Raw genomic sequence first — 251,627 nt, 5'->3', positions numbered from 1 at the left:
TTTAATGAATGACCAATTAAACGATGATACACATCAGGATCGCGGAGAAAATACAAGCTTCGTTCGCGTTGAATATATGTATCAAGGCACAAATTCATCTTTCATAAACTTTTTATGTCTTGGTGCTTAATATATTCACATATCAACGAAAATATGTAATACATGTATCCACAAAAATATACATGTACAGGCTAGGTATTTGCCCACAGCAACACCTGCAGAACTGTTTATTCACGCGTGGTGTGGCAGATTGTAATTGACCGACAACAAGTATTGTAGAATCACCTGTAAATAAGGCCGACACTGTAATTAGACACAACGTACTAATGAGAATATGAGAATTATCATAGGAAGGCTGTTACGTTTTTCTTAACTATTACCATTTTCATACCAAAAGTGACAATGCAGTTAAAAGTTGCTTTAGTGTCACAATATTCACTCACGTTTTCCTCAATCGCATGTAAACATAATTCCTACTGGTCAGTTCGACACTGCTTGTAATTAAATAATTATTTCGAGATTTCGTTAGAATGTAAGATATTTAGCCAAAGGTTATGCAATAAAAGACGAATAGGTTTTTTTCATTAAAATACGCGCACGCGTACCTGTATATTGCATACCTAGTGTCACGTAATTGCCCAGTGTGATGTATCAACGGGACAAAAAAAACGGGAAATGAAATAGAAACTAACTAAAATTAAATGTTGTGGAAAATAACTCCAATGAATTGGAGTACACGCACATGAATTCGTATGATAAACTGTCAAAACGTTTTGAGAGGTAAGGCCGGGTTCATTAAAGATCGCTACAAAAACACGAGTTTTGAGTAAAGGAACATGTTCTCGCCCATGGGCCTGCCCATGGGCCAAACCTTTTCTCGCCCATGGGCGAAATATTTCAATATCGCTATAAAATCGTTGAATTAAGTTAAAATGAGTTAAATTTTGTGTCATGGTACTTGAATGAATACATTAAATGTATTTGCGAAACAAAAACATGAGTTTTAAGTAAAGGAACATATTCTCGCCCATGGGCCTGCCCATGGGCCTACCCATGGGCCAAACCTTTTTCTCGCCCATGGGCGAAATATTTCAATATCGCTATAAAATAGTTGAATTAAGTTAAAATGAGTTAAATTTTGTGTCATGATACTTCAATAAATACATTTAATGTATTTGCGAAACAAAATCATGACTTTTAAGTAAAGGAACATGTTCTCGCCCATGGGCCAAACCTTTTTCTCGCCCATGGGCGAAATATTTCAATATCGCTATAAAACCGTTGAATTAAGTTAAAATGAGTTAAATTTTGTGTCATGATACTTCAATAAATACATTTAATGTATTTGCGAAACAAAATCATGAGTTTTAAGTAAAGGAACATATTCTCGCCCATGGGCCAAACCTTTTTCTCGCCCATGGGCGAAATATTTCAATATCGCTATAAAATCGTTGAATTAAGTTAAAATGAGTTAAATTTTGTGTCATGATACTTCAATAAATACATTAAATGTATTTGCGAAACAAAAACATGAGTTTTAAGTAAAGGAACATATTCTCGCCCATGGGCCTGCCCATGGGCCTACCCATGGGCCAGACTTCGCCCATGGGCAGGCCCATGGGCGACATAGTCTAAATATTGAGTTTTTAAACAATTTTTTTTTCATTTTTTCTTCCTTGGTATGTTCCCATGAAAACGGCATGTTTAATTTTTTAAATACCTTTAACCGATACTGGGCAAAGAGCGTAGAGTTTCTGGACTTTTGGGTTTCCAGAATTAAAATGGGACGTGTTACTTATTTATAGTAGTATAATTGTAAATATATTAAAATATATACATATTAAAAGCTGCAAATAAAATAACACGATATTGGAATATTTTATTCCTGGTAAAATAATAATTTTCGGATACTATTTCTTCAATCATTGCATCAAAATACCTTGAACTAAATCACCGGTAGATCTGGCAATAAGTGTGTACAGCTGATTGCTATTGCAAGCATTTGCCAGCAATACAGGAAATACAGTTAAAAAGGTAAATCATCCTGTCTAGTGATGTCTTATCGCAAATGACACATGTTCATTGACCAAGTCTGTTATTTGCTCTTTCCTTCGCTCGAAGCGATACGATGTATTTTTTGACTGCGCATAATACTTGAAAAACCTTTTCTTGTCCAAACTGCTGCATCCCCTAGTGGTGTGTGTGCATTATACGTGGGTGCGCATTGGTATGCCTCAAAGTGAGATTGACCAATCAGAGAGCAGAACTACTGACCCCACTTGAGCCCGTTTACCGTCAGCAAAAATCAAAGATGGTTGATACTGACCTAATATGAGACCGTATACCGTCAGTAACACCCACCTCACATATTTCACAAGAAAATTCTGGTACAGAAATTCGTTATTCGACACTGTTTTGTGTTTTAATATCATTTATTTTGATGTGCAAGGACGTTAATGTGTTTTGGATCACGTTCGTGACTTTAATAAGATTACATAAAGTTAAAATTATCAACAAGGTTTGGCCTCTGAGGTTTGAAGAGTAGACTCCCTTTGACCCTTAACGTCTAAGGTTGTAAGCGTTAAGTTTTGAGTTTTAAGTCTTGACGTAACATGTGGGACAAAGATACCAAATAGTGTAAACTTTTCGGCATAATATATTCGTTATGGTGTCTTTAGTTGCCGAAAACGGTGTCATATTAGGTTAGCAGAAAAATATTGGGCCAATATTTTTCTCCTAACCTAATATGGCACCGTATACGGCAAATAAAGACACCAAAACTAATAGAACAAGAGTTTGCCACTAACGTGGCTATATCCCCCGCCCCTGTTGCAGAATTTATGACATAATTAAATCTAAACAAACCCTAACCTTTTTAACCGAGGTGGAACTGTCATGGAAATTGTAAAAAAAAGAAGAGTTTGGAACCTAAGTCCATCTTGTTGCCATGGAAACGTAAAAAATAAAAATTTCTAAAATTTCTAAATAGCAAAAGGCACCAGTTCAGCATGTACCTGACAGACATGCAAAGTTTCATGAAAAAATATTTAATGGTTTATGAGTTATGCTCCGGAAACGAAACGTGACGGACGGACGGAGCCCGTTTCTATATCCCACGCCAACTTCGTTGGGCGGGGGATACTAATGTGCATGCTGATGTTCCAATGAAGAAATGAACAGAGCATACCTCATCAACTACTTCAGAGAACTGAGACCAAAGAGGACGCACGTCTTCTTGTGCCGGTACAGATCGCCTCTGTATTTGTAAAACTTGCCACAAATACAGTAGAACTTCACATTTTCATGAATTGCAGCCTTATGGCGTTTCAAGCCTGTAGAGTCAGAGAAAGCCTTATCACACATGTCACAGCAATAGGGGCTTGAGGCCTTCTTGGCTCCCACATTAAGGCTTCCTCTGGGTAACACTACAGACAGATTGTCTTCAGTACTAGTGTGTCTATAAGAGATCTCCTCACTTGATGCAAAATGAAGTCCTGTGAGTATTTTCTCTTCATCAAGAGAACCAATGGTATCTGAAACCAACAAAAAATCAAATCTATTGTTTCATTTCTAAAAATGTATGACAATGGCATATGTGGTTAAGGCAAGATTGTTCTCCGACATATCATCCCAGAATGAAAAATAAATACAGTAAACTACGGTTATAACGAACACGCGTATAACGAACTGACGGATAAAACGAACTTACTTTTTTGGTCCCGACTATTTGCTGTAGTTATGCTGTATGTATGCTTATAACGAACTACGGTTATAAGGAACTAAAATTAGTAGTCCCTTTGAGTTCGTTATAACCGTAGTTTACTGTACTCAAATGTATTTCTTCCACAAATACTGTCTTATTGTTTGGTGTGTTTGCTTTGTTTGCGTGCTTGCACCCAGCAATATTGCAGCCATATAAAAGCAGCATGCAAAAAATAAAATCTGCACCAGACAATCCAGTGATTGATATTACGAGCAACGATCCACCTGTCTGGGTATGACACACCGTCAACCAAGTCACAAGCCTAACCATCCATTCCAGTAAGTCACCTCTAACAAGAACAGTTTGCTGGTGACTCCTCACAGGTGTTGTGTTCTTATGGATAGTGTCAATGGATAGTGTTCATGGATAGTGTCAATGGATAGTGTCAATTGATAGTGTTCATGGATAGTGTCAATGGATAGTGTTCATGGACAGTGTTCATGGATAGTGTCAATTGATAGTGTTCATGGACAGTGTTCATGGATAGTGTCAATTGATAGTGTTCATGGACAGTGTTCATGGATAGTGTCAATGGATAGTGTTCATGGACAGTGTTCATGGATAGTGTCAATGGATAGTGTTCATGGACAGTGTTCATGGACAGTGTCAATTGATAGTGTTCATGGACAGTGTTCATGGATAGTGTCAATTGATAGTGTTCATGGATAGTATAAATGGATAGTGTTCGTGGATGGTGTTCATGGATAGTGTCAATGGAGAGTGTTCATGGATAGTGTTCATGGGTGGTGTTCATGGATAGTGTCAATGGAGAGTGTTCATGGACAGTGTTCATGGATAGTGTTCATGGATGGTGTTCATGGATGGTGTTCATGGATAGTGTCAATGGATAGTGTTAATGGATCGTGTTCATGGATAGTGTCAATTGATAGTGTTCATGGATAGTGTCAATGGATAGTGTTCATGGACAGTGTTCATGGATAGTGTCAATTGATAGTGTTCATGGACAGTGTTCATGGATAGTGTCAATGGATAGTGTTCATGGACAGTGTTCATGGATAGTGTCAATGGATAGTGTCAATGGACAGTGTTCATGGATAGTGTCAATTGATAGTGTTCATGGACAGTGTCAGTTGATAGTGTTCATGGACAGTGTTCATGGATAGTGTCAATTGATAGTGTTCATGGATAGTATCAATGGATAGTGTTCGTGGATGGTGTCCATTGATAGTGTCAATGGAGAGTGTTCAAGGACAGTGTTCATGGATAGTGTTCATGGATGGGGTTCATGGATGGTGTTCATGGATAGTGTCAATGGATAGTGTTCATGGATAGTGTTCATGGATGGTGTTCATGGATGGTGTTCATGGATAGTGTCAATGGATAGTGTTCATGGATGGTGTTCATGGATAGTGTCAATGGATAGTGTTAATGGATGGTGTTCATGGATAGTGTTCATGGATAGTGTTAATGGATAGTGTTAATGGATAGTGTTAATGGATAGTGTACAGGGATAGTGTCAATGGATCGTGTTCATGGATAGTGTTCATTGATAGTGTCAATGGATCGTGTTCATGGATAGTGTTTTTGGATGGTGTTCATTGATAGTGTCAATGGATCGTGTTCATGGATAGTGTTTGTGGATCGTGTTCATTCATAGTGTCAATGGATCGTGTTCATGGATCCTGTTCATGGATAGTGTTCATTGATAGTGTCAATGGATCGTGTTCATGGATAGTGTTTGTGGATGGTGTTCATTGATAGTGTCAATGGATCGTGTTCATGGATAGTGTTTGTGGATCGTGTTCATTCATAGTGTCAATGGATCGTGTTCGTGGATCCTGTTCATGGAAAGTGTTTGTGGATCGTGTTCATTCATAGTGTCAGTGAGACTATGCACTATCACATGTCGAAAAAAACATCTACCAGATAATATCACGGCGGGCTTCACACATTGTACCCATGTAGGGAATCAGGAGAATATAAAAAGAGTCAGTGAAATTATATTTATGTTCAAAAGAAGATAAAATATTTCACAGCTTATGTCAGTGCACTATTGGTACTTAACAATGATGACTTACTGGTAACTACATGTGGCTCTTTGTTCTGCGACTTTAACAAACCATGCAAACCACATGACATGTGGCCAACTATTTTTTTAAAGAAAATAGCTACACATCTTTACTGTCAATGTCACAGAGCAATTGAACTGAAAACCGTACGCCTTGATGTAAAAGATATGAATAACACACAACTCCACACACCATGAGTACATTACAGTTGTATAACAGATGTTACAATGAGTTGTTTTTACCCTATAGTGAAACATAACCTCGCGTGTGTCTTAACACCTGAAACAGCATGACCACAAAGATGGGGTCCAATGAGCTAGAGACATTGACATGCAATCTGCCAAATGGAATGCCTTCATTGATCTTAACCTTAGTATTGATGGCAATTTCTCATTTCTAATTTCCTCTTATTTCGGGGGTAAGCCCGAAATGCATGTCAGACGTTTGCAACTTCGGTGAAACCCACGAGCATGGGTATGGTGCCGACCAACCTAGAAGCATAATCGGGGCGAAACGGGATTCAAACCCACAATCATAGGTTTCTGGCATGCCCAAGGGACGCAACTCTGCACAGCGAATTGCAGCGCCTTAGGCTATTCATTTTGTCATCTCTTACGACCAGCATAGGTTGCTGGGGACGTTATCCGACTCTTGTACCTCTATGGGAACTGGAAAGTGTAGTGACCACTTTGAACATAAATTCAGTTACCGACGTAATAAGAGCTCCGCTCTAATAAGTGCCCACGGTGATATTTGCTGATATATTGGCTAGTGAACAATCCCAATTAGCACCCCTTCCAATTGATCAATGTACACAAGACTTATTTATTCGTGAAATTTATGATCTTTTTTCACCAACATTTTATTCTAATAAGAGCCCCCTATTTCTAATTTTGAGAGCGACCTGGGCGCTTCATGCAGGAGGAAAACCAGAAGTCTCCTACATGTACATTTACTACTTTGGTGAACTATCTTGTTCAAGAAAGAAACACGAATATGATAAAAATAAGTATTTAATGCTTTGAGATACAAGAGAAAGATAAGTGCAAACAGTTTCTTAACATAATTATTTGTTCTACCGGTACATTTGGCAAATTGATAAAGCTGAAAAATAAACTAAAAGCAAATGCCAGAATATGGACAGCCACATTAAGGTTAGGTGCATGTTATACTTCCCTCTGTAAAGGGTGGACACAAGGCTAATGTCTACACACATTCACCAGAAAGGCTCAATTTACCATTTGACAATTGTAGGTATCACATAGGTTTCCTCCAATGGAAGATCCATTAACCTAGTGTGTTATTGCAGGGAATTTGTTTTCTATGGTCTGAGCTCATTTTTGCATATCATATGTTTCGTGACGTGCATGCACATGCACATGTGTGTGTGTGTGTCTGTGTGTGTGTGTGTCTCTGTGTGTGATTGCTTGTACTAGTGCAGACTGATGCCGATTTATAGCGCTAGCACACTGAGATACCATGCTGCCGTTTAACATGAATACCCCACTCAGACACAGTAAACTGACTCCGAGCCGACCAGTCCTTGTTTTAGCCCCTTAATGCCGAGTGCCAGACAGGGTAACAACAAGTACCATCTTTTAACGTCTTTTGGTATGACACAGCCGGGAATCGAACCCCGGACCTTCCACTCTCCGGGCGGATGCTCTACCACTAGACCACGGAGGCGGTCTTTTATGGTACAGATGCTGGCACCTTGTTTGCTGAGGGTACTAGCATCTGTGACAAAATGGAGCATTGAAAGTATTTAATTAAAGCAAATATTGTCTTCAAACGAAGCATTTCTCCAAACAACATCCACTGTCATCACTTAATACACTATGTATCTGTCCTGCAATGTACGATTGTTCCACATCGTTACTGGTGTCCCCCGCCGTGATATTGCTGGAATATTGCTAAAAGCGGCGTTAAACCAAACTCACTCACTCACTCACTCCACATCGTTACTAGCTAAATTAGTCTGTCCATAACAGACCCCAACCATGTAACCCATATCTGGCTGCAGAATGTTGTGTGTAATGTCATGGAACGTTTGTGACGTAACAACAGAATGACGTCATATATTTAAATAACGTCACATTAGTGGCATCGATACAACTGATATCAGTTGTGTGGACACTAGCATCCCTTTGTAATAGGATCATGGACAAAAAACATAGAAAACTTCCATTCACAGTATGATACAGGAAAATAAATTGAAAGTATGAAAAACTGAAACACTAAAAGGAAGACTGAAAGAGACGTGAAACTACTACAAATCAATGATGGCAGAAATATTGATTTAAACTTGGCTCAAATTTTCATGACAGTGAAAAATAGCGGACAGAGGTAACTATGAGCTGAATTTCTATAATGAATGCAAAATAGTTCTGCGCGCTTCTCGAAAGAAAAAGATGTCGGCAACCTAAACGCCGAAGACTTCAAACACCACAGGGATGTAATATTTGCTAGACGAAACAGGCATGCTTGACGAAACGATTTCAAGTCTCAGGGTCTAGGGAAAAGATATTACAGAAGGCAGAACCTTCTACTCAAAGAAATTGACACAATGTTTGCAAAAAATATTTGGGTCAGGTAAGATTAGGTGAGGTGAAATTGGGTTTAACGTCGCGTCCAAGATTATTGCACTTATATAGCGACGTGCATGCACATGTATGTGTGTGTATGGCTGCTTGTACTAGTCCGGACTGATGCCGATTTATAGTGCTAGCCCACTGAGATACCATGCCGCAGTTTAACATGAATACACCACTCAGACACAGTATACTGACTCCGAGCCGACCAGTCCTTGTTTTAGCCCCTTAATGCCGAGCGCCAGACAGGGTAACAACAAGTACAATCTTTTAACGTCTTTTGGTATGACGCGGCTGGAGATCGAACCCCGGACCTTCCGCTCTCCGGGTGGACGCTCTACCACTAGACCACGGAGGCGGTCTCAGGTAAGATTAGTGGACAAATGTCTTCATTTCAGAATGAGGGCTGTGAAGGTCATTGGGAAGATGTGGAACTAATACAGCCCCAGAAAGGAAAGATTGCCTCCAGGCAACAAAGTCAAGGACCAGTAACACAAAGAATTCCCGCCAAAAATGTCTGCTGTACCATGTAAATACATTCCTATTATATAAACCAAATTGTTTCTTAAAAAACAACACAAAATTGTATCATATGTATACAGTTTCTTTTCTTTTTGATGTCATGTATGAATATACAGTATCTTTGAATGAAGATCAGTTAAATGTTTTGTTTCCTCAGCAGGAATCCCTCAATGTCCTGTAAGTCTGTGTAGGGGGGTACCGGGGGAGAGGATCAACAGACCAACAGGACCAACAGACCAACAGGACCAACAGGACCATCAGACCATCAGACCAACAGACCAACAGGACCAACAGACCAACAGGACCAACAGACCAACAGGACCAACAGGACCATCAGACCATCAGACCAACAGACCAACAGGACCATCAGACCAACAGACCAACAGGATCAACAGACCAACAGGATCAACAGACCAACAGGACCAACAGGACCATCAGACCAACAGACCAACAGACCAACAGACCAACAGGATCAACAGACCAACAGGATCAACAGACCAACAGGACCAACAGGACCAACAGACCAACAGGACCAACAGACCAACAGGATCAACAGACCAACAGGACCAACAGACCAACAGGACCAACAGGACCAACAGGACCAACAGACCAACAGGACCAACAGACCAACAGGACCAACAGACTAACAGGACCAACAGACCAACAGGACCAACAGACCAACAGGATCAACAGACCAACAGGACCAACAGACCAACAGGACCAACAGACTAACAGGACCAACAGACCAACAGGATCAACAGACCAACAGGACCAACAGACTAACAGGACCAACAGACCAACAGGACCAACAGAAATGAAAGTATCAGATGCCAAATTCTACCTTCAAGGGAACGTGACAGCAACAAGCCACGAATTGTTCAATGGGGAAGAGCATCTGTACAGAAGTCAATAATACAGGGAGGAAGACCAATCACAGTTCAAAGAAAACACTGATAGCAACCCTGGCCCACAATGAAGTTCCTCCATATCACATAATGCGATTGAGTGGTCTTACAAATGTTGCAGCAATAAGTTGTACCATGGTGCATCTCTCCATCGACAGAAAGAATTGTTTTGTCCCAGAATTAAAGTTATCTTATTGAAAAATATATATCTACAAAATATAAAAAATAAAATTCAAATGGAACCCTGAACAACGCTTACATTCAGACCTAGAGCTGAGGCAATCTTAGTTAGCCCAATTATTCAAAACTTAAGTTGGACTCCTTTTTTAATTTATTCTCAAGGGTCTGGGGACAGACTAAACCAAGCCCTGGCCCACATGACATCAACGTTAGTGATGAGGCTGACAGCGTGGTCACCATTGCGGATAACATTTCAGATTATGAACTGACAAAAGGTTATCCATGTATGTTAACCTTGATAATGCAGTAAGAAGGGGTTTCTTGGAGCCCAACACCTATGTTTGTTTGTTTGTTTGTTGTTTAACACCGCACTCAGAGTATTCCAGCTATATGATGACAGTCTGTAAATAATCGAGTCTGGACCAGACAATCCATTGACTGACATCATAAACATTGATCCACGGATTTGGGATCGATGACATGCATCTACCAAGTCAGCGAGCCTGACCAACTGATCCCGTTAGTCGCCTCTTACGACAAGCATAGTCATCTTTTACGCCAAGCATGGGTTGCTGAAGACCTATTCTACCCCGGATCTTCACGGGTCTAACATCCCTGTTCACATCTATATTTCAGTATTATTTTTAAACAAAACAAAACACCCACTAAAATCTAATCAGCTTTAATATCCCCTGTTTCTCTCCAACATTGCTTGTCCATGTCAATTTCACCTTTGGCTTTGATTGAACATTTTTGCTACACTTTCAAATGTAATGATATTCATCCTATGGCGTTAACAATCTTTTCAATCTCATGTTCAGGGTTCCAACAATACAACAAGAAACATAAACAGACCCACAGTCACTTGAAACAATAAGCAAATGAGTTACTCCTCTGTGAACAGTATTCTAGTTATATCACAGCATGTCAGTTTGATGTAGGAGTGATTTTGCGCCGCTTTTAGCAATATTCCAGCAATATCACAGTGGGGGACACCAGAAATGGGCTTCACACCTTGTACCCATGTTGGGAATCGAACCTGGGTCTCGGGCGTGACGAGTGAACGCTTTTACCACTAAGCTACTCGACCGCCCCTTTGATGTGGGAGTAAAGCCTGAAGTGATGCAGGTCTCAGATATCTACCCCTTTGGTAAAATCCAGGCGCACAGGCATGGTGCTGACAAACCTGGAAACAATCAGGAACCCACGATCATAGGATACTTGCACGCCTAAGGGAAGCAACTCTGAAAGTTGATTGTGGCACCTTAAACCACAGGACCAGTCGTGTTCCCCTCAAACTTTGTGACCACATCCTTCAGCTTTCATATGTCTCCTCAGGGCCCTGCGATATCGATAGACCTTCCCACAAACACACAGGAAGGTCATGTTACGATGGACAGATTGTACATGATTCTTCTTGGTCCAGGATTGAGTGAAGGTCTTGCCACATTCCTCACACTGATACAGCCTACTGGCCGAGCCCTGCTGCGTTCTCGTCAACGCCTCCGAAGTGTCAATGGAAGGTGTTGGAACAAGGACAAAGGGCAAGTCAGGAGTCGTCCATGTATACTCAGACAAAGGCTTCACTCTTTTGATCTTCGTGTGGTCCGTGTCTGAAAGTAAAACAGTGTTGTTTTTTATGTGGACTGTCACATTTACTAAATGAATGTTGAGAATCATATACTTCATAGATCTTGTGTTTGATACGAATAAGTTTTATTCCACACCGAAAGGCCACTTGCCCATAGGACAATTGTATTTTCGGGATCTTGTGATCTTAACAAAGATGTCAACAAATGTTCAATTATGTAGAATACCATGTTTCAGCCGCCAATAGAAGCCACATATATTAGCTGTTTCTCAGTTGGATGTGCTCTGTAAAGTGTGTTTGTTCAGCAGTGGATACCATATTATATAAAAATAATTGAATAAAATAACTGAAGAAAATAATAATTGATACAAATTGAAGTCATGTTCAGAAAAACTGATATGCAAAAAGAAACTGTGTGGAAATGCTCAGCATATTCAATGTCATATAAAACTACAAGTCTTAAAGCTTTGAAGCTGTCTTGCCTAATACATCTTCCCCAAACTCCTTCCCTGCGCGTGTCACCTTCGTTACACTCTCAGTAACATCGCTGCCACCAGTGTGGGTGCGGCCATTACAAGAACCTTGAAATTCACCCTCTAACTCCAAATGTAGTAACGTTCATATGTTTGTTTATGTCTTTGGGAATGCCATCATAGTTCATTTTGAAAAGGTGTATGACTGACCTTGTTTTTCAGATGATTTTATTTTGTTGTTTGTATAATCAGATTGGTTTGAGATTACAGACTAACAGAAAATCAACCAACTTCTCCCTTACATCCTTACTATATAAATTACATGATAGTTGTAATGAAATAGAAATTCAAATTGACCAAGAAAGAAAGTAATTAAGCAGGGGTAAGTGTATTCGGCTTCACGACAGTCGTCACTTGTTTGTAAACATAACGGTCATTCGGCTCCAAGCATGGTTGTGGTCATCTATCCCTGTTGGGAGTTTTGACTGGTGGTGGCAATAGTATCAGAGAGTTCAGCAAACAGGATATCGCTGTGAGGAGCTTGCATCTTCCCGAGGCAAGGGAGTTAACTGACTGTAAAAGTCCAGATTCCACCTTTGCCAAACTAGGCTAGAATTTCTGGGCTCGTAGCGCTACAAGAGTTATGTCCCTTCTATGTCCCTCCTATTGACCAATCAGATTCCACCTCTCATATCACATGCATTTGCTTCAAACAAAATGATTGGACTATGCATAGACATAAGTCCAGCCAAAATATAACTCCATAATTCCAGCCTAGTTCGGCAAGGATTGAAACTGGACTTTTATAGTCAGTTAGCTCCCTTGCCTTGGGGAGATGTGCCCAATAGGCCCTTCATCCTACCAACTGCATGTACTAACTTCAAAACCTGAATTAAACAATCAATCAAGGAGCCATGCTACCTGCTATTACACAATGCCTAACATCCCATCTATAATATTACACGACTGAAATCTAATAAGATTGCAATCAGTGATTTATTGCATGAGCATAATTCATGCTGGATTAAAAAACTATGATTTATCAAAATATATGTATATTAAACAATATTGATTGATATCCACTTCACTGTTGACATGGATCATATAGATGGATTGAAGCCATCCACTTCACTGTTGACATGGATCATATTAATTGATTGCAGCCGTCCACTTCACTGTTGACATGGATCATATTTATGGATTGAAGCAATCCACTTCACTGTTGACATGGATCATATTGATGGACTGAAGCTGTCCACTTCACTGTTGACATGGATCATATTTATGGATTGCAGCTGTCCACTTCACTGTTGACATGGATCATATTTATGGATTGCAGCTGTCCACTTCACTGTTGACATGGATCATATTTATGGATTGCAGCTGTCCACTTCACTGTTGACATGGATCATAATTATGGATTGCAGCTGTCCACTTCACTGTTGACATGGATCATATTTATGGATTGCAGCCATCCACTTCACTGTTGACATGGATCAAATTTATGGATTGCAGCTGTCCACTTCACTGTTGACATGGATCATATTTATGGATTGCAGCTGTCCACTTCACTGTTGACATGGATCATATTTATGGATTGCAGCTGTCCACTTCACTGTTGACATGGATCATATTGATGGACTGAAGCCGTCAACTTCACTGTTGACATGGATCATATTGATGGATTGAAGCAATCCACTTCACTGTTGACATGGATCATATTGATGGATTGAAGCTGTCCACTTCACTGTTGACATGGATCATATTGATGGATTGAAGCAATCCACTTCACTGTTGACATGGATCATATTGATGGATTGAAGCAATCCACTTCACAGTTGACATGGATCATATTGATGGATTGCAGCTGTCCACTTCACTGTTGACATGGATCATATTGATGGATTGAAGCAATCCACTTCACTGTTGACATGGATCATATTGATGGATTGAAGCAATCCACTTCACTGTTGACATTGATCATATTGATGGATTGAAGCAATCCACTTCACTGTTGACATGGATCATATTGATGGATTGAAGCAATCCACTTCACTGTTGACATGGATCATATTGATGGATTGCAGCTGTCCACTTCACTGTTGACATGGATCATATTGATGGATTGCAGCTGTCCACTTCACTGTTGACATGGATCATATTGATGGATTGAAGCCATCAAGCTCACTGTTGACATGGATCATATTGATGGATTGAATGTTCCTTGATAAATAAAAGAGTAAGGTACGCTTTGTTTCATCAAACTTTGAACAGTTTTTCGATGGGGATGTAATATGGGGAATGTAATATGGGGATGTAATATGGGGATGTAATATGGGGAATGTAATATGGGGGATGTAATATGGGGATGTAATATGGGGGATGTAATATGGTGAATGTAATATGGGGATGTAATATGGGGATGTAATATTGGGAAGTCATATGGGGAAGTCATATAGTGATGTAATATGGGTAAGTAATATGGGGGATGTAATATGGGGAATGTAATATGGGGATGTAATATTGGGAAGTACTATGGGGTTGTAATATGGGGATGTAATATGGGGAAGTCATATAGTGATGTAATATGGGGATGTAATGTGGGGAATGTAATATGGGGAGGTACTATGGGGATGTAATATGGGGATGTAATATGGGGAAGTACTATGGGGATGTAATATGGGGAAGTCATATAGTGATGTAATATGGGGATGTAATATGGGGAATGTAATATGGGGATGTAATATGGGGAAGTACTATGGGGATGTAATATGGGGAAGTACTATGGGGATGTAATATGGGGGATGTAATATGGAGATGTAATATGGGGGATGTAATAGGGGGATGTAATATGGGGGATGTAATATGGGGATGTAATATGGAGATGTTATATGGGGGATGTTATATGGGGGATGTAATATGGGGATGTAATATGGGGGATGTAATATGGGGGATGTAAAATGGGGATGTAATATGGGGATGTAATATGGGGGATGTAATATGGGGGATGTAATATGGGGATGTAATATGGGGGATGTAATATGGGGATGTAATATGGGGGATGTAATATGGGGGATGTAATATGGGGATGTAATATGTGGGAAGTAATATGGGGATGTAATATGGGGTATATAATATGGGGCTGTAACATGGGGATGTAATACTGGGGATGTAATATGGGGATGTAATATGGGGAAGTAAGCGTAATGCACAAAGTGAGATAACTTTGGTAAGACCTCACACAATAGTTTGGCTTGGTACATACAAACCACACGTCAGGCAAATCTAGGATTAAACCCACATCATCCAAACCCTGGAAGCTGAGGTCCCAACTCTGCCTCTCCATGTCTAAAATTAACATTTACTTTTTTATGCCAATTGTGTGAGTGGCGGTGCTACCTGTGTGCAGCAGGACAAGCTTACCCTTACACAGACACCAGGGCCCTCTTGCACAAAGCGATCTTAGCGCTAAGATGATCGTAACTCCCATACTTTAACATAGGCTTACAATAGTCTTAGCGCTAAGATCGCTTTGTGCAAGTGGGCCCTGGTGTCATCACTGTTTTTCAGTGATCCATTCATGTAATTTCCACCCCTATTTTGGCTTTTGTGCCCCACGGAGTCTGTTGCAGCAGATGGTTGTTCTCTGGTGTTGACGTTTCATCTTGTGCCAAATCTATTATTGTTGTTTACATAATACTGATTTAAGTTTGAGTATCTGAAGTGATGTAGCTTGTATTTATATACCAGAGCTACAGATAAGCAGCGTATTTGTGTAAAATAACCCCCTCCCCCAAAAAGAAAATATTCAAAACCCAATTTTTTCAATAAACTTGTGTACAGAAACGCATGCATTAAATGAAAAACTCAAATGTATAAAAACAGCACGCGTAAAATACCCAATGAAGCGTGTTCAGCATGCATACAAAGGAGTTAATTTCTGAGACACAACTACAAGCTTGTTTACTTTCCGGGTCAAACCTATATATTTAGAACAGTATATACATCGAAAACATTATTTCATATTTTTTCAAATCTTAAAATGTTCCCTAATTTGGGGCAAAAACGTACAGTGATAAATAGATGTGGGAAAAAATATTGGTTACCCAATGAAAAATGTAATAACCCAATTAAAATCGAAACCCTAACTCAAAAAGTTTTCTGGAGCTCTGATATACCGTATATCGCCATCTATAAAGTGACCCACATATAAGGCGACCCCCCTGTTCAACCCTTCAAAATCGATGCTGATTAATATACCCTGTCTATAAAGGGAATCAGAATGAAGCATGCACCAGCGCACATACAATAAAAGTAGCAAGTATCGCTTCCTACTAAGTGATCAGGAATCACTTCACTAGAATCATAATGACAACAGATAATATCATTTTGCTTTAAACATTTATTGAGCTTACAGTACGAAATCTTACAAAATGATCATTGCCAGTCATGTATAACAAAACAAATATAAAATCTCGTTTTGGACAAATTCAGTGAAGACATCAAGCCTGCCACGGAAACATATTTCCCTGCAACAGTTGCGAAATGTTTGATTGTAAATCCAGCTTGTGTGTGACTTGTCTATTCAAACCCGACATCCCGACATGGGTACAATGTGTGAAGCCCATTTCTGGTGTCCCCCGCCGTGATATTGCTGGAATATTGCTAAAAGCGGCGTAAAACCAAACTCACTCACTCACTCACTCACTCACTCAAACAGAACAAAGGATGAGCAAGGATGAAGGCCCTTTTTGCCCAATGAAAATGTTAAATTTGCAGAAAACTTTGAAATGGTGGTACGAAACTTATCAGACATTTACAAATGGCTGACATCTACTTTTTTTCCTTCTATACATGCACGTATTGTACTTCTGGTGTGATCAAATACACACATATGTGAGAAATGAGTGAAAAAGGCCAATATTTCTATCTTCAAATGAAAATCTAAGTATGACCCAATTTTAGAAAACACTTTGCCTTTTTGACACATTTTATCCTTACATATGCAATAAGGGTTATTGCGAGGTCTACACATGCAGTCGTTGAAATACACAAAGTCCAGTTCTCATTCACGTGGAAACAACTGATAACTTGTATACCCATTTCCACAACTTTGCCTCAATTCTTAAATTACTGTATTCAACATAATAAGCGCCAAGGGCGCTCTCAAAATTAGAAATAGGGGTCTCTTATTTGAATATTATTTTGGTGAGTTGAAAGATTTCCTTGTTTATGCTGACAGTCTGAAATGTTTATATACAGATATATTTTTCCAGAATTTAATTGCCCATAATTAAGGGGGCATATAACACACAAGTGAGTATTATACACAAATAAATTTAAAACTTATGTACATTGATCAATCGGAAGGGGTGCTAATTGGGATTGTTCACTTGCCAATATATTAGTAAATATCGCCGTGGGCGCTTATTACGTTGAATACGGTATGCAGGTTCTGTTGGACAAGAAGGACCTAATCCGACCCTGTCCTTGATCCTATTATCAGGTTGAGTGACAGATCATATAATGCTCACAAGAGTATCAAAGCCATAATCCTGTCAAATCCTAAAACATCTGCTGAAATAACATGAACAAATACAGTCACTTTTGGCGTAGTTTTATGTGAGTCTGAACGGTATTTCCCTTATATCAAGATGTGTAGATCTTCATGTGGGAGGAAAGCTGTTCATCACACAAATCTCTTCACCTCAGCTCATCCCAGCTGAACGAATAACCTTATCAATCATAAACAGGTTCAAAGCTCTAAAAAAAAAAATATATATGCTTATCTGTTTGATTTGATTCTGAAAACAATTATAACTACATTTTGAACTTTTCATCCATTGTTTTTCTCATTATCAAAAAGTGAAATTATCAAAATAGAACATATGAAAAACAAAGCAGGAGACAGAATATTATCGGGGAAATTGTTCTACTATTAATTTGCCTCAGCCTCGATTGTCCAGCGTATTCTCCATTCTATAAAAAACACCACGGGGTGGACCAGCACATGTTTCTGTGGACATGTTCTAACCCCCAAGAATCCCCACAGGGTGGACCAGCACAGGTTTCTGTGGACATGTTCTAACCCCCCGGAATCCCCACAGGGTGGACCAGCACAGGTTTCTGTGGATATGTTCTAACCCCCCGGAATCCCCACAGGGTGGACCAGCACAGGTTTCTGTGGACATGTTCTAACCCCCCGGAATCCCCACAGGGTGGACCAGCACAGGTTTCTGTGGATATGTTCTAGTCCCCGGAATCCCCACAGGGTGGACAAGCATAGGTTTCTGTGGACATGTTCTAACCCCCCGGAATCCCCTGAGGGTGGACCAGCACATGTTTCTGTGGATATGTTCTAGTCCCCGGAATCCCCACAGGGTGGACAAGCATAGGTTTCTGTGGATATGTTCTAACCCCCCGATAACCACTGGGTGGACCAGCACAGGTTTCTGTGGACATGTTCTAGTCCCCGGAATCCCCACAGGGTGGACAAGCATAGGTTTCTGTGGACATGTTCTAACCCCCAAGAATCCCCACAGGGTGGACCAGCACAGGTTTCTGTGGACATGTTCCAACCCCCCGGAATCCCCACAGGGTGGACCAGCACATGTTTCTGTGGACATGTTCTAACCCCCCGGAATCCCCACAGGGTGGACCAGCACAGGTTTCTGTGGACATGTTCTAACCCCCCGGAATCCCCACAGGGTGGACCAGCACAGGTTTCTGTGGATATGTTCTAGTCCCCGGAATCCCCACAGGGTGGACAAGCATAGGTTTCTGTGGATATGTTCTCACCCCCCGATAACCACTGGGTGGACCAGCATTGGTTTCTGTGGACATATTCTAAGCCCCCGATCCCCACAGGGTGGACCAGCACAGGTTTCTGTGGACATGTTCTAACCCCCAGAATCCGCACAAGGTGGACCAGCATAGGTTTCAATGGACATGTTCTAACCCCCGGAATCCCGACGGGATAATCATGATTTCCAGGAATATTGGTGACTGAAACAACATTCACTCAGTCCTAACTCTCAACACAAATACTGACGTTGCACCCAATACACGAATCTAGTCGATATTTTTCAAATGCTTCTTCATCTTGGTTGATGATGAAATCCCATCTCCATACATATGGGACAAGTTTTCTTATGCCGGGCTAAATTATGTCGATAATTGAAAGTCTTCCCACACAGACTTGTAAAACTGAGTTTGTCATGAATGGCAGCAACATGGTTCCAGCGGGAGCCATCACTGGCAAACATCTTGTCACAGTCTGGACACGGATAGTTTCCACCAACGGGATCTGGGTAAACCCGGCCCCGACTGTTGCGAACCGCGCCACAGATCTGCCCTTCGTAAGAAACACTTGTCCTCTGACCAATACTCTCAACCCCCGGAGGACTCAGTCCAAAAGAGATGCCCAAACCATGAATATCTGAAAATAACAAAAGATGCCAGTTCAAGTATTGCATTGTGTTTAAGGGGTCCTTGAAATAGGTCCAAAGGTAACCTTGAATCCACAGCAATAATGTTCAAGAACCACATGATCGTGTTGTACTTCACTTCAAAAGACTCACACAACTCTGTTCCCAAGAATCCAAAAGGCTCAACAAAGATTACCAAGAACTTATTACAACATATTTTGTTCATAAATTCTTGCATCTTGCGTGCGTAGAATACAACTGTGCTGTCCTTCAAAAGATACTCAACTCTCTCCCAAGAATCCACAAGGCACAAGAAAGACTAAGAATTTGCCACAGTGCACAGCTTTTTGTGATTAGCCAAGGAATTGCTATACCGATACTGCTTTCCACACACACAAATATATTGAGAGAGTTCGTGTATGGCCTTGATGTGATACCAGCGAGCACCACGACTTGCAAACATCTTTGGGCAATAGGGACAAGAATGTTTTTTGGATGAAGGTATAGCTGGAGGTTCAGTACCCCGCTGAGCACCTTGTCCTACAGGGAGAACTGGGATACCGAGCTCTTCAAGGGAATAGCCAACTGATAAACTTGCTCCAGCCATATCATGAATATCTGAAAATAACAAAACATTGTGTTACAGATACTCTAGCGTTGGTTATATTGATTTTTGGTGTTAGTAGGTTCTGCATTCAGCTGACTCAACAGTTAGTGGAATATTTTCTAAGACTATCTGAGTGGGTGTGATGTGAATTGAATGATGTAATATTTACAGATTTGTTTGTTAGTTTGTTTGTTTGTTGTTTAACGCTGCAATATTCCAGCTATATGACGGTGGTCTGTAAATAATCAAGTCTGGACCAGACAATCCAGTGATTGATATCATGAGCATCGATCCACGCAAATGGGTTCGATGACATGCTTCAACCAAGTCAGCGAGCCTGAGTAACCGATCCCGTTAGTCGCCTCGTACGACAAGCATAGTCGCCTTTCACGGCAAGCATGGGTAATATTTAGAGAATACCCTACATGCAGTGAGGGAGTGTGGATCATTTTAGTAGTAAATAGTAGGGTGGTGGGTAGCCAAGTACTTGAAGCAACTGCTTGTCACACCAAGGGGGCACGGGTGGCAATTCGTTGTGCAGAGTTGCGTCCCTTGGGCACGCCAGAAACCTATGATTGTGGGTACGAATTCCGATTCACCTCGATAATGTTTCTAGGTTTGTCAGCACCATACCCGTGCTCGTTGATTTCACTGAAGCGGTAAACATCCGAGACCTGCATCACTTTGGGATTTCCTCGTCCATCAAGGAGAGATACTCCTTGTAGTGAGAGGGTAAGACAATGCAGGTCGTGGAACAGTCACATAAATCATGAGACTGGGAGTAACTAGAAAAATCCGTCCTGACTACTTTCACGACGTCAAAACACGTAATGAATAAAATTCCATTAAACACAAAAACAGACCTTTTTCTTCTTATCACTTTCGACTTTCCGTGTTTTTGATGAGAATAGAATCTGCTTGGATATGTCTGTCATGTGGTATACAATGCGATATCCTACTCTTATACATAGTGATCCTACTACAAGGCGGGTTTACACCAAGTCTTATGGCTGAAATGATTCCAGAGCGCATAACCAAGTCATAAATAGAAACACATAGTGTTTGATACTCTCACGTTCAGTATGGAAATGACAACATCAGTTGTAGCAGGATCACTTGGGGTAGGTACATGGGGTTTTATGCGTCCAAGTTAGGTTCTATACCTAACAAGGTGAGGTGAGGTGAAATGGGGTTGGCATGGTGCTGACAAATGAACAAAAGTCCTGATCAAATTAGTACACTGATCCGCTAAATCTTTTGTGATAAACAGTTAACCTTGAGTCATATGCCATGGCACTATAAAAGTGGTGAGGTGAAATGGGGATTAATGTCGCATCCAAGATTATTGCACTTATATAGCGACCTGCATGCAAGTGTATGTGTGTGTTTGTGTGGCTGCTTGTACTAGTCTGGACTGATGCTGATTTATAGTGCTAGCCCACTGAGATACCATGCCGCAGTTTAACATGAATACCCCACTCAGACACAGTATACCGACTCCGAGCCGACCAGTCCTTGTTTTAGCCCCTTAATGCCGAGCGCCAGACAGGGTAACAACAAGTACCATCTTTTAACGTCTTTTGGTATGACGAGGCCGGGGATCGAACCCCGGACCTTCCGCTCTCCGGGCGGACGCTCTACCACTACACCACGGAGGTGTTCTCTATACCTAACAAGGGATGCATAAAACCCCATGTGCCCCTAGTGATCCTACTACAACAAATTTATAATACCGATATGTATTAATATGACATTGTAAAATAGTTCAAATAAATTCAAAATTGATAGAAACAGCTGTTTGACTGAGTTGAGGTTATAGCTTGCGCTATGTCATGTGACATCCATTTTTGCTTTGAAGCAGGTATTAAGGATTTATTCTGTCTCTCGGAAATGCTCGTGGCGGGGTATAAGAGATTTATTCCCCCGATGAGAAATTTATTACCCTCCAAGGCGGGTTTACACAGTGTTTTATCAAGATCAAGCAGACCAATCAGATTTCATCATTCTGACGTGGAGGTATGATAACACATTATGAAACTCTTGCTGATATATTCATATTTTAATGTTATGAAAATAATATTTATGCTGGTTCCAAGAATCCACAGCATCTGATGGTCTCTATCCAAGTTACATTTCACCGAAATCGAAATCAGTGAACGGAAATTCTGGAATACTCCATCCTCGGAAAGCAAAAGACATGGCAGCAACAAAGACACAAAGATGGCCGCAAAGTTTTCTGCTGTTCTAAGTGTATGTCATGAGCCTACCATCATGTGACAGACACTCTTCCCGAACAACGTTCACTTTTGAGATCTTGTGAAAATGTGCATCCGAAAAATAACTCGGCATCCAGGGATCAAATCTACCAGCAAATCATGTACAATAGCATGCCAGTCATCAAAAAAGATTTTCTTTGGTGACATCAAGAACCCTGATTCCACACCAATTTCTATTCCACACAAACATAACTCAATGCTTGAATAATTATCACTTGGATAAATTCCACAGGGGGCAAGTCTTCTTGTGCTGGATCAGCGTTTGTCTATAGTTGTACTGTTTTCCACAGATACATGCATAGATGAGCCTATCGTGAATGGCTCCCACGTGATTGTGGCGGGACCCAGCACTGGAGAACATTTTGTCACACTCTGGGCATGGGAACTTCCCTCCTATAGGTTTAGGGAGGTTTCTGGCCCGTCTATTGCGCGGCATCCCATGTGCCTGGCCTGTTTTCTGATACATGCTCTGGCTGGGTTCAGTGTATTCAGCTCCACTGTCTACACCATTGCTGACCCAGGGCTGAATATCTGGAAGCAACAAAAAAGTGCCGTTATCTGACCTTAATTTAAAATACAATCTCGTTAAAATCAGACCTCAGTTCTCGCTACCGCTAAACAAAGATCTGAGGACATCCCATTACGGGTCAGGTCAGAACAACCTTTCATCCGACCAATCAGAGCATCACTTACCAGATTATGAAAGTGACAGTCGGAATGTGATTTCTGATCATGCAGCCTCGAAAGCTTTTACTCCAAACGATAGTTACGGGTTTAACGACTGCATCCATAAAAAACTAGACCATCTATTAGCCATTCCAGAATGTTCTTTTGTTCAGGTTTCAAATTTGTAATCGAGAATTTGTCAAAATATGTTTCGAGGCGTAGTCGCCAATGTGAAATTAGTGCCGTAAAGCATGAGAAAGCTGCCTTCTGATTGGTCATTCCATTGGTCGGTCAAAGTTCGCGCAAGGTCGGTCTGTCGTGAACCGTAATGGGATGTCCTCAGATCTTTGTTTAGCGGTAGCCAGAACTAAGATCTGATTTTAATGAGAATGTTTAAAATACTGCCTCTTATTGGTGAAGGAGCGGGCGATTATTTTTCATGAACCCTGCTAAGAAATCAATCAAACCACGACTCAGGTAACTTGCTTATCTCGAATAAGTATCGTTGAGCTGAAATGAACCAATGTTTATCCATATGCATTTGGTAAAGGAAAGTAACTCGGGTTTGTTTTCATCATCTTCTAGCTGACAAAATGGCTGAATCAAAGGTTTTTACTAGGTGAAACTGCGGACATATATTCTGGGCCTGTAGATATGAATGTCGGTGAGAAAAATTAGTTGTCAGCATGGTATGTGGTGTGATGTAAACTGCGTGTGAGCCTATGAGCCCCTTGCCTGACAGCTGGGGGTACATAGGCTCACGCACAGGGTACATCACACCACATAGCCCTCGAGATCGGTTGACAGCTGTTATTGTTGTCTCTAACATTAAAGCAATGCTTGTCTGTGTAACACACATATACACCATCCTGTCTGAAATGTGGACATGAGCATTTCTGCAACCACCAAGGTGTGGTCTTCCTTAATGTCACCCCCCTCGGGATTTCAGGTTAGAAGAGGTGCCCAGCAACCTATGCTGGTTGTGAGGGTGGACGACATGGATCAGGTGGTCAGTGTCAGTGACTTGGTGGACAATGTTTGATGTTGTTCATACCATCCCTTAGAGAGCATCCATTTGACGTTGTTTTTTGTTTGGTTTTGAAGGGGGCTTTCTGTTTGTGCAGGGTTTGTTTTATTATGTTTTTTTCTTTAGGGGTGTGTGTCTGTGTGGAGAACAATCTCTTATTGTATCCCGATTAAGTTTCTAATTCTAGGTTTGTGCTTGTGACACGCCGCAATATAACTGGAATACTGTTAAAAGCAGCGTTAAACCCAACTCACTCACTCACTCACTCACTCACTATAGTGTTGTTGCCATGCAATGTATACGTCTAGAATCAGTGTAAATTTCATCCATGTAATTGCCATTTACTACTGTCAGATGCATTAATCCATTCATCAGCCATCCAAAACAATCCAAACAGCTTTGTCATTCTTCATTATTGGTATATATAAATATATATCCCTCGAAATTCCCACCAGTCCGCAAGCCAAGACAAATAAATTGAGAGGAAAGCAAACATGCAATGATGGTAGTCTGACAAGTAGCATATGAGGGCCATAACTCTGAAGGAGTTCACAATGCTTCACTTTTGCTGAAACTGAACAAAACTGACAGAAGATGTGTTCAAGCCGGACTAAGTACAAATGCTGTGAAATGAGGTTCACCCTAGTCCTCTGGGCTAGTCGTAGAAAAAGGGAATTCCTAAGGCCATGTGACTTTGGCAATACAAGCCTTGGTCCAGAGATGAGAAAGAAGTGACGTCACGTCTCCCCCTTAGCTAGGTTTAGGCACCACAGAAACACAACCACCGTGCTGAAGATTCAGGTTAGACTTATTGGTCTTCAACCCAAGCTTGTCATAAGAAGAGACCAACAGGATCAGTTGAGGCTTCTGACTTGGTTGATTCATGTCATCGTACCCAATCTCATTAAAATCAGATCTTAGTTTTCACTACCGCTAAACAAAGATCTGAGGACAACCCATTACGGGTCAAGTCAGAACGACCTTTCGCGAATTTTGACCGACCAATGAAATGACTGACAAGAAATCGACATTAGCCAATCAGAAGGCAGCTCTCTCTCGGGCTTTACGACACTAGTTTCAAACTGGCGACTACGCTTCGAAACATATTTTGACGTATTCTCATTGAAAAAATATTAAAACTGATAAGAACATTCTGGAATGGCTTATATATGGCCTAGATTGTATGGATATAATCATAAAACCCGTAACTGTCGTTCGGAATACCCCGTGTTAAATATTTCGTGGTTGCATGATTAGAAAACACATTCCGAGAGTCATTTTCATGATCTGGTAAGCGACGCTCTGATTGGTTGGATGAAAGGTCGCTCTGACGTGACCCTTAATGGGATGTCCTCAGATCTTTGTTTAGCGATAGCGAGAACTAAGATCTGATTTTAATGAGATTGCATCGTACCCGAATTGCTTTGAATGATGCTCATGGCTTCATTCACTCAATTATTACAGATCGACGTCATATATCGGCAATATTGCTGCGTGAGGCGTTAAACAACAAACTAAGCGGACTTGTACATATATCTTGCTTGAGACATCTTCCCAACAAACAAATTGGTCAAATGCTTCTCATGACCTTGAAAATAAGGTCACAATTATCCACAGGGATCTGCAAACACCAACAAGATAAACCAAACCAATGAAGAAGTTCAGGAAACTCGCTGACTACGTCTGTATAAACAGGCAGAGCTTAATATTATTGTGAAAATGTGGCAGCATGGGCAACAATGCGTAACCAATGAAGAAGTTCTGGAAACTCGCTAACTACGTCTGTATAAACAGGCAGAGCTTAATATTATTGTGAAAATGTGGCAGCATGGGCAACAATGCGTAACCAATGAAGAAGTTCTGGAAACTCGCTAACTACGTCTGTATAAACAGGCAGAGCTTAATATTATTGTGAAAATGTGGCAGCATGGGCAACAATGCGTAACCAATGAAGAAGTTCAGGAAACTCGCTAACTACGTCTGTATAAACAGGCAGAGCTTAATATTATTGTGAAAATGTGGCAGCATGGGCAACAATGCGTAACCAATGAAGAAGTTCTGGAAACTCGCTGACTACGTCTGTATAAACAGGCAGAGCTTAATATTATTCTGAAAATGTGGCAGCATGGGCAACAATGCGTAACCAACGAGGATAGGACAATATTACCTAACAAGAGTGCTCTGAGAGCACAACATCCCCCGCATGAATTTTTTTAACGAGTTTATATTTTCTTTGTATTTTTCATGAAATTCCGTAAAACAGGGGCAGTAACTCTATCAAAATTTGTCGAAATGAAACGGGTCTGTGATATGCGTATCATCAACATGACATCTTGAGTGTAGAGTTTCAGGGATATTCTCTGGAAACTGTAGGAGGAGTTGATTTCACAAGCTTAGTACCCTCTGTGGGATGGACAGACGGATGGACGGACGGACGGGCTGCGCCACGACATAATCCCCCTTCGGCCATTCTGGCCCGGCGGGGGATAAAAAGGGTAGAATGATCGGGAGTAATAACTTTCCGATATTTACACATGTGCATTTTAGTGATTCTCAATGCTGATTGGTCACTTGAAGCTGTCACAGTACTCCATTGTTGAGAAAAATATATGACATCACCCATTGTGCATGAGTCATAAATTTATCTGAACAGTAGGCAGCCTTCATTAAAGTTTCTCGGTTGGTCGACATTTCTTATGTTTTTTCTTCATTTTTTTCTTTTAAAATGTCAATGAGTGGAATGTAAAAAAAACTACTTGAAATGCAGAATTGCGGATTAGGTGTACCTCGTGAATGAAAGCTCGCCAAAGGCTCGGGCCTACCACCCTACACTCAGGACAGATGATCCTGAATTCATTTCTTGTTGGTTATTCACTAAATATCTAGTATCTGTTCAATCTCATTAAAATCAGATCTTAGTTGTGGCTACCGCTAAAACAAAGATCTGAGGACATCCCATTACGGGTCATGTCAGACCGACCTTGCGCGAACTTTGACCGACCAATGGAATGACCAATCAGAAGGCAGCTTTCTCATGCTTTACGGCACAAATTTCAAATTGGCGACTACGCTTCGAAACATATTTTGACAAATTCTCGATTACAAATTTGAAACCTGAACAAAAAACATTCTGGAATGGCTTATAGATGGTCTAGATTGTAAGGATTCAGTCTTTAAACCCTTAACTATCGTTCGGAATACCCCATGTTAAAGTTTTCGAGATTGTATGATTAGAAATCCCATTCCGACGGTCACTTTCATAATCTGGTAAGCGACGCACTGATTGGTCGGATGAAAGGATGGTGATATCTTCAGCTCTTTGTTTAGCGGTAGCGAGAACTAAGATCTGATTTTAATGAGATTGAGTATCTGTTGTTAGTATTACACAAGATGATCACCAACTACAGACTTAAAATTAATCGACGAGTGAGTGAGTGAGTATGGTTTTACGCCGCTTTTAGCAATATTCCAGCAATATCACAGCGGGGGACACCAGAAATGGGCTTCATACATTGTACCCATGTCGGGAATCGAACCCGGGTCTTCAGCGTGACAAGCAAACGCTTTAACCACTAGGCTACCCGACCGCCCCGAATCTGTACGAAACAACCAGGCGCAATAAAACTGACAAGTCTGCAAATTATCCCTGCCCAAAGTCCTTAAACTCTGAAGACCATTCTCTGTGCTGCCTTGTGAGAAAAACACTGACAAGTTTACCTTCAGCTAAAAAAAAACATGGTTTGCAAGGAGAAAATGCATTACGACAGGAACTCTAAATGATGTGACAATAAAAAGTTCCTGACCTAGACATCCAAAACAAGGATTTCATTTCTGTTTCCAAACTTGGCAAGTCTTTTTGTGTAAAATCAATGCTTGTCTATAGTTGTACTGTTTTCCACAGTCACATGCGAAAATCAGCTTATCATGAATGGCTCCCACATGGTTGGATCGAGAACCGGAACTAGAGAAGAGCTTGTCACATTCTGGGCATGGGTATTTTCCACCAATAGGTTTAGGGTAAACTCGCTCCCTCCTACAGCGCTGCAAGCCATGGGACAGAGTTCCATGTTGATATATGTTCTGGTTTGATTCAGAAAAAGAAGATTCTCGGAAGATACCATAGCTGTCCCAGGTATCGGGAGTATCTGGAAACAAAAAACATGTGGGTCTCGGTCACTCATGACATCTTGAGATTTATGATGCTACAGCCACTTTTGGTTTACTTCACAATATCACTCAGAACCAGTCGTCTAGCCATCAGCTTTTGGAGGTGGAGCGTGCAGTGAAGACGCTAGCAGGTATGAATGGATGATATTGTGATTTGGATGGGTTTTAAATCTACATCCAACCAGTAATAATCATCGGGTGGTCAAAATGGTGGCCTGGTTGACTGTGTATTAAATTGTAATGGAATGCATCTCTGCATTAATCCATGCTGACTAATATGAGCATCGGGTGGTCAAAATGGTGGCCTGGTTGACTGTGTATTAAATTGTAATGGAAAGCATCTCTGCATTAATCCATGCTGACTAATATGAGCACCGGGTGGTCAAAATGGTGGCCTGATTGACTGTGTATTAAATTGTAATGGAAAGCATCTCTGCACTAATCCATGCTGACTAATATGAGCATCAGGTGGTCAAAATGGTGGCCTGGTTGACTGTGTATTAAACTGTAATGGAAAGCATCTCTGCACTAATCCATGCTGACTAATATGAGCATCAGATGGTCAAAATGGTGGCCTTGTTGACCGTGTCTAAAATATCCAAATGGCATGGATAGCTGCTCAACAAGAAAGTTTGCTTCAGGCTTGATTAGTTACAGTGTGCTGTAATGTGGTAGTCGACTGCACGAATCACTTACTCACTCACATCTGAGCTCAACATCAATGCTCTCACTGAGAAACAAGTCAACACTGAATGTGTTAACTAAGTAAAGAGATAAAGGTCAAGATACAAATTTTTTATTGTGACCTTTCATCGAACAAATACACAAGGTGAGACCACAAGAGTATCCATCCATGTTTACGTTAGAAAATGAGAGAGAGAGAGAGAGAGAGAGAGAGAGAGAGAGAGAGATGGGAAGACAGCCATTTTCTCTGTCCAGGGTTGGGCGGTCGGGTAGCCTAACAGCTACAGGACTGATTACATGTTGTGGAGGGGGCGGTCGGGTAGCCTAGTGGTTAAAGCGTTCCCTCGTCACGCCGAAGACCCAGGTTCCATTCCCGACATGAGTACAATGTGTGAAGCCCATTTCTGGTGTCCCCCGCGGTGATATTGCTGGAATATTGCTAAAAAGCAGCGTAAAACCATACTCACTCACTCACTCACTCACTCTATCCAGGGGTACAATAAAATGTTGGCGTGTTTGGTAGTGAGGCGGGAAGGGTGACATTTCAATATTCTATTTGTCATGGGCTAAGACAACTTGAGACAATATTGTACGCTTGATTACTGATAATACATATACATATATACATGTCATAATACATAGCTTTCCAGATACACAACTGAGTGAGTGAGTGAGTTGGGTTTAACGCTGCTTTTAACATTATTCCAGTTATATCGCGGCGTGTCAGCTTAATGTGGGAGGAAAGCCCGAAGTGATGCAGGTCTCAGACGTTTACCACTTCGGTGAAACACACGAGCACGGGTATGGTGCTGACAAACCTAGAAACATAATTGGGGCGAACCGGGATTCGAACCCACAATCATAGGTTTCTGGGGTGCCCAAGGGACTCAACTCTGCACAGCAAATCACGGCGCCTTAGACGACTGGGCCACCCGTGCCCCGTTATGTTTTTAAGTTTGGGTTATGCTTGTACACAGATGTGTGACTGATGCACTGATGTTGGTAAAACTATGTTGTAAATCAATGGCCGCCACACCATCACAAAGAGAAAGTTACAACAGTGAAAGTTCTGAAGTCTTCATTGTGTGCAATGTACTGCACAAATGTTTACGAAACACTGTCCCAAGAGATCAATAATTCCATCAGTCTATATCAATTGCTTTCCCCTGTTAAAATATACCACACATGACTTTTCATGGCGTTTCAATGCATGACTGTAGTTGTACTGTTTTCCACACACACAACTATACACAACTTTATCATGCACAGCTCCCACATGGTTCCATCGGGCTCCGGAGCTGGCAAAAGTTTTGTCACAATCTGGGCATGGATATTTTCCTTGAACTTGGTTGGGGTATACACGACCCCGAATGTTTCTACTGGAGGCGCCAAGGCTGGGATCAAAGTCAATAGACTGCCCAACCATGCTTGACCTAATACCATCCCAAACTTGATGACCTGAAATTAAACAAAAATCTGATCTAAATTTATTATTCTACCGATTTCATTATAAATAATAACAGGACATTTAAGCTAAAATAATTTCATGTTCATTTTTGATTGTTAGACTGTTTCAACTGGATGATCAAAAGAGATTACTTTGGTTGTGCTCATCTTCCTGAGTCAAGGGAGTTAACTGACCATAAATGTCCAGTTTCCGCCCTTGCCGAACTAGGCTGGAATTACTAGGCACAATCGTTGCACCACCAGTGGCTATTACGAGTTATGTCCCTTCTATGCCCCTCCTATTGACCAATCAGATTCCACCTCTCATATCACTTTGCATTTGCTTCAAACAAAATAACGGTCAAGACGATTTGATCGATAATCAATGTCTATATTGTAATAAAACAGGTTATACTCCGTGAAGTGCATCAAATCACGTTAGCACCTTGATTAAAAGCATGAAAGAATTTGCAAAATATCTGTCGACGCCCAGTTGGCAGTGCACATGCTTTGCAAATCCTGCAGTCGACCGAAAACTGCATGTTGAAATCCATGTTGTTCACAAACCCGATGTCTAGTTTGTTACCCTATTTTGATTGGACTATTGAGTCTCCTGGGTACTCAAACCCAGCCCTCAGCATGGGTGAAGGCTTTCACCACTTGGCTGTCAATACTGTCTTCTCGCCCTTAGTGTTTGAGCATTAATGTCATTGAGAAATGGGTGGATGGGTGGGAAGAGTAAGTGAGTGATTGAGTGAATGAGTGAGTGTGAGGGTGAGGGTGAGGGTGAGTCAGTGAGTATGTGGGTGAGTGAGTATGTGGGTGAGTGAGTATGTGGGTGGGTGGGTGGGTGATTATGTGAGTGAGTGAGTGGGTGGGTCGGTGAGTGAGTGAGCGAGCGAGTGAGTGTGTGGGTGAGTAAGTGAGTAAGTGAGTGAGTGAGCGAGTGATGCCGACATAAACAGTACTTCAGTTACATGAAGGAGTGTCAGCCTACTGTAGGAGGGAAGCCCGAAAGTGATGCAGGTTTTAGAGCACAGGTATGACAGCATCCCAAATCTGCTTCAAACTTTCACACCAATTTATACAAGCCCGATTTTTTTTAAGATCGCTGACATTGCTAAAGATCTACATTTGTAGAAAGGCTCACTGATTCTGTTCAAGCAAATCAGTCACAACTGTGAAATAAATTCAGTGCTCTCAAGGAGACTTCCTGTTCAAAAAAGCATGTATACGTGTCGACACACATTCCCATTAAGTAACTGCAAGACAGTTGACTGACATTGTTCACATTTTCTACACGTCATCACACTGACCTACCTGACTGTAATACAGTTAATCTTTCTGCACTTCAACATTTGAGTAAAAAAACATGACTTAAAAACATTAATTTTTATTCCGAGCATAAATCATCATGAAATTTTCCTGAAAAGAAATATTCCTAATTTTATATACAACACGACAATGGCCATGACTTTCAACAAATGCAGAGAAAAAAATATCATTTATGAACAATGAGTGGGCATGGCTGCTTAACGACTGACCATTGGATATTCTTGGGGCGCCTGGGATTTTATTGAAAAAATTAAACTGCTTCATATTTCGGTTCATTGTTGACATTAGGAGGAATTATTTGCAAGTACTATCAGTAGCAGACATGTTTATTTTTGTGTCTACATATGTGTAGCAATAGAATTTAGTCTCCACTAGATATTTTTTAAGGTTGTCATTTGATTACCTCTGAATTTCAGACAGTAAAAAATTGAAATTTAGGTCGCATTGGCCACCCTTTTAGTCGTAACATATTGATTGATCATAATACTTGGCAGAAAATCAATTCAGACCCTGATGAAAATGCACTTGGTTTCCCCCATAGTCTAGTCATGTAAGGCCATTAATATTTTGTTTGTTGGTATACGGATCACTTTTCTGACATTTTTTTTAATCTGCCGTCTCTAATGGTATATGAAAGAAATTAAAAAATAAGTTAACATGAAACATGACTAAAAATAGTTTGTGTTGAACATAGGATTCATCCCGAAGTACGAAATAACGCAGAGCGAAATGTTTACCACAACCACTTGGATGTAATGCCATGAATTTATTTTATTTTATTTATTTGTTGTTTCATGACACACATGCCATGAAGATCCATGACAACAGGATGAATAAAGTAAAAACAACGATATCATAGTGAGACTTTATGATCATACTTGTTCCTTGTTCCTTGTTCAGACATGCTTGTCCCTCAATGCTGATTGGCTGATATAAAGTTGACCTGTTGCAACCTTTAGAGTATAGGGTGAATAGGATAAAGGTTCCTGCGGATAAAAGCCCCCAAGGTCAAAAGCCCATGATTGAATGTTGAGTGAGTGAGTGAGTCTGGTTTTACGCCGCTTTTAACAGTATTCCAGTTATATCACGGCGTGTCAGCTTAATGTGGGAGGAAAGCCCGAAGTGATGCAGGTCTCAGACGTTTACCACTTCGGTGAAACCCACGAGCACGGGTATGGTGCTGACAAACCTAGAAACATAATCGGGGCGAACCGTGATTCGAACCCACAATCGTTGGTTTCGGGCGTGCCAAAGGGACGCAACTCTGCACAGCGAATTGCGGCGCCTTAGACGACTGGGCCACCCTTGCCCCATGATTGAATGTTGAAGAATAGAATAATACGTCTGATTTCAACATATCTTATGTTTTCCTTAATACTGGGCTTTTATCCCAGTGGCGTTTTTATCTTAGTGACGTTTTTATCCTAGTGGGGATTTTGTCCGGGTGGGCTTTTGACCTGTGGAGCTTTTACAGGCTTTTGTCTTCCCCCTATGGATATAACCTCAGATCTTGATGCTGAGAGGAATTGTATCGGATTAAAAGATCTGATTTTAATGATTTGTAAACATGTGTATAACAACAACTGCACACCACAGATAGCCATACTCAAATTGTTTGGCACCAATTACCCAATTTTTTTTCAAAATATATTTCAGCTCCCCAGGGGTCTTTCAACCACAATGCTGAGTCTTTTTGTGCCTCACAAGGTTGTGTCTGTAGTTGAACTGTTTTCCGCAGTCACACGTGAACACTACTTTATCATGCACTGCAGATACATGATGCCATCTTGTTCCTGAGTTAGAAAACACCTTGTCACACTGAGAACAAGGGTAGTTCCCTTCGATAGGTTCAGGGTATGGTCGACCATGACCTTTGCGATTCAGGGGGAATAACTCTTGTCCAAATTGTTCATCTACTTGGACAAAAGCGTATGATGAAATGGGCCCAGTAAATCTGTTATCGTAACCATGACAACCTGAAAGCAATAAAAATATTTTTGAGTCCTTGATTTCACCAAGTTACACTACAGAAAGACGGACATCGATGGGAGTATGATCTTACCAGCATTATCAATAAGCTGTTAATCTATCATGCAGTCACACGATGTATTTGTTGGCAATCTCATTAAAATCTTATCTAGGTTCTCGCTGCCGCTAAACAGAGATCTGAGGACATCCCACTACGGGTCATGTCAGAGCGACCTTTTGCGAACATTGACCGACCACTGAAACAAATAACAAGAAGTCGATATCAGCCAATGAGAAATCAGCTTTCTCGAGCTTTACAACACTCGTTTCAACCTGGCGACTTCCATTTCAGACACAGTTCTCGATTAACATTTTAAAAACTGAACAAACGAACATTCCGGAATGTCTTATATATGGTTGTGATTGTATGGCAGTGCTTCACACATACTGTGCAACGCCTCCTCTGTTCAAATGTTTATCCCAAGGAATCGAGCGACAGACAATATTTTGGACAGAATCACTCGTGCCGGCCGTAACTGTCATTCAGAATACCCCGTTTTAACCTTTTCGAGGTTGCATGATTAGAAAACACATTCCGACTGTCACTTTCACGATCTGGTAAGCATCGCTTTGATTGGTCAGATGAAAGGTCGTTCTGACGTGACCCATCCTCAGATCCTTGTTTAGCAATAGGGAGAAATTAGATCTGAATTTAATAAGAGTCTATTCGTTGGTTAATTGTGGGAAACTGGGGTATATTCATTCCACTGCCACCAATAACAACACATAAATATTATACAGAAACTGAACAAGGAGTTGTCTCATACAAATTGTTGCTCTCAGACAAAAATTGGGGCAATAGTAATGTACAATCTGGATAAATCTCTTGGTTGGGTGATGATGTATCTCTAACTATTTTGCACTTGGATCTTGTTTGATTAAGGTCGCCTGTACATCATGGCTTCAGAGAACAGAATATTTGCAGAAGAAAACACAAATTTAATACACAGCAATTACAACAACAACAAGAGTTTGCCACTAACGTGGCTATATCCCCCGCCCCTGTTGCAGAATTTATGACATAATAAAATCTAAACAAACTCTAATCTTTTTTAACCGAGGTGGAACTTGTCATGGAAATTGTAAAAAAAAAAAGACTTTGGAACCTAAGTCCATCTTGTTGCCATGGAAACGTAAAAAATAAAATTTCTAAAATTTCTAAATAACAAAAGGCACCAGTTCAGCATGTACCTGACAGACCTGCAAAGTTTCATGAATAAATATTGAATGGTTTATGAGTTATGCTCCGGAAACGAACCCTACCCTCACAGAACCTTAGTCCATCTTGTTGCCATGGAAAGGTAAAAAATACAAATTTCTAAAAATTTATAAATAGCAAAAGGCACCAGTTTAGCATGTACCTGACAGACCTGCAAAGTTTCATGAATAAATATTGAATGATTTATGAGTTATGCTCCAGAAACGAAACATGACGGACGTACGGACGGACAGAGTCCGTTTCTATATAAAAAAGTTGGGCGGGGGATAAAAATATTGTTACACTGTTTCCCAACATCCTACAAGTGACAACCATATTTCCAGGATATTAGTCAAAAGTAACGCCTGATGTCCTGATATTTATCGTTATGTAAATGAGGGAGTGAATGTCACACTGCCTACAAGCGAGCGAGCAAGCGAGCATGGTTTTACCCCGCTTTTAGCAATATTCAAGCAATATCATGGGGGACACCAGAAATGGGCTTCCCACATTGTACCCAGGTGGGGAATCAAATCTAGCCCTTGGCCTGACGAGCGAATGCTTTAACCACGAGGCTACCCTACCGCCTACAAATAATCGATTCTGGATCAAACAATCCAGTGACTGAAAAAATGATTACCGTATTCGACGTAATAAGCGCACAGGGCGCTCTCAAAATTAGAAATAGGTGGCTCTTATGAGAATATTATTTTGGTGGAAAAAAAACTAAGTTGAAAGATAAATTTCGTGGTTTATGCTGACAGCCTGAAATGTTTATCTACGACAGATATATTTTTCCAGAATTAAATTGCCCATGATTAAGGGTGCATATAACACACGAGTGCGTATCATACGCAAAAAAATAAGACTTGTGTACATTGATCAATCGGAAGGGGTGCCAATTGGGATTGTTCCCTAGCCATTATATTAGCAAATATCGCCGTGGGAGCTTATTAGAGCGGGGCGCTTATTACGTCGAATACAGTGATGTCCTTGTGCCACGACATGTAATCAGTCGTGTAGCTGTCATCTGTTTCATACAAGCCCACCTTCATGAATTTAATTGTCAAATATGTATCAAAGTGTTAAAAACAATAACATCGATCACCTCTTTTCTAGCTGGACGCTTCAACACAGACAGGACAGACTTTCTTGTGATGTATCAAACTCGATTCATAGGAGTACACTTTACCACAGACGCAGGTGTAAGACATTCGTTCATGAAAAGATCGGATGTGATTTCGCCTTGAGCCATGACTTGCAAACACTTTGTTACACTGAGCACAAGGGAAGCCTCCTAAACTAGACTCAGTGCTGGCCTGAAGTCTGGGAACCTGACAGAACCTAACCGGGTCCATGACAGAAAACTGATTGTGTCCATAATCCCAGATCTGATTGTTTGGCAGACTCCTAGTCACACCAGTGTGACCATGATTATCTGAAAACAACAAAAAGAAGGATTCTAGTCCAAGCATTGAGGAGGGAATGCCACAATTTTCACACTTGTTGCTATCGCCAACCAGACAAGAACTTCCAGCTCACAGTGTACGGGGAAGAGCTCACAGACTCTTTTAGTCATAAAGTTGAATTGTTGGAATGGGTCGGACTGCCATTGAGTGAGTGAGTGAGTGAGTGAGTGAGTGAGTGAGTGAGTGAGTGAGTGAGTGAGTGAGTGAGTGAGTGAGTGAGTGAGTGAGTGAGTGTGTGTGAGTGAGTGAGTGAGTGTGGCTTTACGCCGCTTTTAGCAATATTCCAGCAATATCACAGCGGGGACACCAGAAATGGGCTTCACACATTGTACCCACATTGGGAATCGAACCCGGGTCTTCGGCGTGACGAGCGAACGCTTTAACCACTAGGCTACCCAACTGCCCCCGTGAGTGAGTGAGTGAGTGAGTGAGTGTGGCTTTACGCCGCTTTTAGCAATATTCCAGCAATATCACAGCGGGGACACCAGAAATGGGCTTCACACATTGTACCCACATTGGGAATCGAACCCGGGTCTTCGGCGTGACGAGCGAACGCTTTAACCACTAGGCTACCCAACTGCCCCCGTGAGTGAGTGAGTGAGTGAGTGAGCGAGGGAGAGAGTAAGTATGGTTTTACATCGCTTTTAGCAATATTCCAGCAATATCACGGCGGCGGACACCAGAAATGGGCTTCACACATTGTACCCATGTAGGGAATCAAACCCGGGTCTCCGGCTAACGATCGAACGCTTTAACCACTAGGCTACCCGACCGCCCAAGTACTTTGAGAAAAAAGTGACACAGAGAGGACTGAGTCTTTTTAAAAAATAAAGAGTTGAAGTTAGTATTTGTGTTTGTTTTTGTTAGGCATGTCGGTGGCATCAAGTTTTACTGAACTTTCGATTAATTTGGATGATCTCTCGTATGGGATGACCCAATGATCAATGATGGTTTCACAACCAATTTCTTAAACTATAGAACAGTCTTAAGTCCAACTACCATTGTCACATTTTCTGGTCATTCAATGACATGAATCACACTACCACATCACATACCATCAAAAAGGTCTTTGGATGGTCAATGGCTTCAAAACAACAACAGACAAAATTGGTTTCTTGTAAATTTAATGCAATATCAGACAATCTGACATAACTATACACAAGACAATAGTCAAACTGTCTGAAGAATTTACATCATGATCAGCACAATTCCATCGTGGCATAACATGGGCCATATTTCCCAGGTCACATATGTCATGAGGACAAATTGCCAACCGAATCTGTGATTGTCATGTTTCACTGGGTCGGTACAGTCCAGATTCATCAGGTTTCACTGTATACAACATGAACATCATTCTTTAAAACAACTTCACACACACAGATGGACAATATTCAAGAGTTTTCCACTAAATTCAGCCATCTGGGCCATCAACTATTTCATTAAAATCAGATCTTAGTTCTCGCTACCGCTAAAAAATGATCTGAGGACATCCCATTAGGGGTCACGTCAGAACGACCTTTCATCTGACCAATCAGAGCGTCGCTTACCAGATAATGAAAGTCGGAATGTGATTTCTAATCATGTAACCTCAACTCCAAACGATAGTTACGGGTTTAACGACAGGATCTATACAATCTAAACCATCTATTAGCCATTCCAGAATATTCTTTTGTTCAGGTTTCAAATCTGTAATCGAGAATTTGTCAAAATATGTTTCGAAGCGTAGTCGCCAATTTGAAATTAGTGCCGTAAAGCACGAGAAAGCTGCCTTCTGATTGGTAATTTCATTGGTCAGTCAAAGTTCACGAAAGGTCGGTCTGACATGACCCGTAATGGAATGTCCTCAGATCTTTATTAGACGGTAGCGAGAACTAAGATCTGATTTTAATGATATTGGGCCATCATCAATGGCTAAATGACAGAAAAAGGAACCAAAACGTTTCATAAACTACAGACCGAATTTTGGCTTACCGCTGCTTTGAACAGTATTTCAGTCATATTACAGCATGTCCACTTGATGTGATAGGAAAGCCCAAAGTGATGCATGTCTTATGTGTTCATCAATTTGGTGAAACCCACAAGCAATGGGTATGGTGCTGACAAACCTAGAAACATAATCGTGTCAAACCTGGATTCGAACCCATGATGATAGGTTCCTGGCAGCCCTAAGGGACACAACTCTGTATAGAGAACTGTGTTGCCTTCAACTGGGTCGCCTGTCTCCGTAATTCGGAATTCACCTGTTCCCCAAATTCCTAATTCACCATATTGATAACCATCCTATGCAGAAGGATCATGTAGTCAACAGTTGTTTAATCCCGCAACATGGTGTCTGGATAGAGAACCGAGCCTGGATGAGGCAAACCACAAGCCAGAGATGAAAAGTATGACCAGCATAGACTCCTGGAGACCCCAAATCTTAAAGGGGGTAGAGTTTGACCACCTGACCCATCTTAGTCCTGGGGGGCACGGGTTGCCCAGTCGTATAAAGCGCTGCAATTTGCTGTGGAGAGTTTCGTCCCTTCGGCACGCCAGAAACCTATGATTGTGGGTTCGAATCCCGGTTCGCCCCGATTATGTTTCTAGGTTTGTCAGCACCATACCCGTGCTTGTGGGTTTCACCAAACTGGTAAGCATCTAAGACCTGCATCACTTGGGGCTTTCCTCCCACATTAAGCTGACACGCCGAGATATAACTGGAATACTGTTAAAAGCGGCGTTAAACCCAACTCACTCACTCACTCTTAGTCCTGACAATGAGGTTCCTTTAGTGGTCTTTACGACAATGTAGGTTACTGGGTATGGATCCTAGCTGAAAACCTTTACAGAAAGATGTCTCAACAGACTTCAGTGTGAAACTCTTAGATCCGAACTTCAGATCAAGTCTTTAGAGTTGGAAGATCTGTAACACTTGACACCTTTTATGGATAACAACTTCTTTACGGTTTGTAACAATCTTTCAGGGATCGTTCTCGATTGTTCATTGCTCACCTGAAATGTCATTACAAACAACCCCGAAATGTTGCTACAAACAACCCCGAAATGTTGCTACAAACAACCCCGAAATGTTGTTACAAACAACCCCGAAATGTTGCTACAAACAACCCCGAAATGTTGCTACAAACAACCCCGAAATGTTGTTACAAACAACCCCGAAATGTTGCTACAAACAACCCCGAAATGTTGTTACAAACAACCCCGAAATGTTGTTATAAACAACCCCGAAATGCCGTTACAGACAACCCCGAAATGTTGCTACAAACAACCCCAAAATGCCGTTACAAACAACCCCCAAATGTTGTTACAAACAATAAATACCATATTCGACGATATAAGCGCCTTGGGCGCTCTCAAAATTAGAAATAGGGGCCCCTATTAGAATATTATTTGGGGGCTCTTATTAGTTAAAAGATAAATTTCGTGGTTTATGCTGACAGCCTGAAATGTTTATGTACGACAGATATATTTTTCCAGAATTTAATTGCCAATAAAACGAGTGCATATAACACACGAGTGCGTATTATATGCGAATCGGGGAAGGGAGCGGTGCGAATTATATGCGAATAGGGGTCGGAAGGGGTGCCAATTGGGATTGTTCACTAGCCAATATATCAGCAAATCTCGCCGTGGGCGCTTATTAGAGTGGGGCGCTTATTACGTCAAATACGGTAAGTTGTTATCCACAAAAATTGTCATTCCTTATCTTCAGAATATTCATCAAGACTTTTTCCCAAACCGGCACAAAGACTCATTTCTCATCAATCTGTGGATGGTCACGATGACGGTGTGATGCACATCGGACATGTCTTTTTGTGATAAACTAGGCTGGACTGATAGGCGTATACTTTGCCACACAAACACGTGAAAGAAACCTTTTCATGAACAGACTTCATGTGATTCCATTTGACTCCGTAGCTAGTGAAGGTCATGTTACACTTGGAGCAGACATGCTGGTCAGCCTTGGGGGGGTTGTTTCTTTGATAATATTCGGGGAAAACGCGAGAAAACTGATGCTGCTGTTTGTTCATCCTGTTTAGTTCAACACCCATGTTACCATGGTAACTGGTGAAACCACGGACACCTGCAAGTAACAAAAAGTCCTTTGTCGAATCCATGTAAACATAAAATGTCAACGCCAGAGAACAACCAGTATTGATTATCTGCCCAAACAGATTCCATTGGGTGCAAAAGGCAAATTAGTGGTGAACAATATATGAATGGATCACTCAAAATCAGTGACACCAGGTGTTGGGGAAAAGGGTGAGCATGACCCGCTCTACCAGCAGAACCCAGCACTCACACAATTTGCATAAAAAAGTGATTTTTTGTTTGTTGCCTAATGCCGCATAGCAACTGCCTGAAATACCTATAAGTAAGACACCCATTTAAAATGATGAAGGACAGCGAGTTGGCCTAAATGCCATTATACTGAATGTACTTCAGTGTTGGGGCTCTTGAGTTGGTGAGGTGAGGTGAAATTGGGTTTAACATAGCGTCCAAGATTATTGCACTTATATAGCAACGTGCATGTACGTGTGTGTGTTTGTGTGGCTGCTTGTACTAGTCCAGACTGATGCCGATTTATAGTGCTAGCACACTGAGATACCATGCCACAGTTTAACATGAATACCCCACTCTGACACAGTATACTGACTCCGAGCCGACCAGTCCTTGTTTTAGCCCCTTAATGACGAGCGCCAGACAGGGTAACATTGATTACAGCAGGCATGGGTTGCTTAAGACCTATTCTGCCCCAGATCTTCACAAGTCTTGTACATGTACAGATCCCATGAGTATTTCAACTTTAACATCACAAGTTCTGACAAGGGGCCCCTGACTCTTATGCATAATTTGGAACACTTGTTTTGGTCATAAAGTCTGATGAATACTGAAGCAATGATCGATGAAAGTAAAAGAAGTTTATCATATAAAGGATAGTGTTATCATATAAAGGATAGTGTCATCATATTATGGCTAGTGTCATTATATTATGGCTAGTGTTATACAATGGCAAGTGTTATTTTATTGATAGTGTTATATTATGGATAGTGTTATATAATGGATAGTGTTATCATATAATGGCCAGTCTTATCATATGATGGATAGTGTTATCATATAATGGCTAGTGTTATATAATGGAACTTGTTATTTTATGGATTTTGTTATATTATGGCTAGTGTTATCATATAATGGCTAGTGTTATCATATGATGGATAGTGTTATCATATAATGGATAGTGTTATCATATAATGGATAGTGTTATCGATGCCACACAAACAATCCTAATCTGGACTTCAAACTGCCTCCATGGTCTAGTGGATACAACATCTGCCCGGAGAGTGGAAGGTTGGTGGTTTGATCCAAAATGTGTCATACCGAAAGATGTTTAAAGATGGTAAATTAGTATACTGTGTCCGAATTGAATGTCCATGTAAAACTGCGGCATGGTTTCTCAGCGGTACCACCCTCATGGTGGGGTGTTTGGAACCTTCCCCGATAGCCTGACTGCCTGATTACCCCTACCAGCAGACCTGGTCTCAACCAGCATCCCGCGCAGCAAAAGTTTATAAATCGTTTTTTTGATTCATACCTCAATGAACCAAAAAAAATACAGTCAATGCTTATAATTAAATTCGACAACGTAAAACATGTTTTATCTACAATAGTTTAATCACAAACAGTTGTATATATCAAAACAGACAAAAATGACGAGATTGATAAACATTCCAGGTGCAGGAATACATTCTGTGGTGTGACGTGAATCAGGTGATCGTTTAATTTATGCACATAACTTAACACACCTACACAGTCAGTAGCCAATCAACGGAGAGTGGGATCAAAACAATGTTCATTGGATCTGTCAATTAAGGCAAGAGGCGAAAAGAACAGTCAGACTGTAATGAACCGGAAGAAATATGTCCGGGGGAAGGCGGCTGTTTCAAATAACATGGTCAGTTACCGCCAGATTCAAACATTACTTCCCTGATTACGGCAAAACACAGTTGGAAAATTGCTAGTTAGAAATGAAACCCAAAGACATGAAAGTTGAACCGAGGCGAGCGGGTAGTGCGCCTCGGTGGGCATGGCTTAATTTTTTACATTCATTGGGAAATGAATGTAATAACACCTGACCAATTCAGCTAATCAGGAATTTCAGTGAACACAACGAAAATTTAATTATTATCCCTGTGAAGTTAATGTAACTGTTAACTTTTAGATTGAGTGAGTGAGTTGAGTTTAACCCTGCTTTTAACAGTATTTCAGTTATATCAGCTTAATGTGGGAGGAAAGCCCCAAGCGATGCAGGTCTCAGACGTTTACCACTCGGTGAAACCCACGAGCACGGGTATGGTGCTGACAAACCTAGAAACATAATCGGGATGAACCGGGATTCGAACCCACAATCATAGGTTTCTGGCGTGTCCAAGGGACGCAACTCTGCACAGCGAATCGCGGCCACCCGTGCCCCCACTTTTAGATTGAGACAGTGACAAAATGAGCGTTAGTGGACATAAGAACTGGGACTGACACGAATCAAACATGCTTGGACCAGGATTGGACTGATAGACGTACACCTTGCAACAATCACAACCCAGGACAACCCTTTGATAGTCGCCGGACCACATTACGAGTCACCTTCATCTAGAAACTGTACTGAGAAACGCTGGGCAGAACTTCTTGTGATGCACCAGACTGGACTGGTACACGTACACCTTGCCACAAACACAGGCAAAGGACACCTTCTCGTGCACAGACCGGATGTGGTGGCGCCGGGCACCACTGGTGGAAAATGTCTTGTGACAATGAAAGCACTTATGGGTCCCTACTCCTGTGTCGGAGGTTCTAGCACGCCTAGTTTGGCCATACACAGGCAAGTTGGAATACTGAATCTGACCCTGTGACAGGCTGCCTTCACCAATAGCGTTCAAACCAAGTAAACCTGAAAACAACAAAAACACATTTTCTACTCAGAGTCCATCTCATGTTCAAGCGAATGTGTAATGGTTCAAGCCTGAAAGTCAACGAGTTCTGTTCATAATTATTAAGAAAAAATTTAATTCCAGATTTAGGGCCTCCATTGATTTAAATACAATAGGCGCAGTGTAGTCGCCTTGTGGTAAAAGCATTCCCTTGCCACTCTGAAGGCCAAGTTTGATTCCCCACATTGGTACAATGGGTGAATATTGCTAAAAGTGACATAACACAATCCTCAAGACCTCAAGGATGTCATTAAATCTTTTAATTTTGAACTCTGTGAAACTTAATCCTCTTCTAATCTAATCCAAATCAAAATAAGAGATGCTTGGGTTCTTGAGCCAATCAGAGGTCAGCTTTCTAAAATGATTCGGTTAAACTTCTTGACCACCTTGATTTGGACATTTTGATCTTTGGTAAAGAACCCCGCAGAAGACAAACATACCCTCCATAGTACGTCCATTTGAGTGCAGATACAATGGTGCTCAGAGTGAGTGAGTGAGTTTGGTTTTACGCTGCTTTGAGCAATATTCCAGCAATATCACGGCGGGGGACACCAGAAATGGGCTTCACACATTGTACCCATGTTGGGATTCGAACCCAGATCTTCGTCATGTAGAGCGAACGCTTTAACCACAAGGCTACCCGACCACCCCTCAATGGTGCTCAGAAACGACAGGGTGTATCAAATATTTCCAAAATAATAGCTCAGTTTTATGTTTTTGTATCTAGAATTCCTCGATTATATTCTTTATTGAGAATCAGAAATAAGGCATGCTGAGCTGAATGCTTCACTCACTTGTACTGAGACTTAAGGCAGGGTTGTCAGATCGTTAGGCACCGAGGTATAGTACCGGAATTGTTTTCTACAGCATCTAGCAGTGTCATCAAGTGATTGTCACAGGAATTTATGTCAGATTCCTAACTATGTCCTCTTGTCAGGCAAATAAGGGAAAATTGTTATCTTATTCAAAATAGGGATTTTTCCAACAGTTCTTAATTTCCTTAATTCAGAGGTATTTTAACATCAAATGTGTTTTTTTCAAATGAACAATTGACTTGCCTTTGTATGTGTTTGTGATGGGAGCACCTGTGGGGCAGGATATGCTTACCTTAACGTGAACACCTGGTATCATCACTATCTAACTGTGATTCATAACATGTGCTTATGACTTTGTCAGAATCATACAATGGACTCAGCTTTTAGCAGGGATTTCTTTTGATTTGGAAAGGTTATTTGTTGTTGTTTTTTACATGTAAAATTCACAAGCAACATGCTAAATGCTTTATTGAACATATTAATCAATGATACACAATTGTTCTCATCCATATCACAAATACCAATGAACACAATGGGTAATAACTGCCACAGATTACCAACAACAGAGTAGTAAGAGGTGAGGTGAGGTGAGGTGAGGTGAGGTGAGGTGAGGTGAGGTGAGGTGAGGTGAAATTGGGTTTAACATCGCGTCAAAGATTATTGCACTTATATAGCGACATACATGTGCGTGCGTGCGTGCGTGCGTGCGTGCGTGCGTGCGTGTTTATAGTGCTAGCTCACTGAGATACCATGCCGCAGTTTAACATGAATACCCCACTCAGACACAGTATACTGGCTCCGAGCCGAACCAGTCCTTGTTTTAGCCCCTTAATGCCGAGCACCAGACAAGGTTACAACAAGTACCATCTTTTAACGTCTTTTGGTATGATGCTGTCGGGGATCGAACCCAAGGCCTTCCACTCTACGGGCGGATGCTCTACCTCTAGACCACGGAGGCGGTCCAGAGTAGTAAGAGATATGTGTTGTCAGTAAGAAATGATTATTTGACCCGTTGTGACTATTTCCTGTCCACACCTCTGTTAAGTCCAACAACTGACGGTGTTTCAACACTGACACTACAGATCCTCTTGTCTTTGTTGTATTGAGTGGCTGATCTCCAAACACATCCATACAGATCTTCCATTACAGTCTGCAAATTTAGCCACTAGTCCAAAGCCCAGTAAAATTCTGTTCGGTCAAGTAAGGTCAGCTACTAATACTTCATATATTAACACTAAAATCTACTGAAAATAAGGCTTTCATTCATGTTCCGGTAAGTGGACTCAAAAAGGTTTTGGCCACACTTTTCTAATTTCATGTTTCACAGGTTTATTCCGCTTTTCCACACAAGGTCAGTCGAAATCAAAATAAACATCAAACATTTATTCATTTATTTATATGAAAGTCATTCTGACATAGAGGTAAAACTGCAGGTGTCCTCTTGAATCACTGATAGTGATGTAGACATGGCACACATAATAAACGTAAATATTTTTATGTTTCATTTATTTCTTCAGCCAGCTGCTTTTCAGTAGGGGCAGCGGGCCCATGAAATGAAAAATAAAAAAATGTGACCTTCTTTGGTGCAGCATTACAATCAAGTCAATTCAGGCTTAAACTGACCCGCAAGAAACTGACTGAACAGCCACAATGGGAGTAAACAGCCCTTGTCTTGGAGGGAGTGAGGTTGATTTTAAGCTGCTTTAGCAATATCACGGCGGGGGACACCAGAAGTGGGCTTCACACATTGTACCCAGGTCTTCGGACGCTTCAACCACTAGGCTACCCGACCGCCACCCCTTGTCTTGGAAGCGGTACTTCTCTCAAATCACATCTGATGACATGACAGACAGATGCAACACATGACTTCAGCAGCCCTATAAGGTCTCTCATCCTCACTCATCAACGTAGCTGTCCGACTTCAGGAATGATTTAATTTACTTGGTCATTAGCCATGTGTAGGGTACATCCAATGAGCCCTGTATTCACACATGTAACTGATCATGGTTGGTTGGTTGGTTTGATGTTTTACGCCGCACTCAGCAATATTCCAGCTATATGAAGGCGGTCTGTAAATAATCGAGTCTGGACCAGACAATCCAGTGATCAATATCATGAGCATCGATCCACGCAATTGGGATCGATGACATGCATTAACCAAGTCAGCGAGCCTGACCACCCGATCCCGTTAGTCGCCTTTTACGGCAAGCATAGTCACCTTTTACGGCAAGCATGGGTTGCTGGAGACCTATTCTACCCCGGAAAACTGATCATGGGGACAGCTACCATTCAATATCAGCAACAATTTCCACGAGCAGCAGGTTCCAGCAGACTGTAACCGATAGGTCCGTAGAATCATTTGTCGATTGTCCTAATATGCAGAAGAATGACATTCTTTTCTCTGTGGCACATACATCTTATCATGGGACTCTTTAGGGTAGGGGGGCGGTCGGGTAGCCTAGTGGTTAAAGCGATCGCTTGTCACGCCGAAGACCCGGGTTCGATTCCCGACATGGGCACAATGTGTGAAGCCCATTTCTGGTGTCCCCCGCTGTGATATTGCTGGAATATTGCTAAAAGCGGCGTAAAACCATATTCACTCACTTTAGGGTAGGACACAGGATTGCCACGTTTGCAGATCTCGTTCTCAGCTTAAGTGGAGATGAAATGCGATTTCCTCAGGTACAAACTACACAGGTGATAGTACAGCAACTACTGACTACTGTTGATCGTCTTGAATTGATGTCAACAGATAACAGGCCACAGCTGGTTACGGCAACCGAGGTTACCTCCAAAGCACATCACATATCCCCTATTCAATGATGACATAAAGATTGGAGGTCAAAAACATATATACAAGATGCATACTCAAGTTAAGTCATTGTAAATGTATTGAATAAGAAATTAATTGTCAGCGAAACAAAGCAACAGCCTGCTTCCATGAAGATCACAAGAAGGTTCTTCCATTGCCACAGTGACTTCCTTTTCCATTACCAATAAGTAGAGATCTTTGACAAGTCATCAATATTTCTTGCAGCTAAAAACTGTAATTCGTCACTGAATTTCCATGAACTAAAGTCAAATCTAAGTCTTCAAGACACATTTACAGAGGTAGAAACTAACATTTTTAGTCACAAGTCTTTATAATGATAACATAAAGCAACACCCTAAAAAATGGCAGATTTCTACTAGTCCTTAGAACTATAGATACCTGAACTATTTGCCAGTTTGGCAAGGACTACAGGACTAGTGCCAATTTCTAACACTGATTTACACTGGCAGAGTGATCAGCAATACCTGTCCACAAGGTGACACTTAATTCTTTGTCTCTGAAGTGTAATGACACGCTCACACTGGAAGTGTACAATATTCCTCAGTCCAAACTTGACATCTCCGTTACGATGGGGAGGAGACCACCACACACATTGGGCAAGTCTTCCTGTGAAACGACAAACTTGACATCTCCGTTACGTTGGGGAGGAGACCACCACACACATTGGGAAAGTCTTCCTGTGAAACGACAAACTGGACATCTCTGTTACGATGGGGAGGAGACCACCACACACATTGGGAAAGTCTTCCTGTGAAACGACAAACTGGACATCTCCGTTACGATGGGGAGGAGACCACCACACACATTGGGCAAGTCTTCCTGTGAAACGACAAACTTGACATCTCCTTTATGATGGGGAGGAGACCACCACACACATTGGGCAAGTCTTCCTGTGAAACGACAAACTTGACTGATACACATACACCTTCCCACAAACACACGAAAAGGAGACTTTTTTATGAATGGACTGAATATGGTTCCACCTTGCCCCGTGACTCGAGAAAGTCTTGTCACAGTGGAAGCATGGATGGCTCCCTATACAACCCTCTGGATTTGTTTGGGGGCCGGGGATTCTGCCTGCAGCCACAAGTGTAAAGGAAGCTGGATCTTTCAATCGGATGCCCCCAATTGGACCAAGGTACCTTGAACCATGAAAACCTGAAATCAACAAAAGGGCTTTTTTTCCAATCCATTCACTTGGAAGACAACAGCATTGAAATGAATCTTGAATACACAGGACGCAAGCAGAATACCTGAAATTGGGATTGTTTTCTCGGATCCATTTTACGAAAAACAGAATCAAAATGAGTCATACCTTGGCACTTATCCCTGCTTACTATTCCATTAGTCGTACAACTAGTTCAGTATATCATTACCTACGAGGGCAATCATATCGGTTTCATAAAAAGCAAACATGCCCTACCTGAGGTCATGTCATCCGGATGACACTGTTGATGTCATTCGAATCTTATTGTGACGTGAAGTTGGAATGAGGTCACACTAAAAACTACGTCATGGCTGAAGAATTTTGACGTCATTCAACAAATTGTGGTTCCGCTGCTGTTGCGACTTGCTGTCCTGATAGGTAAACACTAAAATTTGTCTCTGTATGTAGACATCTTCTTCTTCGGTAATAAATAGAACATTATATTCGTGTTCACAACACTTGTGCTGAAATTCCGGTATTTAGGCACTCGACCTTCAACAGGTGAAACAAACAGACCTTCCCTTAGTCAAAGGCTCGGACATAAAGTTGTTGTGTCACATCATATAGGGTACGTGATTTCTTCTGCTACTGATACTTTCGAGGCAAACAGGCCATCCCTTAGTCAAAGACTCGGACATAAAGTTATTGTGTCACATCATATAGGGTACGTGATTTCTTCTGCTACTGATACTTTCGAGGCAAACAGGCCATCCCTTAGTCAAAGACTCGGACATAAAGTTGTTGTGTCACATCATATAGGGTACGTGATTTCTTCTGCTACTGATACTTTCGAGGCAAACAGACCATCCCTTAGTCAAAGACTCGGACATATAGCTGTCAGATCACATCATATAGGGTACGTGATTTCTTCTGCTATTGACACTATCAAGGCAAACAGGCCATCCCTTAGTCAAAGACTCGGACATAAAGCTGTCGGATCACATCATATAGGGTACATGATTTCTTCTGCTATTGACACTATCGAGGCAAACAGACCATCCCTTAGTCAAAGACTCGGACATAAAGCTGTCGGATCACATCATATAAGGTACATGATTTCTACTGCTATTGACACTATCAAGGCAAACATACCATCCCTTAGTCAAAGACTCGGACATAAAGCTGTCGGATCACATCATATAGGGTACGTGATTTCTTCTGCTATTGACACTATCAAGGCAAACAGGCCATCCCTTAGTCAAAGACTCGAACATTAAGCTGTCGGATCACATCATATAGGGTACGTGATTTCTTCTGCTATTGTCACTATCAAGGCAAACAGGCCATCCCTTAGTCAAAGACTCGGACATAAAGCTGTCGGATCACATCATATAGGGTACATGATTTCTTCTGCTATTGACACTATCAAGGCAAACAGACCATCCCTTAGTCAAAGACTTAATCTACACATCAAGCTGACATCATATCAGACTGTCTTGCCCAGAAAATGATTTCTTGTGACAACACATCACTGAAGTACATAGACCTCCTCATACTCTCAACTCAAGTTCCTTCAAGATGGAGGTGGAGCCACACACATGAAACAGGTTTTCTTGTGATTCAGAAGACTGGACTGATAAACGTACACCTTTCCACACACACAGATAAATTTCACTTTCTGATGAATGGAGCGCACATGATTTGTCCGAGCACCTGGCCCTGAAAACACCTTATCACAGTAGAGACATGGAAAGGTTTCTGATGCCGAGGGCAGGACCCCGAGTCCGTATTGCCAGTCAGATTCACGTTCCGCCATTGTGTTGCCATGTGTATTGATATGGGAACTGCTTAAACCATGGCCATCTGAAAGTAACAAAAAAGCTTGTTCTATTCCCAAGAGTGGAATGTGACAACACCCTCATCAATGAATGCTGCCAACATGAGCCTTGTGCAGATCGCAAAACACCAAAATATGCACCACAGAATGGCTATCTGATCACAAACTTTCAGTTACTGATCTCCAAAAAGAAATCTTCCAAATGCCCTCATCCTTGAAGAAATAAATAACATTCTGGCCCTCGGATATCCAGTCGTGGCACACACAGTCTGTGAGCACCGATTCCAACCCACAGTCCTAAGATCCTGGTACGCCAAAGGGACAAAACTCAGCAAGTGGGGCCATACTGGGCCACCCATACCCTACAAGAAATCCTAAATATCAAATTTGAGCAGTATCTTCAGCATGTTCAACAAAAATGTCTGCCCACCAGCCTTTTAACAACTGATCCAGAAACTAACTTCCAATGAATGCCTAGATTGTGTCATGGAAATGGCGAAGAAATCCATGCTGTTCTCATCAAAGGTTGTACATATCAAGCATCCAGATTAAGCACCAAGGAAGTGAAAATTTGAAGATTTTCATCAAATCCACTAACCTAATTTTTTATATTGTCATTGTAATTAATCGGAAAATTATTCAAAAAGAATTTTAAATATTATCTGGCATCACCCATTTCCCTAACAGTGCCTTTCCGCTCAGTAACATGAGAAAATACCAGAAAATACATTCGTTTTCGAAACTTAATATAAACAACAATCTTTCAATCTTTGGCATCATGAGAAAGCGGGCTTCAATAATATGACAGTCAACTCCCCTGGTGTATTTTCGTAGCTGTTGTGTGCGATTTTATTGGATAGAAATTGGTTTCTAGTGAAACTTACAAGGATCATGATTGGTCAAATTCAAGCATGTGACCTTCAAATCAATCAAATTACAGCAATGGATACCACCTTCGTGTATGATAAATTCCTATATTAACCATATGGAACTTTGTGGACATATCGTGCTAGGTTACGAGCTGTGACATAGATTTCTCATGCATATATTTTGGCATTAAACATCAGTGGCCAGTGTACCGGCCTGAGGTGTTAAAAGAGTTAACATCTTTGGAATAATAAGATGTGAAATCATCCATGTCCATCTTACCTTTTGCCACCATTTCCATTTGGCATGTTCAGCTTTGGTTACTTAAAACGTTTGGACTTACTCTACAGGTTTCATATTGAAAAGTCTCAATAAGGATACTGTTTTCAAACGCTAAGTCGATTTGCAGACAGAAACCCAGACTGCATCACAAAAGACGGAATGAACAACAAAACTTCTTTTTTAATGCAATAAAATCCATTTGCCATACAAGTAGGTAGTGTGCATGATTTGTATTGTTTTTAGTTTTCATAATCACACACACCTTCATTAACTTTAGCTGAACAGCCCAAGAACTGTGGTTGGTTATTAAAAACCATATGGTCAGCACACTTAAAGTTTCATCACAGTGAATCAAATGTTATTAAATGACCAGTGAAGATCCGGGGTAGAATAGGTCTCCAGCAACCCATGCGACTAACGGGATCGGGGATGGTCAGGCTCGCTGACTTGGTTTGATGCATGTCATCGTATCCCAATTGCGTGGATCGATGCTCATGATGTCAATCACTGGATTGTCTGGTCCAGACTCGATGATTTACAGACCTCCGTCATATAGCTGGAATATTGCTGAGTGCGGCATTAAACAACAAACAAACAAAAATATTTCATGGTGAATGGAATCGCCTTGTAGGGTGATATCAGCGATATTGCTTGTGGCATCTGATCAGGTTCCACATCAGTGATGGAGTCAGGACGATGACGACGACGACAAACACTGAACACAGGACTTCTTGTGAAACAACAGACTTGACTTGTACACATATACCTTGCCACACACACAAGGAAAGGACATGTTTTCGTGAATAGATTTGGTATGGTTCCAGAGCGCCCCCTGGCTGGCAAATGCTTTGTTGCACTGAGAGCAGGGATGACTCCCCTTGGTAAGCTCAGTGTTTTGGTAACGCTGGCCACGGACCATATTGTAATCCATGTTAGAATACTGCGCTTGTCCGCATGCAGCTGTACTAGGATCTGGGAAATAGTTGTCATTGAAATCTGAAAACAACAAAAAAGCTGTTTCTATTCTTGGTTGGTTGGTTGTTTTACAATGCACTCAGCAATATTCCAGCTATATGACGGCGGTCTGTAATGTGAATGTCCTGCTATTTATAGCCAACCAGGAAATACTACAGTATCTGAGTAAGCTGGATCTTCGATAATTTGTTATTATTCATGTATTTTTACAATGGTATAACAAGTAATGTATCATATGTATCATGATACAGGGGATGCAAATCAATGTATCGTATCGTGAGGCTCATATCGCGATATGAATCAAAACTGTATCGCTGTACAGTTACACCACTGATAAAAACACACCATTTTATCGATCCATTGAATCGATCCATATTTTGTCTATTATAATGATCTCAGTAGTGCATTAATACACAACACACTAGTCGTGTGTGACGTCACTTGGCTTACAGCTCACTACTCATACATAGTGGATGCTCCACAAAAAAGTTTGTTATATCTGCGGATTATTAAGTTGATGATAATGCAAACGAGAAAAGATCAAAGAACATTTATTAACACTCACATGAGTAAAAGTTCTGCATTTAACTGGAGTAAGAGAAACGTATCAGGAATTACCATCAGGCAGCAAAAACACATAGCTTTCAAGGTAATCAAAACATCAATACCGTATTCGACGTAATAAGCGCCCGGGGCGCTCTCAAAATTAGAAATAGGGGGCTCTTATTAGAATATTATTTTGGTGAAAAAAACGGGTTGAAAGATAAATTTCATGGTTTATGCCGACAGCCTGAAATGTTTATGTACGACAGATATATTTTTTCCAGAATTTAATTGCCCATAATTAAGGGTGCATATAACACACGAGTGCGTATTATTCGCGAAAAAATAAGTCTTGTGTACATTGATCAATCGGAAGGGGTGCCAATTGGGATTGTTCACTAGTCAATATATTAGCAAATATCGCCGTGGGCGCTTATTAGAGCGGGCCGCTTATTACGTCGAATACGGTATGTCCAATATCAATTTCCCATCACAAATCACTGAAATGTTGGTACAAATATTACACCTAATTATGGAGTGTTTATGGAAAATGATTTGTCCATGAATAATGTCCTTTTGAATGAGTGAGTGAGTGAGTATGGTTTTATGCCGCTTTTAGCAATATTCCATAAATATCACGGCGGGGGACACCAGAAATGGGCTTCACACATTGTACCCATGTCGGGAATTGAACCCAGGTCTTGAGCGAACGTTTTAACCACTAGGCAACCTGATCGCCCCCTTTTGAATGACATTAATCATCTTCTCATGACAAAGTGAGCACGTCCTGTTGAATATGTAGTCAACATCATGACCTGATTGTTCCACTCCCAATGAAAACGCTCAAACAGAACGATAAGAATCCCATTTGTAGCAGTTCAATAGGCACTTCTTTGATCCCTTCACTCAGAGCTGTCACAAATTCACAAATTATTAAGGTGGCGCCACACACATGGGGCAATACTTCTTGTGGTACCCTAAACCAGATTCGTAGATATACACCTTCCCACAAACACAGGAGAAGGTCACTCTGTCGTGGATGGACTTGATGTGATTCCGCCGGGAACTGTAACTAGCATAGGCTTTGTGACAGTACGGGCAGGGGTACTTGCCCACAGGCGGTACAGAGGGGTCATGGTCCTGATAAGTGGGTCCACTGGACCCGACCTGAGATCCTTGAAGCATTCTTCCGTGTCCTTGACCTACGCCATGGGAGTGTTTGTCATGAGGGTCTGAAAACAACAGGAAGAGACTGATCCAGTTCTGGTATTTTTATTTCCAACTCATATTTTTAACACACAAAATATACATATTAAGTTTTGCTTGTTTGTTTAATGCCGCACTCAGCAGTATTCCAGCTATATGACGGCGGTCTGTAAATAATTGAGTCTGGACCAGACAATCCAGTGATTGACATCATGAGCATCGATCCACGCAATTGGGTTTCTGTGGTGTGGTGTGGTGTGGTGTGGTGTGGTTTGGTGTGGTTTGGTGTGGTGTGGGTTTGTTCGTTTTTTGTTTTACGCCGCACTCAGCAATATTCCAGATATACGATGGCGGTCTGTAAATAATTGAATCTGGACCAGACAATCCAGTGATTGACATCATGAACATCGATCCAAGCAATAGGGATACGATGACATGCATCAACCAGTCAGTCCGTCAGTCGCCTCTTACGACATCAACAGTCTGAGCTTGGTGTGGGAGTAACCGCTTAGTGATGAATGTCTTTTACTGAGCTCCTTTCCACATGGCGATGATATCGCTACGACTGTCTTAAGTCTCTGTTAATGTATGGAAGCCACAATCGCACAATCATCACTTTGTATAATAGGCCCCAGGTATTACCATTCAACCGAATACGCGAGTGAATCTTAACTGTCCACCAAAAGAAAATCCATAACATCAGACAGCATCAAACCATTAGCTGCAATCCACGGATGAGTGTTTTCATTGACACAAGACGGAGATCAACCCAGGACCTGGAAGACACGTCCTACCAATTAGGTTGGTGACCAACCAGTGACTGAAAATCGACTGTCATTCTTGCAGTGCAAGTCTTCACAAAGCAGTTCCTCCCAATAAAATTTGGCAATTCAAATCCTTAATTACAATTATGACATTGATGCCAGAGAAACAGGGCAAAACTTCCTGTGATATGCCAGGCCGGATTCATAGACATACACCTTCCCACAAACACACGAGAAAGTCACCCTGTCATGGATGGATTTGACATGGTTACGCCTCGAACCTAGACTTGCAAAGGCTTTGTTACATTGTGGGCAAGGGTACTTGCCCGCAGGCGGAACAGAGGTAGAAGGGACATGATCTTGGTAATTGGGTTTACTGGACCCGACTTGAGATCCCTGAATCGTTCTTCCGTGTCCTTGACCTATGCCATAGTAGTGTTTGTCATATGTGTCTGAAAATAACAAAAAGACACTGGTCCATTTGGAATAATTTATTATTATTTTTCAAATAATATATTTTACATCATCACAAATTGTATGATATTTTCAATGCACCACGAGTCAGTAGAAACAGATTGTTTGGTAAATAAGGCATACAACGGACAAATATCACAATCTTTGTTTCAATAATATTTCACGATCATTTGTCCATAGCAACCAGTTGGATTGTTTTGGTTTTTTTTACAAAGACTGCATAACATGCATGTTCAAAATCTTACTTTACAAGGATATAAATGTTGTTTCAAACATTTCTCAAATATTAAGCATGATCAAATAAAATTTGCAAATCATAGAATCATGCTCCCTTGGGCACGCCAGAAACCTAAGAGTGTGGGTTCGAATCCCGGTTCGCCCCGATTTTGTTTCTAGGTTTGTCAGCACCATACCCGTGCTCGTGGGTTTCACCAAAGTGGTAAACGTCTGAGACCAGCATCACTGCGGGCTTTCAACCAACATTAAGCTGACACGCTGCGATATAACTGGAATACTGTTAAAAGCGGCGTTGAACCCAACTCACTCACTCACTCACTACAGTTTTATCATAAATGTGAGTAGGATATACTAACTGAAACACATTGAGGCTGAGATATTTTCAGTATTATGCATGAAATTCAACTACGCTTGAATGAAACTAACGAAGCAACTATCACAAAATTCAATATTTGATTAGTCGTCATAAACAGAGTAAGGTCGGTTGTTAATTTGTCTGGTGATATACATTTCACAAACACATCATGTCAAACGTACGACTGACAGCAGGCTTTCCTTGTGGAACAATATATCCATAACGTGTATATAACCTTCCATACCTCGGCCAACAGAAATATATTCAGTGTGCAAGTGACCACAGCTAAATTCAACGGTAACATAATACAAAAAGGCCATGTTGTGAGGCAAATGAAGACGTGTCAGTAGTGTTGGGAATTGGTGGTAAAATCCTGATTGATGATTGGTTCATCCTAAATCGATCATCGAAAGTAATGCGTTGGTTGATTATAACAAATTATTTCTGATATCCTTTACAAAATGTCAGGTTAGAAGACATTATCTGTGACTGGTTGACAAGATCATAATCCTCGTTATGACGTGACAAGTTACTATCAATGTGGCTGTTCAAAAACATCTGTCGTACATAGTCTAAGATCTATTATTATCAATCATGGGACATGGACCAGTATTTTTGTTTGCTACCGGCCCACTTTACCGGCAGACAAAAAAAAACCACAAGAAAGCCACACTCAGCAATATTCCAGCTATATGATGGCGGGCTGTAAATAATCGAGTCTGGACCAGACAATCCAATGATTGATATCATGAGCATCGATCCACGCAATTGGGATCGATGACATGCATCAACCAAGTCAGCGAGCCTGACCACCCGATCCTGTTAGTTGCCTCTTACGACAAGCATAGTTGCCTTTTACGGCAAGCATGGGGTGTTGAAGACCTGTTCTACTCCAGATTTTCACTGGTCCAAAAGAAACACTGACTGGTACATAAACACATATCGCCTTTGAGATAAAGGATCCATTGTTTGTCAAATGGCAAATACAAAATCTGACAGATACTGTGAAACCAAGGAGTGAGTGAGTGAGTTGTGTTTAACGCCGCTTTTAACAGTATTCCAGTCATATCACGGCGTGTCAGCTTAATGTGGGAGGAAAGCCTGAAGTGATGCAGGTCTCAGACGTTTACCACTTCGGTGAAACCCACGAGCACGGATATGGTGCTGACAAACCTAGAAACATAATCGGGGCGAACCGGGATTCGAACCCACAATCATAGGTTTCTGGCGTGCCGAAGGGACGCAACTCTGCACAGCGAATTGCGGCGCCTTAGACGACTGGGCCCCCTTGCCCCAGTGAAACCAAGGAACAAACATGGTCAGTGAATGCCTTGCTTATGCTCCTGCAGTCACTGGGCTGCCTGGTCAGGGGCCATGTGCACAAAGTGATTTTAGCAATACGATGCTCAAAACTCACAAATAGACAGTCATAGCACTGAGATCCTTTTGTGCAAGTAGTCCGACGACTTATTGACATACATATAATCTAGCTGGAATAACTGGACTGCAACACTCCACAATAACAGGCACGAAACCAACAGGTTATATTTTCCTTTAAATCCTCTAAGCACTAACACACATGACACATGTCTTCCTGTGGTGTATCAGTCCTTGCTGGTACGCATACACTTTCCCACACACACACGTAAACTTTATCTTATCATGTACGGCCTGAACATGATTATGTCTGGCTCCAGCACTGGCAAAACTCCGTCCACATTTTAAACATGGAAACCCTTTTAAAGTTCGCTGAGGCCCTGACGAATTGGAATAAGTTGTATTATGACTTGTAACGAATGCGCTATTCTGACCGTGAGCAAATGTAACCATATTCCCCTGATGTATAGCATTGCTTGACGGGTCAAGTCTGAGAGAGCTCCCATAGTCGCAACCTGAAAGTAAGAAAAATGTCAGTTTTGAAACATTTTGTCCTCTGCATCAGACTTGACCCCATGCAACTAAAAAACAGCGTGATTCTGGCATCTACACAAGTGTGTAAATGGACATGAAAGACAAAATTACTATAATCAAAATACCAACATTTGTATGTAGCAAGGCATCACCTCGGCCAGAAGAGTTGTCCGATGAAGAACTCTCATTGATGCATTCAGAAAAGCTTCAGCATGTGTAAACAAAATAGTGCCAGCCACCAAAAAGTAGAGGTGAGGGGAAATAGGGTTTAACGTCGCGTCCAAGATTTGTGCACTTATATAGCGACGTGCATGCACGTGTGTGTGTGTGTGGCTGCTTGTACTAGTCCGGACTGATGCCGATTTATAGTGCTAGCACACTGAGATACCATGCCGCAGTTCAACATGAATACCCCACTCAGACACAATATACGGACTCCGAGCCTACCAGTCCTTGTTTTAGCCCCTTAATGCCGAGCAATAGACAGGGTAACAACAAGTACCATCTTTGTACCATCATATGTACATATTTAAGTGGATCACATGGCATCAAAATGATGGATCAGCTGTAAATTGGATCACAGTTCTGTGAGAAACTTTGTAATGTTCTTGTTGCAATCATTTACAACAGTTTCCATTTCACTAGTGAGTGAGTTGGGTTTAACGCCGCTTTTAACAGTATTACAGTTATATCACGGCGTGTCAGCTTAATGTCGGAGGAAAGTCCGAAGTGATGCGGATCTAAGACGTTTAACACTTTGCTGAAACCCAGAGCACGGGTATGGTGCTGATAAACCTAGAAACATAATCGGAGCGAACCGGGATTCGAACCCACAATCATAGGTTTCTGGCGTGCACAAGGGAAGCAACTCTGCACAGCGAATCGCGGCGCCTTAGACGACTGGGCCACCCGCACCCCTTGCCATTTCACTAACCTAACGCCTTCAGAGCAGTGTATGTGTCAAGGATCCTTGGAATTCTGACGTGAAAAAACGAATCTGGTTAAACTTTTATCCAGTGGCTATATTAAAAACAAGCACGCCTACAACTCGTTCTGAACAAAAGAATTACAATACCACACAAACACCGAGCAAAATCTACAACATTAGAAATAAGATCAACACAAACACAGCATGTACGTCATTACGTTCCTTCTTCTGCATAATTAATATCAACCTTTTTAACAAACGCTGATTAAAATTGTTAAGGTAAAACCCAACTGATGGGATAAGATAGTTTCCTTCACATTAAAAAAAACAAATGTTCATATGGACAGGTACTACAGGGATTTGTCTAGACCTGCCCAGAGGCCGATATTTGGCACCAAATCGGCAGCAAATGTCAGTAAAAATTTCCAAGTTATAATTACCAGCTGATAACTAACTGTTTGGCTTTGTACAGCTAATTTGTATAACACTGTTAATTAACAGGGTCAGTAAAGTGGAATAAGGTTTAGTGCTTAGTTTGATATTATTGCATTAAATGCAATCACAAAATACAATGTTAAAATATGTTAAAATATCTATAAATTTAAGAAAAAGTGATCTTTAAAAAATGCCATTTTTTATAAGTTTGTTTCCCAATTTGCCTGCGAGGGTCACTTAGTTTAGGCACTTAGAAAGGGGTCGATTTAACTGCTGGTCCGTTGGACCAAGGCCAGTTAAAAATACACAGGGCTTACGGAAACAAAGTAGATGGACTGTCAGGCTAGTCAAAACTTTTCTCCTTCTGTGTGTATGTGTAATTTTTTAATTGGATCATATCGGTAGAATCATAACCGGCCGCAAATTTTGTAATGTTATGTACAACAACTTCTTTTTTAGCTCATAAATCGCCATCACATGAGGCAACTGGAAGCCAAGATTTAATCTCAGAGTGCAGGGAAAAAACATTATAAGGGTGACGAGTTTTAAAATGTTCAGAGCCCTGTTTGGTAGTTGAAGACCAGTTAGTTTGGAGAAAGGCCAGTAACTTTAAGAAGGAGATTTAGGAAATCTAACCCTGAAAGGATATGGTATCTCCATTCCACAAAGAGCTTTGAAACTTGTGCTAGTCTAGATTCATTGACAGAATTGTTTTTTAAGCACCCAATATTTGTCATTAAAGTTCTTGAACAAACACATTGATTGGTTTCTAAGACTGATAGCAGTCAGAATTTTAAAACTCCCAAAAAAAGACCAGTGGCATACGAGGCAGGGTGATACAGACATCTATGGTCAGCTTATGAAGGCTCAGCAGATCAAACCAACCTGATCAATAAAACATGATTGCCAAATCAGTAGACCAAAACCCCATCACTGGTCAAACACCCAAATCTATCACTGGTCCAACCCCCAAATCTATCACTGTTCCAACCCCCAAACCTATCACTGGTCTGACCTCACCCCCCAACCATAAAATTAATCACTTGTCCAACCTCCAAACCAATCACTGCTCTAACACAAATCACTGGTCCGGCCAAAAACCAATCACTTGCCCGACCTATCCCCATTCATTGGTCTGACCCAAAACACAAATCACTGGTCCCGCCCAAAAACCAATCACTCGTTCCACCTCTCCCCATTTACTGGTCCAACCCCACCACAAATCACTGGTCCGGCCCCTGTGCGTTTGCCTGGAGGAGCAGACGGCAGACTTTACTGTGTCTTAGCAGCCCTGGTTGGTACTTGTACACCTTGCCACACTTGCACGGAAACGTCTTGTGCCTGTGTACGGACTCTATGTGATACATCCGGGCACTGTACGCCGTGAACTGCTTTTCACACTCGGGGCACTGAAAGGTACTTTTGTCAGGGTAGGAACTACGATTTGCGAAAAAGACGGATACATCTGGGAGAATTTGGAGCACGTTTTCCCTAGGCATATGAGTGAAAGATTCTGGTTTAGGAGTCCTCCAGTTACTATCAGGCACAGTTACAGAAGTGGCAGCTTTGTTTCCGCCCAAACAACTCGTACCTGAAAGTAACAAAAAGGCTGTGCTAATTTCTCCGGACAGTCTGATACAGATGTACATTATTCGAAAATAATCACATAAAATGTATGTTAGGAATTTTTGAAAACATTTATTCAAGATTGAATTGACAATCATGGCACATTATTGACAATCACTGTTGTAGGACTTCCTGCTGCAAGGAAATATGTCATAAGAACCGTTAAGTGCGCATTCTTCTTGTGAAGTCTATAAAAACGAGTAAGTGAGTGTTTGTTTGTTTGCCGTTAAATGCCGCACTCAGCAATATTTCAGCTATATGGTGGCGGACTGTATATTATCGGGTCTGGACCAGACAATTCAGCGACAACATGAGCATCGGTCCGGGCAATTGGGATATGATGACATGCATCAACCTAGTCAGCGAGTCTGACCACCCGATCCCCTTAGTCGCCTCTTACGACAAGCACAGTCGCCTTTACGGTAGGCACGGGAAGCTGAAGACCTTCTCGAGTGAGTGAGTGAGTGAGTGAGTGAGTGAGTGAGTGAGTGAGTGAGTGAGTTTGGCATAACACTGTTTTGAACAGAACTTCAGTCATACCACTGCGTGTCAGCCTCATGTGGGAGGAAACCCCCGAGTGATGCAGGTCTTAGAGGTTCACGACTTAACAAAACTTCTGATAGATGTCAATAGACTAGCCATTGAACAAAACGTTTAATAATCATGTCGCTTCATTGATTACCAAATAAAAATGAATGACCAATGTCATAACAGTCAAGGTCTGAATATTTAACATAACTTGATGATCAATAAATTTCACTTGAACCAATTACTGAACACAACTGTGGACACTCCGTAATTTTGTTCAAGTTCTGAAAAATATCAAATGACAAATTTCGCCTGATAACACTTTAAAAAAACAACATCATAAAACTGTAACTTCTTTGAAAGGCATTTAGAAGTTGGAGTACTAAGTAAGGATAAGATATATGGATGAACAACTTCTTTATTACAATTAGGAGTGACGTTTTGGTGTAGGTTCTAACACTGTTATCAAGCACTTGCTTGATAACGGTGTTAGAACCTACAAGGAAACGTCGCTTGCTTGATAACAGTGTTAGAACCTAAACCTAAACATCGCTCCTAATTGTAATAAAGAAGTTGTTCATCCATATATCTTATCCTTACTTAATCATAAAACTCTACAAGATGTTTTAAATAGTTCAGCATTCCTACTTGGCATGTTAGATTCATGTTTGAAGGATCCCCAAGGACTACAGGTTTCACAATATCTATAGATGCACCTCATAATACTCCAGTCAGGCCACACATATTTGTAATACCAGTCAGTAGGTGAGGAAGAAGAAATAAACTGCAATTAGGGGTGATACGATAAATCGAAATATTGATATATTGGTATTGGTAAGCACTTAAAGTCAATAAATTGATTGTTAAATCAGTTTCCGATCAATAGTATCGATTTCAGTTAGGAATATCGATAATTTTGATTGTATTTACCATTTCAATAAAATACATGCAATACTGTTCAAATTTGTTTTTCTTTTGATCATGAGTGGTAGTAATTAATACATCGTAATGTGGAAGTTTCTTTTTTGTAAATTATAAGGGTAAAGAAAAAACAAATCAGTCACATCTCAAACTTTACTTTGTATTTGTTGTTATGGTTATCACATTCAAAGGAAACTTCAGTTCTAAGGTTTAATTCAACTCTAAAATCCATCTAAAATGATACACTGAAAACTATTGATATTTATCACAATAGTTGCTTGCAATATCAATAGTTATCGCAATAGTTTCTTTCAATATCAATAGTTATCGCAACAGTGATTTCCAGACCAATAGTCACCACTAACAGCAATTCAATTTAGTTTTTAGTTTTCTGCATGACAGGCCAGCTTGTACAGAAAATAGAAAGTGAGTGAGTGAGTTGGGTTTAACACCGCTTTTAACAGTATTCCAGTTATATCACGGCGTGTCAGCTTAATGTGGGAGGAAAGCCCCAAGTGATGCAGGTCTTAGACGTTTACCACTTCAGTAAAACCCATGAGCACGGGTATGGTGCTGACGAACCTAGAAACATAATTGGGGCGAACCGGGATTCAAACCCACAATCATAGGTTTCTGGCGTGCCCAAGGGACGCAACTCTGCACATCAAATCGCGGCGACTTAGACGACTGGGCCACCCGTGCCACCCTATCAAATTCAGATTCAGAAACAACAAACTTTATTTTGACTCTCATTATTAATACATGTCAACTTCAGTGGGACCTTGTTTAGAAAATATTTTTTGGTGCACTGTGCAGTCAGGTAAGAGAGTAAATTCTGGAGAGAAAACAATTCCCCATTTCAACAATATTTACAGTCGGCGGATCCGTATGGCAAGAAAAACAGACAGTGTGGCTTCATGATACAATAATATATGTACTATGATACTAATGTTGAACTGTTCTTGCATGAAAACTGATCATGTTCATAGTTACGTGCAGTCGTATTTAGCATGCAAGCTAGGTTATTGTAAAACTATCTTTTGAAACAATATACGTATCTTGACACAGGTGTAAAACTATGATGCACTGACACCTCGGTGAATCAGACACCCCGAACAGTCTTGCTAGAAAGCACTGAGCATAAGTCACTGACGGACCAAAGATCCTCATCAGGTAAATCACTAACTTGAACCCACATCACATTCGAACATGGATCCTGACTCAAGTGTCTGAAATAACAGCCGGCCCCCTGCCCGGGGCTGGTAATTTATTGTCGGGCTGCATGAAATTTTCCTCCACCTGCCCGACTGTCTGGCCGATAATTTTAAGACTACTTAAGTCTTCAGTTTTATTATAACTCCTTGTACATTCTCAAGTAATTATTTGCATTATTTCAGCTGAATCAAGACGTGATTTGTCTCGTAGTGTTTGCCATTTTTCAATATTTTTAATGCCTGAATGCGGGGAGGTGACCTTAAAGATGGGCAGGCAACACAATTGGGTCACCCGCCCGACTGTCTTGTGTTTTAAATTATTTCAAACACGGTCCTCACTCTATGCACCACCGAACAACACATCTTCTGATGAACCATCTGACCAAGGACTACTGTTTATACACTTGAAAGAAACACGTCACAACACTTCTGATGAGCAAGCAAGCCAGTTCTGTACTTATAAACTTTATTACAAACACAAGAGAAAGTTTGTTTCCTGTGAACAACCTGCATATGGTTAAATCGTGCCCCTCGTGACGAAAACATTTTCCCACATTCAGGGCAAGAAACGTTTGCCATCCTAATTGTCCCAGTGGGAATGGGGAAAACCCTATCGCCGGTCCCAGCGGGGGCAAAATGGCCGTGATCATAACCCAGCCCTTCCCAGCCACCCAGGCCTACATGGTTTGCGATCTGGCCACCATCTGAAAGAAGGAAAAGTACTGTCTAGTTGCAACTCAATAATGTATTATTTTCAAAACATATGGGTGATAAATTATGTTTCAGACTACAGAGAAATCTTTTTGTAGGTATGATTGATGTGTGAACTACTTTTGGTACATGGTTTGATACAGCGACTGACTACAGCGACTTCACAGAACAATACTTGAGTTGTCTCCCAAGTTTATGAGGAAAGCTGAAAGATATTACATCCAGTATTTTGTTGCAATATTCTGGTCAGGACACCAAAGCACGATGATATATAAATCTTCTACACAACAAACAAGCCATGTGTTCCCGCTGGCTTTTGAAACTGGGACTGGCAACTCTAAAAATTACCAGTCCCCACTAATTTTTGTCAGTCCCAGCTTTCAAAGAATAAAAAACGTATTAAAATTACCTGGTTTTAATTCCATCGACATCATGTTTCTCCTTTTTTTTCGTATTTCGAGACTAAGTCGCTAAAAAGGAATATTTAACCTCGAAGCAAGGCAAAATGTTATTTCCTTGCACTAAAATCGACAAGGGGAAACTGATGGTGACAGACAAGCTGACTTTGTAAAAAAAATATACTTATATGAATACCGCCGGTGTTGTTCAACAACAAAGATTTATAAGGTATTCTATTTGCCGGTCCACAGGGACTGGCAGTCACATGAATGACCGGTCCAAGCCGAATTTTACCGGTAAAAACTGGTAATTACCAGTAAACGGGAACACTGTCAATTGATGATTTTGTCACTCAGTTTCTACTGCAGCAATGTATGATAATATGAGTTTAGTGTCTTGATTGGACAGATGCAATACAATCAACTTCATACCATTCCATAAATAAGATGTGTTCGTAGTAACACATATTACTTGCAAATTCGAAACATGGAAAAATTTGTGACATTTGGCAGCTATGCAAAAGCAATAGGTTAGTCCACCTAGGGAAAGCAGACATTTTATAAAGATCTTGTTCTGAGTTTCAATAAATTGTCTGTAACTTGCCTACCCAACAAAAAACACCTTGGTGGTGATACTGGCCTTGGAATGGATGTTCTTAGTTTCAATAAATTGCCTTTAATTTGCATTGGACTACCCAATAGATCACACCTTGGTGGTGAGGCTCCCGATCACTGTCCTTGAGATGCATGGTTCTAGTTTTAACAAATTGCCTGAAACTTGCATTGGACTACCTAACAGATCACACCTTAGTGGTGAGGCTTCCGATCACTGCCCTTGAGATGCATGTTTCTAGTTTTAACAAATTGCCTGAAACTTCCATTGGACTACCCAACAGATCACACCTTAGTGGTGAGGCTCCCGATCACTGCCCTTGAGACACACATTTCTAGTTTAAACAAATTGCCTGAAATTTGCATTGGACAACCCAACAGATCACACCTTGGTGGTGAGGCTCCCGATCACTGCCCTTGAGACACACGTTTTTAGTTTAAACAAATTGCCTGAAACTTACATTGGACAACCCAACAGATCACACCTTGGTGGTGAGGCTCCCGATCACTGCCATTGAGACACACGTTTTTAGTTTAAACAAATTGCCTGAAACTTACATTGGACAACCCAACAGATCACACCTTGGTGGTGAGGCTCCCGATCACTGCCATTGAGACACACGTTTTTAGTTTAAACAAATTGCCTGAAACTTACATTGGACAACCCAACAGATCACACCTTGGTGGTGAGGCTCCCGATCACTGCCCTTGAGACACACATTTCTAGTTTAAACAAATTGCCTGAAACTTCCATTGGACTACCCAACAGATCACACCTTGGTGGTGAGGTTCCCGATCACTGCCCTTGAGACACACATTTCCAGTTTAAACAAATTGCCTGAAACTTCCATTGGACTACCCAACAGATCACACCTTGGTGGTGAGGTTCCCGATCACTGCCCTTGAGATGCATGTTTCTAGTTTTAACAAATTGCCTGAAACTTACATTGGACTACCCAACAGATCACACCTTGGTGGTGAGGCTCCCGATCATTGCCCTTGAGACACACATTTCTAGTTTAAACAAATTGCCTGAAACTTGCATTGGACAACCCAACAGATCACACCTTGGTGGTGAGGCTCCCGATCACTGCCCTTGGGACACACGTTATTAGTTTAAACAAATTGCCTGAAACTTACATTGGACAACCCAACAGATCACACCTTGGTGGTGAGGCTCCCGATCACTGCCCTTGAGATGCATGAAGAAGGCAAGTCTTTTGATGGTAAACTAGAGCATTCTGATATTTGTAGGACTTTCCACACTCACAAACAAATGTCACTTTTTCATGGATAGCCTGGACGTGATAAATTAACCCCCACTTTCTGTTAAAAACTTTTTCACATTGTTGGCATGGAAACACTTCTTTCTGTTTTGGAGTTGCAGACAGGTTTGTGTGATAACTCTTAGGGAAAGGATTCCTACTTTGGTTGGTGGTTTGAGAATAATATGGCTGCCTGTAGGTGCCACTTTCAGAATAGTCTGTCATTGAATGAGTTAATGTCTGACACCTTCCATAGCCATAATCTGAAAGTAACAAAAAAGCCAGGCTGGAGAAATATGTCAAGGTTTTTCAATATTTATATGCCAGAAGTGCTTCATTTGACAATTTCTAAAAAAAATATGTCAACCCAATCTATCCATTCCGGGGAGGTAGGGTACCAATACTTCAAGTAAGAATCCCCATTTCCAGACTTTTCACTTACAAGACACTTCAAGGAGTGTCAGATTCACAGATGCATCACTTATTTACACCTGGCCATACCTTACACTTTGTGCCGGAAACATGTATCGATTGATATTGTAGTTGTGCAAAGATGTTTTTAAATGTGTCACCTTACAAAACAAAATGCAAAATGTGATAAGAGTGAGTATGGTTTTACGCCGCTTTTAGCAATATGCCAACAATGTCACGGCGGGCTTCACACATTGTACACATGTCGGGAATCGAACGTGACGAGCGAAAGCTTTACCACTAGGCAACCTGACCACCCCTAATGCTATAAGAAAGTCATCATTCACGTCAAACACTCTCTTGATTGACAGTAGGAGAATCCAAGCAGAGATTTAAACCAGGTGTTAAATCCAAGTAGTCCCAACTACCTTTGGACCAGTCCTTGGTTTTCCACAACAAGATTTCCAAAGAAAACAAGTATCTCCTAAGCTTTTTGAAATTGGCTAGTCCTGTAGTCCTTGCCAAAAAGTGCCTGATAGTTAAGGCATTAGGACTGGCTATCGACATAGATTATAGAGACCGATAATCGCTGACTAAAAATATCAATCAATTATATGCGAGAAAGTCCCGAAAGAAATCAACACATTTCACGTCACTGGTGAGCATAGTGAGCAGCGACACATTTATATCGAACCCGGGTCTTCGGCGTGACGAGCGAACGCTTTAACCACTAGGTTGCCCGACCGCCCCCTTCGACAATTGACATTATTGACAATAACAAGTCTGTTTCGTTAAATCGAAACTTTATTTCATCACAATGGTTTATGTAAATCATGATCGATGACAATTTCATATCAATAATCGTTAATAGTTCTTCCCATCAATGATAATTCCGATTATCGATCAATTTAGCAAGTCCTATAAGGTATCATAAGGACTAGCAGAGATTTGCCATTTTTAAGGGTTTGGTTATATGGCACAATCATAAGGACTAGTGGACTAAAACCGTTAGTTTCTACCGCCGCCCCTCATGATTTTGCCCGGGCTAGTGCACAAGTTCACAATTTTGTTTGTTTGTTGTAAAACGACACGCTCAGCAATATACCAGCCATGTAATAAGAGTCCAGACAATCCAGTGATTAATGGTACAATTGCCCACAATTCACCAAATCACCCAACCTGACCGTCTGATCCATATGGTGGAGCACCTGGTGTCATCACTATTTGATAGGGATTCATAAATACGAGGTGAGGTGAGGTGAAATTGGGTTTAACGTTGCATCCAAGATTATTGCACTTATATAGCGACGTGCATGTACGTGTGTGTGTTTGTGTGGCTGCTTGTACTCGTCCGGACTGATGCCAGCTCACTGAGATACCATGCGGCAGTTTAACATGAATACCCCACTCAGACACAGTATACTGACTCCGAGCCGACCAGTCCTTGTTTTAGCCCCTTAATGCCGAGCGCAAGACAGGGCCATCTTTTAACATGTTTTGGTATGACGCGGCCGGGGATCGAACCCAGTACCTTCCGCTCTCCGGGCGGACGCTCTACCACTAGACCACAGAGGCAGTCCAGGTCATAAAAACATCCTTATCATATGGTCGAATCGTACAATGGAGATTTCTGACGATGATGGGAAGCATCTTATTAGATTTCTTCATGCTTAATATCAGAAAACAACTATATATTTTCATAGATAATTTATTAGACAATGTCAAATTTAAACAGCACAAACAAATCACTGCATATTCTTTATACAGCTTATATCTTGACAACACATACAACATTTATGTAAATGAATCAATTCCTTTCCCTAAAACCGAAATCCATCAACCGAATCCTCATGAAATAACAGTCAAGCCATCACTTCCTTGATGCTAAGTACACCCCACAAAACTTCTGGTGGCGATGCAGCGTGGTCTCGTACTTGTACGACTTCCCGCACACGCAATACAGCGTCACATTGTCATGAATGGCCTTCATGTGATAAATCAGACCCCATTTCCTCTGAAACACTTTCTCACACTGCGGACAAGGAAAGTTATCTCCCCTTTTGGGGGCCACAGCTTGTGCAGCCATTGACCGGCATGTTGCCTCAAATGCCCCTGAATACTGACTACGGTTCCCATGACCTCCTTCCGACCTATAACCACAGCCACTACCTCCCATACCATGAAAATCTGAAAGTAACAAAAAATCTAGTTTGGAATAATGTCAAATTGGAACCAGAAAACGACCACCTTTCCTGAATTTATGTTTTTCCATCTATATGCAGAATACGTTTACACAAAAGAATTTTGCCTCACTGGAAGTAATAAGACATATGGCTATAAGATTACGGTGAGCACAAGTAATGAAATGAAATGGCTCAGGCAGTCACATATATGTTGCTGTTAAAATTTCATAGGTTAAAATCTCATATCCATGTGTGACTAGGGCTGAAAAATATAAGCCTTGAGTTTCCATTTACCACAATTTTTGTGCATAACAGGAGTGTCATGATTCATGAGTGGTCAAAACAAAGGGGGTCTTGAAGTCCTTGAAGTCCACAAAATCTCATTGCACAACGCTCCTAGTTCGAGCCCAAATTTACTAATCATCCAAGTGTGTCACAAGCTGGTTGATAGTAACGACAAGAACTGAGTATCGACATATCTTGCGATGCAATTCGTATCACGTTACGGACTGACGAAACATCTGGTATAAAAACCTCTTGCTTGATCTATTTATTGTTATCTCAAAAACTTTAACAAAGATTGGTTGGTTGGTTGGTTTGTTGTTTTACGCCTCACTCGGCAATATTCAAGCTATATGACAGCAGTCTGTAAATAATCAAGTCTGGACAGACAATCCAGTGATTGATATCATGAGTATCGATCCATGCAATTGGGATCGATGACATGCTTCAACCAAGTCAGCCAGCCTAACCACCCGATCCCGTTAGTCGCCTTTTACGACAAGCATAATTGCCTCTTACGGCAAGCATATGTTGCTGAAGACCTATTCTACCCGTATCTTCATCACAAGAACAAAACAGTTTAAAATTATGGAGGGTTATTATTAATATTGACAGTTATACGGCGCTTCTTCAGCCACTACGTCATTGTGTTCTCCCATGCTAACAGGGGGAGCTATGCCATTTCGGGAGGTAACTCGATTACTTCCTGTTCTATTTATAGTTTATCACAAACTGACAATTCAAGCATTGTGGGTACCTAAGTACCGATGCTTTCGTAGCTATCGGCGAATCAATACAGCCCTAGTAACAACCTCTTGCCCGTCAGCCACAGGAACGCATCAGACATCCCTGTTCACCATGATCGACTGAGTCAATACGGGTCAGCCATGTACGACCCCTTCGACAACCCGTCAGGTTGTCCCATCCCCATGGCCAATGGTGCACGTTTTCTTATGATACACTAAGCTTCGTCTGTGGTGGTAAGACTTGCCACAAGCACAACTGAACTGCATTTTCTCATGAATCGCTTGGATGTGGTACGTCAGTCCATTTCTTTTGGCAAATAATTTCCCGCACAGCGGACATGCATATTGTCTCTTGCCATCACTGGAACTATTCAAATTTATTCCATAAAAACTATCGCCACTGAGAAGACGGAACCCAGCTCCCTGGGGTCCGACTGGATGGAACTCACTATCTGCCACTGAGAAGCTCATATCAGCGAAGCCTGCAAGAACAAAAAGCTGGAGTCACCACTACGACTACCACTTAGTCAACACGATTCAGAGGTGCCACCACCATTAAGTAAGTGAGTGAGTAAGTTTGGATTTACGCCACTTTTAGCATTATTCCACCAATATCACGGCGGAACACAAGAAATGGGCTTCACACATTGTACCCAAAGCGAACGCTTTAACCACTAGGCTACCAAACCGCCCCAATAAAGTAAGAGTGCAGGAAAAAAACATTTTAGGGGTGAGGAGTTCTAAAATTTTCAGAGCCCTGCTAGATTGCTTCACGACCAGGTTTGGTAGTTGTAGGCCAGTTAGGTTGGAGAAGGGCCAGTAACTTTAAGAAGGAGCAACTGTGCTGGCTAAATCTAACCCTGAAAGGATATGGCATGTACATTCCACGAAGAGCTTTGAAACTTGTGCTAGTCTTTAGCTAGTGAGTGAGTATGGTTTTACGCCGCTTTTAGCAATATTCCAGCAATATCACGGCAAGGGGACACCAGAAACGGGCTTCACACATTGTACTCATGTCGGGAATTGAACCCGGTTCTTCAGCGTTGCGAGCGAGCAAGCGCTTTAACCACTAGGCCAGCCTACCAACTGCCCCGCCCCCTACCAAAATGAAGGACTATAGAATAGTTGGGGCAATTGGCATCTAGAATTAGTGATTTAGAAAAAAAAAGAAGAACAGAAAGTAGAAGGTATTAATATGGAGTTATAACACACACAAACTCCAGGTGTTTGGTAAGTATATGATTTGTGTGTGGTACATTATAATGGCACGCATCAAAAAGTGATTCCTGACGTAATGAAATCATAACTGACTGTTACGATGTTAAATTGTAAGAGGACATCTATGTAATTACCAAAATTGAAGGATGTCTTCAGACACAGGCACACAAAATCAGAATTTTCTTAATTTTTTACTTCTAATCCTTGGAACAAAGCTGTATTTGGGTAACGATTCCATAAACCTCTGGACACCAAACAGATCTCACTACTCCAGTTACAGAGTGAGTTCATTCAACAATGGACACAAGGAAACTTAATGCTACCTCAGTGCAGGAGTCAAGTATATACACACCAGGTAGATATAGGCTTTATCACACACCCTCGGCAATATTCCAGCTACATGCTAAGCAACCTGACCAGACAATACAGTGATTGACATTATGAGCAACGATCTATACAAGTAAGATGACAAGCCATCAACCACCTAATCACCCGGGCTGACCACCTAATCACCCAGGCTGACCACCCAATCACCAAGGTTGACCACCCAATCATACAGCCTGACCATCCAATCACCCAGGCTGACCCCTCAATCATACAGCCTGACCACCCAATCATACAGCCTGACCACCCAATCACCCAGGCTGACCACCCAATCACCCAGGCTGCCCACACAATGACCTAGGCTGACCACCCAATCATACAGCCTGACCACCCAATCACCCTGGCTGATCACCCAGGTTGACCACCCAATCCATCATGTCACTATCACACCCAGCAAGGGTTGCAGGGGAATAACCCAGAAAACATGCGGGTTCCAAATTTTTTTGTAGCCTCAAACTGGGGTACTGGGTACACATTCTACACTCCCAGTCTGCAAAATACATCAGTTATAGAGTAACAATGTTATATTTGGGATAACACGACTTTGTTCAGTACAGATTATCATACTTATAGGGGGGGTCCTATCCCGGATTCAAACCACGCTGCCAGAATGAGGCACCTAATCGCCAGCACAAAAAGTCAGCGATGAACCGCTTGGCTCCCTAAAATTCAGGGATGATAATGGATATTTTCCTGTTCAGCCGAAACATCTATGCAGTGGAGCGTGGTCCAATGTTTGGGAGGGTTCATGGGGGAAGCCGTCAGATTTTAACACATTTGTAGTCACTAAAATTCGTGGAAATTAGCGGATGCGCAGAAGATTCTCATCCCTGAACATCAAAACGATCATTGAGGGCTGGTCAATGAGAGACCACAGTGAACTGTTTGTTTCCATGTTCTGGTCCTTATAAAAATTGTAAAGAAGCTTTTCACATTTTCACCACTGCAAATCTCCATTCCTTGGATTCTGGATTAATAACACTGTGACCATGGTGAGGTGAGGTGAGGTGAAATGGGGTTTAACGCCGCGTCCAAGATTATTGCACTTATATAGTGACGTACATGCACATGTGTGTGTGTGGCTGCTTGTACTAGTCCGGACTGATGCCGATTTATAGTGCTTGCCCACTGAGATACCATGCCGTAGTTTTAACATGGATACCCCACTCAGACACAGTATATTCCGAGTCGACCAGTCCTTATTTTAGCCCCTTAATGCGGAGCGCCAGACAGGGTAACAACAAGTACCATCTATTAACGTCTTTTGGTATGATGCGGATGAGATCAACCCCGGACCTTCCGCTCTCCGGGCGGCCGCTTTACCACAAGTCCACGGAGGCGGTCGTAACCATGGTGACCTTCATCATTCAAGTCCAAAGTCCAAATAACCTGCCCCATTTTTTTAAATGAGCAAAGTAAATTCCAAGCTATCTGATAACCAAACTTAACATTCATAGAAAATAGACACCATCATGTCTAGCAAAGAAACAATGTACTAGTCTTATTTGAAAACCACTTGCCAAACGTATGAAGACATGGTATGACACACACAAATCGGCCTTGCTGAAAGTGTACCGATAGTGTTTAGATACTAAATGAAGCAACTATTTAACAGTTGTTTGCAGTAAACAGTTGACTCGTTATCAACTAATACAAAACCTTTTTCAGCCAATAAACTTGTATCACTAGTTCTCAGGTAAGTAATACACCTGCCATCTGTGCAGGTTGAAAACAGCTATGTAGCAAGGGTCAAATTTGAAAACTTCACTGGCATTTGCCAACGTATTTGTTGAGTCCTGCCACACAGGTCACTAAATAATTCTGGTGTCTGTCATGACACCTGCATGACGCCCATGAGGACAGTATTTATCAGAGCCCTCAATGTGAATGTACAGCAATGCACGAAAAAAAACAAAAATCACAAGTGTGAAGTCAACATCGGACAAGTCCTAACTGATATATCATGTGGTCTGGTCTTGCCACATCTCACACAATTTGTTTGATACAATTGTAGCGTTAATATAACGGTCAAACAAATGATGAACTTGAGACGTCCTAGCCCAGGCCACAGTTGAATCGGGAAGCCAGTGTGTGGACTTACCTTGTGATGCCAGGAACCACGCCCCCTTCATCGCTGTACTGTGGCACTGGGTGTGTCAACATGGCAAGTGACAAGATGGAATTTCGGCAAAATCGCCACCACAATGATTCTCAGAAAAATTCAGAATAAGGTTACCGATAGCAATGATTTGTCATGGTCTTTTTTTCAAATTCAAACCAGCAAATTTTAACAATGTATGTTAATGTATGCAAATGAGCTTCTAGATTTCATAAAATGATGGGGTTCAATAAATTCATCTTGTCGCTTGTTCATAATGTGTTTGACTAATATCAAACGATTCCAAACATTCTCATATATATAACAACATATAACTTCATGTAAAAACTTGTAAAACCACTCAACATTTTCTATATAATATGTAACGTGTTATGCAATGACCGTTGTTTAATTCCATGTTTCCCTTCAATCAGACCCAAAAAACTAAATACTGCCATGTAATGGTTGGGACGGCCCTATAAGCCAAGATAAATCCACAACATGACTATTTTGGTCCAGTGGTACGTGCATCCCTATCCAACATGTCTAAATAGTCTAACTAGAATTAAACCACATAGTTCCATACAACAAAGGATCAATACCAGTGAGTTATGCATCAGGTGTGAGCTCAGTGTGTGAGGTACTGATCCCTGGGGTAGGTTTCCTAGACTGAACTGGGGATGGAATATAAATTATGAAAATAGACCCAGGTCAATCTTTGAATATGTTTGAATATTTGCATCTTCCCGAGGCAAGTGAGTTAACTGACTATAAACGTCCAGTTTCCACCCTTGCCGAACTAGGCTGGTATTATGGTATTCTTGTTTAATGTTGTACTCGGCAACACCAACTGAGGTGGCTTGTTAATAATGAAGTCTGGACCAGACAGTCCAGTGATGGATATTATAAATATGAATTAGGGGAACGATGACGCTGTCCATCTGGAGACACCGAGTCAGACCTCCCAGTACAATATTTGTTTGTGTTTGTTTGTTGTTTAACGCCGCACTCAGCAATATTACAGCTATATGACGGCGGTCTGTAAAATAATTGACTCTGGGCCAGACAATCCAGTGATTAATATCATGAGCATCAATCCACGCAACTGGGATCGATGACATGTATCAACCAAGTCAGTGAACCTGACCACCCGATCCCGTTAGTCGCCTTTTACGACAAGCATAGTCGCCTTTTACGGCAAGCATGGGTTGCTGAAGACCTATTCTACCCCGGAATCTTCATGGGTCCCCAGTATAATAAGTTGCAGCCGATGTTAAAACAAAACAAGATGAAGCCTAGATAAGCCAGGACACTTCTGTACCACACAGTGAGCTCCAACCTATCATTACAATACATCAGACGGAGGCCTCCATCAATCAGGGATGTGCTCTGAAGTAGGAACTTAAACATGAAAAACTCCTTCGTCGGCCAGCGAACATAACAAACTAAAATATTCACCTGACAGTTTCTTAAAGAAATTGCTGAAAAAGCAGCCAAAAACTTGATACTAGAATTCTCTCACAAAAGCCTTCTGCAATCATTCCGTTTTTTAATTGGCATCCTTAATTTGGCTACAGAGCCGTCGTGACTCCTAACGATGTTTAAAATAACTGAAGCTACTTTCCAAAACTTTGTTTCATACTTAGTAGACATCAAAACTTCTGGGTTTCTGGACCATCTCTTGGCATTACTTCGGCTATATTTCAGTTTTAATACATTGACTTTACCTGAGCGTACTAGACAGCTCGACTAAATAAACTTTTACAAGATCCAAGCTTCGGATATCATTCTAAATGATATCAGAGCCCAAACTTTCTTGTCCTAAAGACATTCTTCAGGCGTGTCCTTTTCAGAGCTAAAACAATTTCCTACCATTGCTAAGCAAGTGTGACCCACAAAGGTGTTTTCTGTCTGCGTCATTGACAAGACTATGGCCAGGTGTCTTGTGAGACACTGTCTCTATTCGATGACGACATCAGGTTATTAAAAGACTGGTCTAGATCAAACGTGGGAGTTGCTAGATTTGAAATAAGTTCAACGGCCGATAAAACAGTATATTTCATAGACCCAGATCTATTTTGAAGACCGGAAGGAAGGAGATTGTGAACGCTAAACTGAACAAGGTTATAACAAAACCGGTCGTTGAATATTACTAAATTAACATCCCTGATTGATGGAGCCCGATCTGTAATCAAAATGGAATAAAGGAAAATGATTTTGTTACAGTGTTGGATTATTTTCACTCTTTGCTGAGAAATGTTTTTTAAAAGTGCATCAGTTTAATCACAACTGTCTTGCATACAAACTTCTAAAATTATCTCAGAACTCAGTCGTCTTGTCTTTCACAAGAGACAGAAGCATAAGTGATAAGATCAAGGAATCTGTTGTAAAGCAGTTTTTTCTCAACCAATGACACTAATCAAACACTGAACAAAACAATGAATCGCTGGTCACACCATTTCAAGATGGCACAGGTCTAAAGTGGATCTTTTCCAACAGCATCAGGATATAAATGCCTTGTCAAGTGTAACCTCTTATGTCCTAACCAAAGGTTGAAAGAAGCGCTTGCCCGTAGGCCCGTGGCTGGTAGATCTCATGTTGGGCCTGTACTTCCAAATTTGTTTGGGGCCATAGCGCAGTGAATTTACTTGTGAATTTATTTGTCACAAAAAGTTGCAGTTTTAAAAATGAGTGAGCGAGTGTGTATGGTTTTACGCCGCTTTTAGCAATATTCCAGCAATATCATGACGGGGGCACCCGAAATGGGCTTCACACATTGTACCCATGTGGGGATTCGAACCCAGGTCTTCCGCATGACAAGCGAACGTTTTAACCACTAGGCTACCCCCGACCGCCCCTTTTGAAAATGAGAGTCTGAACATGAGGGCATGCAGCTTCCGAAGTCTGTGGGTCCTGATGGCAGTCTGGCAAAATTATTTATTTCTAAACACCGGTTCTAAGCATCGTTAAAATTGAGGAATGTTAATACCGTATTCGACGTAATAAGCACTCACGGTGATATTTGCTAATATATTGGCTAGTGAACAATCCCAATTAGCACCTCTTCCGATTGATCAATGTACACAAGACTTATTTATTCGTGTATAATATGCACAGACTTTTCTTTTGTATCACTTCGCTAGTCAAGCTTTTGAGTCTAGTTCTAACCTTGATAGTGATATTGTGGAATAATGATGGTTACCATGGTTACACCACCAGACAGTGTCTATTTTGGATCCAGGGGTTGATTCAGTCGCAGTGATTAGAGGTGCCATAAATATATTTGAAACTCTCGTTGCTATACCACTGAAACAATGTTTATGTTAATAATTAAGTCACTATTTTCATCTCAAATGACAGACATATGCTGTGTAAAAAAATTAAAAACAAAATCTTTCAAATATTATGCTAATTCACGCTAATTCAGTGCAAATAACCTGTGTGTGGATGAGTAGATCTAACATCTCCTAACAGGATGCTAATATAAGATCTTGAAATGGGCAAAAGCAGTTTGCTAATGCAAGTCAACCATCCTATACTTTGATTACACTCTTGGCTATCACGGGCCTAAGGGAGACAACTCTAACAGTGATTTTTGTAGGGTTCCAAACAATGTGCCCTTGCCAGGCAAATTGGGAAAAATCCTTACTTAGTTCAAATGTTTAAAGTTTAATTTTCCTAAACTCCATTTCACCACCACCTATGTTAAAAGTCATGTTGAGGTCCATGGATTCGACCACAATGACAGCAAACATCAAGGACATCGGGACCCCATCAGAGAACTTTCAGCAACATCTAGAACCCATCCAATTGTGTGAAAAGAATGAAGATATAACTTAATTATTCGATTCTGAGCAGCCCAACAAATGTCACTTTTCTGTACCTTGTATCAAAAACCTAACCAAAAATTCTCAAGAATTAATATTTCCAAGGCATCAAATAGTTTTGGTGTGAACCAACAGGGGGAGTGTTTCATTCTGTGTCTTATCTCTAGAATACATAGGGCAAGTTGGGCTATTCACAGAGTGGTGTAGCAAACCAACTCAAGAATATCATCCTAAACCATCTCCTGTCTATGCCCTGGTTGGTGCATAATGTCATGAAAATTGCGGTCTTTTCTACCACACTCAATTCCGAGATATAGAAAAGGGTCCCTATAAAAATTGTTTATGTTGCTCACAAACTCGAAGGTGATCATGAGGTGAACATTTGCTCAAAATAAGTGTTGGTTCAAGGTGAAAATTATATCCATGAATGACAGGGAAACAACATTATAAAACAACTGCACTTACAGCTAAAACTCTATCACAAATTAGGCTGCTATTTAACGCAGAGCTCTGCAATATTCCAACTCTGTGATGGCCGCTGTGTTCAAGTCTGAACCTGACAAACCAGTGAGTGATATAATGAGCAGTGAGCCAGGTCGGATACAATGACACGCAACTACCAACAGAGCCTTACCACCGACTGAGTCGTCACATACATTACTGGGGACATATTCTAACCTGGAATCCCCACGTAACAAATTGGTTTTTCATACACCATTGTACATATTGTACACTGATGGAGGCATGAGATCAAGTCTCATTGAGATTTAATACTTCCGATTGGCTTATAATACCCAGATCTGTTGGGTACATTTTCATACGTCAATTTGAGTGAGTGAGTGAGGTGGGTTTAACGCCGCTTTTAACAGTATTACAGTTATATCGCGGCGTGTCAGCTTAATGTGGGAGGAAAGCCCCAAGTGATGCAGGTCTCAGACGTTTACCACTTCGGTGAAACCCACGAGCACAGGTATGGTGCTGACAAAACTAGAAACATAATCGGGGTGAACCGGGATTCGTACCCACAGTCATAGGTTTCTGACGTGCCCAAGGGACGCAACTCTGCACAGCGAATTGCGGCACCTTAGACGCCTGGGCCACCCGTGCCCTTATGTCAATTTGAAGAAGTGTCTGTTCTGAATCGGCTATCTTAAGATGAAGACAAACATAACTGATGCAGAGGAACTTGTAACTTTCACTTGCCAATTGATTCCAGGGATTCTGATTTGGTGTGACCAGCAATTCTCCAAAGAAGAAACAAAACTTGATAATTACCGTCATTGCTATAATCTGCTCCGTTATCGTCGCCGTAGTCATTGTCGTCTTGGAACACTAAATAGTCATCTGCACTTTGGTCACCATGATGAACTTGACTAGTACTGGGTTCGGCGTAATCTGGCACATGTGGAACGTTTTGATGGAAGGACGATGATGAAGAACCGGGTGATTGAGAATGGGATGATTGTAGATGAGAGAGTCGATCTAAAGCTGCTTGGGACGTTTGCGTATGAGGTACATCTGAGGAATAATCTATTTGCATGTATGGAGTCTCTTTCTTTGGCACAATGTCGTCAAGTTCTGGATCCGGTTCTATTTCTATTAAATCTGGATCTTCTGGTTCTTGTTTCACATTCACTGGGGGGTCATTTCTTGATTTTGGAGTGTTGGACGGACGTGGTGTGGTTTGAGCATGTGGAATGTTGCGGGGTTGACTTCGTGGTGGTGTGGATTCGGAATAGGAAGTCCGACTAAATTTTACATTAGAATGATCTGAAACTGAAAACTCGTGCGACCTTTTGGTTCGAGGTGAAAATGATGGTAATGCCATTTGCGTCATCATCATCGGCGCATTTTCTTGAGCTATTAATGTCCGATCCACATCGAATACTGCAAGTTTCAGCGTTTTACACTCACTTTTAGAAATCATACTTGCGTTTGATGAGACACCATCCACAACAAAAGTCAACTTGTTAGACCGTAGAGTCACTTGAATGTTGGCATCTTGAGTTGTGCCGTAGGAATTCACAGACGCTGGAAATTCAAGGTTTTCCTTTGGTCCGTCTTTCAAAGTGGAAAACACATCATACAAGTCCATAGGTATCGTGAACTCAAGTGTTTCGATAAACATTTTGCTGGATTGATTAAGTTTTGGTGGAGAAAACGTTCTTGTTTCACTCTCTAGGTCACCAGTCCACACTTGGAAATGATCGGCTTCGTTTTGTGAAAAGATGTTATCAAAATTAACGATCAAACTCACGAAGGCATCTCACTGGATCGACCGTATGCTGGCTAGGGTCGCATGGGAAATCCTTTTTCCATAAAATGCGCTTCACAGGATGTATTGGACATCATATGTAGACCAAATCTACATCATTTTCTATCGGTAACTCTTGTCCACAGTACTCTTTCTCGAGAAGCGGGAGCAAGCACGCGCTACATAACAGAGCATGCGCGAAGCAGTTGATGTTGATTATTTCCTGTTTAATGTTGTACTATCTTCCACAAAACCAACTATATTACTCCCATGACGAAAATACCTCTGTTGACATTGTTGATATATCGATAGTTTGGTAACGATGTGTCTTTTTCGTCTTTCAAAAGGCAAGCGACCGAACATAGGATCCGATGTTTGGGAGCACTAAGCCATGTCTGAAATAACAAATCACAGCATTTCTTACGACACTACACTATGTTTCTATTATTTTTTTCAACATTTCGGTCTTCAAAGAACACATAGAAATGTAATCACAAACAACTTCTTTATTTAACAACACAATAAGATGGCTACCATGCTAATCGTGTTTTTATCATCCAAAACTGGCTCCCACAGGAGATATCGCTTGGATGAGATCGCTGCAATTAAATTACATCACAATGCTTTGCAGACCATTGTGACATCACTGGTTACCGTGACGTCACAACCAAATGACATCACTAATGGCTCTGCTACTGAAACTGTTAGCAGTACTTTTTACACTGAAGACACTGCTAATTACTGTCTACAAATTGAAAAAGTTGGAAGAATGATGTTGGATGATAAATAAAATCTCACCCTCGTGTCTATTGATATCAAATATATAAACACTCGTGGATAAAAGTGGCAAAAATCCTTGGTAAGCCTCGGAATTTTTCCACTTTTATCAACTCGTGTTGATATATTTGATATCAAAAGACACTCGGGTGTTATTCTCTATTTATTGGGTAATTAAGGAAACGATTAACAACAGTATGCATCACAAGTCAGGAGTTATCAGATAATCGAGGTTGTGTTTAAACGACTTGAATTCAATTTGGTTGGACTATGCTGACTTGCCCGAGTACATTCCGCCTTTTTGAATCGAATACATTTAATTCATTCTTCCAGTTCTACCATAACGACTATTTGATAACGACTAGTGTATATGGACATTATTTTCATTTCATAAACAAATCGCTAAGCTGAAAATCTATTGAATGTTGTGTAACCACATCCTTTTAATATACAAGTGTTTTACATTCAAACAGTGGTTTTAATATAAAAATCCAGACAGAAACGTAACATCTGGTTCGTGGGACGTTTTCACTGCTCTAGTAACACTTTTGTAGATTCCATTTGGGCCATCTACACCATCCATCATGGACGAGCCAACTACAAACCAACTACTTGGAACCACGGCAACCTCATTGTCGTCTGTGAATTCCACCAGAATGTACGAAGCCCTGAATAATCATTCGTCACAACTCGCCTCTTTCCGTAACCTGCAAGAAGATTTATTACGGAAAACACGAGTTGGTCACGAATGCCTGAAGAATATTACACATAGTGAAACCCAATGACGCTGTATTAGTATCAGACATTAACTATGTTTACATTTTTAGTTAGACTGGACATCATTGTATTTGTGTTTTGGGAAGATTATGTATGAATTAATTAAGTTTGCATGGCATTAAAATTAATTTCATCTACTCGCTGTTGTCAGTGTATGCGGCGATAGGGTCTCAGGTGTATGGCGTTCACACAAGCCCGTTCACAGGGCAGCAAGAACATTTTGTTTGAACATAAGATAACTTGGCTACATGAAGGTTAAACACGATGTATTCCCAGTAAATCGGAATTCAAAGGCACCGTGAAATAAGTTTTACAAACTTTAAAACGAGTACACACGAGATAAACATTTTTCCCAAAGCAAGTATACGTATAAACACGCAATACCTTTTCGAAAGTGGTCAAATGTAACAAATGTTATATTTGGGATAACACTTTCTTTGTAAAGTACAGAATCTCGTTCTTTTTTCCTGTACTTTACAAAGAAAGTGTCATCCCAAATATAACATTTGTTACAAGTATATGTAATTCCTATATCCCAACACCGTTGTGTCCCTCAACGCAGGGCAATCGGAATTGTGGTGCAGGAACAGATTTGTGATAAGGAAGCCCGATGATTGAGTTTGGAATAGGGCCTCTCTGCGTAGCCTCTTGCTGTGAACCTGTTTTAAGGTGGGACTCTTTCAGAACATCGACGGATTACTGACCACTCTCTTCGATAACGCCACACTCAGCAATATTCCAGCTATATGACAGCGGTCTATAAATAATCGAATCTGGACCAGACAATCCAATGGTTGGTTCATGAGCATCGATCTACGCAATAAGGATACGATGACATGCATCAACCAAGTCAGCGAGCCTGACCACCCGATCCCGTAAGTCGCCTCTTATGACAAGCATGGGTTGCCGAAGACCAGTTCTAACCCGGAATCTTCACGGGACTTTTCAAATGTAAAAGCCGGGAGCCATGTGTCTGAGCATCTGAGTGAGTGAGTGAGTATGGTTTTACGCCGCTTTTAGCAATATTCCAGCAATATCACGGCGGGGGACACCAGAAATGGGCTTCACACAATGTACCCATGTCGGGAATCGAACCCGGGTCTTCGGCGTGACGAGCGAACGCTTTAACCACTAGGCTACCCGACCGCCCCTCTAAGCATCTGAAGCCAGATACACGAGTCCATGGATATTAAACATTAACGTTTCACTAACGTGCAATTCCCCAAGTTGTAGAACAAACAACAGTATGAATTGATGCGCGTTGATTCAAAATAATACTGTACCAAGAGTAAGTTTAACATTCACAAAGTGATTGAGAACTTCTGAAGTGTGTAGGTGCCGTTGCGTAAAACACTCTAGCGCTACGACTGTCGTAAGTTTATGTTGAGGTACCCGTGAACATCCGGGGTAGAATAGGTCTTCAGCAACCCATGCCGCAAAAGGCGACTATATATGCTTGTCGTAAGAGGCGACTAACGGGATCGGGTGGTCAGACTCGCTGACTTGGTTGATGCATGTCATCGAACCCAATTGCGTGGTTCGATGCTCATGATGTCAATTACTGGATTGTCTTGTCCAGACTCGATTATTTAGAGACCGCCGTCATATAGCTGGAATATTGCTGAGTGCGGCGTAAAACAACAAACCAACCAACTATGTTGAGGTACGGGAGTCACGAACACTTCAGTGCTAAGATCGCTTTGGTGCAACGGCACCCTGTTCTATTTCCTTGCCTTCATTATTTCCGCGAATGGAATCAGTACTGTCTTGAGCCTCATGTTGGCTAGGGGCGGTCGGGTAGCCTAGTGGTTAAAGCGTTCGCTCGTCACGCCGAAGACCCGGGTTCGATTCCCGACATGGGTAAAATGTGTGAAGCCCATTTCTGGTGTCCCCCGCCGTGATATTGCTGGAATATTGCTAAAAGCGGCGTAAAACCATACTCACTCACTCACTCACTCACTCATGTTGGCTATCCAGTATATGTTTCCAGCAGCATCTGCCCGAGGCAAGGGAGTTAACTGACGAAGTGGAAACTGGACTTCTATCGTCAGTTAACTCCCTTGCCTCGGGCAGATGCTGCTGGAAACATATACTTGATAGCCAACATGAGTGAGTCAGTGAGTGAGTGAGTATGGTTTTACGCCGCTTTTAGCAATATTCCAGCAATATCACGGCGGGGGACACCAGAAATGGGCTTCACACATTGTTCCCATGTCGGGAATCGAACCCGGGTCTTCTGCGTGACGAGCGATCGCTTTAACCACTAGGCTACCCGACCGCCCCCTTGCATCCTGAAGATGGTCCAGTATCTGTGCGTAGACATTTTTTGTGACAGTTCGCCGAATTGTCCAATAATACATGATCGACACTTGTTTTGTTTTAAATCAAAGAGGGGGAAACTGTTACTTCTATGCCTGTGTGATCTATATGAGTCTGACGACAACGTATGTAGCTTGTTTGACAGTCAACTGTCTAGTGACATGCAAGGGATTTGTTTTAAAGAAAATATTTATGTGTTCTTTGGCTTCGATCTTGGGAATCATTTATCTGTATACTTTGACCCGAAGAGTGAAGTAATAATATCCTTCATCGACATTAATTTTAAATTGAATATTTTCATTCGTGTTATTAAAATGTGTGGATAGTACAGTAAAATACGAACGGGATTTGCCTTTATCCTGTTCAGTTGTCAGATATAACTGCGATTCATGTATTCAGTATGTTGTGAATAATCATTAGATCTGGTGTGTAAGTGAATTTGTATTTCTAATTGCCGTTGAGTTGACTAGATCAGGCGCCTTGATTCGCTGTGCAGAGTTGCGTCCCTTGGGCACGCCAGAAACCTATGATTGTGGGTTCGAATCCCGGTTCGCCCCGATTTGGTAGTGTTTGTTTGTTGTTTGACGCCGCACTCAGCAATATTTCAGCTATATGACGGCGGTCTGTAAATAATCGAATCTGGACCAGACAATCCAGGGATTGACATCATGAGCATCGATCCACGCAATTGGGATACGATAACATGCATTAACCAAGTCAGCAAGCCTGACCACCCGATCCCGTTAGTCGCCTCTTACGACAAGCATGGGTCGCCTTTTACAGCAAGCATGGGTTGCTGAAGACCTATTCTACCCCGGATCTTCACGGGTCGGTTTGGTAGTGCATGACAAAGCCAAAATGTAGATTTTCCCGAAATGTTGTTAATATATGTACATAAAGTCTCAAACACACGTATTTACGAATATGTCACACTTCATTAACAGTTTCTGCAAAATGTCACTAATTTGTTATGTTTAAAGCAGAGATTAGAACAAAAGAATCTATTTGAAGGACGACCAAACAAAACGCAATTGACTATTAAAAAAAAGTTTTTCGACGCCTGAAAGATTATTAAGTTCTCAGTATGATGTTATGTAATATCAATAATTACCCACATATAAATTACCTTTAGATTTTAGAATTCTGTCATCTGTCGAACCTACTCAGAGATGTTTGTCAGGGTAGAGCAGCAGTCGCAGCCATGTGCTTAAACATATATCATTAGTGTGTTAAGATCTACTAATTTTATGGTTACATAAAACTGCAAATTTTCCGAGGAGCGGACTCGCAGTGTCATTAAAAATAAAATGTAAGCATTTGCTTTTTCAATGTGTACAAGTGTTTATAATATGTCTGACATATACACTGACATGTTATATATAGACACTTTCACAAACACACACACACACACACACACACACACACACACACACACACAAATGTATATACAAACCCAAAATGTGATAGTAGCATTATAATTAAGTAAAATTACAAACAATTAACTTCCTCATACCCATTCACTTGCGTCAATGTAATGCACGCAATGAGATGTGTTTTTGCAGTTGTAATTTCAACAGAAGTCCTTATTACGAAAACTTACATTGAAGTTAGTCTGTAGGAAAGTAGTTTCGAAAGTACCGGAAAAACGAACGAGGAAGCCAAGAAGAGGTGGTGGACCTGCAGAGTATTTCAAGAAAAACAACTGAAATACGACTGTCCATGTATTATTCATACTGCAGGGTGATCATTTGATTCTTAATACACCATAAGAAGAAACTGTGGGGATGATTTTGTGATCAGACGCCCTTGAAGAGGGATTAACGAAGCGCGCACCTGCCATGTGTTCGAAATTCCGAATGCGCGAAGCAAGTACAAAGGGGCAAGACGTCGAGAAACAAAACTGATCGAGGAAACATCATTTCCCCCATTCTGCAGTGACGATTTAACAGTTTCAAGCAAAGGATCAAATCGAAAAGGGAATCTACAATCATGTTCATCGAAACGCTTCAGTTCACCATTCCAATAGACTTGTGCACTGTATTTTCATCGTTACAAAAAGGACCGAAGTCGAATCTTGAATTTCCGGCATCGGTGAACTCCTATGGCACGACACAAGATGCCAACATTCAAGTTGCGTTGCATGCAAACAAGCTGACGTTTACAGTTGATGGCGTTTCGTCAAATGCGAGCATGATATCAAAGAGCGAATGCAAAACTTTAAGACTTTCAGTATTTGACGTAGACCGTTCATTAATACCACAAGAAAGTGAAGTTGTAAGTTACGGGCAGATGTCAACGTCGGTCACAGTTTCAACCAAGCGCTTGCACGATAACACCTCATCAACTCAACCTGCATCGAAAAGTAGTCGGACTGAATATTTAGAAAGTACACCAATTCGTTCACCAGCCCGTCGCATTCCACATGCTCAATCCACGTCTTCTCCGTCCAACAATACCCATTCAAAATCTCAAAATGACACTTCTGTTAATGTGAAACAAGAACCAGAAGATCCAGATTTAATAGAAATAGAACCGGATCCTGAACCCGATGGTGTTGTGCCAAAGACAGAGACTCCATACATGCAAATAGATTATTCATCAGATGTACCTCATACGCAAACGTCCCAAGCAGCTCTAGATCGACTTTCTCATCCACAATCATCACATTCTCAATCACCTGGTTCTTCATCATCGTCCTTCCATCAAAATGTTCCACATGTGCCAGATTACGCCGGACCCAGTACTAGTCAAGTTCGTCATGGTGACCAAAGTGCAGATGACTATTTAGTGTTTCAAGACGACAATGACTACGGCGACGATAACGAAGCAGATTACAGCAATGACGGTAATTATCTAGTTTGTTCTGCTGTTCAAGAAGTGATGGTCGTCCTGATAGAACAAAACTCAGTGAAACTTGTTCCGACGATAACAATAGTGGGCCCAACAGGGAACAAGTGATTCAAACAATCCGCCCTGAAACCAATTTAAACTTCAGTTTTTTGTTTTCTGTTATCTATAATGATATCTCATGAAATTCACTATATAAGCCAGAATTATGAAAATATTGTGAATCAGATATTTGGGGAATAGTTCAGAAAGCTTGAAAATAGAAACAGTAAGACTACAGTTAGTTCCACCAGCCTAAAAATACGTATGGTCAAGGCACCACTTTCTAAGCATGTTAAAAATCTGTAGGTGATCACGAATGTTGTACTACACAGAGCTCCAGATAAGCTTTTGGTGTTGTGGGTATTTTACCCATGCATTTTAAAATCATTGGGTATCAGTAATTCTATCTGCGTATTCAAATTTCTGTTACCCACTAGTTTTTACACATGTGGGTATTTAAGTTAAATATTTAAAAACACTGTTCATCTAGTCCCTGCAAACTGGTGTCGTGTGGGTTCGAGAGCTTTATAGGACTCAAAAATACCATGATACTTCCACAAGAAAGTGTGATGGCAAATGATCATGATGTAACTGTCATCGTGGAGTTTGGCAAGGTTGACGGAATGCCCGTATATAATTTCACAATAAGTTGCTGATTTGCTAATCGAATACGCAGGGTTACTTCACAATATTTTGATGATACGCACAAGTTTTATTTTTGTAGCGTATCTGTAATGTTTGTTGCGTATTTGATACGCTTTGATTATATTTTACTGCGTATTCTGCATTTCTGATGCGTATTTCACGCAGATACGCAGCTTATCTGGAGCTCTGACTACAGGATTAATTAAAACACGACCATACATTGTTCGAAATTAGGCTTGATGGTTTAAGGGGTCCTTGTCATAACCCTAATATTAATTGCAAAACATTAAGGGGTTCCTAAGATTAAATTACTGCAGGATCAGACCTCAGAGACCACAGGACCCCCAATCCCCACTTCAAACACCACCATAGAAGCCCAGAATTATGTCTACCCCAACAAGTGTTGGTTGTATATCCATCAAACTGCCTCTGTGTCAAGCTTGCAAGATAACATAATTGAAACAGGTTCCCCAGGCCTTGTGTACACCATGTCCAAAATAACTACCTGCCCGTGGCTGGTAACTTTTCTGTGAAATTTTCCTCCACCTGCCTGACTCAGTCAGATAATTTTAAGACTACTCCATATTCAGTTTTATTATGATTCCTTGTAGATTCTCAATCATTGTCTGCATTATTTCAACTGAATCGAGACGCAATAGATGCGATTTGTCTCAATTTTTTTTTGCGATTTTTAAATATTTCAAATGTCTGAATGGGGTCAGGTAACTTTCAAGATGGGCAGGCGACAGTTTGGATCTCCTACCTGAATGTTGGGTCTTAAACTTATTTCAAACACTGCAGGGGTCGATTTTACTGCTGGCCCATGGCCAGTTAAAATTACAAGGGGTTTGCGGACTCGACCTCGACTCTGTCTCTGTTAGTTTAGCGAGGTCCTTTTTGAGTAAAATTCTGTTTGGTCTTGTAGAGTCAGCAAATCATAGTCCGAATACTAAGACTAAAATATCCTGAAAATTATGTTGAGAGCCAGGTTTGGGATTGTAGGCTCAACTGTAAATGGTAGAGTATTAAGTTATGAAAATATGTGTTAGAAAGTATGAAACTCAAAGTGCTGGAAGGGCGAATAGTTTAGGGAAGCTATACCCTCTTTCACTTTGACACAACACAGCTTGACTGTCCACTATAGTATAACTGTAACTCCACTTCCCGGGCAATTTATCAATACAGTTGCCATGGTTACTGAGTAAAACTGCCAGGATGACCAGCACTTCTCCTTAATCTCACAGTGTTTGGTTATTTCTAATGCTTGTGATATCTTCAGTTATGACCTGAAACAGTTGACGAGCATTTTCACATGATTTGTAAAGACATTGAGACATCCCAACATCAGGGAATAACCAAACACTCATTTGCAACACGGAAGGGTTCATTTCTCTTGAACTTCTAGACATTGACCTCCCTTTTTAAAAGGAAGTTTTCTGCCGGAATTGAATCAGCATGGACAATAACAAGTTAACAACAGTGATGATGTCGAAAACCATGCCGATAAACAATTAACATGCTTTTGAATCATACAAGCTCAGAACACACCATGAAGAAAATCACATGCACTAAGCACTGTGTCCCAGCCACAACAGTTCTTTCGCATGCTGACGTTGAAACACGCGAAAAACATGAATATCACCGGTCACAAAAATTAGTCTCATGGAACAATGCGGACTTGTCCTCAGCTCAGAAGCAGTTGTAATCAGCCATACTTCTTTCATGGTGAGGGGCGGTCGGGTAGCCTAGTGGTTTAAGCGTTGGCTCGTCACGCTGAAGACCCGGGTTCTATTCCCGACATTGGTACAATGTGTGAAGCCCATTTCCCCCGCCGTGATATTGCTGGAATATTGCGGCGTAAAACCATACTCACTCACTCACTCACACTTTCATGGTGTTAGAAATTGGCATTAGTCTTGTAGTCCTGGCCAAACTGCCCAATACTTGAGGTATCCTAAGGACTAGTGGAAATTTGCGTTATAAGTTATACGTAATGATCATGAGGACTAGTTGACTAAAACTGTTCGTTTCTACCGCTGCTTCAAGTGGTTCTGTTGGCAGTAAAACCAGTAAAACATCGGGCAGGGGCAGGCCTTAATGTTGAAACTAATTTGGTTGCCACGGCGATTAAAATTTCTACTTGGTGACCCATATTTTATTCAGTCGCCACTGGCTACTTGGAAAAATCAAGCCGTCGACCTGATATCACTAACTGCTCAGTACAGAAAAACATGCATTAATAAATACTGTTTGACTGAACTAAACTTTATTTTACAAAAGCTGAAATCAACTTGGGAATTGTATAGTAAAACTTAATCGATAATCTTGTCTAGTATACATATCGTAAATAAAAACAAAGCTTGTTACTCTAAGCGTTAGGGCTGATTACGATTCCCTTGAATGTTCAGTGAATCGGACTGTATCCCTTCATGAATTAAATTCGTTTTTCGTTGTCACTAGACAAAAATATTGGTAAAGAGTGTTTTATTGCTTGAACTCGTCTGTTATTTATCAAATTGAGAAATGCAAAATGGAATATATTCAAGCCATGCAGTAGTGTGACTTGTGTCAGTTTTCCAAGGCCCCTTCTGATACTGTCAACCTAAACATGGGGCTATAAGGTCGTTCTGACGTGACCCGTAATGGGATGTCCTCAGATCTTTGTTTAGCGATAGCTAGAACTAAGGTCTGATTTTAACAAGATTGGGCTACAACAGTGACACTTCTTTCTTATGCTGGCGCGAAAGCACTTGTCTACAAATTAAAATTAAAGGTATCTAATCCACAATTAGTCTACCTCAAACACAGTAGGTTTATCTCCGAATTGAACAAAGTATCTGTTCCTGTAACTTGCAAATACTTAATGAATCATTGAATTTCTTTAATATGAATTGCTTCATTAATTGATGCCATGGAGAATCATCAGATTTTACACATTCCAATTGAAAAGAAATAAGGTTACATTGTTGTTGCTAAGCAGTTTAGAATAAATGGTCAATGACTAGAAGTACAAAGAGAATTGAATCCATTTTGTTCTTGATCGTCCTATATATTACTAACTGCGTCTTGTTTGGTCCGTACAGTTGAGTATGACTTAAAACTGTACTGTCCACAATATTTCAGTTAATTTGTGTTATCAAACTATCTATGCAAAAAGATAGAACTGGTTTGCTAAATTTTGCATCCATTTGCCTTTTGATATTATTTGTATTGCTCAGTGGAAGTCCTTGTCAAATCACACTTAGCTGTATGGAACCAAATAGGGTTTTCCATGCAACTAGTAATCCAAGGAAACACTATAACAAAACTACAAATATATCATCACGTTGGACGAACAATAAGAATTGTTCCTTAGTTTTTGTCCCATAGCAAGTATATATATAATTTAGATACTTGCATTAGGTTCATTAAAAATGTCTTGTATCAACATGTTTATTACCAGTTACTAGGAAAGCCCTATCTGTGTCTGGTATGTTTCTCACATAGAAGAAATAACAATGTGCCATATATATGTTTCATCTGTAGTGTGGAAAGTGATAAGATCGATTTGTTTTGCCCTGCTGGGCTGGTTTGTTATTCTTTGGAAAATATATTTTACACTTCACATCTGAAGGAATTGGAACAAATTTAACAGATGTTTAATCCATCTTGTCACTTGCCATGTTGACACACCCAGTGCCACAGTACAGCGATGAAGGGGGCGTGGTTCCTGGCATCACAAGGTAAGTCCACACACTGGCTTCCTGATTCAACTGTGGCCTGGGCTTTGAGAGTTAATTTTCACATTAGGTTTTGAAGCCATGGGTAAAATACTACAAAGTGAAGATTAAGAAAGTCCATAATTGACACAATGGCACCAAAATCGCGTTCACACTCTGTGTTTCACTCATTGGGACGATGAGCTCTCAATATCTTGAACCATGTGACCCTTACGCGGCAATAGGGATGGGTAAAGAAGATTAATAACATTGGTGCTATTTTGTTCATTGTGGAAATTTGAAAATGAAATTTACTTTTACCTATGAAAACAAAATATGTGGTTCTTTCCGGACAAATACTTCAGTCATTTTGATGACCAAGACATGACCAAGTAACAACTTGCCTAACAATAAAAAAAAAATCATGTTTCTACTTCGTCTGGGATTTTACTCATGACAAAGTGTTCATGCATATCTGTTCATTTGATATTTCTGGGTACTGTTTTCCTACAAACTAGCTAGTATAGTTATGAAAATGGTGGGTGGGATTTATGGGGGTATGTGGTCAGAAGAAAACTGTTCATTTACTCTGTATATTTTTCCTATGGTTGTTTAACACATTCTATTTTGAATCTGAGAGAAGTACATCATTGTTTCCTGATGAGAAATGATGGTGCATGAATACAGTATGGTGATGACATTAGTAATGCTGATGCTAATCGATACTATGTGTATGACTATTAACACATGCTAAAAGGGACAATATGCAAGAAGCAACAAGATCATCATTACAGCCTTAGAAATTCACACTAGCCCAAGTCTAGCAAATTGTGCTGATGACAAGTACAAATCCAACGACAGTAGTCCTCATTGACTTCTAGCATTTGAGGGCTATAATTCTGAACCAGTTCTCAATGCTTCAATTTGCTACAATTAGAACTGAATAAAACTGACAGAAAATGTCAGCATAGTAAACATTTTCGTCTTGTTCAAGCCAGACTAGCTACAAACTTTGAGGACCTGTGACAGGTTTCCACGAATCCTTACAAAATATAATTACCAAGGCTGCTGTTGTCCTGAAAACAGGAATGACATCGCAATGCATTCAAGTGTAAATGAGGTGTTCAAGCTTGTAATGCTTAATGAATGCGGTTGCATAGAAACATTATTATCATCGTTTCACTTTGTAAGACATGGATTGGGAATTTTCTTTGTTGGCGAAGGTGATCGTACTCCGGAAGTCCTGTGAACTGTGGATCAAGTGTGTTGGTTTTCACTGGTATCATGTATACCGACTGTACATTTGTGCCTGGTATTTCTGGTCCTGTGCAGGGCACCTGCAGTGCTATCTTACATTCACCGTCATGGAGATGCCTCATTGGAACCATGCATGAAACTAAATAAGTAAATAATGGCATTGGAACTCTATCAATATCGACTTTACATTGTCATGTTAGGGAAAAGTTTTATGTTGTGGTTATATGGACAAGGTTCACTTTAGGAATTTTCTTACATGTGAAAATTTCAAATATTCCGGAGGTACGCCCCATACAGCATAATGTTGATATGCCCCACCCGCTGTGATATTGCTGGAATATTGCTAAAAGCAGAATAAAACCTCACTCACCACACTAAAATGGTGGGGCAGTCGGGTAGCCTAGTGGTTAAAGTGTTCGCTCGTCACGCCGAAGACCCGGGTTCGATTCCCGACATGGGCACAATGTGTGAAGCCCATTTCTGGTGTCCCCCGCCGTGATATTGCTGGAATATTGCTAAAAGCGGCATAAAACCATACTCACTCACTCACTCACTCACTAAAATGGTTACTGTTTTTGAAAATGTGGGCCTTTTTTCGAATTAAGGGGCTAAAAAGCAGAAGACCCCACCCTAGAATGATCCCTGTATGGATATTATGGGTATTTAGAATTGTGTATCTGCTTTGTGTGTGGCATATGGAAACTTATCATACTAAATCCTGTTGGAGTATGCGAGATGGAAGTGAAGGGATTGCTTTTATTGATGTTGAGTGACGATATTTCCAGATCAGATCTTGTCAAAATCCAGAACAGGAAGGACTGATGTACAGTGTTAATTAAAAAGTCATGCAGATTTATAAGAGATGATCTCTGATGAAAAGGGACAATGTCTCTTGATGTGAAAACAGTGTCTGTAGTTGGGTAAAGTTATGTTCAGTTTGATACGCAGGATTTAACTGACGACTCAAGCAGTTAACTTTAAGGTGGTGAAATTGGGGCAGGATTTAACTGATGACTCAAGCAATTAACTTTAAGGTGATGAAATTGGGGATCGATTTTGTCTGGGTTTGAATCCCTACTTGGAAACAGTGTAAAACCAATCTTTTTATGACATGCGGTAGATTTCACATGCACTGTTGTGAATACTGAGTCAGTATTTACTCAATATGAACTGAAATGCTTTGTGCTGTAGACTGTGATCCACCTTGACACTACTACGGGTAGTCCACTGGCTGGACACAAGAGGGGATACACATGACCCATCTGTTAGTGTGAGACTTGTGAAACTAGAGAGTGTATTTTTTGTTTTATCCCCAATTGTAGTTACTTTGCATAAACCACTAATCCGAATTGAGCTGCAGGTTGGGAATGACTAACGATGGCTGCTCATAGACACAAATGTGTACACTGTCTGGCTCACGGGGTTGTTCTGTCTTGACACTCCCGATGTTTACTTAGTCTGTCATGCAGACCCTGAGACAAATATATCCAATACAGCCCATGCAAGCTTATGATCGTTGGCAAGTCTCTTGGCTTCTTTTTATCATTTTTTATTTAGGTAATTTAACAACTTTATTCATTGAAATACTTTCGTTTCTCAGACTAGTCTAATGTTTAATGTCTAGGTTGGAGTTCACTGTCTAGACTTTACCGATGTGAACTGACAAGACTCGGTAGTTTCTAGTTACTATTCACTGGTCGGATGAATGTTTGTGGCATTTCCGTTTCATCCCCAGAAGCAACACATCTAGATATTGCAAGGGTAATTTGTTTAGAGAATCAGGCTATGAACTTTGTTTGTGTTATGGGCAGCTGTTGAAGAAACATCGAGTGTTCGAGCCCAGAGTTTTGTTTTCAGTCCCTTTGAGGTAAAACTGACTTGGGCCTTTTCTTGCTTGCAGGTTCTGATGGCTTTGGAAGCTCAAGCACAAGTCCACATCTGTTTGGCCAAATGCCCTTTTCTTTGAATCTTTTGTATTCAAGACCACGAGATACTAGACCTAAAACAGTTCAGTGCCCCGAATGTGACAAAATGTTCTGTGATCGCAGCAGTATGATTTATCATAAGAAGGCTATTCATGAACGGCTTACATTCACTTGTACGTGTGGTCGGGTATATAACCACAGGCGTAGCATGGCCTACCATCAAAAGACTTGTAGTGTGTATTTGACAAAGGGAGAGAAATAAGAAAGGTATGAATTCTGAGACTGACATGTGATTGGCTGAAATCGACCCTGAATTTGAATATTAGGACTATATTGTGCAGTGAGACTTCATTTTCCTGAATTTGTGTCTCTGTGCATTTTGAACCTTTAGGTGTCATTTTTTTAACATCCATGGAGTGAGCGATATATACTTGAAACATCTGTACTCGTGAACATCGACTGTCACATATTCAGACTATCAATCCACAACCAACAAATCAGTTTATAAGCACCCAGTGGAAGTAAGCTCGGAGTATAAAGTCCAAAGAATCAGTATCCCTGATTGGACATCCTTCTTTACAACACGATGTAGTGAGATTAACGCAAGTGTTTAGCTGGAGTGAAATGTCATGTGCACTAAAAGGTCACTTTCAGACGATCCACGATGTAGTGAGATTAACGCAAGTGTTTAGCTGGAGTGAAATGTCATGTGCACTGAAAGGTCACTTTCAGACGATCCACGATGTAGTGAGATTAACGCAAGTGTTTATCTGGAGTGAAATGTCATGTGCACTGAAAGGTCACTTTCAGACGATCCACGATGTAGTGAGATTAACGCAAGTGTTTAGCTGGAGTGAAATGTCATGTGCACTGAAAGGTCACTTTCAGACGATCCACGCTGTTCTAGAAGAGGTTTCTTTGTATGCGTCTGGTGTTCTGTCTCTGAGGATTCATTCCAGCATTTTCTGTTACTTTCAGGAGCTATGAACTGGTCAAGGTCAGGCGTTGCAGGACCAGGTTTGCACCCGTTGGTGGCGATCCCAACGGAAGGCATGTTTGTTCCTAGTGTTTATAGACAAGGGGCTTCTGGAGACGGCTTGGTCACCCCCAAACTCTCGTTTCCTTGCTCACAGTGCGACAAAGTGTTCAATAGGAAGTTAGGGTTACAGTATCATGTGAAGGCGATTCACGAGAACATGACACTGCACTGTGTTTGTGGCAAGACGTACAGCTATGAAACCAACATGTCTCGTCATCAGAAGAGATGCAAGGTGCATATGCTGTCCGTGTTACAGCAGTAAGAGGTTCAAGACTATCCTGTGATTGTGCCGTTGCAGGGAGAATTCTAGGGATGGGCTCTAAATTTTTAAAAAAGCCCCACATTTTCAAATACAATGGGGCATTTTTACATTGTGCTGTGTGGGCGTACCTCTGGAATATTTAAAACTTTCATATAATGGGCCCGTTTTATAAAATTCCTAGAGTGAACCCTGCCATTGTGATCTCGGTTTTTAATTGTAGCACATCCAAATAACTGATGTGTGATACAAAGGGCAAGATCTGTTCAATGTCTGCACCTTTAGCGGAGTAGACTGTCATCTTCATGTGTTGAAGCATAATCCATGCATGCATCGTCACAGTGCATGCAGTATTGCCAAAGAGAAAAAGTATTGCCGGGGGTAGGTCTACAGAACGTCGAACACCACCAGACTGTTTGGAGGACCTGAAAGTTTGCATTCAAGTGTTTTCTTAAGAAGGCATGGACGTTCTGTTGTTGTTGTTGTTGTTGTTGTTGTTGTCATTGTCATGAAACGTTTGTCACCTTTATTTCTACCTGGGATTTTGGGAGCTCATTTGATCTCCCCTTGATTAGGTTGACAAGGGGATAGATTGAACAAGATAAAATGACTTGGTGACAAGGAAAATGTGATGTGATGCAAGTAAGGAGACTGTTTGATGAGAATACTGTTTAAAGATCATGTTCCTCTGGAACAGTTCCAATGGTTTGTTGGTGTAATGGCCTGGTTTTCTTTGTGTAGATGGTCAGTAACAGGACTTTCTCCCTTCTTTTGAACTATGTTGAAAAGACATTGATTGATGACACTGCCCTGTTCACTTTCAAAGTAGTTCCATCACTGATAGGTTTGTTTGTTTGTTGTTTAACGCCGCACTCAGCAATATTCCAGCTATATGATGGCGGTCTGTAAGTAATTGAATCTAGACCATACAATTCAGTGATTGATATCATGAGCATCGATCCACACAATTTGGATCGATGACATGCATCAACCAAGTCAGCGAGCCTGACCACCCGATCCCGTTAGTCGCCTTTTACAACAAGCATAGTCACCTTTTACGGCAAGCATGGGTTGCTGAAGACCTATTCTACCCTGCGCAGTTGAGATACAGGGACATGCGTCTAACAAGTAAGCGAGGCTGACCTCCCGATCCCTTTAATTGCCTATTACGACGAGCATTGGTTGCTGAAGACTTACGACCCGGAATCTTGGCGGGACAGCTGATAGGTAGATGATGTATCAGGGATCAGTTGTTTGTTCTTTGTTGGCATAACCTGAAAGATGTTCTTCTTTCTTTTCTTTTGGGGGAGGGGGAGGGGGCGTGGGTGGTACCCTATTGCTTTAGGCATTCACTGGTCACTCCGAAGTCCCAGGTTCCTCACATAGGTACAATGGGTGAAGCCCTTTTCTGGTGTCACCCGCAGTGATATTGCTGAAATATTGATACGACCTTACTTGCTCACTCTCTCTTATTTCAATTCTTTCCTTGAACTTATTGCTGTATGTTGATATTGGTTGAAGGTGAAACAGATCAAAATTAATTTGAAACATTATTCATTGGGAATTTTTGTTACTTTCAGGTGTTCATGGTTCAGGCTTAAATCACCAACTCGGGGGACCAATGTTTGTTTCGATGAACACAAATAATTTCGATGGCTCAATTTCGAGTTTCATGAGGTTTGACGAGTCTAGAAAACTATTTTCCTGCCCACTATGTGATAAAGTTTTTGGAAACAAGAGGAGTTTGTATCAGCATAAATCGTCCATTCACGACGGTCTAACCTTTACTTGTGTCTGCGGGAAAACTTACTCCCATAAACGGAGCATGTGGTACCATCAAAAAACGTGTAATCCGTTTATTGAACAGATGCCCGGAGGGCAACAAATGTAAATCATGACTGGTCTTACTGGACGCAGCATTCATGCCTTTGACCGCCTCCGTGGTCTAGAGGTAGAGCGTCCACCCGGAGAGCGGAAGGTCCGGGGTTCGATCCCCGGCCGCGTCATACCAAAAGACGTTAAAAGATGGTACTTGTTGTTACCCTGTCTGGCGCTCCGCATTAAGGGGCTAAAACAAGGACTGGTCGGCTTGGAGTCAGTATAGTGTGTCTGGGAATAAACTGCGGCATGGTATCTCAGTGAGCTAGCGCTATAAATCGGCATCAGTCCGGACTAGTACAAGCAGCCACACACACACACACACACACATACACACAGACATACATGCACATCGCTATATAAGTGGAATAATGTTGGACGCGATGTTAAACCCCATTTCACCTCACCCACCTCATTCATGCCTTTTGTGTTTTTTTCATTCAAGTCCTTGCAAATGGAAGTAAGATCGATCCATTTGGTGTTTTAACGAAAGTCAGATATTTGTGCAGTGTAAGCCTGTGGCTTGTCATGAATACATTATCATGATCTGCTGGTAGTGGAGTGGAGTGGACTACCCTCATTGGTACAACTGATATTTATGGAGTTTTTTTCCAGTATACATGGTATGGCTTTGTGGTTGTCGTCATCACTTCTTCCGTCTACAGACCTCGGGGAAAATCCAAGAACCTAATAATTACTTAAAACTAAGTGTCCGGTTGTGTACGCAAACTAGTAACCAATTGTGCACCAAAAATAGGGAAGTGTTGTGCACGCGAACCCATGACCAATTGTGTGCACACAGACCAGTGATTAAAGGTGTGTACAAACCAGCTATTCCTTGAGCACACAAACCAGTGATTCATCATCGTGCACACAATCCAGTGACTCGTCATTGTGCACACAAATCAGTGACTCGTCATTGTGCACACAAATCTGTAACCAATTGTGCGCACACAGACCAGTGATTAAAGGTGTGTACAAACCAACTATTCATTGAGCACACAAACCAGTGATTCATCATCGTGCACACAATCCAGTGACTCGTCGTTGTGCACACAATCCAGTGACTCGTCGTTGTGCACACAAACAATACTGTGTGACGGCGTGTTTTGAGTATCTCAGTGTGTTGTATTGTCAATCAAAGTGTCCATAATATTTGCTCTATCTTTGATACCATATTGACTCTGAAATAAACATTATAAACCGAAGTGTTTGAATGGGGTCTTTTTGTCTGTCCAGCAGATACAGTGGAGACATTTGAAAACTGAAAGGGTTAGCGAATGAAGTCTCAGCAAAGACTTGAGATCAGCCACTGACAGTTTCTTGTCTGAACTGCCTGAAGAGAATGAATCGAATGATACTAAACAAACGTGTATGGTTGGCGAAAAAGGAGCATATTGCAAAACAACATTACTGTGTACAGAATCCTTTTTCTTTCTTTTTTCATTCTTGAACCAGATTGTAAAGCATTTTAAAATTTAAAATTGTCAAATTCGAAATTAAAAAACATTTCTGATTAGCCTTTTTGTTACTTTCAGATAATCGTAAAGCCCCTAGAAGTTCGCAACCATATTGGAGCTTAACGCCATCAATGTATGACGCAATGACTGTTTCTAACATCGAAAACATTTATATGAAACATCTGACCGGCGACAAACCTAAGAAATCGTTTCCTTGCCCCGAGTGTGACAAAGTGTTTGGTAGCAACACAAGTTTGTACCAGCATAAACTGGCCATCCATAGCAAACTGACCTACTCCTGTGTCTGTGGAAAGGTTTACAATCACAAGCGCAGCTTGTGGTACCATCAGAAGTTCTGTCCTGTTCATATCGGACAGTCAACAGGAAGTGACCAACTCTGATGATCATCTTTCAATGGTACCGTATGAAACATTCACGAATCTACTCACATCCAGTCCTGGAGACTCTCACCAGTACATACTGAGGGTCAAGTCATGATCCCTGGGTTGGTGACTTGTGTATCCAGCGATTTCATCTCGACCTGCTGATAGGAGGATGTTCGGCCCCAATTCTACAGCAAATGACAGTAAAAACATTGTTACAAATTACGAAAAATAACTTTGAAACAAAACAAGTTTGAGCAATGTCATTTTTTTCTCTCCCAAATTGGCTGCCAAAGACACTTACTCTGGAATGCTGTGGTTGCACATATTCAGAAGCCAAGAGCCGATTTTTAATGATTTTTCAGTGTTAGTTTGAAGAAAATCAACCATTGACACCCTGAGTGTATTTCTTACAAACATTAAAAATGTCAGTTATGTGTAACGTACCATTTTCGATTTTTATAAATTTGATACTTAAAAAAGCCACGCTTTTTTTCTTCCCATGGGATTCGCAATGTAAGTTGTATCCATTATCAATTTGCATGAGTGTTAAACCCTGGCCATATTTCTGTGTGGGAAGGAAGGCTTTCAATCATACATTCACCTTGTGGTACCATCAGTAGAATAGACGCACGCTAACGATCACATTTCAGTGTTGGTATTCTAACACATTTTGACCTCCATAAGAAAAGACTTCAACGTGGAGTTGATGACACTCGTGTAAAAGATTAATGTCATCTTGTATGCATAAATGGTAGTGACTATGGTTGTTATGGCCGTGACAATTACGCATTTTGCAGAGTCTAGGTAGGTTTATAATTATATAGTTATCAACGCCTTAGGGGTAGTAGAGTGTCCTACCGGAGAGCGGAAGGTCGGGGGTTCGATCCCGGCCACATCATACCAAAAAATTTTACTTGTTACCCTGCCTGGCGCTCAGCATAAAGGGGCTAAAACAAGGTGGGCCGACTCACACTCACAAACATGCCTGCACATCGCTATATGAGTGCAATAATCTTAGACGTGACGTTAAACCCCATTTCACCTCGCCTTATTTTGTTATCAGGCTGTTCGAGCTTTGTAGTTTCTTGAGCATCCTAGTAATGCTGACACCCTCGGAGATCTGGATTGAATGAGGCAAGAGTGGCCCACTTGTCTCAGATGTCTCAGATGCCACAGTTCACTGTGCAGAGTTGCCTACCTTAGGCACGCCAGACATCTATCATTGTCGTAGGTTGTGGGTTGAGATTTGACTGGATCATGTTTCTTGTTCTGTCAGCACCATACCCTTTGCATGTGGGTTTATGGGTTAATACCTGATACCTGCATCGCTTGGGAGTTTTCCTCCCACTTCAAGCTGACCAGGTGTGACATAACTGTAATAATGTTCAAAGCGTCGTAAGTTGCTCGCGCACGCTGGATCTATTGGTGTTACTTGTTCAACTTCAGATGAGAGTATGGAAATGTATGATTCAAATGGTGGAGTCTGTGATTGCCACATGGTCTTAACTCTTTTCATTTTTGACCTGGTCGTTCTTGTATGGGAACAAGTCTACATTTATCCGTTACTTACTGTCCATGATGACAATTTTGTTAATTCAGGAGACAAACTGATGTCGAGTTCAGGCGGTCAATTTCTGAAAGGTATTCCAGTGGGTTAAACCATTAATAGTAAAGACTTATGCAGAAATGTAAAAGTAGAAAATGCTCTGTACACAAAACAACCGCCCCCGTGGTCTAGTGGTAGAGCGTCCGCCCGGAGAGCGGAAGGTCTGGGGTTCGATCCCCTGCCGCGTCATACCAAAAGACGTTAAAAGATGGTACTTGTTGTTACCCTGTCTGGCGATCGGCATTAAAGGGGCTAAAACAAGGACTGGTCGGCTCGGAGTCGGTATACTATGTCTGAGTGGGGTATTCATGTTCAACTTTGGCATGGTATCTCAGTGTGCTAGCACTATAAATCGGCATCAGTCCGGACTAGTACAAGCAGCCACACAAACACACACGTACATGCACGTCGCTATACAAGTGCAATAATCTTGGATGCGACGTTAAACCCCATTTCACCTCACCTGTACACAAAACATCAGTACTGATTGTGCAGGGTAATGGAGACGTTCTTATTGAATAGGAGGTGCCAGACATTACTGCGAACCGCTGAGGGATTCGGTGGAGGGCTATGTCTGAGTTGTGGGGATCTTGCCCTATTTAAAACATCCCTACTCCTCCTCTTTGACAACATTCTGAAGAGCCGTGTAATATACATTGTAAGGATCGATTCATGACGAAGCCCATGCAACTGTGGAAGAGAACACAACCAACTATCCATTCCTGAAAAATATAGAGGGTTCAAAGAATTGAATGACGTCACAGATGTGTTTTAATGGTCCCACCGTTTTACCTTTGACGGGGTTGGCGTGGCATTGTCCCCCAAAGACGTGGATCCTTGTCCACGATGTCCGTCACAGGTTGTCCAGGCCGCTGTGATATTGCTGCAATATTGCCGTGTGCTGTGTTAAACAACGAACCAAGAAACAAGTACTTGTTTGAACATGGGAGACTTCTCATCAGCCTTTACCTTGGTTTCAGGTCATGATGGTGCTCCACCCTACTGGAGGAGATTAACAGCGTCAGTGAATGAAGACATGAATGTGTCTACAATAGGCAACTTTCATGTACCGGGCTGCATTCCTGCCAAGTCCTTCTGTTGCCAGAAGTGTGGGAGAACGTTCTATAGTGTTTCAGCACTGCAGGAGCATCACTGCCAAGTCAGACAGACATTTTCTTGTGTATGTGGCAGGACATATGCTCACAAAAGGAGTTTGAAATACCATCAGAATTTCTGCGGTGTTTATGTTAAGCAGTTTTCGCAGGAGCAATGTGATGCTGAGTGAGACATGTCTTAGGATTGCATATCAGCTGGGTATATAGCATTAGAAATAGGCACTGGTCCTATAGTCCTTGCCAAACTGCCCAATAGTAAGGTATCATAAGGACTAGTAGAAATTTGCCATTTTAAGGGTTTTGCTATGTGTTATCATTATAAGGATTAGTGAACTAAAACTGCTAGTTTCTATCGCTTGTATATCGGCATATATATCACCTCACCACCTGTGAGCGAGGTAATGGTTGTCAAGCGTTTGGTGTCATTGAGAGAAGGTTATTGAGTGTTGTCTGAAGGCTTGCAGACTGAACATATCATGTGATATTGTGAAGGTTAACAGTAGTATAGTAGAACTTGATGAATGTGAAGGAACAGACCACACTTCAGGGTTTTACCTTCACAGACAACAGTGGGATCCAGGGGACCCCCCATTAATTTTAAGGGGTTGGGGCTGGGGGGCATGTAATGAAATGGTGTAGTGTACTGTACATTTTGATAATTACTTTAGAGCCTGGAATGAATCGGTAATCATGTGGACAGTGGTCATGATTGATGGATGACATGACAGACACTCATTACTGCTCTTGATGCGCTGTAGGTACAATGAATATTATTGTGTGTCCCTTGGGACGCAGTATATTCTCTTTCTGTGTCAAATTTCAAAATTTGTGAGTACTGGACGCACAAATCCTGCGCCCTTTGTCATGGTTGCCATACTGTCTATTTGAGCAATGACAGGTCATGCAGAAAAATGAAGCAAGTCCTAGCAAGTGGTGCAAACTCAATTGTTAGACCCTGGGTAGTTGATCATGCTGATCTAGGATTTTTGTTGTTTTCAGGTTATCATGTTGGGAGTTCTGATTCTGGTCAAGCTTGGTTTGCGGAAATGGCCAGGGCGGATAAGTTACCCCCCATGACGGGTGCTAAAAGTCCGTCTGTCAAAGCATTTTCCTGTTTAGAGTGTGAGAAATCATTCTGTGATAGAAAGGGACTGCGATATCATAGGCTGGCGATTCACGAGAAGGTGACATTCAAATGTGTCTGTGGAAGGACCTACCACCACAAACGAAGCCTTGGTTCGCATCAGAAAGTTTGCGTTCAGTTTATGTTGTTTCAGAAAGAAGAAATAACACAATTTGGGGAACATTTGTTTGGACCGAAATAATGTTTAAAAGAGTGAACAATCGGAGCAATATGTAGGTCTGCTTGAGAAAGGTTGTGGTGTTGTGGATTTTCAGAAGTGTGACAAGAGATGACCCATTTTTATTATGGTGTACGATACACCCTCGTCACATATCAGTACATAATGAGTCTTAGGTTTATAATAACACTTATTATTACCTACGAGGGCAAACATATCGGGGTTCATAAAAGTCATATGGGCCCTAGGGTCGTATCATGTCACGAGACAACACTGTATTGTTTCCGTCATCCTGGGCGGCATTGTTGACGCCATTTGAATCTTATTGTGACGTGAGGTCAGAATGACGCCACACTAGAAACAACGTCTTAGTTGAAGATTGTTGACGTCATTTGACAAATTGTGGTTCCACTTGCTGTTGTTATACTAAAATTCACCTCTGTATGTATCTACGGTAATAAATAGAACATTATATTCGTGTTCATGTTGACCTATGTTTATGACACTCGTGCCTTAATTCCGGTATTTTGACACTCATGTCGTAATGGGATGACATGAACACTCATATAATATCCTCTATATCTGCGCCACTTTTATGTGGAATTCCCCATGTTCACTGTGACCTGGCAGAGCTCCAGATAAGCTTTTGGTGTTGTGGGTATTTTACCCATGCATTTTAAAATCATTGGGTATCAGTAATTCTATCTGGGTATTCAAATTTCTGTTACCCACTAGTTTTTACACATGTGGGTATTTAAGTTAAATATCTAAAAACACTATTCATCTAGTCCCTGCAAACTGGTGTCGTGTGGGTTCGAGAGCTTTATAGGACTCAAAAATACCACGATACTTCCACAAGAAAGTGTGATGGCAAATGATCATGATGTAACTGTCATCGTGGAGTTTGGCAAGGTTGACGGAATGCCTGTTTATAATTTCAAAATAAGTTGCTGATTTGCTAATTGAATACGCAGGGTTACTTCACAATATTTTGATGATACACACGTTTTATTTTTGTAGTGTATCTGTAATGTTTGTTGCGTATTTGATACGCTTGGATTTTATTTTACTGCATATTTCTGCATTTCTGATGCGTATTTTACGCAGATACGCAGCTTATCTGGAGCTCTGCCTGGCTTTCAGCAGATAGTGCTACCAACCAGTCTGTGTTGACCTATTAATCTAGTCTTTCCTGAAACCAGTAGTTTTGTGCAATGGTATTTTGCATTTTGTTCACTGATAGGCAAGGCAAGGCCAGTCTGAGCAGTTACCAGTCCTGGCAATGCAATCACTTCATTTGTGTTACTTTTAAAAGTCAACCCATGACTCACCCCATGGGTAGGCGTATGGCCTATCAGGCTGTGAGGTGTAAAGTAGAGACTCATCTTGTCGCCCTGTATCATCGGACTTGAATTCATTGAATATAATGTTCAAAATGTCTGGCTTGTGATTGACCCCAGTTACAACTTGAACTCTTCCTTTTGCCCTCCTTGTTTCGGTACAATACTGATCAATGAACAATCAACATTGATATAGTTTTGTCATATTTTGCATAACAAGCAGTTTTGTGTTGAATTTCTTCAGTTATTCCCTATGGTTATTTTTGTTTCATTATACAATGAGAATACCTGTTATAAGGGACCGGGGGCACGGGTGGCCCAGTCGTCTAAGGCGCCGCGATTTGCTGTGTAGAGTTGCGTCCCTTGGGCATGCCAGAAACATATGATTGTGGGTTCGAATCCCGATTCGCCCCGATTATGTTTCTAGGTTTGTCAGCACCATTCTCGTGCTCGTGGGTTTCACCGAAGTGGTAAACGTCTGAGACCTGCATCACTTCGGGCTTTCCTCCAACATTAAGCTAACACGCCGTGATATAACTGGAATAATGTTAAAAGCGGCGTTTAACCCAACTCACTCACCCATAACGGACAGTTTAATATTCTTTGGGGCTGGAATCTTTGTTAGATGAACAATCGTTTTCATGTCTGGCATGTTCAATGCAGGGTTTTGCATTTGTGGAACAAATTATTCACCCTTCCACTGAATATGAAATGGTCGGGTTTCTGGGTTACAATTGGTCCATGCGACTTACTGGACCCTGATGGCGTGGGTCGTTACGCATGATATCGTTTACTGAATTGTCTGGTCCAGACTTGAATATTTACTGGCTGCTATCTTATAACTGGAATATTGCTGGTATAAAGGAAGCTTTCTTAAAATTGTCTTATGCTGCTTTGCACATAATACCAGCCTAGTTCGGCAAGCGTGGAAACTGCACTTTAAAAGTCAGTTAAACTAGCCTCGGGAAGATGAGTGTTGTACCATTCTATTTATGGTATTAGATGAATACATTTGTTGAGGACTACTTGACAGCACTCTGGTTTCAAAAGTTAATGAAAGCCAGTTAAAGTTGTTTTTTTCTGCCAAGAATTGGTGCATGTATTAACTCAGTACAGTTTGATGTTGAAATCACTTCTGAATAAACATGATTTTTTCAAAAGTTTTTGTTGGTGTTTGAAGATTATTTTTGGTAATGGTTGCCTGTTTGATACGTCTGCAATAGTATCACATACTGCACTCGCTTCTTGTCATTCCTGAACCGCATGGGTTGTCTGGACTTGATTATTTACACGCATTAAACCACAAATACATATAAACTTCTTTGGTGTGGAAGCAAAAATTAATGTGAAGAACTTATTGGTGTTTTCTCTCAAATTCATAAGAAAGTGAGATAAACAAAATTTATGTGATAGTTGCAGTTCACGTATGAGAGAACCCGTGGGTATATTGGGACAACTTAGATGCCCTGAATCTTATCTCGAGAAAGTGTCTCCGTGTGAGATCAGACTGATCGTCATTCTGCCTCATGGACTGTTGCTCATGCTGTGTCATCATGCCTCACTGTTGCTCATGCTGTGTCATCATGCCTCACTGTTGCTCATGCTGTGTCATCATGCCTCACTGTTGCTCATGCTTTCAACGTGGGCACAGGTGACCCAGTAGTCTAAGGGGTCACAGTTCACTCTGCAGAGTTGTGTCCCTTAGGCTCGCCTGATTGTGGATTTGAATTCCGGTTCGCCCCTATTATGTTTCTAGGTTTGTCAGCACCAGACCCGTGCTCGTGGGTTTCATGAAAGTGGTGAACTTCTGAGACTTGCATCACTTTGGGCAATACTCCCACATGAAGCTGACACGCTTTGGTATAACTGGAATACTGTTAACTGTAAACCCAAATTACACACTCCTGCTATCAAACAAAGATGTGTGTGGCAAAATTCAAAGATAAACAGATCGCATTGATATTGATGGCATCAACACTCACTCCTTCACACATTTCCAACTGTAGCTTCTGAAGATAAGCAGATGTGTTGAGGTTGAAATTGTGAACTTACATTGATTGGCCATGGCTGCCTTCAATATATATGTAGCTTCCATGCTAATTGCAAGTCACTGTGCCACATAAAATTTCATGATTCAATTCTGTCAATTCCTGTTCATCAGAGAAGCATGAGTTTCCAGAGAATTATTTTCTTAGTATCGATAATTATAAATTTGTATCGATACAGCTTTGAAGTTACAAATGTGTCAGTATCACGTTACATGATGACCTCTCTTTGTGAAATACCAACATATTTAATCAGAGCACCCTGGAAAGGCCAGTATTAACGCGTTACATGATGACGTCTCATTGTGAAATACCAACAGATTTAATCAGAGCACCCTGGAAAAGCCAGTATTAAGTTAAGGAATAGGGATATAATCAACTTATTCTTTACATGTGTATACAATGTTTAGATACAACAGCCCGAGGAAGTGATTGAACAAAGTTCAAATCCGATACCATTTTCTACTTATGTCTCCAACATGGGCTTTTTGTTTCAGATGTGCAATATTATGACCGTTCCCTGCTTGCGTTGCCGTCAGTAGATTTTTCATCAGGTGGATATGCTCTACAGAGTTGTGCCCCTATGAGGAATGTTTCAGCCAATCAGTACGGAGCTAGAATCGCAAGCAATCTGTTTCCTTGCCCTGTCTGTGGTAAACTGTTCAAAGACAAAGGGGGCTTGTATTACCACAGGGTGTCCATTCACGAAAAAGTAACATTCACGTGTGTTTGTGGACGAACTTATAACCACAAGCGAAGCATGGACCACCATCATAAAACCTGTGTCATTTTTAACTCCTCAACCAATCAGGGGTGCTGATGCTTGGTTTTCATGTAAACAATACAGTAAACTATGTTTATCACGGACATGCTTATAACAAACTTACAGATATATCAAACTATTTTTTTGGGTCCAGGCCATTTGCCATATATATCTTATCATATAAAGTTGATGGATATGACGAACATGCTCATAACGAAGTAATGGATATAGTGAACTCACCTTGTGGTTCTGTGTGTCAACGATAATGTTTGAAGTGTTTAACAAACTGTTAATCCTCACGTGTCACCATTCTACTTATCAAAACATGTGCAGCCAAGCACGGCTGTTCAGAGCGTCAATGAACAAATAGAAGCAATTGATTTTCTCTTGATTTAAGCACTGACACCTTTCCTCAACACCCACAATTAACAATGGTAACAGTGATTGAAGTGGATATATTCTGTACAATGCATACTTTTGTTATTTATTGAGTAACATGATGTCACATCCCTTGATAAAAGATGTCTCACGGTCGAAATGCGTGTAACGAACGACGGACATAACAGACTAAAATTAGTGGTCCATTTGAGTTTGTTCTAACCGTAGTTTACTGTAGTTGTAAATGTGTGGATGTAGCAGAAGAGGACTGCATCCAAACTGTGTTCACCTTGTAATCTTCCTGTCATGTTTTTGATAGCTGGAATGTGAGTGTATATTTTGTATCTCAAGTTTTGATGATTCAGCGAAAAATGGAATCAGTCATCTCTTGTCCTTACCCTGAACAGTTATTTTCTGTTTTCATTTTGTGAATCTGCAATACCTGATTAAGGCAATACACATGCAAGATTGAAATGTAGTTTGTCTTTTTTTTATGCATTCAGGTTAATAGTTCGTATATGAATTTCGATATTAATGTGAAGTGCCCACAAATGTCAAAGATGTGTCCACCCTTCAACCTTTGTGTGGTGGACAAGACCATTCAGCTCACAATATCCCAGGGGCGGTCGGGTAGCCTAGTGGTTGACGCGTTCGCTCATCACGCTGAAGACCCCATTTCGATTCCCGACATGGGTACAATGTGTGAAGCCCATTTCTGGTGTCCCCCGCCGTGATATTGCTGGAATATTGCTAAAAGCGGCGTAAAACCATATTCACTCACTCTTAATATCTCATACGCCCAGAACGGACGCTTTTCACCTTGTCTTGTGTAATAAAGGGTTTTCATCCCTATTTCTGCTGACTGCCTTTGTTGTCTCGTGTCTGCCGGAGAGCAAAAGGTCGATGGTCCATGATCCATGATCCATGATCCATGATCCCCTGAGTGTGTCATTCCAAAACGTGTTAAAAGATGGATCTTGTTGATACTCTGCCTGGCACTTGTGTTAAGGGGAAAAACCAAGGGCTGGTCGGCTCAGCGTCTGTATACAGTGTCTGAGGTTGGTGTCCCTGTTAAAATGCGGTATGGTGTCTCGGTGGAACACCACTATTCCAAAAAACACTCATTCACACAAACACAGACAAAAAAAACCAACACACACACAAAAACACAAACACATACACACACATGTGCATGCATAAAACCATACTCACTCACTCGTTGTTAATTAAGGAGATATGCAACAGTTGTGTTCACTCTTTCACAACATGGCCTGATTTTCCATCCACTTTTTTGTTTCTTTCAGATGATCATGAATATGGCACATCCCAGATTTCTCTGTCAGCACTGGGTGTCGTTGGGCGAGGGTTTACTCCTCAGAATTTCCCAGCAGTTTTCAACCCATTCCTTGACCTCGGCCTTGCTCAGAAAAAGAAAAAATTCCCATGTCCAGTGTGTCCTAAAGTTTTCAGTGACAGACCAGGGCTATATTTCCACAAGAAGGCTATTCATGAAAAACAGACTTTCACATGTTCTTGTGGGAAGACCTACATCCATAAGCGCAGTATGTCCTATCATCAAAAGACATGTTCAGCGTTCCTTGCAAGTTGTCAATAGTGAGGTACAGGAACTAAGGAACTGCTCGTTGCTGATGAATTAACAGGCTGTTAGATTGAAAAGGCATTTGTGCTGTTCACCCTATTATGTAAACCTTTTGATTTCCTAAAGAGGCATCTGATGGTTTTTACACAATTGTAGAGTTGGATTGGGTTCATTGAATGGTCTTCCGTGGTGGCATGTGGTCCCCTGCACAGCGTACAGATCACAAATCAGGTGACGTCGGTCACGGAGAGTCCTTGGAATGGTGACCACGTTTCGACACTTTGGCTCCTGAGAGTTAATTGGGCTTCGGTTGGTTGGTTTGTTGTTTAACGCCCCACTCAGCTATATGACGGCGGTCTGTACATAATCGAGTCTGGACCAGACAATCCAGTGATGACATCATGAGCATCGATCCACGCAAATGAGATCGATAACATGCATCAACCAAGTCAGCGAGCCTGACCACCCGATCCTGTTAGTCGCTTTAACGACAGCATAGTCACCTTTTACGGCAAGCATGGGTTGCTAAAGACCTATTCTATCTGGGAATCTTCACGGGTCTCTTGGGCTTCGGTCCTGCCTCACACTGAAGCACATGTAACACATGTGGCGTCTCCTTAGGCAAGTGACTTTGTTCCAAATGTGCCTCTCTTTATCCAGCATTGAATGGGTACCCAGTAGGTTGAGATGGCAACGTGGTTGTTTGCCTTCTAGCGCCTTACAGGAAGCTTCGGTTGTATACTCCCTAGGGAGCTGAGAATGATTCTTGAGTGCACGATGATCCGGGGACATGGATAATAATAGCACTTTGAGCATGCCCCTGAGTGCTGTCTAAATATGCGCAATATATATTGCCGATGATGATGATGATGATGATGATAAAATAAAAAAATCCACAGTTACCTTTACTTGTCATAAGATCAAAAGATTAGGTTGTCAGGTTGATGGTGTTGATTGATTTGCATTATGCACACCAAAGCAGATGAGTTGAAAGTGAACTTTATGAAGTCATTTCTTTGTACCACACAGAACGGCCTTAGTGCTCTAGTTGATAGAGAGTCTTTCAGACCGCGGAAGGTCAGAGTTTTGAACCCCGTCCTTGTCATACCATAAGACTGTAAAAGATGGTACTTGTTACCCTGCCCCGGCTCGCTGACTTGGTTGAAGCATGTCATCGATTCCAATCGCGTGGATTGATGCTCATGATGTCAATCACTGGATTGTCTGTTCCAGACTCGATTATTTACAGACCGCCGTCATATAGCTGGAAAATTGCTTAGTGTAAAACAACAAACCAACCAACCAATGTTACCCTGTCTGGCCTCTTGGCAACAAGAGATACGTATTTGACATAATAAGCGCCCAGGGCGCTCTCAAAAATAGAAATGGGGGGCTCTTTTTAGAATGTTATTTTGGTGGAAAAAACAGAGTTGAAAGATAAATTTCATGGTTTATGTTGACGGCCTGAACTGTTTATATACGACAGATATATTTTTCCTGAAATTAATTGCTCATAATTTAGGGTGTATATAACGCATGCGTGCATATTATACACGAATAAATAAGTCTTGTGTACATTGATCAATCGGAAGGGGTGTTAATTGGGATTGTTCACTTGCCAATATATTAGCAAATATCGCCATGGGCGCTTATTACGTTGATTACGGTAATACAAGGACTGGCTGGCTTGGGGTCTGTGTACAGTGGGAGAGTAGGTATCCAGGTTAAACTACGGCATGGTATCTCAGAATGCTAGCACTATAACACTGTCATTAGTACGGACTAGAACAAGCAGCCACACTCACATACATGCATGTGCCTCTATTAGTGCAATAATCTAAAACGCAACATTAAACCCCCGTTTCACCTCGCTTCTCATCTCATGCCTCACAACTTGATGAACAACTTCTGTGGAGTATGGACGGTACTCAACATTGACTTTTTTAGCCTTACAACCAATGGGGGGCACGGGTGGCCCTGTCGTCTAAGGCGCCGCAATTCGATGTGCAGAGTTGCGTCCCTTGAGCACTCCAGACACTTATGATTGTGGGTTCGAATCCCGGTTCGCCCCAATCATGTTTCTAGGTTGGTCAGCACCATACCTGTGCTCGTGGGTTTCACCGAAGTGGTAAACGTCTGAGACCTGCATCACTTCGGGCTTTCCTCCCACATTAAGCTGTCGGGCGGTGATATAACTGGAATACTATTAAAAGCGGCGTTAAACCCAACTCACTCACTCACTACAACCACTGCCTTATGCCTAAACATAATCCCAGGTTTACGATAGTTTTTAGTTTGTTGTCAATTATGTAGATATGTTAAAGTTGTTATGAGTCTATTCAATATGGCCAGATTTTCCATATCAATTTTTGTTTCTTTCAGATAAACATGACAGTTCCCAGATTTCTGTGCCCGCATTGGGTGTCGTTCAGGGAGGTTTTTCACCTCAGAATTTCCCAGCTTTTTTCAACACATTCAGATGCGCACCAGAAAAGAAACAATTGCCATGCCCAATGTGTCATAGAGTGTTCACACACAGAACAGGTTTATATGCCCACAAGAAAGCTGTTCATGAAAAAGTGACTTTCACCTGTTCTTGTGGGAAGACTTACGTCCACAGGAGCAGCATGTCATTCCATCAAAAGACCTGTCCTGCATTCCTGGCCAGTCTTCCACACTGAAGTACAGGAGTGAGTAAGTGAGTGAGTTGGGTTTAACGCCGCTTTTAACAGTATCCCAGTTATATCGCTGCGTGTCAGCTTAATGCGGGAGAAAAGCCCGAAGTGATGCAGGTCTCAGACGTTTACCACTTCGGTGAAACCCGCGAGCACGGGTATGGTGCTGACAAACCTAGAAACATAATCGGGGAACCGGGATTCAAACCCATAATCATAGGTTTCTGGCGTGCCCAAGGGACGCAACTCTGCACAGCAAATAGCGGCGTTTAGACGACTGGGCCACCCGTGCCCCTCTGAAGTACAGGAAACATATGGCAGTGTTTGCTCATGAACTGACTGGTGATTACCTTGAAAAGGCTTTTGTTCTGTTGGCCCTGCTAAGAAAACCTTTGGAGTTCCAATGGTGGCCATGATGTTTGAAGAGTTGGTGTCTGTGAATGGTCTTCTTCTTCTTCTGATGATGATGATGAATATGATGATGATGAGTTTGTGATCTGGTTGAGATTTCTTGACAGGATGACTAAGAGGCAGACTTCAGGTCCACAGTTACTGAATAGATTGGGTTGTCAAGCTCGATTGTGTTGGTTGGTATACTTCATGCTCAGCTAAGCAGGTGTGTTGAAGGTGAAATTGGGAAGTTCTCACATTCAAGATTTCTTTGTATCTCAGACTTGAACAGATTTGGTTGACTGGTATTATACAATGCGTTCTATGTTTATGACTTCCATCACTCGTAATCTTCAGCTTTCATGATATAATGCTAGCATTTCACTCCTTGTAAATGTCTCATAAAAGTCCAATGGTTGCCTCAAATTGCTTGAACTAACAATAGAAACTTGAATAGGATGTTGTCAAGTTCTTGGTGGATACTGAGTAACAGATATTAGGGAAAATTCACTGAGTGTTCTTTCTGAAATGAGATCTTATGGTTAATTATCTTCAACAAACAATGATGGATATTCCTTGAATGTCACGAGAAGAAAAATGCTTTGTTTTTTATTAAGCATTAAATTGAGATCTTTTTGACAGTTATTTACAAGAAAATTGCATGAAGAATAGGTCGGGCCATGTCTGAACTCAATTAGATTTACATATTTTTTCCAGAATGAAAGTTTTCATAAATGTTCACTAATAAAATTCATGTCTGCAGCATAGCATTGTGAGTCGGTGTTTCGTTTGTTGAGTCGCGTCAGAGTCGTCTTGAGGTGACTGAGCTGGTTCTTTTCTTGGTTTCAGGTTTCTCTGGTAGTAGGAATCCTGCGTCTTTCCCCAACCCTTCGTGGGGTTCTTCTCAAAGTGGATTTTCAAGACCGGTTTATGATCCTCTTGGTGCAAAATTTGTCGAGAACATTCTCCAGGGTTTTCAGAAAAAGAGCAAACCATTTCAGTGTAATATGTGTGACAAGTCTTTCAGTGACGAGTCTGGCCTTCATTACCACAAGAGTGCTATCCATGAAGGAGTCACATATCATTGTGTGTGTGGAAAACAGTATTCTCATAGGCGTAGTCTGACCTATCACAAGAAAACATGTGAAGCATATCTTGCACAATTGCATCGATGATGTTTCGAGTCAAGTGAAGCAAGTTCCTGTTCTTTTGATGGTTGTTTTCACTGCCTTTTCATCTTCTTGAAGTGTTGAGTTGGAAATGGGGTACCAGGTTGGCCAGGCTTGAGGTTGTAATATATTAAGGATGACATGCAATTTGTTCTGCAGAGTTTCGTTAGCTAAGTGTACCCAGGGTTGAGAATCTTCTTTGAGAATTTTAGTGACCACAAATTTGTTAAGATCTGATGGCTTCCCCCACAAACACCCCCAATTTATGGACCACGCTCCATTGCAAATAAGTTTCAACTGAAAAAAAAAATATCCATTCTCCTCCCCGTGTACCAGAAACCTAAGATTGTGGGTTCGAATCTCAGATTTACCAGGTTGTGTATCAAGGTTTGTCTGCACCATTCCCATGCTTGTCGGTGTCACCAAGGAGGAAAGCTTCCTTCATCACTTCAGGCTTCATATAACTGTAATAGTCAGTGTTCCCGTTTACCGGTAATTACCAGTTTTTTACCGGTAAAATTCGGCTTGGACTGGTAATTCATGTGACTGCCAGTCCCTGTGGACCGGCAAATAAAGTACCTATAAATTTTTTGTTGTTGAACAAAACATCGGTGAAATTCATATAAGTACATTTTTCGAACAAAGTCAGCTTTTCTGTTACCATCAGGGTTTCCCCTTGTCTATTTCTAGGTTAAATATCCATTTGAAGGGACTTGGTCTTGAAATATTAAAAAACAAAGAGAAAATTGTGACTGAATTTGTGTGAATGACGTATGGATCTAACTAAGTTACTTCAGAGATGACAGGGCCGTCGGGTAGCCTAGTGGTTAAAGCGTTTGCTCGTCACGCTGACCAGGTTCGATTCCCGACATGGGTACAATGTGTGAAGCCCATTTCTGGTGTCCCCTGCCGTGATGTTGCTGGGATATTGCTAAAAGCGGCGTAAAACCATACTCACTCACTCACTCACTCAGAGATGACATCTTTGCACTGAACATGAAATTGAAAGAATTAAAACCAAATAATTTTCATACATTTTGTGTTGTTGTTGAAAGTTGGGACTGGCAAAAATTAGGGGGAGGGGGCTGGTAATTTTTAGAGTTCCTAGTCCACAAGGACTGGCAGTTTCAAAAGCCAGCGGGAACACCGAATTCTGTTCCAAGTGGTGGTCAACCAAACTCATTCACTCAGCCAAAACTGCACCCTGAGACACAGTCTTTAAACATTCTATTAGTGTTGTACTGTGTTTTACTGATACCCACCCGAGATGTACGAATCATCATATTTTTTCTCAGATTGATAACAGAATCAATCTTGTTTTACTCCTGTCGTGTTGCGAAGATTGTACTTGACACATATTGATCCCTGTGTTGATTCATATGGACCAGAACCTGACTGGCAGAACTGAATTTTTAACAAAGTGATATTCAGATTTCTTTTTATCTATATTTGTGTTTCCTAATAAAATCATAAATCGGTTACCATTGTTGTGGGAGGTGTTGCTAACATTTGCGATGGCAAACTGACATATCAGGTCTTACTTTTTTCTCTGGATTTTTGGCCCCAAGATTAGGTTGGTAGGGAGTAAGTTGTGTCAAGCATCACTTGGGGCGGTGGGGTAGCCTAGTGGTTAAAGCGTTCGCTCGTCACGCTGAAGACCCGGGTTCGATTCCCGACATGGGTACAATGAGTGAAGCCCATTTCTGGTATCACCTGCCGTGATATTGCTGGAATATTGCTAAAAGCGGCGTAAAACCATACTCACACACTCACTTATGGGATGGCTTGGTCAAGGTGACTTGTATTTCACTGATTACAGGACCAAAAATGAGGAAGATAAATTATTTTTAATTTTACATTGTATTTTAACATTAATATGTACTAATTTTTAAAAAACCCTCTAAAATTGAGAATTTTAAAAAATCGCCAAATTGAACCAAAGATAACTTAGTTTGAAGTTCTTCGTGTTGTACTCCAATGGACCTTCCAGGGGAAAGTGCTCATAAGTCACTGGTTTATCGGTGTCCTCCCCATTGGCCTACTTCCCATTTGGCCACATTAGGCAAAGAAGCCAGTTATATACAATCCTTGTGAACATAAGAAAAGGATTAATTAATTGTGAGAAAGTTACATTAATCAACTTCACAGAAGAAGCCTGTGTGTAATAACAAGAGCTAATTAAGCTCAAAACAAACCATTTTTGTCAATAGGGGTGTAGGTTGTTAAAAATAATCTGTGGTAGGCCAAATGGGAAAGGTCATTTCTGTTTTTTTAGGCCATATGGGACGTAGGCCAATAGGGGATGCACCAGTTTATCAAGGCTCGATTATATACATGCCGTAGACATAATTGAAATTTTGCTGAATGAGGCATTCAACAGTATGCAACACAAAGGGAATCGGCAAGTTGTGAAATGGCTGATTTTGTGTCATGTTGACGTTGACGGACCGTCAGTCATTTAGAGATCATTCTGATGTAGAATATGATAAATGTGACTTAATACTACCTCTAATTTGTTCAGTCTGTCTATACTGTAACTGTTTGACTCACCATTTGATGGGATACATGGATATTTTATATGACCGTATTCAACGTAATAAGCGCCTAGGGCACTCTCAAAAATTTGAAATAGGGGGCTCATATTAGAATAAAATTTTGGAGAAAAAAAAAAGAGTTGAAAGATTGTTAATTTCGTGGTTTATGCTGACAGCCTGAAATAATACAAAATAAAAGTCTGTGTGTATTATACACGACAGATATATTTATCCAGAATTTAATTGCCCATAATTAAGGATGCATATCACACACGAGTACGTATTATACACGAATAAATAAGTCTTGTGTACATTGATAAATCGGAAGGGGTGCTACTTGGGATTGTTCACTAGCAAATATATCGGCAAATATCGCCGTGGGCGCTTATTAGAGCGGGGTGCTTATTACGTCGAATACGGTATTTATAAATACATATGAGTGATCAACTTTGTGTAACATTGAAAAATATCCTTTTCTCTTCAAGTTTTTGGTGGTATGTATATATGACCACAAGTTTGAGTGGAATTGAGATAATTTTTTGGAATCCCTTTAAAAAAAATATGTTTTATCTGATGATGTTCCATGATTAGTTGATAGATAATGTTATTTGATAGTCATAAAATGTTTCTCCAAAGGCATGATGACCATATTTTCTTGAGTATAGTGCTCACTTTTTTTGCGAAAAAAACCACAGCTGTGTAGAAGGGGGTGCACATTATACATGCCATAATTAGTTTTGAAGGTATTTTTTCTCTCTTCTCCTCGCAAAAACACTATCATGAGCATGTAACAGCAGAAATACCATGTCAACATATCTGGTGATTTTTATCTCAAATTTCAAATTTGTACTGATTAAGTTTCTTATCATCCGTTTATCATCGGAATTCGTGAAAGGGGTACGATGTATTTTTATTCTGAGCGTAATAATCGAGAAAATGTTTTTTCCAAAATACTGAATCTGCTAGAGGGGGGTGCGCATTATGCTTGGGTGGGCACGATACTCAAGAAAATACAGTATTTATGGCTAATAGGAATGAATCGGCTCAACCCGAAAGTGTGGTTAACCTCCAATCTTCATTCTTTTCTCTAGCAATAACCACGGCACAAAGTGTAACCACGACGTGATGTGAGATTTACTATTCTAAGTGGCATTAAGCCAAACTTGTACATGAATCTGATTGCAGTGGCATGTGGCATTTTGTATCCTGCCCTTATTGAATAAATTATGAAACTGTTACTTTATATCTATTTGCAATAATTTTGATAGCTGTATGTTTATTATACTGAACTATTTCTATGTTTATTTTGATGGAAGACGTGGAGCAAGCTGGACTATGGTTTTATGATCAGAGTTACACCCCTTGGGCACGCCAGGAAACTATGATTGTGGGTTCGAATCCTGGTTCGCCCTGATTATGTTTCTAGGTCTGTCAGCACCATACCCGTGATCATGGGTTTCTTCAAAATGGTAAACGTCTGAGACTTGAATCACACTGGGCTTTCCTCCCACAGTAAGCTGACACGCCGTGATATAACGGGAATACTGTTCAAAGCAGCGTTAAACCAACTTATGATCACACTAGATCTGACCTGTTGATATTCCACGAATCAAATTGCAATGTAACAGGCTTGCAGGGTTTTACCTTGACTTACAAAAGTAGGGTTCCAGGGGATCCCCAATACTGAATTGTAAGGGTCCCTACAGGCAGTATGGGGGTCCTGTAAAGTAATGTAATGGTATAGTATGCTGTACTTTTTGATAATTACTCTAGAGCCTGGAATGAATCATTGATCATTGACACCCATAACTGATATTGATGCGCTGTAGGTACAATGAATGTAATTGTGCGTCCCAAGGGATGCAGTATATGTTATTTTCTGTGTCCATTCTCTACATTTGTACGTCCTGGATGCACATTTGTACGTCCTGGATGCTCATTTGTACATCGCGTAAAACCCTGCTCCCTCTGTATGCCACCATTTGAATGTGGAAGGATTATGTTTTGGTTTATGATGGATAAGAGACTACATGATAAATCTTGGCATGTAGAAGTTTAATATTTGACGAATGACAAGATAATACGGATGATCAACTTATTGATTACAATTGTTGTGATGTTTAGATGTTGATATCAAATTCTCCTTCCATCCTGCAAGCCATGTAGGCGGTCGGATAGCCTAGTGGTTAAAGCGTTCGCTCGTCACGCTTAAGACCCGGGTTCGATTCCCGACATGGGTCCAATATGTGAAGCCCATTTCTGGTGTCCCCCACCGTGATATTGCTGGAATATTGCTAAAAGCGGCATAAAACCAAAACTCACTCACTCACTCCATCCTGCAAGCCATGCATGACCATGCAGTTGTAGGTCATCAGGGGTACAGCTGAGGTATTTATTGACCTCCCAAAATATGGGGACAAGTGGAAGTGAACATACTGTATCCAGTACTTTCTGATTGTTTGATCACGCCCTCCACTTCTGTCCCATGTGCTCAATCCTCACGACTAACCGGATCGGGTGGTCAGTAGGGCTGTTACGATTCACTCGCGTATTCGGTGAATCGAACCGTATCCATTCATGAATTGAATTCGTTATTCGTTGCCATTAGAATCGAATATTTATGAATATGCAAGTATGTGCATTTACATACCCTGTACCTAAAAATATCCATTAGAACATAATATATGCATAGATTTCTTCAAAGACAACACTCTTATAATTTTTAATTTGACAGTATTGGGGTCACTGGTCCTTGTTGCATTTGAGAAGATACTACTAACTGGATAAGTGCAGTATATAAATGTATAATATATTTATAATTAACAAACCATGTCAAAAAAATTATGTTAATATTTCACTGAATATCACAAATAATACATCAACTGCTGACTTGTTGTATTCGTGAATTAATATTCGTATTCGTATTCGTTACCCCATATTCATGATACAAATCGTTTTCACCTCATAGTGTATTCGTTTGCAGCCCTAGTGGTCAGACTCGCTGACTTGGTTGAGGGAAGTCATCGAATCCCAATTGCGTAGATTGATGCTCATCATGTCAATCACCGGATTGTCTGGTCCAGACTTGATTATTTAAAGACCGCCACCATATAGCTGGAATATTGCTGAGTGGGAAAATGTTTACGTCATGGGTCCAGGTGGTCCTTTGGGTACTCGGGTCCTACTCTGTACCCACCTGACCTGAGTACCCGGGTTACCCACCCAGCTACGTTAAACAAGAAATTTCATTTTGCTTGGCGTCGATATTAATATCTTCATTGAAACATCACTACAGTTGTAATAAAAAAATTGACCATCCTGGTTTGGATGATTCCGATTCACAGCTTGGATAAGTACCCCAGTATATTGGAGAATGTAAGAAAATAATTTCATTATTTCATAAATTATATACAATAAAGATGTTGATCATGTTACTTGAATATTTCATTATTTTTTCGCATCTTCATCAACAACAGCAGGAGCTCATGATGGATTTTACCAGCTGTTATTGATCGTGTGGTTTCCTAAAATACAATGATAAATTATTGGCTGAAAAAGATAACAGTACGTGTACAGTAATGTGAACTATGAAGAAGTTGCAATCCATGCCAACCCTGACTTATTGATGCCAGAGATTCTAAAATACCACTGAAGATATTTAAGTATCAGTTCACCATTGATTAGCATTTGCGACCACCTCTGTGGTCTAGTAGTAGAGCAGAATGTCGGGGGTCCGATCATGACAAAAGATGTAAAAAGATGGTACTTGTTGTTACCCTGTCTGGCGCTCGGCATTAAGGGGCTGAAACAAGGACTGGTCGGCTCGGAGTCAGTATATTGTGTCTGAGTGGGGTATTCATGTTAAACTGCGGCATGGTATCTCAGTGTGCTAGCACTACAAAATCGGCATCAATCCGGACTATTACAAGCAGACACACACACACACACACACGTGCACATGCATGTTGCTGTATAAGTGTAATAATCTTGAACATGATGTAAAGCGACTCCAAGCATTTGTTTTCATTTTGCCAGGGAAATTGGACTACCAAATTCGACGTAATAAGCGCCCCGCTCTAATAAGCGCCCACGGCGATATTTGCTGATATATTGGCTAGTAAACAAGCCCAATTTGCATCCCTTCCGATTGATCAATGTACAAAGGACTTATTTATTCGCGTATAATACGCACTCGTGTGTTATATACACCCTTAATTATGGGCATTTAAATTCTGGAAAAATATATCTGTCGCATATAAACACTTCAGGCTGTCAGCATAAACCACGAAATTTATCTTTCATCTATGTTTTTTTTCACCAAAATAATATTCTAATAAGAGCCCCCTATTTCTAATTTTGAGAGCGCCCCGGGCGCTTATTACGTCGAATACAGTATTTGAAGCAGGTAAAGCCCCTGGATCCATATTATCTGAACATTTTCTGCACTTACATCACTTTCCTAATTTTAATTCTTTCCTAGCTTTTGAAAGCATGTATGTGAAAGCTATCTCTGCTGCTGCAAGCAATCAAATGGGGAGGAAGTTAACACAAACATTATTCAGTCAAGTTGACACAGCTGTCTATGGTCAGATTTTTATATATCCCTTGATAAGCACACTGTGCTAATGATCAAGTCATGGGGACACACAACTTTGTGAGCAGTGTTCTGTCTGCTAGTTGGAGAGGTCAGGTAGCCTAGTGGTTAAAGCGTTTGCTCGTCACGCCGAAGACCCATGTTCGATTCCCGACATCAGCTAGCATGGGTAGTTGCTCATAATATCGGTCACTGGTTGGCATAGTCCAGACTTTGTTACCTACAGGCTGCAGCCATATGGATGGGATAGTGCTGAGTACAGCATTAAGCAACAAACAAACCACACACAAAGACTGTAAGCAAACGTTAGGAGTAACTAGATTTGTGGTCAGATGCATGCAGGTGCTGGCTCATAATGCATTAGTATGCATTTGGAGATGGATGTCATTCCCAAACCAAAACTATCCCACATTTGTAAGCTCCATGTTTTGTAATGATGTGTGTGCGTTGTTTAGAAGTTAAAGCCAAACCCTTTAGCGATCACAAGAGATCCTTTTTGTTGATTTCAGATCCCAGAGGAGCTGTCACAATACATGGATACAAAGACACATTAATGTTCCCAACCTCCCTTAACCATTACCTTCCAACCGTGCACCAGGATCCTCTCCACAGCATATCTAACCTGTCTCTCGGGCTTGAGCTTGCTCGCTCGCCTCACCACAACACAGCTAAAAAGATATTTGCTTGCCCTGAATGTAGCAAGACTTTTACCGCCTATAGTGCGAGGCTGTACCATATTGAGGCTGTGCACCAGAACAAGACGTTTGGCTGTGTGTGTGGACGTGTGTACAAGTACCAGCCTAGTCTGTCCAAACACATCAAGTCATGCCAAGTGTACATGGCCAGCAAACTGGGCACCTGAGATGGAAATCGAATTCAAATTCAAATTCAATTAAAGCATTTATATAGCGCTACTTATCCAGATATACTCCTTGGTCAAGAGCGCTCAGTCGTATGCTCTTTTGAAGAGGATGGTCTTGAGTTTTGATCTGAAGGTGTTGACATCTTCAGATCCCCTGACATCAATGGGCAGTGCATTCCATAGAGTTGCACCTGCTTTTCGGAATGTTCTGTCGCCATATGTTGTTCTGCTGGTTTGTGGAACAGCAAGCTGTAGTTGGTTTGCAGATCTCACTGTTCGTCCAGGTTGGTAAAGGGCAGTGAGTTCCTGGAGGTATACTGGGGATAACCCATGGATCGATTTGTAGACAAACATGATCAGCTTGAACGCAATCCTGAGTCTCACAGGTAGCCAGTGCAGCTGGAGTTATATATACTTCCCATGTTTACTCTGAACGTTCTATCTTAGGTTAATGCCCTGCCTTGATGACATGCCCATTCCACAAAGTTACAGAGTTCCCATTGATTTTCTAAAAAAAATTCCACAGTCCTGTGGGCATTCCAGGCTAGAATGGGATGCAAAAGTTGCTTGAGAACTTGATCTATGTTTAATATCTACTTAAAGCTTGCATAAATCATGCCCTGTGATACCTGCAAAGTAAAATTCAGTCTCAGAATCAGATCTTAGTGCCCGCAGCTGCTATGCAAAGATCTGAGGACATCCCATTACAGATCATGCCAGAATGACCTATCCTTCCTTTGACCGGAAGTTGCCATTAGCCAATCAGAAGGCAGCTTTATCAAGATGTACAGCACTAATTTCAAAATGGCTACTTCCATTGCTGACTTAGATTTAAAAAATATTTTGACAAAGTTCTCGATTCAAAATTTGAAAACTTAATAAAAGAAAATTCTGGAAGTCTCATAGATGGCCGAGATTGTATGTCAATGTTTCCCACAGGCAGTGGAAAGTCTCTACCGTTTTAAACATTGATCCCATCGAACCGAGAGATGCTGTGTTTTAACCTTTTCCGGGTTGCATGATTAGAAAACACATCAGACTTTCACATTGTCATTATAGTAGAGACTCTCTGATTGGTCAGATGAAAGGTCATTCTTATGTGACCTTTTATGGGATGTCCTCAGCAAACACTAAGATCTGATTTTAATGAGTTTGGTAAACATTTGGCTGTGTGGGATAATGTGGCAGCCATGCATACTTGAAAGCAACTTTTCTAGACTTCACTTTTTGTTACTTTCAGGTTGGCATGGTTACGAGAGTGTTGGTCATCAAGGGCATCATGGGCAGGGGGATATCTACAGGGGTCATCAAGATTATCATTCTCAATCCCATGGTCATAGATCCTTTCCTTGTCGAAAATGTGACCGCGTCTTTGCAAGTCATGGTGCAAGACACAATCATATTGTAGCCATCCATGATAAAGTGCAGTTCACATGTGTGTGCGGGAAGGTGTATGCCTATCGTCAGGGCATTCTGCACCATCGGAAATCATGTTCAATGTGTACATGACACAGACGCTTAAGGGAGTTAGAATTGTGTTAGAACTGGTCTTCAGCAACCCATGCTTGTTGTAAGAGGCGACTATGGTTGTCGTAAGAGGCAACTATGGTTGTCGTAAGAGGCGACTATGGTTGTCATAAGAGGCGACTAACGGGATCGGGTGGTCAGGCTCGCTGACTTGGTTGATGCACGTCGTCGCATCCCAATTACGTGGATCGATGCTCATGATGTCAATCACTGGATTGTCTGGTCCAGACCCGATTATTTACAGCCCGCCGTCATATAGCTGGAATATTTCTGAAACAACAAACAAACAAACAAGTATACAATGAAGATCGTGTGGTCACTGATGACTTGCGACTGTTGTCTTCTCCGTACACAGCTCTGAAAGCAACATAATCCAATGCTTTTTGTTGCTTTCAGATGAGTACGGCACATCTGTGGGGTTTAATCAGCAAAGTTCAGATGGAACCTATTATGACGCTGGAAATGATCGAGATCAGAATTATTTCCTCAACCCGTACTCTGAATGTAGCTTTGTTATACCGAGACAGCCTCGGAGGCCGAATGTTGCTATGGGTGGGAGACCATTTCCTTGTTCCAAGTGTGAACGAGTCTTTGCTAGTCAAGGAGCTAGACGTAACCATGTTAACACAGTCCATGACAAGGTGTCTTTTGCATGTGTTTGTGGAAAGGTGTATGCTTACCAACAAGGGCTGATTTACCACAGGAAGACCTGCCCAATGTGTGTTTGACTACTAGTGGAGAATATTAAACTACTAGAGTCAATAGTGAAGGGAGGATTTAGGAAGGGCAGCGTATCATTTAATGTTTTGTTTGTTGTTTAACGCCACACTCAGCTATATGACGGCGGTCTCTAATCGGGTCTGGACCAGACAGTCCAGTGATTGATATCATGTGCATCGCACGCAATTGGGATACGATGACATCAACAGCCAAGTCAGAATCCTGACCACCCAATCCAGTTAGTGGCCAATACGACCAATAGGAAGACCAATTCTAACCGTTTTCTAATTTCTGTACCGTTTTCATGTGGGCATGTATTGATGACCTGACGTTACAATTGTTTCCATTGTTTTCAAGATTTGGTGATCTGAGAGAATTTCAGTCCAATTTCCCATTCTTATTTGTGACAGTACTGTGAAACGCTGCTGACCTTCTGGACAATAACTGTTGGGAACAAATCTTATTTTTTACTTATTTATGATTTAGGGAAAAGTTATGAACGTAGGACATTTCTTGATGTTTTTGAATTTTTTTTGAAAATTTGAATATATGATCTGTTATGATTTTGTGAGTCAGCTATTGATTATTAGTCCTAAGGGAAAATAATAATTTGGTATTTTTTCTATTGCTCTCCCATGACTGGTATTGGGAAAGTAATTTAAATTGGACAAGATGCAAATTGTGTGTCTATGATCCCTTTCATTTTATGAAACTTGGGAGAAAATGGAGACCAGTCCCAAACTGTGTTATGTCCAAACAATGTGTTTAATCTCCTGCTGTTACAAGGAACAAATAAATACCTCTACAATACTGCTGTCTTTCCTGTCCTCTGTGGCTGTGTTTACTGCCGTGTTTATTACTGTTCAGTGTGGGGTCAGTTGAAAGAGACTGAACATGTCAGTGTATCCCTGCACCTCACGTCATCCATACATGTCGCTTCATCTATAGTGACAAATGACAAACTCACGTTGGGCTTTCTTACACACTGGGATACAAGTGAAATGCTGTCTAAAACAGGTTGATAAATGCAACAAAACACTTTCCATCGCTAAAAGCAGAGTCAATTCTATGATTCCGACTATCAGATAGTGATGATACAAGGTGTTCATGAACAGGCGTGCATAGAACCCTCTACCGTTTGCACCCTTCACAAACACATGCAAAGGCAGGTAAATTCTTCACCTAAAAAAACTTGGTAACATGGTACAAGTTAAAATAGTGGATTTTATTGGGCAATTTCTGTCACCAATGCCACACAGGTTATTTAGGTTGTATATTGGAACAAGGGGCAAAAAAGAGATCTTATCTCTTTTGCAGTATCCAGATTCTTTTCTTTGAGTGGGCAGGCTTTTTCCAAGAGGGCCCCAAATTGACGTTGCAATCCATTTTCTTCCCTTTTTCGTACTGCGAATGCTGGATGAGCATGTTTTTGATCGAAAATGTTCAACAATGAATGGAAAGAAGATTTTTTGTTATTTTCAGATGTTGGTTATGGCAGGGATGGTGGCGGTTGTGTTCAGAATGTCACCGATGCTTCCCGAACTCCCTTTCTGTCCCCCTACCTACCACCGCCTGCCCAGCAATCTCTGGGAGGGCTGCTTTGCCCGCATTGTGACAAGGTGTTTGCCAGTTACGGGGCAAGACGCAACCATGTCAAAGCTATACATGAAAAAAGGCTGTATCCCTGTGTTTGTGGGAAGATATATAAATATCATCAAAGCCTCCTGTTCCACAAGAAGACATGTTTCTTCAATGTGTTGCCACCTGCTCCCTGATAAAAGGAATAGGCCTAAGATAGTGTTGTCGGTGGGTTGGCAGTGTTGACTAACTAGGCAGTGTCACTGTAGTACGAGAGCAGAAGGATAAGCACTTCAAGAATAAGGTCATGAAGGAATGACAGAGCACAAAATACCTTCTTGGAATATATTAAGTTTATTTCCTACAATGTTGGTGAGTGAGTGAGGGAGTATGGTTTTATGCCACTTTTAGCAAATTCTAGCTATATCATGGCATTGAACACCAGCAAGAAACACCCAGGTCTTTGGCGTGACGAGCGAAACGCTTTAACCACTAGGCTACCTCACCGCCCCACATTGGGAAAGCAATATTTGTTATCTGTCAGTGACTCATGAAGATGGAAGTAGTAGCCGGATTGTCCGAATCAATTGTATCCTGCTGAAATATAGGTCAGGTCAGATGGACAAAGCGAAATGAATATTGTCACTTGTAATATGAGACACTGTTATTAGTCCTTATTAAAGAATTATTGAGCACAGAATAACTTTATTGTGTTTGTCAAGTTTATTGGCTACAGCAAAAGTACCCTATTATGGAAAGCAGTTCTGACTGCTTAAAGTCATGCAGGTTTAAGATACTTGTCAATTTAGATCAGAGCAGTTTTGGTCTGTCACCTATCTACCAGTTTTGTGAAAGGTTTGCATCTACAGCCCATGTTTCACACAACCACGAAGGTCATTAATCTGTTAAAGGTTACCATCTACAGCCCATGTTTCACACAACCACAAAGGTCATCAATCTGTTGGAGGTTACCATCTACAGCACATATTTCACACAACCACAAAGGTCATCAATCTGTTGAAGGTTACCATCTACAGCACATGTTTCACACAGCCACAAAGGTCATCAATCTGTTGGAGGTTACCATCTACAGCACATGTTTCACACAACCACAAAGGTCATCAATCTGTTGGAGGTTACCATCTACAGCACATGTTTCACACAACCACAAAGGTCATCAATCTGTTGGAGGTTACCATCTACAGCACATGTTTCACACAACCACAAAGGTCATCAATCTGTTGGAGGTTACCATCTACAGCACACATTTCACACAACCACAAAGGTCATCAATCTGTTGGAGGCTCTCTATTCATCACAGTGTACTATCCATACAACTTTACTTCATGGTTAAGAAATTCATCAGTCTACCATGAGTTTTCACTTATACATTCGGGGATCGGGTGGTCAGGCTCGCTGACTTGGTTGATGCATGTCATCAATCCCAATTGCATGGATAATGGCTCATGATGTCAGTCACTGAATTGTCTGGTCCAGACTCCATTATTTACTGACCACCCACATATAGCTGGAATATTGCTGAGTGCGGCGTTAAACAACAAACACACACTAATACATTCTTTGAGAAGGTGCAAAAATTCAAGAAATATTTTGCAGATTATTTGAAAACATCAAATCAGAAAATGACAAATAGCAAATGTTGCTACATAATTGTAAATTGTTTCTTTTGAAATAACTGTTGATATTGGTTGACTTGTGAGAACATTAAATTGTTACAGCTCAGGACTAGCACACTGTTTTCTTATCAATTTCAGATATTGGTATGGGCCGATCTTATGATGGTAGCTCAGTAAGCCAAGGCTCTCAAATGCTGAGCGACAACTTGTTCACTTTCCTTGAGAATGTCACCCCCAGAGGACAGGGCTACCCATGTCCCCACTGTAACAAGGTGTTCGCTAATGTGGGCTCTCGGTGGCACCATGTCACTGCCATTCACGACAGAGTCAAGTTTTACTGTGCGTGTGGGAGGAACTATAGCTACAAACATGCTTTGACAAGGCATCAGAAGGGGTGCAGCATCTTCCTGGCCAATAAGTAGGCCTGGGATGATACACCAACTGTGCAGTCCGATACATATCACGATTCATTATCCAATAAGTATCACGATACTTGTATGTGCCCTTGTCAGTGGTGCGTAAGCCCAGCGGTAGAAACTAACAGTTTCAGTCCACTAGTCCTCATAATGATAACATATAGCAAAACCCCTAAAAATGGCAAATTTCTACTTGTCCTTATGATACCTTAACTATTGGGCAGTTTGGCAAGGACTACAGGACTAGTGCCAATTTCTAACCCTGTAAGCCATCTTTTTCATAGACAGGTTGGCCAAATACCTGGCACACTGACAATTTAAATTTGGCAGTGTCAAGTATGGCACAATGTATTAAGATATTTACACTATTAAATTTCACTACTAATTAGTGTTTGGTGTAAAAGCCATTAAAGTAATCATTTAAGGTATGAATCGATTTTTCTTTTCTTAATGTGCGACTGTGATTGATCCTTGTATCTGGAAGTTAATTATCGCGATCCACCGATGCATCAGTGTATCGTCCCACCACTACCAATAAGTAGTGAGGAGGTTCAGATCAAGACGATTGTTTGTCAGAATCATGCACATCTTTAAAGTAACTGGTTGCCAGATTTTTGTGTTTATTGATTGATAGACTATAGGTAAATCTACGGATTGATAGGAGACATTAACATGATTAGGTCAGAGAACTCAGTGATATGACATTAAATGCCGCTTTTTTAGTTTGGGGCATGAAGCAAGCAAATGGGTGTTTGAGAAAGTGTCACACACAAATGCCACTGAAGTCTTGTCAACATTTTTTATTCTTATAACAGTTTGATGAACGGGTCTTGAAGTATTTTATTGGATTTAATTGGATGATTATCTTCATCATCGTCATGGAGATTGGGTCCTGGATCTGCTTCTGACTTTCCAACAAAACAAAGAGGACAACAATTTAGAGACTGATGAACCAGGTACAATACAGGATGCTTACAGTCTAGTTCTATCCAAGTTTGAATGAATGATTACAGTGACATATAATGGTTGAACATGGTCCATGGTGCATGGTCAGAGAGGGTTTGCTGAGCGCTGTGATATAGCTTGAATACAGACTGTGGCATAACTCAACAAACAATTCATACTTAAATCATGGAACACTAATAATGCCATCTATGGCCATATTTTGTGTTGGAGAAGAAATAAGTGATTTCCTCTTGTCTCTGTATGGACATGGAATTAATTGTTTTTCAAGAAATATGTATATTTATTTATCCCAGTAATATTTGTACTGAACAGCGTCATAATTTTTCACGTTGGGTACAGCAAGTTTTATGCTTGTTTCGTTAGGTTTTATACCATGAGCCTCATGTACCCATCGTGATCCTGCTACAACGAATTCATCTTACTAACATGTTTAAATATGACATTGTAAATAAATTTAAACAAATTCAAAGTAGATAGCTTGTGCTATGTCACGTGACTTTCATTGATTTGGAAAAAAAGCGTGCAGCTTTTTGCTTGGAAGCGGGGTAGAAGAGATTCATTCTGCCTCTCAGAAATCCACGTGCAGCCTGTGCTGCTTATGGTGGGGTATAAGGGATTTGTTCACCCGCTGAGAAATTTATTTATTTACATAGTATTTTATCAAGATCACGTGGACCAATCAGGTCTCATCATTCTGACATGGAGGTATGTTAATGTAATTTGTACCTTTTTTAACAAGAAGAATAAACCAGGATAAAGGATACATGAGTTTGTTGTCTCTAAGTATCGTTGGCTGAAACAACGTCCATATGATAAACAAATCAAGACATCTAATCATGGTATAGTAAATCTTTGCATAACCATGAAGTTGTTGGAATCTGGCATGACCTATGGTAAACCAGCTTCGCTTGATGCGCCATGCCACTGAATTCTAGCATGGATCTGTATGGAAATGATCACACCGCTGATCAGATGATTTGTCCGAGGAACTGAAGGTTGTTTAAAGTACATTCACTCGTCCTGAAGAATTGTTTCTTATCCTACCAGAGACTTGGATTGTGCGACTCGTAAAGCTGCAATATTGATACAGTAATACAATCCCTCTATGTGAAGATCCGGGGTAGAATAGGTCTTCAGCAACCCATGCTTGCCGTAAAAGGTGACTATGCTTGTCGTAAGAGGCGACGAACGGGATTGGGTGGTCAGGCTCCGTGACTTGGTTGATGCATGTTATCGTGTCCCAATTGCGTGGGTTGATGCTCATTATGTCAATCACTGGATTGTCTGGTCCCGACTTGATTATTTACAGACCGCCGTCGTATAGCTGGAATATTGCTGAGTGCGGTGTTAAACAACAAATATACAAACAAACAAACAAACCTTTGTGTGAAGATCTAACAAAGCCACATCACATCAGGTTTGAGGGCAACATGTGATGTTCCATTAATCAAATATCTTGAATTCTTCATGAAGGATTAGATTAATGTTTTTATTTAGTGTTTATGGAAGCTTTGTTGGTCTTGTAGAAGACCTACGTTCATTTCCCACAGTGGTCATATAAATACCTCAGAATTTTGGAAAATAACTTCTTTTTTCTTCTGAATATGCCTGCCAAAGGCACTTAGTCCACAGTCTTGGATAAGTCCCTGGTGTTGCACAATGAGCCTTGTTAAATTCAGATGGTTCTGCACTCACTGCAGACACTACTCTATTTTACATAGGGCTGTGTGAAGGAATATGTTTGTGGAAATGAATTTGGCACATTGCATCAGGAGAGAATCCAGAAGACTTGTAAGCAAGATGACAGCATCCAGGAACATTCACCCATTACATGCATAATAATATTTCCGAAGGCTTATGGAACTAGATTTCCTCTTCTGTTCCTTTCAGACAATGGTTTCTCCCTGATACCCAGCGGCCAGTTGAGTAGGACTTCTCAGATTGATCCATCATGGACCTACCCGCTCGGATCCCAGCCGCAGCATACCATTGACCTTATGCAGTCAGTGGCTTATGCCATTGGTGAAAACCCTTCTGACCTTCCCCCTGATTACTTTAAAGGAGCTGGTGGTCCGTTTCACCAGTGTGAAGAATGTGGGAAGTCATTTACACAGCAAGTCAACAAGAAAATACACATTGAGTCCGTCCATCAGAAGCTTGTGTATCCATGCGTGTGTGGGAAAGTGTACAAGTACCGCCGAGCACTGAGGAGACACAAACAACAAGATGGCTGTGGTGCTGAGGAGGGACGGTCTTGAGAGGATTTCTGTTTGTTTGTTTGTTTGTTTGTTTGTTTGTTGTTTACTGCCCACTCAGCAATATGACGGCGGTCTGAAAATAATCGAGTCTGTACATCATTAGCTTCTTACCATGCAATTGGGATCAATGACATGCATCAACCAAGTCAGCGAGCCTGACCAACCAATCCCATTAGTCGCCTCATACAACAAGCACAGTCGCCTCTTACAGCAAGCATTGGTTGCTGAGGACCTATTCTACCTCAGAAATATGTTATGACGCACCGTCACTGGTTTCAGTGTTGATGACAAGGTGAAAACCGACAAAGTTGAGGAACTGTGGAATTATTGAATTTGCCTGAATTTGGTGGGAATGTGTATAATTTCCACTGAGTTTAGTTGAGGCACAACGCAATGATGTCTGTGATGGTAGAACCTCCTCAGAGGAATTACTGTGGATGAAAAGGTGGAAGGCGGCCATGTTGTTTCCAAGAGCTCGATTTGTTGAAATCTTCACATCCTTGGTATTTGGGAAGGTGTACAACTACTTGAGATCTCCCTAAGTCAGAACAATAACCGTGGTGGTCAAGGAGAACCTCCTCTGAGCAATTACTGTGGATGAAAAGGTGGACGGCAGCCATGTTGTGTCCATTAACTGTTTAGGTCATTAGTTAGCTGAGAATTTGTCATGTTGGTTATAAATAAATATCTCTTGACGCATTGACTTCCCAGCTCGACTTGTTTGCTGTATGTGAAACATGCACTGAAATGGATTGACAAGTTTCAAACTCGGCTGCATTGCACTTGGGAATACATTTTCATTTTGATTTCATCCTCAGGGAGGAGTAGGCACATACTGGAAGTATATTGGCGAATGCAAAATTGAGTTAAATTTATCACGTCTTGATATTGTTGACCAAAGTAGAGCTCACTTTCTTCCTTTGAGAAAGTGTGAAAATTAATGATTCAATACAATTAAACGGTTGTTTAAAATATTTCAATTCTGTACCAAGAGGTGTATTAAGTTCTTTATTTCCTTCTTATTTCTTATGTAGTTACAGCACAATCCAGTACCTGCTGCCAAGAGAGATGTCTTTAGATCTTCATTATAGCCTTCTTGCTACTATAGTTGTAAGTGCAGGCCTCAGAACATGCTTATGGTTAGGTATAAGACAATGGAAGGGTTGAGGGGAACGCCAGGATTAGATCTTGTTGTTCATACCTTGTGGGTGGCTGAATTTGAGATCAAAGATCCATTTTAGTTCAGTGGATCGGTGTTTAGCTGGTCTGACTCAAGGGTCCGTTTTAAACTGCTGTATGATTTGGTAATGTAGGTCTCTAGTAGAGTGTCCCACTGAGTCCAAATGCTTGGCGACAGGTTTTTCCCTTAGGTGGTTGATGTCAGCAAAGTGTTCTTTGAGTCTGATGCTGAAGTGACGTTTTGTTTCTCCTACATATTGTTTACCACATTTGGAGCAGTTTAGAAAGTAAATTATGTTTATATTTTTGCAGTGCAGGTCTCAGATGAGATGGTTATAGTTAGGTTAAGTCCTGCACAGAGAAGTACAAGGGAAATCATCATCTATCTTCTCAACGATACATACACTAGTTTCCAGGGCAGGGTAGGTCTCTGCTACCCAATGAGATGGGATTAGGAAGAGGATTTGATATAAGAGATCAATAATCATTGTCAACTGTGGGTTGTAAACAGTGTTTGAGGTGTTGCCACTGTACAGAGGTGAGGAGTGGTAAAATGGGTTTAACGTTGTGGGTGGTTGGAAGGTTGCGTGTGTGCACACAATTTGACATGAATACCCCACTCGGGCACAGAATACTGAGTCTGTGCTGACTCTCCTTGTTTTAGCCTCTTAATGCCAACAGCCAGGCAGGGTAGCAACAAGTACCATCTTTTAATGTCTTTTGGTATGACTCAGCCGGGGATCGACCCGACCTTCCGCTTTCGAGGCAGACACTCTACCACTAGACGATGGAGGCGGCCTAAAAATACGGCATGAGCACATCAGAACTACGGTGCGCCATGTGCCACAGTCTTGCAGCCATCTACTCGACAACATCCGGCATGGAGGGTTTCCACAAAGGGTATGCTCCATGTAGGGCTTATTTGACTGTGATAGTTATACACAGACTCACTTCCTCTCACTTGGTTGACAACTGTTGAGTCTTTTCTCATCACTCTTTGGACAGGGGGTAGCCTCGTGGTTGAAACATTCGATTGTTTTGTTTTCAAGGCCTGGATTTGAATGCCTTCGAATACAATGCTTGCTGGCTATTTCTGGTCTTGTGAAGCCGTACTCACTCACATACTAGAGGAAGATGTCACAAGACAATATTTGGACCAGTGGCCCAAATTGCAGACTGTTGACCCCCTTTCTGTCCGTCAGTTTTATGTAGTTTTCCTTGGTTCTTGAAGGGCAACTAGATCCTTGGAACAGTTTCCTTGTCTATTTGAATAAAACTTTTTAATGAAAGTTTTTTTCTTTATCCTTGAAATAGATTAAGTTCCAAAATTTGAATTTGTTTGATAATTGCATACCATTGATTTGTGGTAAGGGCATACGCCATTGTTACTTCAACCCACACAAAGCGGGAATAGAATTTATTTTTTTGTCTGTTTCAGACAATCCCTATTATCTGAGTTCGAGCCAACCCCTGTCACAAAGTCCAGGAGAGCAATGGAATTATCTACCAACAGAATCACGCCAATCTAAGGCATTAAGTCAAAGTGAAAGATCAGTTTACTATCCCCACACCAGGAATGACACGCCCAACAAAAGTGGCAAACCTATTCAGTGTGAGGAGTGTGGCAAAACGTTCACTCAGCTTGTAAGCAAACGCATCCACATGCAGTCGATCCATCAGAACATTACCCATTCGTGTTTGTGTGGAAAGGTGTATCGGTACCAGCGAGGATTGAGAAGGCATTTGGCAGAAGGGTGTGCTGCTGCTCAACAGAACATAGCCTAGGCTGCTTTCAGTATCAGTGTTTCTGACAAAGAGGTCAATTTGAAGGGCAATGTCCTAAGCCTTGCGGTCATCTATGTGTAAGACTGTTGGAGAGAGACGCAGTTCAGGGCTGACAGTCTGCAATGTCCTCAGCCTGTGGCTGGCCGTCATCTATGTGTAAGACTGTTGGACAGACGCAATGCAGGACGGACAGTCTGAAATGTCCTCAGCCTGTGGCTGGCAGTCATCTGTGTGTAAGACTGTTGGACAGAGACACAGTGCAGGGCTGACAGTCTGCAATGTCGTCAGCCTGTGGCTGGCCGTCATCTATGTATAAGACTGTTGGACAGACACAGTGCAGGGCTGACAGTCTGCAATGTCCTCAGCCTGTGGCTGGCCGTCATCTATGTGTAAGACTGTTGGACAGACACAGTGCAGGGCTGACAGTCTGCAATGTCCTCAGCCTGTGGCTGGCCGTCATCTATGTGTAAGACTGTTGGACAGACACAGTGCAGGGCTGACAGTCTGCAATGTCCTCAGCCTGTGGCTGGCCGTTATCTATGTGTAAGACTGTTGGACAGAGAAGCAGCAAGTTCAGCTAACACCATGGTCGATAACTTTGTAATGTTTGTCTTTTGGAAAGGTCAGCAGTCAGTCATTAATGGTACCCCATGGTTTGCTGCTCATAACATCAATTGCTAGTTTGTACCGTACTGACTGTTCACAAGCTTCTGTCATGATGCTGGAATGTTGGTGAGTGGCGTTAATCAACAAATACACAAAATAATGCAATCATCAGTCATGTTGCTAGGACGTAGGACATATTTTTTTGCCAAGTCTGCAGTCTGATGTTTTGTTATTTCTTGAAGTTATGATAGGAACTTTGTTGAGAGTTGATGTTTACGTGATGGTCATCTTCTGCTGTCAGCATGCACTAGACGGTACTTGTGTGACGAGTGGGTGTGAAGGCACATAGTTTCACATGAAACTAGATACGTATACATGTGAGAGTCATGTTAATGTTTCGGTCAATAGCAGGTTGTTTACCAAGGTAGCAGGACGTAACCGAGGTAGCAGGTTGTTAACCGAGGTAGCAGGTTGTTAACCGAGGTAGCAGGACGTAACCGAGGTAGCAGGTTGTTAACCGAGGTAGCAGGTTGTTAACCGAGGTAGCAGGACGTAACCGAGGTAGCAGGACGTAACCGAGGTAGCAGGTTGTTAACAGAGGTAGCAGGTTGTTTACAGAGGTAGCAGGACGTAACTGAGGTAGCTGGTTGTTAACAGAGGTAGCAGGTTGTTACCCGAGGTAGCAGGACGTAACCGAGGTAGCAGGTTAACGGAGGTAGCAGGTTGTTAACGGAGGTAGCAGGACGTAACCAACGTAGAAGGACGTAACCGAGGTAGCAGGTTGTTAACCGAAGTAGCAGGTTGTTTACAGAGGTAGCAGGTTGTTAACCGAGGTAGCAGGTTGTTTACAGAGGTAGCAGGAGGTAACCGAGGTAGCAGGATGGTCACCTGCAGTGATTCAGCATTATCATGTCAAATGGATTTTTTGTTACTTTCAGGCCAAGGTGGGATTCTGGCCGAATACTCAGTTCAGATTCCTATTAGACCTTTTGACACACAAGGAAAGTTACTGGAGGCAGACATGTTTAGGCTATCCGAGTCCCATTCAAACCCTCCAGGCATCGAGTGGCCAGGCACTCCTCAGTGCACAGAGTGTGGCAAGACATTCAGCTCTGTCCAGAGCTGCCGGCGACATGTTGACCAAGTCCACAGGAAGCTGTGTTTCACCTGTGAATGCGGGAAGGGCTTTGCCCGGACAGACGATCTGAAGAGACACAAGGCCGCAGCCCACGAGAACCAGGCCTGTTACTGTGTTTGTGGGAAGAGTTACGTGTATGCAAGGAACCTTCGGAAGCATCAGAAGACTTGTCCCATATTCATAGAGAGGTTGCAAAACTGACGTTTTCATGGAGGCAGATGAGGGTGTTCAGTTCTTGTGGGAGAGATTCATCAGATTTGCTGTTTTGACAGAAACTTGAAGACTAATTTGATGTGTTCTGTTCATGTGGAGATAATACACCTTGTGGTTCAATTGTTTCTGTCCTTCCTTCAAGACAGCATTCTGCTCAAAAAGCAGTCGGGGTTACGGTGTAGAACTGATGCCGTTATAACTATTTTCAAAACATTTCACTATTTACCACAGCGGCTAACAAGCAGTATTTGGGTTTATTTGCAAAGGCTTTGTCCAGTACTTCATAGTTCATTGCAGTTAAACTTTGTCAAGAAATATTATTTCTGGACACTAATAATTTCTGATGTAACACATACCTCATGAACAGCTGCGACACAAACATGATGCTCTCCAGGGCTATCATCCTGTGAGGGTGGGCACGGGTGGCCCAGTCGTCTAAGGCGCCGCAATTCGCTGTGCAGAGTTGCGTCCCTTGGGCACGCCAGAAACCTATGATTGTGGGTTTGAATCCCAGTTCACCCCAATTATGTTTCTAGGTTTGTCAGCACCATACCCGTGCTCGTGGGTTTCACCGAAGTGGTAAACGTCTTGAGACCTGCATCACTTCGGGCTTTCCTCCCACATTAGGGTGACACGCAGCGATATAACTGGAATACTGTTAAAAGCGGCGTTAAAACCCAACTCACTCACTCACTCACTCATCCTGTGGTTATATATCTTTAATCACAACTCACACATGTCTAAGTTTGTTTGTTGTTTAAAGCAGCACTCAGGAATATTCCACCTATATGATGGCCATCTGTACATAACTGAGTCTGGACCAGACAATCAAGTGATTGACATAAGCCTGACCACCCGATCCCTTTAGTCGCCTCTTAGGGCAAGCATGGGTTGCTGAAGACGTATTCTACCCCGGATCTTCACGGGTCACAAGCAGCAGAACAATAGAATACAAAATTCAAGGAACCCCCATGGGTCATGGACAGATATATGACACATAGGTATGGTAATAAGTAACTAACAGGCTTAATGTAGGAGGGATGCCTCACACAGCCTGACAACTCCCCTTGACTGAGACTCCCACAGACATAATACAGAAATTAGATATTAAATATACTCACTGCCAAAAGAAATGCGAACAATAGGATTTGGTTGGTTGGTTTGTTGTTTAATGCCGCAGTCAGCAATATTCCAGCTATATGACGGCGGTCTGTAAATAATCGAGTATGGACCAGACAATCCAGTGATAAATATCATGAGCATCGATCCACGCAATTGGGATCGATGACATGCATCAACCAAGTCTGCGAGCCTGATCACTCGATCACGTTAGTCGCCTTTTACGATGAGATAGTTGCCTTTTACGGCAAGCATGGGTTGCTGAAGACCTATTCTTCCCCGCAATCTTCACGGGTATAAACGAACAATAGGAACATGTAGAGAAGTATGTAAGTTGAGAAGAGATGTTTCCAATGTGTACCAATTAATGACAAAAAACTAACAATCAGTCAAGTGTTACCACAGAGTGTCTTTATTCTTATCACAATACGCTGCATGTGGTTTCCAAACTGTATCCTTAAATCGTGCACGAGACAAATGGTACACCTCGAGTCATGTATCTACTATGTCACATGTGATAGCATTCATGATCATCAATTCACACAATGTACCAGTATGTTCGTTTGTGCATCAAACCAATCTGATATCTCTTGAATATGAATAAGTCTTCATATATTAACAAACGTGTATGGTATTCACGTTTCTTTTGCCGGTGAGTATATAATAACATAGAAAGTGGGTTGGGAGGGTGCTGGTTTTTAATCTAAACCACCACCACATGCGACAACACCAAGTCCCGCCAATATTCTGATTGGCTAATAGTCATGATAATGGTGGTATTTGACCCCCAGACCCCGAGACTTTGTAAACATTGATGATTAAGGGATTTTGAAGTTTCACCAAAATAATGACAAGTTCATCAGACAAGTCCCTTATATGAAACAACTTAACTTCACAACAAAGCTAATCATGTTTGGGTGACTGTGAAATAAATGAGTCGAGCTTGTATTAGCTGAGCTTTTATTAGCTGGAATGTGTATCCGTATTTCAGCAAAGTCTGCGCAATCAAGAGCCTTGATGCAGACTTTTTGCAGATTTTTCGCAGATCTTTCACAGACTTCTTGCCGACTTCTTGCAGCCATGAGATGCAAACATAGTGTTAATTTAGTCAGTGGAAGCTTTCTACAGACATCCGAATCTTGTATTTCAACAGGTGTTATTTTGTTACTTTCAGATTCTATAGTCAGAATGCTGCAGTCACCTTCTCAAGAAATGCCCCAAGATATGGGAGGATTGTCTGGAGTAATCTGCAATTTTCAGTTTTCCAATATCTCTTCCTCAAATCAGTGCAGTTTATGTGGCAAGCTCTTCTCTAGTCAAACTAGCTGTAAGCGGCATATGGAAACCAGTCACGGAAACTTGAAGTTTCCGTGTGACTGCGGGAAGAGTTACACGAGACAGACAGACCTCCACAGACACCAGGCAGCTGCTCATGGGAACGAGGCTTGTGTTTGTGTGTGCGGGAAGATGTACGTGTATGTTCGGGGGCTGAGAGCCCACCAGAAGAACTGTACCATATATAAGGCCACTGTTTGAAAATAGACAGGAGCATGTGGGGCAGTGGTTTAGCCGAGTAGTTAAAGTGTTCTCTCATCATGCTGGAAGCCCAGGTTTCATTACCAGCATCTGTGTTCGAAGCCATTTTCTGGTGTCCCCACCTAGTATTGCCGGAACATTGACAAAAGCGATGTAAAGTTGACCTAAAGTAATGTAGAGCTTAGAAGAAGAGTCATGTTCATGTGTGGCATTAAGGACTCTCAGATACAGACATTACTCATGAAAACGTATGACACAGAAACATGTCTGGTGTCCAGTGTTGTATGTGTGGGTGCGTGACTTCTCTTTATGTGTTCTTGACTGGGTAAAGGGGCACAGGTGGCCCCGGACAGGAACTGCTTGTCACCGTGTAGAGTTGTGTCCCATAACCAAGCACCTGGAATGTGATCCTTGGTCTTTCTGTGCGCCTGGGATGCGATGGCTGGAGTCCCAGACTTTGATCCTTGGTCTTTCTGTGCGCCTGGGATGCGATGGCTGGAATCCCAGACTTTGATCCTTGGTCTTTCTGTGCACCTGGGTTTCACAAAAGTGGCGAATGTCTGTAATCAACTTATCATTTTCTCCCAGAACAAGCACAACAGGACTTCCATTCAAAGCAAAGTTTAACACAAATCAATCAGTCACTTGGCTGGAACTTTTTACGACTTGTATCAATGAAGAAGGTGACTTTGTGCTTTGACTTCTTGCTGATATTGATTGCTGTGGCAAACCTTTGACTTTGTTTCATCATCATTATCATTTTTTCATCATCATCATCATCATCATCATAATAAAGTGGAAAACGTCTGAGATCTGCATCACTTTGTGCTTTCCTCCCACAATAAGCCATGATATCACTGGAATACTGTTGGGATTTTGTATCAAGGTTAGATATTTTTCAGCGTCAGCTAGGACTATGTTGGAAGCAGATAAGAAAGTTACCCTGGTCATAAGGAGGGAATTGGATCAGGTGGTGATCTATGTGACCGATTGCATGTCATTGTGCCCACTGATACAGGACAGTGTTCATTCTCTCAGTGTCGGGTTTGTCTGCCCAGGCATGTGTTGTAGGAACCAACCAATCAATATTCTGGAGGGGGGATTTCAGTTGCAGCTGCAAAACCAGATATTTTTTTGTATTTTGAACTATTTTGAACCAGGATTATTTAATTAAAGAGTGAGTGAGTGAGTATGGTTTTACGCCGCTTTTAGCAATATTCCAGAAATACCACAGCGGGGGACACCAGAAATGGGCTTCACACATTGCACCCATGTCGGGAATCGAACCTGGGTTCGTGTGCTTTAGGTCTTCCAGCCTTGTATTGTGATTTGTTGACTATATTGAAGTCAAAATTTCTCTTGTGTCAGATATATCAATGATTTATATAAGATTCTAAACTAGCACCCTTGGCAGGCAAATTGGGAAGATAAGCATAATTTTTTTCAAAACTTGGATATTTCTTACAGGACTTACTTTCCCAAGTTCTCAGGTATTTCAAGCATCTTATTCGTTATTGGTCCTGTTATGAGGTAGCCTAGTGGTTAAGCGTTTGCCCCTCATGCCGAAGACCCAGGTTCGATTCCCGACATGGGTACAATGTGTGAAGCCCATTTCTAGTGTCCCCCGCTGTGATATTGCTGGAATATTGCTAAAAGTAGCGTAAAACCAAACTCACTCACTCACTAACTCCACAAACCATAACACAAGTTTGACTAGATTAACATGAACTGGACAAGTTTAAATTCCAATTTGGGAATTTTCACTGACACTAGATACAGACTTGGGTCAAAATATCGGCCTCTGAACAGGTAGAGATAAACCCAATATCTCTTTCTAGGAATCACTAGGTAATGCAGTATCATACTGCCAGAAGCTTTTGTCTTTGTCAGTGACTCAGTGTATTTGCATCATGTTACATGGGCCGGCAGACCCAGGAAGATCCGGGGTAGAATAGGTCTTCAGCAACCCATGCTTGCCATAAAAGGCGACTATGCTTGTCGTTACGGGATCGGGTGATCAGGCTCGCTGACTTGGTTGATGCATGTCATCGTATCCCAGTTGCGTGGATCGATATTCATGATGTCAATCACAGGATTGTCTGGTCCAGACTCGATCATTTACAGACCGCCATCATATAGCTGGAATATTGCTGATTGCGGCGTTAAACAACAAACAAACAAAACATTGTGTACAGGATATTTGTAACTTGACATAATATATGCCTCATCTATGTCTAATCCTGTTCATAAAATAAAAATTTATTATGAAATCTACTTTTCTCCTTTATGTCTTTCTGAGAATTTCAGGGGGCAGTCGGGTAGCCTAGTGGTTAAACGTTCGCTCGTCACGCCGAAGACCCGGGTTCGATTCCCAACATGGGTACAATGTGTGAAGCCCATTTCTGGTGTCCGCTGCCGTGATATTGCTGGAATATTGCTAAAAGCGGCGTAAAACTATACTCACTCACTCACTCTGAAAATTATGTCTAAGAGTCGTTCTAGGCTTTTTCAGGTTGGATGTAATGGTGACGAGGAGCATGATGGATAACAACTTCTTTATTGTACATACACAGTGTTTCAGGGCTACTTCTGGCCCTGTGGTCGGGTGGTGGTATAGCCCAGTGGTTAAAGCGTTTGCTCGTTATGCCAAAGACACGATCTTGATTACCACATGGGTACAATGTGTGAAGCCCATTTCTGGTGTCACCCGCCGTGATATTGCTGGAATATTGCTAAAAGCGGTGTAAAACCACACACACTCATCTGTTGCTTGGGACCTATTCCATCTTCGAAATCCCTGTGGGGCTTTTGTCACAATCAGATCTCAGCTAATCCTGTGTCAAGCAATTTGTTGTGTGCTGGGTGATTGCTACTTGACTTGTGCTGGAGACTTGCAGGACATTGACAAGAGCTTCAAGGGGAAGTCGGGTTGGTAATATGAGTTAGCTCATCAAGCTCAAGACCTGTGTTCAATTTCCAAACAATTTGTTAAGCCCTTTCATGGGGTACCTTGTGACATTGCTGAAATAGTATGAAAAGTGGCCTCATACTCATCCACTCACTCACTCACTCACTCACTCACGCACGCACTCACTCACTCACTCACTCACTCACTCACTCACTCACTCACTGAGATATTCTTTGCAGGGGAAGAGATGATAATGTTGGACTAGTGCTACACACAGTCTCACACACATAGTGATTTCTGTGTCTGCATCTGCACCCAAACACACACCCACCCACCTACTCACTCACTCATTCACACAGACCCTCCCATTCACACCCACCCACTCACACAGACCCTCCCATTCACACCCACCCACTCACCCACCCAGTCACCCTCTCACCCACCCACCCACCCACTCACTCACTCACTCACTCACTCACTCACTCACTCACTCACTCACTCACTCACTCACTCACTCACTCACTCACTCACAATTAGCAAGACAACAATGACACCCCACCCTACCCCCCAGCTATGTGGGTGACTGCCACTGGAGATATATTATAGAGGTTGGTTGGTTGTATTGTTGTTTAACGCCGCACTCGGCAATATTCCAGCTATATGACGGCGGTCTGTAAATAATCGAGTCTGGACCAGACAATCCAGTGATTGATATCATGAGCATCGATCCACGCAATTGGGATCGACGACATGCATCAACCAAGTCAGCGAGCCTGACCACCCGATCCCGTTAGTCGCCTTTTACGACAAGCATAGTCACCTTTTACGGCAAGCATGGGATATTATAGAGGATCTTGATGGGGTGTATTTAGTCAGTCGTCAATAACGTTTTAGAAAACACTTGAACAGAGGAAAAGCTGTCAAGTTGAAACTAAAAAGCGAAATCATCTCTATGTGAATCGTCAGTCTGTCTACAGGCATGAGAGGGAAATGTGGGGACAACTGGTTCTGCTTTCGTTTCATTACTGCAATCCGTGTTTTGCAAATACCCAATACCGACTGGTTTTGTTGTGTTTTTTTAGATTTAGTTAAGTACAATTGTACAAGCTTTTTGGACGATTTTGATAAAAGAGTAAAGTTTTAATTTACTCAAACAATAAGCATTTAATCCATCTTAAGATTACAGCTGTGTTGTTTTAGTTATTTTGCACTAAACAATATACCCCATGAGGACACTCAGTACATGTTCTGGACATGTGATTTGCAAGCTTGGCTTCAGTTTATTTATTTATGTTAAAATAGGGGGCACGGGTGGCCCAGTCGTCTAAGGCGCCGCGATTCGCTGTGCAGAGTTGCGTCCCTTAGGCACGCCAGAAACCTATGATGGTGGGTTCGAATCCCGGTTCGCCCCGATTATGTTTCTAGGTTTGTCAGCACCATACCCGTGCTCGTGGGTTTCACCAAAGTGGTAAACGTCTGAGACCTGCATCACTTCGAGCTTTCCTCCCACATTAAGCTGACACGCCGTGATATAACTGGAATACTGTTAAAAGCGGCGTTAAATCCAACTCACTCACTCACTATGTTAAAATAATCTTCAAGTTTGAAAGGTAGAAATGTTTAGTTATTTCATTGGCTTGAATAAACAACACAGTTCCTGTGTTCCTGGCTATAGTGTTTCTCCAGCTTCATTTCAACATCTCTTAAAACTAGATTTTCATTCCTTTCAGGAAATGAAGACACTGAGTGTTTGGGTCAAATGTCTCAGCAATCGGCCAGGGAAAGGAGGAGTATATCCAATTCTGATGAAGTTCCTCAGCCAATGCTTGCATCCCCCGGGGTATCGTACGCGGATGATGGCTCAGTTGGTCCCAGAATAACGAAACCGTTTCATTGTGACATGTGTGATAAAGCTTTTTCTGATGCATATGGTGTTCGGAGGCACAAGAAGGCAGAACATGAAAACGTTACACATGCATGCGTTTGTGGACGAGTCTATAAGTACCGGAGTGGTTTTACGCAACATCTGAAATCCTGTAGTGTCCACAGATTCGGGCCTGAGAAGCAGTAGACTTCTTTGAAACGTCTTGACTGCGCATCATTGATCAGATTCATAAACATGGACAAGCTGATATATCCGATTTTTGTGTCCATTGGTGATAACATTGTTTGTTCCATGCTGGATTTTAAGTTTCAAGGGGGTGTGATGACTTTGTGGACAACTCTCTCCTGACCTTTGCGTCACCTACCCCTAAATTATGCTGACGCATGGCATCATTTGGCTCGGTTGGAGAGGAATAACTTTGATGGGAATATCACATGAACATTTGACTCTGAACATCAAGCGGGATAATTGTGTGTCTTCCTTCTTGATCATCCCTTTCTTTCGTGCTCAGTTTGGTAGTTTTGGAAGCATGTGTTCTTTCTTCGTCAGTTTTCGCCATGTTGGATGGATCAGATAATGTTACAATAGTACAGACAAGTCTTGAGGCAAGTGCACTTTCTTGGTCGTCCCTTTGTAAGCCTTCATCAGTTTTGAACGTGCCTAATGGATCAGCTGGATGTGACACAGCTTCATCAACCAATTCTCTTTCAGGCAGCCTTGTTTTACGCCATAGAACTACGTCCCTGAAGGTTTTTGTTTTGAAAACTGCATCCCTATTGTGTGTGGTCTAGTGTCGGGATAAACCATGTTTTCTGTGAAAAGTCATCTTGGTGTGTTTGAACAATGTCCACACAGCAGACTGAAAACCAATTTTTACTTCTTTCAGGAAAAAAAGACCGTGCACGTTCAGGAAATCCCCATCCCTCTGCACAGACCTCAAAGGAACCTATGGCCTCTGGAGGATGGGTCTACCCATCCTTCCCAAACTCTTCCCACTTTTCTCAGTTTGTTGTCTTTGACCAAGATCCAAAAGGGGAGAAGGTTTACAATTGTGGAATTTGTGGCCGATCCTTTTGTGATGCTCGAAGTGTCCGCAGGCACAAGAAGGCAGAGCATGAAAACATCACCCATTCCTGTGTTTGTGGCCGAGTTTATAAATACAGGAGTGGCTTCACTCAACACCTGAAGACCTGCTTGGTTCACAAGCTTGCAGAAACAAGCTGACATTAACTTGATGTTGAACAATATGTTTAAGACACTAGCTTCTTTTGTCTGCAGTGGTTTGCAAGGAACACTGGATATTGTAAGGAGTAATACATTGTAGCTGTAGCTGAGGTTTCTTTGTTGGAAATGTCTTAACATCTCCAGACACACTTACTTGCTTCTGGAAACTAGCTTAACACATACCACTTGTAGACAGTGAAATACTATGTAGGAGATTATTCATCTGTGGATGAGTTTTCAACTCTGTGGGAGACAAAAGTTCCAGGCCAAAAATGCCAAAATTTGAAGCAAACTATGACGAGAACATCACTCCTGGGCAGACGCAGTGATTTGATTGTCTGCCTCAGATGTACAGAAGTAACACCGTTGATGTGGACACCATTTATCTGGTTTTGGGTAAAGAGCATTCAATCATATCTGCCTGAGGTAGTCATTGTGGGTTCAGGAAACAAAAATGTTGAAAGCATTGTTGAATTTACAGATTCTAACAATCAAATCAATGCTTAAGGGTATCCTGTTGGAGCTGTTATAATGTACCGAGCGTGCGCTTCTATTGTCAGCATTTTTAACCTTTATAAATTGACTACCAGTAATGATGAATGGATTTGGAGAACCTGAACAATGAAATTGGGTAAAGGTTCCAAAGTAAATTTGTGTTATCAGTTCTCAGAAATACATCAGTACTACCTGTAGTCCCTCAGTAAGCAGAGTGCAACACCACAGAAACTGTTTTTTGTCTGATAATATTCATGCTCAAATCGTCATCACTGTTAACTTCCGTCATTGGTATCATGATTTCTATGGCCTGCATCCATCATTGCCTACAAGTGTCTAACACACAGTAGCTCTAAATTTTATTTCCTTTCAGGCACAGGACTAGTTGCCAGCTCAATGTTAACATTCCACGTCCAGAATCCAAAGACTTCGCATGGAGTTTCTCAGCACGCAGAAGACATGTTCCAAGTACCCTTCCAATCGTCTTCTCAAGGAGCTAATTTCGATCCCTCTCCGAAGAAAATGTCGTATTGTGACGTGTGTGGCAAGAGTTTTGTTGACTACTACTCTGTGCGGAGACACAAGAAGGCCAGTCACGACAATGTCACCCACTCCTGTGTGTGCGGCAGGTCCTACAAATACTCCAGTGATTTAACTAAACACATGAAAAGATGCCCCGTCTACCAGGCCACTATGTGATACGATAATGGACGGGATTAAATGCTGGCGATATTTACCAAATCACTTCCAACTTCTAGATTTTTCCTTTTGACGAAAACTCGTGTACTTTGAGTGTTTTAGCCATGGCGACATGTTCGTTGCACAGCACATAAAACGCAAGTTTTATTATTCAGATCTGGATATCTTTTAAATGATACAGTTCCTCACATCAGCTTGAAACTGTTTCTGACTTTAATTGTTTTCAAGGACAAACACTTGTTTAGTAGGGTGGCTTCAGATATTCTCTGGGGCACGGGTGTCTCAGTCGTCTGAGGCGCCGCGATTCGCTGTGCAGAGTTGCGTCCCTTGGGCACGCCAGAAACCTATGATGGTGGGTTCGAATCTCGGTTTGCCCCGATTATGTTTCTAGGTTTGTCAGCACCATACCCGTACTCGTGGGTTTCACCGAAGTGGTAAACGTCTGAGACCTGCATCACTTGGGGCTTTCCTCCCACATTAAGCTGACATGCCGTGATTAAACTGTAATACTGTTAAAAGCGGCGTTAAACCCAACTCACTCACTCACTCAGATACTCTCTGATAATCTGACAACTTGATTCTGAATTAGATGAAGGTACCACGGTCACTTATGCTGTGAAGAGGATTCTCACACTGGTGGTGTTTAGCCCTACTGTATACACTAGGACTTAGTGAGTGTGGATAGTGTGTCCCTTGTTCTCATAGATTTACAGAACTTGATCACTTTTAAGTCATATAACAAACACCATAAGCCATGTGTTAAAGCACTGTTTGAGAACTGACCAATGCTGCAATGGTCTACAACATCCATAGAAAACTGTTTGTTTTTAGCTCATCTAGACATCATCAACCATTGATGTCAGCGGGTTTTTTATGTGATGGATTTGAACAGATGCTATTCTTCTGTCTTTAAGTTTTCAATCTTCGTCGACTGATTCCCACTGAGTGGAGTTTGTGTGAGCAACATTCATGTGTGATCTATGACAACTGTGACAACTGTGACACAAGCCCTTCTCTGTGATGTGTGGTAAATCTTGAAATTAATGCGTCTCCAAATTAATACGACTGTTGACCCCTAGCCAAAAATGTGACTCGATATCAATGACACCCCCCCCCCCCCCCCCCCACCACATCCCCAGTGGAATGATACATATCCTTGCCTTAATCTAATCAAACAGCAAACAGCACTGCTTGTTAGTGCTGAGTAGAGCACTTCTGTGAAAACAATAAGCAGTGTTTTCCTAAAAACAACACACAGTTTATGTTTTCCTCTGTTGCCTGGCATTAAGGAAGTTCAAAGGCAATAAAATAATTGAAGCAATGATACCTAGTTTGACACGAGTGGGTAGAACTCTTGACCCCAGCAGTGATAACTCTCTGCATGCCTATTGTGAAATTCCTATTCTTTGAATGACATTGTTATATACTTGTTACAACTGCTGCTCAATAAACCGTGTTTGTATTTATATTCAAGTTGGTATTTCCGCTATCCAACGTGTGCAGTGAGGCCAACTTATTGTTTATAGTCATTTTGGAAACATAAATGTGAAGTTTCATAATGCAAACAAAGACCACTCACATTTTCACATTTAATTCATGCTCGTGTTGCTTTCAAGATTTACAGTACATGTGTACATAGACGTGGGTAGTCGTACAGCTGTTGGTAGCTGTGAACTCACAATAATGACTTGACCTACCTGTTTGGTAGACAGGTGGGACAGCAGCCAGGACCCGTTACACAAAGCAATCTTAGCGCTAAGACATTCATAACTCCCATACTCTAGCATAGGCTTACGATAGTCAGCGCTGAGATCACTTTGTGCAACTGGCCCCAGATCATCGTCTGTTGTTTCAGTATTAGCTGATTATTATTCTCTTAGCAGCGTTTTTTTGAAGATCCGGGGTAGAAGAGGTCTTCAGCAACCCATGCTTGCCATGAAAGGCGACTATGCTTGTCGTACGAGGCGACTAACGGGATCGGGTGGTCAGACTCACTCACTTGCTTGCATGTCATCGTATCCCAATTGCGAGGATCGATGTTCATGATGTTAATCACTGGATTGTCTGGTTCAGACTCGATTATTTACTGCCGTCATATAGCAGTAATAACAAAACAAATAAAATAAGTCAGCAGTGTTTTTGGTGAAGTATTATTTGTGCTGGAGGCATTGGATGATTGCTTTTCAAACATGCCTCAGCCTTTGACATTAACCGATGCTAATAAATCAATTCGAAGATCAACTGATCCACTGAGAGAATTTATTGTCGGCAGATGTGTGGAATTTGGAAATAGAATTACAATTATTTCTGCTTAGTTGCACGATCCTCAATGAAATCAAGTCATTGATATTTGATGTGGCTGCTTACACAATCGATGACTGGATCATGTGGTCTGGAGCTGATTATTTACAGGCTGTTGTCATATAGCCGGAAGATTCCGGAGTCCAAATCAATCACCCTTCTTTGTAAATGCTACATGATATGGAGATAGTTTATAGATATGTTTATGTGTTGAAGCAACAGATTGTTGGTCGTCTGTTAGAAAGAAGTGTAGCTTGTGTATGTGACATGCCTCAAGACGAACAGAGATGGCGTCCATTGATGCTTGCGCTGAGAAACACCAACAGTGTTAACACTAGGGCTGGGACGAGTCCAAATTTACAACTGGGTACCCACCCCCTATTACCCGATCCTACCCGGGTACCCACCCCCTATAACACAATCCTACCCGGGTACCCATCCCCCTATTACCCGATCCTACCCGGGTACCCACTGTAGGTCTCAGGAGATGTCTCAAAATGTCCGATTGGGAACATTTTTAGCATAGCCCTGGCAAAACGTATTTAGATACATGTATTAAACAATCTGGTCCTTCATACACTGAAGCTAAATTAAGTTATATCTTTATTCAACCATATGAAAAATCAGATGGAATGGAGGAATGGGTGCACAGTCAGAAAGAAATGCAAACATTAGTGACTTGTAGTGTAACCATAGAGTTCTGGATAAATTTTATCATTAAACAACATATCATGTGACTAACGACGGGTCCGGGTGGTCCTGTGGGTACCCGAGTTACCCGTCCCAGCCCAAGTTAACACTACAAATTTATGTGACAATGACTTATCGTCAAAACATATCTTCCCTCTACAGGGGTGATCAAATGGAGTCACAAACTAAAATGTCTTTCCTCTTTTGTAATGATGTCTTCTATTGTGTAAAATAACAAATATCGAATGATGTCTTTCACTGTCGGTTATTATTAATTACACAGCTTACTTTGTTCCCATTGTGTAGGGCGGCACAGTCGTCAAAGGTGCCGCAATTCACTATGTAGAGTTGCTTCCCTTGGGCACACCAGAAACCTATGATTGTGGGTTTATATCCCTGTTTTGCCCGACTATTTTTCTTGATTTGTCAGCAAGTATCCGTGCTCGTGGGTTTCACTAAAATGCTTAATGTCTGAGATCTGTCATCTTCACGAGGCAAGAGAGTTAACTGACTTTAAAAGTCCAGTTTCCACCCTTGCCGAACTAGGCTGGAATTACTGGGCTCGATCGTAGTGCCACCAGTGACTATTACCATTTATGTCCCTTCTAAGCCTCTCCTATGGACTTGTGTTTCACACAAAATGGTTGCGCCCGGTAAGGACGATCTGATCGATAATTAAGATCTATGTTGTGATAAAACGGGTCTTACATCGAGAAATGCATAAAATCACGTGAGCACCTTGATCGATAATCATGATCTATATTGTGATAAAACGGGTCTTACATCGAGAAATGCATTGATTACAAACATGAAAAGATTTGGCAAATATCTGCTGACAACGAGTTGGCGGTGCACATGCTTTGCAAATCCTGCAATCGACCGAAATCTGCACGACAGTTTACGAATCGGATTTCGATTTCGGTGTGCGATTTTGATTGGACTATGCATTGACTCGTTAGTCCAGCCAAAATGTAACTCCATAATAACAGCCTAGTTCGGCAAGGGTGGAAACTGGACTTTTATGGTCAGTTCACTCTCTTGCCTCGGAAAGATGGAGATCTGCATGACATAGGGCTTTCCTCCCACACTTACCTGACAGGATGTGATATACCGTATTCGACGTAATAAGCGCCCACGGCGATATTTGTATATATATTGGTGAGTGAACAATCCCATTTAGCACCCCTTCCAATTGATCCATGTACATAAGACTTATTTATTCGTGTATAATACGCACTTCTGTGTTATATGCATCCTTAACCATTGGCAATCAAATTCTGGAAAAATATATTTGTCGTGTATAATATGCACAGACTTTTCTTTTGTATGATTCCAGACTGTCAGCATAAACCACAATATTTACGATCTTTTGACTCTGGTTTTTTTTCCTCACCAAAATAAAATCCTAAGTAGAGACCCCTATTTCTAATTTTGAGAGCGCCCTGGGCGCTTATTACGTCGAATACGGTAACTGGAATACAGATGAAAGCAGCGTTAAGCCCAACTCACTCCCATTGTGTAGATATTTGTCTTCATTTACCACTTTGTACTCCAGGGTGTGTCATTTTGGCTAATGACAAAACTGAAACCTTTGTAGGCATGTAGTTTCACTGTAGACATTTAGTTTACACTGTAGGCAATAGTAGGCAATCTAACCCACACTGATGCTCAAATAAGTGTACACAAGAGCAGGGTGTTTATGATTTCAAAGATGACACTCACAGTTCTGTTATTTCAGTTGTTCTTTTATATTTATAATGAAGATGTAACCTTGGACAAATAAAGATACAATGGAAACCTTGTCGGTTTGGACCCTGTTATTTCAGAAACCTGCTTCCCGGACGATGACTGTGAAGAATGTCAAATATTCGAGAAAAGCCATTAAGTCATATATCCATGATTCGTTGTCAGGAATCTTGTTAATCCGGGCAATTTTATTGGGGGTGCTGTCATATCGATTAACAAAGTTTTGATTTTTATTAACATAACAATCTTTAGACTAAAGACATTGTATGTTTTGTTTGTTTGTTAGATGTTTAATGCCGCACTCAGCAATATTCGAGCTATATGACGGCGGTCTGTAAACAATCAAGTCTGGACCAGGCAATCATGTGATTGACATCATGAGCATCGATCCACGCAATTGGGATACAATGACATGCATCAACCAAGTCAACGAGCCTGACCACCCGATCCCGTTAGTCGCCTCTTACGACAAGCATAGTCGCCTTTTACGGCAAGCATGGGTTGCTGAAGACCTATTGTACCCTGGATCTTCACGGGTTGCACATTATATCACTGGTTTGACTGGCCGAGACATTATTGTTTACAGGTCGCATTCATTCAGCTGGGTGAGTTTGAATTCAAGACATGGCCAGTTATGTTTCTTTGTCTGTCAGCACCAAACCCGTGCTTGTGGGTTTCACCACAGTAATAAACATTAAAGATTCACAACATTGCAGGTGTTCCTCCCACAACAAGCAGACACACTGTGATAAAACTGAAACACTGTTCAAAGCAGCGTTAGACTGAACTCACTATTTTACAGTCATCCGGACAATCTACCCTTGGACAAATAAAATGACTGAAACACTGTTCAAAGCAGCGTTAGACTGAACTCACTATTTTACAGTCATCCGGACAATCTACCCTTGGACAAATAAAATGACTGAAACACTGTTCAAAGCAGCGTTAGACTGAACTCACTATTTTACAGTCATCCGGACAATCTACCCTTGGACAAATAAAATAACTGAAACAGTGTTCAAAGCAGCGTTAGACTAAATTCACTATTTTACAGTGATCCTGACTCACTATTTTACAGTGATCCTGACTCACTATTTTACAGTCATTCTGACTCACTATTTTACACTCATCCTGACTCACTATTTTACAGTCATCCTGACTCACTATTTTACAGTCATCCTGACTCACTATTTTACAGTCATCCTGACTCACTATTTTACACTCATCCTGACTCACTATTTTACACTCATCCTGACTCACTATTTTACACTCATCCTGACTCACTATTTTACACTCATCCGGACCCACTATTTTACACTCATCCTGACTCACTATTTTACACTCATCCGGACCCACTATTTTACAGTCATCCTGACTCACTATTTTACAGTCATCCTGACTCACTATTTTACACTCATCCGGACCCACTATTTTACAGTCATCCTGACTCACTATTTTACAGTCATCCTGACTCACTATTTTACACTCATCCTGACTCACTATTTTACACTCATCCTGACTCACTATTTTACACTCATCCTGACTCACTATTTTACACTCATCCTGACTCACTATTTTACACTCATCCTGACTCACTATTTTACACTCATCCGGACCCACTATTTTACAGTCATCCTGACTCACTATTTTACAGTCATCCTGACTCACTATTTTACACTCATCCTGACTCACTATTTTACACTCATCCTGACTCACTATTTTACAGTCATCCTGACTCACTATTTTACAGTCATCCTGACTCACTATTTTACAGTCATCCTGACTCACTATTTTACACTCATCCTGACTCACTATTTTACACTCATCCTGACTCACTATTTTACACTCATCCTGACTCACTATTTTACACTCATCCTGACTCACTATTTTACACTCATCCTGACTCACTATTTTACAGTCATCCTGACTCACTATTTTACAGTCATCCTGACTCACTATTTTACAGTCATCCGGACCCACTATTTTACAGTCATCCTGACTCACTATTTTACAGTCATCCGGACAATCTATCCTTGGACAAATAAAATGACTGAAACACTGTTCAAAGCAGCGTTAGACTGAACTCACTATTTTACAGTCATCCGGACAATCTACCCTTGGACAAATAAAATAACTGAAACAGTGTTCAAAGCAGCGTTAGACTAAATTCACTATTTTACAGTGATCCTGACTCACTATTTTACACTCATCCTGACTCACTATTTTACAGTCATCCTGACTCACTATTTTACAGTCATCCTGACTTACTATTTTACACTCATCCTGACTCACTATTTTACACTCATCCTGACTCACTATTTTACACTCATCCTGACTCACTATTTTACACTCATCCTGACTCACTATTTTACAGTCATCCGGACCCACTATTTTACAGTCATCCTGACTCACTATTTTACAGTCATCCGGACAATCTACCCTTGGACAAATAAAATGACTGAAACACTGTTCAAAGCAGCGTTAGACTGAACTCACTATTTTACAGTCATCCGGACAATCTACCCTTGGACAAATAAAATGACTGAAACACTGTTCAAAGCAGCGTTAGACTGAACTCACTATTTTACAGTCATCCGGACAATCTACCCTTGGACAAATAAAATGACTGAAACACTGTTCAAAGCAGTGTTAGACTGAACTCACTATTTTACAGTCATCCGGACAATCTACCCTTGGACAAATAAAATGACTGAAACACTGTTCAAAGCAGCGTTAGACTGAACTCACTATTTTACAGTCATCCGGACAATCTACCCTTGGACAAATAAAATGACTGAAACACTGTTCAAAGCAGCGTTAGACTGAACTCACTATTTTACAGTCATCCGGACAATCTACCCTTGGACAAATAAAATGACTGAAACACTGTTCAAAGCAGCGTTAGACTGAACTCACTATTTTACAGTCATCCGGACAATCTACCCTTGGACAAATAAAATGACTGAAACACTGTTCAAAGCAGCGTTAGACTGAACTCACTATTTTACAGTCATCCGGACAATCTACCCTTGGACAAATAAAATGACTGAAACACTGTTCAAAGCAGCGTTAGACTGAACTCACTATTTTACAGTCATCCGGACAATCTACCCTTGGACAAATAAAATAACTGAAACAGTGTTCAAAGCAGCGTTAGACTAAATTCACTATTTTACAGTGATCCTGACTCACTATTTTACAGTCATCCTGACTCACTATTTTACACTCATCCTGACTCACTATTTTACAGTCATCCTGACTCACTATTTTACAGTCATCCGGACTCACTATTTTACACTCATCCTGACTCACTATTTTACAGTCATCCTGACTCACTATTTTACACTCATCCTGACTCACTATTTTACAGTCATCCTGACTCACTATTTTACACTCATCCTGACTCACTATTTTACAGTCATCCTGACTCACTATTTTACACTCATCCTGACTCACTATTTTACAGTCATCCTGACTCACTATTTTACAGTCATCCTGACTCACTATTTTACACTCATCCTGACTCACTATTTTACAGTCATCCTGACTCACTATTTTACAGTCATCCGGACTCACTATTTTACAGTCATCCTGACTCACTATTTTACAGTCATCCTGACTCACTATTTTACACTCATCCTGACCCACTATTTTACAGTCATCCTGACTCACTATTTTACAGTCATCCTGACTCACTATTTTACAGTCATCCTGACTCACTATTTTACAGTCATCCGGACAATGTAACCTTGGACAAATAAAGCTATTCCAAAGTATCCATCTTCAGACATTGACATTAACAAAATTTTATTCCTTTCAGGCCGAGCCTGGTCCCTTGCTCCAAGGCCTGCATACCATGGCACTTTACCCATCATTCCAAGAACAGGACTCAGTTTTCTTGACGCCAGTGAGCCTGTGTCACAGCCAGGCCTGTCCATGTTCCCGATAAGCCAATCAGGGCCCGGTTTTGTTAGACCTAAGACACTGAAGGAGTTCTATTGTGATATTTGTGGCAAGGGTTTTGCTGACTTCCGAGGGGTGAAGCGTCACAAGGTGGCTAACCACGATAAGGTGAAGCATCCCTGTGTCTGTGGCAAGGTGTACACGTACAAAGACGACATGTTGAAACATCAGAAGACCTGCATTGCTATGCAAGAAAGACATACGTTTTAAGGTGATTATGGAAATAGTTCTGTGTTTGGCCATCTGGGAAATCAGTAGGGCTGGGACAAGTAACTCGGGTACCCGGGTCGGGTGGGAACCGAGTAGGACCCGGGTACCAACAGGACTACCCGGACCCGTGGTTAGTCACGTGATTATATTGTTAAATGGCAAAAATTATCTAGAACTCTGTGGTTACACTATTAGTGATAACTGTTCACATTTCTTTCTGACTTTGCATCCATTCCTTCTGACTTTATATGTTTGCATAATGATAAAACATCAGTCAACTTCAGTGAATGCATGACCAGATCGGTTTATACATGTATCTAAATGTATTTTGACAGGAGTACGGTCAAACTACTCCCAATCGGACATGTGTTACCTATCTCTTGAGACCTAGATAGGTAGGGTCGGGTAATAGGGAGGTGGGTACCCGGGTAGCAAATTTGGACTTGTCCCAGCCCTAAAAATCAGGTTTTGTGGCAGTCACAATTGGAACCAGGTGTTCGAGTAATCTTCTAGAAAACAGCTTCTAGTTACTGAAAGTTATTTTAGATCAGATGAAACTATGTGAAATCTTGCATGGCTTTGATTTTGTCAATTGGGGCATTTGATCAATGGGTATGGAAATTGAAAGCTTTTATATCAGACATACAAGATCCTGTTGGTAGAGGTTAAAGGCGTGGACAGACCTTGGATCTCCGTGGCAAGGAATATGTCTATGCAGAAAAAGCTAACAGTTTCCCCACAGATCATTAAGGATTTTCTACCTGTGAAGATCCGGGGTAGAATAGGTGTTCAGCCACCCATGCTTGCCGTAAAAGGCGACTGTTTGTCGTAAGAGGCGACTAACGGGATGGAGTGGTCAGGCTCGCTGACTTGGTTGATGATGCATGTCATCGTATCTCAATTGTGTGGATTGACGCTCATGATATCAATCACTGGATTGTCTGGTCCAGACTCGATTATTTACAGGCTGCCCTCATATAGCTGGAATATTGCTGAGTGCAACAAACAAGCAAACATTAAAGATTTTCAATCCTGCATAAACAATGATCAGGATTGTGCAAGAACTCAGCCTTGAAGACCTGTTACCAATGATAATGTTCTTTCAATGGATTTTAATATGAGATGGTCTAGGACACTGCTTGGAAGTTGAAAAGTTGGAACATTAAGGACAAAAAAAGTCTGTATCAAATCTCGTCAGTTGACATGTGTTGGTCTTTCTTAGTCACCAATGTGGAGGTTCAAAGAGCATACCGTTAATTCATAATGACTTGTTCATGACATCAAGATCCAATTTCATGTCAAGGCTTCAGTCTGTTGTCAGCAAAGTCTGCTCAAATACAAACAGGCATTCTGGCTTGAAATCCTGTTTAAGGTACATTCCATTGCTATCATTATGAACTGAAGCCAGATGAGATTCGTATTTATGGAGTCTTTTACATCCTGCTAAGTGATGATTGGTAGTTTCCTCATTGGCTGAGGTCAAGTTCACCTTTAATGAAGGGGACAATTGTCTAAGGCGCCACGATTCTCTGTGCAGAGTTGCGTCCCTTGGGCACGCCAGAAATCTATGATTGTGGGTATAAATCCTGGTTCGTCCCGATTATGTTTCTAGGTTTGTCAGCACCATACCCGTTCTCGTGGATTTCACCGCAGTGGTAAACGTCTGAGACCTGCATCACTGGGGGCTTTCCTCCCACATTAAGCTGACACGCAGCGATATCATTGGAATACTGTTAAAAGCAGCGTTAAACCCAACTCACTCACTCATTCACCTTTAATGATCAACCACAAGGTCATGTCAACCACAATACACAACACAGATACACTTTCACAGACTCCTAATCATTTTCCACCTTTCTGAACATGATGATGAGACAAGTGGTTTGTTCAACAATTGTTTCGGAGTAAAGTATACAAGCCATACAAATACAAGGGATTAATCTAGGATTTCAAACGAACTTCTAATGGCAATGGTCCACAACTGAGCTTTTTGTTCTTAAATTCAGAGGTATCGTACCATTGCATTCTCTGGAGGGATAGAGTCAGGATTATGACTTTTCTCTTCAAGGCTGTGACAAAGTATCAATACAATTTCCAAAGCTTGACTGAAACTTCATGGAACTTCTTGTTACTTTCAGGTGACGGAAGTTCAGTGAGTTTCAGTCAGCCACTGGTGGAGTGTGTAGACCGTCACAGGTTGACCCATGGGCAACTCATGGCAGCACAGTACCTAGAGGAGCTCCACGGTGGTTCCGTGTTCCCAGGGGTGGTGGATCTCACCCTGCAGGACCATCTGAGGCCCTGTAGGTCCATTTGTCCAGTTTGTGGGAAGATGTTCTCTTGCTCTGGAGCCATGAATGACCACAAGGCGGCTGTCCACGACAATGTGTCGTATGTGTGTGTCTGTGGCAAGAAGTACAAATACAGACCAAGTTTAGTGAAGCACCACAGGACATGTGATGTCAAACAGAGTCTTGAGACTGCTTGATTCTGCTCTATACACACGAACAGCTCCGTGTGTTATGCTGAAGTACATTGAGACAAGTTGTGCCGTCTGAAAACTGGTAGTTTTTGCCTTTGTCTCGGATATATACAAAACTTTTTTATCTTGTAAAGAAGCACAGTCCAAGAGTGAGTTGTGTTTAACGCCGCTTTTAACAGTATTCCAGTTATATCACGGCGTGTCAGCTTAATGTGGAAGAAAAGCCCGACATGATGCAAGTCTCAGACGTTTACCACTTCGGTGAAACCCACAGGCACAGGGTATGGTTCTGACAAACCTAGAAACATAATCGGAGCGAATCTGGATTTGAACCCACAATCATAGGTTTCTGGCATGCCCAAGAGACACAACTCTGCACAGCGAATCGCGGCACCTCAGAAGACTAGGCCACCTGCCCCCCCCCCCCCCCCCGGTATTAGGAGAAGCTGGTGATGTTTTCAGTAATAACACACCATCAGATGTCCTTGCTCTCTGTTCTGTTGAGAGTGTCTTGGATTGAAATACTGGAACTGATCTGTTAAGTGTCCAAACCAGGGATCTGGAATACTTATTTTGCCAATCAGACATTTGTATTTTTGTCACGCCCACCTCGTATGTGACAGTTACTCTTTGGCGTTCATGTATGAATGAAACAATAAAAGAATAAAATCAAGGGTCCTTTCATTTCCTTAACACTTTTTCTTTAGAACAAACATACAACTAGTTTTGGTGTTTTCAGCCATCGCAAACTAAGCATTTAAAGCCGTATTCTCTTTATTTGTCTTGTCAACGGTGAGATACAAGTCATGTTTGCAAGGCTAAAACCTAAGAATTGATTATGAAAATCTGAATTGTTAATTTGCACTCTTACTTGGGGTGAAATATAGGCCCGCTGAGAGTCCCTTGATAAATCCATGGATTCCTTTCATTACTTCGTTGTGACTACCAGTGTTCGGATGTCTTTGGTGGGGATAAAGAGAATCTCACCCTCGTGTCTTTTGATATCAAATATATCAACATGAGTTGATAAAAGAGGAAAATCTCTGAGGCTTTATCATCCAACAACGAGTGTTGATATAGTTGATATCAAAAGACACTAGGGTGAGATTTTATTTATCATCCAACATCATTCTTCCAACTTTTTTCGGTTTGTTCACAGTAATAAGCAGGGCCCCGTTCCACAAAGCGATCGTAGCGCTAAGATGATCGTAACTCCCATTCTTTAGCGTAGGCTTACGACAGTCGTAGCGCTACGATTGCTTTGTGGAAAGGGGCCCTGTGTCTTAAGTGTTAAAGGTACTGCTAACAGCTTCAGTAGGAGAGCCATTAGTGATGTCATTTGATTGTGACGTCATGGTAACCAATGACGTCACAATGGTCTGCAAAGCATTGTGATGCAATTTCCTTGCAGCGATATCTACAATGTAGATATATCTTGAACTCACCCAAGCGATATCTCCTGTGGGAGCCAGTTTGGGATGATAATATCTGTTCATCTGTTAAGTATATATGTTCATATATATTTATATGAATGAATAGAGTCAGCGTCATGATTTTCTTCTTCCATGCTATAAAAAATTATCGATATGAATTCCAAAGCTTGACTGAAACTTCATGGAACTTCTTGTTGCTTTCAGGTGACGGAAGTTCAGTGAGTTTCAGTCAGCCACTGGTGGAGTGTGTAGACCGTCACAGGTTGACCCACGGGCAACACATGGCAACACAGTACCTAGAGGAGCTCCACGGGGGCTCTGTGTTCCCAGGGGTGGTGGATCTCACCCTGAGGGACTATCTGAGGCCCTGTAGGTCCATTTGTCCGGATTGTGGCAAGATGTTCTCGGCCACTGGAGCCATGAATGACCACAAGGCAGCTGTCCACGACAATGTGTCGTATGTGTGTGTCTGTGGCAAGAAGTACAAATACAGACCAAGTTTAGTGAAGCACCACAGGACATGTGCTGTAAAGCAGAGCCTCAAGACTAGCTGATGGTGTTTCAGTCCATACACTAGAACTGTTCCTTTGTCTTTATTTACTGGTTAGGGAACCACAATAGAACATTTTCTCTGAAGTGGAGTGCCAAGACCATGTGGTCTCGTGGTAGAGCATCTGCCCGGAGAGCGTAAGGTCCGGGGTTCGATCCCTGGACACGTCATACCAAAAGACGTTGAAAGATGGTACTTGTTGTTACCCTGTCTGGCGACCAATTAAGGGGCTGAAACAAGGACTCGTCAGCTCGGAGTCCGTATACTGTGTCTGAGTGGGGTATTTATGTTAAACTGCGGCATGGTATCTCAATGAGCTAGCACTATAATTTTGGCACAAGCAGACACACACTCACATACATGAATGCAAGTCGCTATGTACGTGCAATAACCTTGGATGTGACCAGGGGGCGGAAATCGTCATATGCGCCGGACATGTCCGATTGGGAATCTCAAATGTCTGGTTTAAAATATTGCTTACCGGACATTTAAATTTTTCTGTCCGGACATTTTAAAAAGTATTGTCCGGACATTCTTAAATTTTGACCGGACATGATCAGACTGAGCAGTTTCTGTCTGCAGTTGTAACACAATGAAGATTATCTACACTGACAAGCTTTTTTTGTTTTGATTGCTGTAAATACATCGTACCTACATGATAGTCCAATCGGTCAATCACTGTAATAGGCAATAAACTGAGTTGACACTGATTAATCGAGGATTAATTACTGAGAACATCTTGTTAATTTGAGTGAAAGGTGTTTACAACTGTACATAAATACCTTGCATCATCGATGTACGTCATTATCCTCTCAATGCTACGATATGTAACCTCAGACAAGAAGCGAAAGCGTGACCACAAATGAGGATTTGCAGATTTTATTGTTTTCAGTAGCTAGTCGTAGCCTGCAACCTCGGGGTATCGCGGTACTTGTCATGTACGCTAAACGGAACAAAATGCACTCACTAACCTTTATGTTTATTCGTGTTCTCTGTATCAGATATCATTCATGTTATCAAACAATGCATATTTTACCGATAAAAGTTCATTATTTACATTAGCAGCTCCGAGTAAAAGCCGGGCCTCGCGCTCTGTTTGACAAGGGAGAGAACTCCATCGTATCGCAGTACAGAGAAAAGTTGTGTATGGAGGTCCGAATTGGACAAAAAGAGGACATAATTCTACCAACCACTTGGTATGATCATGCCAGACATCAGTGGTTTGTCCAGACAAGTGCAAAGACAGCACAAGTAAAGTTCTAAATGTGTCATCAGCAAAAGGTATTCAATGCATATTTACCGAAAAAGTAAGAGAAAAATATTTTTATAAGTCAACATCAAAATATCAGAAATGATATTTTAAGATTGTTTAAAAAAAATTGGATAACAATAATTTGTCACAAAATGGAAAAATGTTAAAAGTCAACAATAAATATATAAAGAGCACTCCTAGTATGCCCAAAGTATGTATTTATCTTTTGGTTACTAGTGAAGAACGTATTTCTAAGTTTGGCATTATGGCCCTTATGATCTCCCAAAGATTCTGGGCACAGAACGGGGAAAAATTACGGACTACGTAACATCCGTTACCTTATTAGTCTATATGAATATGCAGATGATCTAGTTCAGGTCGATAGAGAAGGTTTACTTGGGGAACTGCGGGTTATATCGTTGGCCAATGATAGATGGGGGTAAGGCAATATTACAACAGATGCCAGAAGTATGTATCAACGCATTAATAACTCCTTACTTACAGCAGACGGAACATTCCGAGGAAATTGAAATTGTTTACGAAGTGAGCACTTCCTGGTTACTGATTTGCATTAATAGACAGCCGCTAAGAGGCGTGTCCCGCGTGAACTATCGGAAATCACAAATGCCGTGATACGATGAATGCCGCGGTACCATGGGGTCCGAGTATATATTGAATCTTGATTGACCACCATTTTGCTTTCTGTGACAATTGATATCAAAATTTTTTATGGTCAATAATTAAGTACAGATGAAAAAAGTATTCAAATAACTATTGCTATCAAAGATATTTTAGTATTTGTGATTATATTATCTGTCTTGTTTTTAAATAATCTTTAGTTTAAAAAAACCCTTTTCCCGTAAGGTCACGTGATAACCAAATATGGGATAATAGTCTCGATCCAAATGTTACAACGCGTACATTTGAGCAGACTCATGAATATCAATTAAACCGTTCACTACGTTAACAGATCGTTATTATAACAGAAACAAACGTATGTTTTCCATGTTTATCTAAAATGATATTATTTGTTATTAATTGTCCGGTGAATTAATTTAAATTAAAACAAATCATAATTGATTATATATGAATACGTAACAACTTGTAATGTGTGTGAAAAGTACTAAAATACGCTATTTGAAGGGGGCGTGGCCTAAATGCAAATGTCAGATTGGGATTTTAAATTTTCTGGACCCCTGGATGTGACATTAAACCCCATTTCACCACCTGAAGACGAGGGGATGGTGCATGGTTCGTGGATCGATGCTCATGATGTCAATCACTGGATTGTCTAGTCCAGACTCGATAATTTACAGACTGCCGTCATATAGCTGGAATATTGCTGAGTGCAGCGTTAAACAACAAACCAAACCAAACCAAAACATATATAAAATGTCACCACCATAGAATGACCAGTCTTGATTACCTGCCGAAACAGATTCTATTGGGCGTGAAAGGCAAGATGACAGTGAAAAGTCGACCACTTTCACTTGTTATATACTTTGTGAAACACACTCATTGTAAAACATACAGCTCTTAATGGGGGTTTGGGGGCGGTCGGGTAGCCTAGTGGTTAAAGCGTTAGCTCGTCACGCCGAAGACCCGGGTTCGATTCCCGACATGGGTAAAATGTGTGAAGCCCATTTCTGGTGTCCCCCGCCGTGATATTGCTGGAATTTTGCTAAAAGCGGCGTAAAACCTCACTCACTCACTCACTCACTAATGGGGGTTAGTCAATAAGTTTGAGAACTAATACATTAATAATATAGAATTTTGTTGTTATTTTTACTGGTCGGTGAACCATTGTAGAGGGCAGGAGGAAAACTAACCTTTGCTACCGTGGTGTACACACACAGAATCTCACCTCTGTGTCTTTTGATGTCAAATATATCAACATGAATCGATAAATGTTTTTGCTGACTTGTGTTGATGTATTTATATCAAAAGACTTGAGGGCCAGATTCTATTTTTTATCTAAAATCATTCCTTCAAATTTTTCAGTTAGTAATACCGTATTCGACATAATGAGCGCCCAGGGCACTCTCAAAATTAAAAATAGGGGGCTCCTATTAGAATATTATCTTTTGTGAGAGAAAAAACAGAGTTGAAAGATCTTAAATTTTGTGGTTTATGCTGACAGCCTGAAATGATACATAAGAAAAGTCTGTGTCTATACACGACAAGTATATTATCCAGAATTTAATTGCCAATTATTGAGGGTTCATATGACACACGAGTGCGTATTATACACTGATAAATAAGTCGTGTGTACATTGATCGAGCGGAAGGGGTGCTAATTGGGATTGTTCACTTACCAATATATTAGCAAATATCGCCGTGGGCGCTTATTAGAGCGGGGTGCTTATTACGTCGAATACGGTGAGCATGAACCAGTGTCTTTTGTGTAAAAAGTATAGCTACCCAGCTTCAGTGGCAGAGGGAATAGTGATGTCATCTGATTATGATGTCATTGTACTGATGTCACAATGGTCTGTGAAGTATGGTGATGCTGTTTTATTCGCTTGATCTCACCAATGTGATATCTCCTATGAAAGCCAGGTTTGGCTGATAAATTTTTATACAGACGTTTGTTGTTATTTTTAATGTTTGGTGAACCTTTTGACATCTGTTGGAGTGCAGTAGGAGATTTAATGTTGCTGCCTTGGTAAATAGAGAGCTGATCATGTTTTAAAGTAGATCTCCATCAGATGTGCATCCTGCAACACATCTAACCCAGTACTGCCTTGATCTCCTCTCTGTTTCGAAGGGTTGCAGACTTAAAATAAATTCCCCCCCCAACCACAGGACTGTCTACTTGAAAATCTTATCACTCCTTGTCAAAAGTTGCCAGTCCCAAATTTTATTCATATCTTTTTCTGTTGTCTTCGAACTGAGGGTTATTTAGTGTTTGTGCACAATAGATGCCATAGAGATATGGAAATTGGCAGAAACATATGACTGTCCTACAGACGGGTAGACGTCGTATTTCACCCGTCCTTCGGGAAATTAACCTGTCACAGATGGTGGGATGGGTTCATATTTGCTATTTTTTCGAAGGGTCCGAACAACACAAGTTACAGCTTTGTTCTCCACTAAATTGACTGTGTGTCTGGGATTACACCGCTTTTAGCAATATTCCAGCAATATCACGGCGGGGACACCAGAAATGGGCTTCACACATTGTACCCATGTCGGGAATCGAACCCGGGTCTTCGGCATGACTAGCGAATGCTTTAACCACTGGGCTACCCAACCGCCCCGTCTGGGATTGGAATACTGGAACTGATCTGTGAACTGTCCAAATAGCACAGGGTACAATTGAGTGAGGGACTCGTGAAGATCCGGGGTAGAATAGGTCTTCAGCAATCCATGCTTGTTGTAAGAAGTGACTAACGGGATCATGATGTCAGGCTCGCTGACTTGGTTGATGCATGTCATTGCATCCCCACTGCGTAGATCAATTCTGATGATGTCAATCACTGGATTGTCTGAACCAGATTCAAGCAGAGCTCCAGATAAGCTTTTGGTGTTGTGGGTATTTTACCCATGCATTTTAAAATCATTGGGTATCAGTAATTCTATCTGGGTATTCAAATTTCTGTTACCCACTAGTTTTTACACATGTGTGTATTTAAGTTAAATATTTAAAAACACTATTCATCTAGTCCCAAACTGGTGTTGTGTGGGTTCGAGAGTTTTATAGGACTCAAAAATACCACAATACTTCCACAAGAAAGTGTGATGGCAATTGATCATGATGTAACTGTCATCGTGGAGTTTGGCAAGGTTGACGGAACGCCCGTTTATAATCTCAAAATAATTTGCTAATCGAATAGGCAGGGTTATTCCACAATATTTTGATGATACACACAAGTTTTATTTTTGTAGCGTATCTGTAATGTTCCTTGCATATTTGATACGCTTGGATTTTTTTAATTGTGATTTCTACGTTTCTGATCCGTATTTTACGCAGATACTCAGCTTATCTGGAGCCATGTTCGAGTGTTTACAGACCACCCTCATATAGCTGGAACATTGCTGAGTGTGGCGTTAAACAACACACAAACAATTATTCAGTGAGGGTTGAGGGCTGTGTGAAGTTCACAGCTTGGTCACAAGCATGCAAAACATGACAGTACCGGTTGATGGTTGTTTTTGTTATTTGCACCCTGTGCCTAAAGAACAGTTTATCCCTGTTGATCTTCAGATGCTCAAGGTTTGAGTAGATATAGTTTGTGAAATCTCATGAATATGTGGCAACGGTTGTGGCATCCAGGATGTGAGGATGGGAGAGGTCCTGTGAGAGGAACTCATGCCGTTACAGAATCAGTTGTATAGATCAGTGGTTAAAGCGTTCCCTCGTGTCACGCCAAGGACACGGGTTCGATTCCCGACATGGGTACAATGGCTGAAGCCAATTTCAGGTTTCCCCCGTCGTGATATTGCTGGAATATTGCAAAAATTGGTGCAAAACCATACCTGCTCACTCACTCTCACAAGTCCAAGTCACATTGTGCAGGTCGTGTCATTGCCATTCTTTCATCACACCATTCATAAGCTCTGTATGGTGTCAATGGTATAATGTATGTCAACTTGCTGTTATTGACAAGAATAAATATCTTGTCATTTCAATAAAGTATGAAAAGGATGTGCTGTATGAACTCTTTTTCTGACAAAATACCAGGCCAGAATTAGCCCCAGCTACTTCAAGGTTCAAGAAGAAAGAATCTCTTATGGCAGCCAAGACAGTTACTTGGATGAAACACCGCCTCCGTGGTCTAGTGGTAGACTGTTACAATACTGTATTGTTTTTTACTGTGAAATGTTCAATTTTTGTAATAAAAGTGCATAATGAGAAAAGGTTTGGAGGTTGATGTATATCTGTACGCTCAGCGTCTATATCCAGGGCTCCCGTTTTGGTAAACCTACACTGACCCCTGGATCCATTCCTGTAGTTCTCACACCAAGACTCCTGCCTTTATAGTGCCGAACGCCTCCGTGGTCTAATGGTAGAGCGTCCGCCTGGATAGCGGAAGGTCCGGGATTCGATCCCCGGCCGCGTCATACCAAAAGACGTTAAAAGATGGTACTTGTTGTTACCCTGTCTGGTGTTCGGCATTAAGGGGCTAAAACAAGGACTGGTTGGCTCGGAGTCAGTATACTGTGTCTGAGTGGGGTATTCATGTTAAACTGCGGCATGGTATCTCAGTGAGCTAGCACTATAAATCAGCATCAGTCCGGACTAGTACAAGCAGCCACACAAACACACACACATACATGCACGTCGCTATATAAGTGCAATAATCTTGGACGCGACGTTAAACCCCATTTCACCTCACCTCACCTCACCTCACCTCACCTCACCACACCTCACCTCACCTCACCACACCTCACCTCACCTCAAGGTTCAAGAAGAAAGTAGCTCTTATGGCAGCCAAGACAGTTACTTGGATGAAACGCTGCTGGAGAAATTCAATGTTTAGAGTGAGTGAGTGAGTGAGTGACATTGTACCACGATGGTGTGTGATTGTTACCTGTAGGTGTGTCGGGTGCTCAGGCTCCCTGACTTGATTGATGCATGTCATCATATCGCAATTGCGTGGATAGATGCTCACGATGTCAATCACTGGATCGTCTGGTCCAGACTCGATTATTTACAGACCGCCATCCGATAGCTGGAATATTGCGTTCAACAACAAACCAACACATTACTGATTCCACTATCTTAGAACCATCATCTGTCTATCAGGTAGTCCAGGTTTGTCTGGTCAAGACTCAGTTTTGGAATATTGCCGACCCAAGGCGAAAAACAACAAACCTATAAGAAACGTCATGAATTTACAGGCAGCATGGGTGGCCCAGCCCTCTTAAGTGCCACAAGTCATTGTGCTGAGTTGCGTCCCTTGGGCACGCCAGAAACCTGTGATTGTGGGTTCGAATCCCGGTTCGCCCTGATTATGTCTCTAGTTTGTCAGCGCCATACCCATGCTCGTGGGTTTGACCAAAGTGGTAAACGTCTAAGACCTGCATCACTTGGGGCTTTCCTCCCACATTAAGCTGACACTCCGTGATATGACTGGAATACTGTTAAAAGCTGCGTTAAACCCAACTCACTCACTCACTCACTCATGAATTTTCAATAGGAACAATTCTGACCAAAAATCCCCTGCTCAGCTTCAGTATATTTTAAATCACGACTCATTTCAGACCAAAGTTGACCAAATCAAGAATGAGCTTTTGTATCTTTCAGATGACGGAAGCTCACTCATGTTTGGTCAACCAAAGTCAGAAGGGGCAAATGTCATGGGAGGGGATCCCTCACTGTGTGTTGCATCTTGGGATGTGAAGGAACTGCCGCAGGAGTTCCAAGTGAGCATGTCTGGCTTCTATGACAGTGGTAGGCGACCATCCCCGCCCTGGCGACCTGGCACCGTGAAATGCCCTGGCTGTGAGAAGATGTTCACCACGCGGAGAGCCATGATGGTACACAAGATGGCCGTCCATGACAACGAGTCCTACATCTGTGTCTGTGGCCGCCAGTACAAGTATAAGCCCAATTTGTCCAAACATCGACGCTTGTGCTCAATGGTGAAAAAGGTGTAGGATTGATGGCCACCTTGATGAGAGAGATTGGTTTTGTTCAGGTGAATATGTTCATGTGTTCGCGCTAGGGCTGGGGCGAGTCCAAATTTACTACCCAGGTACCCACCCCCATTACCTTACCTGGTAGCCGCTGTAGGTCTCAAGGGATAGGTAGAAAATGTCCAATTGGGAAATGTTTGACCGTACTCCTGTCAAAATGTATTAAGATACAGGTATAAAACATTCTGGTCATGCCTACACTAAAGTTGGCTGAAGTAACCTGAATTGGCTGAAGTTGGCTGAAGTTGACTAAGGTGGCTGAAGTTGACTGAAGTTGGCGGAAGTTGACTGAAGTTGGCGGAAGTTAGCTGAAGTTGACTAAGGTGGCGGAAGTTGGCTGAAGTTGACTAAGGTGGCGGAAGTTGACTGAAGTTGGCGGAAGTTGACTGAAGTTGGCTGAAGTTGACAGAAGTTGGCTGAAGTTGACAGAAGTTGGCTGAAGTTACCTGAAGTTGGCTGAAGTTGGCTGAAGTTACCTGAAGTTACCTGAAGTTGGCTGAAGTTGACTGAAGTTGGCTGAAGTTACCTGAAGTTACCTGAAGTTGGCTGAAGTTACCTGAAGTTTAAGTATGCTAACATATAAAGTCATAGGGAATGTGTGCACAGTCTGAAAGAAATGTGAACATGTGTCACTTATAGTGTAACCATAGAGTTTTAGATAATTTTTACCATTGAACAATATACTCACCTGACTAACCATGGGTCCGGGTAGTCCTGGGGGTACCCATTTGCTACTCAGTACCCACCCGACCCGGGTACCCGAGTTACCTGTCCCAGCCAGAGTTTGCTCTCAGTGATCCAGTGGAAACTTCATGATGATTTTCAACTGATTTACATGCAAGTGAGATGCAGTTTGTGTTGATCTAGATTAGGTGATTGGTATATACCAACTGATTAATCATGAAGATTAATTATTTAATGATTTATATTTGTGGGTGGTAGGGTAGCCTTGTGGTTCAAGCATTCCCTCGTCACACTGAAGGCCCATGTTCGATCCCATTACTGGTGTCCCGACCCGTGAAGATTCCGGGGTAGAATAGGTCTTCAGCAACCAATGCTTGCCGTAAAAGGCGACTATGCTTGTCGTAAGTGGCGACTAACGGGATCGGGTGGTCAGGCTCGCTGACTTGGTTGATGCATGTCATCGATCCCAATTGCGTGGATCGATGCTCATGATATGAATCACTGGATTGTCTGGTCCAGACACGATTATTTACAGACCGCCATCATATAGCTGGAATATTGCTGAGTGCGGCGTTAAACAACAAACCAACCCACCAACCAACTGGTGTCCCCTGCCAAAGGTGCAATATTACTAAAAGCTGTCTAAACCATACTGTATCACAGGATTGAAGGTAGGATATAATTATAGTTTACAAATCTAGTAGAAATATATTGGATTATCGTGTGATTATGTTGTCTTACAACTGGCGAACACATGGCGTGGATTTTCCAGCTGCTTCAATCAGATGAACAAGGGACACCACTCTGTTTGTACAACACTTCTTGGATGGGAACATTCACATCATTGTTTCATTGAATGTCCTTTATTTAAATCAGCTGGAAACGAATTGATGCACACACTATTGTTAATTGTGAAAGATACATGTGATGTAGTATTGACCTGATGCTAGTTGGAAATGCAAGTTTACCTAATCATGTGAACGAAAACATTTTTAGGAATGTACATACATATATAAAGAAAACAAAAACGTTTGAGTGAGCAGTGTGAATGTACATACGTTTCTTTATTTCTTTTTGTTCCTTTGTGTCATCTAATTTATTAACTATGAATAAACATACATGTAAATCTATGGGAGAAGTTGTTCTAAGTTGTGATAACTTGTGCCCAATCCTTTTCATGAGAATAAAATATGTTTACACTAAACTAAACTAAACACTTCTTGACCAAAACTACTAAAGTTCATGAAGAGAACACATTCTTCCATTCTCTCTAGCCTGGGTGCCAAGAAAATGTCATTAAACAAGTTTTAATATCTCTCATACCAATCACAGTTACCTGCGTGTATGTACCACCGCCGTGGTCTAGTGGTAGAGCATCTGCCTGGAGAGCAGAAGGTCGGGGGTCAATCCCCGGCAGCGTCATACCAAAAGACGTTAAAAGATGGTACTTGTTGTTACCCTTGCTCAGACCTATGCTCATGATGTCAATCTCTGGATTTTCTGGTCCCTGTTCGATTATTCACAGACTGCCATCATATAACTGGAACATGGTTGAGTGCGGGGTTAAACAACAAACAAACAAAAAATGTAGGTCCAATTTGATGGACAGAGAACGCACGATGAGGAAGCCCGTTAGACAGGATTAAGTCTGCAGGGGCGGGATGGTCTTGAGAAAAGGTCGGACCACTGACACTGACACTGATATACTTATCAAACTTATTGTGCTTGGTGATGATGTTTGAAATTTTACAAATGCTTCTGGAGGACACTTTCCTTGTACCAATTGGCCACAGTACATTAATGTCTGCCTAACAAGTTTTCTTGATAAGGCCACATTTTTATTTTTCGTTTCATGGGCCCGCTGCCTTCACTATTTATTATGTCTTCCACAAATAATATGGACCCTCTTTTCAATATAAAATGTTATGTATAACTTCCATGTCTACATCACTATCAGTGATTCAAGAGACCACCTGCAATTTTACATCCACGGCAAAATGACTTTCATATCAATATATGAATAAATCAATAATTGACGTAACTTTTTATTTTTATTTTTATTTCGACCAATTTTGTGTGGAAAAGCTGGAATAAATCTGTGAATCATAAAATTTTTAAAAAGGCGTGGCCTTTGTGTGCTAAAAGGCTGGAAAAAAACAAGACAACTCACAAAGGTTGATTTGATATTCATTTTTTAGAAAACTATAAACAGTGATTTACCACTAATTTACCAAAATTATAATAGAAAGTTTTTTTCAACTTTGCGATTCTTCAGTAGAACAAGTAAATAAACTTGTCCAGTTTATTTGATGGTTTACGTTCATGTCTCTGACATTACATCCTAACAGCGACCCGTGAAGACCCGGGGTAGAATAGGTCTTCAGCAACCCATGCTTGCCGTAAAAGGCGGCTATGCTTGTCGTAAAAGGCGACTAACAGGATCGGGTGGTCAGGCTCGCTGACTTGGTTTGATGCATGTCATCGATCCCAATTGCGCGGATCGATGCCCATGATATTAATCACTGGATTGTCTGGTCTAGACTCGATTATTTACAGACCGCCGTCATTTAGCTGGAATATATTGCTGAGTGCGGCATAAAACAACAAACCAACCAAACCAACATCCTAACAGCACAGAAGAAACGTAGCATGCCCCTTGACACCATGCATGTATTAATCCTTCCATTCATGAATTTCACCTTGCACTTTACATGTATGAGGGATTGACTGAAACTTTGAACTTTTTGTAATTGCAGGTGTGAGAAGTTCAATGGGTTTCAGTCAATCTGAAGCTGAGAAGCAAAGACATTACCTCCACCCAGGCTCCGAAGAATCTCTGGCCTCGCTGCCGATTGTCTTCCCAAACCAGACCCACTTCATGTTGGCCCAGGGTCAGCGCCGCACTAGTCCTAGCTACTCTTCTGTCTCCATGGAGAAGGCCTCGTGTCCGATATGCCACAAAACGTTCTCCAGTGCCTATGCCATGAAGTGTCATATTCGCACGATACACGAGAATATCACCTTCAACTGTGAGTGTGGAAAGTCGTACAAGTCCCGTGGAGGCATGTGGTTGCATAGGAAGATCTGTCCTGTGTATAAGACATACCATGATAGTTAACGGTGGCTTGGTGTGTCAAGCATCAGTGGGTATCATTCAGGTGATGTTGTCTGTGGTTAGTGGGTCTTTGGCCAGTTGGGTTGTGGTTAAAACGTGGCTTTGCAGTCTGTGTTCATTACTCGTGTGTGGAACATATACCCCAGCAGGATGGACACGGACATGGACACATGTTCTTGAAGGTATTCCGTGTTGTTGCCCTACATACTGAAGATACAGAACTCAGTGGATTGAATGGCTAGAGGGAGAGCTTCTGTGAAGTGTTTGAATGGACATGGACACATGTTCTTGAAGGTATTCTGAGTTGTTGCTCTACATACTGAAGATCCAGAACTCAGTGGATTGAATGGCTAGAGGGAGAGCTTCTGTGAAGTGTTTGAACTCATTGAGCCCTCGGTGTTTGGGTGAAATATTGTTTAGTCTTGCCATCGCCAATATCAGATCGGTCGAATATAGTTGATGTTGACTTGACCTCTCATTAAAAGAGTGATGTTCACTGTGTCTTTGAGCTCAGTAGGGGTTGCATGTCAAGATCACTTTGTCATGAGTTTGAATCCAAGATTAACAGAAGTTATGATCTTTGTTCTGTGCAGTCAGTACCACATCCATGCATACCACATGACATGGGATACAACTGAAATACAGTTCAAAGCGGCATAAAACCCATCTCACTAAAAAATGGTCAGAAGAATTGTCTGTACCTGCAGACTCTGATACAATGTAACAATTAGCATCTTCCATTACAGAGCTCCAGATAAGGTTTTGGTGTTGTGGGTATTTTACCCATGCATTTTAAAATCATTGGGTATCAGTAATTCTATCTGGGTATTCAAAGTTTTTACACATGTGGGTATCTAAGTTAAATATTTAAAAACACTATTCATCTGGTCCCTGCAAACTGGAGTCGTGTGGGTTCGAGAGCTTTATAGGTCTCAAAAATACCACGATACTTCCACAAGAAAGTGTGATGGCAAATGATCATGATGTGACTGTCATCGTGGAGTTTGGCAAGGTTGGCAGAATGCCCGTTTTTAATCTCAAAATAAGTTGCTGATTTGCTAATCGAATACGTAGGGTTACTTCACAATATTTTGATGATACGCACAAGTTTTATTTTTTGTAGTGTATCTGTATTGTTCGTTGCATATCTGATTCGCTTGGATTTGATTTTACTGCGTATTTCTGCATTTCTGAGGCGTATTTTACGCAGATACGCAGCTTATCTGGAGCTCTGCATTACCGCCTCCTTTAATTTTACCTTTGTCTACTGGTAATCAGACTGTGCATTACAAGGTGTATTGTGTTCTCCAAGGTGTATTGGGGGCACGGTTGGCCCAGTCGTCTAGAGCGCCAGGATTCGCTGTGCAGAGTTGCATCCCTTGGGCATGCCAGAAACCTATGATTGTGGGTTCGAATCCCGGTTTACCCCCGATTATGTTTCTAGGTTTGTTTGCCGTGATATTGCTGGAATATTTCTAAAAGCGGCGTAAAACCATACTCACTCACTCTTCACTTTTGAGATACATAATCCGAGAAACATTTACTTTTTATGCAGCCTTATCAATCTGTAATGTAGTGACTAGCATTTTGTTGAGAATGGATGTCCATTCCCTGAGTGGTGGATGATGGTAAAGACTGCCATTGCTCCGCTATGCTCACCATGTTCATCTAACCCCAGCAGCTTTTAGGCTTCCTGTAACCAACCAGGTGCAGCCCACCAGGAACAGTTATTCAAGATGTGTATATCAAGGATGTTTTTAACCTTCTGATCCCTTATCAGAACAGATTCATGCCAGTGTTTTCAGATGTGACTTCTGTCCACGTTCTTCATTCCTTTGTTTGCAAGGAATCAACTCCATCCCTTTTACTCTGATAATGTTGGGTGGTTGTTGTTTAACGCCCCACTCACCAATATTCCAGCTATATGATGGCAGTCTGTAATAATCGAGTCTGGACCAGACAATCCAGTGATTGATATCATGAGCATCGATCCACGCAATTGGGATTGATGACATGCATCAACCAAGTCAGCGAGCCTGACCACCCGATTCCGTTAGTTGCCTCTTACGACAAGCATAGTCGCCTTTTACAGCAAGCATGGGTTGCTGAAGACCTATTCCACCCCTGATCTTCACAGGCACTCCGATAATGATCTCGGTGCTTCTTGTATGAGGCGACAAACAGGATTGGGTGCTCAGACACGCTGACTTGGTTGATGTCATCGTATCTCAATTGCATAGGTCGATGCTGATGATGTCAAGCACTGGATTGTCTGGTCCAGATTTTATTATTTAAACAATGCCGTCTTATTGCTGGTATATTGTCAACAAAAACAATGTAATATAACTAGAACATTGTTTTAAAATATATTACACTGCCATATAACAATACAGCATATATTTGGTGAAGGGAAACTGTACTGAGTAGAATATCTGCGCAACACTAGCATCATTCAGACGTTGACATTTTATATAATAAATAGGAATAATGTTCTATTTATTTAAACTGACATAGAAATCAGGATTTTGAATATAACTATGAAACTAGTGAAAATATGTGTAGGCTAAAATAGGCATAATGTCGTAACTGCTTTCGGACGTCAAGTGTGGCATTATGGGAATTTAAAAAAATTATTTTTCAAAGTCAATGTAACTTCACACCACAGATGGAGTGTACAAACTTTAGGATTTAATTCTCAGCTCCCTGGAGGGTATACAACCTTAGATGTAAAAGGTCACTGTTCATCACAATTATTGTTGTTTATAGCTAAAATGGATAGAATTATCATTAGACTGATGTTATCAGAAATCAGTGGGCCACTGTAACTTGATAATGCCCTCGGTCTTTTGAACTGGCCTCCTATGTTGGGCTGTTAATGGAAGACCTCGGTCTTCTGCAAATGATAATGTCCTGAAAAATAGTGTTACCCTTATAGTAATCTGGTTGACTCAGAACTAAAAATTACTCTGTCATGTCTTATTCTACCTTCACGACAAGGCCGCCTCCGTGGTCTAGTGGTAGAGCGTGTGCCCAGAGAGTGGAAGGTCCGGTGTTCGACCCCCGACCACGTCATACCAAAAGCAATAAAAGATGGTACTTGTTCCTACCCTGTCTGGTGCTCGACATTAAGGGTCTAATGTGTATCATACCCGAGTTGTAATGGAGTGAGTGAGTGAGTTTGGTTTTACGCCGCTTCTAGCAATATTTCAGCAATATCATGGCGGGGACACCAGAAATGGGCTTCACACATTGTATCCATGTTGGGAATCGAACCCCGGTCTTCCGTGTGACGAGCTAACGCTTTAACCACTAGACAACCCGACCGCCCTGAGTTCTAATGGAACTAAACAGCGATTATTTGTTTGTGTATGACTTTCAGCACTTATTTACCCTGGAATGGCACCGATAGACTAGGAATGTGTTCTATGTTGGACTAATGTAAATATGTACATGGTACTAATTGTGTCTGTCATAATACAACTGTTACAATACTGTATTGTTTTTTACTGTGAAATGTTCAATTTTTGTAATAAAAGTGCATAATGAGAAAAGGTTTGGAGGTTGATGTGTATCTGTACCCTCAGCGTCTATATCCAGGGCTCCCGTTTTGGTAAACCTACACTGACCCCTGGATCCATTCCTGTAGTTCTCACACCAAGACTCCTGCCTTTATAGTGCCGAACGCCTCCGTGGTCTAATGGTAGAGCGTCCGCCTGGATAGCGGAAGGTCTGGGGTTCGATCCCCGGCCGCGTAATACCAAAAGACGTTAAAAGATGGTACTTGTTGTTACCCTGTCTGGCGCTCGGCATTAAGGGGCTAAAACAAGGACTGGTCGGCTCAGAGTCAGTTTACTGTGTCTGAGTGGGGTATTCATGTTAAACTGCGGCATGGTATCTCAGTGTGCAAGCACTATAAATCGGCATCAGTCCGGACAAGTACAAGCAGCCACGCAAACACACACACGTACATGCACGTCGCTATATAAGTGCAATAATCTTGGACGCGACGTTAAACCCCATTTCACCTCACCTCACCTTCCTGTAGTTCTTGCGATCTCAGATTACCCGCCCTTGATTTTCATTAACATTTACCGACCAATCAAATGTCAAGTAAAGGAATAAGGAAATGGTTAAGGGAGGTGGGCATGAATGCATCCTTTCCATCAAAAAGATTTTTGAGAGCTTTTTTTGCGTGTCTGTCCGTTTTTCAACGTTACATATATTTCTCGCAAACTGTATCGTAATCAGTGGCATTGGCCGCCATGTCGTTGACATCCCCAACCTGATATTGAGGCTGGTTTGTAACTCGCATTCTGATTGGTCCGTTAGACTGAGTGGCGTAGAAAATCAAACTGGCTTTTGAAAAATCAAGGGCGGGTAATTTGAGATCGCAAGAAACATGGGATTGGATCATGGGGTTAGTACAGGTTTACCGAAATCAAGCCCTGGAGATATAGAGAATGCTGTACTCTGCCGGGATTCCAGATTCCCAGTTCTCCAGTCAGAAGAGCTGACTGATATGGATACACATGTATAGTATGACTTCTATTATCGCGGTTTCGGTAAATCTAGTGATATACCACCCCTGTTGACTGTTAACTTATGCAAAACTAATCACAATATTTCATCGCATGATCGATGTCATGGCTACTCGTAAGTTTACACGTTAACTTTTATGACGGCTTCTGGAATGTTTTTGAAGTGGAATTACCCCTAACTCCATATGAAATTGGTAGGAAAAGAATGCACTTGTTTGGACGATGTCCTTTAACCCATCCTAGGTCGTATGAATACTGATTATGCATAATCCAAAACCCCATAATCCACAGGTATCACACTCAAAATAGTGATACCGCGATAAGATGGAGTTATCCGCCCTTGCGTCGCCGATGACAGGTACTTTGTTTACCCAAATCGGTAAAGAAAATCTGCAACGATCAATCCTAACTGATGTGGCATAAAAGTTGAATAAAGAACAAGAAATATTTCGCGTATGACATAGTTAATGTGTCAGTAAGCATTCGCCATTACGATCCCTTAAACGGTAGAATAGGTCTTCAGCAACCCATGCTTGCCGTAAAAGGCGACTATGCTTGTCGTAAAAGGCGACTAACGGGATCGACTGGTCAGGCTCGCTGACTTGGTTGATGCATGTCATCGATCCCAATTGCGTGGATCGATGTTCATGATGTAAGTCACTGGATTGTCTGGTCCAGACTTGATTATTTACAGACGGCCGTCATATAGCTGGAATATTGCTGGGTGCGGCGTTAAACAAACAAACTATAAATCAACCACCGCGATAATATAGCCTACCATGCTACTGTGATCAGTATCTGTGTTGTGATGGTGGCACCCAGATGTCCTGGATCAGTATTCAGACTTTCAGCCACTGGTTTGACTTGATTACTTACTCTCCGTCCTGATATCCAAGTAGTTGCCTACTGCAGTTCTAAACATTTACTTACTCCTACCTTATGTTTGCCCAGTTTGGACCGCCTCCGTGGCCTAGTGGTATAGCGTCCGCCCGGAGAGCGGAAGGTCCGGGATTCGATCCCCGGCCGCGTCATACCAAAATACGTTAAAAGATGGTACTTGTTGTTACCCTGTCTGGCGCTCGGCATTAAGGGGCTAAACAAGGACTGGTCGGCTCGGAGTCAGTATACTGTGTATGAGTGGGGTATTCATGTTAAACTGCGGCATGGTATCTCAGTGAGCTAGCACCATAAATCGGCATCCGTTGGGACATTTTAACAAGAGAAATGTGCAAGAAACACAAGACACCCTGAGATATTACGACTTGAAATTATGTTTTCGCCCGATCCACCCCAAGTCCGCTTGGACAATTGCTGTGCCAAATTGTGACAATCACTTATTTCACTATTCCCGGATGGGTAACATTTGAAATTTGAGCATATTTCTGTCAAAACAAACATATGCTGTACCTTTTCTTAGATTAGAGATAACATGATAAATTGTAATAACTGTTTCCCTCCAAGACCTGAATCATATTTTGATTTCAGTTGCATGGCTAAGGGACCTACCATTTTATCATTGTGGAGAGAGACAATATTTTAGTCCCAGCCTCAAAACCTTACAAACACCATCACAGGTTGTCAGTGATCAATTCATATAATTTTCACCTCTATTTTGCCTTTTACGCCAAATGGAATTTGTTTCGTGGGACAGAGACTTATTACTCTCTTGCATTGGCGTTGTTTATTCGAAAGGCCGCAATGACATAGTTGGAATGTTGCTGATTGCAGTGTCAAACATCCTTCACTGACTCACTAAAGAATCTATATACAGCCAATATGGGTGTTAATGCCTACAATGTGGGGGCACGGGTGGCCCAGTCGTCTAAGGCGCCGCGTTTCGCTGTGCAGAGTTGCGTCCCTTGGGCACGCCAGAAACCTATGCGTGTGGGTTCGAATCCCGGTTCGCTCCGATTATGTTTCTAGGTTTGTCAGCACCATACCCGTGCTCGTGGGTTTCACCGAAGTGGTAAACGTTGGAGACCTGCATCACTTCGGGCTTTCCTCCAACATTAAGCTGACACGCGTGATATAACTGGAATACTGTTAAAAGCGGCGTTGAGCCAACTCACTCACTCACTAATGCCTACAATGATAAACATGGTTTGAGGTCTGCCCTCTTAGGCTGATTTCTGTAATCAGCTCATACCGAATCCCCTGCTGCAGGATACCTGTCTGTCACCATCTTCAACAACGTCTTGGAAGGCTGGTGTGATCAGTTTGTTTGTTTGTTTGTTGTTTAACGCCGCACTCAGCAATCTTCCAGCTATATGACGGCGGTCTGTTAATAATCGTCTGGACCAGACAATCCAGTCACTGACATCATGAGCATCGACCCACGCAATTGGGATACGATGACATGCATCAACCAAGTCAGCGAGCTTGATCACCCGATCCCGTTAGTCGCCTCTTACGACAAGCATAATCGCCTTTTACGGCAAGCATGGCTTGCTAAAGACCTATTCTACCCCGGATCTTCACGGATTTGGTGTGATTAGTTCCTGCTTTGTTGCCGCATTGCTTTGATATTGTGTTAGATTTATGGTTTAAACATATGTATTTTCACAAAAGTGTGAAAATGGATCGGTAAACAAACGAAGCGCTTATGTTAATACCGCTCAATTACACATAGGACATATTACAATCAATGAAGGGTAGATGTAACAAATGAATTGAACATGCCGTGTTAGATGTATTTTAATATGACAGCTTTATAGAACATGTCCATACTTTCTTACACCAGTCATCTATATTACTACGAATATAATACAGGTTGAAAAAAATTAATGTAAGTTTCTACTTTCGTTTCAGCGCAGTATGTTTGCCAGGATTGCGGCAAGTCCTACGACAAGCGACACTCTTACCAGATGCACGTAAAGCGATACCACACAAACCCGGCCATGTTGTGTACCTACTGCAGCAAGAGGTTCTTCTCCCGCCACGACCTCCAGCGTCACATCGTCACCCACACCGGCATCCGTCCCTTCACCTGCGACATCTGTGGGGCCAAGATGTACACCCTCACAACACTTAAAAGTCACGTGAAACACAAACATGGCCAGCCCTTCTTGTATTTCTGTAAACATTGTGGCAAGGGATACAATGACAGTAATGCTTGGTTGGCACATGAAATCAACCACCAACACCAGGACACTAGCCAGGATTTGTATTTGAGTTCCGGTGATCAGAACATTTAGATCTCACTTCCGGAAAGGGGGCATGCACGGGTGTCCCAGTCGTCTAAGGCGCCGCAATTCGCTGTGCAGAGTTGCGTCCCTTGGGCACGCCTGAAACCTATGATTGTGGGTTCGAATCCCAGTTCGCCCCGATTATGCTTCTAGGTTTGTCAGCACCATACCCGTGCTCGTGGGTTTCACCGAAGTGGTAAACGTCTGAGACCTGCATCACTTAGGGCTCTCCTCCAACAGTAAGCTCACACGCCGTGATATAACTGTGTTACTGCCTTATTTTTAAAATCCGGATTTTGAAACTAAATGAAACAGTGGGACAACCTAGTGGTTAATGCGTTGGTTCACCATGTGGAAGTCCAAGGTTCGCCATGGGTATGATATTGTTTCGGAACGGCCAAAGACTGGTCGATCATTGCTTGTGGACAAATTACTAAAATAAATGGATGCTTCCACCAGTCACAAAATGTGACAAAATAAATACCAGAGCTTGGAGACGAGGTTTAGCGAAAATATATCACAAGGATCTACAAAGTTACGAATGTCGAAACTAGCGATGCAGAAGGATCACACAACAAGTAGGTTAAGTTCAATAACGAGTTTATTATCAATGAACTGAACAATCTTGTACATGGTCTCGAGATCGCGAGACGCGATACCGGCTTTGAACTGTACTGGAAACATCAGTCGCTCGGCATTGTCTGTCACATCGTGGCTCTAGAACCCGGTACTTGTCTGTATCCCTCCCACGATTGATATATCTGAACTGTTAAAACAATTAAACTGTACCTTAAACTTTGAAACTTGGAAGTGTAAGAACTTGGCTGCAACCGGAAGTGGATCCATGTAATGTGACTTAAGTCATGTAAGTCATGTGACCCAGAATTAATAACAATCAGGCCACACCTCCGAGAGCTGTCAAAATGCGATTGAAGTCAGCATGAAGTCAAATCCGAATTAAAGCTTGGAATAAAATATATTGGATCGATTCTAGAACGATCCCTGTAAACGTCTGTAGATAAAAACCATTGACTGTGAAGGCATTCTCACGCAACTTGATAATGTAAACAATCCGGTCGGAATGACCTCGGATCGCGATGACAATAGACGACTGTCAAAACATCTATATAGACTTAAACTGTAATATTTTATATATAATCACTTGCGACTTACGATAACTGTAACTTGTATGCTTGAATAATTACGATCTTGGAATATTCCGTCGGAATGAATCCGGAATGGCTGTCGGAATCTCGGAGTTGTCCCACTGTCATAAAAGGTTGTAAGTGTGATCTTTGAAGTACCTGTTCACCTTGCTAGAACAGGAAGTGTTGTTACAATATGTACTCTGTGTGAAGTCCATTCCTGATGTGCAACGCCGTGTTATGGATTTTCGGACGCTGAAGAAAGAGTCGTAGTTTTCTCTCTAATCACATGAACAACTGTAAAACATCTCATTCACTTATGAAAGACAACTTTCTCTTAAAAACAAGCCATCATCTAAGTATTTACATTCTCTGTGTGATGCTGCTACCCCGTTATAGCGCGAGTAATCGCGATAAACATGGTCGTCCGAAAACCTATGATCCGACGGTACTGTATTTACCAGCCAAATATGTTTTATATAAAATCAAGAATCTGAAAATGTTCAAGTTATTCTTCTTTTGCTGTTAGTTGGAGCTCCATTTGCAGACTGTCCACGGTACATAAGACTTATTGTTAGAGCGAACCAATGAGAGTCAGGTGATTAAAATGTATACTCTGGTTTACCCAAACTGCCTGATCAAGAAACATATATTTACAGTCTAATTGTGTCGCAAGCTCTGACTTTCACACAGTTTGGTGACCGCCTCCGTGGTCTAGTGGTAGAGCGTCCGCCCGGAGAGCGGAAGGTCCGGAGTTCGATCCCCGGCCGCGTCATACGAAAAGACGTTAAAAGATGGTACTTGTTGTTACCCTGTCTGGCGCTCGGCATTAAGGGACTAAAACAAGGACTGGTCGGCTCGGAGTCAGTATACTGTGTCTGAGTGGTGTATTCATGTTAAACTGCGGCATGGTATCTCAGTGAGCTAGCACTATAAATCGGCATCAGTCCGGACTAGTACAAGCAGCCACACAAACACACACACGTACATGCACGTCGCTATATAAGTGCAATAATCTTGGACGCGACGTTAAACACCATTTCATGTGGGGCGGTTTACACTCCAATGAACTCACACAAAGTGAAAGTCAATTCTTATAATATTTATATCCCAATTTTGTATCTCGAAGGATGTAGACAATTTAATTTCGTAAGTGTGACTTTATGTTTACAGCCATACACCAATCAGCTGGAACAAATAGTTAAGACAAGAGATGACATGAGCGTATGTATGCCACTCTTTCGAGGCAAGGGAGTTAACAAACTGTAAAAGTCCAGTTTCCACCCTTGCCGAACTAGGCTGGAATTTCTTGGCTCGATCGTACCGCCACCAGTGGCTATTACGGGTTATGGGCCTTCCATGTCTCTCCTATTGACCAATCAGATTCCATCTCTCATATCACTTGCATTTGCTTCAAACAAAGTTGCGTCACCCAGTCAAGACGATCTGATCGATAATCAAGATCTATATTGTGATAAAACGGGTCTCACTTCGCGAAGTGCATCAAATCAAATGAGCACCCGGATCAAAAACATGAAAGGATTTGGATATATCTGTTGACGTCGAGCTGGCGGTACACATGCTTTGCAAATCCTGCAATCTACCGAAATCTGCACGACAGTTTACGAACCGGATGTCGATAAAATAAATACATGTAATATCGTCATTAGATGTTAAATGTCCGGTAAGAACTACGTCAGGAAGTCAGTCACAGTGACGGTGCGTCATAATACATTTCCGGGGTAGAATAGGTCTTCAGCAACCCATGCTTGCCATAAAAGGCGATTATGCTTGTCGTAATAGGCTACTAACGGGATCGGGTGGTCAGGCTCACTGACTTGGTTAATGCATGTCATCGTATCCCAATTGGGATCTCTTTTCATAATACACAAGCAGTCGTTATTAGCGTGCAATAAGTATAGTTTCCGAGTAACTTTCTTTCAGACCCTGTCACAGAGCATTGAAGACCCATTCCTTCTGAAACCAGAAATCACAGTCGTAACAACATATTTTAACATTGGCTTCTTCGCCAAGGAAAGCAGATCCAATGTGTATACACCAAGCCATTATATGCCCTGGATGAAGGTGTTTGGTAGGATCAGGAACAACCTTGTCGCATATACCGATTCTAGAGATACCTTTAATTTACTTATTAACCTCAGCCGTAAGTTCCCTAGCAACATGACAAAGGTATTCCTTATAGAAAGAGACAATCTGTGGTCCCTCTCTTTGGCTGTGGAAATACGAAGTATTTACAGTCAGCCTAACTATCCACATCATCATCCGAACACAGTTAACGAGAACTGCTCATGCGCAATACATGCTAAGTTTGAATTAATTATTATATAACAAAGTCTTAACGGAGAAACTGTTTCTTACCAAATATTTCTGTTGGTTGGATATTGGACGCTTTCGTGATCTTGCTGATGATGCCTCAGTGTTCAAGCTTCAAAACACCACACGAATGTGACAAAAGTAGAGTCGCTTATAGCCGTGTGTATGGTATTTACTTAGTAGTTCCAGAGGCAAAACAATAAAAATACGAACGAAGCGCTTCATGGTAAATTTGCTCACGCGAGGCACTGTCTTCATCTAAGAACTGACCTTCACTTTGTGTGAGTTCATTGGAATAAGAGGCGACTAAAGGGATCGGGGGGTCAGGCTTGCTGACGTGGTTGATGTATGTCATAGATCCCAATTGCGTGGATCGATGCTCATGACGTCAATCATTGGATTGTCTGGTCCATACTCGATTATTTACAGACAACTAAAAGACGTTAACATATTGTACTTGTTGTTACCCTGTCTGGTGCTTGGCATTAAGGGGCTAAAACAAGGAGTCCGAGTCAGTATACTGTGTCTGAGTGGGGCATTCGTGTTAATCTGCGGCATGGTATCTCATTGTGTTCGCAATATAAAACCGGCACTCAGCCAGACCTGTGAAGACCCGGGGTAGAATAGGTCTTCAGCAAACTATGCTTGCTGTAAAAGGCGACTAGCTTGTCATAAGAGGCGACTAACGGATCGGGTGGTCAGGCTCGCTGACGTGGTTGATGTATGTCATCGATCCCAAATGCGTGGATCGATGTTCATGATGTCAATCATTGGATTGTCTGGTCCATACTCGATTATTTACAGACCACTAAAAGACGTTAAAATATTGTACTTGTTGTTACCCTGTCTGGTGCTTGGCATTAAGGGGCTAAAACAAGGAGTCCGAGTCAGTATACTGTGTCTGAGTGGGGCATTCGTGTTAATCTGCGGCATGGTATCTCATTGTGTTCGCAATATAAAACCGGCATTCAGCCAGACCTGTGAAGACCCGGGGTAGAATAGGTCTTCAGCAAACTATGCTTGCTGTAAAAGGCGACTAGCTTGTCATAAGAGGCGACTAACGGATCGGGTGGTCAGGCTCGCTGACGTGGTTGATGTATGTCATCGATCCCAAATGCGTGGATCGATGTTCATGATGTCAATCATTGGATTGTCTGGTCCATACTCGATTATTTACAGACCACTAAAAGACGTTAAAATATTGTACTTGTTGTTACCCTGTCTGGTGCTTGGCATTAAGGGGCTAAAACAAGGAGTCCGAGTCAGTATACTGTGTCTGAGTGGGGCATTCGTGTTAATCTGCGGCATGGTATCTCATTGTGTTCGCAATATAAAACCGGCATTCAGCCAGACCTGTGAAGACCCGGGGTAGAATAGGTCTTCAGCAAACTATGCTTGCTGTAAAAGGCCTCTAGCTTGTCATAAGAGGCGACTAACGGATCGGGTGGTCAGGCTCGCTGACGTGGTTGATGTATGTCATCGATCCCAAATGCGTGGATCGATGTTCATGACGTCAATCAATGGATTGTCTGGTCCATCCGCGATTATTTACAGACCGCCGTCATATAGCTGGAATATTGCTGAGTGCGTCGTTAAACAACAACCAAGCAAGCAAGCAAACAAACTGAGGCCTGAAAGCATGAGAGACCACATCGATCTGTGTCAAGACAACCGCCAGTCATCATAAGTGACTTGCCCCTATGATGTCGCGCCATGGAAACAAGCGGCGGAAGAACATGTTCTCTCCCAACGATGAACGCTTGGCCGGAGCAAATGCTGAGAACATACAGAAAGCTAATAAAGGGATATTTTCTAAGAGTATTCCTTACATGAAAGAATATCTAACAGTAGCTACAGTCAATGCTCTGGACTCCGACACTGACGTGCCAACCTCAAAGGAAACGTTCTGTTTGTTTGATAGATTTCACGAAGGAAATACAAAATCGGTAAAGGAACTGCGAAGGCGTATAACGTTTGTTCCCGAAATGAAAGGCACAATGAATTCGCAAGTAGAAGAACAATTACACAGGGAGATGAACCGCAACCGCTACTTCCTAGATGCGATGTCGCCCGGAAACTACATGTTCGTCATACGATTGCTACAACATTTGACAACATCAAGTGAGTGAGTGAGTGAGTGAGTGAGTGAGTATGGTTTTACGCCGCTTTAGCAATATTCCAGCAATATCACGGCGGGGGACACCAGAAATGGGCTTCACACATTGTACCTATGTCGGGAATCGAACCCGGGTCTTCAGCGTGACGAGCCAACGCTTGCACAATCAAGAAACAAGTAAATGACAGACGCCATTTTAGGAAAACTGAACACAAACATTTCATATTGTGAAAAATGCCATGACAGGTTTTGCCGCCTGCACCTTTCAGGTAAGAACTTATAGACGACATTCTATGACATGCTCATATTTTACATTTATGGAGGAGTGAGTATGGGGTCTACGCCGCATTTAGCAGTATTCAAGTAGTAATCGCGTCGGGGGACACCATAAATGGTTGGTTGGTTAATTGGTTTGTTTGTTGTTTAACGCCGCACTCAGCAATATTCCAGCTATATGACGGCGGTCTGTAAATAATCGAGTCTAGACCAGACAATTCAATGATTGACATCATGGGCATCGATCCACGTAATTTGGATACTGTTATAATATTCGTAATACGGGCCTCTGTAAAAATCAGACTCACTTTCGGCCCCACAACAAGTAAAACGTTCATTTCGCCCGGATGTCAAAACAATGACGCAATGAAGTCCAAGCAAATATTCCCCTGTACTACACCGTCAAAAGCCCCTTGCATGAATGCGTGATGCGGATCCGAAGGGTTGTGGTGTTCTCAGCATCCCACATGGGTTGTGGTGTTCTCAGCATTAATGGTTCTGCGCTGGCCCTTACGCTAGACGGGCTAGCGACGACACCAAATGTATGGTGACAAATGATGATTAATGATCAATATTTGTTTGTTTTTTAACGCCTTAACGCCACACTAAGCAGTATTCTAGCTATATGAGGGGCGGTCGGGTAGCCTAGTGGTTAAAGCGTTCGCTCGTCACGCCGAAGATCCGGGTTCGATTCCCGACATGGGTACAATGTGTGAAGCCCATTTCTGGTGTCCCCCGCCGTGATATTGCTGGAATATTGCTAAAAGCGGCGTAAAACCATACTCACTCACTCACTCACTCACCACTCTAGCTATATGAGACTTGCCGCCAGTCTATGTAACCCAACTGTCCCCCGGTTTCACGCTGACTGGCACTTTCTTGTGGCTCCCGGCACACGGCACATAGGAGCCTTCCCCTACCCCTCTCCAACAGCCCCTTTGACTAGGACCTCGTTGTACCAAGACGTAGAGAATATCCCCCTTAAATACAAAGGCTGTACAGGATGATAAGCCCATGGATGTATAGCAATTCTATCCTTATTAGAGAGCAACTTATTATATGAAGCTGCGCATCACAACAGGAACTGAAACATTAGAGACCAGCTCATCATACGAAGTGGTTCATCACAACAGGTGGGGCGACATTACAGACCCATATAAAGTGGCGCGCCACAACCGGAGCTGAAACTGTTACTATATGTGCTATAGAGATCACACTTCCAGACGACCCAAGTTGACACTACAACTACCTTTCTCCACTACTCGGAACATTCGGATCAGCAAACTACACCCCTGTATCTACTGACCAAATTATTCACAGTGAAAGTCCGGCAAAGCATGGCTTTCTCAGAATGGAGCCCACTTGACCACGGACAGTTGCAATGTGTAACCAATGTCAAGGCACCTTGGTCGTCCAGGTATAACCTACAATTGTAGAAGGACATGCTTACATTCAGTCAAAGTCTTTTTGGTTTGGTTAGGTTTGGTTTGGTTTGGTTTATTGTTTGACGCCCACTCAGCAATTTTCCAGCTATATGACGGTGGTCTGTAAATAATCGAGTCTGGACCAGACAATCCAGTGATTTACATCATGAACATCGATCCACGCAATTGGGATACGATGACATGCATCAACCAAGTCAGCGAGCCTGACCACCCGATCCCGTTAGTCGCCTTTTACTGCAAGCATAGGTTGCTGAAGACCTATTCTACCCCGGATCTTCACGGGTCTCAGTCACTGTGACTATGAAAACTGAATGGAGTTACAGTAGCGCCGAGTTTAAACCCCAATGTTGAAAAAATGATTTTGTCTGGAAAAATATTCTGCTTCGTCTAAGTGATGCGTCTCAACTGGACAAAAATCATAAGAAACAGCTCATATTAGTGGTGCATATTAATCGAACCCGGGTCTTCGGCGTGACGAGCGAACGCTTTTACAACTAGGCTACCCGACCGCCCTTCATGGATTGTGATATTGATGAAATATTATTGCTCTTATTTGCAGATTATGCGTCAATACTTGCTGATTCTATTTTATATCTTCAAAACAAAAGAACTAGTTTAGAAAGATACTGTTATAAATGGGGACTAACAGTAAACAGTAATAAGAATAAAGTTATGGTATTTAAAAATGGATCGCCGCTATCACAACATGAAAAATGGTTAATTGATGGTGAACAGTTTGAAGTGTTGCATAGTATAAATATCTTGGTATTCTATTTTCATGTAGAAATATGTTTACTCAAGCATGTGTTACTTTAGCTAAACAGGCAAACAAGGCTCTAGTATCAATTAAAAGAATGATGGTCAAATATCCAGACGTAAACGTCGATACATACTTTAAAATCTTTGATTGTTAAAGTTTACCCATTTTGCTATACGGTGCGGAAATATGGTGTACAGAAGTAAGAAAAAGCATTGAAATTATACCTACTAAATTTTGTAAATGTAATTTGAAAATAGGATACAAATCTTCAAATGCTGCTGTATTAGGTGAACTTGGAAGAACGAGAATGCATGAACGTGGTGTTGTGAGAATAATTAAGTTTTGGATTAAGCTATTAAGAATGCCTCTGGGTAAATATCTAAAGCATTGCTATTTCATGCTGTGCAGATATGATAGATTAGGTGATAAAAATTGGGTTTCATTTGTTAGAAATACATTGTTTAGTTATGGTTTTGATAATGTATGGTTGATGCAAGATGTCTGAGACTGTGATGTTTATATTTATACATTTAAGGAAAGAAGAAGACATTTGTTTATGCAAGAATGCAACTCATTATATGAAGTGATGCATCACAACTGCAGCTGAAACAAAAGAGACCAACTCATTATATGAAGTGGTGCATCACAACTGGAGCTGAAACAAAAGAGACCAACTCATTATATGAAGAGGTGCATCGCAACTGCAGCTGAAACATAAGAGACCAACTCATCAAATGAAGAGGCGCATCACAACTGGAGCTGAAACATGAGAGACCAACTCATTACATGAAGAGGCGAATCACGACTGGAGCTACAACCCTACAGACCAGCTCATTATACCAGGAAGTGGTGCCTTTCAAATGGTTCTGAAACATTGGAAGACCAACTCATTAAAATAGGATTTTGCATGTCTGAACTGGGTCTTAAACATTAAAAGACTAAATCCTCGTTACTGGAGGTGATACATTTCAGTATAGACTATAGTCTTGATTTTGTTTTCGAAATGATCCTCTGGTAATGATACGCAAATCGTTATAAAACTCTTCAAAAGTTACTTGCCGGAACGGGTACACACCACAGAGGTCCATAACTCCAAATCTTTGCACTGACTATTGTGCTCAATTAATGGTCAAACAGAAACAGTGAAGTCTCTGAAGTGGTGCATGACAACTGCAGCTGAAACAAAAAAGACTAACGCATTATATTATGTGGTGCATCACTACTGCAGCTGAAACAAAAGAGACCAACTCATTATATGAAGTGGTGTATCACAACTGCAGCTGAAACAAAAGAGACCAACTCATTATATGAAGTGGTGCATCACAACTGAGGCTGAAACAAAAGAGACCAACTCATTATATGAAGTGGTGCATCACAACTGCAGCTGAAACAAAAGAGAACAACTCATTATATGAAGTCGTGCATCGCAAGTGGATATGAAACATATGAGAAAAACTCATTATATGAAGTAGTGCATCACAGTTGGAGCTCCAACATTAGAGACCGACTCATCATATGAACAAACGAAGCTGAAACATTAGAGACCAACTAATTAATTGAAGTGGTGCATCACTACTTGCAGCTGAAACACTAGACACCAACTCAGTATATGAAGTGATGCATCGTAACTGGGGCTGAAACATTTGAGAACAACTCAATACATGAAGTGGCGCATCACAACTGAAGCTGAAACATGAGAGACCAACTCGTCATATGAAGTGAAGCGTTACAACTGGAGCTGAAACATGAGTGACCAACTCATGATATGAAGTGGTGCATCACAACTGGAGCTGAAACATAAGAGACCAACTCATTATATGAAGAGGCGCATCACAACTGGAGCTGAAACATGAGAGACCAACTCATTACATGAAGAGGCGAATCACGACTGGAGCTACAACCCTACAGACCAGCTCATTATACCAGGAAGTGGCGCTTCTCAAATGGTTCTGAAACATTGGAAGACCAACTCATTGAAATAGGATTTTGCACGTCTGAACTGGATCTAAAATATTAAAAGACTAAATCCTCGTTACTGGAGGTGGTACATTTCAGTATAGACTATAGTCTTGATTTTGTTTTCGAAATGATCCTCTGGTAGTGATACACAAATCGTTATAAAACTCTTCAAAAGTTACTTGCGGGAACGGGTACACACCACAGAGGTCCATAACTCCAAATCTTTGCACCGACCATTGTGCTCAATTAATGGTCAAACAGAGACAGCGTATCTCTTCATTTGAACCTGAAGCTAGAGCTTTTAAATATCTATCAGTATATGTGTTCTAGAGATCAGACTTCCAGACGACCTCAGCTGACACTACAACTGCCTTTCTACGGTAACTGGGGTATCTTTGGGTGTGGACAGCACCCGCAACTCATTCTTACGCTTCACCATGAATGCGGAAGGTTATACTTTCCCCACTACTCGGAACATTGGGCCAAGCAAAATACACCCCTATATCTACTGACCACATTCTTCACAGAGAAAGTCCAGCATAGCATGGCTTTCTCAGAATGGAGCCCACATGACCACGGACAGTTGCAATGTGTAACCCATGCCCAGGCACCTTGGTCGTCTAGGTATAACCTACAATTGTAGAAGGACAAAGTCACCGTGACTACAGAAAATAAATGGAGTTAAAGTAGCACCGAGTTTACACCATGATATTGAAAAAATGATTCTGTCTGGAAAAATAATCTACTTCGTCTAAGTGATGCATCTCAAATGAATATAAATCATAGAAAAAACCCAGCTCATACCAGTAGGAAGTGGAGCGTCACAACTGGAACTGAAACATATGAGAACAACTCATTATATGAAGTGGTGCGTCACAACTGGCGCTACAATACCAGAGACCAACTTATTATATTAAGTGTTGCGTCACAACTGCGGCTGAAACATTTGAGACCAACTCATTATATGAAATGGCACGTCACAACTGGAACTGAAACATTAGAGACCAACTTATCATATGAAGTGGTGCATGACAACTGCAGCTGAAACAAAAGAGACTAACGCATTATATGAAGTGGTGCATCACAACTGCAGCTGAAACAAGAGACCAACTCATTATATGAAGCGGTGCGTCACAACTGCAGCTGAAACAAAAGCGACCAACTCATTATATGAAGTGGTGTATCACAACTGCAGCTGAAACAAAAGAGATTAACTAATTATATGAAGTGGTGCATCACAGCTGCAGCTGAAACAAAAGCGACCAACTCATTATATGAAGTGGTGCATCGCAAGTGGATATGAAACATATGAGAACAACTCATTATATGAAGTAGCACATCACAGTTGGAGCTCCAACATTAGAGACCGACTCATCATATGAACAAACGAAGCTGAAACATTAGAGACCAACTAATCATATGAAGTGGTGTATCACAACTGCAGCTGAAACACTAGACACCAACTCAGTATATGAAGTGATGCATCGCAACTGGAGCTGAAACATATGAGAACAACTCAATACATGAAGTGGCGCATCACAACTGAAGCTGAAACATGAGAGACCAACTCGTCATATGAAGTGAAGCGTTACAACTGGAGCTGAAACATGAGTGACCAACTCATGATATGAAGTGGCGCATCACAACTGGAGCTGAAACATAAGAGACCAACTCATTATATGAAGAGGCGCATCACAACTGGAGCTGAAACATGAGAGACCAACTCATTATATGAAGAGGTGCATCACAACTGGAGCTACAACCCTACAGACCAGCTCATTATACCAGGAAGTGGCGCTTTTCAAATGGTTCTGAAACATTGGAAGACCAACTCATTGAAATAGGATTTTGCACGTCTGAACTGGATCTAAAACATTAAAAGACTAAATCCTCGTTACTGGAGGTGGTACATTTCAGTACAGACTATAGTCTTGATTTTGTTTTCGAAATGATCCTCTGGTAGTGATACACAAATCGTTATAAAACTCTTCAAAAGTTACTTGCGGGAACGGGTACACACCACAGAGGTCCATAACTCCAAATCTTTGCACCGACCATTGTGCTCAATTAATGGTCAAACAGAGACAGCGTATCTCTTCATTTGAACCTGAAGCTAGAGCTTTTAAATATCTATCAGTATATGTGTTCTAGAGATCAGACTTCCAGACGACCTCAGCTGACACTACAACTGCCTTTCTACGGTAACTGGGGTATCATTGGGTGTGGACAGCACCCGCAACTCATTCTTACGCTTCACCATGAATGCGGAAGGTTATACTTTCCCCACTACTCGGAACATTGGGCCAAGCAAAATACACCCCTATATCTACTGACCACATTCTTCACAGAGAAAGTCCAGCATAGCATGGCTTTCTCAGAATGGAGCCCACATGACCACGGACAGTTGCAATGTGTAACCCATGCCCAGGCACCTTGGTCGTCTAGGTATAACCTACAATTGTAGAAGGACAAAGTCACCGTGACTACAGAAAATAAATGGAGTTAAAGTAGCACCGAGTTTACACCATGATATTGAAAAAATGATTCTGTCTGGAAAAATAATCTACTTCGTCTAAGTGATGCATCTCAAATGAATATAAATCATAGAAAAAACCCAGCTCATACCAGTAGGAAGTGGAGCGTCACAACTGGAACTGAAACATATGAGAACAACTCATTATATGAAGTGGTGCGTCACAACTGGTGCTACAATACCAGAGACCAACTTATTATATTAAGTGTTGCGTCACAACTGCAGCTGAAACATTTGAGACCAACTCATTATATGAAGTGGCACGTCACAACTGGAACTGAAACATTAGAGACCAACTTATCATATGAAGTGGTGCATGACAACTGCAGCTGAAACAAAAGAGACTAACGCATTATATGAAGTGGTGCATCACAACTGCAGCTGAAACAAGAGACCAACTCATTATATGAAGCGGTGCCTCACAACTGCAGCTGAAACAAAAGAGACCAACTCATTATATGAAGTGGTGTATCACAACTGCAGCTGAAACAAAAGAGATTAACTAATTATATGAAGTGGTGCATCACAGCTGCAGCTGAAACAAAAGAGAACAACTCATTATATGAAGTGGTGCATCGCAAGTGGATATGAAACATATGAGAACAACTCATTATATGAAGTAGCACATCACAGTTGGAGCTCCAACATTAGAGACCGACTCATCATATGAACAAACGAAGCTGAAACATTAGAAACCAACTAATCATATGAAGTGGTGTATCACAACTGCAGCTGAAACACTAGACACTAGTCACCGTGACTACAGAAAATAAATGGAGTTAAAGTAGCACCGAGTTTACACCATGATATTGAAAAAATGATTCTGTCTGGAAAAATAATCTACTTCGTCTAAGTGATGCGTCTCAAATGGACCTAAATCATAGAAAAAACCAAGCTCATACCAGTAGGAAGTGGAGCGTCACAACTGGATCTAAAACATGAGAACAACTCATTAAATGAAGTGGTGCGTCACAACTGGCGCTACAATAACAGAGACCAACTTATTATATTAAGTGTTCGTCACAACTGCAGCTGAAACATTTGAGACCAACTCATTATATGAAGTGGCACGTCACAACTGGAACTGAAACATTAGAGATCACCGCATTATATGAAGTGGCACGTCACAACTGATCCTGAAACATTAGAGACCAACTCATTATATTAAGTGTTGCGTCACAACTGCAGCTGAAACATTAGAGATCACCTCTAATAAAGTGGTGCATCACAACTGGAGCTGAACCTGGACTGGACTGGACTGGATTTTGTGGGTTTAACGTCTACTTCACAGTTTATGTATTTCGTAGACGGGGTAGGTGGGAATGATAAATATGATATATATGAATAATATTATAAATATAGATGAATCACCATAACAAAAAACTATAACTGAATGGGGAAAACCTATCTAATAATACCCATGTCTATAATGTTTTCATATAATGGATTTATAATTATGTATCATATCTTAAGTTATTATTACAAGAGAGGGTATAGATGGTTTGATGAATTTGGAAGAGCTGTTAATAATTTAAAACGCGAAATTATAATATGACACTATGTAAGCATAGCATAATCGGTTATAAATGTATTACAGATAAGCTGTAATTAGATATGTGGCCTACTAAAGAAAGAAAAAGGGAAGAAGAGCATAGCTTAAGTCTGTAATCGCTTGGGTGGGGAGTCGTGGTGGCGAGGTAGGGAGGCGATTGATGGCAGTGAGCGGTGTTATTGTGTCCTTGACGCTGACAGTTGGCTGGGTAATTGATGTTCTACGTTAGTGTTATGGATAAGTGGTATTTCGCGCGCGGTCGTCGTAGAAGACAGTTCGCGCTGGATATTTCGATCCCCATCCTAAATGGGAAAAAGTTTGTTTACATTATGAAATTTTGAAACAGAGTTTGTTTGGGATGTTCTAAAATGTGTCCGGGAGTTTAGCATTAAGAATGAAATTGATAATGGAGTTGTATATTGCTGAAGGGTTGAATGGACTGAATAGAAAGGAAATATTGTGCTGATAGTGAGATGGGACAGAGTGATATAGTTGAGAGTGGAAAGTGCTATAAAGTGGACAGTTGTTAAACATGTGATCTAGATCTTTGGGAATGAGGCAGTTTGTACAATTACCATTTAGATATCTGTTTTGCTTAAAAAAAGTAAGATGTGTATTGCCACTGATAATACGAGATATTATTTTCTCCAAACAGGTCGAATTGTTAATATTGTGGCATTTATAGATATGTTCATGAAATTTAGTTTTAATCAAGGTTAATCCAGTAGACATTTTGAATTTTGATGGATTGTTTTATTTTAGATTTCAGCTCGGCTTTGGAAGTGTGAAAATCAATGGATGGAGATGGATGAGGTATGGCTATTTTAGCTGCTATGTCTACAATGTTGTTACCAGGTGTGTTGGAGTGGCCAGGTACCCACAGTAGACTTATAGATGTATTTTCTGATTTTAATTCTGAAATGAAATGGATGATGTTGTTTATTAAGTCGGGTCGGGTGTTGGATTATTTGTTTTGAATTTGTTTTAATGAGCCAAGAGAGTCTGAAATAATTAGAAAGTTGTTTTCTTTGAGGGTTTTTACTAGATGGAAGGCTGTAAGTATGGCTAATAGTTCAGCAGTATTAGTAACAGTATAATTTTTATAATAATAATCAGGGGTTATTGGTTTGGCCTGGTCTACATGGATACCAAGTCCTGTGTTACTGTTCCTATCTTGTGAGGCGTCAGAGTATACATGTGTATGGGATGACCAGTTGGTATGTATGTGGTGAAGTATTAATGATGTTTTTTTCTGTAGGGGAGATGTTGGGTTGTGTATGTAGTGTGCAGTGTGAAGTGTGTATGAAATATGGGGAGTCCAGGTGGGATGTTGGTCAAATGTGACTCTTAGAAATTTTGCTTCTTTTTGAAATGTGATTTCTTTATTGTTTATTTGAAAGCCCCACTTAGTAGACCATTTTTGAATAGTGTTAAGTGCAGACTGTATTGTGGTTTTAATTAAGTTTAACGAAGATAAGGATGTCCAGAAGGAAATGTCGTCTGCAAATTTTGCTGTGGAGATATTATTGTTTTTAATAGTTTTTGGAAAAATGTCATCAATCATGAAATTAAATAATGTAATATAATAATTTAATATTCTCCCATTAATGGCTATATTTTCTACTTTTTGAATGAAGCCATTATGCCAAACCATATCGAAAGCGTTGCTGAAGTCTATAAATATGGCCAGTGTATATTGTTTTTTGTGCTTGTGCTGTCCTAATGTCTTGTTCCAAATGTAAAACGTGGTCTAAAGTTTGTCTATTGTTTGTGAAGCCACTCTGGGCCCCGTTCCACAAAGCGATCTTAGCGCTACGACTATCGTAAGCCAGTGTTAAAGTATCGTAGTTACGATAACCTTAGCGCTAAGATGGCCTTGTGGAACGGGCCCAGGTCCGGGAAAATAAGATTGTTTACTGAAACATGATGCTTGAGCCTGTTATTTATAATTGATTCCATTATTTTACATAAATGGGAAGTTAGTGAAATTGGGCGATATGAGTCAGGCTCATTTGGGGTTTTCCTGGTTTCAGGACTGGTACTACTTTTGCATGTTTCCATGTTGATGGTGTAGTGCCTGTTGTCTATATTTTGTTGTATAATTGTAAAAGTAAATTTTGATGGGGATTTTATTTAAAATAATGTAGCTAATGTTGTCGAGACCTGTGTCTGAGGCTGTATTCTAGTTTTTAGGGCTGTTTGTAATTCATGTATGTTAAAAAATTTGTTGATAGGTAGGTGGGTGTGGTCTGGTCTTTTTGTGTATGTGGGATCTTTTTTGTGGTGTTTTGGAACTGGGGGGAGGTAGTTGGTGGAGCTGCTGGTTTGGGCGAAATGGGCAGCAACAACATTAGCTTTATCTGAGGATAGGCCTTTAATGTTTGTTATAATTGGGTATTTTTAAGTACCTTTTATGGCTTTAAATTTTGTCCACAATTTCCTAGTATTATTAATGCCAATTTTCAAGGGATTACAAAAAGATTGCCAGTGGCTTTTTTTTGCTGCTGCCTTGATAAGTTCTTTTGTTTTGTTCCTAAGATTTATGGGGGAAAGTAATTTTGAACAGTACCTCTTTGATTTATTAAGGGCTTTTTTCTTAATTTTCTGGCTTTTTTTAATTTTAGAGCTAACCCAGGGCACTGGGTTATGGGTGTAGTTTGTGGAGCTAGTAGGGATGCATTTTAAGGCTATTTCATGTAATTTATTAGTTAGATTTGTGTTAATTAAATGTGTTTATGTTTGTGTCATGTATTTGGTCTATGTCTGTTTGGTTGCATAGTTTTGTAAATAGTTGCCAGCTTTTTATTAAAATTAAATTTTATTTACTGGGAGAGTCCGAGGGGGGTTCAGTTGGGGGTGGGTGGGTGGCTTATATTTAATGACATTTTTATGGGGCAGTGGTTGCTGCCCCTGGTGTCATTATGAACTATATATAATTTTGACTAAAGATTTGATTTTTAGGTAATTAAAATTACAGTTAGTTATTTAGTTAATTTTAAGCTATCAGTTGGCACGGGGGGCCCAGTCGTCTAAGGCGCCGCAATTCGCGGTGCAGAGTTGCGTCTCCTGGGCACGCCAGAAACCTATGATTGTGGGTCGAATCCTGGTTCGCCCCGATTATGTTTCTAGGTTTGTCAGCACCATACCCGTGCTCGGGCTTTCCTCCCACATTAAACTGATACGCCGCGAGAGAACTGGAATACTGTTAAAAGCGGCGTTAAACACAACTCACTCACTCACTATATGGTGGCTGTTCGGGGGAGGAGAAGGACGTTTGGTAAACTTTGGACTTTGTAGCCAGATTGTGTAATTGTTTGCAATGGGTGGGGTGTGTGTGTGTGTGGGGGGGGGGGGGGGGGGGGGGGGGGAATTGAAATGAGCTGAACGATGAGTCGGTCCGTGAGTGGGTAAAAGTTGTCCTCTCGAACATCAGTAATTGTATGAGGGGATGGTTGCTCGTTTTGGGAGGTCTGATTGTTCAATATTTTTGTTGAGTTTTAGGATATGTTGTTGTTTGATGGGCCATGTATTTTGGTTGGATGTGTGGCCTTCGGCTTGGCAATTTATGCAGTAGGGTGCCCAAATGCATTCTTGAATGGCATGATTTCGGGACCCACACTTGGGACATAGGGGAAGGTTTTTGCGGTTGACTGATCTATGGCTGAATGAGAGACAGTGTTGACATTGTGTGGGTGTTTTTTTCTGATGGGCTGGACTTTAAATTAAGCCGAAGGTTATGTGAATTGGGAGTGTTGTTGTTTTGAAGGTGAGGAAAACTGTTTGTGTGACTGTTCTACCTGGTGATGACTGTTTTTTGTTGATTGCTTTAAAGTCTGTAATTTGGGATTGTGTGTGGATTTGGTTTGCTAATTGTATACATTCCTGGATATCTTGTGTGGTGTCTTTGCTGTCTAGATATAACTCCCTGAATTTGTGATTGCCAGCGAGGGGTTTGCCAATTTATGTTTAACCCGTCGATGATAAGGGATTTGGAAGCTATATTTAGTTAGGTTTGATCAGGAAAAGTAATTTTGAAGCCTCGGCCGCAAATGTTGACATATTTAAAGTTAATATTCGATTTTTTGCGTCAGAGCAGTGTTTACTGATGGGTTTAGAGGGAGTGATTGATTCCAGGTCTTGTCCAAAATTGGGGGGTATGATGTTTATGTCTTTGGTGGGGGAGGCCTGGGAAATAATTATTATCGGGAATGGAGAAAAAGGATGTAGATAATAGAGGGGAGGTTCACCAGAATAATAATCAGATAAAATGGTTTAAATATATATATATGTCAGATACTAACCTCAACGGAATTTGATCATCGAGCGGTTGGCTATCTGACGGCAACAATGAACAGAAATCGACATGCTCACCATTAATTATCTTTTGTCGAAGGGCGTCCTTACCCTCTTGGTGCCACGGGACCATATATGGTCCCTCACTTTTAACACCCTCTTGGTGCCACGGGACCATATATGGTCCCTCACTTTCACACCCTCTTGGTGCCACGGGACCATATATGGTCCCTCACTTTTAACACCCTCTTGGTGCCACGGGACCATATATGGTCCCTCACTTTTCACACCCTCTTAGTGCCACTGGCAACATATATTGTCCCCTGCAAACGTCCCTTTTCAACTGTAAATTAAGATGTCAAAGACTGTGTGCGCAAAATCCAAATTACAATCATCGTCACCTTAATCATCTCAGCTTTAACATCGTGTAACTCATGTATTTTATACAGTGCTACGGATTGCGAAATATGGCGATATTAGTAAAGTGGTTACCGTTTTATTGTGCATCCATGTCACATACAGGTAACTATTATTATATCAGACAGACAATTTGAAAAAGAAATATATCAAAGTGGCCAGAAGGATTTACCGTTCCCCTCTGTACAGTAATTAGCGTGAGACTACCGACGTATAGTCCGCAACGAAAGTTATCGACTCTGTCATGGCGATTTAGCACGGCGCTAGAGACGAAACGACAGTGCAGATTGTCTTTTTGTTTATGATGCTGATTTACAGAAAATATTCAAAACTAAGATGTGGAATGATAGCTGTGATCGTTAATATTACGGTCATATAGTGTATATGTATGGACAGGAAGTCCATGATCAGAACGTAAACATTGAATGGACAAACCCGAAGCGATCGCCAGGGCACGTTCGCATCATAACAGTGCCGCGATTTCTTGCCAACCAGTCTACACGCTCGCCCGTTTTGACAAATAACTGCTGCTTTTTTCATATGAAATGACTAATAGTCATGTGTTATTGCTCTAACTACCTGACGGGGGCACGGGTGGCCCAGTCGTATAAGGCGCCGCGATTCGCTGTGCAGAGTTGCGTCCCTTGGGCACGCCAGAAACCTATGATTGTGGGTTCGAATCCCGGTTCGCCCCGATTATGTTTCTAGGTTTGTCAGCACCATACCCGTGCTCGTGGGTTTCACCGAAGTGGTAAACGTCTGAGACCTGCATCACTTCGGGCTTTCCTCCCACATTAAGCTGACACGCCGTGATATGACTGGAATACTGTTAAAAGCGGCGTTAAACCCAACTCACTCACTCACTCACTAACTAGCTGACCATGTGAATGAATTCCCCTGACCGTTGCACATTTTGTGGCAAGGGAGATTTCAAAAGTGTGGCCACGACATCTAACGTTAGTCGACGCTATATTGTAAACAAATTGTGTCAAGGTTTCACATGCCGTAGCTCGGCCCTCGTTTCTGTCGACGGTACACGCGATACAAACATAAAACAACTATTGAATACATCGACATAACTTCTAAAATGATGTTTGTTTGTCTGTTTGCTGTTTAACGCCGCACTCAGCAATATTCCAGCTATATGACGGCGGTCTGTAAATAATCGAGCCTTGACCAGACAATCCAGTGACTGACATCATGAGCACCAATCCACACAATTGGGATACGATGACATGCATCAATCAAGTCAGCGAGCCCGACCACCCGATCCAGTTATCGCCTCTTACGACAAGTATAGTCACCTTATCACGGCAAGCATGGGTTGCTGAAGATCTATTCTATCCCGGATCTTCACGGGTTCTAAAATGATGACAACAATACCCTATTTGCATTTGGGTTAACCGCTTATGGATAAAGTTGTAAAGTTTATGCTGTAAAGTTCGATTTCGATTTGTTTTTCTTTTCATTGAAACTGTGATAATGGCGCTGATTGGTTTGCTGAAATAGTATTTTCCGTGAGTCATGGTACATGCTGTGATTGTACAAAATAATTGATAATCATCATCAAATACACATTATAAATCTCCTCAGAAATGTTATTTATTATAATATAGGACGACTGCTCGTAATTCCAACATTCTGCCATGGGTTTTAGATCCAATTAATATCAATTTACAAATTATTGAAGTACACTGTACTCTCGATTAACGTATGATAATCTATTGCAAGTCTTCAACTCTTATTTGATATGTTATCTGAAAAGCCAACAGTGAGTAAACGCTTTATTTTTATTTCAATGACGCTACAATTTTCAATTTAATTTGTGTAAGCTAAATAGACGTGGATGAGGTCATGTCAAACAGCTGATCTAATGTTGTGGTCGTAGAATGGATACAGTGGTTTCAGTTTCCAAATAATAATATATTCTCAGAACTAGAAAGTAGACTAGTACATCACGAATCGGAAGATTGCCAGGGAATGAGACCGTTTATCACTAGACTAACACTGACGGTGGGGCCGTTTTCTAATTTTGGTATGTTAACGAATGTGCTTTTCGTATCTGTTTAAAGGTTTGATATTCCAAGAAAATAATGTGCATTTAGTTGAGTAAGGGAGTGGAATGTTTTACAGTGGTTGGTTGGTTTGTTGTTTAACGCCGCACTCAGCAATATTCAGCTATATGACGGCGGTCTGTAAATAATCGAGCCTGGACCAGACAATCCAGTGATTAATATCATGAGCATCGATCCACGCAATTGGGATCGATGACATGTATCAACCAAGTCCGCGAGCCTGACCACCCGATCCCGTTGGTCGCCTTTTACGACAAGCATAGTCACCTTTTACGGCAAGCATGGGTTGCTGAAGACCTATTCTACCCCGGAATCTTCACAGGTCTGTTTTACAGTGAGAAAGCTGTCAAAATGGACCCAATATTAAACAACCTTTTTAATTAATAAGCCTCATAAATTAGAATCCCGCATGGTTCAATTTATAATATAAACAGTAAATATAATTAGATCTACACGCAATATATAGGTTAATTCATAATCTATTTCTGAATGACAAAATGATTTCAGTGTAGACTAACTGTGATTTCGTTTTGATGTTTCAAATGTTTTCATTTTGTTTTTTTCTCTGTGCATTATATAAATTATCAAATACTTCGATCAGTGACATACGTATTTAGTAATAATTGCTTTGTTTTGCATCCTTAGTAAGAAATAGAAGTTGCAAAAGAAAAATCTTGTCTAAGAGCAAAATGAATGCGTTCTTGTGGTTCTTTTTTCACAATTTTAAATTGTGTATGGTTCCCTCCAAGCTGTAGCTTAGCTAGGCCAAAAGTAAAAAAGGAAAGACATAATAACTGAAAACCATTAATATCAAAGATTGTGTTATATTTTCGAAGTTCAATACCAAGAATATATGACAAATAATTCCATTACTTTCATTCACCAACGATCATTATCTATTTCAAACTTTCCCTTTTGTAGAATTGGATGAAATGGAAAACTGTACCGGAAATAAACTATCACGAATGACTTTGAATGTGCATGTACATACCTAGGTGTAAAATACACTTCTAAAGTCGTGTTTATTAAAACAATATGAAAGAAAAAGTTGTATTTCAAGGACTGGCCATACAAGTATATTTTGAGCAAAGGTCTAAGTAAGGCAGCCAAGTGCTGAATACAGGCTGAGACGAGGATGTATGTTTTCTAGTGGTCATTGTGAAACAAATTTGTTCAGAGTTTTGAGCACATGAACTGTATATACATTGAACACTACTTCAATCGAAATAATTCATATTTTCGTAATTTTCCCTTTCATTTGATCTAGATATTACAGTAACTTATAATTGTACCGCAAAAATAATAATATTGCCTTCTTTCACCTGCGCAAGTTATCGTTTCCTTGTATTAAATATAGTCTTCTCTATGCTTCTTGAGCTTTAAAATTCAAGTATTAAAATTGTCCAATTTCATCTCGTTTCAAACTTTTTGTAAGGTAGATTTAAACCATTTAACAGCACATCATAACACACGAAGTATAATTAAGCGGTCTGTGTGATTACACAACGAAGCAATATGCTTGTATGACATTCAGCGCACAAGATACGAATGATTGAAAATAGGTTTGTTGAATAGATTTCAACCCATATAAAACGTTTCAAAGATTTGGATTGAATCTACATGTACTTACTCTTGGGTGGTAGTACGTTATAATCTTGTTAATTATTAAGAAATAATAATGATGTCAGATATTGATCATGAGCGATGTCAATTTGAGTATTGTTAGGGCTATTTAGCGATCTTTCACATTTTGTCCTTTGTAAACGTCCGATGTCAATTACTCCGAAGTTTTTTATCACTAATGAAAGAGCACGGACACGGAAACCAACATGGACGTAATTGAGATTTCTTCAAGATATACATTCCAAACTGTCATTCGTATTGTAACATTCTCTTTGACAGTCGGCGTACGAACTAATCACGACCACTTCCGTCAATTTTGTTTTGATGTAAAAAAAACACTGACAATTTCATCGGGATTTTATATCGGTACTGACCAGTTATCGCTGAGGACCAATTATCGCCAGCTCCCCGTCATAGCACACGTAATCTCGTTGCACGTGCTGTTAAGACGATGGCGATAACTGGTACAGTAAGTCGACGGGAAAGTTCTATTTCCACTGTTTTGATTCCCTATCGTCGCGTTATAACAGAAATCAACTTAATCTTATTCCACAGACAGAAATGAGCGCATTTGCACATAGTTTCACAAAAATAAAAGTTATTGGTACAGTCAATTTTGTACATGGAATATGTCAAAAACAACATGAAAATAAATAACTGGTCGGTGACCAGTAAACATTAACCACGGAAAATTCTCAATGAATGTGTACTGCGACACAAATGTCATTTGTCTATCGCCGTCAGGATATGTACTTTCCAATGATATGAATTATTGGACAATTAGATTTCAAGCAAGATCGCTTACTTGACTTTACTTGCCACATTCGGATGCTTCCATATTAGGATTAAAGTAGTAATCAATAAGTGTAGTGTTACCACATTATAGCTATTAGAATTGGAATAATGTTCAAAAAAGATACTTCACTATTTTCTCTTTTAATGATCCTCTCGCGAGAGAGCAGAGCTTTATATAAACACATCGCGTACAAAGTCAAGGACGTTATTCTAAATGACAATGACGAGACCTAAGATCGAATAGCAGGCGTTCAGCATTTAAGATGCGTGTTCAGGTCTGATATTACTAGGTGTATGCTGGGTGAGTTTCACAATACTGCTTCTTTTTGTGTTTATGTCAAAAGTCTAGTTTATAGAGAAATCACTAACATTATACCTGGAAACACTCAAAACAAAAATTGTTCAGGAAGCAGCGCACCCACGTGCGAGGTACAATGACAATGTAAGTTTCTTTTGTTATTTACATATACAATATATTTCGTGAATAAACAAAGGACTCAATCAAATACAATATCAAGCTTTATGTATTTAGATGATGTATTTTTTTAAAAAGCCTATCTAGATCCATGATTTTTATCAAAATTTGAAAGTGACACTTTCGTTCACAAAGGGAGATAATTTAGGAGTCTATGTTGTCTCAGGGAACATGCCACAAGTTAACGTAAACACACATGTACATATAATGTAGTCCTTTTCTACCCTTTTAAATTAAGTAGAGCTTATAAACTTATTTGTCTGATTTGATTTAAAACTGGCTGAGGAGCGAAATATCTACATTGTCTGAAAGCATAATATTGCTTAGGGTCAATTAATAGTATTTGTCCGGTGACCCTATCCTTTAGAATGATATTATTGTTTGAATGGTCTAAAGGATCTATATTTTGTGAATATAAAACGGGTAAATGTACACTTCAATTTTAAAAAGACCAACATCAATTATTATTTTAAAAACGGTATTGGAATATTTGAAAGTAAATTGTGGACAATGTTCAAAATATGTTACTTCTTAACGACATTTTAAACCTAAATGTGCATGGGAACCCATTTTGTACTTGATTTTTCAAATCGCCATTCTCGAAAATATGTGCTTAATTTTTGCTCTCAACATATCAATAAATTGCTATATTTAATGGAATACATCTATGTCGTTAATCACCTGGTTTTAAAGAATGCAATTATTCAGTAGACAATATTTAATCACTTGTCAAATATTTGTCTTTCAGTCATACAGATAACCTAGGTGTTGTTTTGAAAACGAAACCAAACACAATTACTTTTGCTAGAAAAATATAAAATATACTCTTTATTCAAATACACTATACGCATATTTGATCACATGTATTTCCTTGTTAAATCAATAAGACTAGCTGCCCCTGAGTTATCAATAAGGTCACGGTCATTACTATAGAGCCCGTCGACACATTCCGTTTTAATCCATCCCAAATTATCGAAAAGGTATGTTGTTTCACACTTCTTCAGCATTTACTCGGATAGAAAAATACGGTAAGCTATCGACTCCATAGTTATGAGGATCGCTGTCGCGATTAAGAACATTTCTAACGTGATATCTTCGATGCGTTCTTCGTGTTTTTTTCGAAGTGTCAATTTGAATCACACAGTTTAACAAAATGAAATCTTTAAACGTAAAGCAGATTAATGGGGCACCTCAACTGATACTGACACATTAAAAGACCAATTCATTTCAATAACCATAAAATTGAAAACGATAATGTCTGTTTCTGCATCGTCTAAGGGATCTGGATGGATCTCAACTTGAGCTAAAACACTTAAAGTACAACTCTTTATACTAGGAAGTGGCGCGTCTTAAATGGAACTAATACATACAAAGACTAACTTGTCATTGTAGGAAGTGGGATGTCACAACTGAAGCTAAAACATACCAGACGAACTGATCATGATAGGGTTTCACGCATCTGAGCTTGAGCCAAAATATTAAAAGACGCACTCATTAGGATTCATTCATACACATTATTTCATGGTATAATCGGCCATAGCAAGTACTAACAGCGACAGCAACATCCCGGCATCAACATCAACACAACGTCCGACGTCCACCACTAAAGTCTCCATCTAAAGCCTCCGACCCTACCACAATCCAACCCTGCCCCCATTCTTCAAATAAATAAAAGTGACAACACCCTTACCACATTCAATAGAAATCTCTTCTAAAACCAGTTGATTATACGATTCCGACTATGTCATGAGCATGTGTTTATGAATCAATCGAGAATAGTGATGATACCAGGTGTTCGCGGAAAGGTGAGCGTATCCTGCACCACCGGTGACACCCGTCACAAACACATGTAAATGCAAGTTAATTGTTCACCTGAAACAACACGGGAACGAACCCCATGCAGCCAACGTATCAGCCTCCATTGCTGGCGCCAGTTGAGCCTCGACGTTCATTCAGTTTGGATCCCACTCTATGGCGGTTCATACTTTAATGAACTCACACAAAGGGCAAGAACAGGAACCTTCCTCAACACATTACCTATATTATCTGACCTATTATCTACCCCCGCCAACTCTAAAACTCTTAAACTTAGCAAGAGGATCAAAACATTAATATAAAATTGCATCTAATTTCAAAATTTCAAAGTTTATATTCCAAATTGAAAATCTATATCGACATAAATCCCTTCACGTTAAAAGTATTACGAAATGGCACATTTCTTTCTAACTCGACTCATTTAGACAAAATAAGTTCAAGAATTCACAGAGCCATTACAGATCTAAACTCTGCAACTAAACACCACAGTGATCAATGTACAAACTGCAAAACAACCGTTGACCTTGACAACTGATCTTTATATCACGATCAGTAACAAACTTCTGTTCGAGCACTATACGTCAAAATATAAAAACAATCTAGCTTTACCCTTCAGGCCATTTAATGCATCGACAGTATTCTCGGCAATTTCAAATTTCATCATAATATACTGCAAATATTTTGGATTAATCTTATATGCATATGTTGTTGGTAGGGCTGGGACGAGTCCAAATTTACTACCCGGATACCCACCCCCCTATACCCGACCCTACCCGGGTACCCACTTTAGGTCTCAAGAGATACAACATTTCCGATTGGGAATTGTTTTACCACATCACTTGCAAAACGTATTTAGATACATGTATTAAACGATCTGGTCATGCATACACTGAAGCTGACTTAAGTTATATCTTTATTCAACCATATGAAAAGTCAGAAGGAATGGGTGCACAGTCAGAAAGAAATGCAAACATTAGTGACTTGTAGTGTAACCACAGAGTTCTAGGTAATTTTTGCCATTAAACAATGTATACCCACCCGACCCGGGTACCCGAGCTACCCGTCCCAGCCTTAGTTGTTGGCCAATGTGTGGGGGCGTTGGACGAAATTCTCCTTGTGAAAATGTATTTTAAAAAATAATTCGATGTGTGTATAGTGTGCACGCGCGGGTTCGAATCCCGACGTGGGTACAACGTGTGAAGCCCATTTGTGGTGTCCCCTGCCTTGATGTGCTGGAATATTGCTAAAAGCGGCGTAAAAAACCATACTCATTCATTCATTTTCAATAAAATACTGATAAATAATATACCACTTGTCCGTAGGGGTGGAGTTTAGAAATGGTACACTGCATAATTGAGTTGATGAAGCCGTAATGGCGGCAACGACATTGTTTTCTCTTGTTAACATCACTGGTGTTGTATGGAGAAACCATGGTTGGTCTTGTACCCAAATTTGGTAAAATGTGTGAAACCCATCCTTGGTCTTCCCGTCGTAATGCGGTTGAAATATAATTATAATCGTGTAATTGGTTAAATTGAAAACACCAACGATAGGTGTAAGAACATAAACAGAATTTAGAATCAATATGTTTTATGTTCATTCTGTATTCTTACCTTAAATAATATGCTTCATTCATTGACGACATGGGACAATCTCCCCCACCCCCCTCCACACACACAAACGCGTACACGCACACACACACAGTGACAGAGAAACGCTCTTACCGGCCTGGTGCCCTAGTGTTGTTATGTATCGAGTATAATAACATCACATCATCTGCGAATCGTTACAGCTACAGCGATTATTCGTTTACATAATTATATGTTCACCAACAGATTACAATTACAAATTGCTGCACTTACCATGTCGTTTTGTTCTACGTCCTCTCCAGAGTGAAAACATACGGCAGGGCAGGAAATCAAGCTGAAAAATGTTTCTTCGTGAAAAGTCTTCATAATGCAGATGACATACCAAAGTTTTTTTAAACGCAGCGTTCAAAGTAGCGCGTGAATAATATAAACATGAGAAATAGGGGTCTAAACCCATTGTATTCTTGATTAAACTTGTTGAAATTAATTTAACATGCACCGGTGCATTTGATAAAGTAAGCGTCGTCTGCTTCGATCCATAGAGTCTGGATTACGCGCAGTAAAAACTCGTGCAGCGGAAGTGTTTCCCGATTGGCTAAACTCGTAACCATGACATCACGTGACTATTCTGGTGAACACCTGCGTGAAATATACAACAATTCTAACCTGATTTGACATTTGTTTATATAAATAATCTTAACCGACAATGCCTGTGGGGTTTGTCTAGCGAGGTTAAAGCGTTGACTCGTCACACCAATCCACAACATTGGTACACCATGTAGAGCCGATTTTGACGCCCCTCTCCGTAATATGGCTTGGATTTTGTTCCAAATTTTGCAAATGATTATTTAGTAATAAATGGTAATTTTTAGCGGTATTCATTATGATAGAATGGAGATGTAATACAGTGGATGGTCGACCTTGTGTTGCCAAGCGCCTTAACATTTTAATGCATTTTAATCATAATGATGATTATGAAAATAAATTATCAAAGAATTATGAACAATATGTATAAAGTACCACACAAGTAAACAAGTATTAACTGAGGGTCAAAGGAGAGTATACCGAGTTTTTTATGTGATGGAAATTTATTGAAGAACTGTTGTTAAATCATGTCTATTTAACCGTCACTCATGCCTGCAACAGTTTGTGAAAATATATTGGTTATGCCGCAAAGAGCAAATTTATTGATTTTCAAGATAAGATATCAAACATACCCATTAACGAAATGCATATAGTCGGTCCCTTTGAATGTATAAAATGTGAGCCAATTCCAAAGACTTAGAGACCAAATTGCTGCTACATTCCAGTTCACCAGTTCAGTTTCAAGTATCCAATGGGGGTGGGGGTGGTGGGGGTTGGGGTGTGTGTGTGTGTGTGGGGGGGGGGGGGGGGGGGGGGGGGTGGTGGTGGTGGTGCTTGTGATGGTCATTGCTGAGTGCGGCGTTAAACAACAAACCATCCAACCAATTAACCAATTGTGTGGATCGATGCTCATGGTGTCAATCACTGAATTGTGTCCAGATAATTTACAGACCGCCGTCATATAGCTGGAATATTGCTGGGTGCGGCTTTAAACAAACAAACAATCTTCATCACATACTGTGGCATGGATTGCCCAGTAATCGTTGGTTCGAATCCCGGTTCGCATCGATTATGTTTCGGTGTTTCACAGCACCCTGCTCGTGGGTTTCACCAATGTGGTAAATGTGTGAGACCTGTATCACTTTGGGTTTTATCCCCCACTGAGCTGACACGCCGTGATATAACCGTAATACTGTTCAAGCAGCGTTAAAACCAACTCCCTCACTTAACTTACATATACAATGTTGTCAGTTACTCGACCTGAATATTGAATTGAGTACAGCGTTAAACAACAAACAAACAAACAAACAAACAAACAAACAAACAAACCCACATGGGTATATTGTGTGAAGCCCATTTCTACTGTCGGGCGCCTTGATATTGCTGGAATATTGCTAAAAGCGGCGTAAAACCGAACTCACTCAGAAGATATGTCGAAAAGGGGAAACAAGCTGGAGTTACGGAAAGGAGCTAGGATTAATAATCAGTTTTATAATGATATATGCAAATATACTGCGACATGCACAAACTTCTGTAGCTCACCTGTTAAGTCTGGAATATTTTCAACAACAAAAAAAAAATTATAAACAATATTACCACGAAAATGCCAAACCTGTTTCAATACAACAAAACAACATGCATATTCCAGAGAAAGCCATACTGATCTTATAAGCAAAACACTGAGGTCATGATGATGCTTTAAAAAATAAGTAATAAAAAATCTTAATTAAGTAATAGTAAATAATGTCATGTTCTGTATGGTTTACATGGCAACGGTGTTTAGAATCGGATCAGAATTCTGGAATCCAAATTTGTAGAGACACCAGGGTTTTACCGGGGCCAAAATATTGCGCCTGTACGCATGGCAATTATGAATTGACGCAAATCATATCCATTTGACACACAGGGATATGGATGCTGGGATGATTAAATTGAAACTATAAGTTTGATGTGTATATTTCTGTATCAATGTTCGGACATTCCATGTCAGATTTCTTTACTCAGTCATTAAATTCCGTTTCAAACAAGAAAATCCCTTTCCGAAAGAGGGAAAAGGCCTCACATATAATTTGTAAATCATTTTGCTGTTGGTACAGTGGTCACTAAGCTGATACCCGAATATATTCCCGGGACCCCCAAAATTGATTACCGAGTCCCCAGGACTCCCAATTACACAGGCTTCGGTAAATCCCTGCCACATCAATGCTGGGATGAATGATCAAAGTCACTGTCTTCATGCAGTAAACGTTCATCACGTAAGAGTATTGCTTCATATGGATGTCCGTTCCCATGTTTTTCAAGGTGAACAATTAACTTGCCTTTGCGTGTGTTTGTTACGGGTTCTACCGGTGGGGCAGGATTCTATCACCTTTTCACGAGCACCTGGTATCACTACTATTTGATAGTGATTCATGAACACATGATTATGATATAGTCGGAATCGTACATCTGCTTTTAGCGGAGAATTCTTATGAACATTGAAAGGGTTTTGTCGCTTTTATCTATTATAGATATACGTAAAGGCTAAAAGACGTTTACAGATAGATTGCTAGGTGATGTTGGCCTTCCGTTGAGACTTTATTGATTGCTGACTGATTGTTTGTCGTTTAACGCCACCCTCAGCAATATTCAAGCTGTATGGCGGCGGACCAGACAATCCAGTGATCGATGTGATCACGTCGTCGGAGTACGATGACACGCAATAAACCAAGTATTCGAGTCACTAAGTTGACTGTACGACCACCACAGGTAACTGGGGACCTACATGTATTCTAACCCGGAAACCCACGGGGCGTTGAGAGTGGTAGGGTGAAAGGGGTCGAAACAGCTTCAGGTGTATGACGGTTATGGGGTAGCAATGCCACATGCAAAAATGATTGGGTGTTATGGTGTACAGATATGTATATGGATAAATACTGTTGACGTCATTTGTATGTTTGATGCCGGAGTGAAAGTCTTCACAAGAGGTTTTTGCAAAGAGTTCACACACACGCAACATCTGTGCATGGTGATTATTTTTACGCAAGGGTGTATAAATAACAGGGTATGTTTGGTGACTGATTGTTGGTTGATGCAGATCACAAATTCAATATGGCTGGCATGTTTAAATCAGATTGGAATTCTCTTTGAGTTTGTTAGAGACGGGATATTTTTCTCATAATGCTTCAAAACATGAAACTTCCTACTTTGAAAAGCAGGCGTCTTAGGCGCCTCGACCAGTGATCATTCGGGTTAGAATAGGTCTTCAGCAACCCATGCTTGCCGTAAAAGACGACTATGTTTGTCGTAAGAGGCGACTAATGGGATCGGGTGGTCAGGCTCGCCGACTTCAACCATGTCATCGATCCCAAATGCGTGGATCGATGCTCATGGTGTCAATCTCTGGATTTTCTGGTCCAGACTCGATTATTTACAGACCGCCATCATATAGTTGGAATATTGCTGAGTGCGGAGTTAAACAAAAAACAAACAAACAGATATTAGGCGCTGCAATTTGCTGTGCAGAGTGGCGTCCATAGGGCACGCCAGAAACCTATGATCGCCGTCATATAGCTGGAATATTGCTGAGTGCGGCGTTAAACAACAAACAAACAGCCTTGTCAGCTTGCGAAGTGGGATAACCTTTGCGTTCATATGGCCAAGGCGTACTACTTTGTAAAGGCTGAATCCCACTCAACAATAGGATATTTTATAACCGCTTCATTGTAGCCAAGTGCCTATTGGACATGTTCATATTCATATGTTTGGTGAAGTTATTGTTTTTCTGATGTTTAACTCAGACATATTCCAGCTATATGACGGTGGTCTGTTAGTTAACAAGTCTGGACCAGACAATCCAGTGATTGACATCATGAGCATCGATCCATGCAATTGGGACAACATGACATGCATCTACCAAACCAGCGAGCCAGACCACCAGTTGCCTCTTACGACAAACATCGTTGCCTCTTATGGTAAAGTCAAATGCGGCTTTAAGTGACGTTTTAGCACGTATATAGCAATGTGCATCCATATGTCTGTGGCTGGTTGTACTAATCCTGACTATTGCCACAGTTTTAACATGGATATGAAGATTCCGGGGTAGAATAGGTCTTCAGCAACCCATACTTGCTGTAAAAGGCGACTATGCTTGTCGTAAAAGGCGACTAACGGGATCGGGTGGTCAGGCTCGCTGACTTGGTTGATACATGTCATCGATCCCAATTGCGTGGATCGATGTTCATGAGGTCAATCTCTGGATTTTCTGGTCCAGACTCGATTACTTACAGACCGCCGTCATATAGCTGGAATATTGCTGAGTGCGGTGTTAAACAACAAACAAACAAACAAAATTTAACAAGGATATCCTGCTCAGACATAGCTATACCGACTCCTAGCCGACCAGTCCATGTTTTATCCCTTTAACGCTAAAATTAAGTACCATTTTTGAATTGCATTAAGTGTGACCAGGCCTAGGGACCCAAAACAGACCATACACCCACTGGGCTGACGATCTAACCACTAGACCATGAGGCCTTCATAACGACGAACAATAGGCATATATCTGTTTGTTTGTTTTGCTTGTTGTTAACCAGCACTCAGCAATATTCCAGCTATACGACGGCGGTCTGTAAGTAAAGAAGTCTGGACCAGACCATTCAGTGATTGACATTATGAGCATCGATCCACGCAATTGGGATGCGATGACATGCATCAACCAAGTCAGGAGCCTGACCACCCACTAGTCGCCTTTTACAGCAAGCATGGGTTGCTGAAGACCTATTCATCCCCGGATCTTCATTGGTCGGCATGTATCAGGTGGTACCAATGACAGGCAGAGAGTGACAAGGTGCTGGGGATCCGTTTTGCCCTGGAACCTCCAAAGGGAGGCCATGTCGCTTATAGGAAAAACTGAATGAGAATTCATAAGTGTGAGTGAAGAAATAAATGTTGTTTTATGCCAGTCAGCAAACAATTTGCAGCGATATCCTGGTGGCCTATGAATACGTAATTGAGCCAGAGTCAGGAAACATGGGGTTGGCAGTATGAGCATCCACTCAAAAGATTATACACAATCATCCAGGTCACTCATTGCGACCACTCCCTGCGGAGAGCTGCAACATGGCTGATGCGGTGTTAAACAATAATCACTGACACATCCATTGCCACCACTCCCTGTGAGTAGCTGATGTGGTGTTAATGAATTATCACTCACTCATCGCAACCACTCCCTGTGAATAGCTGATATGGTCTTAATGAATTATTACCCACTCACTCATTGCCACCACTTCCTGTGAATAGCTGAAGCGGTGTTAAATAATTATCACTCACTCACTCATTGCCACCACTTCCTGTGAATAGCTGATGTGGTGTTAAACAATTATCACTCACTCACTCATTGCCACCACTTCCTGTGAATAGCTGATGTGGTGTTAAACAATTATCACTCACTCACTCATTGCCACCACTTCCTGTGAATAGCTAATGTGGTGTTAAACAATTATCACTCAATCACTTATTGCCACCACTCCCTGTGAGTAGCTGATGTGGTGTTAAACAATTATCACTCACTCACTCATTGCCACCACTTCCTGTGAATAGCTGATGTGGTGTTAAACAATTATCACTCAATCACTTATTGCCACCACTCCCTGTGAGTAGCTGATGTGGTGTTAAACAATTATCACTCAATCACTTATTGCCACCACTCCCTGTGAGTAGCTGATGTGGTGTTAATGAATTATCACTCACTTACTCATTGCCATCACCTGACCTGATGTTTGTTGACAAACACTGAGTGTTCTGAAGCAATTCTGCCACTGAAGCCCAACGTGGATACAAGAAAAAGTTTGTACGATGTGAAACTTAAAAAAACATTTATTATACACAAATGCAGTCATCTTATACAGTGATTTCAATTTCTAAATCTTGAGAAATATTCTCCACATATGAAATTAAATAATAATATGCTTTCAATCTAATAAGATGTTTGAAACAGAAAGAGTAATATCTTCCTTGCATCAAGTACACACAGTAATACAGTTCACAATGTCAGCTGGGGAGGCAGAGTTTTGAACTTTATCTGTGATATATATTCATAAATAGAGATGACTTAATCAAACTGTCCAGATGAAAGAAAGGAGATTATTGTTCCTTATGTTATGCCAGGTGCACTTCTTTACTCATAATATTTTGTTTGTATGCTCTAACTCCGAAGATTTGACTTTTATTCTATGATTGTCTGCTGCACCCATCAGGGGTGTGACGATACGATACCTATCTCGATACAGCAGTACCGACTTTTTATGCGTAAATTTAGAAGCTTTTTAATTACATATCACATTCACAATTATGTGTTCTAATCACTAATCAGTAGATTATTTTGTAAAATAATAATACTCAGAAAAGGTTGATTCTGTTTATTCAAACAAGTGACACTAACAAGTTTTTGTGTGTCAAATTCAGAAAATGTGATGACATTTCGATTCGAAAAGAAAAATCAATCGATACACGAAAAAATGGATACCGATTTCAATAAAGTTTCGTATCGATATAAATTTACATGTATTTCGTATCGTATCGTAAGAATTATCTACCGATGCATTGGTACAATTGGTGAATCGTGACATCCCTTACACCCATCTTATTGGAAATACAGACTGACTGAAAACATGTTAAATTAAAGGACTCCCGATTCAAGTCAGTTCAAGCAGACCAGTGAACAGACAGAAATACCAGCAGCCATCCTTAATGTATTTCTGTGTGAACAGAGAAATCATGAATAGGAGATAACTTACTTGGCAAGACATTAAAATAATACATGAATTATGCCTTTCCTCTGGTCAACTGACATCTTGGAAAATCATTATGAAGAGTTAAACATTATTACAAATATTTCAGTGAAACAAAAGATTGTAGTTAAATTCACCTAGGCCTTGTAAACATGTAATATAATGTAAGGTCAATGCTAAAAACATGAAAAGAAGAAATGATATCATCAGATCTTTCAGGCAACCCTTGGTCATGATATGGGGCCACAGTTGCATCCCTTGGGCACACCAGAAACCTATGATCGTGGGTTTGAATTCCCAGTTTCATCCAGATGATGTTTCTAGGTTGTCAGCACCATACCTGTGCTCGTGGGTTTCACCGAAGTGGTAAACGTCTGAGACCTTCATTACTTCGGGCCCCCCCCCCCACAAATTAAGCTGACACACCGTGGTACAACCGAATACTGTTCAAAGCGACCTTAAACCAACTCACTCCATCACTTGGTCATGATATACATGAATGCATTTGCTTGGCTTAATCATATTTCAGATAAAGAGAATCTCACCCTCGTGTCTTTTGTTATCAAATATGTCAACACTCGTTGATAAAAGTGGAAAAACTTTGAGGCTTTCCATTTTTATCAACGAGTGTTGATATATTTGATATCAAAAGGCACGAGGGTGAGATTATACTTGTCATCCAACGAGTGTTGATATATCTGATATCAAAAGACACTTGGGTGAGATTTTATTTATTTATCATCCAACATCATTCTTCCAACTTTTTCAGTTTGCAGACAGTAATAAGCAGTGTCTTAAGTGTAAAAAGTACTCCCAAAAGCTTCAGTAACTGAGCCATTAGTGATGTCATTTGATTGTGACGTCATGGTAACCAATGGCGTCACAATGGTCTGCAAAGCATTGTGATACAATTTCATTGTTCTCGGCCAAGCAATATCTCCTGTGGGAGCCAGTTTTGAATGATAAACTAGTATATTGAGGTGTGTCAGCTTGATGTGGGAGGTGAATGTTATTTCAGGTGTCCGCTTGGTATAGGAGGAAAGCCTGAATTGTCGTAGCTCCTAGACCTTTACCACAGGAATGGTGCAGACAAACCGAGGCAAAGCTGGGACTTGAACCCACAACATGTCTGGCATGCCTAAGGGAAGCAACTCTTCATCCAGGTCCCCATCACATACAGGGGAGGTAATACTGTCAAATACTCGCATACTGAACACTGTTCCAAGTTGAATGTACTTGAGGAAAACCCTGTTTCAAGATACAGGGTGTCATCAACCCCTGAACAAAACACATGTACAAGGCTCTGTAGCTCACCTATGTATGTGGAGATTGAGTGATTGAGTGAGCGAACATGGTTTTACGCCTCTTTTAGCAATATTCCAGCAATATCATGGCGGGGGACACCAGAAATGGGCTTCACACGTTGTACCCATGTCGGGAATCGAACCGGGGTCTTCGGCATGACAAGCGAACGCTTTAACCACAAGGCTACCCGACCGCCCATGTGGAGATAGAAGAACGATGATCAGGTTACACACACCTTGTCATCAAAGAGATGTCTGACCCCCAATCAATTAAGCTGTCTCTTTCGACAAGCACAGGACCTGTGTGCCACAATGTTAAACTGACCAGCGTTCGGCCGTATTGTGTGACAGTCAAACAGCGGTCATGTTGACATTGCTACCACACAAGTTGCTAGAGACCGGTGTGCCGCAATGTTAAACTGACCAGCGTTCAGCTGTATTGGGTGACAGTCAAACAGCGGTCATGTCAACATTGCTACCACACAAGTTGCTAAGGACCTGTGTGCCACAATGTTAAACTGACCAGCGTTCGGCCGTATTGGGTGACAGTCAAACAGCGGTCATGTCAACATTGCTACCACACAAGTTGCTAGGGACCTGTGTGCCACAATGTTAAACTGACCAGCGTTCGGCCGTATTGGGTGACAGTCAAACAGCGGTCATGTTGACATTGCTACCACACAAGTTGCTAGGGACCTGTGTGCCACAATGTTAAACTGACCAGCGTTCAGCTGTATTGGGTGACAGTCAATCAACGGTCATGTTGACATTGCTACCACACAGGCCTTCTTGTGGATCCGGAGCCCTGTTCGATATTTGTACTGCTTTCCACACACACAAGCGTGGATTATTTTGTCATGTTCGGCTTTTCGGTGGTTGAGCCGAGCTGTAGTGTCGGCAAATGTCCGCCCACAGATGTGGCAAGGGTAGTGCTTCCTGTACAGTGGACTGCTGGAACCCAGATCGGGGTAGCGGGCTGTGTCTGGCTGGGTGTACATGAAGCCAATGCTAGCAGGCCACGTGGGAAGGTCTTCATCAAGCATGGTCTTGGGGTGGTGAGTGCCATACGTCGTTCCTGAAACAACAGAGTGAAGAAATTGAAGAAAAATGTAGTCCGTCATGCAGACCCTGAAACAAATATATATCCAATACACCCCATGCAAGTCTACATTTGGCAAGTACTACAGTTCAGAAGAAAGTATCTGGGCTCCATTATATAATATTTCTTAACTATAATTTAACAACTTTTTTTTGGTGTAAAATATGTTCATTTCAGTGACTAGATGTTAGTCCATTGAAAATGGACCGACATTCAGATTGTTTTGTTTGTTGTTGAGCATCACATTCATCATTAATGAAGCAATATGATCGGTCCTGTAAATAATCGATGATATAATGTTTCCTTATCATGTCGTGTATAATGGTTCTGTATCATATCATATATCATGCTAACTATTATCATAATTCATATAATTTCCGATCCATGTGTTCAACGTCATCGGAAACATGATATGTAAAAGCTATGAGGGAAAACATGTGGTGGTAGTTTGTCATATCACATTGCAACGTTTACAACAGAAATGGGTATCGTATTGCATTGTAGTGTTACATCCCTAAAAGAAAAGGCATAACATTGCCTTGACTGGTAGAACCATAACAATATGATACATACCATGGCTAAATAGACTATTCTGTATCTTATAAAATATTTCATTCATGTTCTGGTTTGTTTGTTGCTTCATACTGCACTCAGCAATATTCACGCGAATTGATGGCGGCTTGTATGTTTGTTTGTTGTTTAACGCCGCACTCAGCAATATTCCAGTTGAAGGCGGTCTGTAAAATAATCGAGTCTGGACCAGACAATCCAGTGATTGACATCATGAGCATCGATCCACGCAATTGGGATACGATGACATGCATCAACCAAGTCTGACCACCTGATCCCGATAGTCTCCTTTTACAACAAGCATAGTCGCCTTTTACGGCAAGCATGGGTTGCTAAAGATCTGTTCTACCCCAGATCTTCAATTAGGAAAACATTCAAGACTGACCTTATATACCCATGGATTGTACATAATAAGGACAGGAAGTTCACCAAAGGGTTGTCACTTTATTGTCTTTGCATTGCATCATCCTTTGTTTTTGAGTGAGTGAGTGAGTATGGTTTTATGCCACTTTCAGCAATATTCCAGCAATATCAGCCCGACAGTGGAGGTGAGGTGAAATGTGCTAGCCGATTTATAGTGCTAGCACACTGAGATACCATGCCGCAGTTTAACATGAATACCCCACTCAGACACAGTATACTGACTCCGAGCCGACCAGTCCTTGTTTTAGCCCCTTAAGTGCCAGACAGGGTAACAACAAGTACCATCTTTTAACGTCTTTTGGTATGACGCGCCCGACACTGGAAATGGGCTTCACATACCAGTCTATACCACTGCCCCATGTGTTCTTGAGAACTTGTGCATTAGCAAATCAGCTACGGCACGTATAGTAAATCTGTAATTGCAATTGTTTCTTGGTATGAATACAATTGTTAAATTATACAAGCCTCTCTGGATTTCTGTCAATATCCACTATTTCTTTCCTAGGTAATGATCCAGGGGTTATCTTCAAATTCAGTTTCTTGGTTAGTTCAAAAAGACGGTATTGATACAGATCATTTCAGGAAATATTTTGATTATCTGGACAAAAGAAACTCCTCAAATTGGTACTGACTGACATTTTGGTCCTAAAACATGTGACGATTCAGTCACATCAAGGGACTGTGTTGTCTTAGAATAAACAGGGACATTTGACATCAAGAAGTAGTTTTGGAAAAGAAATCAGCTTTTCATATGCTTGGTCATACTGTGAAGTCAACGCAATTCATAAACAAAGTCAACAGAGCTACAGATAAGCAGCGTATTTGCGTCAAATACCCCCCCAAAATATTCAAAACCCAATTACTTTCAATTAACTTGCGTACAGAAACGCAAACGCATTTAGTGAAAAACTCAATTGTATAAAAACAGCATGCGTACCTACCCAATAAAGCATGCGTCCCTTTCCAGCATGCGTACAACAGAGCTAATTCCCGAAACACAATTACGAGCTAATTTACTTTCTGAGTCAAGCCTATATATTTAGAACAGTTATATACATCTAAAACATTATTTCAGTTTTTTAAAATCTTTAAATGTTCACTAATTTTTGGAAAAACCCAATAGAGTGATGAATAGATGAGTGAAAAAATATTAGTTACTCAATGAAAAATGCAATAACCCAATTAAAATAGAAACCCTGGAGTAAAAACTCAATTGCTCAAAAAGTTATCTGGAGCTCTGATAGACTATGGCGAAACAACACAACACTCTCTGGTCATAAAACTCAAGATTAAATGTAAATATCTAGTCTGGACCAGACAGTCCAGAGACTGATATCATAAACATCGATTTATGAAATTGGGATAAGATGACATGCATCAACCAAGTCAGCGAGCCTGACCGCCCCATTGACCATGGTTACTATGTCACACCAGTTGGTGCATTCATTTCATTGTTTGCAAAACAGCTGATAGCAATGGGTCATGATAACAATGTATAGTCACAAATAATTAAAGATGACATCATCCATTGTTTATGACATCACAGTCCGTGTCATGTGACCGTGTTCCAACAATTGATTGGCTGAGCTGATGTCTTGTGATTGGGAAACCAATGTTGTCTACATTTTCCCAGAAAGAAAGACTTTGGGTGCTCTATGTAATAGATAACCTACTCACACACTCAGAATGAAGGATTATATGTCCCTCATGGCTTGTTACCCTTGTCCCCAAGGCTCGAGACTTTAAACAATAATTCTTACAACGATAATCTGTAATTCCTCATATCACATACGATACTCTCTAATTTGTTTGTTTGTTTGTTGTTTAACGCCGCACTCAGCAATATTCCAGCTACATGACTGCGGTCTGTAAATAATCAAGTCTGGACCAGACAATCCAGTGATTGACAACACGATCCACGAAATTGGGACTGAAGACATGCATGAACCAAGTCAGCAAGCCTGACCACCTGATCCCGTTAATCGCCTCTAACCACAAGCATAGTCGCCTTTTACGGCAAGGATGGGTTGCTGAAGACCTATTCTACCCCGGATCTTCACAGGCCACTCTCTAATTAACAAACCTGTCTGTGGGCTGATGATGAAGAACAACATCTTCTAAGATTGGATTTCAAATGACTTCAACTGATATCATCAATCAATTGTCCATTTTGCTTCACAAACCACAAATATTCCAAGACACCCAAGATGATTCATCATTAAAACCCTGCGCACATCAACATGATCTAGCATACATGACTGTATTTGTAAATTCCTCCAAATTCTCTGATAAACACCATACAAGGCCTGAGTGCCTGGTTAGACTGTCCTGATTCCTATACCCTTCTCTCGATAGTCTTCCCATAAATGTTAAATATTAGGTCCTAAGACTATATAACCACAGCACCTGAACTGATTATTGTAAAAGCATTAAAATATTCTGATGCCTTGACAACACCAGGCATGCAAGCACTGTGATGCCTTGACAGTGTTCCACAAAAAGCCAAAAGGAGTCCACAGTGCTATGAAAGTCAGTTTGGGAAATGTCGTTCTGGAGCCATGCTGACCAAGATAACCTCTGTCCAAAATACCAGAAGAACATTAACTTTTACACAAACCCATTATCAGCTGTAATGCCTCAGTTTCTGAACGACTGGAAAGTGATGCAAGTCTTCTGATGTCTGGGAAGGTCTCCAGGGTACTTGTAGATCTTCCCACAAACACAAGAATGTGTCACGTGCTCGTGCTCAGCCTTCCTGTGTCTCCTCAGCCTCCAGGCATCAGGAAATGTCTTCCCACAGTTGGTGCAACGATAGGCACCATGCTGCAGCATGTTGTCAGCAATGTCACAGACAAGCCTAACAAAAGGAAGTTCGGAGCCCGATGGTCTGCCGCTGGCAGCCGGGTCTGCTGGTTTGGATGGAAAAGACCCTCTGGATATTGGGTATGTGTTTCTCTCAATGTCATGTGTGGGGTTGCTGAAAGTCCCATAAGCATCTTCACCTCTGTCACCTGCAATTGACAAGAGACTCACTGTAAATATATTTTTTCTTCAAGAACGGCAACATTTTCTCCTATTTACACGAAAAACAAATTCAAATGTAAATTGATATTCACATGAAATAAGAGTTGGAAGGAGAAAAGACCTTCTTCTCAGGCAAATCCCTTACAAATAAAACACGACTTCACAAAACACTTTTTGAGTGTGAAAAGTTTGGGGCTTGGAGCAAATGAACACTAAATGTAACAATCTCAACCGTCTGTTTTTTTGTTGTCCTTGTGGTTTTTTAGGTGATTGACTTGCCTTTGCATGTGTTTGTGACTGTGCCACCGGTGGAGCAGGATACGCTCATCTTTTCGCGAACACCTGGTATCATCACTATTTGATAGTGATTCATAAACACATGCTCATCTTTTCGAACACCTGGTATCATCACTATTTGATAGTGATTCATAAACACATGCTCATCTTTACGCGAACACCTGGCCTCATCACTTTTTGATAGTGATTCATAAACACATGCTAATGACATAATCAGAATGGTACAATCGACTCTGCTTCATGCAGAGATTTTTCTTGAATATGGAAAGGGTTTGTCACTTTATTTACAGGTCTTGTTCTACGGTTCCAGTAATGTTTCTGACAAACTCATCCTTTGAACAGCAAAGCTGGCTCAACAAAATGCTAGTGAACAGTTACAGGCTCAAGCCCAATGAGTGCTTGTCATGGCACGTGTCGTACAAGCATATCCTGATAGCGAAGACACTTTATGAAACCATGCCACCTGAGCTACAAGTACCCTGGGTTGTAGGTTTGTAGGCCTTAAGTGAGTGAGTGAGTGAGTGAGTGAGCGAGCGAGCGAGTGAGCAGGGTTTAACACTGCTTTTAACAGTATTCCAGTTATATCACGGCGTGTCAGCTTAATGTGGGAGGAAAGCCCAAAGCGATGCAGGTCTCAGATGTTTACCACTTCAGTGAACCCACAAGCACAGGTATGGTGCTGACAAACCTAGAAACATAACAGAGAAATCTGTCAAGTAGCTATGCTCACCTACCATTTCAGTCCAATTTATCTGAGCTATAGCTGTTTCTACACAAGTACAATTCAATGTAATAGGTGAGGTGAAATTGGGTTTAACGTCACGTCCAAGATTACTGCATGCGTGTGTGTGTGTGTGTGTGTGTGTGTGTGTGTGTGTGTGTGTGTGTGTGTGTGTGTGTGTGTGTGTGTGTGTGTGTGTGTGTCTGTACTGGTCCGGACTGATGCCGATTTAAAGTGCTAGCTCACTGAGATACCATGCCGCAGTTTAACATGAATACCCCACTCAGACACAGTACACGCACTCTGAGCCGACCAGTCCTTGTTTTAGCCCCTTAATGCCGAGCAACAAGTACCATCTTTTAACGTCTTTAGGTCTGACGTGGCCCGGATCTTTCGCTCTCTGGGCAGACGCTCTACCACTGGACCACGGCGGCAGTCATTCAACATGATAACAAATCCCATGTCCTGCAAATTCTAATGTCAATTGTATGTACATGTGTGTCATTTCAACTTGTGAAATGCAACTTCTTTCTTGGAGACAACTAGAGAAAAAGTATAATACACACATTATAACACATTAAGTCAACATAATATTTTGTTCTTCACTGCAGCCTCTTGCATGACCTGGAAGCTTGCAGTGAGTGACTCTGCTTTGAACAGTATTCCAGTTATGTCACGGCGCGTCAGCTTGATGTGGGAGGAAAGTCGGAAGTGATGCAGGTGTAGACATTTACCATTTCGGTGAAACCAACAAGTATGGGTATGGTGCTGACAGACCTTGAAACATAATCAGGGATTTGAACCCATGATGATAGGTTCCTGGCATGCCAAAGGGACGCAACTCTGCACAGTGAATTGCTGCACCTTAAATGAGTTGGCCATCCATGATCCCCCTGGTTGACATAAACATCAAAGAATGAGAAAAAAAATAATACATTGAATTGTCCTTTTAGTCTTCCCAGAGAACCAAAATGGGAGTTCAAGTTAAATGTATGATTCTGTAGGCAACTCAAAGGTGGAATATAGAGAATCTCACCCGAGTGTCTTTTGAAATCAAATATATCAACACGAGTTGAGAAAAGGGGAAAAATTCCGAGGCTTGATATATTTGATATCAAAAGACACGAGGGTGAGATTTTATTTATCATCCAACATCATTCTTTAAACTTTTTCAATTTGTAGACAGTAATTAGCAATGTCTTCAGTGTAAAAAGTACTGCTAACAGCTTCAGTAGCAGAGCCATTAGTGATGTCATTTGATTGTGACGTCATGGTAACCAGTGACGTCACATTGGTCTGCAAAGCATTGTAATGTAATTTAATTGCAGCGATATCTACAGTGTAGATATCGCTTGATTTAATCCAAGCCATATCTCCTGTGGGAGCCAGTTTTGGATGATAAATTATATTGGCAAACTAATTATTTGCTGAAGTATTTGTAAACGAACACAAAATACACTTGACAAAAGAAGAGAACAATAATCATGACAACAGAATTTTGCTTTTGTGACATAAAGCCATGTTCCCACTCACACATCCGAAATTCGCCCTGATAATGTTCCTAGGTTTGTCAACACTATATCCATTCACAAAAGTGAGAATTTGTTGTTGTTTTTAACAAGGTTTGTTGTTTAATGCTGCACTCAGCAATATTCCAGCTATATGACTGCGGTCTGTAAATAATCAAGTCTGGACCAGACAATCCAGTGATTGATATCATGAGCATCGATCCACGCATTTGGGATCGATGACATGCATCAACCAAGTCAGCGAGCCTGACCACCCGATCCCGTTAGTCACCTCTTACGACAAGCATAGTCGCCTTTTATGGCAAGCATGGGTTGCTGAAGACCTAGTCTACCCCGGATCGTCACATGTCGTTTTTAACAAGGAGCCAAGCTATCACCAACCCACCCATCTGAGATTCATCCTTATTACTTTGGGGTCTGGGTTTGTCAGCAACATACACATGCACGTGGTTCCTCCAAAAGGGTAAATATCTAAGACCAGCATCACACTGTTTCTTCCCGATATAAAGCTGACACACCATGTCACTCTGCACTGACTCATATCAAGGTACACAGAATAAAAGGTACAGTAGTGACTTTTCAGAAGGAGTTTCAGGTAGGTATCCTTACTCAGCTGCTACCTGGATGTCAGATTGGTTGGTTGGTTGTTTAACGCCGCACTCAGCAATATTCCAGCTATATGACGGCGGTCTGTAAATAATCGAGTCTGGACCAGACAATCCAGTGATTGATATCATGAGCATCCATCCATGCAATTGGGATCGATGACATCTATCAACCAATTCAGCGAGCCTGACCACCCAATCCCGTTAGTTGCCTTTTACGACAAGCATAGTCGCCTTTTATGGCAAGCATGGGTTGCTGAAGACCTATTCTACCCTGGAATCTTCACGGGTCGGATGTCAGGTAGTTCACTGTAAAAGGAGCGCCTCCGTGGTCTGGTGGTAGAGCATCTGCCCGGAGAGCGGAAAGTCCGGGGTTTGATCTCCGTCAGCGTCATACCAAACGACATACCAGAGACATTTAAAGATGGTACTTGTTGTTACCCTGTCTGGTGCTAGGCAATAAGGGGCTAAAACAAGGACTGGCCGGCTCGGAGTCTGTGTACTGTGTCTGAGTGGGGTATTCATGTTAAACTGCGGCATGGTATCTCAGTGGGCTAGCACTATAAAATCGGAATCCGTCCGGACTAATACAAGCAGCCACACACACACATGCATGCACGTTGATATATAAGTTCAATAATCATGGACGCAACATTATCCCCATTTCACCTCACCTCATTGTAAAAGTATAAACATGATACAGTAGAGGGGTTGAGGCTAGGCTAGGCTAGACTGGATTGTCTAGTTCACTATCATGTGATTGTCTGGTCAAGACTTGGTAGACAGGCTGCTGTTGTATGGCAGGAGTACTGATGTGTGAGACCCGTGAAGATCCGGGGTAGAATAGGTAAAAGGTGATTATGTTTGTCATAAAAGGCACGTGGTCGGGCTCGCTGACTTGATTGAAGCATGTCATCGATTACAATTGCATGGATTGATGCTCATGATGTCAATCACTGGATTGTCTGGTCCAGACTCGATTATTTACAGACTGCCATCATATAGCTGGAATATTGCTGAGTGCAATACTATCTTCCTAATGCACAGCATAGTACTTCATGAACAACTAGTTCTATATATTGAATTTCTGAAGACCTTATGCATTAAACATTTAACGAATACAGTGCATCATGTGTCTGAATTATATAGCTGGAATATTGCTGAGTGCGGCGTTAAACAACAAACAACAACAACAACTGATGTGTGATGTCAGGCAACAAATAAACACTTACTATTTTAATTCAAATTGTGTGAGTGGTTGGTGCAACCAGTGGATCAGGACATGCTTTCCCTTTTCGCAAATACTTGGAGTCGTCAGTGATTTTTCTGGGATCTTTTCACATAATTTTCAACACTACTTTACTATTTATGCCAAATGGAACATGCTTCAGCAGATAATCGAGACTGATCATTTCTTGGCGTTGACGGTTTATATTCGACTTTGGCTGCTATTACTCATCAACAATACCTTGGTAAACATTAGATGCCGGTTTTCTTCCAGACACTGGTGATCAACATGGGCTTCTTCATCAAATCACAACATGACAGTGAGAGACAGGAAGATAATCAGTATTTCTGTAAGCTAGATATGATGAGGCACTCCTTTTAAAAAGATGAAATTCTCTTGGGCAAAATGTTCACTGTCACATCAGGAGCAAGAGGTCTTCCAGTGTATAATGCTTAACATGATTTTCAAAGATCTGAATATATCCTTATGTGAAAACCACAAAAGAAATTCCAATATGACAATATTCCTATGAAATTATTTGATGAAGTTCAAGCATCCCCAAAACACCATTCGTTTCAGTTCAGAGAATCCCAACATCATCAAGTGATATAGTTCAAGACAACAATGAATTACACAATTCTCTGTTCTGATAAGGAGCATCCTAAAAAGATCACACATTTCAGTTCAAGGTATGGTATGATTTTCTGTACAGAGTTTTTTATGCATCTCAAGTCATGGACAAACTATACATTGAGCAGTTCTTCTGATGCTTCAACAAATCTCCCTTGTACTTATACAGTCTTCCACACACACAGGGATGGGTGATGTTCTCATGAGCGGCCTGCTTGTGTCTCCTCACCCTCCAGTTGTCAGGAAACTCTTTCCCACAGATATCACAAAAACAACATTTGGACTTAGATACCTCAGAAGTTCTATAACTATATGCCGAAGGGCCTCCCGAACCAGCCAGACCCCCTGCTCTGGACAGTGGATGGGCCAGTGTGTGTCCTGCTGTCCCATGGGAGGAGACAGGCTGCCCAGTCATTCCCTCTGTGGACAGGGCTCTATTGATGAACATCTGGAAGGAGGGGTAAGAAGCTGATCCCGAGTTGTGGCTTGTTCCAGAAGCGAGATTCAAATGCCTGCTGCTACCACAAGTCATGCTTGTGGACAAACTTGTGTGCAGGAGATGATCTTTATCATCTGAAAATAACAAGAGTCAATAACTAGAACTGTTAAGTGATGACTCGATATCATCAACAGTCTTGAATTGATGGAGTCATTTCAAACAAAGGTACATATATGGTCACAGTTTTGTATATATCTCCTGTAGCACCAAAGTCGCTATATGATGTCTCTTCATACACTCCGGGGTATAAGCAAATGCCTTTATCATTAATCACAAAACATGCATGTGAAAGTCTTTTCCACATATGAACACAATCACTTATCATTATTTCAATCAAGAAAGCAGTTTCTTGAGTTTCAGCAGACCCGCAATGTCCCTATCAATCTTGCAAACCGACACTGTAGATGGGTTTGCAAAACTCAAATTTTGATTTATCTGAGGTAGATCACACTATCCTCGAAACTTCAATCATGAGAAGGAATATAGGTCAGCCTTTCAGGGAACATAGAACCATTCAAACTTGCACAGTAAACAGATACATGATTCCTTGATAACGAAAGCCTGGAGGGTGACTTCTTCAAGCCTAATACAACAAATGGATCTCAATTCCTGGGACCAAAATGATAACTCTCAATTAGGTATCATTCCTGCTGCAGATGTCACGTGTATCTGTATCTTGCCACAGACACTGTAAACACATGCACCTCAGTCCAATCAGCAATGTCCTGACTTGATGCATCTTATCAGGGTGTTATTTCAAGCATGAGAACAAGTATGGATCACAGTTCTTCTGGTGTTTCTGCAAACTTGCTATGTATCGATACACCTTCCCACACACACAAGGGAAAGATGCACCCTCATGATTGGCCTGTTTATGTCTCTTCACTCCCCAGATCTCTGTAAACTCCTTGCCACAAATATCACACGAGAACTGGCGATCCAGCATGCTGACACTCCTTCTGCCTCTACTGGAGAAAGGAAACACATGTTCTGCTGGTGCCCATGATTGCCCCGAACTGTTGCCTCCTCCAGCAATACCTTGAACTGAACTTCCTGTGAAGGAATGACCAAAGCTGACAGACCCCGCAATCTCTGAAATCAACAAAATTGCAGTTCCAGTTCAGTAAGCGATCAATTGGAAATATCCTGAGGGACTGTGTAGTCACCACTACATATAAGATGATGTCCACTGAAGCTTAATTAAAACAAGTTGCGAGAAAGCTCAAGAGGGATACAATTTGAAACTGGTGCTTTTTAATAACATGAGATTAATGGCCTTGAGGTGAGGTGAAATGGGGTTTATAGTTGCATCCAAGATTATTAAACTTATACATCGACATGCATGCACCTGTGTGTGTGGCTGCTTGTACTAGTCCGGACTGATGCCGATTATAGTGCTAGCCCACTGGGATACCATGCCGCAGTTTAACATGAATACCCCACTCGGACGCAATATACGGACTCCAAGCCGACCAGTCCTTGTTTTAGCCCCTTATTGCCTAGCACCAGACAGGGTAACAACAAGTACCATCTTTTAACCATCTTTTTGGGATATAACGCGGACAGGGTGTGAACCCCAGACCTTCTGCTCTCCTGCCGACGCTCTACCACTAGAGCGGTCTAATGGCCTTGAACCAGGCATAATTTAAATGTTTTATATTGAAAGTCACCTGCCTTCAAATAGTCACATTTGACTCATTTTGCTGACTGACACTTATCCTAATAACTGTTCTGAATCTACCTACAAATACACATTCATTCTCTACCAACTGAATGTTTTCCAACATTGAGGACGATTTTGTGTTCGACAAAGTGGAAACATTGCTACACATACGTAACTGTCTCCTTAATACTGTGGATCGATGCTCATGATGTCAATCACTGGATTGTCTGGTCCAGACTCGATTATTTTACAGACCGGCGTCATATAGCTGGAAAATTGCTGAGTGCAACGTTAAACAGCAAACAAACAAACATATACTGTAAATCGTGAAATTAATGCGTCTCCAAAAGAATGCGACCACTGGCCCCTAGCCAAAAATGCGACCCAATATGAATGTGACACCCTCCTCATCTCAAGAAAATGTCCTCTGTCAGGTTTACAGGAGAATCCTCACCTTAATCCAACCTTACATTAATGCAATCACACACCAAATAGCACTGCTTATTAGCGCTGAGTTGAGTACTTCTGCTAAAACTATACATAGTGTTTTCCTTAGAACAACAGATACTTTTGGTATTTATTCTGTTGACTGGCATGAAGGAAGCTCAAAGGAAGAAAATGCGGAGAAACTGTCAACAAACTTAAAGACGGGTGACAAAACAAAGGCTGTCGATCTAAAAATTAGTGTGATGAAGCCTATCCATGCACACTGGCTCGTGTCAGCCTTTGACGCAGTCGCAAAGAACAAAGACACCGTGTTGCGTGGGTGGCGTCTGTCTGGACTTGCAGGTGTGTTCAGTGATGACGTAAGTGAGTAGAACTCTTGTCTTGACCCCAGCAGTGACAATTCACAGGACGTAATTATTGTTTGAATGACATTGTTTATATACTTGTAACAAGTGCTGCTCAATAAACGCTGATGTGGAATACATAGTTTGTTTTCAGCGCATGTCTAGGTTGGTATTTCTGTTATCCAAAATGTCTTATTGTTGATATTTGATCTGATTTCAAAAGGCGTTATGCTAGACATGTGGAGGACATGTCTGATGTCTGAGACAATTCCCTATTCGTTCCCGTGTTTGTTCAGTTGAACACTTGACTTTCCTTTGCATGTGTTTGTGACAGGCGCCACAAACGGGGCAGGATATACTCAACTTTTTGCGAACACCTGGCATCATCATTTTTTTATATAGTGATTCATAAACACATGGTCATGATAGAGTTGGAGTCATGCAATAAACTATGCTTTTAACAACAATTTCTTATAATTATGGAAAGGAATTAATCGCTTTCACTCACTCAGGTTATGGAAGAATAATGCAATGACAGAGGCCAGAACAATTGTTGTACAGAAAAGTAAAATCAAAGCAGATATGCTGTATGAAGATGATGATGTTTGCTCATCTTTTCTTCAGTTTGTTTCAGGGATGGTGTGGTAGCCGAGTGGTTAAAGCGTTCGTACATCACACGGAAGGCCCAGGTTCGATTCCCCACACGAGTACAATGTGTGAAGCCCATTTGTGGTTTACCCAGTCATAATATTGCTGGAATAGTGTTTAATGCGGCTGAAAACTATACTCAGTCTGTTCTACTTTTATTTCAAGGGGTTCTTTCATTGAACTAAAACCACAAATGCTTTCGTTGTTACTTCTCGTTACATCTAGTTACATGTAACTTTGCATACACATTTCCTGGATATAGCTTCCTCTGGTTCTGCCAGCAAACATACTGAACTGCCTTGTACATCACACAGTCCTACTCATGTACAAAAAGAAAACATTCTTGTTTTCCATTTTCTAAATAAAAATATTTGCAAGAACAAAAATTTATATTAACATTACAAAGTATCAAAAACAATAAATCAAACTCGTACTTGGGAGAGTTTATTTTCAAATTAAGTACAAAACTCTGTAATGCATTCAAGTTAAAAACATAGGGATCCATCTTCTTCATCTCAGAGAAGATGTCAGTGTTGAGTATTCATTGGAGTACTTGACCCTTATAATGAGAGAAAAATGAAATGCACCAACAGCTGATTGACACAGAAGTCAGTGTTGAACTCAAGGCAAATATGACACAAATCAACTGTTGGAATGAAAGAATTGATGGCACAAGCTTAACACCAGACAGGTCATTAAGACACGGATGTATACCGGTACTCAGCATCGTTATTGAAGGATCACCTCGGTATGTTGGGTGTCAACACAAACCTATCCCAACAAGTGTCAATAGGTCTGACTATGCTTGTCGTAAGAGGCGACTTACGGGTTCGGGTGGTCAGGCTTGCTGACTTGGTTGATGCATGTCATCAATCCCAATTGTGTGGATCGATGCTCATGATGTTAATCACTGGATTGTCTGGTCCAGACTCGATTATTTACAGACCGCCGTCATATAGCTGGAATATTGCTGAGTGTGGTGTTAAACAACAAACCAACCAACCAAAATACAATACATGACAACTAACAGTCAATGTGGGTATAACATGGTTCATTCTAGATAAAACTGAAATTGCACTCTAAAGTTGAAAATGCTAATGATCTCATACTTTTATCCCTATTATCTACATGACCCCTCAATAATGATGCTGAGTATAATCAAATCATTTGTCATGGACAGAGTTCTGTCAATGAACGACATGTAAACTCAGCGACATGAGCGACATTGGTGATGAATTCCATTATATTTTTCTTTGTCCTTTTTTTAAACACCAACGAAAAAGATATGTTTCAATTTCATATTCTAAAAACCCAAATATGTTTTAATTTAATGAATTTTTTAATTGTAAAAAAATAGGTTATAAAAAAAATGTACATTCTGTAATGTGATTAGGAAAACTAAAATCTTCCATGTAAATCACCCTCCATCTTATGTAAATACTGTTTGTAAATTAGTACATCATATACCGAGTATCCTGGCCCGAGCGTAAATAAAGTTCTGTTGTCCGTTGTTGGTCTGCAAATGTAACTGTGTCATGAAACTATTGCGAGTGTGAGTTGATTGCAGTTTTTGCTGTACTTTCCTGTTCGCAAAACTTTCCCGATTTACAGTATTCCACTACCCATCACTGCCCCGACATAAACATGGCCCAAGGTGAAACCTGACGCAGGTTCCTAATCCATGTCCGCTATACTCAAAACTACAGCTGGTCTGTAGACTCATATACACCGCCCAGGTGAGGAGCTGGGTTAGAAATGCCTTCAGCGACGAGGCTGTAACTGACGAGGCTGTGTGTTCAGCCTGACCTGCATGTCATCGTATCCCATCTCCGTAGATCAATGCTCATGTCAATCACTGGATTGTATGGTTCAGACTTGATTATATTCATATACGAACTGCCGTCACATAGCAGGGATATAGCTGAGAGTGGCGTTAAACAACAAACAAACAAACAAACATCACATTCACTCAGTGTCTTACTTTGAAACACCTATAAATTCCCCTCCACACTTCAATATTAAGGCCGCTTTGTTCATGCTGTGCTTTGTCCTGTCAACTCACAATACACTTTTTTCATGCATACAAAAATATGGGTTGGGGATTCACACGGTTACAATCAATCATCAATCCCAAAGCAACAGTCTTTTAAGTTCATGAATACAGGAGTGCTCTATACGGAACAAAAACATTATGGATCATGAAGTTTGTTTTTGATATTTGTATGAAATTGTGTGCTGAGTCTTCACTACTAAAATACATCCCCAAATTATTCATGATCCCTTACTATTTTTGTTCAGTATATTTGTGCGAGTTAATATTTAAAATCTCTTCAGACCTTGATGGGTAATAATGTAGCTGGATCATGTAATATAAAACAGAATAATAAAATAACAAGTAATCAAACACAGATTTGATCCTTAAATAAATGGTTTACTTCTTGCCCAGCATCTCTCTACCTTCTGTAGTTCTTTAGGAAAGTAGGATTGTTCATGAATTAGGATATACACCTACTTCACTTAGAGGAAATCTAACTGTATATTAGATACCTCTTATTTTAACTGGGGGCTGTGTACTTAATGTTGAGAGTCTCGATACTGAAAATATGCATAACTGTCCAGTTAAATATAACTCATTGGATGCCATCCAGTTATATTCAATTAGTTACATTGATTAATCAACTAATGTTTAGCTTTAGCTTAAAAAGGGAGATGTCATGATGTCATGAAATACTACCAATCATTGATGTCCTATCTATACTCACAGACAAAAGAAACGTGGACACCATATCCGTTGGTTAATATATGAAAGATTACTCAAATTCTCTTATTTTAATTGGGGGCTGAGTACTTAACTTTGTGTGTTCTGATGTATGTTACTCTATGCCATGATACATTAACTAAAGTAATATGACAGAATCAGGTAGGAGTTATCGGCAGCCATTGTTATATGCATCAATACCGGTATGTAGAATATCTATAGATTGTTGTAGTCACATGGATATATTTAAACTGTTGTTCAATAAAGAATACATTACAAAAAAGGATAATCGATCAGATACTTTGTTGGTAATTTCTTGATAATGCATGACAGCTACAGCGACAGCTACACATACTGAGCAAAATATCATCAGATATTATATTTTCATCAAATTTAAAAGAAAGATGTGATCTGGGAGGCATTTAAATTTCTTATTTTCTTCTTAATCATTTTGACCAATTCTAACTCGGATCTTCATGGGTATCAATTTGTTGAAGACATCTGTGCATATGAACTGTCGACAGATGGACTCAGGGTATGCATGAATGTGTGATAGGAGTATGTACAAGTGAGTGAGTTGAGTTTAACGCCGCTTTTAACAGTATTCCAGTTATATCACGGCGTGTCAGCTTAATGTGGGAGGAAAGCCCCAAGTGATGCAGGTCTCAGACGTTTACCACTTCGGTGAAACCCATGAGCACGGGTATGGTGCTGACAAACCTAGAAACATAATCGGGGCGAACCGTGATTCGAACCCACAATCATAAGTTTCTGGCGTGCCGAAGGGACGCAACTCTGCACAGCGAATCGCGGCGCCTTAGACGACTGGGCCACCCGTGCCCCCAGGAGTATGTACAAACAGAGAGTACTGACAGACTTTATAAGTCTTATATATGATATATGGTATATATATACACTACATGATATATAGTCTAAACACTATATGGTATATTTTATCAAGTTAAGAAAGATGTCCTCCTGAAGGTATCTGGCAGTGGGGTAGCCTAGTGGTTAAAGCATTTGCTAGTCACACATAAAACCCGGGTTCAATTCCAGAAATGGGTACAATGTGGGAAGCCCATTTCTGGTGTCCCCTGCCATGATATTGCAGCAATATTGCTAAAAGTGGCATAAAACAAAGATCACTCACTCACTCTGAAGGTACCTGGAGACAAAAAGAACCATGTGACGTGGGTGTTTAGTTGCGAGGTTGGCAGGTATGAAAATCACACAATTAATCTATTATGGCCTACTGAAATGGGCAAACCACAACCACTCTTGACACAACTGGTTACCAAACAAAATAACTCCTCAACTTCACTTGATTTTATCAGTTTATCCATAACTAAACTAACAAAAGATCTAAAATGAAGCAGCTCCAATCAAGAACATCAGAACCATACAGGATGAACTGCAACGAAAACTACAATGTCATTCACTTGATCAAGACTGCACTGCCTTTTTCAGTTGACATTCTACACATTCTGAAGAAACTAAAAGAGTAGATGAAGATTTGTCAACTCAGAAATTAACAAAACGTATAAAGTCCAGATGGCCTGATGAAATTAAGTGAGTGAGCGAGTGAGTGAGTATGGTTTTACCCCACCTTTAGCAATATTCCAGCAATATCACGGCGGGGGACACCAGAAATGGGCTTCACACATTGTACCCATGTCGGGATTCAAACCCAGGTCTTCGGCGTGACAAGCAAACGCTTTAACCACTAGGCTACCCAACACCCCCCCCCATGAAATTAAGAATGTGAATGATCCTCAAGGTTGTCAGTTGAACTTTAGAGAGGAGGTGTCATATGAACAGGAAGTGAAAGTTGTTCACCTGAAATCACAGCAACAGGAAATAAACAACCGCTGAGGCAGAACCTGGAGGTGTGTTGTAACTACCCTATGAACCATCTAAATGCAAGAGATACCAGATGGAATTAAAAAAAACAATTGGGATACCTCATAGTGAAACAATACAGAAGCAGCAAAAAACAAATTCGATGACAGCAAGCGAGAAAAAGACCATGTGCAGCATGCAGACAACTGAGGTCATGACATGTAACATTGAACACACTTTTATCACCTGCCCCAATGGCTCAGTGGGAAAATAGTGGGCAACAATAGCAAACCCAATATGTGAGATTGCAGTTCTATTCAGGTCATGTTGAAAGTTGTGACTAAATTTAAAATATTAATATTACTTGCAAAAAGAAGTTTATGAATAAAAATAGTGTTAAACAGTGTTACATCACCAATATTTATATATAATACCCCACTCAGACACAGTATACCGACTCCGAGATGACCAGTCCTTGTTATAGTCAGGGTAACAACAAGTACCATCTTTTAATGTCTTTTGGCATGATGCGGCTGGGGATTGAACCACTGACCTTCGCTCGCTGGGCAGGTGCTCTATCCACTGGACCATGGAGGAGGCCCTTATCAAGTAGTGATGGTATTCTCGAAGGTTCCAGAAAATTAAACCAATTTCCAATCTGACAAAATTACCAGAGAGGGGGTTTTTCAATTAAATTACATCAAGTCCCAATTATCCTTGGTCCAATATAATTGTACAAAATCGGCTTAAGGCCAAGGACACTGGACACGCAGCAATCATTGACAGTTTCTAAGGACAAGGGTACAAGGGTACAAGGGTACAAGGGTACAGTATAGACTGGCTGAAGCAAATAAATGCAAAAAGGACTATAACAAGGCATGGAGGACAAGTAAGACCTCCCAGCAGATATCAATAGACAGTAAAGGTGTTTATCTTGTTATTCATGCACGGGTTCCATTACTAAAGGCAAGTGCTACCGTAAAAGGGCATCTCCATTGGCCGCGAGTGTGACATTATTTACGAGAGACTCTATGGTGAAAATATGCATAACTGTCCAGTTAAATATAACTCATTGGATGCCATCCAGTTATATGCATTTAGTTACATTGATTAATCATCTAATGTTTAGCTTTAGCTTAAAAAGGGGAGATGTCATGATGTCAGGAAATACCAATCATTGATGTCCTAACTACACTCACAGACAAAAGAAACGTGAACACCATATATGTTGGTTAATATATGAAGAATTGCTCATATTCAAGAGATAATAGACTGGTTCGATGCACAAATGAACAAACTGGTATATGGTGTGAACTTACGCAGTGAGTTCTTTTGGCAGTGAGTATATATGAGTATATATGAGTGAGTGAGTGAGTGAGTGAGTTGGGTTTAACGCCGCTTTTAACACTATTCCAGTTATATCGAGGCGTGTCAGCTTACTGTGGGAGGAAAGCCCGAAGTGATGCAGGTCTCAGACGTTTACCACTTCGGTGAAACCAACGAGCACGGGTATGGTGCTAACAAACCTAGAAACATAATCGGGGTGAACCGGGATTCGAACCCACAATCATAAGTTTCTGGCGTGCCCAAGGGAAGCAACTCTGCACAGCGACTGGGCCACCCGTGCCCCCTCCACTACATGAAAAATCCCCCAATCCAAAGCAGGCTTCATCACAAGCTCAGTACTGTACTTCAGTTTTGCTGAAGAAAATTCACATGCTTCCGAGATCTAGCATTGTTCCTTCCATGAGAAATCACAGAAATATTGGTCTGTGGTAGTGCTTGTGAGGACACATCTCAAGTCTTGACCTACCCAATTCATGAAACATAAAAACTGATTTGTTCTGTCTCTTCAGGTAAAGGCATACTTTGGAGCCATGATGGAGCCATTTTCTTTAGCCTTGATTTTTGTCACGACAGTACTGTGATGGATCTGAACTAGAGCCAAGACAACCATGGTACTAGCTGTATAAGAACAGGATCTCTGACGGATCATCTTCAGCCGTGACAAATCTATGGCAGGGTTGTAATAGACCCATGGTATGAGCTCTCACAGAACTGGAATAAAAGTGACAAAACCATTTGTATAAAAATAAGAAATGGCTGCTAAAAGCCAAGTTCATTACATAATTCTGACTATATATTCAGCATGTGGTTATGAATCATTATCAAATACATCTTCCCGAGGCAAGAGAGTTGACTGACTTTAAAAGTCCAGTTTCCACCCTTGCCGAACTGGGCTGGAATTCCTGGGCTTGATCGTAGCGCCACCTGTGGCTATCATGAGTAATGTCCCTTCCATGCCTCTCCTGTGGACCAATGAGATTCCACCTCTCGTATCACTTGTGGTGGTGCCCAGTCAAAAGATCTGATCGAGAATCAAGATCTATATTGTGATAAAATGAGTCTTACATCGTGAAGTGCATCAAATCACGTGAGCAACTTGATTAAAAACATGAAAAGATTCAGAAAATATATGTTGACATGAGTTGGGGGTGCACATGCTTTGCAAATCCTGCTATCAACCGAAATCTGCATGACAGTATAAGAACCGGATTTTGATTGGACTATGCATTGACGCGTTAGTCCAGCCAAAATGTAACTCCATAATACCAGCCTAGTTCGGCAAGGGCGGAAACTGGACTCATATAGCCAGATAACTCCCTTGCCTCGGGAAGATGTATCAAAAAGTGATTCTACGGGGGATTGAATAACGCGATCTCCAGGCCCATCGATGGCTCCCGTCATAAAAAGCAAAGTTATTCCGTCGGTGGAGGTGGATGGGTGAGCTTGAATAAGGCACATGATTTCTGGTGTCTGTGCAAGCCTCTCAAATAGACATAGGTCTTCCCACAAACACACTGACAGGTCCTGTTGTCATGGGCCGCTGCTCGGTGCCTCTGGCAGTCATTGGAGCGAGTGAAGAGCTGACCGCAAACGTCACACTGAAAGTAGATCTTATTTCCCTCAGTAATCTTCCGAGTTCCGTTGTCATCTACATCCTGTTGAGGACCTAACCCGAACACACCTGACACATGCCCCACAGTCTCTAAGTCGTGATCGCTTCTTGACACAGGAGGAAAGCCACCTTGGTCTGCAAGCAAAGAAAAACGACTCATTGGAAAGTTGACTACACTGAGGTAATGGTGATCAAAGAGTGGCTGTCAACAGTTTGTTTGTTTGTTTGTTGTTTAACGCTCTACAATATTCCAGCTATATGATGTAGTCTGTAAATAATCGAGTCTGGACCAGACAATCCAGTGATTGACATCATGAGCATCAATCCACGCAATTGGGATATGATGACATGCACCAACCAAGTCACCGAGCCTGACCACCCGATCCTGTTAATCAACTCAGATTACGACAAGCGTAGTCACTTTTTACGGCAGTGGGTTGCTGAAGACCTATTCTGACCCGGATCTTCAGGGGTAGGGTGTCAACATGGCTTGCAAGTAATGTTATACAGAAGCAATGTCTTGAAAACTTACACGGGCTGGCACAGTAGGCAGAGTCGATTAGACATGCAAGGATTCTAAGATCGAGGGTTTGAGTCCCATACTGGTCCTGATTATGATCCTTGGTCTGTCACACCATACCTCTGATTTGGGTTTGACGAAAATGGTAAATGTCTGCGATCTACGACACTCTATGCTTTCATCCCTCTTTAAGCATATATGCCTAACATACTACTCAACATTTTCTAAGGACTGTACCATTGACTAAAACTAAAAATTGACCAAAGCAAATGTTGAGAAGCATTTGACTGAAAAACTGTTCACAGCTGTGTTCAAACTCACAGAGGGGGCAAGGGTGGCCCAGTCGTCTAAGGCACAGCAATTCGCTGTGCAGAGTTGCGTCCCTTGGGCATGCCAGAAACCTATGATTGTGGGTTCGAATCCTGGTCCCCTGATTATGTTTCTAGGTTTGTCAGCACCATACCTGCATCACTTGAGCCTTTCCTCCCACATTAAGCTGACAAGGCGTGATATGACTGGAATACTGTTAAAAGCTGCGTTAAACACAACTCACTCACTCTCACAACCTTGGGCGGTCGGATAGCCTAGTGGTTAAAGCATTCGCTCATCACACCAAAGACCTGGGTTCGATTCCCGACATGGGTACAATGTGTGAAGTCCATTTCTGGTGTCCAATGCCGTGATATTGCTGGAATATTGCTAAAAGTGGCTTAAAATCAAACTCACTCACTCACTCCTACATGGGAATTCCAGGTATTAAACTGAACAAATGTTGATCACCAAATAAATTTCAGCATAAGTTGTTGGAGCAGGTAAACACTGCCTTAGCATGGACTAATTGATGGCATATCAAATTTCAACTGTCTTGGAGGTGTCATTGATAGGAAGTTTTAGTATCCATATAGCAACTCTAAGGTATCACCATAAACTGTAAATCGTGAAATTAATGCGTCTCCAAAAGAATGCGACCACTGGACCCTAGCCCAAATTGCGACTCAATATGAATGCGACACCACCTCCTCTCAAGCATCAGTGGATTTCTATCTAAATATGTCCTCAGTCAGGTTTAGAATCCTCACCTTAATCCAATCACACACCAAATAGCACCGCTTATTGGCGCTGAGTAAAGTACTTCCGCAAAAACAATACCTGCGCGCTGGCTCGTGTCAGCCTTTAACGCAGTCGCAAAGAACAAAGGGTGGCGTCTGTCTGAACATTAGGGCAGGGACACTGGAAAATGGGCTTTACACATTGTACCCATGCGGGGAATCAAACCTGCGTCCTCAGCATGACGAGTCAACCACCACCCCGCTATAGGAATGCTTAAAGGTTATCCAATGAGCATTCTTCATGTCAGTCAAAGAAACAAAATCCTATCCTGCTCATGTACTCCATTCAATATACAGTACACAACAGTGATGCTAGAGCGGAATGGGCCTCAAGATTTCGTGGTTAAGGGTTCGCAGAAAGTGAAAAGTTCCGTTGCTCAAACTGCCTACAATATACATAGATATGTTATTCGAGTGAGTGATTATGGTTTTACACCGCTTTTAAGCAATATTCCAGCAAAATCACGGCTGTTCTTCGAGGATCTCAACTCAAGTATTTGGTTGTGCTCTTAAACAGATAGAGTGAGTGAGTTAGTTTTAACAGTGTTCCGATATATCATGGCGTTAAAAGAGAAAGAGGACTTTCGACTATACTTCATTGGGAAAAATAAAAAAGTTGCAGGAACAATGGGGTCGGACTCAACCTCACCCTTTGTCCTTGCAACTGTTCATTAATATCCTGATCAGGTACTGTACCTGGTTTGTTTGTTTGTTTGTTGTTTAACACCGCACTCAGCAATATTCCAACTATATTGCGGCGGTCTGTAAATAATCGAGTCTGGGCCAGACAATCCAGTGATTGACATCGTGAGCATCGATCCACGCAATCAGGATCAATGACATGCATGAACCAAGTCAGCAAGCCTGACCACCCGATCCTGTTAGTCGCCTCTTACCTGGTAAGAAAATATGTCTCCAGGAAAGGCATGTTAACATTAAGGTATCAAATGGAATTAGATACCATCTTTTGACCAATAGGAATCAAGCGTTCTTCAGTGACATATTCAGTAGAATATATGAATGGATAACTGAAAATTACTAATGACACCAGGTGTTTACAAAAACGGTAAGCATGTCCCGCTCTACCTGTAGCACCCGCTACTCTTCCTTCATAACGTTTGGCATGTGCTTTATATTCACTTGAAATCAAAGATATATCATTCATATCTGACACACATCCACTGACACCTGATGTGTGACATGCAAATACAATCATTGGAAAACAGATATTTTCTTTGAACATTTTATTACCAAAACATAATTTTCATCGGAAATTCACACACTGTGTAATGACATGAAACATAAATGTGTCCAATCTTGACATCAGCAATAAATCAAGTACAAAAGTAATAAACATTGATGGCTGCTCAAATATATAACTCTCTGTCCATTGATGGCTGCTCAAATATATAACTCTCTGTCCCGTTTGTAGACAAACCATTACTTGAAGATCCGGAATGCACCTCATGTAGCTAGCAGTTACTTGGCCACACCTTTTAGCCTTGGTTCATAAAATAAACAAACCAAAAACTTATTTGCAAAATTAAAATTAGAACAATACTAGAGCCATATATGTAAGATACAATCAAACAAAACAATTTTGCATGAAAACCTATTTGTTTTGGTTTGGTTAGTTGTTTAACGCCACACTCAGCAATATTCCAGCTATATGACGGCGGTCTGTAAATAAACGAGTCTGGACCAGACAATTCAGTGATTAATATCATGAGCATTGATCCACGCAATTGGGATTGATGACATGCATCAACCAAGTCAGTGAGCCTTACCACCCGATCCCGATAGTTGCCTTTTACTACAAGCATACTTGCCTTTTACGGCAAGCATGGGTTGCTTAAGACCTATTCTACCCCAGATCTTCACGGGTCAATTTGTTAAGAAACACTCAAACTCTCCGTCTAGAAAATATATCCATACTTGTATATAGTTCAGCTTCCAGTCTATCAAATGGAAAAAGATAAAGTATTGCAATAAATTTGTTTCAACCTATAAACAAAAGTCTCCAATCTCTAAACATAGGAGGGTCATATACGTTCTTCCTGGAAACTGACCAATTCAGTAAAGACTGTTAGAAACACTCAGACAACTTTTCATAAAAAAACAACCCCAAATCTAATTGTATCTAAACCCAGCTCTCCAAATAACTTTTTGAGCAATTGCGTTTTTACTCGAAGGTTTCTATTTTAATTGGGTTATTACATTTTTCATTGGGTAACTAATATTTTTTCACTCATCTATTCATCACTCTATTGGGTTTTTCCCAAAATGAGTAAGCATTTTGAGATTTCCAAAAAATTGAAATAATGTTTAGATATTTAACGGTTCTAAATATAGGTTTGACTCGGAAAGTAAATTAGCTTGTAATTGTGTTTCGGAAATTAGCTCCATTGTACGCATGCTGAAAAAGCTTCATTGGATATTTACGTGTGCTGTTTTCAAACAATTGAGTTTTTCATTAAATGCATGCATTTCTGTACACAAGTTTATTGAAAGCAATTGGGTTTTGAATAGTTTTGGGGGGTATTTTACGCAAAGACGCAGCTTATCTGTAGCCCAGCAAACCATTATGTCAATACTGATGAAAAGGTTGTTGTTAAGTATATCCTTGCAGCATTCTGCTCTACCAAGATGTCTCCTAAAGCCATCATCTGAATACAGCTTGCAGAATCGGTCTTGTCCAGCCAAGACATTTAACTAATCTTCAGTGTTCAAACTAATATATGTAACTACAAAACTTTATAACAAAGTTTGGGTCCCTAAACGGCCAACAGCCTTTCCCCATTTTTATCTCATATAAAATGCCCAGTGTCGATCTTCTGCCGAAACAGATTCCATAAACCATGAACCATGTCTAATCCAGCACAGCTGAGTGCTATGTCACCATCTGAGCTTATCCTGCAGCAAGAACTGAAGACTGTCACCATCTGAGCTTATCCTGCAGCGACAACTGAAGACAGTCACTGTTTGATCTTATCCTGCAGCGACAACTGACGAGTGTCACCATTTGAGCTTATCTTGCAGCGGCAACTGAAGACTGTCACTGTTTGAGCTTATCCTGCAGCGAGAACTGAAGACCGTCACTGTTTGATCTTATCCTGCAGCGACAACTGAAGACCGTCATCATTTGATCTTATCCCGCAGCGACAACTGACGAGTGTCACCATTTGAGCTTATCCCGCAGCGACAACTGAAGAGTGTCACTGTTTGAACTTATCCTGCATGTCAGCCGGACCACTACAAGAATCAGTTTTCATATGTCTTCGCATGTTCCTCATATACCTGTAGGTCTTTCCACAGCCACATGTGTAACTCATATTGCAATGCACTGACAACATATGGTCCTGCTTGACCCACTGTCTGGTGAAGGACTTGCCGCACACTTCACAACGGTAAATCTGACCTGGGTTCATGGCCGCAAGTTCTGGGACATGGTCCAACAAACTTGGACTCATGACCGGGACGGGTTGAAAGTGCTGATCTGAAGGTGTTAACGGAGTGAGTGACATTAGCGTCCTGCTGTTTAGATCTATCTTCCGGGAACCAGATCTATCTGCAAGCCAAGCAAAAGGACACCCTTTAGATGAATTCAGTCAAGTTTGAACACAACACAGCCAATGATAGAGGCAAAAACAGCCAAATCAAGTGTTTTTATTGCTGAGTAGACTGGTGGACATACTTCCCTAATCTCTATCATTCACATGTCTGTTGCATCTAATCTGCTGTACTGTTATGGTGCTGACTGTTGTCATGGCGCTACGATGCATGACTACACGACATGCCACTGTCCCAGGCGCCAGTCCCAAGAGGCAGGATGTCTTCGGTGATCCTTGTTTTTCCAGGGAATGTGATAAATGTTTGTGAGTGAGTGAGTGAGTGAGTGAGTGAGTGAGTGAGTGAGTGAGTGAGTGAGTGAGTGAGTGAGTTGGGTTTAACGCCGCTTTTAACAGTATTCCAGTTATATCGCAGCATGTCAGCTTAATGTGGGAGGAAAGCCCGAAGTGATGCAGGTCTCAGACGTTTACCACTTCGGTGAAACCCACGAGCACGGGTATGGTGCTGATAAATGTTTGTGATTCGTGCTAGTTAGGCAATACTGGGTGACATATCAAATCCACCAAGACAAAAGCTTTTGAATGGACAAAGTTCAGAGAAGCTGAAGATTTCTTTTTTTTTTACTTTTATTTTTTTTCATATTCCTAAAAGCAAATCATAAAGCATTCAAAAGACGTGTTTGGACTACTTTACAGTGTCATGGCGCAGTGTAAAGTAGGGTTCTAGGCCTATGGTTCTACCTTAAATTTAAACACAGGCAAAAAACATATCGTGTTTCTCCTTTGGCAAGTGATTTAGAATTGCCTCAATTCCCTCTACAGCAAATGGGTCCCCGGAAGGACACGTATGTGGTGTGAATGCAAACAAGCAGCTTGGGTTGACTGGATCGCACATTCAGTTGACCAAGGTAAGAAACTTGATGATACCATTTTTTTCAGTTCCATTGATATTTGACAAGATATAACACATTGTCAGCATAACAGATCATTACAGGTCACACTCCTTCTCATTACAAAGAGATGGCCAAACTGCAACATTTCCCTGTTACACACTATCCTGCTCACGTCACATTTTTGCCGCGCTGCATCCATCAGATATATGTCTTCGTAAATTTCTCTGATACCGATACACTTTTCCACATGGGCAGGAGTAGACTGCATTTTGATGAACGGATTTCATATGTATTTTTTTGTTACACTGCTGGGTGAATGTTTTCCCACATTCTTCACACTGGTATATATGACCTTGTGCATCACCAGGACCTTGACCCTGACCTTGGCCTGACCTATCAGTCACAGAGGGAAGCGAGAGTTCACCTCCACCTGCCGGCACAACGTGGTGGGGATGCAGCTGGGGGTGTCTAAACAAGGACTGGGAATAAGTCCAGATCGCTTGTGAAGTGGAATTGGTAGGGAACTGCTGATGTGAGCCAAATGAAAGGTTGTTGTCTGAAACAACAAAAAGAGGGCTTATGACAGAAAAACTGGAAAATTGATTTGGATTGTTTAAGATTTGCACAAATGAGCCACTTCAAATCATATTACTGGAATCCATTTGTCTGACACAAAACGTTCCCAAAAATATTTTCATGTCCATATCTGTGTTTGAATCCGATCGATTAAGTCACGACTTACAACCAACATAGATTGCTGGGGACCAATTCTAACCTGGAATCATCACAGAGACCCCAACACAGGTTGCGGAGACCAATTCTAGTCTGAAATCATCACAGAGAGTGAGTGAGTGAGTGGGTTTAACGCCGCTTTTAACAGTATTCCAGTTATATCACGGCGTGTCGGCTTAATGTGGGAGGAAAGCCCGAAGTGATGCAGGTCTCAGACGTTTACAAATTCGGTGAAACCCATGAGCACGGGTATGGTGCTGACAAACCTAGAAACATAATCGGGGCGAACCGGGATTCGAACCCACAATCATAGGTTTCTGGCGTGCCCAAGGGACGCAACTCTGCACAGCTAATCGCGGCGCCTTAGACGACTGGGCCACCCTTGCCCCCTCATCACAGAGAGACCAACACAGGTTGCGAAGATCAATTCTAGCCTGGAATCATCACAGAGAGACCAACACAGGTTGCGGAGACCAATTCTAGCCTGGAATATCTACAGGTCCAATCAGAGTCGATACGTTTAACGTTTACACACACGACAACATTTGTAGGAGAACAACAGAGCCTCACTCTGTTTGCGCCATAGATCCAACATAAACGTCAATGTGACGAATGTGTGTTACTGATAGGAAATGTCATGCATGGTGTCACACTTTCTACAAAAATAGGAGCCAGATTGTTTGGCAATATGTTGAGTAAACAGACATGCAAAAACCTTAAGCTCTTATTCACGATTGGGCTCCTGATGAAAATCTTCTAGTTACTTTGTGCATGTATCTGGAGTCTTTCATTAAGTAAAAAAGATGGGAACATACACTGTGACTTGCTGCATCTGTAGGTACTTGGGAACAATAAAACTATGTTATGCTGAGCTTAGTTGTGGACAGGAAAATCTCCTATTCATTTTGAGTGAGTGAGTGAGTATGGTTTTGTGCCACTTTGAGCAAAATTCCAGCAATATCACGGCGGGGGACACCAGATGGGCTTCACACATTGTACCCATGTGGGGAATCGAACTCGGGTCTTCGGCGTGACGTGCGAATGCTTTAACCACTAGGCTACTACACCACCCCTTATAATTCATTATGGCCTAACTAGATAATTGGCAAACCACACACACGTTTGACAAAAGTGGCTACCCAAAAAAATATGCTCTTCAACTTTAAATGATGTTATTGGTTTATCCCTAACCAAACATCAGTTTATCCCTAACCAAACATCGGTTTATCCATAAATAAACATCGATTAATCCATAACCAAACATCGGTTTATCCATAACTAAACATCGGTTTATCCATAAATAAACATCGATTTATCCATAACCAAACATTGGCTTATCCATAACTAAACATCTGTTCATCCATAACTAAACATCGGTTCATCCATAACCAAACATTGGTTCATCCATAACTAAACATTGGCTTATCCATAACTAAACATCTGTTCATCCATAACCAAACATCGGTTCATCCATAACCAAACATCGGTTTATCCATAACTAAACATCGGTTTATCCATAACTAAACAAACAGACAAGCCAGAATGAGGCAGTTCAAATCCAGTCGTCTTTTCTTGTCAAATAATATGTTTTTCTCATCAAGTGACCGGACAAAATTGCTACTTTCATGAGTGGTACAGCTCACAAGCTGAGATAAACATGTTTTTTTCTTACTAATCTCATTTGGATTTTATTCACGTGAATAACATGTCATTCCACTCGAGTCAGATATCAATTTTATTTATTCAGATAAGTACAGAATGACATCATTGAATACATAATAAAATGCCATCTTTATGAGTCTTGCATTTTCAGATGACATGATGGCAATAGTGAGTGAGTGAGTGAGTATGGTTTTACGCCGCTTTTAGCAATATTCCAGCAATATCACGGTGGGGGACACCAGAAATGGGCTTCACACATTGTACCCATGTCGGGAATCGAACCCGGGTCTTTGGCGTGACGAGCGAACGCTTTAACCACTAGGCTACCCGACCGCCTAAACCTGACTGAGGACATCTTTAGATAGAAATCCACTGATGCTTGAGAGGAGGGGGTGTCGCATTCATATTGAGTCGCATTTTTGGCTAGGGTCCAGTGGTCGCATGCTTTTGGAGACTCATTAATTTCACGAATTACAGTTTATGGTGAGACCTTCGAGTTGCTATATGGATACTAAAATTTCCTATCAATGACACCTCCAAGACAGTTGAAATTTGATATGCCATCAATTAGTCCATGCTAAGGCAGTGTTTACCTGCTCCAACAACTTACGCTGAAATTTATTTGGTGATCAACATTTGTTCAGTTTAATACCTGGAATTCCCAGGTAGGAGTGAGTGAGTGAGTGAGTTTGATTTTAAGCCACTTTTAGCAATATTCCAGCAATATCACGGCATTGGACACCAGAAATGGACTTCACACATTGTACCCATGTCGGGAATCGAACCCGGGTCTTCGGCGTGACGAGCAAACGCTTTAACCACTAGGCTACCCGACCGCCCCACATGATGGCAATAAGACGAAAACAACAGCAGTCAATACAAAAATATAAGAATTGGGTATTTCTTAAACACTGAAATGAACTTTCTGCTCATGTTCCATTTAAATGAAAGTGACACTGAAAGAAGTTGATCCTACCCTCGTCCTAATCTGATCGTCACTGAATGTCCCTGACAACCAGACAAATATATACTGAGTGAAGGAGGTTTTTAGCTGCTTTCAGCAATATTCAAGCAATATCACTGTGGGGGACACCGGAAATGGTCTTCACACAAACGATTCTGGGTCTTCAGTTGGACAGGGAAATGCTTCAACCATATGGCTACCCCTCCGCCTCACAAACATATATATCAAACGTTACATGACAGTAGTTTTTAAATACAATGCAGTTGACATTTTCTCAGTAAAACATTGAATAACAAACAATCTGCATGATACGAGTTATGCATGAATCCACGAGTTATGCCTTAGTCAGCAATATTAGAGCTCACTCATCAACTTTGTATCTGAAAAATCAGTGGTTAATACTGTTAACACCCATCCATGTCATCAGGTTACAAAGACAATCAGGCCTGTTACTTCTGATGTTACAGCATCCATGTCACCATGGATATATTGAGTAAAGTCCATCAGGTTACACACAGAATTTTCCCAAAACTGATAGAAACGATGTCAAGTTCAACTTGATATGAAGAACCAAACAGCAACAGCCTCTAGCAGACCTCCATCATTTAAGCATGCCAAGGTTTGCGAGATGGTGTTGGATCAGTCTACAAGTCCTCTTGTGTCTGCTGAAGGCCTGGCTGTAGTTGTACCTCTTGCCACAGACACACGTAAACGTTCTGGGTCTTCAGTTGGACAGGGAAATGCTTCAACCATATGGCTACCCCTCCGCCTCACAAACATATATATCAAACGTTACATGACAGTAGTTTTTAAATACAATGCAGTTGACATTTTCTCAGTAAAACATTGAATAACAAACAATCTGCATGATACGAGTTATGCATGAATCCACGAGTTATGCCTTAGTCAGCAATATTAGAGCTCACTCATCAACTTTGTATCTGAAAAATCAGTGGTTAATACTGTTAACACCCATCCATGTCATCAGGTTACAAAGACAATCAGGCCTGTTACTTCTGATGTTACAGCATCCATGTCACCAGGTTACAAAGACAATCAGGCCTGTTACTTCTGATGTTACAGCATCCATGTCACCAGGTTACAAAGACAATCAGGCCTGTTACTTCTGATGTTACAGCGTCCATGTCACCAGGTTACAAAGACAATCAGGCCTGTTACTTCTGATGTTACAGCATCCATGTCACCAGGTTACAAAGACAATCAGGCCTGTTACTTCTGATGTTACAGCATCCGTGTCACCAGGTTACAAAGACAATCAGGCCTGTTACTTCTGATGTTACAGCATCCATGTCACCAGGTTACAAAGACAATCAGGCCTGTTACTTCTGATGTTACAGCATCCATGTCACCAGGTTACAAAGACAATCAGGCCTGTTACTTCTGATGTTACAGCATCCGTGTCACCAGGTTACAAAGACAATCAGGCCTGTTACTTCTGATGTTACAGCATCCATGTCACCAGGTTACAAAGACAATCAGGCCTGTTACTTCTGATGTTACAGCATCCATGTCACCAGGTTACAAAGACAATCAGGCCTGTTACTTCTGATGTTACAGCATCCATGAACTATTCATACCCATTGGACATCATGACGATTTGTTTCTGATGAGAGACCTCTTGCTGTTCAAATTGTAGTTGGTGGCAAAGTATTAATTCAGCATCACATTTTTTAAATCACTTAGAACCTGAGATCTGCACATCAGTTCCATCCTGTGATAAGGGCTTGATAAGTACATACACAAAAATACAAAAAAGGTTCTATTGGACGTGTGGCCATGCAATATACATTAAAAGATAGAAAAACAGTTGAAAATGCTTATATTACCAATTCAAAAAGTTATCTGGAGCTCTGTCCATTCAGTGAGTGAGTGACTATGATTTTATGCTGCTTTTAGCAATATTCCAACAATATATCACGGCGGGGGAAACCGGAAAATGGGCTTCAAACATTGAAGTCGGGTCTTCAGCATGATGAACAAACACTTCAACCACTTGACTACCCCACTACCTCTTCTCAACTAAGCTGAACTGTCTTTAAAGTGAGTGAGTGAGTGAGATGGGTTTAATGCCGCTTTTAACACTATTCCAGTTATATCAAGGCGTGTCAGCTTAATGTGGGAGGAAAGCCCCAAGTGATGCAGGTCTCAGACATTTACCTCTTCAGTGAAACCCACGAGCACGGGCATGGTGCTGACAAACCTAGAAACATAATCGGGGCGAACCAGGATTCGAACCCACAATCATAGGTTTCTGGCGTGCCCAAGGGACGCAACTCTGCACAGCAAGTCTTTTAAAGAAAGCTGGTAATCCTCTATGTTTAATCCTCAGACTGATCTCAAAATATCCTTAATCCTGATCATACGAGTCTCTTTCAATCTATTGAATCAGTGTCTCTAACATAAGACTTTATACAGTTCCATGCAGGAGGCATTGCGGCAGAGCTGTAACCTTATTCAGCCAAATTAGTAAATCTCACCCAAGAGTCTTTTGCTATCAACCATATCAACACGGGGCAGTAAAAAATTAAAACTCTCAGGTTTGCCTAGTAGTTTAAACTTCTAATGTTGAAGAGTGTTGAAATGTTGTTTTGTTTTTCTACGACAGTCAGCACCACTTCCACAACATTACAAAATCCTGAGGCACAAACAGTTAATGGATATATTGAGTAAAGTCCATCAGGTTACACACAGAATTTTCCCAAAACTGATAGAAACGATGTCAAGTTCAACTTGATATGAAGAACCAAACAGCAACAGCCTCTAGCAGACCTCCATCATTTAAGCATGCCAAGGTTTGCGAGATGGTGTTGGATCAGTCTACAAGTCCTCTTGTGTCTGCTGAAGGCCTGGCTGTAGTTGTACCTCTTGCCACAGACACACGTAAACGTGGTATTGTTATGGATAGCTCCGACATGGTTACAACGGGCCCCCGAGCTGGAGAAAACCTTGTCACAGTGGGGACACGGATATTTGCCTTTAACCTGGGAAGGGTATCTTCTACGACCGGTCTGACTGGACTGAAAATCACTCGATTCTAATCCTGGGATCCCAACAAAACTGCCCATACCACGCAAGTCTGAAAACATAAGAAGAAAGTTTGTATTCCTGTACATAGGACCAGACGTCTGTGTGGGCAGGTCCATTGAAAAGACAGCAGTCGAACTTGGGTCTCTGGTAGATACAAAGCAGGAAATAAGCGAGAAATAAACTCCACTTACAAACTTTCTTGTCAAGTCTTGTGATGCGCAGTGTGAAGATGGATGTGTGTGTATTTCACAAGCAGTAATGAGAGGGCCGTCCGCATTTCTTATTGCATATGCCTGATATTATGACGGCTATTATCAGACACCAAAACATAAATAGAGATTGATGTTGATTCGAAACGTATCTAGCTTGCTCCTGCTCTGTAGATACTTTTTCAAACAACTCATTGTAAGGTAAATGGTATCTGACAGACAACTCATTGTAAGGTAAATGGTATCTAACAGACAACTCATTGTAAGGTAAATGACAGACACTTGTGAAGTAATCTGTTTCTTACACCCCCGAAAACCACACCTTTTAGCATCGAATCGATGCATATTATGTCTATTTTCATGATCACAGTGGCGCATTAAAACATAACACATGGTCATTTGTGACGTCATTCGGCCTACTGCTTACTACTCATAGTGAGTGAGTGAGTGAGTGAGTATGGTTTTACGCCGCTTTTAGCAATATTCCAGCAATATCACAGTGGGGGTCACCAGAAATGGGCGTCACACATTGTACCCATGTCGGGAATCGAACCCGGGTCTTCGGCGTGACGAGCGAACGCTTTAACAACTAGGCTACCCGACCGCCCCTACTTCTCATAACTAGTGTCACCCTCCACAAAAACACTTCCACCATTCTTGTAGATTATCAAGGCGATGATGATAATGCAAACAAGATGAGACCAAAGAACCTTTATTAACACTCAGATGTACGTGAAATCGACCGAAGCACGAAAACTTCAATGAATCCTAATCAGGAAAGTAGTCCGTCATAATTGGACCTTAGGTCATCAACATGGAGTAGCCAATCACAGACCTGGAATTTGATCTCACACATATACTTGATACCAGTCTCAAATGGATCTATCCCCCACAGGAGTGTAAGAAATGTATTCAGAGTCCTCTACACCAGATTTCACACACATGTATTATGCTGGAGATCACATACAGATTACAGTTGCTGTGGTTTTCATGTATTATGCTTGACATCCAATATGGCTTCAAGGCTATGTGCAGGCACCAAAAATAGTTCACATCCAACAGTGTAGGCATCCATCTTGTCCATGAACAAAGGACATGCCCATTTAATACACAGTTGGTATGTTCAAACACATAAAACAGTTCCCAGGGAACTAACTGGCTCAGTTGCAGATGTACTACATAATGACAACCAAATCCTGGGATGGAACCCTTAGAATGAAATATTATGAGTGGGGGCTCTGTGTCACACTATACAAATAGTGACTTATTAATTATAATTACAAGGACCCGACCTCTGAGGTGGTGTGACTGGACCGAGGCTGCAGGCTGAGGTCCGGTTAGACCGCCGCAGGGGTCGGGTGTGAGAGTCCCAGTTTTCACATATTGACCTGTCAAGAGGAATATTTTGTTTCATCATACCAAAATTCCCTTTAAGGTTTATGAAGCCTTTAAACCGTTGTTTGATTCATTACTGTGCATAGCTGCGAAACCATGTAATATTAGTATACCAGACGCCATCTTGTTTTCTAGCAGACGTGTCAATATTCATCACATGACAGGTCAATACTGATCATGTGACGAGTCAATATTCAAGGTCAGTGTCAGTCACATAATTTTGGGGTTTAAAATGAAATGTATTGTTTAGTCATGATGAGAACAGAGGTGGTTTACAGATTAACCAATGGAATTGCCAGATTTTGAATAGAGGTATAACAATGGACAGTAAGCCCAAAGTGATGCAGGTTTTATTGTATACTTCTTGTGTGAAACCTACAATCACAGGTATGGTGCTGAGAAACACTGGATCATAATCAGGGCTAAAAAGTGAACATGAAGCTTCAATAAATCTTAGTGGTTTTGGATACTGTGCAACGTACAACCAGTTAACATGCTTGTAAAACTGAATGGGAAAAAGAATACACTCCCCTGTTATATGGTACCATCCATGAAAGACCTTAATGTTGTAGCTGCATCTTTGAGAACCACCAATGTATTTTGGTGCAACCACTGACATAGTTTCAGACTATTTCAAGTTCAAATGTCATCTGCAGAGACAATGAATCACCCCTTCAAGTATTATCAAGAAACACTAATGTCAGTTCAAATTACAATCATAAATCCACATAGTATTTCCGTCAATTCTGCTCAACAAAGACTTATCATTCCATAATAGTGACAGAAAGTCTAGAAATCCACTTTCTGTAACGTCTGACAGCATCTATGCCTTCTAAATAATTATATTTTGGGAGGATCATCTTTCAATAGTCAGTTTCACACTGCTGAAAGCTTCTTTGTTCCAAAGCTGACACTGGTAGTGACCAAAACAAACAAACAAAAAAAGGAGGAAAAACAGGAGAGAGTCCTTTCACAGTTGCCCCACAGTTGGAACACAAAGACTGCAGTTCCTCATGTGCCTCCTGAAGTTGAAGCCCAAGGTCATCCAGATGGAACACAAAGACTACAGTTCCTCATATGCCTCCTCAAGTTGAAGCCCAAGGTCACCCAGATGGAACACAAAGACTACAGTTCCTCATATGCCTCCTGAAGTTGAAGCCCAAGGTCATCCAGATGGAACACAAAGACTACAGTTCCTCATATGCCTCCTCAAGTTGAAGCCCAAGGTCACCCAGATGGAACACAAAGACTACAGTTCCTCATGTGCCTCCTCAAGTTGAAGCCCAAGGTCATCCAGATGGAACACAAAGACTACAGTTCCTCATGTGCCTCTTCAAGTTGAAGCCGTTAGAGTAGGTTCGGCCACAGATGCAGATGTGGACAACCTTATCGTGGACAGCCTTGACATGATTCCAGCGCGAACCGTACCCAGCAAACGTTTTATCACATTCTGGACAAGGATATTTGCCATTTACTGGACCAGGATACACACGATTGGAAATACTTTGTCTACTCTGTACGCTGTCCGGCCAACTCGGCTGAAAACATGTCCCCTTCCCCTGGAAACTTTCCATGAAGCTGTCCAAACCATGCGTGTCTGGAAAATGAAAGAAATGTTTTCTTGGATAGAGTAAGTTATTTGTAAGACTTGATGTGGAATAAGGCCAAGTTCTTAAATCAAAAGCAATTACATAACAAGTAATATATATGACATCATTTTTCATGGTTCAGAACATTTTCATGAGATTACAAATCATGTATTCCAGGAATAGAAATGTTTATTTTTTCAAGTGAGCCACTGAGTACTCATGAAGATGTTTAGATGTGTCCGTTGGAATTAAATGTCTCGTTATAACGCACCAACTGTAAACTGGATTTTTTATTTAAACTCTTTTGGCGGTTTATAAGCCAAAAACATCGCTACCCCTGCTTTTGGGTTGAATACGTAAACACCTGTGAGTCGGGAAATCCCTCTCCCTCATGTTGACATTTTAACCCAAAACCTCGGAGGTGTGTTTTCTCCTATACAAAGGTCCCTCTGTTCTCAGTTTAGCCCCTCTGTTCTCATTATGGCCCCTCTGTTCTCATCATAAGCCCCTCTGTTCTCATCATAAGCCCTTCTGTTCTCATCATAAGCCCCTTCTGTTCTCATCATAAGCCCTTCTGTTCTCATCATAAGCCCCTCAGTTCTCATCATAAGCCCCTCTGTTCTCATCATAAGCCCCTCTGTTCTCATCATAAGCCCTTCTGTTCTCATCATGAGCCCTTCTGTTGTCATCATAAGCCCTTTTGTTCTCATAAGTCCCTCTGTTGTCATCATAAGCTCCTCTGTTCTCATCATAAGCCCCTGTCCTCATAAGCCTTGCAAA

The 251,627-nt window shown here is 41.2% G+C and overlaps 3 protein-coding genes across 52 annotated transcripts; 2 read left to right on the top strand and 1 right to left on the bottom strand.

Annotated features, from left to right (window-relative positions):
- Nucleotides 1-8,767: 8,767 nt before the first annotated feature.
- Nucleotides 8,768-9,819, top strand: LOC125377345 (variant surface antigen E-like). Its single transcript, XM_048390382.1, has 2 exons — nucleotides 8,768-8,906; nucleotides 9,098-9,819. Exons 1-2 carry the CDS (start codon nucleotides 8,768-8,770, stop codon nucleotides 9,817-9,819), a joined length of 861 nt encoding a protein of 286 aa, XP_048246339.1.
- Nucleotides 9,820-11,112: 1,293 nt separating this feature from the next.
- LOC124129513 (hydrogen peroxide stress regulator 1-like) lies at nucleotides 11,113-79,844 on the bottom strand. 22 transcript variants are annotated; one of them, XR_006860405.2, is made up of 4 exons: nucleotides 78,674-79,844; nucleotides 36,025-36,354; nucleotides 33,320-33,666; nucleotides 29,733-30,367 (listed from the first exon to the last, which is right to left on the bottom strand). XR_006860405.2 is itself a non-coding variant. In XM_048391355.1 (3 exons), the coding sequence occupies exons 1-2, from the start codon at nucleotides 79,524-79,526 to the stop codon at nucleotides 27,884-27,886; spliced, it is 1,173 nt and encodes a 390-aa protein (XP_048247312.1). In that variant the 5' UTR covers nucleotides 79,527-79,844; the 3' UTR covers nucleotides 22,156-22,896; nucleotides 27,862-27,883. The 22 variants fall into 22 exon arrangements, 20 of the variants coding, with proteins under 20 accessions (XP_046348977.2, XP_046349049.2, XP_048247312.1 ...); XM_048391355.1 differs by lacking the exons at nucleotides 29,733-30,367; nucleotides 33,320-33,666; nucleotides 36,025-36,354 and adding exons at nucleotides 22,156-22,896; nucleotides 27,862-28,203; XM_046493085.2 differs by lacking the exon at nucleotides 36,025-36,354.
- Nucleotides 79,845-85,154: 5,310 nt separating this feature from the next.
- On the top strand, nucleotides 85,155-178,089 carry LOC124129300 (zinc finger protein 8-like). 29 transcript variants are annotated; one of them, XM_046492875.2, is made up of 3 exons: nucleotides 85,155-86,370; nucleotides 166,100-166,493; nucleotides 169,932-171,143. In XM_046492875.2, the coding sequence occupies exons 1-2, from the start codon at nucleotides 85,515-85,517 to the stop codon at nucleotides 166,450-166,452; spliced, it is 1,209 nt and encodes a 402-aa protein (XP_046348831.1). In that variant the 5' UTR covers nucleotides 85,155-85,514; the 3' UTR covers nucleotides 166,453-166,493; nucleotides 169,932-171,143. The 29 variants fall into 29 exon arrangements, with proteins under 29 accessions (XP_046348831.1, XP_046348836.2, XP_046348825.2 ...); XM_046492880.2 differs by lacking the exon at nucleotides 166,100-166,493 and adding an exon at nucleotides 153,780-154,133 and having other exon boundaries at nucleotides 169,932-171,142; XM_046492869.2 differs by lacking the exons at nucleotides 166,100-166,493; nucleotides 169,932-171,143 and adding exons at nucleotides 153,780-154,133; nucleotides 156,271-156,860.
- The last annotated feature ends 73,538 nt before the right edge of the window (nucleotides 178,090-251,627 follow it).

Source organism: Haliotis rufescens, unplaced genomic scaffold (genome assembly GCF_023055435.1).
Source record: "Haliotis rufescens isolate VD_foot unplaced genomic scaffold, xgHalRufe1.0.p SCAF_9, whole genome shotgun sequence".
NCBI lineage: Eukaryota > Metazoa > Mollusca > Gastropoda > Lepetellida > Haliotidae > Haliotis > Haliotis rufescens.
Note: the sequence above shows the minus strand (reverse complement) of the source record. Positions and strands in the feature narration are given on the sequence as shown.

What these genes read in the sequence shown, in the direction of transcription:
- LOC125377345 (XM_048390382.1), top strand. Translation starts at nt 8,768, where the DNA reads ATGTCTTCATTTCAGAATGAGGGCTGTGAAGGTCATTGGGAAGATGTG. An exon ending in TCCCGCCAAAAATGTCTGCT is followed by an intron (nt 8,907 to 9,097) that starts GTACCATGTAAA and finishes AAGTCTGTGTAG; the next exon opens with GGGGGTACCGGGGGAGAGGA.
- LOC124129513 (XM_046492989.2), bottom strand. Translation starts at nt 79,526, where the DNA reads ATGTTTATCGAAACACTTGAGTTCACGATACCTATGGACTTGTATGAT. An exon ending in AGCAGATTATAGCAATGACG is followed by an intron (nt 60,566 to 78,673) that starts GTAATTATCAAG and finishes TGTTACTTTCAG; the next exon opens with GTACGAGTTGTTTGGGCGGA.
- LOC124129300 (XM_046492826.2), top strand. Translation starts at nt 85,515, where the DNA reads ATGTTCATCGAAACGCTTCAGTTCACCATTCCAATAGACTTGTGCACT. An exon ending in AGCAGATTACAGCAATGACG is followed by an intron (nt 86,371 to 134,943) that starts GTAATTATCTAG and finishes TGTTACTTTCAG; the next exon opens with GCCAAGGTGGGATTCTGGCC.